Source organism: Pagrus major, chromosome 17 (genome assembly GCF_040436345.1).
Source record: "Pagrus major chromosome 17, Pma_NU_1.0".
NCBI lineage: Eukaryota > Metazoa > Chordata > Actinopteri > Spariformes > Sparidae > Pagrus > Pagrus major.
Genome location: NC_133231.1, coordinates 6,843,211 through 7,123,724, shown reverse-complemented (window position 1 = coordinate 7,123,724; position 280,514 = coordinate 6,843,211). Strand labels below are relative to the sequence as shown.

Here is a 280,514-nt window from a genome sequence, read left to right as displayed (position 1 = left end):
GCAGACACATATACTGTATTTCAATGCTAATTTTGCACTAACCTAATTGTCCCTAATTACAGACATACGCGAGGAGGGAGGGGACTGCTAACTGCTAAACGGACAGAAAGTTAGCTAAAACTACGACAGCGCTTACAGAGGCTTTAAGTGAGGAGGCTTTAGCCAGTTTTACTAAAAGATGTATGAACCACTGTGCATGCACTTTACATGTTGCACAGCTAGCATGCTACCAATGTTACAAGTATAATGCCGTCAAACTTTTTACTTTGAAAATGCATTAACACAGACATCAGTTAGCTGCTTTGTTTTTAAGCTTCCTGTGGCACACAGTACATATGGTCTGCGCAAAATCTGCCGCAAAAGGTAACATTTTAAAACATACTTGGAAAAAAAACAGAAGGAGTTTTGAAAACACAGTGGAAATCACGGAGGTTCCCATAGAAATGAAAGGTTTTCTGGTTGACTTGCATTCATACACACACAGAGAGCTAAGGGGAAAGTGCAGCTGAGGACAAACAGCCGAATCCAATTAAAGTAGATAATAACAATAAGATGGATCCAGCCTGACACTCTGACTTTAATTTTGTTTTGTTTACATTTTTGCGTCACCAGTGATATCAAAGTTAGCGATATTGTCTCTCAGTGTCGTCCCAATTCTTTCCACCAATGGCTTCAACATTTTACCTGTTTAACAGTAGCAACAATAACCTCAAAGCTAATGAGCAGCTAATGGTAGCAACATGCTACCATGCCAAACTTCGCGAGCTAAGCCTCAGCATTTATGGGATGCTAATCACTTTATCATCACCATCAGGCTAGATCTTTGGGTTTTTTTTGCATATACACTACAGGAGCAAGAATAGCAGATGTTCTAGTCCACTACTCTCCAAGTGAGGACAGAACTAGAACACAGACAAGCATGTCTGTATGATAATCTCCTCACCGTAGGGATCTGTTCATGGAACTTGGGTTTCAGGGTTTCCCCTAACAAAGACTCCAAGGACAGTTCAGTCCAGTGTCTCTGGAGATGCTCGCCAGTTGGACTGATGAGTAAGAGCGCCTCTTGAGTATAGCTTGTTTGGCTTTCCTACATGAAAGATGAGAAATTGGCTGAACCAGGGCAAAGCAAAGCTCGCCAGTTCAAAGCTCGAGGTGCTGAAAGAATGGAAAAAGAAACAGCAGATGAGAATTTGGACATGTGAGCTCTATGTAACGAGGCACATGGCTCCGCTAATTAGTTGCAGCTAGATGGTTTAATTATAATATATTGAATCTGTTGCATTTTTGTCTTATGTAATATATGTCTGTTGCGTCCCTGTCCCTGTAACATGAATACATTATTACAGTAAGTTATAAAAGCTTTCAAAGCGGACACAAACTTTCTTACGATACATTATCAGATTACAATGATAGATTCAAAATAAATTCAAGCCATTTGTCAGTTGTTACATGAAGAAATGAAAGCTTTCTGCATGCTCAGTTAACTGTAACGTGATAATTTAAATGTAATATGGTTGTAATGTTCCCGTGATGAAAGACAGTCCCGACCTGAGGGGGGAATGGGCACACACGCACAGCACCATCATATAAAGCTCATTTGCTATCATTAAATTACTTCACATGTCATGACATCACAGATTTAGAGTTCTCGAGTGTCCAGCTTTTGAAGCGAGCTGACGGTGTCGACACATGTTGGCAGGACCGGATGAGGAGTAACATTATTTTAACTCTGTGTTCTCGTGGAGTTTAGCTTCTCGCACGTGTGTTGATGTCATTTTCATATGGATGACATGGATATCCATTTTGCTGCTCTTCCTTTTTTTTACCTTTAAAAAAGATCATGCGCTTGAAATGTTTATTGAGTCCCGAGTGTGCATGGTGTTATTTATTATCATTCCTAATTTGTATTACCAATCAACATAACCCAGCCAGTTCATTTGATCTTGTAAACATTCCACACTGGTATCTTTCCAGGAAAAAAAATCAACCGGTGCACAACAGTTGTTGCTTTGTAATAGCCGGTTGATTAGTCCCTAAACTTTTTCAATAATTCTTTCTTTTAGAAGTCAAGAATAAAGCTTGATGATGAGCCCAATCTGCTCCTCTTCTGTGTCAACAGTCTGTCCATCTCATGATTAACAATACATGGCATCTAGCTCTCTGAACATTCATTATCGTTCCAAAAAGAAATTCAGTTTACTGACAGTCAAAGCAGGAAAAGCACAGGTGGAACGATTAACATTATCAACAGCTCCGTGGCAGCAGTAACCACAATACAATGCTGCTATTAGATATGTTATTTTAATCAGGGGAGACTAATTGAAAGAAGTAATTAGTAAGTAGTAGAGTAATTACATGGATTTATTTGGCATAGTGTGCACAACAGGAATAGAAATATCCCACTGAGCTCACTGGAAGGAACCATTTGGCCACTAGAGGTGGGTCGTATTTGTCATACACAGTTGACAGCAGCAGAGGAAGGAACAATTTTAAAAGTCTGGCAGAAGCGAGATGTTTGGCTCGCAGAGAGCGTGACAAAAGCTGACCGGTTAAACTGAAAGGTATGAACAACCTGGGCTGATTGCGTTGGAAGCAGCAAAGAGGAAAAACTGAATAAAAAGAGTACCCATGACCATAGACTTCCTGAGTGAGCTTCATTAATTATGCCTGTGTTTGATATGTTAAAATGTGCGTCAGGTGTTTTCACACACAGTGAGCTGGCTCACTAAGGGCGATGTTTAGGTTTCAGAGGTCAGATGAAGTTCTTCAACCAAAAGAAAATATAAAAAATAAAATAGTTCACAGATCACTGCTCTTCATAAGGCTGCGGTCAAATATGCACAAACTCAGGCAAATAAAAGTGGCCTGACGGTGCTGAATGCGGCCAGTCCAGGATGTGAGGCACACAGAACTAAGATTGCTGGTTTGTAGTCCGTTTGTTTGGTCAACCACACACGTCTTTGCTATTGGTTGTGGGCTGTGACTTTGCTGGTCAAAGTTCACCAAAGATGAACTCCATGCAGGCCACCGGATGTAAATGTCTTTTCCCCCTCTGCCCGCATAGAATGGAAGTGCACGAATGGTGATTTTGCATATGTGTGACAGTGGGCTAAACCTAAATCTCTGCAAGAGCATGGCAATAATCGAAAGCGACATAGATGAACACGTCAGCATGGTGATCGACTCCTCCCTTCTCTCATCAGGATTACAAGAGCTTTAAGTGAAGACATCAAACTGAAACTATTAAAGCCTTTTGAACAAAAAGTAAGATTTTTGAATGGTGATATCTTACCCATCCCCAGTGGAAATCAAACTCATGTGGCTCACCATCTGTAATGGCCTCCTAAACCTTGCAACAGTAACATGTCCCTCCGCCCTTCAGCATGGGAACCGTTTGCTTGGAAGAATGAGGTAATTAGAACTAGATAATTAAAATGGGGTAATTTGTATTACTACAGAAACTCTGAGGAAAACAATGTCACAATCCATGTAACTGATTGGTATTGTTACTTATTGAGCCTGACACTGTTTGTTGGCTCTACTGGCATCCACTTGCTGCATGATCTCGTACATGTCATCTGTTTGGCAGGCTGTAAAACCACTGCTGGTGCAGAAATCACTGGCACTGTTACCTCGATTTTAACATGACTGAAGTCGCTCTTTGTTCACATTTTAGTCACGCTCATTGACTTACTTCCTCACATTCTGGCGTATCATCTGACGTTTTCCTGGAAGTTTTAGCAACAGGCGACAAAATGAAACAGACCATTACTTTCAGTCACTTATGGATTTCTCTGGGTTTGAACAGTGTTCAGACACAGACATGGGATAATGTAAGCACACAGCTCAACAAAATATATAAGAAATGTTTCTATCATTTATAGAAATGTTGCATGTTGTATCTTTAAGGTCCACATTCACTCTGGTTCATGAATTAATCCCATTGATATCTGTTTTGCATCTCCTGTCTGTCCCCTCTGTCTGACTGCCACTTTGTTTGTGTTTGCCTTTGTGTTTGTGTGTTTATCCACCCATTCATCAGGGTTACTTTGCACTGGAGGCTGTTTCTCATCTTCACATTCCCTGTTTGACACATGGCTAAATACAGCTGAGCCACGCTGCCTTTTCAACCCAGTGCTTTGTCTATCCACCCTGTCCTCCTCTGTCTTCTGCTTGCCTTCAAACTTCCTCCAACTCGCTCACTGTTTACAGGGTCTACATGAAAATGCAAATTATTTTTAGATCAAAGGAGATTCTTTTCATTCTCTAAATTAAAAAAAAAAAGAAGTTTTGACATTTACTCTCTCACACATGTTCACATGCTGTAGCTACCCGAGAGGGGACCACACACACGTGTAGTGTGATTGATGGATTGATTTTGTGGTGACATACAGTCCCAACAATAATCTTCACAGAGCCACTGTACAGAGCCTGATATCCTAAAATGGTTTATGCAATAACGGAGGGGAAAGAAAAATACAGCTTTCAAATATTCTTAGAGCTCAGTCTTTACCGCCAGCTGAGAGGATAATGTGAAAATATTTTCAACAGACTGTATGATTTAGTTTTATAGCTTCTTTCCTTGAACTTCTCATTGATTTGTGTGCGCCTCCCTCTCCTAAAACTCTCCCAAGTTTCTCTTAATTGATTCTCACCACATTCCAGCATCTGCATGCCAAGCAGTCAGTCTGATTAAGAGTACAGGTAGGACCCAGGGAATAATCCAGTGCTGTAGGTCTGTGAGGATTTGTAGCTAAGATTTAGATCTGTTTCCTGATCCCTCCAGCTGCAGCAGCAGAGTAGGGTACAGTATCAGTTGAGAATAAAGCTCTTGGCAGGATGATTAACCTGTGAGGTCACAAATTAAAGACAGCAACAGAGGAAAATGTGAAACCACAGATGCTTGATCCCTGACTTACAAACTGTCTCGCTTCGGCCGATTGCAGCGGGAATCGTTATTATCACATTAGCTTCATTGCGCTCATAAATTGGCGTTCCCTTGTGTCCAATCCATCCTGTGCAACTGCTGTATATATTCTGACAGCCATTTTTTTAAAATTAAAGCATTTTTTTAACCCTGAGCGTATGTAGCACAGAGTAACAGGAGGCGTACACAGTTGTGGCAGGTATCGTGACTCAGTGTGTATCATTCATTCCTATTACTCACCAGACGGCCTGCGAGACACGCCATCGCCTTCCATTTTTACGTCCTACAGGAAGCGCTTCGGTCTGAGATCAATTGAAGAAAGATATGAAGACGGTATTTCACTTTGCTGTTGTTTAACTGGATGCTGCGCTGTAGCCCCAAGTTGTTAATTCACAGATGTTCGGAGATGAACACCAGCCATTACTACCAGGCTGTTTTTGCCTGTGGATTGCTCATTCCTGTTAAATGATTGTGTGACCCTGAATGGCACCGTGCTGTGCACTGGCACGGTATGATACAGAATGTGTCCTCATGTGATCTCCAGCCCAGACGCCATGACAAAATGTTGGCAGTGAAGGTTCCTGGAAAAACTAATATGTCACATTTGTACATGTCATAGGCTACGTACTATATTGACATTTCAACAAAACATATCACCTGTGGCCAAAAATGTAATTATGAAGATGAAACTATTTCATTCAAGTTTGATACTGTAATTATATTTATAAAATTAGCAACAACTCAGAGTAAAAGAAGTATTGATACTGATGTATCAATGTATGCCGATAACTTGTTACCATCACAATTTCCATAAAATGACCCAAATGCATTCAGTGGCAGGCAATTTGAAAACATAAGGTGAGCTTTGATGAGCTGAAGTCCAGTATCCAAAAATCCAAATGTGTGAACTATTAAATGGCAGGTGACAAAAACTGGCACCAAAAGGCAGGTAAAGGAAAACACAAAAGTAATATAAAGACTGAGGACAAACCAGAAAACCACAGTGAACAAATCAGGAACACTTGGAACACACGAGGACCGGGGAACAGGCACCATGCAGACACCAGACGTACCAACAAAGAGTGAATAAACTAACAAGGGGATGAGGTGCAGGTGGAGAGACACTGGGAACAGGACAGTGCTGAAGAGGCTGATGTAAGACAGGAGCACAGGAACACAGGAGGAAAACAGAACACTGAGAACACAGGTGAGCAGCAGGTAGAAGGTGATAAAAAGACACAAGAGGATATAACAACAAAGTAAAACAGGAAATAACTAACCAAAAACCAAAACCATGATGGGTAGATCAGTATTATGACATTTTTTAGACTGCAAATCTGATATTTTACAGGTTGTATATCATTTTATTACATTAAATATTGATTAACTAGGACTACTAGACTACAAGTTTGTTTTTTTTACTCAAAGTTATATGATAAAACCCAACTAATAACAGAACTCTTCATTCAACCATATTTAAAGGTATTTCAATTACGGAAATTTACTGTATTTCTCTGTAAATTCACATTATTTTTATGGCACCCCAGCTGCCATAGCATTACCATTTATTTTTATTTTTTTTACAGTTTTTTTACAGTCTAGAGGTGGAGGGGACGGTGGTGGAGTTACAGGCGGCAGGGTTGGCAAGCCAGTGACCACAGTTCGAGATTGCTTTTCAATATTTGTAAGCGTGAAACCACTGAATATTTTTAAGTCGACATCGGGAAGATTTCCAGTTGTGTCTGTGCCAACATAACCGTGTGTTTTTAACAAGATGTCAGACTAAAACAAGTGAAAGATACAAGAAAACATGACAAAACAACCTCTCCATAAACGAATGGCACAACACAGGTCAAGACTCTGCTGTCCACTTACATCTGAAGGAGAAAAATCCTTCCTTTGAGGACAACAATGTAAACATCTTGGCCAGAGAAGACAGATGGTTTAAAAGAGGAGTAAAGGAATCTATCTATGGGCGCGTTCACACCAGCCTTGTTTAGTCCGGTTAAACTGAACCGTGGAGCGTTTGCCGCATGGTGCGGTTCGTTTGGGTCGGTGTGAACGCTGGCCTCGAACTCTGGTGCGGACCAAACAACCGCACCCTGGTCCGCCTCGTAGAGGTGGTCTCGGTCCGCTATCAAGCGAACTCCAGAGTGGATTATTTCAGGTGTGAACCACATCCACACCAATAACAAGAAGCGCACCGTTTTACGCATCATTTCCGGTTACAGCAGTTCATTCATTCATTCATTCATTCATTCATTCATTCATTCATTCATTCATTCATTCATTTGTTCATTCATTCATTCATTCGTTCATTCATTCAAGGAGATGCATGGATTCTATAAACAAGAGCTGCATTTTTACACGTTTGTGATTGTCTGCTTACCTCACTGGTCTCGCTTGTGTAGAAAAAACATCATGGTAGGCCCTCATTATTGCCTGTCGTCTACTCCGGTACGATCGTCGGATCGCATAGCGTTTTCGGCGAAATGCATGGATCAAGACATTATTTAATGCCCGCTGCTCTATGAGGCGTTCATACACGCGGTCCATTAAAGTTTGCATGTAAGCGCTCCAGATCAGCACTAATGTAAAAATAAGCAGACGCTCCATGATGTACAGTAGGCTACTGATCTGATGTACAGATTTGCTGTCTACCCGCCTAAACAGTTTGACCAATAACAGAAGGGCGTTGCGGCCATGTGAGTTTTATTTACAGATTTTGGACCGTTTGAGTTTGGCCTTTGTGAACGCAAACCGGACCGACTCAAAATTGAAACAATGTATCATCCTTGCGTTGGTTCGGATCAAAAAACGGACCTTTCACGGACCTTTAGGTGTGAACCCAACCTATGTCACACTGGAACGACCGTCTTTGAACAGAGGAGGTGGCCTACGACATTACTTATCACCCCCCTACAATGTTGTACTGAGTTCTCTCCCCAGACAGCTTAACAACCATTCACACCTGGGCTCATCTAGCCCTAACAACCCACATGAAGGCCGGTTGGGTCAACAACCCACATGTGGCCCTAACAACTCTGAAACTCAGAGCTCACACGTGTCCTTAACGACTCTGTAAGGACACTCCCACACAGAGTTTAAAAGCCTGCAAACTCCCCTCCAGTTAGTTAGAACCGAAGAAGCCTCTTGGATGAGAGGTGAAACGTCTTCAAGAAACTGAAACACGTCCAGTTGCCTACGATACAGCACTTAGAATTATGATGACCTGGATGACTGAGAGCCTTCATCAACACGACATGATTGTATGTAATTGAACTGATGTAATTGCACATTCACTGGAGTTGTTTTTATCCTCCTTTTTTTTATTCACCCCATTTCCCATTTCTGCCATGTAAAATATTTACCCTGGTCAGTCATAATCACAGTATCACTGGTGTGGACACTGACCTACACACAGCTTGCCACACCCCCACAGTTCAGCATATGATTTTCCTCCACAGATGTAGTAAAGATACATCTGTGTGTCATCTTTGGCTCATCAGATTTTCAAGATGCTTGGATGAGTGGAAACTGCATGGCACTATATCATGAGAGGTTTTGGTGTCATCTTCCCTCCTCGATACAGAAATGCAACCTACCATTTAACTCCATTCCCAAGATCCCCAAGATTATATCATATGAAACTGTATATAGCTCTGTTTCCTGTTTTGCATTGAACTATATGCAACCATGTGCTACATCCTCTGTATATTATACTTGTGTTACGAGGCATGCAGGTAAAAACAAGAAGAAAAGCCTGGTTTTACCGTAATGACCTGCCACAAAGTGACCTGCCAACAGTGGCTGATCCCACACACTGTGCTCAAAATGAACTCGAACTTCTTCTCGGCCCTCCCAGTATGATCACGTACACAGGCAGCAGCCCAAGACGACGCTATGGCGAAACCTCACGAACGTACCTCCCTGTGTGTTCCTTGTTCCATCCATGCCGTCCTGGCTGAACAAGAGTGACAGCTGCGCCTTCACTTTCTCTGTGATGTCAACCTCAGAATTCGACCATAAATTGGGTTCCCATGTGAAGGAGAACGACATCCACCCCACGCTGATGTAACCCCTAATTACTATTGATGTTTTTCCATGGAATCTGACCAAAACGTTGCACTGCAGAAGTTGCAGATGGACAGTATGTGGAAGGCAATGACAATTTGCGCTGCCGCAAATGGGATTTCAAGACAGACGCAGTCCCAGGAGATGGTAGGATTCTGATTGCTTATAATTGGGTATGGTTTGTATCAGAACTGATTTTAATGTAAACCTGCAGCCATCTCATCAGCCTGTGTTAAAATTCTGTATTATCGTCTCAACACTGCGTCTGTCACAAAAAACTGTTTTCAAAAGTTTTCGATTTAAAAAACACTCTGAATGTATTTTCTGTCAAATGTATTGTCTCTATTTATAATACACTGTCCAGTAATTAAGCATTTATGTTTTTGTTACCTTTTGAATCTTTTTGTAATTTTTTAAAAGCTGCGACTCTGCAGTTCCTCTCAGCTTTAAAGAGCATTTTAGTGTCTTTCAGCTCATTGTTTTTGTTTTGATTTTGTTTCACTTCCTGTTACCTGGCTCTCATCAACCTTGTTTCCAGTCACAGTAGGCCTACCCAGCACCAACATGGTGGATCTTTAGCAGCTAAAGAGCCAGATATATTTCTGCTTTAATGGAGACTAGATAGCGAGGTCAGAAACACAACCCTAAATAAAAATGCAAATTCTGCTCAGTCTCTGCTGAAAACACGCAGCGCTAACGTTTGCTAATTTAGGTAAATACATCTAAATTGAGCAGTACAAGTACAGGTGAGCACCTCCAGGACGCATTGAGGATGCATTTGAGATCCGATCACTCAGACAACATTCCAAGGTGGTCTGGGCCACATGTGGTCACGTTCTTTCAGCAGTGTGAACGCACATGTGCCCTGGGCCACATTGAAGGACCGTCTACTCATCTGACATCGTCTGTGAAACAAGAAGAAGAAGAAACCACAACAACAGGCAGAATGGATTGATCGCTGTCTGATTTCCATGTAGTTCACTGTAACATAAATTACATGTTTAGGCTGTCTTACCCTGTCTATGTTAGTGTCTTTTCCACTAACCATTGAACTCAGAGGTCGAGTTATAATCTGAGCTTTGTGGAGGTCTCTAAGATAATGAACCTCGACATAATGTTAGGGTCGATTCACACCTGGCATTAAATGCATCTCGACATGCATCATGAGTGACCTCTTGTGATCAGATCTCACTTCCCCGCTCTATATGCAAATATACACCTACATCACCAGGACAAACACATACAATGTTTGTTACATAAATAAAGACATATATTCATGTATAACATTTGCCAAATTAACAAGTAGGCCTAAATAGTTAAAAATGTGTTGTAGACAGTTTGTAGACAAGTATACAGTTTCTCCTAACGCAACAAGTCTCAAAATTGAGTGTTTTTTTAAGGGAGTCTGGTGACTTTCTACAAGGACGACTAGAGTAAATGATGAAATCAGTTAAAACAGTGTTTAAGCATCTGCTGGGAGGTAAGACGCACTTCAGACACGGAGGCAGACGGGATGACACAAAAAACTGACGGCTTTTACAGCGACGAGGTGACAAACTTTTTTACAAGGAAAGAAACATCGTAATGCGATGTATTTAATGCTGACTTTTATTATTTACAATGTGCTGTAGCTGTTTCACAAAGTTTGTTAAGTTTATCCTCACTCAACAACTCTTAAAATCACATGATTTGTGCAGGAGTCTGGGATATTGCCGTTACTAGTGACTTCACTTTATAAGTTGGTCCAAGTCCACCACTTTCACACACACACAGTAGCCCACTTCTTGCAACACATTTAACAAGTGGATCACAACACCAGTTAATTCATTTAAATTGGAAAAGGTTGGACAGCTAGCACAAACCCCAGAGGGGGTAAAGCATTCGATTGGTTGAGGTGTTTTGAGTGATAGGGACTGAACTCAGGGCAAAATGTCTCAGTAGGGAGTGAACACACTGAGACACAGATAGATTCCCAAGTGTTACATCTTTTCCTACTCTCATCCCCCCACAGTTGCTCGTTGCAGCATTAATTACCCTAAAAAATCACCCGACAAGCTTTGGCTCTCACACGAACACATTCAAATGACTGATCTGTTCTCTGTTCAAGAATATTTCAGACTTTCCAGCTGGCTGTAGTGTATAATATGGCACTGTGCTGTGATTCATGCCCATAAACAGACGTTATAAGGGCTGGTCTTTGGCTGACAGTGTCAAGCCACGGGTTGCATCTCTGATACAAGCCTGCACTTATTAATTCCCCTCTCTTGACCTTTGACTCCCCGAGTGACGTCTTTTGTTGCCAGCAGTGCTCGGTTGTTGACTGACTCGTCGACGTCATGAATTTGTGACGAGGATGTGACTCATTCAGCGGGGACATTTAACCTCTTGTGACATGCACATTCGAGCACTTTGGATTTAGAGATAATCAAATGCTGCCGTGTTGAATGAAGCCTGGAGGATTATTTATTATTCATATAACGATTAAGATGAAATGATTTTGATGTTAAAATGTGTCCCCTGGTAAAATTGCTCCTCTAACCTTTTGTTCATTCATTATTTCAGTTTTATGCCGAAGAGGAAAACAGATTGCTATCGTATTTTTAATCATGATTGCCTCATTGTTTAGCTTTTTTGCCTGTTTCCTGTCATTTATTAATTGTAATTTCTTCACTATTGACCATGACATGGCACAGCATGATTCTGAAATTGCTCTCATGACATTACCACGATGTTTTGACTGAAGAATCATAACATTTTTTAATGCGTTGTCCTCACAGGATCCATATGCTTTCACTTGGTTTTGCCCACATGGATCTCATAGACCAAGCTGCTTGAAACAGCCCTCTGATCCTTACATCTCTCTGTTGTTGTAACCACTTCGCCCTGTTTCATTGTAAAAAATGTGCTTTTGACGCAAACCAATGATCCGTCCCTCTGCCTGTAAGGTAAAACTGTGTTGTTTATGTTCCCATCCGCTCTTTGATGTAATTGTTTTTTCATGCAGATTTTGTAATTGAATAGTGATGCTGCCGACATCAAATTCTTCAGTCTGATGTCAGGTCACACCAGCCTTTCAGACCGACTGTTTGACTCAGCATGACGCCTGTTCGTCAAAAGAAATGAGGCATCCGCTGTAAAAAATATCTCAAGCCTGAACACAATTAATACACATCTGATGGTGGCGATCACAGATACATTCATATACCAAATGACCCCCCCTTTGTGTAACAGGAGCATTTAATCACAAATAGCGAACTGTCTGGGCAGAGACTGCAGTGGTGGCTATAGTGGGGATGAAACATCCAGAGAGTGTGATACACATGTGACACAGCCTGCATCCAAACAAAAATAATGATGTGCTGGCCTGGGCAGAGGAGATGGAAAACAGCTTGTTCTGGTTAGTTGCTGACCGGTGTGTGTCCCTCCATTCAAGCCAGAGAGGCAAAGAGTCAACAGTGCTCACAATACTACAAGGATATGGCACAGTTATCCATTCTGTCTCCTGTCTCTGAAGTGATAATCAAGCTCAGAGGAGCAATGAAAAAGCAGCAGCAAGTAAAGAGTTTACAATGGAAAACATGGATATCACTGAGCTATGAGGCGGGCGATACTGAATCTTCCCGACATTGAAGAGGATTCAATTTTGTTACCTCCACAGCTCTTTGTCGGCACTGACAGCAGATATGTCACTTGAGGATCTCGAATGTATCTCTAATGTTTCACACGTATTATTTAAGTAAAAGCAGATGAGATTTTTCAACATAAGGATCACATACTGTATTGTTTGACTCTGTTTTGCTGTTGCTGTTTTGATTGGAGATGCCGATCATTCCCGCACCATGTGTTAATGGTTTCAAGACATACAAAATATACAAACCTATAAACCATATAGCATTTCCCAAAACATGAAAAGGACCGGGTTTTTGTCTTTCCAAGTTCCACTCATCATGATCCAAATCTCACAATACTAGAATTAGCAGTCAGAAAATAAAGACCCTGCGTTTGTAATCATCCTATGTGAATATCAGACTGAAGTTGAATCCCCCGAGCATTTTATTAAAGCTGGAGGCTGCCATCAGATCCAGAGTCCTGCAGGTGCTAAGGGATACCTGTTGGACAGGAGGACTGGAAAACTCCAGTCTGGTGAGTAAACTCAGGCAGTTGAAGAATGTATATCATATTTTATCATCTGGCAGCCATTTAAGATGATGAAACCGTTTGAGTATGGGCTAAAGATGGCCTTAAGGCCCATAATACTCTCAACTCATGCTCAGATGCGAAGGACTACTTTCATAAGATGGTAGGTGGATCAGTGCAGGAGTAGGAGAACCAATGCAGAAATATTAGCCAGCAAAGACATTGAAACCGGGGTGAGTGTCAGTGAAAGCATCTGCTGTAGTTTTGGTATGTGGTTGTATTACTCATCGGGAGGAAACATGACTCTTTTGGAAATTGCTAAGTTGTTTTTAATGTGTGTAAAAATAAAAATCCCCCCTTTTTTTTGCTTCTAGCTTCTCTCGACAGTTTGTAGCGAAGGTAGCTTACAAATACCTAAACTACAAAACAGTAGTTCTGTAGGAAGGTGGGCGAGTATGCTTATGTTGTGACATATGCATATGTCGATTTTACACCTAAACAGAATTTGAGTTGAAAACATTAAAAAATTAACTAAAATGATCAATACAATGTGAAAAAACACAATAACATCCATGTATTGTGTTGCAGAGATATCATGCTAACCAACCTAGCATGCTAACCAGTTAGCCCTAGCCCAAACCAGTCCAAAGCTCGAGCATAAAACACCAACACATCCCAGTCTGGGCTGCTAGACATACTGCTAACTGAGTTACCTAGCTAATGGGAGCAACACTGAGCAGCATATTGCACCTTTAAATAAAAGTTGCAGATTTTGTAAAATGAACAAATTGTCCACCAGTAATGTAAAGCATTGTATTCCACTGTTAATTTGTACACAGTTCTCATTTTGAAAACTGCCTTAAGAATAAAATATGTACGAGTAGTTTGTAAGCTGGATTTCTCTTTGTTTGTAAGGTATAAAATGTACAGATGCTATTGTGCAAGAATTAAAACCCAGCTAAATCTATTTTTGAGGCATGTGGAGAAATGTGGGTTAGCAGGTCCCTGTGCCTCTTTACCTTTAGATGCCTCTTTAACCTCAACAGTCTCTCCATGCTCCAGTGTCCAGTGCTTGACATTGAGAACACAGGACAACTTCCTATCTACCTGTCTAACAGTAAAGACAAAAACGCCTCATTCAGTCCAGCTCAAACCACTCCTCAACAAATACAGATGTAACAGCAAATCGCCATTATTGCACTTAAAACATGATCAATGTGATGTAGCTTCAAAGATGTGCTGCAACCAGGAAGACACAAAATGTAACCTTTTCAGCTAACAGAATTTAGTTTTTTTTTTTTAAAAAAAAAGATTGGTTGGGAAAAGGAAATCATTCCAAGGAGCTGGCTCTCTTTTTCAAGGGCATAAGGCAGATTGGTGTTGGATTGTCAAGCATGTTAATTATAAAAATGTGTCCAAACTGAGGACATAGATTTCATTCTGTTCTCTGAAGCACGTTGGTTACATTTGCCTCACTGACAGTCACTTTGGCTAATTACCCTTCTGAAATTGTCGGCATAATTTAGAAAACATGGCAGGAACAGCATGATTGTCCTACAGTATAAATGTTGCTGATTTTGTTTGACAAATTGCATATGCATTCATCATGTGCAGCAAATTTATTGTTATAGCCTACAGGCAGCTTTACACTGAAAAAAAACCAATAACTTCAATGTGTGATTGTTTAACGGAGATTTTTGTCTTCTTTATAGATGAGAAAATAACCCTTCTTTCCACAGAGGGCATACGCATACAATAAATTCATGACAGTCGGACAGTTAACACAAATAACACTTCCAGTTATTAAGTGCTGCAGTGGAGGAACTCCATTCACACTGCTCTGCACAGTTTTTCCTTCTTCCTTTTTGCACCTGCTGATGAGAATTTCAGTTGTTTAGATACCTCAACTCACCACAAACACCGTGCAGAATCATTACATACAACAACAGGTAGCATTTCACAATACAGCACGGTAATAACGTGGTAATAGTGTGGTAATAATGAGGTAATAGTTAGGTAGCACCATGTAATTACCAAAGTAATAATCAGATAATAGCTTGGTATTAACAATGGGTATATCTGGGTAATATTGGACTGAAATCTACCGCAAAAAATATTTGGATTAAAAATTATAATATGTCAGCATTAATATCAGTAATAACCTGATAATAATGAGGCAATATAGGCTGATGTTTTCACAATATTGTAGGCTACTATCAGCGTAACACTTTCAAAATCACATGGAAATTCTTGGAAGTCAGAATTGGTAATTACCATATTATAATGCTGAAATTCCTCCTTGTTTAGGTTCCAAACATTCCCTTTTTTTTTAAGGTAAAACTGCACAAATTATATGTTTAATACTGAGACTTGTTACCTGGAAACACCCGTGGTAATTTCTCTGTAATAACCATGAATCAGGGTTGCAAAATGCTAAACTACCTGTTTCTATTTAATTTCATGGTAATATCAGATTAAACCAAACACCAAGAGGCATAATGATTACCTGGAAACGCTGGTGGTATTTTCTATGTAATGACCATCAATCAGGGCTGCAAAATGCTAAACTATCTGTTTCTACTACAATCATTTTCTGAAATTGAAAACCAAGGGCCAGAGATACATATGTGGTAATTAGAAATTTAATCACTGTGACGCTAGTTGTGAGGGAGATTAAACACCTGGGGGACAGTAATACAACAACATCTAGAATCCAGGTTCTAATGGGAGGATGTTAAGCAAAACAAAACAATGACTTTATATGATAACGGGGTTATTTATTCACAAAAAACACTTCTCTGAGAGCTGTGCTGTTCTGTTATGCTTAGGCAAAATAATAAAGCACAGAAGAATACATCCAAGTGAAACTAAATGTACCTCTTCCTTGCGGAGTTCTGTAAATTCAACACAAAAAATTGAACCTTAAATTATTGTACTCGGGTACATAAAGTCCTGACTCAAGTGTATTCTGACACTTCTTAATAATTTCCTCTTTAGCTGTAGAGTAGAGTCATTCTTATACAAGGTTTAGGTGTTTTTGGTTAGTTAGGGGCCCCTTACGTTTCTTTTGTCAAGTCTTATCTGGAATCCGTGTGGAAAGCTGGCACATCCAAATCCATGGAGTGGCTCTCTGACTGCACCACATTCAGCAGAAGCAAAGCACACCGGCCCTGAGTCAAAGAACGGAGCCGCGGGGGCAGCACCATCCTCCTTTAGCAGCTAACATTAGCAAAAGCACTCACCTACAGCAGTAACTCTCTTTTGAACTGAGGTACTTTAGTGGCGGCTATTTTGCTTGTGTTTATATGATGATAGCATTTAGGCCTTTAACAGAGTTATTTATTTATGTATTTATTAGACTAAAAACCTAAGAGAGCTTGTAAATGTAGCTAACTAGCCACTAACACATGCTAACCAGCGAGGGCTAAGGGTCAGACTGTGTTGGTCAGGCAGTGCGCGTTCATGTGTCTTGGAGGAGTGGCACTGCTCAGCTGCTAGAGTTCAGCTGGCTAGAGATTCTGGATTAGCAGACCCTCAGGAGAATAAACATCTGGAGTCACATTGGACTCTGCTTTGATCCAGAACCGTTGAGGGGAGATCTCAGAGATTGCTTTTAAACTTTTGAGATTAACTTAACTTTATTCCATTTTTGGGTTTTTATGTACTGTAATGTTAATGTTGACAGCCAACTGGAGCTGGAGGGGAGATGTATTTGACTTCATGACCAACATTACAGAGAGGAGAGGGGAGAAGGAGAAAGAAAAGCAGAGTCCGGTGAGTGGGCTACTCATTTTACTGAGAGTTTTCCTGAATTTAAACACACAGACACACACACTCTTGGTGAAATTTAGTTTCATCTTAGGATAAAGCCACCAAGATGTTTTCCTATTGCCCTTTGGATCCAAAACTGAGGTCAAATAAGCCTGCTTAACATAAGTGTATATGTCACAGCAGTATACGTTTTACCATTTAAATATTTAAGGTTTTTCCTCATTACAATTATATAATTTCTGGTAGCTTCTGTATTGACCCTTACTTCACCCCTCACACATCATCTCAAATTTAAACATCCTCAGCCTGCCGTCTGTGTAGTTGTAGTCAGGACTTGTGCCTGTCTGTAAAATATCTATGAAACTAAATTTACAATGTCTCCCTGGCAGAGTAATTAGACGATAAAGTTCTCAGAATTTCCTCCTGTGGTGATGTGTCGGTTGCGGTGACAGGTAGAAAAGAGGGAGGGTGGAGTCCGGCTGAGACAGGCTTCCTTTTGGCTGATCAAACACCACATCAATCTTACTTATTTTATGGGTTGAGTGCAAATATTTCATTTTCTTTTGTTTGCTCTTGTTTTCTTGGCAAAAATGCCATACAGAAATTAATCTATTCTGGATGGGGTTTGAGCTCCCTTAAGGGCAATCAACAGTCAGGGTCGTAAAATGTCTGTCAGTAGCTTTTTAATTCAACAGTGATGTGTTCTGAGTGGAAGTCATCCTGAAAGACAAAGGTTCACTCTACAGCAGCAGCTATAGTACAGAGATTTGCCTCAGGGCTTTTCACACTTGCCACAGATGTATGTAAGTACCAGTCCTATTATTTCTTTTTTTTCAATATCAAAAATATTACGTATAATGTATATATATCAAGTTGCCAGATTGTTTGTTTTTTTGGTACACTCTACTGCAGTAAATCCTACCTGAACTGTATTCACTCACATGTTTACAGTCTTGATTTAGCAGCCCAACCCTTACCCCCTTTACATTTCTTTATGTTGCAACTTTATGTTTCTTTGGGGTCAATTTTCTATTTGATGTTGTGACAGCACTGTGCTTATGGTTAGGTTAAGGCACAAAAATCAGGGTTAGGAAAAGGTGTTTTGGCTTAAAAAAGCTGTTTTGGTTGCCACAAACACAGCTGAAGATGTCCCGAGGTCTCCTTAAAAATATCCTTCGGTGTCATGCTTGCAAATGTCAAAATACCATGGTCCCTCAACAAAAACTATCCAGCGGTTTCGAACATATAATTGTTGAAAGGCAGCCTCAAACTGCAGTGACTGGCTTAGCATCCTTGTTGCCCGTAACTCCAACAACATCCGCTCCACCTCCAATATAAATATATGGAGAAATGTCAATATGGTATCCTAGGTATGGCACGTACAAATGAGAACGTATCAGTGGTTTGCAGAACAGTTAATGGCTGGGATTTAGCTTTAAGACAAGCTAAACAAATGCTAACATTAACACAAAATTGTTAGCTGCCATTTTAGAAAAAGGCATGTCTATTAGAAGATCTGTTAAATAGCCAAGGGAAGTGACTTTGTGCCTTTTTTTAATTAGAAGTGGGAAACCCCTTGTAAAGCTACCACATAGTTGTCAGCCTTAAGTCTTTTTTTCTTATAAAACTGAATCTGACTGAATATGACGGTAGACTATATGTTAGAAACACTTCTTTGTTTGATGCAGTGCGGTCCAACCGCACTACAAACAGCCTAAAGATAAATCCACACCTCTAAAACAGTTGAAACAAAAACTGAACCATGATGAAGGTACATTTTAATGCAAGGTGCTGAATTGGTGCCATGTCATTGTTTTGACAGCCCACTTATCGAAAACCTGCATACTCTTAAAATGTCCAGCTAGTGTGTGTGTGTGTGTGTGTGTGTGCGTGTGTGCGTGCGTGTGTGTGTGTGTGGGAGTGTGTGTGTGTGTGTGTGAAGCTTGAGGAGCTGCATCAGGCAGTGTCTGTGCGAGTCAGCTGTATCTGGACAATTACAGTCTTCGCCTCTCCGTCCGCATGCCTAACATTCCTTCATTGATGACTGCGTCCTCCTTTCACCTGATTTAAAAGCTTCCACCCCCACTCTGCTGTAACCATCCAGCTTCCTGAAAATAGTCTTATTAATACAGCAGAAGTGACTGCTGAACTGATACTGCTCCAGCTCACTGAGCTGGAAACAGCTGATTGGTTGAGCGGGGGGTTGATTTCCAGCATTTTGTATGCACAATTAAATTCTGACTCATCTCAAGCAATAACAGGATACTGTCATCCTGTGTCGTATCCATTTTTCATTTACATGAAACCCAAATGCGCAACAAGTCCAATATATATTTTCTATTAGTTCTGTTTTGGTCTTAATCAACTCCTGAGGACACTATCAGCTCTTTAGCTGCTGCATCCTCCACTATGTTCAGCAGCTAGTCCTTAGGTAGCTAACTGTCTTTGTCTGCTATTTCTTGAGTGGTGGGGAACTGCATAGTTGGTGAGAATTATTTGTAAGTGACTAAAAATGAGGGGAGAGCGATGGGGATGTCCAGCAACAAAGGTCTCCAGCCAAACTTAAAGGTCCAATTTGTAAGACGGTAGATTTTTGAGTCTTATTCCCAACTCATCAAATACTGACGCTGTGGGATGGTGGCCGACCCGACCTACAATCCCAATGCATCAGTATTTGATGAGTTTGGGAATGAGACTCAAAAATCTACCATCTTACAAATTGGACCTTTAAGTCCCAAAGATGCCTCAATTCTTTGTTATTTTTAGAGCAAATGCATCTTGTGAGCTGTGATTTAAAAAGTCCACTCTAATGTTGTCAAGCCAGACTTTGCATTGTCGGCCTCTTCTGCCCTTGCCCTCTACTGTGCCTTGGAGGATGGTCTTAGTTAGAAAATTATGAATGATACAAGTATTTGTATACGAAGGTTATGTAACAGAACATCTGTTTGTAGGCAGATCCCTAATCACTTTACTATGTATGTATGTGAGCAGGGAGGATTCAGGAGGAGCCCAGGTGTTACTGTGATGAGCCAAAAATCTCTCCTATCTCAGTGTTATCATCAGTTAACTGAAGATTTGAGATCAATACTCGGCTCGGGAACACAAGGACAACACACAAGGACAGAAATGGCTAAAAGAAAAAAGAAAAATTGAAGACGTTGGGTATGTGGTGATCCTTCTCATATGACATGTTTATACACAGTTTGTTGCAACCAGTGCCAAGTCACTGAGCACGACACTGTGGTCAAGATAAAACATGGATGTTTACAATATCATCATACAACTATGAAACCCCAGTCGAGAACACACCAGCAGAGCATTAAACCACAAGTTTCTTAACATCATAACAATGTGGTGGAGATTTTGCCAAGAGAAAATAATTACTGAGTTGCCTTTCAGTTCGGTTCATATTTATGAAGAAGATAAGCAGAACGCTGCTGGTGCCAATGTACTGTGATGTTTTGCTGGCTGGATGTGGAACACAAGTCATCCCTCTTCCACAGACAGTGTCATGTCAGGTCTTCCAGGGAAACTTAATTGACAATCTTCAAATTTGCACAAAACTTGAAAAATATCGACAAACATGCCTGTATCATTTGATCATTTGAATGCGGTTTCAACATTTCTCCAAACCCTGATAGTTCTCATGCCCTGAGCTTCCCAGCTGAACAACAGGATCATCGTCTCTGGGTCTGCGCTCAGCAACACTTCATTAAACATCACCTCAGGGCAGAAACTCTTGGACTGTAGCCTGGGCTCACAGAGTAGCATTTTGGATTGAAATTGAATTGCTCTCCTATCCGCAAAGGCAGCCTCACATCAGATGTTAGCTCAGCCTGACACTAATATTTATAGTATAAAATAATAGCCCAAAGTGATGTGATTGGCTGATTTGACATTTTTGATGGCCAATAATAATGGAAAAATACCAGCTTCATTTATTAGAGAAATAATAATAATAAAATATAAACAAATTCATAATTTACACTTTTGCATACTGTTTGATATAATACTGTCACTACTTATAATATAACATATAATTTCAATTTCTTAAACTGATTAAATAACCCTGTAAAAGTATCAGCCAACACACCTGATTTACGCAGGAGTCTTCCTATTTTTTAACCCTTTCTCCCACTGTGCTCCCAATTGGTCATTTCTGCCGTTAATCTCCCAGTTTCAAAGTGATGCAAATCAAATGGGTGTTTGTAAGTTTCAAAGTGTGTCGGGGTACCTGGCAAAGCAACCCAGAGGCAGAGGTGAGCATGCCACGTGCTGATGTGCAACTCGTCACTGCACTCACTCAAGTCCTCTGCTCCGCACAGTTTGCTGCTGAAAGTGGATGAAAAAGGTCCCAAGAAGAGGAACTGCATCTCCAAATTTCACTCAGCTTGGTGCTCAGACCTTTCTCTTTATTGAAGTTTCTCTCTGCAGACTGTAGTGCAGGATCATTTTATCCTTCACCTTCTTCTTTCTACCTTGCAATAATGGCTGCTCAACACATGCGAGCACTCTCTCACAATGTTTTGCGCTTGAAGAGTTTTTGATGTTGCCTTGTGATCATTTTGTTATACTTTTTTTTTTTTTTATTTAAAAGTCCCTGTGGCATTAAATTCCATCAGTTAAATTAAATTAGATTAAACTTCTGCTGTTCTACCCTGAGCAGCACAGGCACCAGTCCCACACTGAATTCATCATGACCTACATGAGTTTGATAAGATGCATTCAGTAACATCAAATAAAGAATGTAGATGTAGTTAAGCGGCAATATTGGGAGTGGTGCAAGATGAACTGGGACTAGGGGTAGTACTATTATATGCAGCAAAGGCTGTAACAACTTCATATAATCTTATTGAATTAAACAGTTATGTGTCTTTACCAGAGGGACCAGACCTGACAAGTCTACGGTTGCCATATTCAAATATGTGATGCATATGTTGATTTGACGGAGCAGCAAATGATAAATGTTTGTTGTCAGACATCAAAATGGTGGCAAAGAGCTCCAGGACTCAACGTTTTTGTGATCTCTTATGTTTCTTTTCCAGACATGATGGAAGGGCAAAAAGAGCAAAAACACTTAGAGGCCGGTGACAGCTGAAATTTAGCAGAACATACATTTGATTCTGAACTTGCAGTGTTCGAGCTTTGCAAGCTGAATACAACAAATTCCATCAGCTCATCAATCATCGACCCTGCTGATGAACCGCCGCCTGCTTACTGTAGAAAACACTTGCAAACGTGCCAGCACACACACAGACACACACTCACAGATGTTTAGTCAACAACTTCCCATTTTTGGCAGTCTGGTTTCCACTCTTCACACTGACCTGCCAGTCCCTGTCTCATGGGGACCTCCTCTTTAGCTCTGACAGACTGTGTAATTATGTCAAAGATGCTTTCAGCCTGCTTCACAAGATGCCTCTAAAACTCAGCAAAGGTACATATTAGGGTCCCACACCTTGCAATATTCACACACACACACACACACACACACACATGCTAATAAACAGCATAATAAACTTTACAGTAAACCTCATCCTCGAGCCAGCCCCGCTAAGCCCGCATCCTGTCATCCTCTCCCCACTGCAGGCAGGCCGGCTCAAACACACGTGGATACGTGCCGTCGGTGCTCCGTGGAGCATTCCCCAGATTCTGCCTTTATGGGAATGTTTGATGTGCAGGTCCACAAGGAGCAATCTGTTAACGCCACACCTAAATACAGAGACCCGACTGTTTCCCTTAGACCCAATGTTAGTTTATCTGCAAGCGTGTGTGTACGTGAGTGTGTGTGAGTCTACACGCACCTGCTCTTCAGTGTGTAAGTGTATATTGTCCGGAGAACTTTTCATATGTCCACATAAAGAGGATGATATATTCACTTAGCATGTTTAAGTGGCCTTAAGCTAAACACACTGCAGGCCTTGGCAGTGGAGCTTTCCTGTACAGTAACTGTGGAGCCCCATGATAGACTTCTTGGCTCGGGGCGAGCCTCCCTCCTCCATATTTGAAAAACTCGGTTCACAGCTGCTCTTCAAAGAATGACATGCTGTGCTGGGTTTAAACTAAATAGAGTATGCTTTCAGTTATGGACACATTTTGGCCATTGAGCCCTGTTAATCAATTCAAAACACTGTACTGAAACATTTCCCTCTGTCTCTCTGGTGATTGCACACCTCAGTTGGTGCTTGTGTAGTTGTCAGGGGAGCAGTTTAACTTAAATACAAAAAAATATGTCTGCATTGATTAAAATATATACACAGATAAGAAAAAAGTATGCCATTTTAAACACAGGAGTCCACTTAGTGATCAACTGCAACGGATAAAATGTTTGTTTTCCACCAGCAGGAATGGTCTCCTGCGCCGCTCGGTGGAACATTTTGAGGATATACTGTAACTGGCTGAAGATATTTTACTTCTGAAGAAGTAAGTCATCTTTCTGAGAGGGCTTCTGAGATATGAAACAGTGTTAACAGGTATTCCCGAGAGTAGTTGACTCAACCACTCTACTGTCCAAGTACTACAGACAGAAGGGATGGACCTGTCCATCAGATGGTAACTGCCGCACAAGACAGCCTCAAAAGCATTGCAAGGGATCTCACAACTGTGAAGGCAGGTGCAGATGCGTTTATCAAATAGACAAATGAAAATATTGAGGAGAGAGAGGAAAGAGCCGAGGCTGAGGTGGGGGCTGCGCTGCCTCAGAGAAGAAAAGAGCAAAGGAGAAAAAAAGAACAAAGCCAGGCGACGCTGAGAGTGCATATGAGGTGAATGTGCATAACACAATATGGACATAGCGATGGAGGCCTGTCACAGAAGATTTATGACACATGGCACTTTTTGCAGATTTTACATGGCTGGACTTCCATCAGATCAGTACCATTTCTCTTCTAACTCATGCACTCTGACACTTGCGTAAATGCCAGATCAAATGTATCAAATTTAACTGCAGGGCTATGAAGGACAACCTACAGTCAGAACTGAGAAGTGGGTGTGGACAGTGGGACGGGCTTAAAGCACCACATGGTGATGAATACAAGACCAGAACTGTGGAAGATGGGTCAGCAGGAAGTAAAAGTAGACTGAGACTGTAAATAAAATATACATCTTGCAAAAATTGCTGACAGATGTCTATCATCTCTCTGGGCAAGCTCACAAGTTCCTGCTGAGCTGGATCATTAATGACAGGGCACTTGACACTTTTGAGTGTCGCTTGACAGAGATGATGAATTTTCAACAGAAACGTGTCATTCGACACTGACACAAGTCATTTTCCTTCATGTCAGGCATCTGGAGAATTTTGTGTTGTCCCAGACATCCTTATATGTTGTTACCCAATGTGATTGGGTAGTCACTTTAGAGGCTGGTTTCCATTGAGACGACTTTTTCTGTGTTCAAACATTGTTGGAAACATTTGAGACACAACTCAACAAAATATATGACAAGGGTGTAATCGTATTTAGAAAATTTGAATGCAGAATTCTTACAGTACATATTATACTTTTAAACTTTGTATGCATTACCTTTAGCTAACAAAAGCTGTCAATAGCAGCATGCAGTGTCCAACTGTTTCAGTGGACAGTAGCTCAAGTCCGTCAACATAAATTAAAGAGCTGCACAACGTTTTCAATTTGTGCTATGCTAATTTATGCAATGTTTCGCTCATCTCAATGGTAACAAGATGCTATCCTCCAGCCTCTGAAGTGACTAGCCAATCACATTGGGGAACAGAATATAACTGTCTGGGACATAACAAAATTCTCCGGATGCGTAACAAAAGAGGAAATGACTTGAAAATTCACCATCTCCGTCATGCAACACGCATCAAAAGTGTCGAGAATAAAGTGCAACGCTTCAGTTCCAAACATACCTAACTTAACAGCGTACATAACTTATCTACGTTAACAGGTTAAAATGACTTAAAACGTTGACTTCTGGTTTCATACTGGACACAAACAGTGGCGTCCTGAGTAAAAGTCCCATGCTTGTTTGAGCCAACCATCCCTACAAGACCACCCCCCTTAGTGGATATTTTTTTACTTTTTAAACTAGTTCACCTCACTTCCTCCTTCCTTTGCTGTCATAATAATGACTTGAGCCACTAGCGGTCGCCGCCTAAGAGAGTAAATATGGGTCATAATAAGCTGGCCCTATATGGTTGCTGCAACATAACATAAGAAAAAAAATAAAATCCACTTAAGGGAGTACTTGAGCTTATCTAATAGGTTTGTGGGGTACAAAATATTCTGTAGCTTTAACCGCAACATCAGCCAGACATGAATGTGGCTGTTTTTATTCACCATGACATTGGAAGAAAATTAGCTGATGGTCAGCTGCGATCATAATTCATAAAAGCTCTTAAAAGCCACATCTGACCACCCTCTCCTCCTCTTCTTGCAAATGGGACACCGCATCGTGTTGTTTTGTTTTCTTTGGCAGGCCCGACAGTCAAAGCGGCTTTTCAGCAGCTGTCCTCACAACCCTGAGCGCCGGAATATTAATTTGTCTCACAGGATTTGACTCCTTCCCGCGCAGCCAGCACACAGCAGTGAAGCCGGTTTGGTAAAAGCCCCTCAAGGTTTCGCAGATAGCTTGTGACGTCCCTGTTGAGCATGAGCAAATGGCCGTGAGGGAACGACAGTCTGAACATTCCCTACCTGGTACAGTGTTACATGATGTGCGGTGTGGGTACGTCCTGTCATTTTCTCCTCGTGACAGTAATGATGAAAGGTAAGCCTACTTGCAGCGATCAAGACTGAAAACCAGTGTGACTCCCACTGCTCCTGTTAGGTTCCTGGAAGCTGTTTTTTTATGGGACAGAATAACAACCTCCATCTGTTAGTGTATCATACAAGTTTTGTTTTTCCAGATCTGAAAACTCAGAGAAGGCTGCAAAATAATGCATGCACTATTGACCCCCAACTGTGCATAAACACAAATATTGGAATATGAATGTGTTGCTGAAGTGAAAATCGTATTCACATGGAAATTATTTGTAATGGCTAAGTCATTTAGCATGTGTCATGCGCCCAACAAATGCCATGATAAGTATGTAACTGTTTTGTTTCCTACATGAGACATTCAAAACACAGTCATCAGAAGCCAATGAGGATTACATTCAGATTTGTATGCTCCTTGTCCTCAGCATGAGCAGCAGCAGAGAGATCATACCATATAGCCAGTCTCTTGCTCTTCATGACAAACATCTGGGAAGTGTTCCTGCAGCTTCAGCATCTTGTTTTGCTTTGGGATGCTGGAATGGTAGGAGAGCTGGGGTCTTGTTTATAACTGTTTTATTTGGTAAAGCCAGATGGAACAAATGTTTGTGTCTTGGTGGGTTGGACGCTGCCAGATCCCATCAATACTCTCAGCGAAGACATAAAAGTAACACCAATGAGCCGTGGGGATCATGGTTTCTGCTCAACAAAGGCTTGCATTTCATAAGCACAGTTGATTGTGAAGGCAACACTGATTAGAGTAGAGGTGATGAGCATGTCTGATACTGTAACACAGATCAATCCTTGCTAAAGAAAGCTCTCCACAATCTCTATAACATGAGCTCAAAGCCTGTGATTTGTGGGCACATTCTCATCTGTGTTTAAATATAGTGAGTGAGCAGGGATGAATCACCGGGCATGGATGCCACACAGATGAATTCTGGGATTAAATGGCAGCAGCGCAGCCACTCATCTGGTTCCCATGTCTCTTGGAGAGCCTGTAAAGAAACAAGGGCAAGTTTGTCAGCAAGCACAATGACTTTGAACTGTCTCCAGCAATTACTGCTCTGGATTTCAAATGATGTTCTTCACCACTACAAATGCTATTTTTTGCCTATTACCACTTTGCATTTTTTCCACCTCATATCAGCTAATTGGTAAGAATCAACAAACAACAGGCCTCAGAAAAAGACATTCTGTCATTATTCAAGAGAAATCACTCAATGATTCTTCAGCAAGTCTGAAAATGATTAAGATGCTCAGCAGGCCTGCAGACTTTAATCCTGTGTTTATTTACCGAGTAAATATCACTAAGTAGTTTGGTCTCACTCCAACAGTCTCCGAAACACATTCATGTAAATGTAAATGTTCAGATTGTGAGGGTGTGTGTATGTAAAAAAAAACTGTTCGCTGTCCGACTTGGTGAGCAGATGATGGAGAGGTGGGGAAAGTCAGATGATAGGAAACAATTACAGCTTTCACCAGTGTTCATTATTACTGTAACTGTATAAAGACTGTTTCCAGTCAGCTCTGAGATTCTCTTCTTCAACAAGACTCTTACTGGACATGATGTGTTTGTGCACGATGAAACAAATGGCTTAGGGCAACAGCTCGCTGCATAATAGCTTCAGTGATGGCAGTATAATGGCTGCGATTCTCTGGATATAAATCTGTTAATGCCTAGAGTGTGCATATACAAACATTTATAATAGCCACTTCATATATTTTATACTACTACTACTACTACTATACTGTTATTAAACTATTTTTTGTGCGTACAGGTAAGGATTTGTGCTTTTTTTGCCAGATTCATCCTGTCAACACACAAAGCTCAGACCCAAATATTTTTGCCCAAATTACATACTGTTCCATGGGGAGATACGAAATATGAAATTGTTTGCAGGTGACACCAGCAGATTGTAGAGAAAATGGTGTATTTGCAATGCAGTGATGAAAGATATGAACATGGTGATTTGAACTTAGCCACTATTTTTTGTAAATATTTCAAAGACTTTCATTGTGTCACCACACAATGAGGTTCCTTCATTCTATCTGTAATCTTCATTCTTATTTTTGTTTCACTGTATAAGCTTTACTAAACACAAGGGTTGTAATGCATGAGGATTGAAGCTGAAGCTGTGAATGAGCATATGGATGGACGACAGAGAAGTGTATGAAGAGGTTTGAGAAGCTTCTATGGATGTTGTCGTGCTCTATTTTCACCTTGAAACTGGGTCAATCCATTGTAACTGCCGGGAATCCAAGCCGACACGGCCTCAGCTCTCCAGCATAAACAGTTTAAAGCCACCTTTAACTCGAGGTTTAGTTTTTCATACCTCAAAATTATAATCCTGAAGAAATCAGACCTGTTCAATTTGGAAACCCCCAGAGTTTTGTTTGAAATGGCACGTATCAACCACTAGAGGCAGCAGTGGCGACTGTGCAGCAGAAGAAAAAATGTTACAACGGAGTCTTCAGTCTTTTTGCCACAGCGACATTAAGCTAGGCACTCTTTATTATCTCAAATTACTGATTCTGAACAGAGTTGGTGGAAGTTTCACACATTAAAGAATCTGGAGGAAAATTCTGTGAGAAATAAAAGAGAAATAAGTCATAAAGAAATCGGAAAGCAACTCTGAAGGGATCCTTCATCTGGGTTTCAAATTTAGATTAACTGGAAGTTATGTAAGGATAGGGTATAATGTCATATTTTGGTGGTGTCACAAATCTAGTTTGTTTCTTACACATTTTTTTCACAAGCAGCAACCAGGGCTGAAAACTGAAGCAAACATAGAAGTACCAAAAACTGCAGTTCCTCAAATGGCCACTTGATGCTGGCTCCAAAAGTGAGTCAATCCTCATAAGACCCCACGATAAAATGGCCAGCTTTACAGCAGAAATAAACACGTTTACAGCCTGGTTTAGGTTTCTATAGCTAATCAAATTCATGCGAGTAATGTGAGGTGAAATTCAACTTCCCTTTATGTGTGAACACGGATAGCTTGTTAGCCTTAGCTAGCTTGGCTTGTTTGACTTACTGGGCTTGCTGCAGCTCCACCCATGCTCTACCTCTGTTCCTGTTTTTGAATAGCCAGGAGTTGCCACCCACACAATTTTAATAGTCAATGATTTTACGCCGACGCCTGTGTTCTTTTTCAATAAAATACATGTAGAAAAGCCAGAAAAGCTAGTGAAAAGTAACTGACTGCCTGTCTCCATTATGCCTGTCCAGACTCTCCATTTGCTTCTGTATTCTGTATCACATCTAGTACACGTATGCATAATTTCATCTGAGTCTTGAATCCCTGCAAGGGCAAGTAATATGAATCCCACATGGGGAACAGACACAATTGGAGAATGCACATTGAATAGAATAGATATACTTTATACTTTTTTGAATGTCTATAGCCAAATAAATGACAGTCATACATACATGGTGTCAAATATGATATAATGGAAATCTTAATAATATAACTTGGAGTGGAGGAAAAGCACAAAGGCCAGCCCAGTGGAAGCATCAACATCTGGACTCAAGGAATAATTAAATATGGAACCTGCAATAAATCGTAAACTTTATGTAGCATTCCCCTCATATCCTTCAATCCACTCCAGAGCAAAAGCCATTATCTATCACTGGAGTCAGTTCCTTTTATGACTAACTGCAGTTTGCTTTCAGGCCCGTTACTCTACTTAATCTATGAAAGCTGTCTATTGATTTCTATGGCAACCTGCTCTCACGTCAACCATTGACAACAAACAGGACAATGTCATTCATCATGAGGTCAAGGAGTTAATGTGTTTATGTGTGAGAAATAGAAAGCCACAGGGAGGAAGAGGGGATTAGAGAGCATCTTTCCCCTATGTATGTACACATACTATACGCTCAAGTGATTTCTATGCATGAGCGTGTGTGTACGTCTGTTTCCAAGCAGCGGAGGAGTGTAGCAGAGGCTGACGTCAAGCAGCTGACCTTGGGTCTAGATGTGTTTACTGCTGTGTGAAGTGTCTCTTCTGGCGACGCAGCCAATGAGTCTGGAAAACGCTGCTGCATGTGTGCCAGGCCGCGCCGACATGCCGGGCGAGTGAAGCACACACACCGCCACCAGCCTTGTATGGGTGTTACAGTGACGCCTGAATACGAGCGGACAGAAATAGAAACGCGCAAAGCTACCTACGCACACACACTTTCATATTTCACACTTTGAGCTGAAGTGCTAGACACACAGCCATAAACATCCAATTACCAACAGGGCTTTGTTTATATGCTGATTGTTAGGAGAGAGAATTCATACGCCGCTGCTGAAACTCTCTGTTGCGTTGCATTATTGATGACTGACTGGGTGGTGGAGGAAGCCGGTGGGGGTTTTTCTAACTTTATTTTGTTGATATTCACTACTGTCACACTGTAGATCACATCTCCCACTCTCTTGTTGCTGTTTAGTTCCTCCAGGTGACATCACCGGAGAGATTGCAAAATGCATCAGCTGTCAAGTTACTAAAGGAGACAGCTCTTTTTTTCTGCTGATCTTCAGGGGGTAAACAAAACAACAGAAACACTTTAAAATGCAATACAGTATCCCTGCAGCAGATACCAAGCTGTCGACTTGGGTAAACTTGTGACGTCTAAGACTTTCGCAGGTGCTAATTCAACTTGATGGCCATTTCTGAGTCCGCAGGTTGCACTGAGAGGTAGATAGAGGGTCCACCTGTGGCCACCGTTCCTCCCTGTCAGTAAGGGTTTAGTGGCGTTTGCCATATGTTGTCATGATTTCTAAGACTTCCTCCCTCCTCCTTGTTACATAACATTCCCATCTAGTGAAAATAGCCTTGTTTTAAACTTGTAGAAATTTGAGAGAATCAAATGGGTTTGGAAAAAAAAGTACATTTTTAACCAATAAATGATCATGAGATACGTTGACAAAAACATCAACATAAAATATGGGGATGATTTTCACCAGGTTGTGATGATGTTCTGTCATAATTTGAGACAAATGGATGGAACAATTATCATCAAGGGTTTTCAGGGGTGGGCGCTGCTTTTTACATAGTGATTCAGCTTCTTCTTTTTTCTGGTAGTGTAGCATTACTGCATTTGAGTTTGGCCAGATTAGTAGGGGAGACCAGGGGCAGTTGTAACAAGGGGCAACATTGCAAATTGCATGAAGCAGAAACGACACAAAGCCATGATGAGCCATCTGTTGTGTTGTACAAATCAAAAGAAAGGCTAGCAGGCCAGCTACTTCAGGGAATGGTCTTTACTTCACGGAGTCAGGAGGACAACTGCGTATATACAGAATGCATGAGTTACATGGAGTGACACTGCCACCTACTGGCATGATATATGTATGCAGGCAAACACGTATATACCACATATCCCTCTTTTTTACGAATAATTCCTCTCATGAAATTACAACAGATAGTGAACGTTTAGCTGCGTCAACATTTCAATAGTAACCAATCCTGCATAGTAAGTAATTACGAAATAAAAGAAACAAACCGGAATTAGCTTCTGAAGATCTCAGTATTCCCTAGAATCTGTAAAATACTTTTCAGCGAAACACTTATTCATCACCAACAGTGACACATTTGTACTTAAATAAATTTCCAACTTTCTGTAATCTTGTGCTGTTTGTAAAGTGCTTCACTTGGAAAAATATGTTAATTAGAATTGTCCATAACATCATAAATTGTGAACATGTAACAGTCCATACTTCAAATTGGACACAGGTAACAGTCCATACTTAACATCACATTCTGCCCCCTTTTAAAAAGATAGAGGTCAGGTAGCAAAACCTTCCAGCCAAGCAGGCGGCTGAATCTGCCTGCGACTCCGCTGGAGCCTAGGAGGTGGTTGAACAGGCGGGGGCGTCTGAGGAGGCACATAAACATCCTCAGGCTGTACACAGGTACTGGTTGTGTGCACCTCAGGGGAGGGGGAACTTGCAGGGGACAGGTGTATGGCGTTCCATACTTTACCATCAGAAAGTTCGTAGGTTGCCGGGCCTTTCTGAGCAACAACACAGAGGGGCTGTGTGAACTTGGTGTGTCCTTTCTTTATGATTCCTGGCTTCCTGATCCGAACATAGGAACCACACTGAAACTTTGGAGACTGTGCACCACGACGTTCATCCACATAGCACTTTACCTTGGCTTGTTTCAGAGTCACAGTGTCTCTCACAGCTTCAGGCTGAACGGATGCACGAGGTGAAGCAATGCCTTTGATGTTCAACTTGGTGCGGAATGGGCGTCCATGAAGATGTTCAGCAGGGGAGACTTGAGTCAGTGCATGGGGAGTTGCTCGATAAGTGAGGAGAAAGTCTGTGACAAAGGGCTTCCATGGCCGACCTTCAATGTCAGCTGTTTGTAAACAGTCCTTTAATACTCTGTTCCATCTCTCCACTTCTCCATTACTTTGCGGATAGTAAATGGAGCTGCGGCAGTGTGTTATGTCCTGAGCTGCTAAGAAGGCCTCAAACTCAGCAGACACAAATGACGGGCCGTTATCAGTTACAAGTTCAAGGGGGTTGCCTTCACGGCTGAAAACAGCAGACAAGAATGCAATGACAGTAGCGGACGTAACATCTGATGTAAACGCCACTTCAGGCCATTTACTATAATAGTCCACTAATGTGATGGCAAAACAGCAGTCAGGTGGAGCAGAGTGAAATGGGCCCACAATATCCATGGCAAGTTTTTCCCAGGCCGCATTGGGAAAGGGCACCGGTTGCAGTGGGGCAGCTCTGGTTATGGCAGTTTTGTCATGTTGGGAGCAGGTGGTGCATGACTTAATGGCAGCTTCCACATCAGAGTCCATACCAGGCCACCAATAGAGCTCCCTAAGTCTTTGTTTTGTCCTCACCATGCCTTGGTGAGTGTCGTGGGCAAGCTGTATGAGTTGCGGCTGAAGAGTCTGGGGAATCACAACTCGGTGAGTACCTCTAACCAAAATTTCATCAAGTTCAGCCAGCTCAGTCTGTACACGGTAGAAGGGCAGAAAGGCAGGATCAAGGCCTTTAGCTGTACGGGGCCAACCATTTCTTTGATAAGCCATAACCTGCTGCAGCACTGGGCAATCTTGGTAGGCAGTATGTAGCTGCTCTGTAGTAACAGCTGCAAGGTCCACAGACACCATGGCTATGATGTCCTCATCCTGCTCTTGTGGGTCAGAAGACGGCAGGGGCAAGCGAGACAAACAGTCTGCTATGACGTTGTCACGTCCTGGCTTGTATTCCACGGTGTAGTTAAAGCACATGAGGCGAGCAGACCATCTCGAAATCCTCATACCTGCCCTTCCGAAACCTTTGGTGGACAGCAGGGCAGTAAGTGGGCTATGGTCTGTACGCAGGGAGAAGTGTCTCCCCCAAAGGTAAGTGCGCCAACGCTCAGCTGACCACACACAAGCCAGAGCCTCTTTCTCTATGATAGAGTATTTTCTCTCACAGTCAGTAAGGGACCTGGATGCGAACGCAACAGTCTTTTCAGTGTCACCGTGTAGCTGGGTGAGCACTGCACCAATGCCGTAGTCACAGGCGTCTGTAGTGACAAGTGTAGGGAGAGCAGGATCGAACAGGGTAAGTGCTGGGCTTGTAGCAATCAGTTCTTTGAGGTGAGAAAAAGCCTTCTGAGCAGCATCAGTCCATTTAAATTCTGCATTTTTCCTCAGCAGAGCACGAAGAGGTTCCACAACAGAGGCGTAGCAGGGGATGAACTTTGAATACCACCCTGTGAGGCCCAGGAAGGACTGTAGGGCCGTGGCATCACGAGGGGGAGGAGCCTCTGTTATAGCAGTAACATGGTCTGGGTTGGGACGGATGCCTGAAGCAGAAACAACATGGCCCAAAAATGAAAGTTCATTTTTCCTGAACAGGCACTTCTCCACATTTAATTTCAGTCCACTGTTGTTCAGTCGGTGCAGTACCTCTTTGAGTCGTGTCTCATGCAGCTTAGGAGTCTCAGCATACACAATAATATCGTCTAAGTAACACTGTACACCATCCAAACCTGCCAGAATCTGCGACATCATCCTCTGGAATGCACTCGGGGCTGATGCGAGACCGAAGGGGACCCTAGTGAACCTAAAAATTCCATCATGAGTGATAAAACCAGTAAGGTCTCGGCTCTCTGGGTGCAAAGGTACCTGATGATATGCGTTTTGCAGGTCAATAGATGAGAATATTTGTGCTCCTCGTAGCTCATGAAACACCTCCTCGATATGTGGCAGTGGATGGCTGTCAACAACCACAGCCTTGTTGGGCTCACGTAGATCTGGACATATCCTGAGCCGACCCGACTTGCGGTGCACCACTACTATGGGTGAAACCCATGGTGAGGAGTCGATGCGTCCAATGACACCGTCGTTTTATAGTCTCTGCAGCTCCTGGGACACTGCATCACGAATGGCAAAAGGCAGACGACGTAACTTTTGCTGCACAGGCTGTATTCCAGGTCGTACTGTGACTGTTCCAGTCTTTGAAGCATCAGTTTCAGCAGCTGTATACTGTACAGGGACAGCAGGGGGTGTGTTAGTAGTGACATGACCGTCTCTGATCTCAAGTTGCAGGGCATTGAAGAGATCCATGCCTAATATGGGCGTACCTGCCGGGACAATATGAATGTACTGGGACGTGCATTTTGTCATGTATGTCACCGTCAGTTCCAGACAACCTAGCACAGGTATAGGTTTCTTTGTGTACGTGGTCAGTGTTTTTCTGGGCTTCAGGAGTGGGGTGTGGCTGAAGTGACTCTTGTACATGTGCTCTGGGAGAATAGAGACACCAGACCCAGTATCCACCATCAGATCTGCAGTAATTGTAGGGCCACCTGAAGCTTTCATGGAGACATTGCACATTAATTTACTGCTCAGTGTACTTGCATCATCTTCATCAACTAATAGCACTGTGACGGAATCACTGGAAACTTCTCCCACATTGCATGAAGCAGTCCTGCTCCTGCACACTCTGGCAAAATGTCCAGGCTTATTACAATGTCTGCATGTGACAGATTTGGCTGGGCACTTGGGGTAATTTGCAACATGTGTTGAAGAGCCACATCTGTAGCATGTCTTACCAGCAGCTGTTGAGCCGTTCAAGCCAGCAGTCTTTGGGGTTGGTCTGGGAAAGTTGAAGGTTTTTTGCTGCTTTTGCTTCCCGCCACGAAAAGTAGTCCCTCGAACCATGCCGACAACAGCCTCAGCTGCTCCTCTTGACGAAGCTATTGTTTTAGCTTCAGCAACTGCATTTTCAATCTGAGCAGCAATTGTCAAAGTCTTTTCAAGTGTAAGTTTATCCTCAAGCAGCAAGCGCTCTCTGATCCGAGCGTTGGACGTTTTCTCCACAATTTGGTCCCTTATCATGTCCTCAGATAATGTTCCAAACTCACATGTAACAATTAGCTCCCGCAGGGCCGCTCCCTACTGAGCTGTGGACTCACCAGCTCGTTGCGCTCTCTGGCGAAACTTATTCCTCTCCGCGACGACATTCAATTTGGGTACAAAAAATGTCTTTAAAGCCTTTAGTGCATCGTCGTAGGAATCACCAATCCCTGGCAGCGTGTAGAAGATCCGCTGAGCCTCCGCGCCGACCGTGTGTATTAGCAAAGCACGCTTCCTCTTATCCTCCACATCGTCGGCCAGAGCTAGCACGTAGTTATCAAACATGCGAATCCATGCTTCGAAAGGCACCGTAGGCTCACCTGGGCTTTGTAAAAATGCCGGAGGTGGCAAAATCCCAAGCAGAGCCATCCTCGTCGCCAATATGTTGTGTTGTACAAATCAAAAGAAAGGCTAGCAGGCCAGCTACTTCAGGGAATGGTCTTTACTTCACGGAGTCAGGAGGACAACTGCGTATATACAGAATGCATGAGTTACATGGAGTGACACTGCCACCTACTGGCATGATATATGTATGCAGGCAAACACGTATATACCACACCATCATCTACAGTATTTTTTCTTATACTGTGTAAAGCTTTACTGTCTATGAATTTGAATCTGTCTAGTTTTGATGACCATTCTGTTGTCTAACATTTGATATCTTTGTCAGTTGTAATGTTTTGAGTATGTATAATGCCTATGTATGTTTTTCTAACATGTATCTTGAGTCATAGTCCACTGATGAAGTCTTTTGCTTCTCAATGTACAGTAGGGGGTTCAATTTCCACCAAGAGCAAATTTTTCACACTTTCAAAATCTTCATTGTCTATTCAGAAGATCAAATAAAAATCTGAAGTTGTCTTATTTTTAAATGCTGCAGACCATGGGCTGAAAATCAACATATTATTCAAACTTTTATTTATTGGCTTGTAATAGTAGTAGTGAGTAGTTTCAGTAGTACTGAAACTCAGATTCAAAACCTGGTTTGAGCCATTTAATTTTTACACCTTTTAAACAAAGGGGCAAGTGTGACATCTCAGATCGCATTAATCAGAAACAATACAGAACCATGAAGCTGTTATGCACATGGTCTGTGATGGTCCGTCTCTGCCTGCCAAACAGCCTCATACTTGTCAAAGTTTTCTGCCAAGACTTTAAACTTTAAACTTAAACTGGAATTGATATATTAATGGATATTAGATTGTACTAAATGTATCTATATTGTTGGGAGTTTATTGTGGTCCTTGGCATTTATATGAAGGCATTATGTGTGTCGTTAGAATTGCTCCCATATGCTGTCACAATCGGTTTCAATCAATATTTTGACTCTAACATTGATTGCAAAAACATTGTGATGATTATAGAACATAGATGTTTCCTCCGGTTAAGATTTCAACTAGCTTGTTCAAGCGATTTCTGATTAATGACATCAAAATCAAAAATTGTTACACTTGCCCCCGGTCTCCCCTACATATTTTATTATGCATTTATTAGCAGTTCTCTATGCCTTTCTGCAGCTACCAGATCTAAAACAAGAAGAATACCTTATTAAGGTTAATCAATCCTTTAATATGGCACTTGTAAACTAATACTTACAAGTGCCTTATATCCTATATAGTCACCCTTAAGGACCTTAATATAAAGTGTTACTGTTTTTAATTATTAAACAGAAAAGTCAGTCTTTTTACCACAAAATTACAAAAAAGGTACATGAAGGTAATATAAGATACTTAGGTAATGTATGTACATTTGTATTGGAAGTTATAGAAGTGGCAGAGTGATTTTAACCTAAACCACAATGTTTAGCTGAACCTAACTAGGTAGATTTCTTGTTGAAATCTAACCAAACTGCAAACGTAGAATGAAGGTCCGGTACGTGTATTGTTGTTACTGTGTCATGATGCTTTGGAAGACACTGACAATGGACCTCTCGTCATTTAGGTATGAGGATGTGTTGCTTGAAAAGCTGAAGAAGATTCACGTCTTCACTGTCTCTCTTACAAAAAATGATCAGCCTTTTATTCACAATCATGGAAAAGCTAATCGGGTCAACAACACAGTTAAAGTGAGCAAGTTTGCTCGAATACTACAGCTCTCTGGAGTCACTCTGGAGTCTTTTAAAAGGAGGTTTGAGGTTTGCTGTGCCAGTTTTCTGGTCATATGAAAGTGGTTTTACTGAATCCATATAGAGCTGAAAGGATACTGAACTCTATGGCCTTTCTAATTTTATACATGTTTCAGCCGGCACGCAGTGAATGCATCACTTCCAAAAAGCTCCTCCATGTGAGAAACACTGTAATTCATGCACAGCTTAGGTCTTGGCTTTTTCTCTTACTACAGTCTTTTTATGGCTGTTTGTTCAGTTTTGGGAGCCTACAAGCCATATGTAATAGTTTGGCTTTTGACACTGAAAAATTCCACCCTTTGATAGATCTGTGATGTTCAGTTCAAAAGCCATTACATAGTCTCTGCACAGATCTAGAAATGAACTTTATAAGTTATTTTAATTGCAGTATATTATCAGATCCTTGAGTTTACTCATTTTCTGTATGTTTCCATCAACCTTCCATGTCATTTTCTAGATAACAGTAAAACTCTTAATGAATAGTAAACAAAGACAAAATAAGGAAAAAGTTTTAAGTCGGATTTCCTATCAAGGGAAGTTCAGCGGTTGACAACCAATAGTATTAAAGTGATAGTTCAGGTCTTTCGATGTGGGGTTGTATGAGGCACCTAGCCCGAGTCAGTGTGGTAGCTACAGTAGATGACTAGATGATGAGATCAGCCCTCCCCCTGTGTGGTGCCAGCGGGAAGCAGAGCATTAATCAAGTCCTACCTAAAAAAATATATATCCAATTGAGCGTCCGACAGCTTTGAACATTTTTGGTGCTTTAAATTGCCGTCAAGTAGCCTTTTTCTTTGGCGCTACATCCCTGTACCAACTTCCGTATTCCTACACACAACCGCAGCTTTACCTACCACGAACTGTATTAGCTACGCACACGTTGTGCGCATGAATGCAAAACTTATTTTAGGTGGCTAAAATACGTCTTGCCGCTGGTCCGGTTTACAGCAGTACAATACCCTGCTTCCTGCCGGCACTACGCACTGCCTCTCCACACAGGGGGAGGGCTGATGGTCCTCTACTGCAGGGGATGACTACCTCATACAACCCAATAACGATATCTGAATGTCCCTGTTAGTGTTTGTGGCCACTGTTCCACATTAAATTAGTTTTGTCAAATACATTCACTGCGTTGTGTCTGATGCAGTAGTAGCTGAGGGATTTACTGTCAGGAATGTTTAGACAGAAATATGTTTAGAAATTGCTTTATTTCTTTCCTTCGTCTTTCATTCCCCTTCTCAGTCTGTCCAGGGTACGGCATGTCTTTTTGTGCTCACCATCAGTCACCATTAAGAACCAACTTCTGCTGAGTCACATCCTTCAATGGGAGTGGGTAAATGGTAACAAAGCAAATGTAGCTAACTGCTAAACTTCACCAGTGAGTCATAAGTGATTCCTACTTCACGCTCCACACATCGCTCAGACTAAACACACAGACAGACAGTTTGGAGAGCATGAGGAATCCTGGGAAACTGTCTTCCTGTTGCCTGGCGTTGTGCCCAGAGGGGTTTCCATGTTTCTGTGATGGCTGAGGAACAAAACTCTGTAGACACATGAGGACAGCATGGTCTACACCTGGACATTTTTGTATGATTTCACCTTCACTCAGAACACTGAGCTCCCTAGATGCTGTTGTAGTTCTGGGTAATATATCTGTTACAGCTGTATGGTGTTTATTAGAACAGTTCCTGCTGAAGAGAGACCAGGTCACTGCTTTTACTTACTCGCAGTTCAACACAAGATTTTGATCCTTACTAGACCTCCTCTGAGTTTATTTAGTCCAAATCAGATAAGTAAAACAAATTTAGGCATCATTTAGCCAGGGACTTCAGGATTCTGCTCATAAAAAACAGTCCCTGGACACGCTCCGTCATTTTTGCAGCTTGAGAAATAAATTATAAATGAGGTCTATTGAGCAACTGGCTTTGAATTACAAAGATTTATCTGGTGGGGGATGACTCCCAGGTTTGTTGCTAAGGGTTTGGCTATTTGGTCCAAACTTTGGCCTGGCTACAGCACCGCCAAGTCGGATGAGTCTGTCAGTGGAACAGTCATCAGTCCTTTAGCTGGATTCTTAATGGTGAGGCCTTTAGAGCTCAGAGCTGCTAATGGGTCACACTCTTACCAGCACCTCATCACTCAGCTTCTGGGAAAGCATGGATTAAAAAAAAAAAAAAGTATGTGAATTCCCAGCTAAGACTTAATGCTCCACTTTACATGCAGTGAGAGAAGTCAACCCATGCTTCTGATGTACTGTATGCTACAGTGAGGTTGTCCCCATCTGCTCGCCCCCACGACTTCAAATCTTCTTCATCTTCTTTTTGATCTGGAGCATCAAAAACAGTTGTTGCTTTCTCCACCCGAGGCTCCACTGTATTCATACTGTAGTTGCTGATTACGCCATTGCTACAGTTGCTCCCCTCATCAGTTCTGGTAAACCAATCATTGCTGGTTGACATAAAACACATCACTACTACAGTAGTGTGCCAGAGTGGGAATGACGCCACCAACACCAGATTTAAAAGCTCTTGCTGCTGCTGACCACTGCAGTTTTTCAAGTGATGTAGTCAAGCTCCATTTGCTCTATTCCCATTAATACTCCTTCTGTTTTATTTCATCCTATCGATTTCCCAGCATTAATCATTCAGGTCTTATTCTATATAATCTAAATATGGGATATAACTGTAAGACTTAAAACTCCTCAGTCATTCTAGGGGCTCTATGAGGCTGCACTCAGGCACAGTCGAGCTTTGAGCTCAATGCTAAAATGCTCAAGATTACAATGCAAACAGCTTCAGCAGATATCATTTTTGTGCTAAGTAATTTGCACAAACACACTTTGTCATTAGCTTGCAGTTACAAGTTCTGGTGAGACGATTGTTGTAATAGGTTTTTCTGTGAGTAACATGAAAGTCTGTGCCAAATTTAATGACTGCTAAGACATTTCACACAAAATCAACATTTTCAGCAAAGGTCAGGTGATTCCATTGATATTCAATATGTTTCATCCTCTGGTGACCACAAATATCTGTCTATCTTAATCATTGTTGAGATATTTCAGTCCTGACCAAAGTGTGGATTGATTGACATTGAGCCACACGGTGCAAGTAGCTACAAATCTGACTACGTCATCTGTACTACTGGAACCACTGAATGACAATGAGTACCTGATCAAGCCAGCATAACTTTATCAGAACAATAAGAAGAAAAAAAATCCAGTGCTAACACACATCTGCACACCACTATGCTTTACATACATATACAAGCATGCAATACATAGCCTTGTGCCATAATGCTTTAATTTCAAATGTCTTGTTTCCACTTTTATTGCTTGTTCATGAAAATGTTATCCATAATGAATTTAAGTAATTTTGAACTAATATTATACCGCCGTATTTGGTGTCCAATATGTGCCAATTTCAATTTCTTCTTCTTTTTTTTTATTTTATAGAAGATGATAAAGAAAACACACTTGTGTGATGAAATGTAATTAAGTACAAGTACTCAAGTACTGTACTTAAGTTCACTTTTGAGGTACTTGTACTTCTATTTTCTGCTACTTTATACTATCACTCCACTATATTTTGCAGGCAAATATTGTGCTTTTTACTCCACTACATTTATTTGATAACTTTAGTAACTAGTTACTTTGCAGATTACATGTTGCATCAGAGCCAAAGCAGCACACTATTAGATTAGTTTATTTTAAAAAACAATTCCGATAAAGGAAAATGCTGTATATTGGATCTGATATCAGTCATAGTATAAAGTACATACAAACATGTAAATATATGTATAATATACTTTAACTTGTACTTTGATACTCAAGTACATTTGTTGCAAGAAAATTACTTTTGATACATATATACATTTAATATCAGATACTTTAAGACGTTTACTCGTCCTCAGAGAGATGTAGACGTGCGTCTCTGAGCTCCCCCATATTAACCTTTATTTATGTCAAGGAGCCCAACCCACACATATGTATGACAGTTGAGTGTCGTATAAGCAGAGTGTAGATCGAAAGACGGTGAAAACGAGTGTTTTTATTCAATTTTGTTACGACCTTTCGACGAAACAAGATGCCGGATCTGAGGAGCGGTGCTAAGGCCCCAGAGCATGCAGAGGGCACGGAGCCGGGTCAATCAGCTATACTCGACGCTATTACGTCTTTGAAGGCCGAACTGCTGGCAAAAATAGACGAGAAAGCGGAGACCCAGAACGCCGAGATATGCAAGCAGATAAGCATCGTTAAAGAAGAAATGAAAACGGCCATTGAGCGTGCTAACGCTAGGGCTAACGCTCTGGAGCAGCGCACCGCTAGCTTGGAAGCTGCGGCCAACAGTCACTCTGACACCATTACTGAACTGGAGCAACAGGTGTCCCAGCTGAGGAAAGAAGTGGTGAGCCTCACGGCAAAAACCGAGGACTTAGAGGCAAGATCACGGAGATGCAATTTACGCATTTTCGGCATCAAAGAAAGACGTGAAGAGGGCACCCGCCCAACTACGTTTGTCGCTGGAATACTACAGAAAGCACTGAAGCTGGATAAACCGCCCGTCTTAGACAGAGCACATCGCACCCTCCAACAAGCTCCGGTTGAAGGGCAGCAACCAAGAGCCTTCGTTGTCAAGTGTCACTATTACCAGGAAAAAGAAGCGATCCTGCGTAAAGCACTTGCGGCACAAAATCTCATCTCCGAACACGGCGACAGGATTCGGATTTGCCCTGATTACACACAGTCAGTGGCACGGCAGCGGGCTGCATTCAAGCAGGTGAGACAACTTCTGCAACGTTGTGAGGGCGTAAAATACGGGATGTGGTACCCAGCCAAGCTGAGGATTACAACGCGGGATGGAATACAGAGAAGCTTCACGGATCCAGTCAAAGCTGAAGAGTTTGTAAAAGAACTCTCATAAATCAGACACTTCCGTCACTCTATGCTGAGATTGCCATGGCGATCTGAGGTAAAACGCAGGTATGGCTGACAGGAAAGACATTGAAAGTATTTAGGAAACATTGTTGTAGTTTTCGATTCCTCTTCTGCCATCAAACTATTCAATAAGATAATTTCCTTACAGTTTTGTTCTAACTGGACAGTAAGTGAAGGTCTGGTTGTCAAGTAATGCCTACCTTATTTGTGAAGTTGTGGATGGTAATGCACAAATAGTGACATGTTTTATTTCTTCACATATAAGCCCCTGATGCTGATAGTAGAGACATTTAACTTTTTCAGTAAACAGGGTCGCTGTTAGTTTTTTTGTTGTTGTTGTTTGTTTGTTTAAATTCCACTTAATTGACCCCATCTGGTATATTGTCATACAGCAAAGTTAGCTTTACCCCTTGTGAATGCCAAGGCTGATAACAGTGACATTGAATTGGTTCATAAATACTGTTGCTGATATTGTTTTCTTGATTAATGATTGTTTGGGATCACCAGGGATGGATAATATTCTTTACAATATTGTTTTACGGAGTAATATGACATGGGGTCAACTTGCTAATAAGTGGCTGGTTTGTGAGCTTTGATACTGTAATACCTACGCACATTTTTATTTTATCTCAGTTGCACAGACTCAGGCACATTCATACATCATCGACTTCACTGACATATGGGCACGCACATACACACACACACACACACATATATTCATTGATACGAAGACAGACACTAATGCGCACACACTAATGCGCACACACTGAACAGGTCTCCTTGACTTGAAATGTTACAGCTGTTAAGCTAAATTGTTGGTACATAAGGTTCTTATGGGGCCTCAGCCCCGATAGGTAAGATGTTGAACAGGTTTCTTCATAATGGCTTAGGAGGGAGGGAGGGTGCAGCCTCTCAGTTGGGGAGAGGCCAGCATTTGGGGTTACGTGTTACATTAGGGGTTCTTTATGTGTTTTGTGTTATTGTGTTATTGTTTTTTTCTCTCGCTGTGCTCTTTGTCTTTCTCTCTTTCTCCCACCCCCCCCTTCTCCCCAGGGTTAGAGATGTGGACCTATTGTCGGGTGAATCTTTCCAGACATCAGTCAGTCCCCTTTTCCCATGGCCTCCCTAGATGGGTTGAGTAGGACATCAACAAAATTTGTAAGCTGGAATGTGAGGGGACTCAATCACCCCGTAAAGCGAAGCAAAGTATTTTCCCACCTGATGAAACTTAAGGCAGAGGTAATATTCCTACAGGAAACACATCTACGCACGTCAGATATTCCCAGATTACAAAGAGGTTGTATATCACAAGTCTTTCATTCCAAATTTAACTCCAAGTGTCGAGGAACAGCTATCTTGATAGGGAAAAATGTGCAGTTTGTATCTTCAAAAGTAGTGGCTGATATAAATGGGCGCTTTGTTATTGTTCAGGGCAGGTTGTATAATTTTCCAGTGGTTTTAGTCAATATCTATGCCCCTAATTGGGACAGCCCTGATTTCTATAAGCAACTATTTAGCTGCATCCCAGAGTCAGGCACACACCACTTGATATTAGGAGGAGATTTCAATACTGTCCTGCAACCCTCTCTTGACCGCTCTAAAATCCCAGCAGCCCCTCTCTCCAAATCTGCTCATAGTATTAAGACGTTTTGCCAGTCCAGTGGTGTGGTAGATCTTTGGAGATTTAAAAATCCAACACTGGAGGAGTTTTCCTTTTTTTCTACTGCACATCAGACGTATTCAAGGATTGATTTTTTCCTTATAGACAAAAAAATGCTTCCACTTGTTAAGTTGTGTAGATATGATAGTATAGTCATCTCTGACCACTCACCAGTCATCATGGAGCTTTGGCTCCAGAACAATGTAGCCACAAGGCGCAACTGGCGTCTCAATCCTACACTTTTAGCAGAAAAGGACTTTGTGGACTTCATTTCGGCTCAGATTGACTTTTTCCTTGAAACTAACCAGCTGCCAGATACCAATATATTTACTTTATGGGAAACACTAAAAGTATACTTGAGGGGTCACATAATAGAATACACATCTCGACTGAACAAAAGCAGGTCGAAACGCTTCACAGAATCATCATGACGTTGATCAGCAACTCTCTGACTCTCCATCGACAGACCTCCGCAAGAAAAGGATTGCATTGCAGACAGAGTTCGATCTTCTTGCCTCTAAACAGGCTGAAGAGAAATTTTTAAAATCAAGACAGAGCCACTACGAACATGGAGAACGTGCGAGTAGACTGCTTTCTCATCAGTTACGGCAATTCTCGGCTGTCAATTATATTACAGAAATACAAGCCACTGATGGCACCATCAAATCAGACCCGAAAGATATTAATGATCAGTTTAAAAATTTTTACTCCTCCCTATATAAATCGGATAGTTGTCATGCAAACAATTTTGTAGAAAATCTGAACTTGCCCACCCTAAGTGACGAAGATAAGTCCAGCCTAGAAGAGCCAATATCTGATGTTGAAATTGGCCAAGCAATTAAATTAATGAAAAATAGAAAAGCACCAGGCCCAGATGGTTACCCCATTGAATTTTATAAGACTTTTGCCAGTAAATTGACACCACTCCTACGCTCTGTTTACACAGAATCGCTTAAACAAAAAAAGCCTCCTACATCTATGACCAAGGCTTCAATTTCTGTTCTACCAAAAAAAGATAAAGACCCAACCAAGTGCGAATCATACCGACCAATCAGCCTACTTACATGTGATTACAAAATACTTACAAAAATCCTTGCCCTACGATTAGAATCCGTTTTACCAACTATTGTGCACCCTGACCAAACGGGTTTCATAAAGGGCAGGCAGTTATATCATAATCTGCGCCGCCTCTTTAATATATTATACTCTGAACACTCGACCCAACTTCCAGAGATAGTAATTTCATTGGACGCGCACAAAGCTTTTGACCGAATCGAATATGGACACCTTTTTAAATCATTAAACAAATTTGGATTTGGCCCGACTTTTACTTCTTGGATTCAAACACTGTACTCTATGCCACAGGCATCAGTTAGGACCAATAATATCGATTCTGAGTATTTCATCCTCCATAGGGGAACGAGGCAAGGCTGTCCGCTGTCCCCTCTTCTATTTAATCTTGCCATTGAGCCATTGGCTATAGCTTTGCGACAAAACAATGAAATATTGGGAATTAACAGGGGGGGGCAAGTCCATAAAGTCTCGTTATATGCGGACGACCTTTTGCTATTTATATCAGACCCTGAAAATTCTATTCCAAAGTGCCTGGACACAATCTCACAATTTAGTTTGGCCTCAGGTTACAAAATCAATTTAACAAAGAGTGTATTATTCCCCATTAATAATAAAGCATTGACGATGTCCTTTGATTCATGCGAATTTAGAGTCACAACTGGCCCCCTAACATATTTAGGAGTCAAGGTAACACGCCATTATAAAGACCTTCTTAAACTTAACTTTAGACCACTTATAGATCAAGCTAGGAAGGATACCAATCGCTGGTCAACGCTTCCATTATCTCTGGCTGGTCGCATTAACTCAGTTAAGATGGTTATTCTACCAAAATTTCTATACTTATTCCAGACAGTCCCCATTTTCTTGCCGAAATCATACTTTAAAGAATTAGATAAATATATTAGCACATTCATTTGGAATAAGACTTTACCACGTGTACGTAAATCTGTACTGGAGAAACGCAAAACAAATGGTGGTCTAGCGCTGCCAAACTTTTTATATTATTATTGGGTAGCCAATATTCATAAAGTGACTGTCTGGTACAATACTTTTGTGAAAGGGGAAGGTCCAAACTGGTCTCTCATGGAACAACAAGCATGTTTACCAGTCTCCCTAGCATCTATGTTGTGTGGTCCATTACCATTAGCAGTGGGGGCTCATACAAACAACCCAATTGTGAGAGGCACTCTACGTATATGGACCCAATTTCGTAAACACTTTGGCCTTACGCAAGCTTTGGTGTCAATGCCTTTTATCGCCAATCCCCTTTCTAGACCCTCTTTGTTAGATGCAGCTTTTCAGACATGGTTTGGGAAGGGACTTCATTGTGTAGGGGACCTATTCATTAATGGACTGTTTGGCTCTTTTGACCAGTTTGTTAAAGAGTACAACATACCTAAGTCCCATTTCTTCAGGTACCTTCAAATACGCAATTTCACTGGTACATATTTTTCATCATTCCCGCACAAACCTCCAGCCTGCCCACTTGATGAATGTCTGAAGCTTAAGCCCCACATACCAGGCTGTGTGTCTCAGTTGTACAGTATTTTACAAGACATGGAAGGTAACTCTCTTCACCATTTGAAAGAGCGGTGGGGTGAAGACTTGAGCATGGAGCTTTCTGAGGAAACCTGGCAAAGAGCTATCAAAAGAGTACATACATCCTCAATTTGTGTTAGGCACGGATTGGTTCAATTTAAGATACTCAACCGCCTACACCTCTGTAGAGTCAGACTGGCCCAGATATACCCCGGCTCAGATCCAAACTGCATTAGATGCCATCAGGCCCCTGCCACTCTGGGACACATGTTTTGGACATGCTCAAAACTACACACATTCTGGTCAGAGATTTTCAATACATTCTCTTATATTTGTAAAAAAAGAATCGAGCCAGATCCAGTTATCTCAGTATTCGGGGTTACCCCTAGCAACAGCGGGCTATCAAAACATCATTCAGACTTTATAGCATTCTCAACATTACTAGCCCGCCGACTTATCCTTTTTGGTTGGAAGTCAACCACACCTCCATCCCATTCACGTTGGGTCCGTGAGGTGATGGCGTTTCTTAAGCTAGAAAAAATCAGATGCACAATTCAGGGCTCTGTAAAAAGGTTCAAAAAAACTTGGTGCGATTTTTTAGAATACTTTACAAGTGAATTTGATGCAACCACCTTAGATCAGTAGCTCTCTATCCCCCCCCCCCCCCCCCCCCCTTTCTCTTCTCTTCCTGTCTTTTCTCTTGTTGATTTTCTTTTTTTTTTTGGGCATGTATCTGTACATGGGTTGACTATTGAAAATGTAACAAATTGAAGCAAAAGGAAAACTGTCTATGTAGTACGTATGTATGTATATTAATAATGACGCACACTGGAGATGGGATCCATGTATGGTATTCATGCAACTGTGTCTAATAGCACTCTGTCAGTTTAAACTGTTTTGTTCTGTTTTCTCACACTTTTGAAAACTCAATAAAAAATAATTTGAAATAAGACGTTTACTCGAGTACTATTCCCACAGGTGACTTTCATTTTTTCCAAAGTATGATTGGCAAATATATCAATATCAAACTTCCCAATATGGGTATAGGCCCCAAAACTCCAGAATCGGTCAGGCTCTAGATAGTGTAAACCCATTATATTTTTCCTGGACGGCCACTTGCTCCTCCATTGCCACATCTCTCCCGGAGCACGTCTGCTCTCTCTCAGTCTTGCGTGCCAGCTATTTGTCTAATAGCAAATAATTTCTCTTCTTAAGAAAACATTTGATGTTGCTGCCTGTTTCTCTTCTTTGAAAAGAGAACTTATCGAGTACGTGTTTCACATGTTGCCAACTATGACTCTTTGCCGTTATGGGATCAGTATAGTCACTAAAACACACAAACAAACTCTAAAGCTGAAAATGTTGAAAATTTCATATGTCTACCACAGTTTTCAGTTTTGGCAAATGTGGTTCTGTGTCTTCATTTATAATGTGAGAAATAAAACAGACACAGAATAAAAAAAGATGACTAATCAACTAATTTCCCTTTGGACTGAATTTGTTATCGCCTGCACGGTAAATTAACGGAGAGAACTTTCATGTCTCACCTTCTGACAGTAAACGCAGTGATCTTTCACAACAACAATGCATATGGCATATGGTAGCTAAATAAGTATAAAGACATCAAACCAGAACAATTAGAAAAGAAAATGTGAGTTTTTGTGCAGACAATATGACCTCTGCATGATCAATGTGGCTCCACACAGTTTGACTCTCTGCCTTGTCTCTACATGCCGCATAGCTAACCCTGTGTATTTACTGTGTGATGGAAAAGAGTCTCATTCTCCCAGTTTTCTTCCTTCTGCTTTTAAAATGCAGACAGACAGCTGCACTCCAGCACCTCGGGGTTTAAGTTCAAGTGTAAGTATGGCCTTTTTAACCCCCTGAGTGCTCCCTTCCTTTAACAATTGACACCACTATCCTTATCTCTCAGAGAAGTCTAATCCCTTACCATGAAAACAGGTTTGAGTTACAGGGCCACTGAGGGACTTCCACGCAAGCTGCAACTGACTCATTCTAAGTCAAACAGCATCAGGTGCTGCGTTCACGAAGATTTATATTTTCTGAGCTGGAAAATATGCAAGTTTTGTGCCTGAAGTTATGTTTTGGAAGACATTATGTTTCGTGAGGAACCAAAACCAAGTGTATTAAAGCTTTTCCTCCGGCGTCCCAGTCGAGCTGCGTCAGTCGAGGACCTCTGGCCAGAATAACCTACCTCATCCATCTTGCTTTCTGGCAGTGGCCACTTGGAAGTCTATGGATGCGGTTGTTCTCCCCAATCTTAGGGAGTGACTTTTGTGAGTTAGCATTCGAGTTGCTGTGTTTTCCTGGTGTATACAGGACCGCATGTATTCAATCATGTCAGCTAATCCATGATTACGCTGCGAAAGAAAGGACATTATTCATCCTGTCACGTGTTTAGTCTTACTGTTGCTACTGTAAGAAGTCATGTCATTAAAATATTAATAGTTCACACAAAGGTCTACGGAGAGTTGTAGCCACTACACGCGCCATTTGTTGAAGAGCATATAAATAATGTGATCTGAGGTAACTAGGAATGTAGGTCCAACTTCAAAATGGGTGAGGGAGTTTTTCACTAATCTGTTTACACAATCCCAAAAACTGTCTACATCTGTCTTTTTTCACTTCTACATGCCATCATGCCCATATTTTCCCTTAACCGTCAAAGACCTAGACAGCCACCGCAGGCTAAAAATAGCTATTGTTCTAAAATGTCTAATTACTTTTCAACTGCTGATCCTATCCATGTGCTTTAAAAGTTATGTAAAGCGGAGTTTCTGAGCTTTTCAGTGGTGTCACACACGTCTTGTTCGGGCATTCAGGGGCTCCAGAGTGACGTGATTATGGCATCACCTTCTGCAGCACTGATTCATCAACAAAACCCCACGTAGTCTCTACCTCTGAGCTGGCAGTGGTTGGAGCCAAGCTACTTTTGTTGTTTGTTTTCAATGGATAAAAGGGGAAAAAAGTCCCTTTTGCCTCAGTGTCCTCTGTTATGATTTATGAACATTTTTTGGATCTGCATGGTCAGTAAATGAAATATAGGATTACATCACTGAAATATAATAATAAATGTCCTTAACTTGGTCAGATGTAGACAAAAGTATAAAAATAACAAAACTTCCTGAGGTTCTGTCTGAGTAAAACAAGTAAATTCACCCGTTCTTGGACAAAGCACATGTAAAGTTGGGACTTTAAATGAGCCAGACTGAAACTTAAGGTTCTCCTGAATCAAATGATGTGCGGCATTTGATGCTGACTGCTGGAATTTTCTGGAATTTCTCCTGAAACTCCAGAAATCTCTGCACATCATCCACCCTGGAATACATTATACATGCTTTTTTTTATACATACTTATCAGATTAATAAGTGGACACAGTGGTGTGATGTACCGTATGTGAACTGTGTAGGAGTCTGGTTGCATGTGTGTCTGAGTGCATTCATGTGTATATGGGCACAGCATTGATACCATACAGTATACAGCTGCATGTGTGGAAACGACTTATCGCAGTGATTCTTGTATGATAAAAACCTGAAGAACACACACACACACACACACACACACACACACACACGGACATATCTAACCCTCCTAACCCCATGGCCCTACCCCAGCTAGGCACAGTATTTTAATGGTTAACAAATCATTTACTGAAGATATGTTTATCAGTTTTTAATAAATATAAAGAAAAAACTAGAGGCATTCGCTGATATTTATTCTTTTCAGCTAGTTCGTTCATTCAAGCAGAAATAACCCTCAAATGGCTGCAGAGAATCTGGACAACAATCCTTTTACTAAATCCTGCTTATATATATTACAACTAGAGACATGACCCCTTTCAACAACTTAAAGGTGCTATATGTAAGAACTGGCCACCTGTGGAATTGATACTGCGAACAAATAGGGGACAATATATCAGTCTGCATCTGAGGCCTGGGGCTAGCTGGTTAGCACGCTTCAGTGACTTCAGTTAACATCTCTGCAACACAATACACAGACATCTTTGACATGTGGACACGTATTGTTTCTGTTGATGATTGTAGTTATCTTTTTAAATGTTTTAAATTCACATTTGTACATGTTGCACCTTTAAGGTGTATAACTGCAGACATGATGGCTCATCATTAAGTGAAAACCCCTTGAGTGAATGGTTTACTAGCATTTATAAATAAAAGAAACACACTGCCATGTTATTACTTTATTATTTTATTACAAAAGATCTCACTGTTGCAGGTGAATCTTTTAAAGCAGTATTCTTTATTTAATTCAATCTGATTTATTTACTTTTGGCCACTTCGGGTGGAGGAACAAGTCATAAACACAACATTGATATGGACTGTGAAGCAATCTTGGCCCAGTGGCCGGAGAAGGTATGGCAACTTGATACATACTGGCCCAAAAGTCCTTTTCCCAGACACTCACTGGACTAAGGGCTATAAAATGGTGAATTCATTATTCTGAGCATCACAGCCCCCCATGAAATGACACTTTTGACTATCAAAATTTGATCCATTCTGACCAGTAACATTTGGAAAAGTCTGGCAGAGCAGAATAATTAATTTATTTTATCCTTTTCATGTGTGTTGGGAGCCAACAGGAAGTCAGCCGGAATTCTCAGGCACGCATGCTCTCACCCAGCTGGACCAGGACTCCATGTTCTGTGGGCCCAAACGTGCGGAAGCATAAGGAAAGGCTTCCATTTTTGGAGGCAGTAGACTGCTGAGCTCTCTAGAGATATGGTGGTTTCATATTTTCATGTTGTTGTGTCACCACCTCAAAAAACAAGACCTCTCCAGAGTCACCATCTTCCACTAATGTTCAGCCATGCAGCATGAATAGGACAGAACATCATTTTTCCTACAGACAGGCGCCTCAGCAGACTAGAGCACTATATAAGTGCTCACAGACTCAATAGTACCACTTCTCTAGGGCTGGTTTTAAAGTATTCTGGGAAATATCACTGACTGAGGAGATGATACAAATTGAGAAAAATGTGGATGCAACAAACAAAATAAATTGCAACCACTACCCCCAAAGAGAGGTTGAAGAAACAAAGAAGATGGATCACAGTGACTGAATTCTGAATGCTTTCAGGATGCCGTCGGTGCGAATTTGTCACATTTTAAGGGCAGAGAAGCGTTTGGCTTCCCCATAAAAGCCCAACTCCCTGCAGCGCTGGAGCCCTCCGATATTTTCAGTTCCATTTCAAAAGCTTCTGTTTTGGTGCCAGCAGTTTCATTACACAATCTTACAGACTGGAAGTACCTGACGAGGAACCAAGAAGCTGTCTTGATAGGCTGAATGTGAGCAATAATGTTCTCTGCTTTGGAAGTCCCGTTGGCTGGGTCTCAATGTCGGATCCGCCTGGCCCCTGGGGTACAAAGTGTTGTATGTGTATAAACCCAGACTCTACATAGCATCAGCCAATACCCATGTTTTTTGTTACGTCTCCATGGGCCCATCTGCACAGCCACTGCCATGTTTAACAAAATTCGATCTATGAGGCTGAAGGTTTGTGATCGGAGCCAGAGAATCTGTATTGGTTGGCTAATTGTAGGTGATGGTGTTTCCTGTTGTGGGAAGGGACATGCTGACTCCATCACAGCGCAGGGTTGCTGCGGTCATGCCTAATAAGAAGCAGAATTAGATTCCTCACATGTCTGGAAATCGAGCACACGGAGGAGTCATAGAACAGAGGGAAGAGGAGGACGGAGAGAGGGAAGGGTAAAGTAAAACAGGTCAGTGCAAATATTGGCATGAGGCGAGAGGAGAAGAAAAGCGAGGCATTGATCCCTTTATTGTTTCAGCTGAGGAGCGTCCGCAGCCAGGAAGCCTTAGACAAAAGCAATGCGGTGGGGCTAAGTGTCTACAATTATAGCGCTACATCATAAAAGAGGTAAGAATTGCATGCGCGGTTACACATGTCAGGAGAGATGAATACAGTGTAGCACCCATCCTCTGTCAGTTTTATGTCTCTGTGGTTATTGCAGGTATTATCACTGCACTTGGAGGCAGTCAGTCGACGCCTGTTCTCACCCCATAGTGGTTAGAGGAGAGGCACCGGTGTCCAGCAGCACCGTTTCAAAATATATGTGAGGTGAGGAGGTAAACTTCAGGCACTGTACAGCCAAAATGAAGAAAGTCTCTTCCAAAGAAAAGCCTGCAGCCTAATATCTCCAGAGACCAAATATTGTCTTTTGTCATCACTTTTTTGCTTTTTGACTCACATTTGGTTAACATCAGAGTTTACATTGAAACCATTCTCAGAGCCACGGCTTTTATTCTGTGTCTACTTAGATCACTGGGCCCGTTAGCCAATAGATGCTCCATGTGCCATAATCCTCTTCACAGGTGACTCATGCACTGATTTATGAGGCAGAAACTCACAACACCAGACTAAAACTGAACCCCAGAAACTGATAAAACGCTTATTTAGCTCTTGGCATGGCAACCACCACCGGACAAGATTTAGACACTGATGGCTCTCTCTCTCTCTCTGTTCCCTCCATGTAGAGTCCTCTGTAATCTCTCCCTCCCTCCCTCCCACTCCCCATGTTTTGCTTTCCAGATTTTTGTCTGGAGTTGTCAACATTTGAGCAGTCGAGGACCAGCACGGCTGGATCCCAGAACAACAGCAACAGTCACATGAGGGCCTCAGCGTGAACTGGACCGGCCCATGACCTGGAGTGGGACTGTAACTCAGATACAATGACCTCATGAAGCACAGGGGAGAAGGCCTGTTCTGAGGCAAAACTAACCACTTACAGCACTTGGCAGAGTGTATCATCTGAAAGTAGTTTTAAATTCGTTAAATCTGGAGGTTTAATTGACACATTGGTTTCTTGCTATGCTGTTGTTTAGTAAAATAAATAAAATTAACCTTCTGATTGTGTTGAAGATGTGGGATTTATGGGATTATAGAAAAATGTTTTGCCTGTTTACAAGGCTTGAAGGAATAGTTTGACCTTTCCATTTATGAGAAGACTGAAACCACTCTCAAATCCAAGTATGAAACTGGAGCCAGGAGGCTAGGTTAGCTTTTAGCATGAAGACTGGAATTTGCAGGTTTGTAATAAAGCAAACGAAACAAAAAGTTGCGATGATGTGATGTAGTTGTTGTTTGTTTTGTATGCTTACTAATTAATTGTGGTTAAACTTTAAATTACAATGTTAATAAGTTGTTAATAAGTTTCTTTGTGAATGCCAGTTGGTCTAGAAATGTGAAAGATAACCCTGGGAACGCTTAATTTTTTCAAAAAGATATAAGAAAGAAATGCTAAATGAGAGACTGCAGTGAGTAACAGAAGCTAGCGCTAATGGAGCAGAGGCTAGCTCGAATGCTCTCCATAGAGCTCTCTAATTAAAATGTTGTATCTCATCTGTTCAATACTCAGACAGACAGAAAAGTTAAAACAACAGGGCCCGGCTAGCTGGTTCCTCCTGTGTTCAGTTTTTAAGGTGAAAAATATAAGAATTTTAGTTTGAAACATTAAAAAATAAACTGAAATTGAAACAGAATGATAAGAAATAATATTTATGTTGATGTTATGTTAAAGAAGTCTGTGTTGTGTCGCAGAAGTATCTACTGAAGTTAGTGTGCTAACCAGCTAGGTCCAGACCACTAGCTGCATGACTAACTGAGCTAACTAGCTAACAGCAGCTATAGTCAGCAGCAGCTAGCGGTTACTCTGGTGATATGTTGACCTCTATTTGTTTGGAATATGAATTTGTGAGGTGGCCAGTTCTTACATAGTCCTACGGCACCTTTTAAGTTAAGCTAGGCTAAACGACTCCTAGCTCTGGCTCCATACTTTGCTACTATGTACAACCATGTGAGTCTTCTTCACTAACTCTTAATGAGAAAGTGAATATTTTCCAAAAATCCCAAATGCCTATTATTTATTACATCACTTAAAATTTTACTCAACCTAAATTCTACAACTCCTGGAAGTTCTCCCAGTACCAAGAATCTTGGTCTTGGAAGCATCTGTCATTTGAGTTGCACTGCAGGAGGGTTATACTTACCTGTGCCGGGGCAGGTGTGCACAGTGTATTAGGGATTCCGCTAGCACAGGTATGACGATGGAAAACCTGATAATTACTGTCATCTTTATCCCGGGTAAGTATAGCTGTGGCCCAACAGTTTTAGATCTGAGTGTTGCTCCATAGCCGGAGCATGGAGGCTTGTCCAGGGAAAAAGGAATGGCTTTCAGGAGCTGCGCTTTCACCATCAAGCTTCTGCGATATGGTGGTTTATAAGCCTTTAACTGGTGTAATTTTAGCTTTAATGAGCACTTGAGGAGAGAGGTATGTTGAAAATTGGTACTCTGCGCCAATAAAACATTAAAACGAAACTCCTGGCAGCCCTTATCTTTAAAAGTCTCCGTCATTGCTCCACTTGTAGGCTTCTCAAATGTAATTCCTTCTATGTGGTGGCTGCAAATGTACAGAATGACACATTTGCTTTTACGCCCCAAAACATGCCTGTCGTTGAGCACCTAAAGAGCATTGTGTTAAATGGGAAAACTGAAAGATGATTTCATTCTGACGTGGGGGGGTAATAAACATTTAAAAAGACAAATCGACCCCAAGTACATATCACACATACATACTATTGCGTCAAGAAGAATCAGAGGTTAAAATCTGGCAGTGAAAATGTGTCAGGTGTAGTTAGAGATTGTTCTTGTTTGTCTCTGACTTGTATTGACTGTTAGTCATTTTATAAGTTGTTTTTGTAATGTTTGCATCGTATACCCCTCACATAAAGCACTGCTGAATTGACAAATACATTAAAATTGAAGGAAGAACCATTTTTAATTGATCTGACAATGTAAAAGTAAAGGTTTAGCAGAGCAAAAACACTCGTACAAACAAAGTACTTGCACTGTTGGCTCAAAATCTTGCATCTCCAACAAATGAGCGTTTCTGTTGCTAAGATAAACAGCAGCTTTTAATGCGTCTTTGTGTCGCTCCAGTGCATCGGATCAGTGCTTCACAAGGCTGAGAGGCCAGAGAATTTGCTCGACCCATAGAGAACAAGTAATCCCTCAGCTGCATTGAGACCATGAAAATCACCTAAGTTGGCTTTATGAGCTTTTTATACACAATCGGTGATAAACACTGTGCTGTAATGGGAGGAGGTTTTCATCGCTTCAACACCGAGGCGAATGGGCTGATGTAGTTGCATCATCCGGGGAAAAACACCCCGGGGCTCCCCCCTGATGACCTCTCCAGGCGGTCCAGTTAAACATCCCCTCTGCGAGCAGGAGCTGTGTTACAGGCTACCCTCCGGAGAGGTTTGGGTCATCCAGACAGGAAATGAAAGGGAAAATGGTTGTAAAACGGGTTCTGCTCATGACTCATCAAGAGACCTAACACTCAGAGCGGAGCAGCCTGGAGCTCGTCCCTCAGCTTGTTTTGACCCGGACTGTTTTGTCCTGTGAACGCTTTAATCCAGCCACATGTTGAAAAGACATTTGTTGTGTGAAATGTCAAAAGGGGTGTTTTTAATAAGGTTCAAATTAATGGTCTTGTTCTTTTGAGTATTAACATGAGGATATTACATTTAATGCTTTAATAACAGTCATGTTGTGTTATTAGAGTGCACTGCTACATGTTCTTATTGACTTTCATGGTGTAAGGGGGGAATTATGGTTGTCTGAAGGTACACGTAAATGTCTTTGCAGGTAGAGAGGAGTTTTAAGGGTAACCCTAGGTTGCAGAGTAAAACAATCACCTCCCGAATCTCACCAAAGTGCTGCACAGCATCAGCTCTGACCGGCCACCATGCAAGTTCGCTTCCATGCAGCCGGGAGGAGCATGCTCCAGCCTCGATGCAGATTCCTGTCTTGTTCTTCTTTACTTGAGCTTATAGGAAATTGTTCATGACAGAGCCATAAGAGCATTTGGCAGCATAGTAACTCTTTATTGCCGTATATAAAGTCTGCCATGTTTATTACAGGCTGTGTTTCCTTAGTTTATGTCAGTGTGTTGCCAAAGGTTTCTAAACCAGTGTCAACTTTGCATTCAAAAGTAACATTTAAGACACTTTTACGATCTGCGTCTTAAACACCGCTAACCTAAATTCATGTTTATATCTCGGCCACACAGGCGATTTGGCAGTGAAGATGGCAAGCCGTGTCCACCACTTTCGCCTACACTGCGATATCTCAACAGATACTGGATACTACATTTTGTGCAGACGTTCATGATCCCCAGAGGTGATTCCTATGACCTTGGTGAGCCCCTGACTATTGTTCTAGCTGTTTTTTGTTGGTTTATTTTGATAGCAGTGTTAATTTTGGCAGATTCAGTCTTAGTCTTAAGACAAAAATGATTATTAATTTAGTCATTTTTATTCTTTATAGTTTTAGTCTGGTTTTAGTCGACGGAAACTCAAAACACATTTGATCAATGAAAAGTTTCACATTGCTAACATTAAAAAAAAAGTTTTCTCTCTTTTAAACTAATTGAATTAAGCTTATAAGCCTCTGCATAATCAACAGCAGCTTAATGTTTGCAGATTTTTTCTCAAACATGTCAGACAGTTTGATCAGGCTGTTGTGAAGGTTCGACTTACAAATACTTATAAATTCCTACCTGCCTTTCCAAGTCATGCACAGATATCTTCCAAATAAGTTGCTTCGTCATCTTAGAAACAACACTTTGACTATATAGCAACTGCAATGCCATGTTCAGAGCCACCATTAAGCTTTCTTTTTAAGCTGGTAAAGACAAGTAAGTGAAAACTCATCAAGTATAATTACAAGCGGCTTGTCCAGGCTATAAACTTTACGAAAACGAAACACATTTTCCCCAAATGTTTTCACTCGAACAACAGGATAGTATTTGATAAAACATTTCTCGTCTGACAAAAACGTTTGCTTGTCCAAGAAAAGTTATGATGAATTAATTGTCGAGCGCTGCTTTCACACACAAGGCTGAAGCTGGCAAACTGACATTAGCTAACACATTAACCCAGCCAACATTAGCTTGGAAGCCAGGCTCATTCATTCATTATTTTGTTGCCACAAACTGAAAACATTTTCATGAGAAAACCTGTCTTCAAGTCGGGCAGAGCCAACTTGGCTTGTTAGCAAATTTGCCACAAGTTGACAGCCTAACCTCCAGTTTCCACCGGCGGCGCCACGGCACGTTTCAGCAGCATCCCAGAAGCGGCTCTCCGCTCTTCTTTTGACTGAAGCGGACCGTAACACTGACTTAACGTCAGTAAATATATATGCTTAGTTAACATTGGGCCTTTAGGTTAATATTAGGACGGTTAAGTTAGCTAACTCACCAAGGCAACAACAGCAGGGTGTAACGCCTCCAGCTCTCTCTTCAGGTTATTTGTAATCGTCAGACTTGAAGCTAAAGGGCGTCTCTCTCTCTCTATCATTTGGGATTCTGCACACGTCCATCAATTGTTCTGGTTATATTTTGACAGATAGAATGTGGGAAAAATATCATTCAACACTAACATCTTAGTCAACAACAATTGTCGTAGTTTTTATCATCATTAAATCTATTTTTGGTCTGTCATCGTCATGTCTTACTTGACATTTCTCCTCATTGTTTCCGTTAACGAAATTAAAACAGTTTGATAGCTAATTATTCCTACAACTATGGAGTAAGGATTCATTTTAATAACTTCAGTATCATTTTGCATCTAGCTACATCATCTACAGAAAAAAACCTTTAATTTGTCCCATACTTGTTCATGACCACATACCTGCAAAACTAATAACATTTCCATCTACCTCAACTTTTCTGAGCTGTAATTAGCATATGTTAAACTAAACTAATATGGTGAAAATTGTAAATATAACACGCCTCACCTGTAGCATCATTGACACACACTGTATAAAGATGGACGACGTGTCCACAGCACAAAATTGAAGAACAAATATCCCAGATATGAGCGCTGCCATCTCGTGCTGGTGACGTCATTTGGGCCAAGGGACCTAAAATGATGGACATCATCTCTGGGAAGAAATGATTTGATGTTTACTTTGAGTTGCTCTTTTGGCCTGTTTCCTTTTTGCTAACATGGAGGGGCGAGAGTTCATGGTGTTCATGGAGCGTCCATCTTTATATACACTTAATGGCTGACATACATGTGCTTGCCGATGAGTGTGTCAGACTGAAATAACTTATGTATGGATTGACACTGCTGTTAGCTTATATTTCATGCTGATTCACAGTATCTTTCATCTTGAAAGAAAAAAGTCTTCACCTCTCAGCGTCAAGAGCGTAGATAGCATAAGCGACTGTACTGGATATAATACTGTATCCAGCTTGCTGCAGTGTTCCTCCATGAATTGTTCCATGTACTGAGAGAATAAAGCTGGTGTTTATGAAGATGTCCAAAAAAGCTGTGTAAACAAACAAAATCCATCGACGCATAATCACATTATAAGGTTAATTTAATTATAAGTCCATTGGAGTTTGGTTTTATGTATTTTGGACATGGAACAGGTGGATACAAACTAACTTGAGGAGACGTGTGATGCTGTAGTGGTGCTATTTGCTGGCGGATGTGTCAGCACTGGGCTCACAGCCTTTTTTTTTTTGTGTGCAGGAAAACCTCCAGCTGGCCCTGTGTGTGGAATTACACCCCAGGATCCAAGCAGTGCAGGCTCACAGAAAAGAAAACAGCTGTCAGACAATGAATTACTGTTCTGTGACCAGACAAGTGCCTTTCTGAGGAGTGGATGAGGAAGCTGGGAGCGTGTCAAGAATCACACACACACACACGCTTATACACACACTGTATGCACACATATTGTATGCATACTTGTGCATATTCAGAAGCTCATCAGGTCACACACACACATAAAGAGGCTACCTTAACGAGTAAGTTGAACCACGTTTCCTGTTTGAACTGAACCAGTAAAACCTGCAATAATTTACACCTCACAGGGTCAAATACTTTACACTAACTGCACTGAGCCAACATAACATAAACACAACAGAGTTCCCCACTGCATATAAACATCCATGTGTTCAGTGCCACCTTAAGATCCTGAGGGGGGAAAGGGAAAAAAAATCTCAGACTTTCCAAAAATGCTTTTCTTTTTCTGGTGAGGTCTCTAAAAAGGTCTGTACGGCTCACTTTGGCAGCAGCGTGGCTTCGCAATGCAAACAGCGCACATCCTCAGACTGACCCTTGTGAACCGAGCTTCACACAACTACCTCTGAGCCTGCAGATCTCAATGCTGCCTCAGTCTCACACATGACTGTGAGCCTGGACTGAGGTTCAACGGTCTCACGGCACAGAGGAGGCTCTTAGAGGAGCTCGCTTGAAGGGCTTAGTGTGTAATACATGTGTGCGAGTTAAACAGGTTGTCAGAATATGGGCCAGATCTGGGTATTATGCAGTTTGAGGGTGACATATGTACTGTAAAAGCTTCTTCAGAGGCAAGAGGACAAAAACACTGAACTCTTGGCATGTTTTTTCGTACTTTACTGTATTTGGATGTATCTTTGCTTTGATAGGAAGATGGAAATCAGCAGGTCATTTTCACAGCAGACATTTTGACTTGTCAGGGGAGAGCACAGGTGTTACTGAACCGAGTCAAGTCATGTTTAACAGGAGCAGGAGGAAACTAGCCATCTTGGCTCAATCCGTAGTGTCTCTCCACATCTTGATAGTGACATGTTCTTTAAAATTATCTTTGCTAACTGATCACTTTGGCAGTAGGCCGAACATGCTACATGCTGTAGTCTATGTAGTGAGTGGAGAGATAAACTGCTGTGCTGCCTGTAAAACCACAATTTTTACATTTCAGTTTAGATACAGGTTTATCAAACAAGATACCCTGTGTAAATATCAGAGTTTCACGTTGCCAGACCATGTGTCCTGGAAGATTTCAATGTCCTGGACAAATGGTAGAGAAATTGCGGTCAAATATTATCTGTGTTTATTGCGCTTAACAACATTTCACAGAGGCTGCTGATGCCGTGCATCACTGATCCAAAGTGTCAGCGTTCCCAGAATCGCTCAACCTTTAATAAGATAAGACTTTATTGATTCCTCACCGGGGGGAAAATTCACTTGTTACAGCTGCTCAAGAGTGGTAAGCAGACGGAAAAACAGTGATTCCTTGACAGATAAATTTACAACAAGACAGAAAACAACAGAATAATAGAAAAATAAAGTAGTAAAATAGTGATATTTAGTCATTGCAATACACACATTATACTGAAAAAGTTTAAAAATATAATAGAATTGCACAGAGAAACTGGATTGCACAGGATACAAACACAAGTTGCATAATGTAAAATACAGTATAGTATGTGTTATAAATATGAATATACACACCTGACTTAAGTAGTGCAGAGTAGCTCTAATGTTGGGTTATGGTGACAGCAGTGTTACATTTACGTTATGTATGTGTTGTACGCTCCTTCGTACAGTGTGGGTGTAGCAGTCTGCTGATGAAGGACCTGCTTAATACGGCTCAAATTGTACTTGTGTTCACAAGCAAAGCAAATTTTTGCCCCATGCAGGTTTGTTATTCGCCCCAAATAGCCAGAATGCTTTACTGTACCCTTACATTAGCCGTAAGCTAGCAAGCAACGGCATGCAACACCAGCGAGTGCATGTGTGTCTGTGTTTGTGCTCAGGTCAGCCTCTGACTAAACTCAGCACTCATCACCAGAGACTCCAGTTATTTCCCTCCAGTCTCTTCTTGTTACCCTGTTCTCTCTGTATGCTAATGAGCCCCAGAGTTAAATATTTTCAACTCTTTGCAGAGGCGAATACTACAAACCCTGGTAAATATGTCATCGTTAAGAGTTGTTGGTTGTCAAACTTACCAGAGCTAGCTGTTTTCAGGCTATATTCCAAGCCAGACTAAACACATCCAGACTCCAGTGCTGTACGTAGTATGTAGCACACACAAACATGAATATGAACACATGTGAACATATGGGAAGGTGTCAATCGTCTTGTCTCAGTTTTTAAAAAGAAATCAATTTCGTTCAGTATCTGGGCCTTACCAAAGCCATATTAACAAAAGGCAGAAGCTTCCCTTTTTTTTATAATAGGTTTAGTGGTATTTGTGTATTAATGACACTGCCAAACACCTGGATATACCATCATAAGATATAAAGCATCTGTCTTGTGCGTTCTAGTATTTCTGTGTGCCTGCGTGTAAGAATTGCATTTAACAGTAATAATCAAATCAGCGCTCGATCTCGGCCAACCTCATCTAGTTGCATTGTGCGGGTTTCAAAAGAAAATCAATCTCTCCAGCCAGGGGGCTTTCTGTATTTTTTCCTCGCCTGCAAGACTCCTCTACCAATCAGATTTAATTGGAAAGTAATGAAATTTCTTTTTAAGGAAATTATACAAGTTTACGAGGATCGTCTCGTTGGGGAGACATAGGATAGCCTTATCTCGGTTCGGTTTTACACGAGCGTAGCGTCTCCACCAATTCAAACGAGAAGTGTCTGGTCCTTTCACAATGCCATCGTATGAAATTACCTGGCTTTTATATCAGCTCCACCATCTGGGTCCTATTACCTCAGCAACTGATGAGCCAACTAAAATGGTTTCATTTGTCTCTGAGAGGAATACTGCAGTTTACCCAGAAAATGTTTGTTATATGGGACCGGCTAAAACACATCTTGGATCCCACACACACACACACACACACACACACATAAATATATATACAGTACATCATGGTGGTAATCCGAGTAAGTAATAGACGATGCTGCTTTGGTGCCTGAAATGTCATCCAAATCCCCAGTGTGGTTTGCTCCTGAGAATATGGTGTATTTATCAGAATTTGTGAATTAGCACTTGTGTATATAAATAAGCAGTTTTAAGGCTGCTATTAGTGGTCTGAAGAATGCATATTCATATAAAGCAGCTGGTATATTCAAAGCAGTGGCTTGCGTCAGGGCCAAGGATGTCATCTGTTTTTAGAGGAAAGACAGTTACAAAGGAGGGTCAAAGAGCCACAACAAGAAGACATCTAGGAAGTGTACGTCGCCCGGAATGGCGTCACCGGGGCCCCACCCTGGAGCCAGGCCCGGGGTTGGGGCTCGCAGGCGAGCGCCTGGTGGCCGGGTCTTTGCCCACGGGACCCGGCCGGGCACAGCCCGAAGGAGCGACGTGGGCCCGCCCTCCAGTAGGCCCACCACCCGCAGGAGGGTTCAGAAGGGGCCGGTGCGGTGTGATTTGGGTGGCTGTCCTGGGCGGGTGCCCCGGCGACCCAATCCCCGGACGGTGACTCTAGCCATGGGGACATGGAATGTCACCTCGCTGAGGGGGAAAGAGCCTGAACTGGTGCGGGAGGTTGAGCGCTACCGGCTAGAGATAGTCGGGCTCTCCTCCACGCACAGTCTGGGCTCTGGAACCCAACTCCTTGAGAGAGGCTGGACTCTCTTCTACTCTGGAGTTGCCCGCGGTGAGAGGCGGCGAGCTGGTGTGGGCTTGCTCATAGCTCCCCAGCTCAGCCGCCATGTGTTGGAGTTTTCCCCGGTGAACGAGAGGGTCGTTTCCCTGCGCCTCCGGGTCGGGGATAGGTCTCTCACTGTTGTTTCGGCCTATGGGCCAAACGGCAGTGCAGAGTACCCGGCCTTCTTGGGGTCCCTGGGAGGGGTACTGGAGAGTGCTCCAACTGGGGACTCCATCGTTCTGCTGGGGGACTTCAACGCTCACGTAGGCAGCGACAGTGTTGCCTGGAGGGGAGTGATTGGGAGGAACGGCCTCCCTGATCTGAACCCGAGTGGTGTTCTGTTGTTGGACTTCTGTGCCAGTCACAGTTTGTCCATAACGAACACCATGTTCAAGCATAAGGGTGTTCATCAGTGCACATGGCACCGGGACACCCTAGGCCGGAGGTCGATGATCGACTTTGTGGTCGTGTCATCTGACCTCCGGCCGTATGTCTTGGACACTCGGGTGAAGAGAGGGGCTGAGCTGTCAACTGATCACCACCTGGTGGTGAGTTGGTTTCGCTGGCAGGGGAGGAAGCTGGACAGACTTGGCAGACCCAAACGTACTGTGAGGGTCTGCTGGGAACGTCTGGTGGAACCCTCTGTCGGGGAGGTCTACAACTCCCACCTCCGGGAGAGCTTTGACCAGATCCCGAGGGAGGCTGGGGACATTTAGTCCGAATGGGCCTTGTTCTCCGCCTCCATTGTTGACGCGGCTGTTCGGAGCTGTGGCCGTAAGGTCTCCGGTGCCTGTCGTGGCGGCAATCCCCGAACTCGGTGGTGGACACCGACAGTAAGGGATGCTGTCAAGCTGAAGAAGGAGTCCTATCGAGCCTGGCTGGCTCGGGGGACTCCTGAGGCAGCTGACGGGTACCGGCAGGCCAAGCATGCTGCAGCACGGGCGGTCGCGGAAGCAAAGACTCGGGCCTGGGAAAAGTTCGGGGAGGCCATGGAGAAGGACTACCGGTCGGCCTCGAGGAAATTCTGGCAAACCATCCGGCGCCTTAGGAAGGGGAAGCAGCACCCCGCCAACACTGTTTACGGTGGAGGCGGGGAGCTGTTGACCTCGACTGGGGAAATTGTCGGGCGGTGGAAGGAGTACTTCGAGGATCTCCTCAATCCCACTGACACGTCTTCCATAGAGGAAGCAGAGGCTGGGGACTCGGAGGTTGATCCATTCATCACCCAAGCCGAAGTCACCGAGGTAGTCCGGAAGCTGCCCGGTGGCAAAGCACCGGGGGTGGATGAGATCCGCCCTCAGTACCTCAAGTCTTTGGATGTTGTGGGGCTGTCTTGGCTGACACGTCTCTGCAACATCGCGTGGCAGTCGGGGACAGTGCCTCTGGACTGGCAGACCGGGGTGGTGGTCCCTCTATTCAAAAAGGGGGACCGGAGGGTGTGTTCCAACTACCGGGGGATCACACTCCTCAGCCTCCCTGGTAAAGTCTATTCCAGGGTACTGGAGAGGAGAATTCGGCCGATAGTCGAACCTCGGATTCAGGAGGAACAATGCGGTTTTCGTCCTGGCCGTGGAACACTGGACCAGCTCTATACCCTCAGCAGGGTGCTGGAGGGTTCATGGGAGTTTGCCCAACCAGTCCACATGTGTTTTGTGGACTTGGCATTCGACCGTGTCCCTCGTGGCATTCTGTGGGGGGTGCTTCGGGAGTACGGGGTCGAGGGCCCTCTACTAAGGGCTGTACGGTCCCTGTACGACCGGAGCAGGAGCTTGGTTCGCATTGCTCGCATTGTTCGGTTTGCAGCCGAGTGTGAAGCAGTTGGGATGAGAATCAGCACCTCCAAGTCTGAGGCCATGGTTCTCGACCGGAAAAAGGTGGCTTGTTCCCTCCAGGTTGGGGGAGAGTTCCTGCCTCAAGTGGAGGAGTTTAAGTATCTCGGGGTCTTGTTCACGAGTGAGGGAAGGATGGAGCGTGAGATTGACAGGCGGATCGGTGCGGCGGCCGCAGTAATGCGGTCGTTGTATCGGTCTGTCGTGGTGAAGAGAGAGCTGAGCCGAAAGGCGAAGCTCTCGATTTACCGGTCAGTCTACGTTCCTACCCTCACCTATGGTCATGAACTTTGGGTCATGACCGAAAGAATAAGATCCCGGATACAAGCGGCCGAAATGAGTTTCCTCCGCAGGGTGGCAGGGCGCTCCCTTAGAGATAGGGTGAGGAGCTCTGTCACGCGGGAGGAGCTCGGAGTAGAACCGCTGCTCCTCCACATCGAGAGGAGTCAGCTGAGGTGGCTCGGGCATCTGTATCGGATGCCCCCTGGACGCCTCCCTCGGGAGGTGTTCCAGGCATGCCCCACCGGGAGGAAGAGACCCCGAGAGTGAAATATTTAAACACTTATTGGACAGATTATCATGACCTTTTGTAGAGATATTCAGATATCCCCAGAGGATAAAGCCTAATGACTTTGGTGATCCCCTTTTTATCTGTCTCTGACAAGACAATACCTGTCGAGAACATGCATCAGGCACACTGCAGTGCACCTCGTTTTCAATCTAGCCAAATTCTCCCACGTGACCTCCACTGGCTTCCTGTTGCAGCCCAGATCCGATTCAAGACGATGGTACTGGCCTTCAAGGCCATCAACGGAACTGCACCCATCTACCTCCAAACACTGATCAGACCACACACCCCAGCACGAGCACTTCGCCTCACTACATCAGCTGGCCGCCTGGTACTGCCATCGCTGAGAGCAAACAAAGATCGCTCAACGAAGTCGCGACTCTTCTCTGCTCTGGCGCCTCAGCGGTGGAACGAACTCCCGACCAATGTCAGGACAGCAGAGTCACTCGCCATCTTCCGCAAAAGACTCAAGACTCACTTGTTCAGACTTCACCTCGACCCGCATAGCATGACTCCCTTCTTACCTGTATACTAATAGCATTGGGTCTCATTCATGAAACGTGAGCAGAACGAATTTGTGTGTAAACAGTTCGCAGACGGAAATTTACGTGCATCTCGCATTCATCAATATTTTAGTAGCTCCGATCTTTTCGTAGCTACTAACAAAATCTACACATGCTGCTGACCACGCGTAGTGCTTGTGTAAATTTAAGAATGCACATAAATAATGCTTGTCACTATTGGAAATTACAATTTAAATTCATATTGCGCTCTGTTATGTACACAATACGCAGATGCCTTTGAAACACGTGATATAGCCTAAACATATGATAAAAATATAACACATTTAGTTAAAGTAGTTGGCAATTGGCAGGTTTAAGATCCAGATTAGGTTCATGATTGTGAATTATCCATGTAAATCGACTCAATAGATTACACGTTCTTTCTACATGTTGAATGATGATAATAAAAATATAGGCTCCAGTGGAGGCATGTCGCTGTCTCCGCCAGGTATAATTCCTGACAGAGAGGTCTCCCCAGTTATCCCCGCGATGCGCTCGTCTGCAGTTGATAGCTGCGACTGTGAGCCTCCTCCTCCTGTGGCTGATATATTTCTTTTGTGTGAGGTTATGCGTTTCTTTGCCTCCAGTTTCATGTCAAATCATTTACGCTTCACCTCGGACATGGTTCTTTGGACTACAGAGACAATATTGACGGCATCTGTCACCTCCCTCCAGGCCTTCGCTTTGCCTGTCCCTGTCACACCACTGCTAACAGATGAAAATACATTTTTTTTCTTAATTCCACTTCACCCAAAAGTATTTCTATCTCCGCTTCCGCAAAGTTCTTTTTTCTTTCTCTCCCTTTCTTCGTTTGCGCCATGACTGACAGGTCGACTGGATGCATCTACACCTCCTTATATGGTGGTCATTGGCAATTCATGGGCGGGGATTTATGCTAATAGCTGATTACCGGGAGCGCGCTGTCACTTTACGATGGATTGGCATTCACGATCATACACACGTGTTTACGATCAGATCTGAGTGTCCCGCGGTGTTCATGAATCCGGAGTAGGTTTTTAGTAGCGTAGGCTTTTATGTGCAAATCTACGCACACATTTACTAACGTTTCATGAATGAGACCCATTGTGTTTAGTAGCTACTAATTAGCAATTGTTAGCTTGCTAGCTAAAGGTGGACTTGCTAAATATTGCCTGCTTACATCAGCATGTTAGCATTTTCATAGTGGCCGTGTCAGCATACTGAGTTTAGCAATGAGCTCAAAGCACTGCTGAGACTAAACACAGCCTGACAGAGCTGCTAGCTGCACGGCTGTACAGTCTTATTCTCACTATTGTTTTCACTACTATTAACAGGAAGTTGTCCGTGCACACTGTGGGAGATTTCAGACTATTTTAAATGAATCCACCATTCAAGAATCTTCGCAACATCAGCAGGTCTTATTCCTGCAGACAAAGACAGTCAGTCAGCTCCCTGCCAGCAGCACATCCTCTCAAACCACAAATCACAATGCAGCATCCCACCACAACAGCTTTGTTTTAGCACAGCGATGACTTACTCTGTGACTGACATCAAAGTAGCGATATGAAACTCAGACAATCAGAGGGCGAAATTACAGTCATACTAGGTTGCACATTCATCAGATATCTGAGAAGGCTTCGTGTTTTTAATGTCACACTAACACCTGATTCTGGTTTCCAGCACTCCACCCACCCCCTTTCTCTCTCTCCCTTATTATCTTTCACACAAACACACAAACATCCCATGCACAGATGCACACCCATCCATGCATAACCACTATGTATTGTGCTGATATGGGTGTAATGTTGTTTACTCTGGCCATGTGACAGGGAGTCATTTATAGTCACAGTGGTTAACGCAGGCCGCCCCACGCATGCAGGCATCACATGACAGACCTGTGTAGTGGCAACTCCCTGCTCTCAACACGCACCACCACAGCACACAAAACATACTGGCAACATGTGGTCTGAACACACATTAACTACACACAACAAGCACTGCTACAATAGAAAACAGAGATCCCTGTTAAACCAGACATTTTTCTTCACAAGACTTTAATGTTTTTCATTAAAAACAGTTGAAGGAATGTCTTGTACGACTCGATTTGTTCCATAAGTGTTTATCTGATATTAAATATTTCCAGAACAGCACAGAAAACAGACGTTTAAACGACTTTGCAGATTTGATAGGATTGTGTATTTGCTTTGTAATAAGCACAGAAGTGTATACAGCAATGACACACCATGTAATATAATTTTCGCAGTTAATCAATAGTTGGTGGATCGCCAGTTCCTCTTCTGTGGAGAATACAGCAGGATTAAAAACAACACAGATTATTATACTTGGAGGTACGTCTTCAACTCTGATGCCTATTTCTCCTCAAGAAATTCTTACAATCACACTGTTGTGTTGATTTTGTATTTGTCAGGCTATAACAGTTGTCTCTACACAAAGCAACAGATAGCTAACTTGTATTCCTTCTATTCTGTGAGCATAAATTCACCCAAAAATGAAAATGTTGTCGTTATGCTGAAGTCCACAAAACATTTCTGGAGCTTCACAGCAAAACAGCGTTGTGGCATTCTCCCGAACAACTGAAGTAGATGGGGACTTGATTTAAAAAGGTAAAAAAAAATTTTTAAATGGTATAAAATGGCTCCATGTGTAATTGGTCATCCGTAAGTCAAATCTCTAAAGGGCCCGAGATCACAAAGTGATTCGAACTGACAATATTTACACTCTCGACACGTGGTCGAGCTCATGCATCCGACGCTTTTAGCTTAGCAGTTACTATGTACAGTTCAACTTGCTGAACTACTACCTGACCTAACTAGCTAACCTGTAGCCAGTGTTGGGAGACTTAAACTACATGTAGTTGAACTACATAGCTTAACTACAATTTGCTGTAACTTGCTGGTAGTTAAACTACATTCATATTTTGTGCTGCGTCAAGTATTTCAACTACTTTTTGGGTCATTTTTTGTAGTTTAACTACTCAATTTACAAACTACAATTTTGGCCAATAAAATGAAATATTTTTTTATAAAAAAAGACCTATATAATATAAATTTTATTTTATTTTTCTTTGAAAAAAGGCATGAAACATGTCATGACATGCTAAGCCAACGCTGCCTCTGATCGGCTTGCCCTGGCAGCACTCAAATGCTTCACAGAGTGGGTGGGTCTTTATGCCAAGGAAAGCAGTGCTCATATGGCACAAGCACGTCATGGACACCCCTCCCGCTACCCCCGATGTGCCCCCGAACGCGCCAGCCCAACCATGGCCATATTTGAGCAGGTACGTGTTGGATATAGATGGCTTTTTAGTGTTGGTAAAGATGTTCTTAGTGCCAAACGGAACCGGCTGTCAGATAAAAACTTTGAGAGACTGCTCATGTGTCGTGTCAACAAGCAATTCTGCCCTGGCATCTAGTTCTAGTGCCTAAGTGTTAGTGCCTCTGAAGTTCCTGTGATGTTGACAAAAAATGTCAGCTTTTGTTCTTTAAAAAATAAAACTTGAGTTGAGAGGCATATTTCTGCTGGCATGTGAATTTTTTGTAGGCTATTATATTTTGTTTCATATACACCATATGTTGATTTATTTAACGCTGAGTTAAATGAGTATAATGAGTATAAGTAGTTGCTAAAGCTACTTTTTTTAGCAGTAGTTTTACAAGCTACATTTCTCCAGGGGTAGAAATGTAGTTTGTTCAAACTACTGCCAGGGTGAACTACATGTAGTTTTACAAGCTACGCTTGCAAAGTAGCTTCCCCAACACTGCCTGCAGCCACAGTTAGCTGCAGTTAGCAGCTAATCTGTTGACATACTGCCACCTATTTGTTTGGAGTATGAGTTCAGATGGCCACTTCTACCATATTGCACCTTTAAGGTAACAATAAGTCTCTGTGTATTTACAATATTTACATGTTTAGTGTGTTCATGTTTGATACTGTTTGATGCAATATATGTATGTCATATTGAATGGTTTGGTTGCATGGAGCTGAAACAAGTGGCATTGGGGAGTTTAATTTAATAATTGAAATATTTATCAGGCGAAACCTATCATGAAATTATTTTCTCATATCTGATCCTCAGTTTCCCAGACATGTGACGCTGTCAGATCCAATTTGCATACAAACAGCATTTTCTAAGAAAACAATTGCAGCTGAGGTGTAAGAATCCACAGCCATGAGGTATGAATAAATGTATTTGTCTAATGTATACAAATCATTTTTAGCCCACATGGTTTATTAAGGTGGACTCTATCTCTCTGTGCCACAGTTGCTGAGGACGCTCATCCGTCCTGCAGGTTCTTATATAAGATAAACCTGCTCACTTCAATGACACTAATCTGTGAGAGAGGATCACCTTCCCTCCCTGCACTCGCTCACCTCTCTGTCTCTCTTTTCATACATACATACACCTCTTCTATGATCCACAACTCTTTGTGCTTTTACTAAACTCCAGTTCTTTTCCTTTTCTATCACCGGTCCTCCCACCCCACCTACAACCTCATCCAGGATCCATGAATCACTCAGCTCCAGTCAGCCGTTTCAGCTCACTATTTCCTCTCTGCTGATACTGTCCGCTGAGGTGTACTTTTATAGGAGTCGATAAATCTTCAAACATCAGCAGCAGTAGCCATCAGCTCCCTGTCAGTCCCACTGACACCTGCTGTTGACCTCTTTTTTTTCCCTCTGTGTCGATTCCAGTGTCTGGTTTCCTTGTTGTTTCCCATACGTAGCTGACTACAGGTCAAGACTAAACCAATGTCACGCTGAGACAACAAGAGTTGTCTCGTGTTACCGTTTGTTCGACACCACATCTTTTGTCAGAAAATCGTTCCCAGCTTATTTACCCTAAATCTTTTGGAAAACATGTTGTCACAACCTGTCACCACAACCGATATGAAAAATTACAGCAGAGCACGTTTGCAGATAGAAAGATGCTAAAAAGCTCTGTTTATGTCGGGGTTAGTCATTAATAATGGCACCTTTTACATTACACATGTTAACATAAAAACATTATATATTTGGGTTTATGAGGACATCATAGACATTGGTTGTAGCTGTTTGATTTCCTGGGCGAACCTCACAGTCTACTGATACCCACACATATTCACACAGCCTGGTATAGAGCACGACATATTATTGTTAATACAGGCCGAATATCTCCCAGCCAGTCATTCAGACAAATACATCAGCCTGAAGAGCCTGAGAGGAATGTGATGGATCTGCTGATGAAAGTGAGTTAAGTGTTTGAGCCAGGTTGTTGTTTTGAGGTGTGATGAGAGCGGGGGGCCCAGGCCGGTTCAGAACCATGTTGTTTGACTAAGAACAGTAGTGTGTTGTAGGTCCAGCTGTCTGTGACCTGCAGCTGACTCTTTATCTTCCTCATGGCTGTTAACATGCATGATGAATGTTTCCTTACTGTTTGTACAAACTCACCCCTCTGGAATTTGTTTACAAGCCCAGCTTGATGTTGGGGGGAGGTGGAGGGGGGGCTCTGCTCTCATGCAGCCTGCTCACTGTTATCCCACACTCTTAAAAATAAAATGTTGAAATGTTCTAGTTGCTGCGATTTGGAGACAAAGCCACATTGTAAATCAAAACATGAGTTAGCTTGGCCACGGTCGCCGCTCCTCACCAGCAGGACTGGACTCCAAACCGAGCCGATGCGGCAGTCAGTTCGCCGAAACAGCCCTCCAAATGGTTCCCGCTTATTCCATAAAAACTTTCATCTGGAAAAAATTCCTCACAGCAATAGAGAGGAAAAAAGGAGAGAGATCCCATGAAGCCGGCCATTCTCCAATCCTTGTGGTGGAAAAGCCATTAGAGCGCAGCTGAGGGACGGGGAACTGGAGGATGACTGACAAGTGTCTTAACCTTTATTCAAAAGGTAAACAGGTTAGTTTAGAGACATCCTCTAGTACATTATTGTATGAATTCACTCTGAAACTGACTTAAGTTATCACCCTCTGCCTGCGAGCGGCTGCGGTGAGAGTCTTTCACAACTCACTCTTTAAACTTTAAATCAAAGCTCCCTTAAATTAAAAGGGCTATTTCATTTGATGCTGCATCTCAAATTAAGGACCTGAGATTTAAGGCCCTTTGGCGCCGTTGTTACATCAATCTGACTTCTTTAGAGCAAACCACAACTGAGAAGGGTTCTTCACAAGGGATTAAGTCAAATCATTCTTGAAATTAAGACGGACTAGAAGCACCAGCAAGAATGAGACAATGATGGTACGCAGATAAGTATTCCCGCTCGCTGCTGTTGAAGATGATGGGCTGATGTTGCAACATCTTTTATGTTTTTGTATTTTTAGGCTATATATTGATGACATCTAGCGCCTTGCTCCCATACACAATTGCCAAGGCCTAGCACTGATGATCGTTCCACTAAATACTGTATGGAGGTTGCACATGGGTACCTGAGAAGCGCTCATTCTGACTTTTAAACTCACCACCACACCACACCACACCACACCAGTGTAACAAGTTATAATCACAGAAATGACTTGATAAAATTAAAATGAGGTATTTTGCAACTTGGGCATTGTATTTTTAGCCACCTGGTTAATGTCAGTCCAATATTCACTCTACTTTTAGCTCTGTTTTTGGTCTCAACCAGCTACTGAGGGGAAATAAGGGATGGCAGCTAAGGTTTTTTGGGTTGTTTTTTTTGCTGAGAACAGTCACCTTGAACCAAAACAGAAAAGTTGAGGGCCCCGAGAGCAACTGCCCAGACTGTTGGTATAAGGCTGCCACTGGCCCACTGTTTCAGTCGGCATTCTTCTCCCCTTCTGCTGTCTGCATGAAAGCGTTTTCAAGTCGTTTCTAAGTAAAACAACAGCTACCTCCGAGATACCAACCTAAACACTGAAAATGACAAGTTAGCCTAACGCTAGCTTGCTGTTGCCTCTTCAGCTGCCAGTTGATGAGACCAGTGAGACTGAGCTACAATAGTAAAGTTGGGTATCCTAAAACCAAAACAATGAGCTGAAAGAAGCTAAAAACACCTTGTACAGCTGAGGAAAACTGTAGAGCCACACAATGATTATTTGTGTCTTCATCATGCCGAGCGACATCCTTCACATTAAACGTGGTAATTTGAGCCACTGTGATATTAAAATATTGATTATTGCAGCTTTAAAGTGTAAAGTTGAAGAACTGAACAACAGCAACTTACAGTGATTCAGTCTTTCTTGATTGCTTTCTAGTTTGCTCAGTGATGCAGCCACTAATGGCTGGAAGTTACTGTATAATGCGATAATAATGATGATGCAGAAGGCTTTTTTATTTTTTATGAGAAAATGTACTCATCATGATGTGAGATAATAAAGAAACAAATGTGTCTTTAAATGCCAGAAATGGGTGTCATTCCTGCATCAGGGCGGTGCTGAAGGTAAAAGTTCAGTCATCATGTGATGAGTTGACAGGATAGGTTCACATTTGTCATGACGCAGTGCTCATGACAAAACCCACAGTTCTTATTCTGTGCAAAAACACACTTGAAAGTTCAGCTGAGGATAATATGGGGCTTCAGATCAAGTCAACCAAATGTCCTAACGTTCACTGCACATACATGCTCGCTCGTATTGTTTCAAAGTAACTGTGTCTGACTGCTCAGCCTCGACCTGTCAATCATTCCTTCACTGGCTCAGATTAATGAGCTGCAAATGCGCTTAAGTGAAGGAGATAATATCCTTATCATGTCTGCTATTTATAGTGTAGGTATCGTGAGTCATCTCTTATTCATTGTGTTTTCTTCTCCATATCCCTCTGTATCTAGGACAGTCTGTCATGTGACCGGTGTCACAGTCAGCTCTGTTGTGGGGAGTTTTATTTCAGCCTGACAACCATGAGACAGTTGGACTCTGGTCTCTGCGGGCCTTAGCGCTGATCGTCATTGCATTGCTGTCGGTGTATGGGGGGGCTGTTAACAGCGAGAATTTGATGAGCAGGCAAAGATATTCATTCTACAAAAGCGTCGAAGTCTCTTTTTTGGGTGGATGCAAATCCCCTCACATTCAACAACAGCTCTTTCTGGCAGCAGCGGGCCAGTTCTGGACGGTTTTCTGGCTGGGCCTGTTGGGCCCGGCAGGCCATGGCAGGGATTTGCCTCTGTGAGTGAGCGAGCGAGCAGGGAACCCATGTGAAAGCCACTGAATGGCTAACGTCAGTGAAAAGAGACGCTCTAACTCTCCACTGAAAAAAAAGAAATCTGAAGTTAATCGACGAATGAGCCATTTCTCATTTCTGGCAGTTGGACACCGTCTGGACTCACACAGGGCTCTAAACTTGATTTAGACTCACATTAAAAAAAAACGAAAGAAATCACAAATCTGGTTTTCAGATATTTTTATTGATGAAAACATCTTTAACCTTTTGACCCATTGGACACATAACATAATATAGCAAAAAAGCTATTGAGAACATATCCTCTGAAGCCCGATCACAGATTCAAAAGCACTGCAGCACCGGCAGTGTGTGATACATTTATAAAAATAACAATCATAAAAAATATACATACAAGACGAGGATCTTTTTCTTTCTTTTCCAAAGTGTGATTTTGTAAAAGACTGCATGGACAGAAACAGATATTTGAGACGACGCGTACGAGACAATGCAGTAACCCACAATCTCTAACTGATAGGCACGATCACTAACTGACAGGCAGACTGGAGCTAGCTAGCTAGTCAGCTGTTAGGACTTCACTGAGTATAAAAGGACAATACATTGCCTGCACAATCCAAAGGATACCATCGACATGGACAGTCACTGAGAAGAAGAAGAAGAAGCAAGAGCGAGACCGAGGTTAAGAAAAAAGCTGATGAAGTAAAAGTTGATGCTGGTCTTCTGGGCCTAACCTACCTTTTTTTTCTGCTTAAAATCATTTCCTTTGTCTATCTGCCATCAGGAAAGGCTGCGGTGTCGTTAGCGAGGAGTAAGTGAGTTGGCAAAGCTGAAGCATGTTATCATACATATTACACAGTTCTTTTAAAAAAAAAATGGTGTGGAATGAAGCGTAAAAACCTTTAATAAAGCATCAACGAGCAACCTCACGAATGAAACAATAAACTTAAAGTCTCCTGAGGCTAGTGTGAATGCATGCAGGGTTTCTTCAGCTTCCACTCGTTTGAGCAACAATCAGGTGATTAAAACAGAAAGCGATTGCTGATATCAGAATGTTTTAGTCCCCCTGAAAAAGTGGGGAGAGCCGCAGCACTGTCCTTTAAGTTTTAGTCTGACCTTAACAGAGACAGATTGTACAGTAAAGTATGGCAGCCCTGGAGAGATAAACCCCATCACCAGCTGCACCCATCTCTCCAGGACGACTCACTCTCCCTCATGCCTTTTTTTTTTTTTTTAAAAGCACTAGATTTTCCTTTCTCTCCCTTTTTTTCCCTCCTCCCCTATCAGCGCAGCACCTTTTTTTTTTTTTTTCTTTTCTTTTTTTTTTTTTACCTACGTCAACACATCGCCTCATTCAAACTTCAGGGCTATCAGAGGAGCCACCAAAATGTTTGGCACAACATCTTCTGAGCCCTGAACAGAGCGTCTGCAGCCCCAACCCCAGCTAAGTTCAAGCTCTTCAGCAGCAGCTGAGGAATTCCCTGCCAGGGTGCTACAGCAAATAGTGTCTCATCATCTGAGGTGTCTCGGTAAATACCCTTCCACTGTAGGAGGAAGCACACACCAGCTCTGTGTCGGGCCTCTCTCTCTCTCTCTCTCTCTCTCTCTCTGAATGCACCCTCTCCCCCTCTCTGTCTCTTATCTACTTCTTGTTTTATGTTTTTTTTCCTCTCAGATGAGAGAAATGAAGCACCACTGTACAAAATATACAGTAAATTTTGTGTGTGACCGTTTTTTTTTCTCTGTTGCTGATGATCTAAAGATGCTTGTCCTCCTTTCTCCTAACAAATAATCAATACCAGTATTCATTTGGAACAAAAGATCAAATGTGTTGGCTCCAAATACCAAAAATGTGAATCTTGCAGCAAATCATCAATCACACATTCGACCGCTACTTGGCTGCAAAATCCACACAAGGGCTCTTTTTCGTCCAAACAAACACAGACTGTGCATGGTTTTCGTGTATACATTCACAAGCCTCTGGGGTGCTGTTGTCGTGTGTATAAACAGAGTGGGGCTGATTCACAAAAAAACGTACATCCTGCTCGTTCTTGTCTCTGCCCGCTGAGAGGCAATAGGCACTTTAAAACACACATATGTTCACATATACAAATAGACATAGCTTCATATGTTGTTTATTTTTTTTTTTAACCCCATCAAAATTGGGTTTTAATGTTAGAAACAATCAAAAAAAACAAATCTTTGGTCTGTAAACAACCATAATTATATCCAAATGCACGGCGGAGATGCCAGTTTGTTATCCAAACTAGTTTCACCTCACCTCAGTTCAGCTGATGTAAGAACAGAGCGTAGGCACACACCTCTGATTTCACCTAGAGTGTGCATGCGTGTGTGTGTGTGTGTGTGTGTGTGTGTGTGTGTGTGTGTGTGTGTGTGTGTGTGTGTGTGTGTGTGGAGTAGCTGTCAACTTCAACCGATGCAGCTGTTTGGTCTGCAGCTGAAACGTGCTGGTTAATCAGTTCTCGACAGATTCAGTCGGTCTGGATGACAGTTCTGCTGCTTGCATTCAAGGCCGTGACACATTTGCATTTAGCCTTTATTTCCAAGCTACCCAAATTAGTCTTTTTTCCAAACCTGGCTGGCCTGGGCAGGATCAGAAGACGTTGGCATTTTAACAAATGTGAGATATTTCACATCGAAACACATACTTGAAGTGAAAGCCAACCGTTCATACTCGGCGTATGAACAAAAACACAAGCTTTTAAAAAGAAGCCTCCTTTTTCCGTCAGCTGTCAAACACTGGGCAGGCTTGAGGCGGCCACTGCGCCGCTCACTCCTGTTTAAACAAAGCAGACTCTCTCCCTCCTCCTCTCCTCGGGCCTGACTCAGTTACAGGGCAGCCAGGTGGAGTATGCAGGCTGCTGGCAGGCAAACACCGGCTGTACCTGGGCTATGTAGTAGTTACTGAAGTTACCATCTGCCACATAAGGAGCAGGTTGGTAGTAACATGTAACATTAGCCACGTTGGGGATGACGTTCTGCTCGGCCAGGACTCGCACCGCCAGCATGGCTATGAGCCCTAAGGTCTGCCGCCTCTCGTGTCCCATCAGGCACACCGTACTCTCGTTGACCACTCCGTGCAGGGTCATCAGGTAGTCGTACTTGCGGTCCTCCAGGCCCACAAAGTGGTTTTGAAGGTAGGACTCCAGCTTGCGCTGCTGCTCACCGATGTCAGGGAAGTCAATGAAGAAGCGTGAGCACATGTAGCGCTGCAGGGACTTCATCTCTGACTCGGAGGCGGCCCGGAAACCCCTCACCAGCAGGTGACAGTACTTCAGCAGGCCCCCGCCTCGGATCTCCTCTGGGTTCCGGGTGCAGATGATCTTGTGGCGTAGGTGGTCCAGGGCCTCGCCGAAGTCCCCGTACACGCTCTCGCCCATGATGGTGGGGTGGAAGGTCTCGGCCATCGGGTTCTCTGAGCACTCGTAGAAGAGCAGCAGGGAGTCCAGTTTGATCTGAAAGGAGTCCACACTGAACTCGAACTGCCTCCGGAGAGAGTCCACGAACTTCAGCTCCACGTTCTTCCCCCTGTTGTTGGAGAGGGAGATGAGGCTCCAGCGGTCTGAGTCATTACACACCTTCACCATCTTCTGCACATAGGCTTCCTGTGTGTGTGTGTGTGAGGAGGAGAAGAGGAGAAAATATTAAGTAGGCAGCCTTAAAAGTACAATCAAGAGATATTTACATGCACATTCAGGCCTGATTTTGCATTGTGCAACAAGGTTAACTGTTAATGAACATATATACAAAAACAACTACATCTATCTGTGTTATAAATCTTGTGTTATTAATTGCACTGACCCTCATATTAAAGACCATAGATGTACCTGGATGTGGGATCTAGGTGGCTGAGCTCAATATCCTCTCCAAATTGGTTTAACTCAATCCTCTTAACTACAAAAAACCAACATTTCACTCTCACTAAACTAATCTAATTGTATATTAAGCTTCACATAATGGCCCATAAGCCGAATTGGCACAAATACAATTAAATCTTATCTAGAATTAAATAACAGAAGCAGGAGAAAACAAGTAAAAACAAATTACCTTTAACGTTAACGGCGTTATTTTCTCTTTATTCACACAGTCGGGTAAAAAGTCCAGGAGACAGTCCAAAACTATGTCCTTCACAGTCTGGAAATCACTTTCACCTTTCATATCTGCGCAGAATATGAGGTCAAGGTCCTTAAAGCCCAGTCCGCTGTCCTCGTGCAGAATGTGACTGGCTGCGGAGCCGTTTAACCGCACGTCCCGGACGTGGATCTGTTTCTCCTCCATCCGACTCCGCACCACCTTGACGATCTGCCGCGGCTGCATCTCCAGGGTGGGGAAGTTCCCCCGGCCGTGGATCGGGATGGTCTCCGTCAGGATGGCGTCCAGCCGCTGCACTTGCTCCCAGCTGAGGACGCTAACGTTGCTGCCTTCTGTGTCTGACACGCAGCTGGCGGTGGAGCCACTGTCGTCCTCTGACATGGTGAAGCGTGGAAAAAGTCCTCAAAAATGGAAATAAAGCTACAAAATAAATAATAGGAACAGATCAGTTGTCGCGTCTTTACGCGTTCGGTATAGTTTGGAGACTAAAACTTCATCCAGAGCGGGATTCTGTGTAAAAAGTGGTCTGTAAACATATAATAAAATTAAAAAATATATAAAAGACCACAAGGCAGAAAGTGAATTACAGTCACAGTTTGCGCAATAAGCCTGTGGTTGGAGGTCCAGTGGCGCAGCAGTTGAGCTGGTGGTTGTGTGGAGGAAGAAGTGCAGCCCGTCAACAGAAGCGTGTAGAAAATGAGTCCTAACTTTCTCCTCTCTTTCTCTTTCTCTGCCCTTTTAAAACATTTGCCCCGGTGCGGCCGTCAGTGCGTCCGAGCGCTGCGCATCAGTCTTTGAAGGTCGCTGATGATCCAAGAGGGGGTTTGCTTTTCCGGCTGTGACTCCATCGCCCAAAGGCACGCCTATGATTTTATGAAATTTGCATGAATAAGCTGCTCCTCAAGTCGCACTTCTTTGGCACCATCGACGGTCAACCCCTCAGAGGAATCTTGTGGATTTTTACGCACAGCTCTTACATAAATTTGAATTTTCTCCTCTGCTCTGCCAACAAATAATCCCGTTAATACAGTTTGAATGTGCTCAGGAAATCCAGCTCGCTCTCCCTGACTTTGTTTAGTTCAACATATTTTCCCCACTTGTGCAGAAGTTAACCGTTACCTGCCCACTTGACATGCCGCGTCCTTGTGCACCAGTCAGGTCCGGAGTCTGAAGATGTCAGCTGTGCTTCACCCCGCCCCCCTCTGACAGTCTGCTGCTCAGTGAAAAAAGCCTGCTCAACATGCTCAACACTGTAAGACTCTGGTGAACCAGCTCCACAGACTGCATTCATGATATATTCATAATGCTTTTAATTTGAAGACCTTGATGTGCTCGTTCAAAAAAATATATTCTGTATGAAACTGTTCAAAATGATAATCAATGCGCATGAATTAATTTATGAATTACAACATACTGAAGGTCAGGTCCTCCTATAACCAAATGTTACATTTTAAAAAGAGAGGAAAAAGACATAAATCACATGGAATATAAAAGTTTTGTTCCAGTCTGTCTGATTCAACTGGTGCTGATCTGCATATAAAGCTCGCTTGATGTTGCCATGTCGCCCTCTGTGGGCCAGTTCAGGGACTGTTTTCTTTAAAAATGTCACAAGAAAACACTGTGATAAACATTAAACGTGCGCCAAAAAAGCCATCCAGGATGTTGTACTTTTGCTGTTTAAACCAGACAGGAAATATTGCCTCTGAAATCCGGTAAGCCTGTTACCCCCAGACCACTAACACCTTCAGGTCAATCTCTGCAGGCTCTCGCTCATAGGCTACCCTCAGCTTCTGACGCTGTATGTCGACTCTGAGCTTGGAAAAAACCCCACCTGTTATGGTGTTTTCATCTACCGTATGAGACAATTGTGTGCTCACAATTCAGTTTTTCTATCAAGAAATCAGAAGTCCTCCCCGAGCGTCAGACAGTCCGCGGTTCAGGCAGCATGTGTTGGGGTCAGTCAGGCGGTAGGATGGAGGCGGAGGGGTCAGGGCGTGGCAGCTGTCACAGATGCTCCATTAGGCAGCGTAAAGCCCTGCGTCACTGCAGCCACCCAGATCTGTACCTAAACCCTGATTATCCCATTTACTCCATTGCATTGCATTAACTCTGAGGCCCACACAGGAGCTCTGCCTCTGCACAGTGTCACCGGACACACACGGCCTCTAATGTTCAAGTTAAATCACACGCTGCAGCTCTTACAGACAGTAAAATAAATCACAAATTAAGAGCTCAGACAGAAAAGAGTAGTTTCGGTGCATAGTGTTGTAATTTTGAAAGAATCTACCTTCGGTGCATTTCTTAAAATTAACTTTTGTTTTCATACTTTGCTTTGGCGCGTGTCAGACAGGTTGATCGCAGGTCCCTGAAACTGAATCCCACATCTGGAAATATACATGGAACTATTAGTCAGTTACAATGGACCGAGAGCAGCCCCCGTCAATGTGTTTCCCAGGTGTGGAGAGACGGTTGCCGTGGACTGGACCCGGTCCCTCCACCGGTCCACGGTGCAGAGTTAAATCAAAGCAGCTGTCACAGGCCAACAGCAGGTAGATGCATATGGTATACATCCAAAATAAAGCTCTGCTGATGAGTTGTTTTGTGTAAATACCACTTGTCACCTCATCACTCACCGTGAAATGGGTGATTCATTGGTTGGTGGATTGTGAAAGACGTGAGATTAGGTTGTCAGAGAATTAAACGGTAGTGAGAATTTGAAAACAATACGCACCTTCTGCTCCTGGTGAAGGTGATGTCTTCCTCCTGCCATCTGACAGGTTTGTATTCATCCAGTCAAAACGGCAGCAACTTTAAATATGGAAAGGGAAAACAATAATAAACCAACACAGAGCAGTATTTCCTCACTTGAGACTCTAATGTATGGGGGAGAGACTTCTTCTGCTCCTCATAAAGCAAATCTTCACAGCACTCATCACGGCGCTGGTCTCTGGGGTCTACGAAACATTTTCAGGACAGTTCAGCCCAATAAAAAGAGAAAAAGGTGGACCTGTTTTGTGTTCCAGTGCCATTTATCTGTCTGCATAAGTGAGATTTATCTGCCATGAAGTGCAACATCTCCACCGCATTTGAGGCTTTTTCCTTTGGGTCAGGACCGTCTGTTGGGATGGAACAACAGACCTCGTCTTGTAGCTTTGATTACAAAACACGATCCAGTGTCTCATATCAACTGCAGTGATGTTTTACTTTGTGTTTTTCACCACACAATGGCTGGTTTCTCTCAATTCAACTCTGAACTTAGAGGATTTTTAGGGGTCAGTGTTGGTGGTTATTACAATGTTTGACACTGACCAGTCTCTCAAGATAATTTTTATATTTTTGCATACAACTTGTAGCTGTACAATCACTTTTCAGAGGTCTGATGTCGTCAGTGTGGAGTCCCGAAGTGCTCAGACACATGGAGATAACAATATGAATAAATAGAGTAATAAATACTTTGAAATTACTGTTCATTTTTATGGCAGTTTTGAAGTTGAAGTAATTCTTCATGAACCAGCTCAAGACAGTAAACACAGTTACACATAAATATACAATACAATAACTAACCTTCATTTTATTCAGCTTAATAAGGCTACACATGCTACCTACAGACCCAGCTAATTAGCTGAACAGCTAGGCTGGATTTAAACGACTGTATAGTATATCAGAATTTTGGAAGTACCCAGTTGGCAATCTAAACTGGAATACTCCTTGTAGTCGGATTTCCAACTCAGAAAGTCAGATGCTTCTCCCCAACAAGGACGTTTAATTATATCGGCTCCCAGACCCCGACCTCAAAATCTAAAATGGCCGCTCCGCACATATTCAACTGAAAGCTGCAGAATAACGTTATCAGCATTTCAGTCTTATTTGTATCTCATTAAATCAGTCTTACAAACAGTCCTGTCCAAACTTAAAAATACTGTGTGATGTGTTATGAACTGTGTGCTAGCAGTTGGCCTGCTTGGCTGACGGCTGAGCAGCAAGTGACAAATCCACTGTCATGAAGAGCGACAGCATGAAATAAAAAGAGGACTTTTGAAAAGTGGCGCATTGAAATAAAATTAAATAATTAATTGAATTTAACAATAATTAATTGAGTTTGAAATATTCATTCAATGATTGTAATGATTTATTTGTTCTTTTATATATTTTGATATTTGTGATTAATGATTTGATTCTTTACTTTCTATAGAACACTTCGGTCTCCACAATCCAAAATGTTCTTGTTCTTGTTGACAAAGTTCTTTAGTGATGGTCCGAGTGTTGCTTCACAACATCATTGTGGAGGGAACACTGAATTTAAGCAACATTGTAACAAATGTAGTACAGCTATCATTTACCTCAGCCTGATATATAGAGTGCTGCAGGAATGAGTCATAAAACTGTAAGTGAGTTAGCACTTTAACACTTCTGGTTCTGTCATCTCGAAGCCCAATTTATGCCCGGCAAAAAGTGCTGGTCACTGCTAGTTGCCCCCTGGTGTGTTGGTCATGACGTGGGGTGCGGTGAGGAGCATTTCTGAGGATTTTCTTGCTGAACAAAACATATAAGCACAATAAACTTGTGTTTTCTGTGTTTAGGCTAGAAATAAACATCATCCCTGCCACTCTCCATTGATGTCAGCCATCAAAATGGGCCTATTTCTGGAACCATAATTCATGCGGTCCATTCATATTTATATGTGTCTGTAATAGTTGGAAAAAATACCACTGGTGATTTACCTTTTTGTGAACCGTGACAATTTTTGAGGAATGAGTTGTGTGGACCAGTTTCAACCAGAATTTCTGTCTCGGCAGGAGCAGCAGCAAACGAGGAGGGAACACAGCGGCTTGTTATGTCGTGCCAGAATGAGAAAACAGGCCAATAAGCAGTGATGAGTGATAACACAATGCATGCAGGGTGCTAAAAGCCTTCGTTGTCGCGTGTGCAGAGTCTGTTGTGATGACAGTAAAGGGTTTCAATGCAGTGATACAGTACATTCACTTTTTAAATGGAGATTTCCAACAGAGGTGGAAATCCTTTTCCTGTTGCTAGTGTGACAGAGAGAAGCAAAAGCGATGGAACAACCCGAGAGTCAAATTCGATCTGAAACACTTGACCTCAGAAAGCCATGCGGCGTGACGATGGTCTCACATATGGGCGAGCGATGTCTGAGCGAATAACGCTCGAGAAAACGTGAGCGATGACACAACTCGAAAAAACAAAGATCCAGTCTTTGTCATCCCCTCTGTGTCTCCTCACTCCTCCTTTCACAGAGATAACTGGATTTCCAGGAGGGCCATATTAGTTTGTGCCGGCTGTCGGAGAGATATTCCCACTGCTGACGGCAGAGTTAGTTTTGGTTGAAGATCAGAGGCACGAGGACAGAAATGGGATTTCCATTCCTTTTCAGTCAAACTGCTTCTGACCCCCAGTGACAATAAACCTGGAGAAGCGCTCGGCCGTTTAGGAAAAGCAGCGTGGGGTTATGCAGGGTTGTGGAGAGAGGAGGCAGCAGCAATCCCTTCAGTAAACAGAATCCCTTTATTTCAGCTCCTTTTGATCCCAAAGGGATGGTGTATGTGGCGAGTCTGGTTTCAAATGATCCTGGCAGATAAATGCTGACGGTTACAGAGGGGGTCTTGTTTCACAGGGAGATTGAGAGGCCCATCTCACCTATTCTGCCTTATTATGGGTCTTTGTGATCACATAGCCTGCAGGTCTGGGGTTAGTAAAGAAGCCGAACGCTGCTGCTGAAGCACTTGAGACACTAATAGATGCTACAGACACGCTGTGATCTTGGTACTGTACAGTACGTGCTGTCTTTGGCCAACTTTCATTCAGTGCATTCACCATAATGATACCACAGCCTCTCCCCCACCTGGACGCTCAAACCATCATGAAGGCATGCTGGAAAGCATCCACATCAAACAGCCACACCTTTAACTGGAGGGCTTTTAAGCGTGGTTTTCTAATCTATGTCATTGTAACCGCGCGTTTAATTGCAGTCTGCATCCTTGATGGGTGTGTCCATTTACGCTAACAACGTGTCTTAGCAGTCACTCGAGACGGGGGGATAAAGCTAAAGACAGGAGGATTTCTTCCAAGAGTCTTTGAAAAACATATCACCTGTCCTTATTTGCTGGAGGAAAAAAAAGTCGACAGCAAATATGAAACTGCAGCCTGCAGGCGCTTAGCTTAACTTAGCAATAAAAGCAGAGAACAGGGAAGCAGCTGGCCTGAGTCCGTCCAAAGGTGACGAAAATGACAATTTGTGGTAATGGGGGCTGCTGCGCGGGACTATTTCTTGGCTGGCTGCTAAGTCGTCACTGTGAGGTTACGAGCGAACAAACACTTCCAAAAACACAAATCCATTTAAATCCAAAAACAAGATGTGTGATTGAGTGAGCTTTGAATGTTCGACACATAAGCCCACATAATTTGTTGATTTTTTGTTACCTTAGGACAGAGCCAGGCTAGTTTTTTCCCCCTGTTTACAGTCTTTATGCTAAGCTAAGCTAGCTGGCTGAATCGTCAGACATGAGAATGTTATTAAAGCTCTCATCTAGTGAGAAAGCAAATAATCATATTTCCCCAAATGTTTAACTATTACTTAAGAGGAAAGAGACGGACAAGGATGAAACAAAACGACCCTGCGTGCAAATGTGTTTGGCATAAAACAACAGTAAAAACAACACATGCAAGAAAAAAGTTATGAGTTATGATAATGATGATGAAAGCACCAGAAAACTTAGCAAAAATCAACTGGCAATCACTCACAGTCTCAAGCCACTGTCATCACATTCACTGGTTTGGCACATGCTTTGTGACAAAAGCCCTGAAGACGTCACAAGGCCGTCCTCTCTGCCAGGAGACACGTGGCCCTGAGGCTGTCAGACTGACAGCGAGAGGAGGCCAGCAGGACGTGAGCTGAATGACAGCAAAGACAGCAGGAAGGCCGGCACGTTCTGGCCACACTCTCGGAGTGAAACACTTCCTGAGATCCCGATGATCTTTGTAAAGCTGTCAGCAGAGTGACGGCCGTGGAGAGGTCAGATAATCCAGGGCTAACTGGCTCCATGTCCACTAAATAGGATTTAAAGAGCTAGTCAGACCTTTGCCCCGTCCGACTGGTCGACATTCCAGCAAAGAAGAGTATGAATAACTCTTAGGTAACTCTTAAGGGTATTATAGAGGACCGGCTATGCATCCGACAGGCTCCTAAATCACCTAATATACAGTCTCCACTGCCTTTAAATGTCAGCTAAAAATAAAATGCATCTGAAATAAAGTAATATTTTAGAAGCTAATGCAAATTCATCTTACAATATACTTGCCACATATTTCCTGCATTACATATGGTTTCTCAGCTCAGTTTGGTATCAACATATTCAATTGCAAAACAAAATCTATACAACTGTTCAGGCTGATATTACACTTAATTGACAATGACCCTGTAGGTAACACTAATCCACTAATGTCCAGTGATATTTGGACACTGTAAGTGTTATTTTTCTCCATATGAAAACTTTTAATTGATGCTAGAACAACTTTTCAAAAAGTAACAGGGAAGACCCAATGTGTTATAATGCTGAAAAAAAAAACATTTTTTACAGCCTGAAAACATGTTCGCCCTGGGTGCCAGTTGTTGCTCGCTATCTTGTCTATATGTGTGAACACAGATAGCTCGTTAGCCTTGGCTCACTCGGTCGCCTCCAGTTATGTGTGCCGGTTCACTAACTAGGCTCGCTCCAGCTCCACCCACACTGCACCTCAATGCCCAATTTTTATTAGCTGGGAGTTAGGTGGACTCAGGTCCTGCCAAGATGGCAGCAGCAGCCGGTACCACCCACTTTGAGCCTCTTCAGAAATCTATTGGTGACGTCACGGTAGCTCTGTCCACAGTCAGTTGGTGCACCGATATCTACGGGCTGATGACAGCTGGTCATTTATCTTGACACTCTGTAGATAGGACTGCATCCATTTAATAGCATTAGGGAAGATGACCATCGAAAGCTCCTAAACTAGAACACCCTGATCCACAGAGCAAAAGGCCTTTTAAGATCTAAGAATGTACAACTCTCCTCTTATCGACTTTAAACTTCATATTCTCTAGGAGGACGCAGTCAGCACTTTCTGTTGAATGGTTTGTTAAGGTGGCTGGCAAGTTGTTCTGCTACATATCTTTCAGTGACTTGTGACACAATAGGTGTTGTGCTAACTGGCCCGTAACGGCAGACCTCTGAGGGACCACCACTTCTGTAAACAGGTGTTATTATAGTTGCCTTCCATGCAGTTGGAAAGACCCCTTCATTAATGGATCCATCCATTAACCAATCCACTCTGAGCATTTTTAGGTCCAGTCCATTCACACGCCCAGTTTGGAAATGCTTTATGGAGTTCATGATCATTCTTGTTTTTATTTCAGGTAACTAAAGCTAAATTCTGTTTAATGCTACTGCTCACACAGACTTCCTTCACCCTCATAGTGTATATTTCCATTCTTCTGATCCCACTCATACTGGACTGGTATACTTAGCATGAAGGAAGTTGAGAACTACTTAAGAGCCATTTACAATCATTATACCTTAACCAATGACATTGACAAGCAGCCGGATGAGTAATGAAATCAGACTGGTTATATGGGGGTTTGACCTGCGCTCATATGCCTTGGCGCTCTCCAGTCAGAGGAGGATGGGAATGTCGGAGGTATTCCGTGGAGTGTCTAGAACGTCCCTTCCTCTCCATAAACAAATGAATCCTGAAGTTATCCTCACCGTCTGGAGGATGGCTCTATGACTTTTCCATCTGCCTGGCAGGAAGGCTCGATGGCCACGGCCTATCCTCCACCATCTCTCCACAGGAAGAGAGCACCTTCTTCAAAAAATGCTCCACTGCTCTGTCACGCCCTTCTCTGCAAAACTATGTGCTCTAGACAGGGGTGCTTGAACCCCGGAGGTAGTTCTGCAGGTGCCAGGGACTAAATGGAAAGAATGTGGAGTAGTTTAACCAATGGAAAAAATATGTATTGTGATTTGATAAAAGAAATCGCCCCGATGAGGCCTTTCTGTATGAAAAAGCGAGCAGATAACTTAAAACAGTTAAAATACTTAATAGAATACAGTAGTTTAAGTAAAAGGTAATGGGACTTGGCATCATTGTCACATCTTGAAGATCCACACTATGTCCAGCTACGAAAGCTCCATAAACTATTCCAACCTAAAGCTTATTTTTAAATGCCTGCATGCTGATGCTCCCTGTTTAATGAATGTGTTATAAGACACCTGTTCTCCAGCTGAGTCAGCACACAGGTGTTAGTAAACAGTAACTAATGCACTGTAATGCACAAAACCTCATTTGGAAAGTCAGTCACCAGTCTTCTCTGTTAAAGGAGCTTAACTTTGGAACTAATAGTTCAGTACCACTAGTTCAGTGCATCTGGTGCTTGAACATGGTTGTATGTTGCAGCACCAATGTTAATGTTAATGGTCATGTCAAATAAATAAAATAGAAAACCTTAAAAAAAACAACTTACAAAATCAATCATAATTAGTTGACAGAGATACCTGAGAGTAATGAATAAATGGTTGAAACAGTTAGCTTCAAGTAATGGATGGCATCAAATAATTCAGACCTCTAGCTCCAAGTGGTAATTCCAGTGTAAACCTGACCAAACAAACTGACACATTGCACTTTAATTCTACACATTCTGAATATTATAAAAATCCACTTTTGTGTCATTATTGATCAAATTATTTCCATTTTAAAAATGCTTGTAAACACACTTGGAATGCTGATGAAGGGGTATTTGAGTTCATCTGACAGAGTTGTGAGGACAGACTGCTCTATAGCTACCACATAGATTATACAGATTAGATTAGATACAGCGGTGTGTGTATGTATATGTGCACTAGTAGACTATTAATCCCGTTTCTGGAGCGTCTCTTGTGTATGTAAACATCACATGCTGGTTTCAGAAGCTGGAAAAGCCCTTATCCTTGTTTGGAGAAACAGGTATAGCATTCCAGGCATGCTCTAATAGAAACTGTTTACAGGCGTGTTGAACCAGGTTTCTCTCGATCCATGTAAATAAGATTAAAACCAGTATGAGGCTCAAAACACACTAAGCGCAAGAAGAGTGCACATGCTCAGCTATATTATGTAGGCTACTTTTTCATGCCTCAAGGTCTAATTTTAAAACATGTACTGCGGCACTCCACCTGCAAAAACACTACATTTTTATTCAGAGCACGAGCTCGGGCTGAGCAGTCCTTTTGAAAATTCCACATGGGTCTGCAGGCCCATGTTGTCAGCCCCGGTACATTGTGGAGTGATGTAAAAAGCGGCAGGCTTTGATTCACGTGTCAGCTCTGCACCCACTAATAGATCCTAATCTGTAATTAATATTTCCCCAAACGAGCTGTCTCTCCCTGACTTCTGATGTGATGCTCTACCTGTAATTACAGCCAATAAAATCCCTAAATCGCCACACTCGCTGTTCAGATCAGGGTCATCACAGTTAATCACAGGCTGAGACTTGATAATGGTCGTTTGCTCATGCAGGGCAGCTTAAGTGTCAGGAGACGGGGAGATTAAATGTTATCTTTATTAAGATGCAGTGAGAGCCACATTTCTCAGTAGAGCACCAAGTCTCTGCTATTAAAAAAAAAGGCGAGGGATTAATTGAGAAAATTTAATTTGTCTCTCCTTTCATTCGTTCCACTGCAATATAAACTGAAATAGAGACAGGAGGCAGGGTCATTGCACAGCTGAGATCATTTATTACATGCCACTTTCTCTTCATATCCTTACATCTCGCACACACAAATGGCATCTGAAGATGAGAGAACATGGTCCAGATCTGGCGTACCTACACAACTTACATTGGCTCCAGCAAAAAAGCTGGAAAATAAAAACAACTTAGCATTGAAGAATGAAAATGCTGAAGACAAAAAAAAAAAAAAAAAAAAAGATATTTTAGCTGCTGTATCAGTCTGTAAGTTGCAATTATTGATAAAGGCACACCAACTCCTCTGGAACACACTAGCGATAACTTCAAGTGCTGGAGAGCCAGTTGAACACAATCAGCCCTACTGAGTATCCGCCATTCGCTATAACTGCATCAAAGAACGCATTTTAAATAAGAAACACATTTTATTCATATTCAAAATACACATTTTCTGATTCCAGCAAGGTTACCAAGTCACTGCAAATCAGCAGAAGCAGTCAGCCAAAGCTGTAAGTATCTTAAAGAGCAATAAAAGAACAGCACAAAAAGTAACTAAACATACTGCCTTGGTAAAGCACTTACTTTACTTTGCTGATGCTCTTCCACAGTTGATAATTGGCACTCTTACTTTCTTAATCACATTGAGAGCTTCCACTGATTTAACACACGCACAAGCCCTCGAGGTGATGTACTTTGGACCCATTTTGTGGCTTGAACATTTTCATTTCTTTACATGTCTTTGGCAACTTTAACTTCACATAAGTAACAATTATTTGGGAACGTTGCTAACTTTTTTAATTATTGGTTTGCCGAGTAGAGACATAAATCCTACCAGGATGTAAAGAGAGATCAAAGTAATCCAGGACCACATTCAGTTATGAAAAGCACTCGCTCTCTTTCACACATACAACAGAAATGTCGAGCAGCAATAAAAAATAAAACTTAAAGTAACACTGCAGAGACAAGTTTAGATCTGCATCAGACCCATCCCACACACGGCAGGGTGAGTCAGAGGTGCATCTCATCACGGACTGATGGATCTGATGATGTTTCGGGGACGCTGCCAACAACGCGGAGTGACAACTGCGGAGGGATGTTCTCACTTTGATGGTATGTACTAGCTGTGCTGTTTAATATCAGTGTTTGTTCCATGTCGGGGCTGCCATAGGACCTCTGGAAGACCTCTCTACCACTATCAGCTCATCGGGGTTGTCACGTGCCTCATAATGGATGAGGAGGTCTTGGATTGCCCGCTCTTCAATCTACAAAGACAGTAAGAGACAAGTAAAGGAGATGAGGAAGGGTTATGTGGGCGACTAAACCACGCTTCATTTGAGGGTAAAAGAGAAAACGCTGACACTGAGAGCTTAAAGATGATATAAGTGTTTTACATAATGGTAACCAGAAAGCCGCAAGAGGAAAAAAAAGTGTTTTGTGAAGGCGCTGACAGAAGCCTGGCAACAGCAGGAGGAAGAGCACAGAGGGCTGTCAGAGGACAAAACTGAGGCATTTCGTTTCTAACCGGAATGTGATATTCATTAGAAAAACGTCTTCCAGGTAGTGAGAGAGTTACGCATGCTGTGGCCATACCACCCCTGATATTTTCCACTTGTATGCTGCAAACACAAGCTATACATTCAGTCCTGGCAGTAGCTTGTATGTGTGGGTGAGTGTGTGAGCACTAACGTGCACAGACAAGACGTGTTACCTGGATGAGCGCCAGCGGCTTCTCTCGGCTGCGGATCAGTGCAGCTTCCTGCTGCTTCTCCTCTTCAATGATGGAGGCAAAGGTCACCAAGGAGGAGGAGAGGGGAGGGCTGCCCACTGCACCCAGCACCCAGGGCCTGAGGGGGAGAGATGGGTGATGCAGAGATAGAGAGAGGAGAGGTATCAGTGCCTGTGCTGGGAAGGCAACAAGAGTCGAAGTGCGTGGACAAAGGTTGAGTCAACTACTACTGACAAGCTCCTGTGTGAGCTGCCGCCTGTCCACCTGGCTTTCACAAACCTCTTATACGATTACAAATCAGCACTGAAGTTAAAGTCTTTATTATACAATACTGAGAGGGCTCTTATTAAAGTTTTAAAATAACTTTACATTAACACAGATGCAGATAAGATTTTTATCGTTCTTCTCGACCCTAGTGATGCATTTGACACAGTCAGGACAGTCAATCAGAAGATTGTGTGATATGAAGAGGACCAGTCATAAAATGGCAACTCTTTGGTCCCTATTGAAGAGTTCAGGTCTAAAGAATATGAGACCTCGGACGGGGATCCACAGGGTCTGAACCTTGGTCCCATTTTATTCAATTTCTATATGCATTGTTTCCCCACAGAATGAATGCGCCAAAAAAACCCACACCTGACATTTTGGATTTTCACCCACAACTCTGTTTTCACAGCAGCTGATGAGCCACGTATGGAGGAAGCTTGTCGTTAATCATGTAGCATAGCCTACTGAAACCAGTGTGGTACCGAATGACATTGCAACAACTGGGTGCACATACAACTTACAAGCTTGTACAAAATGGCGTACAGACCTACATTAAGTAGGATTGGTTGCATCACAATCAGTGAGAGAAGGGGTTTAATACAAGAGAACCTCACTCTTGGTTTCTCGGCAGAGCAGGTGTATGTCAGTAGATGAGTCCACTAGTTAATCGATCACAGATGGCATCGTCCTCTCAGACGGATGAGAAAAATAAAAGTAAAAAAAAAAAATCAAAAATGGGCCACCCACGTAAAGTCTATGTGTGGGAAACACTGATATGCTTCAAGTCATTCATAAGTCATAACATTTACAAAAACAATATTTCCTGTTATAATTAAGCTTACACTTCCACCCTGGTTAAAAAACTGATTCAGAGCATTGACCAGATTAATCACTGAATGTCCCACAACAACGCCAACTCAATTGGGACAAAACTGAAGTAACTTTTATTACAGGTGCTGTTTTTATCCGTCAATTAAAACCTTAAAAACAATCAGGGCATCATCTATTTCAGTAGAAGAATGCTGCAATGCTGCAATGACTGATGTTATTCAGCCATTTGGACAAACAGGACAAGCTGTGAACACAACAGCGACCTATAACAACAAGTTGATATGGCAAAAATGTCAGCCAGCAGTTGCCTATTTACACATCAAGCTGCCTGCTGTTTGCAGAGAAATGAAACAGCACTATGAGTTGTTTGAGTGAACCAAAACAGTTCAAGACAGTTGCAGGCTGGAAAATGAGAGCTGCAGGAAGTTTAAAAGATTTGTAGAGCTGAGGGGAGCTGCAGCACTGGTGATAATTCTGTGTGGACTCAATAAGATGTTTGATATGTTTGAATAAGTCTGTTTTCACATTTTACATCATTACAGCCATTGTTATTCTAAATACATTGATTACAGCCATTTAAAATCACAACTAGAACACTATCATAACCCTTAATTATCAGCAAGTTGGGTTACTGTAATAGTCTGGGCCCTGGTTTATCCCCCAAAGACCTTGTACATAAAAAATGGTTTTACCCCAAAATATGATGTTGAGCTGCCTCTACACTATATGTAATATGAAACAGCCAGACCTGTTAGATCCTCTGCAAAATATCTCAGAGTTGATGAACAAAAGAAAGAAGCTTCTGCAACATTTGTTCTATGTGCAACACGTGTGAAACAAATCAAGAGGATCTGGCATTTTCTGGAGCCTTCCAACATTTTTTCTTTTAAATCTATATTTTCATTTTTATATCCAGATAAAATGTTTGTACAGCATTCTGAAGCTGCCTTGAATATGACTTGAGCTATATAAATAAATGTCCCTTTAAGCACAATAAAAGTACATCCCGACAAAAACAGACTACCGATTGACAGTCGAAGAATATAAATATTCAGAGAGGAAATATGTCAAAGTACACAACCTGTCTTGCTTTTCCCTTTTCCAATGGGATCCTGAACATCTATTCGACATGACATGTGAAATATGACATGTCACACAGATGACATGAACTCCCTGCAGTCTGATTTGTGTGCGCGTGAAGTTATTTCCTACTTCATAGTTGCTACATGAGCGCTGGAGACACACTAGTCATATTTTTGTTATAAATACTGTCAAAAGCATTACTAATAACTCACTATGATGAACTTGAGTCATATGGAAAATTGAATCTGTTTTAATCTGGCCAAGAGACACCTCTGACTGTTTTTTTTCCTCCTTATGTCTTCAATGAACATTTCCACATTTCCAGACATTTAATAAAAGCATGACTGCTTCTGTATTAATTCAGACTGGGGATATGGAAACAGTGTCCGAGAAAGCACACATGAGAATATGCGAGACTGCTGCCGCTTCCTGAGCCTTGAACTCGTCCGTCTTTCTGCTCATCCAAATACCGAGAGGAACCTGAAACCTGCTCCCTGTTCTGTATGATCCGTTGTGACATGAGGCCTGCCCTTATCAATACTGATTAACATCACCGGCTTCACTAGAGTGACTCACACAGCTGTTTAATATCTACAAGTCTGCTCTGAAGATTGCAGCATGAAGCGCAGGAAGACCTACAGCAGCGAAACTATGATATCAGATAAAAAAGATGCAGTCCACTTCTCAGAGGCCTCTATCAGATATAAATACAAAAATAATCTGCTTCATGGACAGTTGTTGAACGCAACTCAAATAGAAATGCGGATTTACGGGCTGGAGCTCATGCTGCCCTGTGTGTGTTCTGTGTTTGTCCAGCTGTCTGCGGATGTTGTAAAGGTCAGGCTGACTCAGTGTCTGCGGCAGGTCAACCCAGCTGTACTGGGTCATTTCGAGCTGTTCACCTCACTCAGACCAGAGCATCACGACAATCTCTATCAGTCTCACTTGAGGAGATCTGGTCAGTCAGCACTTACATTCGACAGGCTGACCGATTAGACACAAAACATATCTCATAATGTTTTGCTCCTTGTAACTTCCCTTTTCAGGTTTCCCTTTTTATTCAGAGCCAGTGTATGTTTGCGTCAGATCAAGTTGCCCCACACAATTAAAAAAAGTAAAATGTATTTTTGTATTTTCTCAATCTGATGAGAAAAGAGAAAGTATAAGGGCGGATATAATTTCGTTTTTTTTTAAATTAAGGCTTAGATAAGATAGTGAAATGAGGTTAGTTAGAACTGAGAAGTTAATATGGTATCTTTTCTTTCGTCTATAGCGCGTGTGTGGGCTGCTGATATCAACCTGACAGCAGTTGTAAGAAGACACCTCAACAGTGCCACCTAGTGGAAGACAGCAGTACAGAACAGAAGTAAGTCAAACAAGTGACTGGAAACTCACCCAGTGGGTCTCTCCGGCTCACTGCTTTCAGCACACTTGAACGTGACCCTCCTGATCGCAGGAGTAGCAGTGACGGGGGACCCCAGGGCGCCTTGGCCCCTCTGGACTCCTGTTTGTGCCACTCCGCTCAAGCGGTTCTCCTCCTCCTCCAGCAGTGCCCGAAAAGAGCACGAGGAGGGCGGGGACTGGACTGCTGTTGCCCTGCAGATGAAACAAATAACACAGTAATATGTATAACATATTAATTCACAAAAGTTAAAGATGATTGCACTTTTGTTGCTACTCCTCCTAGCTGTTTTTTTCGCTGTATGCCTAAAAAGCTTAAGTACACTAATGTAAATGCATCTTCATATAAATGTATTATAATCAGGACCTCCAACTTTTCAATTTACTTTAGAGTGAGATTTGACAGCAGTAAACTTGGTGCATTTTATCAGCAGGCGTTCTGTGGCACTACTCACTGTAGGGGTTACAGTCATTATAATCATATTAAATCAATAATCCTCGTCAATGATGAACACGTTTCGCTGATCAGCATACCTGCCGAGCTCCAGATTTCATAACCTAAATCAGGGGAATCGTGAGAGAGATTCAGGGCAGCAGAGAGCATCCCCGTAACCATAGTAACTGACTGTCACTCCTGCCTGCACTGTGGTCCAAAGGACAGGGAGAGACTGCTGCCAGAAAAGCCGCCGACTCTCGTCAGTGTCCTCTTTTTGAGTCGTTATCAGTTATGAATTTGTTTTTTGGCATGTGAAAAGTGTTAATTGGGTGAGTCTCGTGGTCAATGCTGAGAGCTGGCAGCCCTGTTTCAAATTGCAATCCTGATAATAATCCCCTTTTTTTTTTTTTACAAAATGTAGAAATAATTTGATTAAGTCTTTTTTTCCCAAAACTATTAAGGAATAGTTACCTTTTCTGTATCCTAATAATGCAATGCTGTTCCAATGCTGTATTGTTTCTTCTGCTCCAAATATAAAAACACTGATTTTAGCTACTTTAACCCTAACTGTCATACCCATTGAGAGTTACCAAAAAGTTTTTCTCAACAGCTGTGAGTAGTGGTCTTCATATTTAGGCTCACTCACCAGGCCTTCCCACTGCTTTTGGATGGGGTGCCTGTGGGGGTTGGTTTGGATGCACTGGACTCCACACTGGACTCCTTGTTGGCCATGGCCAACATCTTCCTCTGCTTCTGGGACAGTTTAGCAGGAACAGGGGAGTGCTTAATGCTGGTGTTGACACTGCAGGCAGCAGGAAAAATATATGCTGTTAGCTGAAGTGAACAACAGTGAAGACATAAGGTTGTCTTGTGTGGCTAAACGGCTTTCCTTCAGACTTGGACAAAATAAAGCATCACAGTTTATGAATAAGGCAATAGTAGAAATGTCATTTTACAACAGTCAGTCATTCATTGATCACCATCACAAAGTAGTCAGTATAAATAATCTGTTAGTAAAAGATCTTCTCAGATAGAAGAAATACAGGACATCACATACCTTCCAGGGCTTTTAGGAGTCGCTCTGGGGGTCTGCACAGAGTTGGCCTCCATGTCCATGATGGTTCTCAGATCCAAGACTGGGGGAGGACGGGCAGGACTGCAGATTGTAATAACACAGTCACACATACAGATCTATTTCCAATTCTAATTTATTAAATAGAGATGAAAGCATTTCCTCTTTTCTCTCAACCCCCACATCAAAATGATGTGGGAGGACATAAAGTCTGTTGTTAAAGTCAGGCTAACCTGTATTAAATGTCAAACCAGCTTTTCAAAAGATCTAAAAACTCTAATTTCCTCCTGCTGAGTGTTTCACCTACGATATTTTTAAAAGACGGAGAAACAACCAGCAAGAATGAAGATGTTTTAAAATAAAGAATCATTAGGTCTTTATTACCAGGGAAGAACCTTGGGGATGGTTTGTGGAGCAGAGTTGGGGGGAGTTGGGAGGCAGTCCCTCAGGGAGGTCGGGGTGCTGGGTGGGGTCTTTAGCCTCTGACTGAAAGCCTTTTCATCCTGCAAATAATAAACAACACTCTTTCTTGTGATGTGTAATATTATAGCCACCAAGCCATGTATATCCCAAAGAATCTTTTGAAGTTTTTTATGATGCACCGACAGCTGCCAGTATGTAAAATACCTGTTTTATCAAATTTGCAACAAAATAACTGCATGCGATGGTTGTAATGATCAGACATTCACCTCAGCTCTGTCATGAAAGATGGGTGACTGTATGTCTCTGGGACTGCCCACCCCCATGTAGCTGCCCTCTGAATCAGATGTGAGCAGCTCCTGCAGGGACTCTGTAGAGTTCGCCTTGCCTGACTTCACCAGGGGCAGTGAGACCACTGAGAGGAAAGACAGTGTGATTATTGCATATTACTCAACAACAACCTGACGCTGATGTATTTCAAAACCATATAACCTGTGTGTGTGTGTTTGAAGTCTACCTGCAGCAGGGGGGCTTTGAATGATATCAGAGAGAGTGTAGCCCCCTGAGCTGTCAGAGCGTCGCCTTGGTTTCTTTTTAGCCTTCATCTTGGCCTTCTTTAACAGGATTTCCCTGGAGGGATAATGCGGTTACATCATTAGCACACATCTATCTGGGGCACTAGATTTGAGAAGTTTAAAGTACTTGCAGATAGCAAGCTTTTCTACAGATAAAATGAAAATACAAATCTCTGCACTGCAGTAAAACCAAAACACAAACACAAGAGACAATGTAGAGATACAGGACATTTCTGTTTGTGTACCTGCAGGAGTGATCCAGTTCTGCTTCTGGTTTGGGGCTGAACGCCGAGTCCAAATCCTCATCCTCATACACACTAAGGTCTGGGGCGCTAGGATACGGAGTGATCACCCTCTTTTGCATGGCTGGGATCTGAAATTAAAAACAAAGTAATTGAAAAATCCAAACAGTCACTGCAAGAACCTCATTTGTTGACTGAAGCATCTCCAGCCTCCATCTGTCACCGGAACCTGAAAACATTTACATCAGCATATGAGAACCAAGACTTAAAAAGAAAATATGAAATCAGTTCCATCAACTGTGCAATAAGAAAAAGAAAATAATCCACTGAAATATTTGAGCATTTATAGAGCGACACGTCCAGGTTACTTTCTGTCCTCAAGCAGGAAGTTGCACCTGAACGTGGGGCGGGGCTTAAGTTAATAAGGTTAAAACAAAAAAGGAAAAAAAAGTAATAACTTTTTTTTGCTGTGTACATTTACTTATGCGAGTGAAATCTATGAGGTGAGGTAATGATGTTGGTCACCAATTAATTCCCTGTGGTGGAGTATGAACAACCACTGAATAATAAAATAATCCTGGTTATCTTAAAATTCATAAAAAGGAAATTCAGAGATTTGTTTGAAAACACATTATAAATGTTGGAAACTGATTGTTGGAAACATGTAAAAAGACTTTTTACTTTAAAGTACTGAATAACGTTGTTAGACAGTTCACTGTTTTATCACCATTTTTGTGTTTAAGATTTTTTTGGGCAGGCCTAACATCATGGCTCGATGATGCACTGAAGCCACACTCAGCGTAACCCTTAGACTGTAGCCTTATAAAACGAGAGGCATCATTAGCATAGTCGGTTCTCGAGTTACATAATTATTACTTTTATATTTCAGATATTTGCTTATGTAATTTGCCTTCAGGCATTCTGTGAGCTCATGCTGCAGTGACCGCACTGTGGACTTCTTGCCCCTGAATTTCACATCTCAGCCTGAGATGAGCCCGCTGTGATCTACAAAAACAGACTATGCACTCATTCTGAGCAGGATTCGAGTCTGTATGCTGTTCATATTGGAAAATAAACTGCTTTCAGTATATATTTTTGTGTTAGTGTGTATGTGTCTAAAATTGCTCAAATTTTGACTGTGGTGTTGATGCACAGCATTCTCAAAATCTAAAATTAAAAGAAGCCCTGTTGGATTTTCTTGACAGACATAAAAAAAAAGTTGTTTTCATTTAGCATTTCTCATCAAAATGTATCGTTTGTATCCTTGAGGTCTAAAAAAAAATGAAATGTTTGAGGAACAAGGTTCAACTTTTGATGGATGTGAGGCCAAGCCTGCACTTTTACACAGTACATCCATCATCAAAGTCATCTCTTAGTTCGACAGCTGTCTCTCACCGAGCCCAGCTACCCCTCCTTCAGGGAACACAATGTATTGTCTGAAGAGTAAGAGTCTGGAGAGCCTTCACTCTGTAAACTGGAGGGCTGAAATTAAAACATTTAAGTCATGGAAAGGAGGATGCATATTAGGATGTTTCTAAGGGCCGGGTGAGGTGGGGTGACTCACCATCCTCCTGTAGGCTGCAGAGAGCTCCACTAGCACTTCATCGCTAAGAATATCCAGCGCTCTGAGGGCAACACAGAAAAGAAAGGGGCAGGCAGACAAACGCATACAGATGAGAAACATATTTTAGTTCTCTCCTGCTGGAGAAAGGATTTCTCCTGCTGTATATAACAGTCTCCATGTCCACAACTTTACTGACTACATACTCAAGATACTCGGATAGGCTGATGTATTTAGTTATAAGGAACATTTTTAATTTATTACAGCACTGTTGTCTGTGGACCTTTGTAGCTATAAATAAAGAAAGACGAAAAATGAGGCTGAAATACTCTGAATCAGTTCGTTAAAGATCTATCAAAGTGCACATTGGATTCGTTATTCTGATTCTTACTTTGACTCCAGCAGGGCAGCCATGTTGAGCACAATAAACTGGAGACAGGAGAGTTTCAGCTGCTCTGCGTTGTACATGGCGGCAAACTCCAGCAGCTCTGCAGCATTCTTCAGAGTCACTGTGAAGAGCAAAGCAAGCAGATTTAATGACAGTTCTCTGAAAAAAAAAGAATAAATTGCGTCTAATAATAGTTTCCATAATTTGTATTTGTAAAACTGTAAAAAGTAAAATAAGATATTTATGAGAACAACGGATGACAAATCTCAAGAAACTGACATACATGAAAAACAGCAGCCTGTGAGCAACCTCTCCAAGGCAATCATTAGGTGTTTATTCAATACATCATACATCATTATTTTTTTCCCAATTTTGATTCATTTAAGTCAACTCACAGACATATTTAGAAGAAAATGACAGCCCTCAAGTGTCTGGAGCTTCACAGCACAACAGAGTTACCTGAACAACTGAAATAGCTGAGGGCTCCTTTTAAAATGTAAAAATCACCGCAGTTGAGCTTTGGCCAAAAAAGAGAGAGAATAACAAAAGACAAAATAACATCTTTTCAAATAAATGTGGGATCTCAGGGCCTCCTGAGACTTGGATTATAATGATTAAGCTGCATGGAGCTCTTTCATGTTTTCTTCCCAGTTGTTTTTACTAAAGCTCCAGAAATGTTTTGTGAACTACGAAACTTCTATCACCTATAGAGGCGAGTAGATAATGACAACATTTTCGGTTTTGAGTGAACTTTTACTTGAAATAATTCTGCATTCTCGTAATATGAAATTCGAATTGAATGAGTTTGAAAGGAAAAGAAACAGGAAAGGATAAAGGTAAAAACACAACATACAGTTCTCAGTGATGACGACCTCGCACATCTCCTTCAGGCGTGTGATCAGCAGTTGGTCAGCCACAACCAATACATTGCAGACAAACTCCACGTTCAGAGACTCTGTCAAACATAAACAGAAATTGATAAGTGCTAGTAATATGTGCCTTTTTACTGTTTACTGCAAATTCAGCAAAAAATAAATGTGTTGTGAGTCAACATAAATCTTGAGAAGTTACCTTTAATAGTGGGAGACTCATCTGTGTAAATATACTCGAGGATGACCTGCAGGATCTCAGAACTAGTGGGCATCTCCAGTGCAGTGCAGGATGTGGCCTGTGGGGGGCACAAGACAATATTTTTATCAGTACCAGCATGGTGATGTCCAAAAAGTGCATGTATAGCGAGCATCTAGACCAGTTACACATCAGATAATGAATAAGGTGGTGTAAGATAAAAAGCTGGTATACCTCAATCCAGGGGTTTCCAAGCATACTATTAAAGTATTCTGCAGAAAAGATGGACACAAAATTCAGAACATTTCATCAACATATTTTCTGTATTTTCAAAAACAGCCATTAAATTTAAAAGGGCATATCAATGCAAAATAACTTTGTTGAACTTACCGAGTCGTGCACAGAGGACACATTTGTGACATGGAAACTATTTCCCATCTTCAGATTTCAGAGTAACATCACAAAGATAGGAGCTGCACAGACACAAAATATCACAGATATCAGAAAACCTTACATTTAAAAATGTGTCATTTGCAATCTTATCACACTATACGCACCATTTTTTCTGGTTGAATTTGGGTTTGTTGCCAGTTTTCTTGTTTACCACATTGATCTTTCCAGTTTCATATTTGACTCCGTCCAGTCTGTGATGAAACACAGAAAGCATGATTAATAAGACGTGACAACAAAACTGATCTCGCCTCAGGGTTTGGAGCTCACTCTGTCTCACCGTGCAGACAGGCTTCCCAGGCCCAGCTTTTTCGCAATACCCTGTAAGGTTTTCACTGGGTTGGCCCCTCCATCATTGGCCCCAGCCTTGTCACCTTTGCCTCCTTTCCCCTTCTTGCCAGGCTTGGCGCACTTGCTCTTGGCCTTGTCACCATCTCCTTTGGCTGCAGGGGGAAGGGAGCGGTACACCTCCAGGGCTGAACGACCTCTCAGGCCCAAGTCCTGCAGGCTGCTGATAAGCCTCTCCTGCTCCGAGTCCTGGCCAGGACAGGACGAGACAATGGAACACAATCTTCAATAAATAACTGCAACACTTCAAGTCTAATGCAATTTTTTGTATAGACTTAAACAATAGTTTTACCCACCTGGTTTTGTCCCGTCAGTGCCCCCGACACTCTCGGCCGGGCACCGTGCTCCAGCAGCTCACAGGAGTCTGTGTAGATGAAGTGCAGGGCGTATTCCAACATGTCTGCTGGGATCTTCTCCAAAATGATTAAATCACAGCCCACGGCATCTTCACTCTTCCTCACTTCTGCATCAAGCTCCTCATCATCCCCGCAATGCTCAGACATGAACTGCTTCCGGAAGAACTCGGACCTCATGGACAGTATGTACTTGTGGGCAGGGAAGGTGCGATCACCGGCCTGCAGGGTCACATCATGGATGCTGTCCATTTCGTCTGCCTCGTCCAGGAGGCGTCGGAAGTGTTGGGTGAAGGAGGATGGAGAAATGATGGGAATCTCATACAAGCTGGGTTAAAGACAAAATGGACATCATTTTACAATAATCACAGATTTACCATTTAGAACACATACATCAAGAACACAAAGATCATCATCATCTGTGACACCTGAGGTATAATTTGCAATACATCTTTAAAAGGCCAAATAGAGAGCAGATGTTTTCAGCATCGATGTCTATAAGACAGCAAATGCAGAAAAGTTGCCATATGTCGTTAAAAGATGAGTAGTATAATAAAAAAAGAGGGGCTCATGCTGTGACAATGACTTCAATAAAGCAGTGTGTTTTATCAGAAGGGAAGAGATCTAAAAATAAACACAATTAGACACAGCCAGATAAGATAAATAGCCCACAATTTGCGTTATTCCATCCAGCTAAAAGTGCCAACATAACATTACTGAAGCCCTGGGCAGATAATGCTTTCTAAGTCAATCAGTTTTTTGCTTCTCATGTCTTGAGAGGCAGGTTTTGACCTCTAGATGGCAGCGTTACAAGCTTGAAACGTTAGATAGCACTATGTTTTATCTACTAAATAAACTGCTAGCATTCCTAGCCAACCTAATAAAAAGTCTGCTTTAATGGCATTATGACCTTGCACAAAATAACTACATGGGTAACGAAACATTATTATTAATAATGACTTTGAGAAGGAGGACGATTAAGACGAAACAAACATCACAGAGGATCCTCCATTTGTGATTAGTTAGCCTCCTCTATCCACTGATGGGATTTCATATCTGACACCTGTTCCTTAAGAATCACCCTATGATGATTTCATAAACATATATCTTCTAGTTTAATTATCACTTAAATATCACTTGTTGTAGCTTTACCATTGTTTACACAGGATGGTTTTTTTTATTTAAAGTTTTATGAATGCAGGTGTCAACACTGGCTTCAAAAAAGCATAAAAAGCAAAAAACTGGCTTCAAAAAAGCATATTTTTAGGCTTTTTAGACTTCCGAACACAAGTGCACTATTGTGTGCAGCATTTTCTACGGTTCAAGGGAGATTTCCCACCTTGTTTTGGGGTCGGACTGAAGCATTCCAAAGTTTCGTCCTTTAGAGTCCATGGTGACGCTGACAGCTCTGTGGACATACGGGAGTTTCTCCAGGCGGATTCGCTCGTACACCGTCCCCGCATCTGAAGGGCCACAAACCTCCACACTGACCTCTGTAAGATTACAAGAAGCAGATTTTTAGAAACTAGAAACTACTAACAATGGCATATCATTGGCCAACTTTATGATTCAATATGAAGTGTGTACCTAAATTGCTCACCTTTCTTTTCCCCATACTTCTTATATTCTCCAGCCCACACGCCACTGAAGCCCTCCCCCTCCTGAGTCACAAACATCATGTCGTTCTTGCTGAGAGCTATGTCCGACATGAAAACCTGACGCCCATACGCCCACCGGCACTGTCTCACCGAGCTGCCGCAGGAACGCCAGCAAAACACCTGACGGATCGAGGGAAACAGAGGAGTGAGAAAATTGACGGAAAGTTTTAACAACATAAGTCTTAGTCACCATTTTCATCTATAGGACCCCATACAGGCTGGCCGGATTTGGGATTGTATAACTGTCTACTTGCACCATAGGTTAGATAACAAGAGAGGAAGTACAGCTATGTTAAAAATAACAATGTTATACATTCTCTCACTGACGCAGGAGTGAGAGAAGTTTTATGGTCACATAACTGACTAACTATCAAGTAATGCTTTTCCTCAGCAGGAGCCTTATTAAAAGAATAAAAAGCACTTTAAATTGCACTTACCCTCCCAGCTTCATCTAATGCCAGGATAGCCACCTTTTCTCCTCCTCCCTCATTCAGGATCTGTGGAACCACACGGTGGTCCAGACTACCGCCGCTGACCAGAACCTTCTTGATGTTCAGTTGCCTGAATGAGGCCAATCAAAACCAAAGAATATGAAGTGTCACATTTAAAACACAAGTGTAACATACAAATGTATTCATTTTCCATCAGTGGATCAAGATCTACATTGCTTGGTGTAGGATGCTCATTCAAATATCACTGCTGATTTCTTCAGCATTCAGGTAAATCCATTGTTGTGTTATTGCCATTTAACAGACACTTAGCCCCACTACCCTTTCCAACAAAAACATATTCACAGCACTACATTATGCTAATAAAAGAACAAGATAACACAACTGTTTCTCTTTCACTATCTACTGCCATTCAAAGTAGGACTGATTAGAATACCAAAGGTGATGCAGAGCGGACAGCTGTGCTTTAAAAGGCTGCACATGTCAGTCGAATTTATAAGCATGGAAGAAAATAACAGTACAACCTTTAATTCCTAACAGAGATTATATCTACATTTATCTGACATCACCAGATGCAGTCTTTTGTTGGTTAGGAATCAGTATTGGACATTAACAAGAAATTTCCCTGCTGCTTGTGCCAAGGGACGCTTTACTATCACAGACAGTGGAATAGTTAACTGTTAAAAGTCTTTTACTGGCACTGAATCGTCATCCTCTTTATTCTCTGAAGAAAAGGAAGTTGAGTCTTTACAGTTTTTGCAGTGTAGTGAGTTTTACCATCACATTCACCTTGAAGCCATTTTCTTGCACTGGTAGTCAGCCAACAAGTAGACGTCCCCCTTCTCCGTCACAACTACTGTTGCTCCATCACTAGCTGCTACCATAGCTATGGTAACATCCTTGTGGTGCAGGGCGGATACCTGCCGAGGGGCTGTCACACACTTCTCTCCATTTGGATCCAGCAAGTAACCTGGAGAGAAACACACAGTATACTGTACATCAGCATATCAAGAAGTACCAGCCATTTGCTTAAAATAAAAAAATATAATATCAGTCTTCACTTTGATGAATAGAGGGAAAAAAAACTCATTCAGCTAAGCTTGGACTGTTTGAAAATATAAGTTTATTATAACACAAGTCTGACGTCAGAGAGGAAATGATACGTATACATGGACACTGTCAGAGCAAAAACTTAAAGTAGCATTAAATTTATTGTGTCCTACAACAGACAGAATCAAGTGTCAACAAGTCTATTCTATTATCAGGGGAGTCAGGAACATCAGCAAGGTCAACATCGTATCATTCCCTCCAGACCTTCAAAATCTGCTCATGTAAGTATGGCAAGTGTGAAGGACAGTGACGAGATCAGCTGCTCATACACAAACACAATTTCTTCATATCCATAAATTTCGACCAAAATAGTCTTTTGTGTCATCTCATGTGTCCCCCAACCACCATACCCCTCTTCTACAGAAGTAAATAAACATTTGAACCGCTCTACCATTGCTACAAAATCAGTATTCAAACCAGCTGACTATATTGGCAAAATGTTTTACCCCTTTACATACACATCTACCACAACTGTTCATTTACATTAAGGCTCTCTTGTGACACTGGCTTTGCAATGATAAGACTTACCCAGCTGGCCTCCATTGAGTCCCATTGTGTAGACAGCCTCCCTGGTCCAAAGCACTGTGTGGAACCTTCCAGCAGCAACTCCGATCACCGTCCTGCCTTTCAGCGTCTTGGAGAACACCTACATACACAGCATGTAAGACAGAGACTGAAACTAAAGTAAACAGGATTTAAGAGAGTTTAACCTTAACATTAAAGATAATTCTCAGTGTACAGGTTGTAGAAAATACTAATCAGTCTCAAATAAAGAATATTTATACGATTTGATATTTATAAAAACGGGAAGCTGATTGAAGAAGTCTGTACAGTGTCATTTCACTCTGAACAAGCAAATTTCCTTTAGCACACAAACAACACTCGTTACATGCACTGTAAAATGTCATCAGTCCCTTTCCATTAACCTCCCTGCTACCTCCTACCTGTTTAGGGACATGTGCTGCAGCGGGAGGAGGAGCCAGACCGAGCTGGTGAAAGGTGTTGAGGCCGAAAGTGTAAACGTAGCCTTCTTCTGTCAGCACCACCGTGTGGTCTTTAGCTGCCGCCACCTGGGAGCAGTGGTGGGACATTAGACCCTCCACCATCCGAGGCACCTGTAAAGAAAAGATGAACACATTAGAAAAAAACAAACTGAGGTCACGGTTCAGCCTTCAATGGATTCATAAAAAGGTTTTGAAGACTGACATCATGCCATGTTTGAATTTTTATGGGTAGGGTAATATCCTGTGTATTATACTGCCTTATTTATAACCATTTTCAGGCAGTCACTCAGTCTTGAGTGACTCAAATGGCACCGTCACAGCAGGAGTCCTGTTGTTTTCTGCTATGTGCACTTCTTTTGCTGCAGCTAATGTAAAAGGACAGGTCTGGTCACATTTTTTTTTTCTCCTTTCTTTCCAGAAATTGTAAACAAATCCCATGATATACTAAAACAGACAATGAAATGATCCTACTAACAAGTTCTCACTGTGTATCCATATTTTATCTTTACAAAGCTTAAAATTGTCAATATAATTATAATGGTGCTAAGTCAACTAAATGTTCATTACTCAAGCAATAGTTTGTGATGGTGTTACACTAGACTACTTTTTACTCAAGTGTGTTTCTAATATTTTTACCCATGATGTTTGTAAATGGGATGGTCAAAACAGTGAAAACACCTCTCAAGATGATGTAGTCTATTTCAACACCACTGTGAACAACAACCTCATTTTCTTTGTAATGGACTGCATGAGATGTTACAGGTATACCTAATAAAGTTTTAAGACACTTGAGAAATGGCATTTAATCACTGAATCTAAAGAAGTAAGTCTCCCGGGTCAGGGAGGAACCTCCATTTTTATCAGTGGTGTACAACATGACTGCCTGCAATTGATTAATATTACTATCAGGCCTTTAAACATGACGGGTGAGTAAACACAACTAATAATTAATCTCACTTAACAGTAACAGTTAATTTTAGGCAGCACAGTACCGGTATACTGTTTCAGCATCAACACAGCAATGTGCACATGCGTAATAGTCACATCGCATTTATCAACCAAAGCAGGGCCCGTTTTGGTTGTTTTATAAAATGCTGAAATTGCCCTCATTATTCTAGAGTGATAGTTTTCTTTACAGATAAAGCTATTCAAGTTATCTGGTGAAAGTTCCTGTATTTTTTCATATTGCAATGTCAGTTCTTTTCCAATATTGCGCAGGTCTAGTTCCTTTATTCAGACAGAATCATTATCTCCGGTGTATCCTCCTACACAGTGAACTTTAAAACTGAAGAAGAGACCTCAGTTCACAAAATACTATTTCTCTTTCATCGTCTTCTCATCTAAAAACATTCATGACAAATACAAAAACAAACTTAATATGTGGTTAATACGCTACTTTATGACAAGCTGGTCATTAAATCAGCTTACAAGTAGAGCAGCAAAGATTAATCAGTTAGTTGTCAAGTAACAAATTAAATGCCAACTATTTTGCTAATTGATTAATTGGTTTGAGCAATTTATTATGAAATAAAAAGTCAAAATTCTCTGATTATAGCTTCTTAAATGGATTTTTCTTCTGATTTCTTTACTGCTCTGTGGAAGTAAACTGAAAATCTACTCGCTGCGGACAAAACAAGAAATGTCACAACATCACCTTAGGGCTTTTGGAAACACTAAAAGACATTATTTTATGAGCCTACAACTAATTGATTGATCAGGATCGTAAGTTGAACCCCTCTTAAAACACTGATCGTGAATGGTTTTTTTGTTAAGATTTGTTGCTCACAACGATTCTAAGAAAATATTTTGCTCATCCTGATTCACCAAAATAATGGCCTATAACAAGTCTCACCAGATAAGTTTGTTCATCTCCATGGCCGAGTCGTCCTCCTTGTCCATGTCCACAGGTGAACACCTGGCCTTTCTGAGACAGGAACACAGAGTGGAACTTACACAGGACCACCTGCAGGGAGAAAAGGCCATTAAACATTAACATATTGGTGATTTTTCTGCTTTTGCTTTTAGTTAGTTTAGTTTTAGTTTTAGTTAGTTATAATGCTATTATATACTATTCTAAAGGGAAAAAAGTGTGTCTGAAGTTCGAGCTGATTAAAGCTCTTGTCATTATAATTTTGACCTCATAGCAGAGGCTGCGATGCATCTCTTTCCATGTCTGCCGGCCAAGCCCTCTTGTAGTGATAGTAAAACACTATGCCAATAAAAGGCCAAGGCACAAGTGGAAAAGCAAACATCATTACTAATACATCACTCCCCCTCAAGCTTTCAATAGAGCGCAGAGATGTTTCCCAAAGTATCACATTGATGTGGACATTCACACACATGCATACACACCAGTGTAGTTCATTTAATTAAAAACATGTCATTGTGGAATTAATATTTAACCTCTGGCACCTGCTGGATTGGGCCAGCAAGACAAAGACTATAGGCAGTGCCACTGGGTCATTGTGTGGTCATGAAATCAGATCCATCTGTCCCCCACGAGGCTTTATGAAATTACTCTGCATGACAAGTCCTGCTGGGCACAAAAACACCTCAAACAGAGGGTTTCTTCTGTAAACACCAATAATATGGTGACACAAAGCCCCGATTGAGAATTTCTTAAACACACAAACCACATACAAACAGTAGTCTGAAGAAGAGATGAAAATGACAGCATGATTAACACGGCCGTTCTGCATTACTTAATCTACTATAACTAGCACCTGGTGTGTACACACTTCACTGGGGGTGGTTGCACTGGTGCCAGGAGCTATATTAATCACACTAAGAGCACCCACTGGACAAATACATGAAACTGTAGCCAGGCGGGTAGCATGGTTTAACCATGCACAGACGAGTGCTACAAAGTCACAAATTAAGATTATACAGGAGAAGACAAAGCTAATCAGTCCTCGCCTCACACACAAACTATGCCCTCTGTTTGACTCCAAGTTACTGATGCTTTCTTTTTTTCCCCTGATACCCTCACCCCCCAAATCCAGTTAACCATGAATAATGCGAATGGTCCCAAAATATGCCTAAAAGAATCATCTAATATATAGAGGGTATACAAGCATCAAATTCATTAATTTATCAAAACTCTGAAGCATAACCAATATTTCTCCATCAGTGCTTTCACCTTGAGAAAGTATGAGTCAGTATGAACCATGCTTTAAGGAAAAAACTGTTTTTACAAATGCTGATTTACCCTGAAGAGAAGGTTGTGTAATACAAGACGTTAGGGAGGGAGTGTTTTGCTGGTTTACCCAGGTGGTGTGTCTTATCTTGGGTACCCATGTGCATTGGCTTTTTTTCTTTATGTAACACATGTTGGCACAGAGACCATTACTGGTGTGACACATGCAAGCAGGGTTTTCAGAGTAGGGATGCCCTGTATTGCATGTAGAAACAGACTTACTCCCTGAAGAGCTGAGATAACAGCAGAGTGTTGTTGGCCTACCTGCTTGATGTAAACTCCAGTCCTGGCAAACACATCCACCAGCTCGGGGTGTTGTCGGCTCTCCTGATTACCATGCCCAAGACTGAAATTAGTGTTGTTTCCCCAAGTGTACACTTCTGTTGGGTCTGTAATGAGGAAGAAAACACAATTATAAGCACAGCAACAACACTGCTTTCACCTGAAGCTTGATTTAACCACTGATCTTCCATCAAAAGAAGACCCTTTATAACAAATTTCATCCATGAGGCAATTCAAGGTGTTTCACCTAAAAAATTAAAGTCATAGAGAGAAGAAGTCCGAAACCTTCTGTTGTACCCCGTGGGACCTTATTTCAGAAAGAGTCAAAGGTGAGAGACAAAAAAATCAGCTCTGTGAACTACATGGTCTCGAACAATATACACCTATCACCAACTTTGGCACAGAAAATGTATTAAAAAGTAGGTAGAAATCTGGCCATATTGACAGCTGCAGTTATGCAAAAGGATAGTTAGTCAGCTGTGAGAGCTAAGTAATATGCAGGACCGGCTCGACAAGGGTTAGGTTATCGGTTTCGGTGAGTATTTAAAGAGACAACGTCAAATACACAGCTGTTGGGTGTGTAGTCTTGCTAATTCATGGAACAATTCAAATAAGATTAAAAAAGTATTTGTCTCTCGCCATTAACTGCTGTACATATTTTTTTTCTGCAATAATGTCCCATGGTGGTCCACTGGCAGGGGCGTGACTTTGCATCTCTATTAAGAAAAGAAACACAAGATAACATAAAAATACTGCATAAAAAGAGACTAGAGGCCAAGTTATGAGCTACAAATAGAATAAACCAGACAAAACAGAGGGCTGTGATGTTCAACCACAGTGGGTGCAACAGAAGTCTTCCAGAAAGTAATTTTTTACGTAATGTGAAAAGCACAAATCATGATGGCAAGAAAGACATGCGATATAGGACGTGGACATTTAAATCCCCTGCATGTACAAGTGTGAAAAGCACCATCAAACAGACAGTGTATGATGCTAATAATAAGCCTTGTGACAAAAGCATTATTGATGTGCAACAATTAACACAAAATAATGTTTGTATTGATGAAGGACACAAGCCCAAACATGCTGGTCTCAAAATAAAGTTGTTCTTTATATTACAAGCTCAATGCAGCTTGGTAGTTGAAGTTGAGCCAGAAATCCCTGCTCACGTAAAGCACAGAAGTCATCAGCCTTTCTTACCTGTGTGTTTGAACACAACATGTGATGGTCGGTCCTTCATTGTAATGTCCAGGACAGAGAGACCCTCCCTGTCCTGGGTGGAAAGGAGTCCGGCATGCTGAAACAATGTCAAGAAAACAATAAATATACAAGATGAGGGCAAATTCTTCAAAATTACCAAGGAATAATCTTCATTTTCTTCTTTTATGGCACTACTTTTTTACACCTTGAACAATTCGACGACATATTTTTGGTGATCTGCGTTAAATTCATACCTTGACCAGCGATATGAGACAGTGGATCTGTCCGTAGAAAGCACTACGATGCAGAGCGGTCCAGCCCGATTCCTTATCCTTCACCATCAGGTCAGCACTCTTACTCTCCAGCAGCCACTCCAGGATGGCCTTCTTTCCAAGGGAAGCTGCCATGTGCAGGGCGTTGCGACCAAACTCATCCCGCAAGGTGGCCGCATTGTAGCAGTGTGAATTCAAAAACGCCCGCAGCTGCCCCTCAGAGCCACATGTCAGCGCTGCTACCACCTGGTCTGCATGCTCATGTGAGCGGCATTTGGGGGTGCAGCCCGGCGATGCCAGACTCATCCTGACCTTCACCAAAATTTTAAAGTGAACCCTTCTCCCTTTAGTATTACAAAGTCCTTTAACAGGCCACCACCCACAATTGCAAACTAGATAAAAAACAAAAACTCAGTCCCTAAACTTGTACTGTAACAGAGCTGCTCTCTAAGAAGAAAAAAAGGGTTGGAATGGTTTGGAGTGCTAGAATTGTGCTTGTGTTGAGGTTCCACCGCACCCTAGCAACTCCAGAGGTTCTCTGACTTGTTTCAGTCCACCATTTCAACCCAGAATTGAACACAAACTAAGGTGCTGGTAGCATACAATGGCATCAAGAATTCAATAAATACAAAACCTCATGTGCGTTTCATACAAAATTGTACATAGTAATGTTAGCAAAAATAGTTTCTCCTCTATATACTCTTGAATAATTTACAAAAGGCAGCAGTTCCAACAACCCTCCGACCTTCTCGTCCAGCAGTCCAACCATCAAACTTGAGGGGAAAGGCCCCCTTTCCCCCCAAAATGCTCACTTTGCTTTTCAAAACTCCATAATTGTAGAGTGCACCTGAGGGAGAAAAGTGAGAGTTATCACTTAAAAACAATAGCCAACATTCACACTTTGCTTAGTTGCTAAACGCAAAATACAAGTACAGCTTTGTGTGCAGGATGCAGTATTAAGATAAGACCCCAAAACTGCAAGCGCAAAGGTCAGAGCAAGTTTGGCCCAATTACAGACCTAAGAGGCAGAGAGGTCAGCTGAGTTGGCAGGTTTGCTAGACAGCTATTTGACAGTGCTGTGCAAACAAAACTGGAGGCTTTAAACTTGGCATATAATGGTAGTTTGCATAAGGGTAATGTTTTTGTGAGGAAGTGCACTAACGTTAATAAGAAAGACTTTAAATGTTGACTAATGTTAAATAGCAGGGTTATGTAACAGGCTAAGTTAGCCGAATGACATGAACTTATTAGTTGTCTGTGTTTGGTGCACACCATTCAACCCATTGTGTTTTGAGTAAGTAAACCGGGCTGTTGAAAACATTATACACTTAATTCTTTAATAGAAGAAGATTTACATACCATATTTCCCCAAATATGTGACTTACTTGCTAGCAAGCTGTGCAGTAGCACGAGCTAACTGCTATATCAAGTAGGTATTAGCTCATAGTGGCTAAGCAGGATAACATTAATGTTACGCGTCAAGCAACATCATCATGTGCTATAATTTCCAAATCCTGCAGCCAACACTGAGCGTGCAGGAAAGCAACTATAATAGCTAGATTTGAATAGTACTTGTTAGCTGGCGTTAGCTAATTCTAACTTGGCAGCTAGCTCGACTGACACATCATCGACAGCTAACATTGGCGCTTTGCAGCAGACAAATTAACGTCGTATCGTTTCTTACCTTCCGCTAGATAAAGAGAAAAGAGGACATGGAGAAAGTTGCATCAACGACGTACATCCAATGTGTCATAACTACAAATAACAGAAGCTAGCGGTTTATTTTCACTGGTGCAATTTTTGACAGGACTGGACGCCTGAAACCCTGCAGGTTATAAGTAAAAAAGCGTTGCCAGTGTCGAGACTTCTGATTGGTCCAGGCGTCAGCATCACTATCTTCTATTGGTTCATTTTTGTGGGTGTTAGCTGTGCTCAGAGTATGCTGTTGCTGTATCTATGATGTCATTGGAAATTTGGTTTATTTATTTTATTTTACACACATATAAAATAAAATAATAAAATCAAACAACGTGATAAATTAACTTGTACGTTTAAAATGTATACATAGTTATAGTTAGTTAGTTAGTTAGTTAGTTAGTTATATATAAAAATGCCAAATACCCTGTGAATTAATCTGAAATGATACAACAAGGTTAATTTACAAGTGTTACATTTTGCACCTCATGTGAGACTCGACAGTATCACGTTATTCTTCAAAATAGCACAACAGTTTAAAAAAGTGTTCATGCTATTCACTCTTTAATAGACAAACATTTATTATATGACACAATTGGCCTATATTTGCGCGTATCCGATTAAGAGCAAGAGAAGCAGAGAAAATGTTCAAGAGTAAAATGTTTTTTTGCACATATAAGGTTTAGTCCTTTAATAGAGAATGCAAATAATTTGATGCACCACCTGAACTTTATCATTTGAGCATGCCACACCTACAGTAGTGTGGACATGACAGATGGATGTAAAAAGTTTGTAGACCCTCCAGTTACAATAGTCTCATAGTTTTACCTTTGGTGGAGTAGGATATCACTTTCAGCCTCAATCCAGGTTTCATAGAATTACTTAGATGATTGTCACTCTGACCCAAGCTAAGAATAGGAAGGGGTCAAAGGAGGGTAAAGCTAAGGTTACATGGGGATCTACACCGGGGCTTCCAAATATGACAAATTGATGAGCGTGCCCCTGCTAACCCATTCATGCATGAACACATCCATGGTTTTGCCTCTCTGCAGTTTAATCCTGCATAATCCAGCAGACAATGTTTTCACGACAAGGTTACCACCAAAATCATTCTCAAAAGGAGATCTGGTAAAGAGATCAAATGAATCTGACCAATTCATTGTTTTCTGAAATAATGCCATGTTATTGAACAAACTGTCAAATGTTACACGTCTTGTTTTATTATATTTGTTAGATGACGGATTAGTTTACAGCTGCCAAAAAAGTGTTAAGTGCAGAGACGACAGTGGAAGATTGTGTCCAGAGTATTTATTTGTATATCTTCATATTTGTGTTATTACTTGTAGATAAAGTTGGCTAAATTTTTCCTGTTTACTGTGGACCCCTTTAACCTGCTCCAAGAAACTTTTGAAGTCACTGGACCCATGTTTGTAGCTAACATGTGACATTTAAACACACCTTTTCAACCATAGATGGATTACTGAATGAGCACTCTGGGCAGAGGCAGAGAGGCCACAGGGGTCAGGCAGCAGAGGCAGAAAACGACCGCAACAAGACACAAAAATACACACAAAATCACTTCAAAGAGACACAAATTACTACAGAGAGACACTTAACAACAACAAAGAGAAACAAAACTACCACAAACCAAAACAAAACAATGACAAAGACACGCAAGAGACAACAAAGAACTGAAAGACGACAACAAAGAGAAACAAATGACTTCAAAGAGACACAAAATGACTACAAAAAGACACTAAATAACAACAAAGAGAAACAAAACAACCACAAAAACACACCAAAGACTATAATGATCTGCAAAACAACCACAAAGAAGCACAAAACAACCACAAAGAAGCACAACATGACTACAAAAAGTTGCATAACAACTACAAACAAAGTCTTAAAGTGGCCTTCATGTCTCTAAACTTCTGAGAATTCTGGTTCAGCTGCAAAATTAGGTTCAACTGTATCATGTTTGATTTTTTAAGCAAGTTGTTCAAACCTTTACCTCAAATCTGTACAAGGGACCTTCATTCAAATGGTTACAAGTCAGCTCTCTTTTGCTCTTGTTTTGAGTTTATAGTCTATATGGCTCTGTATTATGTCATCATACACAGTTTTTCTTTCCTGCCTTCATTGATTTGTTATCAAGACTCTTATAATGGATTCAATAACGTGACATTATCAGTGGATCAAATGATGAATGTGTTTCCTCTACCAGCTTTGTTTTGGCTTGTATCAATTCCTTTAGGAATGTAAGACTGTAGCTTGTCAAACAAACTTGGTAATGATTTATGGTATTGCTAAATTATCATCACTGTTGTGTAAATGTCTGCTCAGAAGGCATATAGAGGCTCTTTTTGACCACACTGTATTATATAGACTTCCACCTCTTTGAGCTTGAAGCTGGGTTGCTCCTCACATTGTTTGGGACGCCACTGGAGCTCCCTCGGGGACCCCTACAGGTCCCTGGACCCCAAGGCACCGGGCCAGGTGATTTTTTTAAGGAAACTAGTTGCGATTTTCATTATCAAATATTTGACATTCAAGTTAAAAGCCCGTTTAGCATCACCATACGTGGAAAAATGTCAATTAAAATCTAAAATTAACTTTTAAGAGTTTTCCGCTCACCCCCCTTTCGCTGAACAATGGTATGCTCCCTCCTTCCAGTGGTCTCCATCGTGCTGCTGCTGTGTTTAGTCTCTCCCTCCAGACTGGCAGCGTTTGGGCTGGAAGTACGCATGTAATTCATGGCACGCCTGGGAGACACGGAGCGTTGTCTGCCTCGGAACCAGTCGCTCCAGTAAGTCATTTGCCGATTTTAAAACATTCTGTAACGGACTTGTGTTGCCGGAGCTGTAAAAAAAAGAAATACCGTGTAGCTTTGTGAAAACAAACGGAGAAGAGAGCGTAGAAGTTTGCGGGCGTCGTTCACATCACCCATTATCCTCAAGGAAATGTAGACGCACTTCCTAAATGAGGATGAGGATTTTGGGGAAGTTATATGGAGCCTGAGTTGGATGTGGGAGCAGTTTTCGAAAGGATAAAGGCGGGAAACATAGTTGAAAAACTTTCCCTTGTTCTCGGTGGAAGAACGAGGCGGTGACAGACACACGGGTGGATTGTTGTAAAGTCATCTTTACGCACGGTCTGCGCCGACGGATTTGCACAACCCCAAGATGCGCCTGTTGAGCACGTCGTGCGGATGTAACCGCGGAGAGATCCGAGGGAGAAGAGACACGTCTCGGATGATGCATTTGCTTTTCCTCCTCGCGGTTATACTGGCCTGCCACGGCTGTCCGGACAAATGCTCGTGCGAATCACAAACTGTGAAATGCCAAAACCAGGGTTTGGGCGAGATTCCGCATTCCTTACCGGCCAATACCAAAGTCTTGTTTGTCACAGGAAACGACATTTCCCGTATTAGTGTGGATTCTTTCCCAACCCGCCTGGAACAGTTAACAGATCTCTATCTCAGCGGGAATGAGCTGGAGTCTGTGGATGCAAAGGTATTTGACAACTTGCCAAACCTTGTGCGGTTGGACTTGAGCAGCAACAACATCCAGACTTTCAGTAAAGAAGCTTTCCCCCATAATAACTCACTACAGTTCCTGAACCTCAGCTGGTCTTTTCACAATCCTTCCTCCATGGATAAGGTCTTGAGCATTCTACAGAAAGGAAACCTGCTCCAGCTCACAGACCTCGACCTGTCCAACAATGACCTTGTGATTCTTCCAGACGACATACTCACCGGCCTCCCCAGCCTGCTCAACCTCAGCCTGCAGAACAGCTCCATCATCTCCTTTGAGAACGGGACGCTGAAGGTGCCACCGCTGCGTGACCTTGACCTGAGGGACAACAGCCTGAAGGATCTGCCCCCCACCACCCTGGCAGAGTTCAGCCTCAAGCCTGCCCTCCGGATCCAGCTGGCGGGGAACCCCTGGCGCTGCGACTGCTTCATCGAGGACATGCTGCCGTGGCTGAGAAACAACACTCAAGTCGTTGACGTGCAGAACCTGACCTGCGCGGAGCCCGAGGGCCTGAGACACCAGCCGCTCATACAGGTCGAGCAGTCACAGCTGAAGTGTTCTGGCGGCATGGAGGGCGTGCTGGAGACTTCTTATGTGTTCCTGGGGCTGGTGCTGGCACTGATCGGCGTCATTTTCCTGCTGGTGCTCTATCTGAACAGAAAAGGCATCAAGCGGTGGATGTACAACATCCGGGATGCTTGTAGGGACCACATGGAGGGGTACCACTACAGGTACGAGATAAACTCTGACCCCCGTTTGGCCAACCTGAGCATCAATTCAGATGTGTGAGAGAGGACGGGACACTGTCTGAGACCCCGCAGTGAGATATTAAATGACTTATACTGTTAAGATTTGCATGAAAGTCTTCCTCTCCTTGCCACCTCCCCCCCCCCCCCCCCCCATGCTATTCAGATTGGACATCTGTCATGGCTCCTAATTAACCCCTCTCACAACCTCCATTCAACCACTGCTGCATGTCCTATACCTGGCAGCTGTGATGTCGATTTCTTCCGTGTAACATTGCATGGACAATGAATCATGGTGAGGGTTTTTCTGGAGAGTTGCAAAGAGTGATATGTTCTATTTTTTCTTTCTCTAAAGGATAAACGGATGGAGTACATTGACTTTTAGGTGAAAGAATACATACTGCTGGTCATTGCATCCTTCTCATTATGCCTCTGCTGCAGAGAAATGCTGTACTGCTTGTTTATGAGTTTGTTCTTTTTAACATGTGAATTTGTGATATACAGTATGCCTTTTTTTGAATGATTATAGTGCACATTGCATAGTTTTTGGATTTAGTAGGTGGATGTGATTGCTCTTTTCTTTCTCTGTGAAGATATTCAGCTAAATAAAATGCCTCTGGATTGCTGGTACGTGTCTCGACTGAGGACCTTTTTGATCTTAAGACAGGAATGTGATCCAAAGGCTTAGACAAGGCGGAGACGCTCTTTTACTGAGGCAGCGCCACAGCCGGCACAAAACATATGACACTACACTAACTTTTACTCCGGTTGTCAACAAGTTCAACAATGTGTGAAACTCTGCAGTAACAGTGGAAGTGCTATTTTTTCACTTACAAGTGAGCTGGTAGGAAATGGAGCCATATTGAGAAATTGAATAGATGAAACACATGAATTTAAATGAGCTTCTCCTATCTGCAGGTCTATAGGTGATGAGAATAGCCAACTGCTATCTCCCGTCCAATTTACTTCCTGCTGCGAATCTGATAAAAAATCCTTGGCTCCGCAGTGAATTCCCTAAAATAATGTGTGTGAGCTGCAGCCAGTGGGCAGGTTTCACATCCAACAGCCCCCCCCAAACACACACACACACACACACCCCAATAGACTCCAGCACACACTGAAAGCCTTTCAATATACCCCAGCTGCAAAAGACAAAAAAAAAAAAAAAAGTGGTTTTCTCTGTTTTGTGGCACATGCTAATGAAGGCAAAGTGAACCCGAGATTCTCGTGGGGCACAGAGGTATTATGGAAATGTGCTCAAGCGGCTTTGCCTCTCATGTAACCCTGTTTTAGGGGAAGTGGCATCTTTGGAAAAAGTGTTTTCCATTAGTGTTTCTACCCCATCGATTGCTATTTTTCACGCCATCCAGTATCATATGGATTAATAATTAATATGTGGTATTCCTTTGAAGAGTGTACTATGCATGTATGGTAGTCTAAATTAATGAAGATGTTTGTTATGTCGGCACACAGGAACGACTGTGAACCTCCTTGGCCTCTTGAAGAGCATCTAGATAGATAATGATTTCCCTCTCCCTCCCGCTCCTCACTCTTTCGCACAAACACACACAACAATATCTAACAACTTAGCCTTGCATAGCCTGCAGCTACATGTCATTTGTAGTAGAACAGCACGACTGGTGCACAGATTTCCCCTTGCTGTATCTCACAGGAACACAGCGTGTTGTCATGGCATGTCTTTTCAGAACCAGAAGCATTTCTTTGCCATGATTCTGATCGTCTCTGGATGTGTGTGATTAAATTTTTTTTTGGTTTGACATGAGGAAGAGAAGCGCCGTGTAACGCTATCTGTCTGGTCTGGTGCTCTGGCTGGTGTTAATGCTCTGTGTGTCTCCTGACAAACACAGCAGCCGCCCCACTGTCTCAGAGGGCTGGAGACGTGTCGTCACACCTTTGAGTTTCACACTTCCCGCCTGGAAATCTCTTTCTCAAGGAGACGTCTGTTCAAAAACAGCAATAGCAGTCTCGGAGAAAAGGAGTGTGTAGTTGTCTGTCGATATGATGTACGTTTTAAATACAGGTTTATTATTCTCGTGGGCTTCTAGGTCTGTTTTCCAGGCTTCTATTCTGATGATGACGCCTTTTATTTCTGGCGCTCCGAGATTCTTTGTGATTTTCAAGGTTGATTTCAACTGGTTAAACACTCCCAAGCCCAACGGCTGTTAGTTACAAGCACTCGTTTCCTCACTTTGGATTTGTAATTGTTGCAGGTTCATTTTGAAAATGGATGGTCTCACTTAACACACACCTCAATTCCCCAAAGTGAGGCTTCCTTACCCCTTCGTCCCAGGGGGGACATACAGGTGCAGGCTGCTTACAACCTAATGTTTCCACAGAGACTGTCGGTGAGTAGTCCTCCTCCTCCCGCTCTCTGCAGATTCATATTAACAAGTGATTTTGCCCAGCCACGCCTCGAGCTACGCTTGGCAGAGCAGGTGTAATTACAGCGAGGAGAAAAAAAAAACGATAGCAAGCGAGGGAGTGAATGGTTGAAAAGGAAGAAGAATAAAAGAAGTGAGTGTGGGCAGCACTCTTTGTTCTATTAGCACGGCGACACCTTTTCTGGCTCGCTCAGTGGCCCCTTTGTGCTTGTTAACACCAGTCTCCAAACAGCTTCGACGTCTAAATAGCCGGTCATTGACTCGCGGTGTCAACTGAGATCCAGAGGGGCAGCAGCGTGTCGCGGGCAGTTCCCTCGACTCTCTGTTGTCTGTGAAGGATGTCGTTTAAAGCTCATTTCCAGACAGGAGGCCCGACTATTGTGTGATTACAGACAGAGATAGTTTTTATTCTACTGCTCCGCTTTTGTCTGAAGAGTCAGAAAATCCAGTCTTCTTTCAATGCATAATTGCAATCTCAATTTCCACTGCAGGTAATATGAGGCTAGAGTTAGAAAAACAGGTGGGTATCCTGGTATATTCCAGTCTTTTTAGTAAAAAAAAAGTCCTTGTCTTACTGGTCCCTCACCTGCAGCTCAGCAAGGAAACACTAAAAAATACAAAATTTCCCTGTAACTCTGCAAGATCCCCACCTGATTTCAAAAACTTGCATTTCTGAAGCCTCATTTTAGCTCCAGCCCGAAACAAATCACTGTCCAGCTTGCAGAGCAAGACAGCTGCAGCCACTTATGTTGCAATCTTTCATGTAATCTGTGGCTTTAACTGCACATGGGAGACTTTTGTTCCCTTTCTTTAGCCTTCCAGACAATGGGTGTAGCCCACCTAGGGAGAAGCGTGTCTTCAAGATAAAGTCAAAGAACAAAAAGTCTCATCTATCCCTGCCATTCCATAACCCACGAGCCCTGTGAAGGGGTATGAAAGAGACAGCAAAGTCCCAGGATGAAATGTTGGCAATTAATGTTTCTGCAAAGCACCGATACGTGCATTTTTGTACGTGTCATAGGCAAGGGATCATATTGATGTGTCTACAAAACATGTCATAATCAGGTGCACTACATGTACATTTTTAAGGAGACCTCGGGACATCTCCAGCCGTGTTGTTGATGACCAAAATAAGGTATTTTAAGCCAAAACATGATCTGTTGTGCCTAAACCTAACCACAGTATAAGTGCATTGCTGTCATGACAGAAAATTTTAAATTCAACCTAAAGACACATAAAGTTTCATCATATCCATGGTTTGCAGAAGCGTACATTGCCAGCATTTATTCTTAATCTGTCATTGAGCTCTGGAAATTTGCAAATTACAGCTTGAAACAGATTTTTTTCAGCCGAAATGATAAGTGGCTCTACACAGGTGCAGCAGTTTGGCATTATGAGCGCTGTGTTTGTTGTTGTTCATCTCTGTGTTTATTGGCTGCTCACAAAACACCTGTTAAGTTGCACACCACCACCTGTGTGTACATGCTGCACTTGTTAAGCCAACAAAAGCAATTTGGCTTTGTGTTATTGGCTAGATCTATCGGCTATAATTTCTTTATCTGCCGATAACCGATAATGTAAATGTTCTATTACTAGGCCAATAATTTATCAGTCCGATATATATCATGCATTTATTTTCGACATATATATATATCGTGCATCCCTAGTTTCTGTTCTGTGTCTGGGCAAAATATTAATCTTAATTCTTTAGCTCAATACACACATATTTCCCAATTCAATTCAAACTCTCAACAAATTTCTGACATAATCAAGCTGCATTGAAACAATACAGCAAGTCTGGGATAATCCCATCTGAAACAGGTTTGATGGATTACTGCAAAATGGTTTTCAAAATAACCAGGTATTTAAAAAGTGCAATCATAATGTATTTCCCTCGTTAAGCAGTTTGATGTGATAGAGAGATCATGGAGCCCTGCTCACTTGGAAAATCCTAGAGGAAGAAGCCAATTGTCACAGGACCGCCTATGGAGGGGTTGATTTTGTCTGAGTTTGGCTGAGTTGATGATAATGATAGAAATTATTCAGAGAGTTTAAAATTGTGAAATATGCATGTATTGAGCAAAGGAACTAAAATTAAAGTTTTGTTCACAGACACACAGAACAGGATGACATCACCTACTATATGCAACAAACCAAACCATTTCAAGCGGTGCCTTGCAAATGTCCAGAACCCAATGAAAAACGTGTTTGACAGATAGAAAACCTTGAAGTCAACACAGTATAAATATCTGCCAATGAAATAAAACCACTGTGGATCTGTGGCACTGTTTTTTATGCAGGAACAAATACCATGTAGTTATGATAGAACTACATTAATACTACACAGAACCACAATTTGGTTGCAAGAAAGTGAAAACTAGTGGAGATATGAATTTTTGAAAATGACAGATTCCTCATTCTGGTAAAAAATGACTTCCTGTTATTAATTTGATTACTGTAACCATCAGCAACAACTATTTCAATGAATGAATGTCGCCAAGTTTCCTGAGGGTCTCCTGGATGTTCAAGATACATTTCAACCTAATCCAGTGAAAAATGAGCAGTTGTTGAGGTTTAGAATAAACATACAAGAATCAAAAAAGGCTGAAATTTAGCTCAGAGCGCCAAACTTAAAAAATGATGACATAAAAAGTATTGGGAATGCAGCTATAGGTGGATTTTGGGTGAGTCGGCATGGAATGGCCCATATATTTAATACACAAGCACAGCTACATGTATGACACAAAAGCACCTTATACCAACAGACATCACAAACAACTGGGCTGTAGTCTCTTAGTTTGGAGTCACATTGCAAAAGACACCACTCGAAGCAATTAATAATTCTTGAACTGTAGATATTGGCGAGTGAGTATCATATTTAGGTAGAGCTGAAAAATCTGAGCCTATCTTTTAATGGTGAGATTTAATCGTCTAACCCGTCAAAGCAGAATAGAATATTTGTAACACCTCAGATTAAATTTGTCACACCTCCAGTTGAAAAACCGTCAAACCTTGTCTCAACCGCTCACCCCACCCCATAATACTCCCCACTCAGACACTGTTTCCCGCTCACAACCTTGTTTGTTGAGTCACATTTAATATGCCAGTGCACTTTCCTAGTGTTGAGAGACAGACTGGCAGGTTATCAGATTGCCAGAGAGCCGTAATTACATTCACCGCGCCGCACTGGTCTGCTGCTTCACAAACACCTGGCAAGTTGCCCCAGCCACTGACCTTTCCTGTGGAAAAAAAAAAAGATCCAGCCATGTAAATGGCAGTCACATGTGACCCGCTTTGTAAAATGAAATTATGATGAAGATTTGTTTTCAACAAAGCAACGGATATCCCCTCAGTCTCTTTGATATGCCACCGTTGCTCCTGTTTAGCTTGTTGTATGCTGGGCATGGACTACTTGTCATCAACCCCCCTCAACCAAACATCCCCGCAACCTCCCTCCACATGAGATGCCTCAGCTTCTCTAATGTGGATTTATGATGCCGTACATGAGTGTGTTTGCCTCCTGTTGAGCCATGTTGGGCTTAATGAACAAGCGGCCTCCTAAACGAAGACGAATCTGAGCTGACAGCGCCGCGGCCTCTCCCAGAGAGACGTGGCCTCACCAGCATCTGCCAACATGTGCTTGAGGGACAGATGCAGAGATGGGTAGAGATCAGGAGGCGGATGTAGGCTTAGATATCTGGTGGCTTCACTCGCTCAATTTGTACAAAGACGGAACATGATGCACGTAAAATGTCAAAATACGTGCTGAGAATGACCTTTATGTGTAGAATAGCCTGCACTGAGGGCCAGGTATGGTTACTAGTCTGTTTTTACTGGATGTTAAGTCACTGCATGATGGTTAAGGATGTAAAATGTTAATAATATACTGACCTTTCCTGGGTGACCTTTACTCTTGGAAGACTAAAGAGAATAGATTTAATCATTTTAAATGTTTCTTTTTTTTTGTTACAAGATTTTACAAGAAGGTTTCCTTCTGATGGAAAACATATGTCCTGATGATCATTAACACACCTTCCTGTGTTGCTGTGTTAGATCACGTGCTCAGGTGCATGCTCTATGCTGTGAGTAGGCAGCTGGCATCTTTTAGAGTGAGAAAATGAGAACATATTGCAGCTAAATCACAAAGTCAGCCAATATCTGTGTATTACTCACCGCACACCAGAAATAAACCTGGCTATGAATCTAGAGGTCAGACTGTTTGATAAATAAACCTTTCATGTCTTAAAGCAACATTATGTTGTTTTTTTAAACCTTAAAGGAGACATATTCTGCTCATTTTTAGGGTTCATAATTTTATTTTATTTTACTACTTAAATAGGTTTATATGCTGTAATGCTCAGAAAACACACCAGTTGCCTGATACTGTCCAGTGCTCTGTTTTAGCTCCTGTCTCTTTAAGGCCCCCCCCCTGAATACCTAGTCTGCTCTGATTGGTCAGCTCACACACACCTGAGCCAGCACCACTCACAACAACAGAACATTTGTGCTAAATCAATTCTTTAGTACCAAACTAGCCGCTAGGCAAAAACTACACAAGTGTGTGACGTAGTGACTTAGTGTGATGTCACAATGTCACAGAAATAAAAGCAAGACTACTGATGGGCATTTCAGGAGCAGTGTTTTCTGTGGGAGAGAGGAGCTTCTGTTGGTGCAGACTTTGACCTTTAACCAAAAAAGCATCATAGGTCTACTTTAAAATAACAGCTTCAAAATAATTTTGATGGTACAGTGTTTCGTAATAGTGTGAATGTCTCAGCCACTCTGCCCCCTCTCGCTTGTTTCTGTACAGTGTAACTTCAGTGAGAGTTTAGGATCACAGCGTTACATACATGTGTACTTTTCAACACATAACATTGTTATGACGTAATGAGTTTTGATTGTAGTTAGCGCCTACATTACTGTTATTAGTCTTACTTATTGTAACAGACCTGGGATTTGTATTTTCGACTGGTGTCAGAAACAGAATTGCACGAAATGCTAATTTCTACATAACGTTGCTTTAAGTAAGTCTTGACTCAGCTTGGTAAGTGTTACATCTGAGCAGTGCAGCTAACAATCTATCAGGCTCACGTGGATGATTTCTGTGTTGATTTGTCAGCACTCAATAGCACAGCTGATTAATGGGCCAGTCTCAGAAGGAGTTGGTGTTTTCCCTTTAATACATTTTTCTTTGGACACAAACTTGAAACACAGCACGTGTCTTGTAATCTAGTCTGTGACATAGAGGGACAAGAGTAACCTTTCCGTTGCATTTTAAAACCACTAGAGACTGATTAATGTGTGGGCATGTACATCTGATGCCGGGCTCCACCGTCGAGTGCTCTCTTGTGTCTGCTCTTAAACAGAGAGCAAGACGTTCAAGTGTTTTTACACTAATTTGTTTCTTAAATGAGCTGATAGCCTGACAGGCGTGCTGAGGAGATTGCTGGCACTGAGCTTTTAAAGCCACTCTTCTTGGGTTACAAATAGCAACGTGAAAAAGCTCCCAGCATTGTCTTTAGCCTCAGTGGTTTGTGTCCACATATACAGTAACACTAAAATAAAAGAGCAGCACTCTCTCAGGATGGCTGTCTGGTGTTGATCATCCTTATATAGTGATGCCTAAGGAAGAGTGTTAATGAACTACTTCTTGGACCTTGAAATTGGACTAGTTAATGACAACAATGCACTTTATGTGTAGAGACAGCAATGAGATAAAAGAGAAAGGAAGTTACATTAAAATGATTAGATTAAGTGCTGCTATCTGGATGCGTTAGTCCGGAAACCTGATCTGTACCAGATAACCCCGAGCTCATGGCGACATGTTACTCTAACTGCCCAGTCACGCCATCTTTGTGTCTTTACTGGCTTATAATCAAATCCACTCAACTCTGAGTGGATAGCTATTTACTGTATCTGAACACAGATTACATTTCCCTTTAATCACTTTTATACTCGATGTGTGAAGCCAGGATGCCTACAGCCTTTAAATGAGCTGCATAAGCACTATGTAAGCAAGTAACAGGTGTATTAGAATCCATACATTAGCTATGTAAAGGAATATAAATATATGACTGTGGGAATAAGGGTAGTGTTTAGCCTATGTATGTTATCTCATTTGCTACTATTGCTGTTTTTTTTACCTTCTTTTTGAGTGTTTGACAAAATGTATTTACAAATGTAATTAAACATAGTGGAAGCTATTTTGATCAGTCTTTCTCTGATGTCTTAAATGAAAAATGTAACATCCAGTTTATTTCATGTGCACTTGTGTAAAGATTAAAATAGATTTGACATTGAATATAAGTTTGATATCTAATTATTCATCTTTTAAAGCCTTTTTAACAAACTGTCCCTTACTTTTTAAAGTCTTATTATCATTTGGCTTAAGGGTTCAAAGGTCAGTTTTGACATCGGAAATGGCAGTCAAGAAAACAGTCTCACCACAAGGTCAATTTAGTCATTGCTTGTGGCTTTAAATCTTTAGACTTGTTCTGCTATGAAGCTAACATGGCTGAGAAGGCCACCTACGTACATCTATAATCCCATGACAGCTTGGATAACTTAATTTGCTGCTGAGGATCACGTCCCATGATGCAAACCTTCAGAATGGTTCCTAAATGGATTTGGAGAGACTGTTTTCTCGATTATTTCACGTCATGTTTGTGACTCTTTTTTTTTTCACAGTACGATAACCATCTGACAGAATATCACAGTATATGGTATTATGCAGTTGCTATTACCCGTATCTGTTACAATGACCCTTAGAGAAATGAAAGAAACGGAACAGAAATAGCTTTTTTGGTTGAACAAATGCTTTATTATCATTTGACAAAATATAATGTCCTGACAGACATGAAACTTGAAAATATAAATATTTTAAGTAGAATGGCGCTGAGACGAATACATACCTCCTCCAAGGTCCAACAGTCCCCTTTAATTCAATCAGGCCTAATCCGATAACCTATTTGTTACTGTATAGCAGCCTAAAAAGGCTACCCTCTTGGCAAACATTTAAATTCACTAGATCTAGATTTTATGAACTGCATCAAATTGAACTCACTCATAGATCCCAGCCATCTAAATACACCAGATTTAAAAAAAAAAAAAAAAGTTTTATAAAGATCCATGCATTATTCCCCGAGAAACCAACGAAAATCTTGCAATGTTATACACATTGAGAAAAAATTCCTGGATCTGTCCCTTTTATTCAGATCTGCACCAGAGGGTAATGGGCTCCATTCTGGGCTGAGACCCATCCTCCATCTAAATTTAGTAGAAATCCGTTCAGTAGTTTTTGTGTAATTCTGCTCACAAACCAACCAACACCTGGACATGGGTGAAAACATAACCTCCTTGGCGGGGGTAATAATGCTAATAATAGCAGATTTCAATACCGTGGATAAGCAAATTTACACAGTACAATAACTGTCAGTTTTCACACTGCAGTATACCTTGAAACCTTGTCCTCTTTGTGAAACAAACACCATTGTGGATAAAAATCTGACAGACAAGATAATGTATTAAAGGTGCAATATGTAAGAACTGGCCATCTGTTGAATTCATACTCAAAACAAATAGGGAGCAGCATATTACCAGAGTAACTTCTAACTGCTTCCAACTGTAGCAGCTGTTAGCTAGATAGCTCACATAGTATTGCAGTTAGCAGTCAGCACAATGGGCTTGGAGCACGGGAGATTGGAGCCCGAGATGGGCTGGGGCTAGCTGGTTAGCATGCTAACTTCCATCGCTATCTCCTTAACATGATAAATATACGTTATAAGGTCAGAATTACTAAAATTATAACATATTGCCGCTTTAAGTTTTATATGTTTAGTTACGTTTAGTCAAGCCATCCTCCTTCCTCACTCTCTAACATATCATCCCATGTTTCCCTGTAAGTTATAGCGACAGGTGACCAGATGAAACCCAGGAGAGTGGTATTAATCATCTAATCTAACTGTCAAGATGGCAAATAAGCATGTCCCCCAAACTGCTCCTGTCATGGTTTGTATTCATGCTGCTCTCTTCTTCATGTCTCCCTTTAAGGTAGACTCCAGGGGCTAATGTGCTAAAAATAAAAGTTAAGTTAAGTACAAAAGAAAGGCATGTAATGACTGGGACACCGTCGTAGTTTTTCTTTGGTAAATCCTCTCAGCAACAGGCACTTCCACTCAACATGTTAAGCTTTCCATGTGGACACGCTCCAACCTAAACACAGCTTGAGGTGTGTGTGTGTGTGTGTGTGTGTGTGTGTGTGTGTGTGTGTGTGTGTGTGTGTGTGTGTGTGTGTGTGTGTGTGTGTGTGTGTTTCTGTACGTTTCTTCTCCACTTTCCAAGAAGCCACCACCGAGAGCAAGTGTTAAATCTTTCCCCCTCATGTCCAAATAAAGCGTGACAGCTTAGTGACAGATTTTTGCCATCTGGTAAAGCTAGAGTGGTTCTTATATAATCTGAAGTGTGTAGTACTGTACCTCAGAGAGAAAAATGAAACAGATTTAGAGAGGAGAAAATACCGTAGCTTCAGGTGTGTAAGGAAAATCATCTTGGTTTGCCGTCTCTTCTTTGTTTGAACTTTCAAACAGAGTGGATGTACTGTAACTCGGTACTGTTCGCTGCTTTACATCTCAGGAGGTAAAATATAAAAAGATTTTGCATAGTTTGCATTTTCTCAAAGTACTTCAGAGATGATCAATAACTAATCAGGCAGAATGTCAAACAAAGTTAGAAAGCCAAAATGTAAAAGTTGTAAAGCGCCGTGAGGGATCTGCTGAGGGAAGTACTTTAACAACCGTGATGATGCATTTAGTACAGTCTGGCTCTCCTCTCGGTGGTTGTTTTGCGAGGCCGTGCGGTCAGCAGGGAACAACATTAAACGCTTCGTAATATGATGTAAAACCGCGGAGGGTGTCACAGTGAGTAATGACCTCGGCAGCGCAGCAGCAAGGCAGCGCGAGCGGAGACGGCCGGGAGGAGCTCGATCACGGCATCCTGCAATGCTTTTACAAGGTCATGTGGTGCAAAACCCCGATTTATAAACATGTAGTTTTTATCCGCCACATTAGAATGCTCAGCAGGCCTTGAGGAAATGGTGTAACAAGGTCCACACAGAATATGGAAGCCGTGTTCCCGCCATTAATCTGTTAGTGCAAGAGGTGTTACAGTGGACGCTGGATCAACGCCTCCGGCTGCAGCACTCACAGAAGGAAAAAAAGAATTTGTTACGTTGCCGAAAATGATTTTTCACAACTCTTTACACGAGGTAGTCAGGTCGGAAAACCTGCAGCTCCCTGGTTTTTATGTTGAGTCGAGAAATATTTGTCTTCTTCTCTTCATAACTACGTTACAGCTGATTTTATATGATATTTATTTTGGATTACAGTATGCTAACCCCACCTTGTCATGGGAATGTAGTAGGAAGATGTATTAACTTTAAGTTAAATAGCCAAATCAGTATGCTTCACCCTTTAACCTCCAGTCAGTCTGTTAGAAGAACAAAAAGCTTGTTTTCACCTTCCATTTAGTCGTAAAATAGGCTCATTTAGCTAATTTTATTTTTCAGCTCCCTGGTTTTATCTATTCTTTGAATTTGGCGGACATTTAATCTTTTATGTATTTCCCTTTTTAACCCAAGCAGCATTCCCAGTGTTCTTACACAGTCCATATTACTGTGTATGCTAATGTGGACAGTTTCAACTGGCTAGGTTAGCTTAAGCATTTCAGTCAGCAATCTAACATTAACAAACTCAGCTAACTAATGACAGGACTTTCTAATTTAGTTTACTTAACACATTTTATCACACACATCTTCGAAGATTGATGATGACACGACAAAGTAAACCTCGAAGTAGTGTAAGCTAGCTAACATGTTAGCCTGCAGGGTAAAATATGTGTTAGCTACAGTAATAAGAGTTTATACAGCGATGCTTCAGCAGTATGCCATGCAGTGTATGGATGATAAACAACACTGGTATGCAGGGATGGAAGCAACTAATCACAGCTGCTCAAAATACTGTAATTAAGTAATTTTTTGGGTACTTGTACTTAGTATTTTTATTTCTTATTATTTAGGTTTGATGATCCATTAAACATCGAGAAGAATACTTTGTACTTTTATTATTATATTAATACCAGTTGACTTATAATTAAGTAATATCTCAGTAACTGTACTCGTACTTAAGTACAGATTTTCAGTCCTCTTTCAACCTCTGTTGGTATATATACTTTTATAAAGAGTTAGCCTTAGCAGGTTGCTAACTGAAAGGGTCAACTTTAAGGTTAACAAGTCATTGCCCTGGTCATGGGCACACCCATCTCATTATCATATAAGCTAAATGAGAAATGTGATCAGGGAAATGTTCGATATAAGAAATAGGACACAGAGAAATGAATAAATGTCTTGTATCTTTTATTGTTTTTAGTGTATTGTTATATTTCTGATTGGCTGATATTGTTTTTTCAGTGTTGTCTCTATACCTTCTTAACTTTCCATATGTGTGTATAATATTCAATATCTGAAGGAGTCTCCTGGGAGCCTCATTGAATGTGAAAATACTTACATTCACATTTCTCCAGTTACAATCTCGGCCCCCAGTTGTCAAGTACGTCGTTCCGCCCCTTTGCGCTCCATCTTGTCATTTTCTATTCTCTGTATGAAATGAGACGAGTCCATGCCAGCAAAGCAGTCTGGCAGCAGCGCTGGAGAATAATGAAATAGGCTGCAGATACAGTACGGGCTCAGACAGCCTCCCCGACAGATGAAATGCAATATTCTTGAAGTGCTGTGTAACATGAGCTTCATATGTAGATATCAGATAGTACTTGACGTTACCTCTATTACCGTCCACAAGCCAACGCTTTGGGCAATTAGGATCTCTCAGGTTACCCCTCTGTACACGAGCCAATCCAAGATGAGGAGGATAAAAACTCAATTAGCTTTTGTAAGGTGCCCACGCTACATACAGGCTCACATATTCCATATTTAACACCAGGTTAAGACCTCTTCTCTGTTGGTCCTTTGTCACTATTTGGCATTTTGGGTTGAAAATCCACTTACTCCTGATAAAACCAAATTCTTGCGATGCACCGGAGTATAAAGAAGTTGCAGCTCAAGAGGGATTAATCTATCACGCTCTTTCACAAATCCCTTTAACAATGTGGGGATAAACATGGACAGAAAATTTGATCCGACAACTGGCCCTGTGGTTTAGGAGTCCATGAGTGGACTGCCAAAATAGGTGTCGATTCAGTAACCACAAAGGTATGTGGTGAAGTCACTGTTTTTCTACTTTCCAGATTGGATGCATTAATTAAGATAAAATGTGCCATTTCTCCTGATACTTTCTCCCTGCCTTTGTCTTTTTTCCATGTCTATTTTTTGTCTCCCCTCAGAGACTCAGTTTGTCAAGGATTCATTTATTTCTAATGAATGCTTGTAAATGAAAAATACCTGGATTACAGCCAAGGTAGAGAGAGTTATGAAATGACTGTCTGTGGGGCATTGTTACTCAACAAATCGTCTCTGGTTTAATTGAGAATATGTAGATGAAAGAAATGAGGTGAGCTCTGAGTGAAAGTTAATTTCTACTCTACTCCAGACAGGTCTATTCCAGGTGTCTTTCAGTTTGTCCTCACAGTGTGACCTGCTAGACCTGCAGTCATCTGATAAAGATCTCTTGGCCACGTGTCTCAAGACCCATTTTTTTCTGGCCATTATATTTGCATGCAGTGATAGAAATGAATGTCTAACCCCAATTATTTTGATTTCACAGTGTATTTTACAAAAACTTTGTCCTCTCATAATCATCTTTCATTGCATTTTTCATTTTCACATAATCGATTTAGTCTTTTAGAGCTCAAGATGTAATGAGATATCTAATTATTGTTGATATTTCTGCCCATGTTGTATGTATGTTGTATTTAGTAAAAATAAAATAAAAATAAGTTTCACAGATAGTCTGTTTATACATTTTACACATTAGTTGCACTTTGGCTTTAACTAAGATTGCTGCTCAAAAAGGCTTTCTTTGAAAACAACATTTATTTGTTATTTTGATATAACAAGATAGTAAAGACAACACTTGAGAAGGATGTTTTTAGGAACTTGTAATTCATTTGAGAATTTCTATTTTGTGTAGATTTATAGTTTAACTTCAGAAAAGGTACGATACACCGTTACAGACGAGAACACCCAGTACTGTACAAAGCAGGTAAAATCAGCTCCTCCTTGACTAACTACAACATCAATGCTGCTTTAATGTTAATGCATCAGTATCAAGAATAATAATAGTATATGTAATTATTTAACACTCCTTTTGCTACATATTTAATACTTCTGTTGGCACTTTCCCTTTATTGAATTAATGGCTGTAGAGAAAAAGCAAACAGGAAACATGGGAATAGAGAGAGGTTATACATTATTGTGTCCTAAATGCTGGGAAATGGGGTTGCCCCACTTTTGGTACACAAGTACATTTTTGAATATATTATTTTTGAGGGCAGGACTTATATTTGTAATATAGTATTTATGGAATTGCTCCTTTTTTTAAGTTGCCAAATGTAAGAATTAGCTACCTGTCAAAAGTAACTCCAAAAAATATGTTTGTGGTTCCTTGAAGACCCTTTCTGAGAGGTTCCTCAAGGACCAAAAGGTTTGTCAAGGCTCTTCTACTTGTAAGAGTGTAGGGGGCAGCATGTCCCCACAGTAATCACTAACTGCTGCTAACTCTAGCTGCTTTTAGCTGAACTACAGCTAACTCTAGCTGCTGTTAGCTAGTTAGCTCAGGTAGCCATGTAGCTCCTTCAAAGGATGGGGCCCCTGAATTGAGACACAGTTGACATATAAGTGTCTTTGACATAAGATCAAAACTGTTATTTCTTCACATTGTGTTGGTGTTAATTTTTGAATGTTTTGAATAAAAATAGTTACATATTGTAACTTTAGGTAAAGCATATGAAAACTTCTATCACTGTTAATTAGTGACATCATCACAGCAATTTGTGACCTATTACATAAATCATTAAGTCATTTATTGTGATCTTGAGACAACTTTTTTTGCACTGTTCTTTTATGTTATAATTTTATAATCTGAAGTTCAGATCATGACAAAACATTTTCTTAATTATCTAAGTATTAAGATAATTAAAAGATACCATTCACTCAAAAATTAGTTATTATCTACGGAAGCCCTAAAGGGCCATGCATTCATTTTATTTCCTCCGTTTTCCCATGATAACGACTTAATTTCATTTGTTTTCTTGAGATCTCGAGTTATTATCTCAAAATAACAACTGCCATTTGCCTGAGATAACGGGATAATTTTGTAAAGATCGAGATAACGAAACTTTGTTTTCCCGAGATAACAATATAATTAATTTGAGATCTTGAGAAAACAAAACAATAGTGTAGTATATTAAATCATTGCAGGAAACATCATTCAGTGTAGCAATGTCAGAGGAGCAAAACAAAGTTTCGTTATCTCGAGATCTCGAGGTAACTAAACTTTGTTTTGCTACGAGATAACAAAACAAGATAACGAGATCTCGAGATAACGTTATCGAGATCTCGAGATAACGAAACGAGATAACGAGATCTCGAGATAACGAAATGAGATAACGAAACGAGATCTCGAGATAACGAAATGAGATAACGAAACGAGATCTCGAGATAACGAAACTTTGTTTTCCCGAGATAACAATATAATTAATTTGAGATCTTGAGAAAACAAAACGATAGTGTAGTATATCAAATCATTGCAGGAAACATCATTCAGTGTAGCAATGTCAGAGGAGCAGCAGCATATCGATCACCGCATCACATATCTTTTCAATCAAGGCTTGACACAGGCTGAAATAGCATTATGCCTCGCTTTTACAGATAATATACACATTAGTGTGCGTAATCTAAAAAGACGGTTAGCAAGGCTTCAGCTATATCGGCGGCGCAATCTAAGTGAGCCTGATGTCGTCGTTAACTACATAGCTGACCAGCTACGAGGTCCCGGATGTCTCCATAATCTCGGGCCTATCATATCACAGTCATTATGTCAAGATCTCGAATTAATTATATCGTTATCTCGGGAAAACAAAGTTTCGTTATCTCGAGATCTCGAGAAAATTATCCCGTTATCTCAGGAAAACTGCAGAGGGTTTTCCAGATAATAACTCGAGATCTCGAGAAAACAAATGAAATTAACTCGTTATCACGGGAAAACGGAGGAAATAAAATGTATGAATGCATGGTCCTTTAGGGCTTCTGTAATTATCCACTCATCACCATGCCAATGGAAAGTCGGGTGAAGCTTCGTAGTCCACAAAACATTTCTGGAGCTTCACAGCAAAACAGCGTTGCAGCATTCTTCTAAACAACTGACGTAGCTAGGGACTTGTTTTAAAATGTAAAAAATATAAAATGACCCTTGACAGCTTGTCCAGTGTAATCCAAGTCTCCAGAAGCCCCTAGATCCCAAATTGACTAGAATAGACATTATTTACAAACTTTTTAATGCTTAAATTTTGCTAGAAGCATTAGTGCACACCCAGTGTGAAATGGATACACAAGCTCGACCAAGTGTTGAGGATGCAAAAAACATCTTGTCAAATCGATTTTTGATCTCGAGGCTTCCAAAGTCCACAGCTACTTCAGTTGTTAAGAGGGATGCTGCAACACTGTTTTGCTGTGAAGCTCCAGAAATGTTTTGTGGACTACAAAACTTCACCTGACTTCGGCATGGGGGTGAGTAGATGATGACTAAATTTTTATTTTTGGGTGAACTTCTTTAAGTGACAACAGCAAAACCACTCTTAAGTCTCAATGTACTATAAAACCTGAGTGAATATATATTTATAGCTGTGTTGTGTGTGTGTGTGTGTGTGTGTGTCTGAATAATAATTAATGATGGTGTTTCCACACTGCAACTGTGTAGTTGGTTTGCTTTGAAAAATGCTCTGTAAACATTTTTTTTTTTAACCGAGTCCTGCAGATTGAGAGCTAATTTATTTTCATAGACATCAGGTAAACTCCAACTTTAATTAGCGTGGCAAAGACTCCGGTGTGTGGGTGTGTGTGTGTGTATGTGCGCAAAGTCAAGCAGACAGCTGCTGTGGAAAAATGAAACGCTTCCTCCTCGTTGTGCCCATTAACAGAGTTTTCAAACATCCCACCCCCCCATCAGCAGTGAGCCTGAATAAGGCTGGCAGGGTTGCAGGCAGGCCAAGGCCAAAGGCAATAACGCTGCGCTACACTGATGTTACAAAGAGGAGTGTAAAATGTTAATGACAACAGATCGGCTTGTGCATGCACACACACTGTAATCACATCACCATCCCTACTGGCCAGTTAGTCACCCTCCCTTAGAAGGAGCTGCATTTTCATCACCAGCGTTGATGAGGTGTACATACTGCGCCCTATAAGCACCGCAACCTCGTGACACGTTAAGCGAAGTCTGCGTGGCCCGTTGCTCTCTTCTGCACGACTCTGTACTGTGATGATGGAGCTGTTGGAGTGATAAAGGAGCTATTGGATAACAAGCAGAGACAGAGGAAGATCAGAGGAAAAGGGCTACTGTAATAACACCCCCTGCTTGAGATGCTGACAGCCTGAGAGGCATCATTTAGTGGTATGAAAACAACAGAGAGATGTATGGCTCACAGACAAAAGCTACACATTACGCCTGATTTCAGCCTGATTTCAGCCCTGCTCTTTTGAAGTGCTCCGTGGAATTAAACTCAAAAGTAGCTGAATGCTGAAGACACGAATCATGTAAAACTTACTTTTCTTCTTTGAAATGTGTGCAGATCAGTTATAAAGGGCCCCTGTGAGGTTTTGCTGAACAGCCGCTGCTGTGGCCCAAAGTAGCAATTATGGGATGGCTGTTCATTTTAAGCACAAGCGGAGAAAAAAACACATAAATTGGCTAACTAACTCAATTCTGTCTGTTACACGACAAAATCTAAGGTTTGCTAACATCAGCCACCACGAACTTCTGGTCATCGGACTAAGCAGGGCTCTAGCAGCACAACCCTTGAATGTATTGACTTGAACAAAATGCTTCAATAAACTTCATACTTTCTATGATTAGTTTTACCTGTCTTTGTTTAGCTTTGCTGTCCTTGTGTTGAGCTGTACGTTGCTGTAGCTGTGTGTGTGTGTAAGTACATTGTGAGCAACTTGAGTCAAATTGCTTGCTTGCTTCCTTGCATGTGCACACATACTTGGCCAATAAAGCTGATTCTGATATTGCGTGTTTGTAACTTGAGCGAAACATAACTTTTAATACACTCATTAAATATAAAAGTCTTTCTGGGTGGGCAAACACGTTTCTCCCACGTTCTGAGGACGATACTTTCTGTCACCGTGTGATAAAATGATCATTGTACAAAAATGTGCAGAAGCCACAGTATGGTACCGCTAAGAGTGACAGTTAAAATTAGCGTATGGTAATTACAAAGACATCACTGGTGAAAACGTCCCCGCTAACTCCTGCAGATAATAACATGCGCTGCAATTAGAGCAGGAAAAAATACTGGCCGTCTCTCCCTCCCTCTCTCCTCTGCAAAAATTACATTAAAAGCTGGATATCGTGACCATGATTCATTCTCCACATACAGTGCAGCACAGTACAACACATGTAGCCTTCAGCAAATTGAAGTGAATCATTTCTTAACTTTGTTATAGGAGCTATTAAAGTCGACACAATGTGTTGCCAGATCCGCAGCCAGGGGCATCGTGAGGATCGACACTGTCATAGATGAGAGGCTGTAGAGGAGCAGGTCCAACTTTTAGGTTTTAACACCTAAAAATCACAGCTTCGTCTCCATAAATCAATCGAAGACAACGCAAAAACGTTCACCTTGCACAAAATGATGCATTACTTGAAGGAAAATTGATCTAGAAGTGCTGATCTATAAATAGCGCAATAAAAAATTCTGTGATGGCTGAAAGTTTCTGTATTCAACCATTAATAAAGCCCTCCCAAAAGGGTTAGCTCATCCAGATCACGAAGCACCAAAAAAAAAAACAAGTTTCCCCACTTACTCAATAGTTTCTAGCTGCCTCATTAGTTTTGGCTTGATTTGCTAAACTTCTGAAATATCCATCACCAAGACGGCTCCCACCACCCCAGAACAATTAAGGTGAGTAATATTGAAAGAAGACAAGAAAATGCATGTAAAGATAAAAGATTACAGTCATTTTTTTTCTCTGTGAGCTGTAGGAGGATATTAAAAAAGGTAAGAGAAAGTTCACTTTGACAAGAAAGTAGATGAGATGACGCTCCCAACTTGTCAAAACGTCCTCCCCTCCACCTGTCGCCTCTGTGGGATACTGAGGGTCTTTGTTCAGACTCAGCGACAAACCCTCCTCTGAATAAAGGCTTCAGTCTAATAGAACAAGCTGCCAGCGAGACTTGCGGAGAGAACTGTAATTTGGAAGCGGCTCCAGGAAATGGGACTCTTGCACCTCAAAACATTAATGCCTCCAGAGACTCACAATGTGCACAGTCCTGGAACCATTCAGAAAAACTGGACTCATCACCATGAATCCCATCTAAAGATAGATTCATGAAAATATATTGGAACAGACAAAAGGCCTCTCTTTGGCAAGAGGCAATGGGGAACACACAAACTGCCGTGCATGCACACAGAAACCGTGGAAACCTTCCTGGTTGGCCAGTGGGAATATGTCTCTGCCTGTTATTCGCTTTTGTTCCCAGTTTCCACTTTTCTTGGGTTTTTCATGTGAAGGATGTGTTCCAGGGGTCAGGTCGGCTACACAAACAGAGGGCCTCTTTATCCTCGAGCTACAATCAGCTAAACTCCTGGAGAAGGAGAAGGAGGAGCAGGACAGGAGAGAAATGTGCTCAGCAATTTTGTGCCCTCGCAGCTTTTCTCTCCCTTGCTGCAGTTTTTCTTGTGTTCTAGAAATGCAGGAAAGATGGACGCTCCAATTTTGTCTACAGTTTCTTACATGTAGGGTTAGAAAATTGTGTATTGTGAGTGTTTTAAGCGACACTAGCAGCATGGCTCAAAGATTGCAGTACAGGTCTGTTGAATAGATTGCCATTAAACTTCGTGCAGACGTTCATGTTCCCCTAAAAACTTTGGTGTTCTTGATTTTACAGCTAGAACCATCATCAGAAGAAAATAGTCATTTGTACGATTGATGTATAACCGAATATCTGCTAATGCACAGCCTTTGATGCACATTGTGTTCAGCAAATGTTAGCTTACATGCTAAACTAGGATGAAGAACGTGAAAACATACTAAACATTAGTTTTAGCCTTAACCTACCCAAGTAGTTTTACTGCCTAAACCTAACCATGTAATTGTATTGCCTACACTTAACTAAGTACTGTAAATATACTGTAAAATGTACTGTCAATATCTTTTTTTAGTTTATTTAGTCTATTTTATTCTATCTGACTTGTTTGTGTCTGTGTACAACTACTCCACGTGCCTTTAATTGCCCCCCGGGGACAAATAAAGTTTTTTGAATTGAATTGAAAAAAATAGTAGTTTTAGCTTTACTGCCTAAACCTAACTAAACTGTGACTGAAAACTGAACATGATTGAATGATTAAATTACCTGTAATAAATTCTAAAAGTCTAAAAGTAAAAATCTATTAACACAAAACTCACAGGGGACACAAAGTCTGGCCACCCGCATTAAAGTAATGTGCAAGATCCATTGATTGAGCACAACTTGTTTTGAAAGAATTATTTAAACAGCTTTATATTAATTCATGTACCTTTAATCTAACTTTCCAAAAGGTTTTCTGGTAGAACATTTCTCATAAAAAACGGCCTTACAAAGCAGGACTGTCACTTTCCATGCACATGGATGTCAGGTTAAATCCGCAAATTATTGTAAAATAACATATTCTGTTTTTCTCGCCGGTCCAGAAAAGCAATACCCACACCACATCTATGGTGGATACACCCATGAGGCATGAAGAAGGAGACATGAGTCTGAGTAGATTGGACCATTTGTCTTCGCTGTGAGTGCTGACAGATTGCCCTGTCGTTAACATCCCCCTCTCCGTCTCTTCCTGTTCCCAATTCTATTCATCCCTCATTTAGATCCTCCCTGAAGCAGCAGTCCATATAGCTGTCATCTCATTCATGGGACACAGCTGAATGATCTATCTTGCCTAAATAGTTAGAAGATCTCGTTTTTGGAACAAAAGTCTGAACTCTACCAGCTGTGGTTTATTGCATTACCATATCAGCCACTGGCTACCTCTAAGAAAGTCATATCATTTCTTTTTTTTTTTTATCTTTCTTTGTTTTTATGCCAAGCTTCTACCTGTAAAAGGCATTATGTTCATTTTGAATCAACTTTTTCTATAATGCAAGCCCACACACTATGTATCTCCCCCAGGAGCGTATAAGCAGGAAACTTAACTGCTTATTTTTCCATAATACATGCAGAATATAACCGCTGATAAGCATTTTGCCCCCCGACAGTGAGGCAAAAGCTCCTCCGTCTCCAGACTCAGAAGCAGCAGCCGATTCATCTTCCCTCGGGCTGGAGGAGATATAAAGCTGCAGCAGCGGCAGAAACAGCATCCTATCACCCCACTTACAGCAGGGCTTCCATCTCCTCTGTCAGCTGTCAGCTCAAAACGTCTCCGGCTTGTCAGACTGGAGCTTTCAACGCTCTCCGTGTCTGTCTGCCCAGCTACCGCCACACTTCCCTTCAAAGCTGGAAATGAGATTTTACATCACATTTGGAAAATCAAAAGCTGATGTGCATTCTGCAACCTAAACAACAGAAATAATGCTGATGCATTTGACAACTTTCATTCTCACACACTGTATTCTCACATTGGACCCGCCACTCATGACAGTAAGCAGTTTTCTGTCTGTCATTGCGCTGTCACAAGCATTATAAGTTCCAAAAAGTGCTTTCTGGATGTCTGTGTTGCCTTTTTTTTGGTTTTGTTTTTTTTCGCCTCGTGCTCGCTGAGGCAGCTGTGTCATTCTTCCCCAGGAGCTGGTTGACTCTGTGGTCTGCGCCTGCTCCAAGGCTTGCCGTGGATTCGCTCTAAGGTTGCCACTGAGGCTTGTTTAAAACCAATGGATGAGCTAATGAGCCCCTGAAGGCCCCACTGATATGCCCCATGGCCTTGTTAGAAAGCCAAGATGGGGGAGTTGCAGAGGGAGAGAGAGGCTGAGGTATGGGTGCAGGGGGTGTGGTGGTTGTTCAAGTTGCGGGGTAATTAGGTGAAGCTGGAGGGGAAGACAGAGTCTACAGCCATGCTAGTAGCTCTTTGAGGCTGCACTTACCAGGACACAGTAGTGTTGGGGCTAAATGCTAACTTTAGCACTACTACTAACCGGCTCACAGTGAGAATGCTAACATTGTTGCAACTTGTGTGTACGCATGCAGAAAAATGCTAATTTGGACTTGACACAAAAGCTGATGGTAACGTCATTACAAGCCCAGATCCAAAAAAGTTGTGACACTGAGACAGAATGTGATAATATACCAAAACTCTCTGACATATAATTGATGGAAACAGTGTAAAGACAATATATTTAATGTTTCACTTCAAGTTACGAAGTAAGAATACGTCATTACTGTACTTAAGTATATTTTCAGGTATCTGCACTTCACTTGTGAATTTATTTTTCTGACAATTTCTTTCTTTTACTCCCTGTAATTTCTGTATTATCTGCTCCTTATATTTTCAAAACAGGCTTGTTACTTTAGTTTCAGTGTATTTGAGGGGAATTATCGATTATACTTATTTTGTCACTGCACGCCACCTTCCCAACGTCACAAGACAGATTTCAACTGTTACAGCCCGAGTGTTGTGGGCGTTTTTGTGTTGTGCTTTCACTTAGGTGTCTCCCTCATTCTCCCCCTCCTCCTCGCCAATGTGTGGAGGTCCACACCTGATCCTACTTGCCACTCAGGCCGGGTGATGTGCTGCTGGTGCCAGTGGGCTGGGCAGCTGTGGTGTGCAGGAGCCAGAGTGACTGGGCTACAGACTGCACATTTGCTTTTGAAGATGAATCTTCCTTCATTGACCAGTGTTACTTTTTGTAAATAAACTATTTTCTAGCTCAACAACTACATCCTGTTTCTTTTCCCTCCTTTACGCTCGGTTTTATTTTACTATGTTACTCCTCACGTTCCCTGGCCTTACGGAGACGTAAGTCAGTGAATATCATGCATGTCAGACATAACGAGATGGAGACAGACAGAGTGTGTAGTGACAAAGGCTCAGGTTCAGTTAGCTTTGCTAATGTCCTTCAGATGGATTCTTTTTACTTTCATACCTTGAGTACGTTTTAGAGCCTGTACTTTCTACTTAAGCCCAAGTATCTGTTCTTCTACTTTCGTTAAGAATGTATGGACTTCTGCCCTCTCTGTTCATTTTTAATTTGATGACAGCAACACGTTTCAAAAAAAGTTGAGGGCAACAAAGGATAATGATAGCATCATGACTGGGTATAAAAGGGGCATCCTCGAAAGGCTCAATCCTTCACGATCAAGGATGGGGCGAAGTTCACCACTTTATGAGGCACATTATTGTATAAAGGATATTACTACATGGGCTCAGAGTTTGGCAAGTGTTGCATCAGAAACCGAAGTACTGGACAAATTCAAACTTTGACCTGATGATAGTGCTAGAAAATAAGTTGAGGAATTGCCAAAGGTATTACAATTCATACTCATTTATAGGACAAGAATGTCTACCAAATTTCAATCCCTCCAATAGTTAAATAGAGTAAATTTAACTCAGAAATATAGATATCAACCTACCAAATTTTGTGCCAATCCATCTTGTTGATGTGTGATATGTCACAGGTCAATGAGAGTTTGACCTGCTGACAGTGCTACTTAAAAAGTCAAGGTCATCCATAGGATTCATCCTCTGGGCATCATGGATATCTGTACAAGATTTTGTCACAATCCATCCAGAAGTTTCAAGACATTTAAAGGAAAAGATTCACAAGAAAGACAAAGTTGATACAATTCTTTCTCTGGGGATCATGAATGCCAAAAAAATGTCATGACAATCTACCAATGGTGGTTATTACATTTAGGTTATGTTTTCACCCTAGTCCATTTGTTGGTTGGTTGGTTTGTCAGCAGAATTACACAAAAACTATTGAACAGATTTCCACAAAACTTGGTTGGAGGATGGGTCTGGGCCCACAACAGACCCCATTAACATTTGGTGTAAATCCGGATAATGGGACGGATCCAGGAATTCTTTTCTGTACATCGCCAGAAAGGGCATTTTTTACAGCATTTTCATCAGTTTCTCAGGGAATAATGCATGGATCTAGATTACAAAAAACAAAAACATCAAGCATATTCAGGTGGCTGGTATCTATGAGTGAATACAAAAGGCGATTGTCAGGCCTTGGTGGAGGTATGCGCTCTACTGAGTGCCAGTCTAGTTTCAATTTGGAACAAACGGTCCATCAAAAAGTCTTTCAATGGAAAAAAAAGAATTTCTTTGCATGGCACTTCAAATCAAATGACAACGGTTTTGTCTTAGAAGGCATATTTTCATACTCAAACTCAATTCAGCCCTTTATTGGAGGTGTTTGGCTTCTCAGTAATGAATTACACAGTAAATGGACAAACCGGATGATCCAGAAGACAAGGTAGGGTCATAGTTAGTTCTCAATTCAATGAACAGATCATAAAGTTTGTCCAATTCTATGAAAACTATGGATAGAACACAGTTGACTTCAATGTCATGTTTTTGTTTTCACTTTTCACCTCAGAAAAAGAGGAAACGATTCTGCGATCCCTCTTTCATAGAACGACTCAGATTCGCAGGATAGATGACCCATTAGACTTGGGTGACTAAAACGGGAACTCAATCTAATGCCTCATTTCCTCCCAGAGATGAGACAAGCTTTATGGCTTGACCTCTCCCAAAAGGACCTCTTTCTTTCTACAGTGGCCACGTTGTAATCTCACACATCGCTGTCTCGCTTAATCCGAAAATAATATCAAACACATTAGCAGAGGCAAAGGCCTGGAAAATCCAATTTGAAATTCATACTGTGGTGCCCCGAGACTTGATCACTCCATATGTGTGATGTCACATTTAGCTTAAACGGACCTTTATCTGCAAAGGGAGAGAAGTCAAAGAGGAAGCAGGGAGATCTTGTTACAGATGCAAAGAGTTGCATTGTTTAGATTTTACTCCTGCCATACCAAGTAAAATATAACACAATAAGTTACATTTGCTCCAAAATGACAACTTGTGAGTTACTTCTACACAGTTCTACATGTTTGATTCTTTATTGTGAACGTTGGTCGGTCCACACTTTGTTCACATTTCTCAGCAACTATTGGATTGAATGCCATGACGTGTACAGATGTTCATGGTTCCCAGATGATGTCCCAATTGTTTTGGTGACTTTTTCTCCAGTAACACCATGAATTTCCCTCAGGATGAACTTTCAAAACTTTGGTGATACCTTTTTACCAGCCGTGACGGCATCGTCTGGTAACGTTTTCACCTTGTATGTTGGTGTGCGTGTGTCATCATGGCAAAATGTGGTACTAGGGGCACCTGTTTGTGGAACTACCACAAAAGCAGTTATGAGGACCTGACAGATTTTGTAACCCTGATAGCGTTATAACTGTGCAAGATGCAGTCATGAAACTTTACAGTTTGTAGTTAAGATCAAATTGAAGGCCTAGTTCGAAGAAGGGTGTGGTCCGACCCATGAGAACTTAGTATGATGTAATAATTAGGGTTGTCACAATTCTCCAAATCCGGAATTTGGGCTATGCCATTGTTACACTATCGAGTCTTGATATGTGACCCAATAGCCAATATTGCTTTTGGTTTTGATGATCGAAATTAAAAGCACATTTCGATTGAAAATTGAAATTGTGACACCCCTCCCAGATAGCTAAATTGTTGCGGCACAGATCCAGCCCACTGGTAAATTTTGCTATCTGGGCTAGTAATGATATTATAATGATGGGTTGGCCAAGCAATGTTTATTTATGTGTGGATTATCATGTATGTGGATAATTATCAGGGTTGTAAGTTCAGTCATGATGACAGAGATATCTGTCCAAAGCACAGAGTGATGAGGCCCTCACAGGAAATCTGAAGCAGTGCACAAGTGTATGGAGGGCCGCAATTGGATATAATTTCCCTTTTTTCATCATATCCACTGTACACACGTAAAAGAAGAGCAGGCAAAAAGTGTCCTGCAACCATGGAGAAGTAATTACTAAGGCTGAATATGGAGCAGACCTTTATTCAGACTGATATTTTTCATGAGAGAACCGTCTGAAAAGGCTAATGAGCTGCACGGTGTCAACACATGGCAGCGTACTGGCCAAAAAAACTTTTAATTTGACACTTCCATTGTCTATCATCAAGGGGAGAAAGACAAAGAGTGCCCGCTACTCCTCAAGGCTTCTGGGTGACTGTGTCTATCGGTGTGTTCAAAACGGCAGCAGCAGCCAGTAATGTGGAGAAGCTTCTTCTGCTCAGCGGGCTTGAAACAAATGGGTTATTTAGAGCCTACTTCATTTGCACTTGTGGAGAAAGGGCAGAAAGGAAATGAGAACCCCTTGACGGTTCAGCATTGGATGTATTTAATTAGCCAATTCACTCTCTGCTTTGCCGCCTCAGTGGGCACAATACTTCTTTGTATTTTTAAAAGTAATTGTCACTTGCCACATCGGCATTCAGCGGATGCAGGCATGCAGTCAGGGGCAGAGAAAAATAGTCCCCCCGCTTCGAATAAGAGCTTGTAAAAATAGACACGCAGGCCCATATTATGCTGCATTGGTGGTCAGAGATAACCTTTGGAGACCAGATGCCGTGTTCACACACCATGAAGTAGAGGTGTGGGCATCACAGGCTCCAGCGGTAATCAGTAATTTTGCTTTATTCAACTGACTGAGCTCTGCAGGCAGGTTTGCTGGTTATCACAGTCACAGTGGTCTCATCTTGATTTACAGGAAAAGCCAAAGCTTTCAAATGTCACACCAATCCACACATCATCAATCATGTGTATAGAAATAGTTTAATCCTAAAAGGAAACAAGACATCTAGAGTCTATAGCCATGCCAGCTGCTCTGAGGCTGTACTGAACAGTGGAACTTTGAGCTAAATGCTAATGTCACCATTTAACATGAGATTTGGGAAGGTATGTTTGCTAAGATCGCCATCTTGGTTTAGCGTGTTGGCATGCTAACATTAGCTAATTAGCGCTAAACACAAAAGTACAACTGGGGCTGATGGGAATGTCGTTAGTTTAGCAGGTTTTGGGCCATAAAGGGCCTTACTCAAACCCTCTCCCTATAAGTTCCAGTGCAACGTCGTGTTGTGTTTGTCATCAAAGACTTTTCCATACAAACGCAAGTTCTGTGTATCTGCTCATACAAATGTAAACTGCTCAAACTATGATACATGTTTGATACTGTCACACAGAAGTTATTAACTGCAAGGGACTTTAAACTGGTTATGAAACAGTCTCGATTCAATACTGATGCCTTGATATGACCAACTAGTGATGTGCTGGTCATGGCTTTTTCATACCTGCACCCACTCAGCCCCTTATGAGAGCCGACCAGTAAAAATATGCGCTAATCAACGACCCGTACCCAGCCCAAACACAATGCACATGCATTATATTTGTAAAATTGTTAGGACTGAGGATAAGATGAAGGGAAAAACTGTGCACCGCTAAAAAGCACTCTCACTTTTCTCTTTGTCCTCATTCTCCCCTACTGGACTCTGCCTCTCTTTTTCTCTCTCTCACACACAAAAGAACAACGCATTCTTCCCATCGATGCGGTGAACTGTTATGTGTCGTCTACTCAGCCGTAACAAGTGTAATGGTGATCTCTCCAAAAGACGAAGACATCCATCCTTCTGGCACTCGTCCACAGTGACCCGGGAATATTTTCTAGTAAGCTTACCCAAACTGGCCCAACCCGGGGTTCAGTTGGAGGGTCCTGCGGGTTATGGCTCGGCAAGAAGATTGGCTATCTCCATCTAATTATTATGCTGTAGTTACTCTTAATGCGTGCCACCGGGTCGGAATCTGACTTATCCGGGTCAGGTGAGTGATAAAATTCAAACTTCTTCATAGCGGGGTGGGTGCTGAGGATGAACTGAGGAGTCTCACTGCCTGAGGAGAGAAGCTGCTTTGTAGTCTGGTGGGTCAGTGCAGCACTAAAACAAAGTTTACTCTGTCTTACCATTATCATATTAATTATTAGTTATTATTAGTATTACCTATGAGGGGTGGGTGTTATAACAATGAATCGAAAACTAATAGTGATCAAATAAATACATAATATAATAACTTTTTAATTAAAACATAATTTTATAGGAAGTAAATGCAATTTAACTTACAGATAGGAAGCACATAGGCTGACTTTTTTAGGGCATATCAGAGTAAATAATAAATAAAATAGATACATTTCACTGTGGCAATGGAAGATACACATAGCAAGAGCAACCAAAGTAGATGGAGGAGAAACAACACTAAGGTCCAGCAGAGGACACACCTGGAAGACATGGAAGACAACTCCAAAAAGGTGGACATTTATTTGCTTTCCAAGAAAACACAAGGTGTGAGCTGAAGGACAGCGAGGCGAGGCTCACCCAAGGTTGATCTAAGGGGAGCGTCCACTTGGTACTACATGAGGAGATGTTGGCTTTCATACTCAGTCAGCTCCAAGAAAATACAAAGTGTCATCAGTTGAGCCGTGAGAGAGAGCTGATGGAGATATGTTCCCAATGTCAACTCTTCAGTGGAGGAGATCGAGGACATGAAATCACAGCTCACAACCTTCTGTGAGACACTGCAAAAATGATACTGACCTCGACCTTCAAGTCAAACTGGACAAAATGAAGGCAGAGAATACGGGTCTGAAATCACAGCTCAGCTCCCAGGTGAAGCAACACAAAGCAGAGACCAGGGAAGATGGCATCTGCCCTGAAAAAGGCCTCTGCTGGAGACTGAGCGCCTCCGCTTGCGACAGGAGACTAACAACTTCAGAGAGTTGCAGAGTCATCAGATGGAGAGACAGGAGGACAAGTCGTCCCTCCTCCAGTCCACAGAAGGCCTGAAGAAGACTCTGCTAGAAAGGGAGCAGGAGTAGCAGGAGAGAGAGACATACAGAGAGCGCCATGAAGTCCCAGCTGGAAGTTCTTGAGAGCCAGATCCAAAAGAAAAAAAAAGAAGAAAACTCTTCTAGTGCCCAGATCCATATTCAGAGACTGACTCACTCAAAAACATGCATTTGTTCTATACTTGTGAGGATCAGTCAGATGAATCAGCCTCAACCCCTTTCCCAAGTTTTTTTTCCATGTTCCTTCCTGGTTGCTCTAAGGTTCATGGGGAGTTGTTGCTGGGTAACTGCTGGGTAAATAAAGCAAAATAAAAATATGATAAATAATGTCATGTTCGTCATTCAGTTGTTGTTGAGAATTTAAAGTTTGTCACTGCAGAACCAATGCTTTTACTTTTGCTAGTTAAAGTGCATTCAGCAGACGATACCTGTACTTTAATAAGGTTTTGAATGCGTGACTTTTCCTTGTAATGAAGTGCTACGTTGTTGAATTGATACAAAAACTGAGCAGCTTATAAACGGCAGAGTGAAAAATAAAAAGATGTTTATAAAGAAAGAGAAATGTTGCTTCTGAAAGATGCGGATACCAAACCATGGTTATGAAAAGGTACATCAGTTCCCTCTGAAGGAGGGAAGTTTGTCCCAAAGATTGCTACTGCCCTACATCTTAATGAAGGGTGCTTCATTCAGCTGCGAGTGTGACGGCAAACAGAGCACACTGTGATGAAGAAGGAGTAGGGAGGGTCTGATTTGAGAAAGGCCCATACGGTCAAAGGATCCCCAAATTTACTAGAATTCATCTTGAAGGGTACATGAATGTGTCTGCAAACTATCAGCTTTCCCACTGAAAAACGCCAACTTCAACCACATGGTGGCGCTAGAAGAAAAAGTCAGCGGATCACTTACGTCAATAGGGTTCATCATCTGGCGACCATGAATATCTGTGGAAAACTGAATGGCCGTACGTCTGACAGTTGCTGAGATATTTTAGTCCGAACTGAAGTGTTGGACCGACCAAATGACAGACCGACATCGCTCTCCCTGGATCCACACTGCTAATGTGGCTAAAAGTAATCTGACATACTGTGAGAGCTACTTGACCAGCCCATATAATGATGAACCTCAGAAGGTGAAGAGTGTATAAGGTTTCAAATTAAAAGGCCCATTTTCAGAGTTAAACCACACATTTTCACAATGATTCTCACTACCACGCATGTTACATAAATATCATCAATCACTGACACACATACACAAACACACTCGCACATAAACCCACGACTAGACAAAAAATCACCTAGCTCCACAAGCTGTAATTACAGTACACTCAAGTGGAGGATGCACTGCTGTACCCTGGGGCTGAAGTGCCTCTATAATAAGCTTTCATCAAGAGCCAACTCAAGAACAATGTCCCACATATCAACCAGCAGAGCTCTCCAGCAGAGAGGGAGAAAAACACAAAACGGAGAGGTGAAACTTTCAAAACAGTTTAATCTGTTTCTGTCGAGAATGGTAAAAATAATAATACAAAATAAAGTTTAGAAATGGACAAACAATGGACATATACAGGCTTTTCAAACATCGTGATAACAGTTTTAAAGTTGTCATTATCATACAGTTTTGCATTGAATGGATCACATTTAGAAGCCTGGCAGCGACCTGTTTCTACATGAATCTGTTGGCAGGGGATGACAGACTACCAAACATGTTGATAGAAGCAACCAGAAACCACAACCCGACTTGAAACAAGGCATTCCTGCAGTAATCTTCATTCTGATACTTACTGGAAACCTGTGCAGTGTTACCTTAACATATACAGACATACAGTACATGTACATTATTTCTCTCAGCTGACCAAGGTCTTCTTGAATTCTCTACCATGAGTGATGAGTGGTGTCTTGACCTCCTGGCATCTGCCTTCTGACCTCACAGCCTCAGGTACCCCACCTAAAAACAAACAGGCATAAGTTTAGCAAAGGTTAAACTCTATGTGGACGATTGACACGTGAGAATACAATAGAAATAGATTAAATGAAGGAAAATCTTTACAAAACTCTTAGTTTGTACTGTGAAGATGAGAATTTTGGTTTCCCAAAGCACAGATGTACTGGATCTCAACAGTCTGCTGATCAGCACAGCAACCCATTATCTGCAATTACTGCCATCAAACAACAAAAAAACCACAGGTGGTAGAGATTTAATCAACTTCAAAAACACACATGCAGATAAACAAAGCACAGAAAACAAATCAGCTGAGGCCCGTCTCTCTCTCTCTTCCTCCATCTGCTATTCCTGGGTGTTTGCCTGCTGCAGACAATGGTTGCGCTCCACTGAGAGCTCTATATTGGGATGATGGATGAGGGCATTTGCCTCACTCAAGGCCCTGTCTTCTCCATCCCCATGCCAATGTCTGCACACCACTCAAGCGCATCAATGGTAACTCATACAAATGATAACAAACGGCAACGAAAGGTGAGCTGCTCCTAACACAACTCTGAGTCCCAGGAAAAGAAGATAAACTTGATGGAGAACCAGAACAAGAGGAGTGTAGACAGAGGAAAGAACCTGGCTTTTGGAGATTGAAGATTGGAGGGTGTCCAGGTTGAAGCTGGGAGAAGGAAGCTAAGGAAAGGGAACACTGTGCACCTTTCACTTGACATGTTGCAGTTGAGTGAGACATAAAACTTAAACTCCTTTTGTGGAGCTCTGCAGTGGGAGCACAGGAGCTGTGGCCGCACTGCCCCAAACTTTTAATGTATGAAACTTAATTAAAGCCCCTGAAAACTTTATTTTAAATTGAAAGGATTTCTCCATAACAATCACATATTCCTGACAACATGTGGGAAGTTTGATTGCTGGGATAATGTTATGCTACAGTGTTCCAGGTTGCATGTCAGATAAATGGATGGGAATCTGACAAATTGTTACAATATGTCCACTTCTGTTTGATCAGCAACTAAAAGGATGACGAACAGTGAAAATCTTGAGGGACATCAGGCCATAATTTAAGATAAAACAACATTTTTGACAACCCATTAGCTGACATTAGCATTCAACCACTTCTTAGTTAACAATACTGTTTGATTACATCCAGTGTGTTTGACCTCCAGGCTTAAATAAATGTGTACAAGATGTGTGGTGATATTTTAGAATTAATTTATGACTTTACTATTGTATCGTGTAACACAATTAAAGTAACATTTGCTAGGGAGTAGCTGAACGCTTAGGCTAGCTGTTGTCAAATGAAAGCTAATGGCTTATCAAATATGTGATTTTACCATAAACTATGGCCCAATGTCCCTCTGGATTTTCACTATTCATTGTCGTTCTGGTTGCTGATCAATCAGGAAGCTGTGAAATGTTAATTTGTCAGATTCCCTACATTTATGGGACCATTAGCGGACATTGCAGACATCGACCAAATGCTGGCGCTCGCCAAATCTTCCCAATTAGCAAATGCTCCCTGTACTACATCTTGCCAATGTCTGAAAGATGTATGTGGGCTAACTGGGTGGAACACAGCAGTACGACATTCAAGCTTCCCACCCTGAGCGTCCTGTCAGAGGAAACTGGCCACGTGTGAATATGGTCTCTGGAGTGTTTTATCACCTTTTAGCTCATTTTTTTGGTTGCACTGTCTGTAACTTTACTGTTTTGATTCAGTATCACTGCTCACATCCTAAGGGTCCACTTTTCCAGAACCATACCACAGACTGGAAAAGTTAGCACCCAGCTGTTGAACACAGTGGAGCATTTAGCATTTAGCTACTTAAGAGCCAGATATCTCTCTTGGGGTCGGTGGAGACCAAAATCAGAGGCAAATGTTGGCAAATATTGGACTTAAATTCACCATGCTATTTTCCCTGAATAAATTGAGAGCTACCATCTATTGACCAGTTAAGTAATAAATGATATAAAGTCTCTCATATCTGCTTGAGTGTACCGAAGCCAAAGAACTGGTAGCTAAAAATAAACTCACAATGACCTACTAGGATAGTGCTTATTCGCCAAGAAAATAAATATTACTGTGATTCACTCTTCGATAATGAACTCATTACCATGTTAGGAGTGAAAAAAAGAGGGGAAAAAGCCCCATACGATTCCCTTAAAAAGATCGGCAGCATCATTAGGACCCCACCGGATGTTCAGTCCAAAGAAAAGAAGCAAATCCAGCAGATATTCAAATTCAGTCTGAGTGAGCCCTGTGGCTTTTCTCATTAAATGTGTGGATGCAAAGCCAGTTTTGGACCACAAGTGGTGGTTCCTCGACATCACTGTACCTGTCTACAACATGTAATGTCAAGTCAGAGAGGTTTACCAGCTGGCTGAGAGCCTCACAGAACTGACGAATCACAAAAACCAGCAAAGGAATCGGAAGACTGTTCAGAACATTCAACGTCTTTGGAATTAAATGTTTATATTACGAGACACCAGACAAAAAAGGTTCTCAGATAGTATTTAACAGTATTAAGATTACATGAAGAGAGTTTTTAAACAGGCAGTGATGTCGACAGCAGGTCTGCCCAGAACCCTTGATGATGATATGCTTAAGGGTGTTACAGTTCTTTGATCTCATTGAAATGCATTTGAGCTTCAGCATAGTGAAATTTCAAACATCACTGCAAAGCCTTAAGAGCAACACATCTACCTGTAGCAGGAGATAACATTTGGGTTTATTTTCCATTAGTATACAACTGCTCCTTGTCTGAAGAGGGGACTAAGTGGTTCTTGACAATGACATGAGTTAGACGATGACAAGAGGCTCGTATGAGGAAGTCTTTCGAACAAACACACTCTGTGATGCTCAGTTTTCTACACATCAGAGAGGTAGGTTGAAAAAAAAAAACAGATTTCTGCAGCTCTATCAAAGCTGTAGGGACATTTTATTTAAATGTGGGCCCAAATATATGTATTTTTGTCCAATCAAGATTCTTATTATTGGGAGTTTTCAGTTTTGCTGCTTAAATGCAACATCTCACTGTGCACATGGAATAATATCTATATACTTAACAAAACAACTAAACTAAATAAAATATTGCAACACTGTAACAATGAAAAAAATTTTATGTTATTGTGCTACAAAAGTTCCTTTAACAGTTGCTTTGTGGGACAGGGAGTGCTTTGTAAATCATAATTTAAACAGAAGACACAGCCTTGTAATTGTCTGCCACTGAAAACGTATGAGGATGTTGAATATTAATATTACGGAGATTAACTTTATTTTCCCCCCAGAGGCAGCTCAGTCTCTCCTATGGTCGAGTTGAAGAGTAAGTTGACCGAACCACTCCTGTTATGTAAAAAAAAAAAAAAACTGAATGGAAAAAGGTGACTGGTTGACAAAAGCTTACAGTGGAGGCAAAACAAGTATAAAATGCGGGAAATATACATGGGAAATGAAGTTTGCTATCAAAAAAGTTGACAATACAGTTTTTATTAAAATTTGTAATGTATTGACAGCTGAGGTGGAAAGTTATGTAGAGTGACAACAAGGAGATGAAGTAAACTCATAAAATACACAGTAGTGTTTTGTTCAATCAACAAACAAACACTAGAAGAAATTAGTTGTTGCTCTATGTAGAAGACTAGCTACAAGTAATGGGCAAAGAGTTGAAATAGCTAAAAGTGAAACAGTTGAAATAATTAGATAAGAGAGAAAAGAGTCAGCTTCTGCCACTCCAAGTGTTTAGAGTATCAATGCACTTGATTAAACAGACCTAAAAAATGGTAAATCCATTGAAATGCACACATCTGGAACATGTGCATCATGGTGTTCATCACCTATGCCAGACATAGATATCGACTGGTTAACCACTTTAATACATATGCCACAACAGCTTCAGGCTCAGGGCATAGGCCATATATAATCAATACAGCATTAATCTATCATACACTTCAGGCCTGGTTCAACAAGCTGCATCATTTCTATCACGCTGGAGCTAAAGAACACCAAATTACCATTACAACATTTTTTAACTGCAGCCTCATTACTGATGATGTAAACACTGATGTTCACAGTGTCACAGACCCTCTGCTCTGTTGATAAATTCCTCTTCTCATCCACTGGTCCACGTGCAATGAATCGAGACGTGTGCATCTTGGGGGAAGTAATTTATTTCGACAAAGTGCAGCTGCTCCTGGTGGGAGGTCGTGTGGACTACAGAAAGACTGAGTCGACGTGTGATCGATACATCTCCTCAGTTATATATGGTAAAACGTCGGATCGGTGTTTGGATCGGTTTTTGTTTAACCTACATGCTGTCTCTATGGGAGTGAGGAGGAGATTAATGAGGTGGGGGGGAGGTGGGAGGTGATGTCTGTTCCCCGGGTAGAGAGTGACACTCGAAGCTTGAGCCACTTTACACCCCATTACACTGGCAGGCCCGGGGATGAGGGGCGGGGAACACAGCAGCCCAGACAACAGCAGACATTCCACATGCAGCATAATAACAGGCTGAGTTATGGAGCGGGCTTTGATCTACTCACAGGGCTAACCACACATACACACACACACAATTCAAAGAGTTACCTGCAAACTCTTTGTTAGTGCTGTCACAGCCTGTAGGGGCAGTTCGTATTTATATTAAAATAATCATATTTAATATAACCACTGCATTCCAGTCAGGTGAGCCAGCTCCAGCACATTAGTAGAAGCCCTTTTCACGGCAGACATGGTAGAAAAGGCAGAGGTGTAATGAATAACAGTAACAAAGGCTCAGTTCTATTCAAGTGCCCCAGTAAGTCGTGACAGAGTGACAGTGAGCCCCGAGCCTGAAACTGAAGCAGCTAAATGGAATTCAGCCATCGTTAATCTCATTAGTTACACCTGCGTGTTCCTGACTGTGACATGTCAAAATGTTTTCTGTGGAAAAAGGCCCACTGTGCATACGGGCTCACTGAAATATGACCTACTGAGAGACTTAAATCCAACTGGGCCAACGCTGTGTTATTAGGAACACCTGTGCTTTTTCTGCCATGAGTGAAAATGTCTGCTGGGAAAAAAGGGCCTTACATTAGCAGTCAGATGTGCAGCCAACAGTTAAACCCAATTATATAAGCCTCCACAAAGGTAAATGTGCTTGAAAGAACCATCATAGTTTAAGCTTTTACACTTAGTCACAGTTGAACCTGTAGCTGTGAGAATTAAAATGAAGAGAAAGTTAAGTGATCATTTCTGAAGGTCCTTCACAGCCATGGTCCACTCACACAGGTGTTTTCACTTTGACTGGTTCGACCTCTTCTCATGAATATGTACAGGTGTGCTTGATTAACATGTCCCCGGCTTGCCTTTTCTAATACACTCTTTTCACGGCCGACACTTTGACTTGTCAAAGCCAGTAAAGCACTGGTGTGACCAGTGATGTTAACAACGGTTCCATTCTATCGAGTTTCCCAGTGAGCCATGTCAGTGAGTGAGCATGCACAATACCAGAGCCCTGGAACAAGCTCACTGAAATGGAATGCAGCCATCCTTAATGTTATAAATTCCCCCTGTGCTTTTCCTGCTTAGACAAGTCAAAATGTCTACCGTGGAAAGGGTCTATTGGCCTTTTTTCACATCAGACATTTTCACTTGTCATTGCATGAACAGATCAGGTTTTACACTGACTTTAATGATGGTTCAATACCCTTTAAGTGTCCCAGTGAGCCAGTGTGCACAATACCAGGGCTCTTGAACGGGCTCATCTAAATGGAATAGAGTTGTTTTTAATGTAGTGCACTCTTTTACTACAAAGCCACACTTTTGTAACATGTGCCGAATATGGCTGGGCATTGTCTTTCTGTAATTACATGTGACGTCCCTGCAAAAGACGTCATCTGGATGGCAGCATATGTCGCTCAAAAACCTGTATGTACCTTTCCGCATTAACGGTGCCTTCACAGATGTGCAAGTTACTAGTGCCATAGGCTCATACCCATAACATCACAGATGCTGGCTTTGAAATTTGCGTTGGTAACAATCTGGATGGTCCCTTTGCTCTTTGGCCTGAAGGACAAGGGGTCCAGGATTTCCAAAGACAATCTGAAATGTGGACTTGTCAGCACACTTTTCCACTTTGCTTCAGTCCATCTCTGATGAGCTCAGGTCCACAGAAGTCGTGGCTTTTCTGGATAATGTATTTATATGGCCTCCACCTTGAATGGTAGAGTCTCAACTTGCATTTATAGATGCAGCCTGTGCAGTAAGTACGAAAGTGCAGAGATTTATCCAGATTCTCTGAATCTTTTGATGATATTATGAGTTGTATATGGGGAAATCCCTACATTTCTTGCAATTGTACAGTGAAAAAGGTTGTTCTTAAACTTTTGGTCTTTCTGCCCACACAGTTTTTCATATAGTGGTGAACCTCCCCCTATCCTTGCTAGTGAACGACTGAGCCTTTGGAGGATATACCCAATCATGATACTATCACCTGTCACCAATGAACCTGTGGAATGTTCCAAACAGGTTGTTTTTGGAGCATTCCACAACCTTCAGTCTTTTGCTGGCCTGACCCGGCAAAACAAAAAAACAATAAAGTGTATCCGTTTGAACATAAAATCTTGTCTTTGCATCATATAAAACTGAACATAGGCAGAAATCATTTACAAATGACTGCATTCTATACTTTTACAAAGCATCCCGACAGTTTTGGAATATGGGTTGTAAACCTGTGCTTGTGCTGCTATATCATATCAAAATGTCTGCCATGAAAAGGGATTATTATATTTTTATATGGAGTTTGGTGACCTCACATAACTCTCAGCATAGCTCCACTTCAGCCTGAGCATAGATATTCAGGCAGAATACACAAGGACACCTCTGTGGGTGTGCTTTAACATCCCGCTTCCAAATAAGTGATTTTGAACTGTCGGGTTAAATTTGTCCAATTCTGTCCGACAGCATGATGAACACAATGTGAGATCTTCCTTTGAAGGAGGCAGAAGTGATTGCGCTCACATTTCTCAACAAGGCTTTTGCTCACTTGAGCCTTCAAAAGCCGACAGTAAGAAAACCATAGCTCAGAGCACCCAGCCTCTTCCTCTCTCACATCTTCATCTCATCATCTCCAGCAGATGGAACTGTTCAGATCATTATAAGCTTCGGGACTGCCATCCCACTGCAAGGTGGCAGAGTATTTTTCAAACAGTGTTTTAAACAGGGATTTTCAAACAGTCTCTGAACATCTCTGGTAACTCTAGATGTCCCTGTGATCACATTACCTCCCTGTCCTCTGCCGCCTATAGCACAAGCTTCTATCAGGAAGTGTTCAAGTGTGTCAGTTTATCCCACTCTCTGTACCGCTGTAGCTGCTTCCACCACCAGACAGATACTATGTCCTATGTCTGGGTCGCTCTATCTGTAGCCTCTCCAATACAGCAGAGCCTAATTTCTTCCTCCACCCATCACTGTCATGGTGTTGCCTCATAAACAACAATACTGCTCATCATTGTACCCCAGTGTGTAAGAGAAAGAAGAAAAATGGTTCTGAATTTTCATTAGTTTGTCATCCTCAGGGCTCGTGGTGCCAGAGCAAAACCACAGTAAGCATTTTAAGGTGTGAGGCACAGTACATTTTGGCAAGACAGGAGCCTCCTGTAGGTGAAATAATTAGAATCTGGTGTAAGTGAGCCCTCTATTCCGAGTTCCACTTACGAGGCGACATACTGCTGAATTAAAGCCTCGCTTATTGTCATCCCAACAAGACACACAGTGAAATATTAGTGCCATCTCTGTTTCTCAAAATCTTTTGTTCTTTAGTCACAAGCAGATTCTCCTCTGCTGTACGGTTAGAACAATTACAATCACACTGCACTGCTTCACAGGCCTGGTATAGCATGCTTTAGCTACATGATGACATGCTAACCCGTGATAATATGCATTTTCCACACAGTGTGTTAAGTTACAGTTGTACAGCCATTTAAAACATCAGTGCATAATTATCAAATCAACTGCTGAACTCTGGTATAACTGACTGTTGACTAATTCTTGAACCACCCTAGGTTTAGCTTTTCATTCTCACAGTACAGTTTACAACTATATGAGTAGCAGTAGGGTTGGAAGATGGTATTGTCTGTCGTCGATGGCTGACAGTCAACTCCAACTGACTTCTGAGCCCTGAACCGTTACAACATTGTGATTTAAAAAACCTCCTATTTCCAGAAAGTATGTGTCATTTTACACATTCCAAGAGAGAAAGCATGTTTGGTTAACGTAAACCAGTTTTTGCATGGGTGTAAACTTCCCCAAATTCAATAAAGAAAAGGCCAATAAAGAGAAGCTTAGCTCGCCAACATTCGGCACTAGCTTCAACACAGTAGGGAAATACTGTAAAACTTAGGTGGAAGTCATGAATGGGGCTTTTCTTTTAAACCTCGACTGTAACATTAACCCCACAAACTTAAGTAGTTAGTCATGGATATGCCAACTCTTGACATTGGAAGTAATCCCAGGTTCATACTGTTAGAATAACGAGCACATTTCCTCTAATTCATTTAGTTTCTCTTGCTCACTGGACTATTGTATCTTTGACTGTAGTGGCTATGGAAGTCTGTTTCATACTGAATACTGAAGGAGTTCTTAAAGTGAAGTCTTATCATCAAAACAAAACATATATTTTATTGTCTATTTTTTCATGGCAAAGGAAGTATTTTTTCTTCAGTGCAGTCCTCCAGTACCTTTAGATTAACAAAGACTCCAAGCTGTCAAGTGAACACACTCTGTCTAGACTGACAACAAAAGACTATACAGCAGTAGCTTTCCCTTTCAAAGACTTGCTCATCATATATTATTTCAGCTCTCGTATTGTTTAGCAGACGAAAAACTTGTTTAAGTGGAGGGAGTCACATCCTAAACTTTCTGAGCAGGAAGTGGAGGATAATGGCGCTAATTACCCCTGTAACTATGTTTAAAACGTCTCGGAGAAAAGGGTTGTCAGCAAAGTTAACACCTCCTATTTTCTAGTCAAAGAGTTTTTCCTTGGCAACTCAGGCTAAATATACACATTTTGCACAATTACAGGTGTATAAAAGCTTGAATAAGGCTGACAAAAGTAAAACCTTACATTTGACCCACATAATCCCTAAAGCCAAGCTGTTAACTGAAAGCTCTGAATCATGAAATTAATTAAGGCGGGATAAAAACACTGTCAAGCACTACTGAATAACGGATAAACAAGGTGCTGTAAGTAAGAAGTAAGTGAAATAAGTGATTGCTGTCAGCTAAAGACTCCCTGCTGTGCTGCTAATACAGCTTTTTTTCAAAAGATGAAGATAAATAAGAAGACTTCCAGCATCTCTCTGCGTATATAGCGCAGTATCAGCATAAGCATTTTTAAAATATCAAAAACATGTGGCTGTGCGGAGGATACGCCTTAGTCATCATCTGTTGCCCATTCCAGTACACAGTAACTGTCTCACCTCATAGGACCTCATGCGGCGCATAGATGCAGGAAGCGTGGAGTTGCTGTCATCCATCACTTGCAGCAGCTCCTCGCACACCTTCGGCGGCAGCACCACAGGGTGTCCTATGGCATTGACCTCCCAACTTGTTACAATGCTGAAACCACACACAGAGCAGAGTAGGAGTGATTTATAGTGACTGCCACGGCATTATACAACCAGGATGACGCCCAGAATAGCTGCTGTAAATCCCGCATATAAGCATTCTTCCTGACGTTTTAATTAAGAAGTTTTAAACTGTGAACTGAACTAGATAACTAGAGATACATAAAAGTGGATTGATGGCGAGTGTGCTTGTGTGTGTGGCATCAATTTGTGTATGTGTGTGATGAAAAGAAGAGGGGACTGAAAGTAAAGGAGGAGGATTGATTGAGAGAAGAGAGATTGATGCTCTGTCAGTTGGTGGTGCTGATCCAGTTTGTTTAGGTGACATTCAGCCATCTGTGCAGTTCCTGAGAGGGAGAAGTCTTCACAAAGTTTTGGTGGTTCTACTGAAGACATCACGCTGAAGAAACACTACTGCTATAGCTACTATGGCTGGGCAACATATTGATATTATATTGTTATGATGATATGAGACTATATATTGTGTAAGGGCCCAAACACACCAAACCGTCATCAAAGAACTAGCAGTGATCAAGGTTGACTGTTGCGTCGCCTCACGTCCCCTGTGTCTATGCCAGAAAGTTGCACTTGAACACACCACAAAGACTACTGCCAACTAGCTTATTCATAATGCACCTGTGTGAGAGGAAATAACTCTCCATACCACCAGGTAGTCGTAGTCTGCATTCATCATTTAAAAATGGAAAACGTGAGAATATGATTGTTCTATATGATAATTGGAAAATTACAAATAAAGTGTTTAAAAAAAAAAAAAAGAAAAACGTAAGACTGCAGATATACAAATCTTGGTTTTGATAAATCAGCATTTGCCGATAATTTTCACTTCTAAACAAGGATATGTCTGATAAAAAGTCTCAGATGGCACTGGTGAAGAAGCAGAAAGGAAAAATATGGGGGAAACCATGTTAAAGGTATTTGGTCATCAGTATCACAATATATGATTTTTGTCACCCAATCCTAGCTTGTGCTAGAAAGTGCTTTTGAGGAGATTTGAATATATCAACACTTATATTGTGTACCGTGATATAGCCTACAAATACTGCAACATTATTTTAAGACCATATCTCCTTGCCCTATTAGCTGTGTTACATATAGATCAGGACTGATATATCGGTCGGCCAATATTAACGACTGATATTGGCCAATCATAAATACATAAATGACGGTGGTTATGTTGTCTGATACGTGCCGATATGAAAACTTTTCTTTGGAGATTATAATGCAGAGAAATATCCTTGAAAGATCCTTGAAAAAGATGCTTATAATTTTTAAATTCCCAGTTAAGTTTAAGTTTATTGTTAAACTGTAAAATATTCTGCCTCTGTCATATATCTTTGTGACCAGTGTTTCACAACCACATTTGAGTGATGGGTGCAAAAGATTTGCGTATATTGGCCGATACATCAATATCAGAATTCTTTACTCCCGAATATCAATATCAGCCCCAAAAATCTGTCAGGCTCTAGTTACATGTATGGTATACATGCTATTAGCTACTCAAGTTATGATGTACACATTTGGACCCAAACCAGTCCACATCATAATTCTTTGCACATGGAAATGTAATTTATTCTATCTACAGTCAGGTCTGGTTACTCACATACATCAGAACACATTCTATGGCCATTACAATTTCCATCAGACTCAATTTCCATATCTACGAGTCCTCATTCCTATTGTAGATGGTGCCTGCGACTTTCACTCAACTCATAATCAAGTCACTGCCATTAGTGACAAGCGTAATCCACTTAGGCATTGGCTCACTGATTCTCCAGCCAATTATTGGCAGTTTTAACAACACATACTGCAACCTCTGGCTGCAGTCGCCTGTGACCGACTGTATCCTGAATAAGAGGGCCATCATCCAGGGAGTTCAGCTCCCCAGGCATAACATTTAATTTAAAAATGTCAGAGATGAGTGATGAAGGATGAATGGTAAATTATGTAGGGGGAAATGGAAATGTGAGTAACACCAGCATTTAGCTCTGCGAGAGTTTAGAGAAATGTCAGAAATAAACTTAGAAAGCAGTTGCTCGAATGTAAAGTGCCTTTAAGTCGAGACTTTCACTCTGATTTGTTACTGATGAGGAGCTGGGGATCAATTTAGGTTTAAACACTGAACAGAGAATAATAAATTTAAATATGTGTTTGAGATTTGAAAACATTTAAGAACATTTTGGGGCTCTTGATGAAAAATGAGTTTTGAAACACTGACATATCACTTTTGTATTATTCTGAAACAGGGCTGCCCAAAGTGGGGCCTGTGGTCCAAAGTTGGCCCGTCATAAGGTTCCATTTGGCCCCCAAGATGTTTCTAAAAAATAAAAAATAAAAATTAATGTAGAATCCCTAATTATTAATTACTTTTCATAACCTGAGAATGGCGGGCAGATTGATACTGCGCTTATTTTGTCAGATATTATGATTGCGATATGATTACAATTAGTAGGAACGATCATTCTATGGCATCATAGTATAAAAAAATATTACAATTACTATTATGTGACATTTGTTGGGGTCTGTACCAAACAAACAAAGATTTCTATACCAGGACATCTGTGCAGCACCACAGTACTTCACTATGATGGTGTTTTGTCACATTTTACCTTCATCAAAATATTACAGCTTCTGTGGTTTGGATATTGCACTTGGCCACATTGTGATTTTGATAATATTTCGATTAATTTTGCAGCCCTACAATTAAGAGAACTTGGGATCATAGTACCATTTTGCATTTACGAATGTAATATAGGAGGTTTTTGCATTTGACCTGTGCCCCATTAATTTTCAGTTTTGGACCACCAAAGGAAAAAGTTGTGGCCCCACTGGTCAAGAAAGTCAGCCTGTAACAGTAAACAGGTCTGAAATTTAGACTGTGGAAGAACAGATGTTTTATAACTTATCATGGCAGAGGTTCAAAATGATGTCTGCAGGATGAAACCATTCATACGTTGTAGTAATCAAATGAAAAGCTGAAAGGTTGCAGCAGTAGCCCAGTCAAAAGTTGCTGTCATGGCTTGTTCTACTAGGATGACATCTTTCCTGGTACCCAGCATGCACCTCTACTGAAACACTTCCCCATGCATCACTCAGCTCGTACAGTTCATCGTGTCGCTTAAATGCATTTTTGCTGCTTTGACTGAGAAGACAGGCAATTCTCCTTTCATGTGAGTTTTTCCTCTAATTACCCTTTCTCCGTCAGTCAGTCGGTGGGGGCTTGTCAAAACGCTAGAAACATCAAAACTTCTCTGTTCTGCCTTCACTCTGCACGGCTGCAGGGAAGAGGAGGAAGGAAAAAAAACGTTGAGTGCTGATTCAGTTGAAAATAATGAGGGTGGAAGGCTTCTCCAGTGGGGCGCTGCTGTACTGAACATGGAGAACCACATGCAGCACATCCACCTACACCTTTTCCAATGCATCACAGCATGGTGTACTGAGCCTCGATCCAGTCAAAACAACACCCCTTATATGTGCAACAAAACGTGAGCGTGGCTCATGTAACTGACAACATTGAGATGATAAATGCCTTTGATGACAATCTCATTCGCAAAATAATAGACAATTACGCCTGAGCGAGACCGTGTGTGCCAAAATGTTCTATTAAGACCTGAAATCCGTTCACTGACAAAGTAATCTTTCATCCCTTGGTGAGCCGAGACAGGTGGTGATTGAGAGGGCGCGTAGGAAAGATGAACACGGATAAGATAAAGAAGAGGAAAACAAAGATTGAGGTGGGGATTTAGAGGGTTGGAGGATGCATTAAGTGTCCTTGCTTACTCTCTCTGCTCGGCTCCTGTGTGAGAGCAGTTGGTGTAGAGGAGTTTCAGGGCTCTGGCAGCTCTGGGTGATGGACTGTGAAGAGCCGGGGAGCTGATAGACCTCTCACCCCCGACACACGTCTCTGGGACCGACGCTGTAATGGAGTCGCTGTTCAGCAGCCACAGCTGCAGGAGGAGCAGACAGGTCACTTAACACTTCAAATACACGTGGGTGAAGGAATCACTCTCCAGCGCATAAACTCCACGCGTCCACTCATGCACGCCGAGGTTAGAGTGATACTTTGGGACGATAATGTGCTTTTAATGACCCTCATATTTTGCTCAGGGTCGCTCAATAAACATACTTAACATTGTTTTATTACTTTTATACTTCATGGCTTTTCCTAATTCTACGGAAATTGAAGTCTCCTATGGAGGACTGAAACTGCCAAAATAAAAAATAAATTAAATAATAGATGGCTCAGAAAATAAGTAAAACATGTCATTAAATGCACCAAAAATGAATATAGGAATTCATTCATTTATTAAATGTGACATAAATTAATATTTTAATTTATATTTTAATTACTTTTGTATTAATCAATGTGTTTTATCATTTAACTTATCAATTTTTCATTAATCAATTTATTATAGTATTTATTTAAGTATTAATTTATGTATATCTTACAAAATACAAAGATAAAAGAATACAGAAAAAAATATATAAATAAATACACTTAAAAATGGATAAAGTAAGTAAATAGGGGGGTTAATACAGAGTTAAATACATACTGCAGAAAATCTTAAACAGAAATATTCATTTATGTCACAATGTATACAGTAATGTATGCCTACATTTACTTGTTTAATGTCATTTTTGATGCATTTAATATTGCATTTAATAATATTCATATTTCTTTCCTTGTTTGAAAGATCTTCTTATATTTGGAGTGCCTGAATTGCCTCTGTTTTTTTTTTTTTTTACTCTATTCTACTCTGTTCAGTTTTCCAACAGCACCAGACACATTTTTTTCTAAACTGTTTTACACAGAGCATCCAGTCTAGTCTTTTCCATATTTTCTCATTTGCTCTTTGTTCCCACTGTTCTTAACATACAGTACAACCACAAATGTCTGTTTTGATTTCTGTCATTGAAGCTTTATAGCAGTTTATTAAGCTATCAGGGAGTTTATTTTACAAATTTTACTATTATTCCTTTTTTATTCAACAAGAAGGAAGTAAGGCTGTCAACAAAACACAAAAGTTAGATAGTATGACATGCACCTCTGATATGATGCCAATTTTTGAATTGCTATTCATGAAATTATTTTGTCCATTATGGTTCAATATCACACAAGATATTGATATTGATATTATATTGTAATGTCTATCCCTGTTCAGTCAGTTCCAGTGAAGAGTTTTAATGTCCCACAGTTCTTAGCAAAGTTCAATTTGTGGTAAACTGGAAAACTTTGGACATTTTATGTCATTCAGAAGGTAAGAAGTATATCACCTGTCAGCCTCAGTTTAAAATAAATTATATCAATATTGGAATATAAATTCATATCAATGCACACACTTTAACACTCAAACTGAGTGCAAATTACATGCAAAAATGCTGCTAATACCTAAAATTACATTATGAAATTAGACATTCTGGTCCTCAGCATAATGCCCAAATTAATAAACGGACAATTGCAATGTCTTTTTATTGAAGTAATGTGTTCCTGTTTTTTTACAAGAGCCACTTGTAATAATGTAGCTGATTTTAAGCAGCTAAAAGCCTGGAAGTATGCTCAACGACTCTTAAATCACGGTCAGTCGGCTTATTACATCGCTCTTTCCCACTTATCAAGTGATTGAGTATTCTATTTTTACTAAAATGTCATGATTATGTTCTTCTTCTTACCAATAAGAAGGCTTTTCCATCAGGAGTCTGGACAGAGAAGTGGAAGGTACTCATTGAGTTGGACAGCCCCAACAGCCTGGCTGCTATAGTCCTCTCCACAAAGAGAGATCTGCCACAGAGAGACAATGTTCACACACATTTAGTCTTTATAGAGCATATTAACTTCCAGTCATTTAACCTCATGAGTGAAACTGAATGGTGGCATCAATGGCTTTTGGCAAGATGAGGTCAGTCAGATGTATAAACGACGTGTATGCACAAAATCCATGCATACGCCTTACCCACACATCAACTGGTATTCATACAGGTAGACTGTGCGATGAGAATGTGTACACCTCTGACCATTCATACACATGTTTTCACAGAGACAGGTGTGGGTAATAATGATGAAGTATAAGGCGAGAGATGTAACTTAAAACATTGTTTGTTTAGGTTGTTTGCCAATTTGATTGTGTTATTATTTAACAGTCCACAGAGCATTCATTAAAATATCACTGAGAGGCGCATCTGTAAACTTAATTTTAAATTATTTATGAGTGATGATTTTCTTTTTATTTACACTGTAAATCATCTCCCTGTTAATGATCTTTTTATGTGATCCTCAATTGTGAAGCGTGTTTCATTATGAGCTCTATAAATCAATCATAGGTCACGCGTCTGACGTTTCATTATGATATTACTACAATGATGGTTCACAGGTACAGTACGTGTGTGTGTGTGTGGGCACTATAAATAGCCACAAGTGTTTGTAGCGGTCATACATAATGACAGTAGTTCTCATGCTGATGAAACACAATCAGTTAAATTGCATTGCGCTTCTTATTTTCCGTTCCCCCAGGTCCAATGAAAAGCGGAGCAGGCACATGTATCCATATGCAAACGGCTGGTGAATGGCGTTTCTACTCTCATTTATGAGTAACTGTGGGAGTGGAAATAAAGCTTGTGCATGTGCGCCTTTTTCCACAATGATTGAGATTTATGAAACAGAAGTAGGCGTACATACGGCTTTATAAATCTGCCAAAAGAATGTGTAAGTATATTTCTGTCCGTTTGTGAGCGTACACAGTTTTATTCACCTGGCCTGTGGCTCGTGTTTTTCTTGCTCAACAAACGGCTTCTTAAAAAGTTTACGTTAACTTTTTTGCGGGTCAAGCAAATACCCAGGATTAATTTACATAATGCAGTCAATCATAAAGCTCCTGTACAGTGGATTTAAAAGGGAAACTATTTTCCAAAAGCTGGTGAAAAAAATGAATCAATCAAAGTGAAATGATGAGTGATGATTCTGCGTAATCTTGAAATGATTCAAACTTGCACTGTGGGAGACGTGGTTATGAAAATGTTTAATTCAGACCTACAATTGTAATTATTACTGAAAAAGCCTAAACACAGTGCCGATATGTGTCATTCCCCAGGGTTTTAGAATAATCCAATCAGTGGTGTGTCACATGTGAGATAAGACTGACATACAAATGAACTGATTCAGTCTCTGTACTTGTAAAAATTGACAAGTAGAGCTGGAACAATTAATCACTTAGTTGTCAGCTATTAAATTAATCACAAACTATTTTCATAAGCGATAAATCTGTAATGTTTTTTTAAAAAAGCATCAAAATTCTCAGATTCCAACTCCTTAAATGTGAATATTTTCTGGTTTCTTTACATCTCTATGACCGTAAACTGAATATCTTTAGGTTGTGGACAAAACAAGATATTTGAGGACATCTTGGACTTTGGGAAACATTGATCGACATTTTTTTTTAACCATTTCTGACATTTATAGAACTGAGAAAAAAAGAACTAATAGATTAATCGACAGTGAAAATAATCATTGTTACAGACCTAATGACAACCATCGCAATAGTTAACCCAGAAGGACTGTGTGTGTGACTTAATTTTTTCTCCTACATCCTCTGCATGTGACAGCTACTTTTCATTGATTTCATAGTTTCCTAATTGTCACCATTCTGCTTGGATAGAAACCTGCCTGTTCAGTGAAGCTTCTGGTTCTCTGTCTCCCACAGCCAGCTCCACCACCACCTGTGTGATGTACAGTTTCAGGGTCTCTGGAGGATTCGACAGAGAAAGGATCATAAACACAGTTGAAATTATGACTATTTATGAAATCTGCTAAAAATGATGTATACCCGGCGTGACAGCCTCTCCCAGCACTGATGAACAGCTCTTGCAGGAGACCAGAGCCACTCGGCGGCAGGTTTTCTGTGTGTAACCAAAGTCAAAAACAGGAAATCGTTCACCACAATACATGCCCAGCTTCAACTTGGCTGTTTAAAACCACAATCGATCGCCACTAAACCAGGATGGAAGACAGAGGAGGAGGAGGACAGACGGTGAGAGATATATGGCAGGCTGATTGTCATTTGTTCTCCTGCTCCTTCTATCTGCCTCTCCTTCTATTTCTCTCAGTTTCAGTCATGCAAAGAGTGCCACTCGTGCAGAGAATGACTAATAGAAGAGGAGGGAGATCAATCCTCGTCTACAGAGTGCTACAGTTTGACTTCAGTGATGCAGCCGTCTGAGGAGTGCGTGTCTGTGTGGATGAGTTTACGACTATGAATCCAATTTTTGCCTTTAAAGAAATGGTATTGACCATTTAATGCTTTGAACACTTCCTCACTACAGCTTAAAAAACTCAAAAAATCCTTGGTTTTCTAGGAATTCAAAAACCCTGACATGCTTGTTCAAAGGCTTTGTCTTCTTTCTAAGAATAAAAGGAGCAGACTGGTTCTTTTCCTTTGCATGTCGCTCACCTTTGAATCTTGACTGTCCTCTGAGCCAACTGGGCTCACTTCGTCTGTGAGAGTCTGTTCACAGCTGCCATCTCTGTTCAAGAGGAGGAAGGTGTCACCCAGTAAACAGTCCTCTGCTCGGGGCAGCAGCTTGTTGGCAAACGGATCTGGGTGGCAACACCAGTCATCCACGATGGCGTTCCAGTTGCCATTAGGAAGAGGAAGAACTCGTTTAAACACTCTGAGGGAAAAATACAAAAAAGGAATTAGAGGTTTTCTTTAGGGCAGTGACTAACAATTACTTTCACTGTAAATTAATCTGTTGATTATTTTCTCAATTAATCGATTAGTCGTTTGGTCTATAAAATTATGAAAATTATCGATCAGTGTTTCCCAAAACCCAAGAAGATGTCCTTAAATGTAGTTGCCGATTAATTTAACAGTTGACAACTGTTAAATCGATTAATTGTTGCAGCTCTGGTTTTCTTTCTATTGCTGTCCAGTAATATTTGGAAGTTGTATCAGCTGTTATCTGTTAAAAAAGGACACCACCATTTTATCATTTATGCTCACTTTGGCATGTACCAAATGTGTCCTCTTCCAAAATGGGAAAATATGCACATTCCAAAACTTCTGTGAAAGATCTAAACTTGCATTTCCTCTGTTTTTAATGTTGTGATGGTTTTTGATCTCCTATCAATAATTGTATTTATTTTATCTAAAGCAACAATAATTGATTATTTTGCTGAACAAGCCATAAACACAGCTAACATTTTAGCAAACAGTTTATTTACATACGTCCAGAATTATTAGCATTACTTGAATGTGTTGTTTCTGGACCAAGCATGAAGTCCAATATTCACTCTCATTTTAGTCTCTTTTAGTTTCCACCCACTTCTGAGAGAAATATTTGCCCCTTTAAATGCAGCACCATGTTCACTAGCTAGTTGCTAACTCTGTCTGTCTGCCTTTTGGGGAGACTGCTAACAGCAAAATGGACAGGAAGTTAGCTAAAACGACTACAATGCTTACAGCAGCTTTAAAAGCTTAGTAGAACAAAGCAAACTGCAGAGATGGGTGATCATTTTCAGTTGAATCATCACTACTAACAACCCCTGTCACATTACATGCATCCATTTGATACATTGTTAATATAAAATGACTGATCAGTGCAGCTTTAATACAACACTCGTTTTATTCATTCATTTATTCCAGTGAAGCAGCACTCAGTGTCGTACAAAGAAAACTTTAGAGGGTTCTTTGTGAAGGTTGCAGTCAATGACAGCATTAACACCTCTGAGCAGCTACAAATGGAACATATTGCTCCAGAGCATAATGAGCCATAATCTTGTTGAAATTATAACTTCCCCCGCTCCGAGCACTTCTCCTGACATTTTCACTTTCCCCTGCTCTTGTTGAAAGCGAAAAAATAAGTATTTGGCAACCTTTAGTGGGTTATTGCTGAGAAACATAGCCGAAGGCCAAGGGTCTGGGTAATGCAGCGATTGCAATTTTCAGCGTGTCACATTGCTGACCACAGAAAGCTAAAAGCTTAAGGCAATAAGAACAATACCGCTGTCCAGCTGAAGCACCTCAAGGTAAGAAACACAATTGTTTTTTAATAGGTAGCACAGACCTTTACGTCACACCGACTCTATAACTCTAACCCAGTCAGGTTGACAACTGTGGGCTCCGGCTCCATCCATCTATTTTTCTTTCGCAGACTATCACTTCCACCGCTGGGTCGCACCATCAATAAACACCCGCTCCTCTTCCTGCGGAGGAGGGTGTAAATAAAAACCCATTTCCACTGATGCTCCTCCTCGTCCATCTGCTCCTCACCTGTCCTCCAGCAGCCTGGTCATGCAGCCCTGGCAGTAGAAGCAATAAGTCTCCTTTGCCCGGAGTGTCTCCATCACGCTGTCGGATGCCTCTGTGGAGGGCCAGAGGCAAAGAAATAAATGAGCCAGATTTGGTGAAAGGGTGGTAACCTTGTACTACAGGGCAGAAAATCGATAAAATACTGGGTGGCGAAGGTGCCTTGGCTAGGGAGTGGGCAATCAATCTGATTTTTATTGGATTTGTCAATGACTGTCCTTTGCTGTAACTTCTTCAATGTGCTGGGAGTGACATGAAAAATCTGAGGAAACGCCAAAAGCTGGGGTTTGTGGATATTATGCAACGACTCTGGGGTGCACTTCTGATGATATGAGATCAAATCGAAAAGGGAGTATTCTCATGACTCTGATGATCAGCTGCCTGCAAGCTGTTGAGGATCCCAAGAGCAACATTTACACCTTCGCTGTCTCAGATGACCAAGTGACTCAGTCCAATTAATTCAAAATAGACAGCAAGCTCTAAATAGCAACCAAAAGACTTTGTACTGGCCTTGGCACAGAGGAGTCTAGCAAGGCACAGGGAGGTTTGCACGTGTCTCACTGTGTTTCCCTACCTTCATCCGGGCTTCTCGTGACACTGATACGCAGTCTGAAATGCAGCTCCTCTCCGCTGGATTCTCCCGCAGGTGTAGGAATGCAGGAACCGTGCTCCAAGGTGACTCCTGTTGGCAAAGTCAGGCTCAGCTCGCCTCTGGGAGTCTGGATGTGGAGAGAAGAGTCTCTACCCGTCACGGCTACATCTGAAGGACTTTTGGCGACATCTTTCCTGGAGAGCAGATGCAATAAGATACTTTACACACAGGTTTAAGGGAAAACATGTAGGGCCAATGATACAGATTATCAGTCATCAAGAAGACTGATAAGAAATTTTTGGAACATTTGCAGTAAAAATAAAAATCTTAGTGTCAAAATCTAGAGAGACTACTGATGGAATTTAACTAACTACAAAATACTCAAGTACTGTACTTAAGTACAGTTTTGAGGTACTATGGATATTTGAGTATTAACGTTTTTTCATACTTTATACTTTCATTCCACTACATTTATTTTAAAAATGTAGTTACTTTGCAGTCTCAATCAATAATCCCCATTATTGATCTATCCCCAGTATGTATTGTAAAAAGGAAACCAGAGACAAGAGGTATTTAGCTTAGCTGAGCATAAAGATTGAAAACAGGTGGAAACTTCTAGCCTGACTCCTGTAGTCTTGTTGCAATCTTTCAACAGTGCCAGACTAGCAATTTCTCTGTTTCCAGTCTTTATGCTAAGCTAAGCTAACCGGCTGCGAGCTGTAGCCTCATATTGAACGGACAGAAACGAGGGTATTGTTTTTCTCCTCGTCTAACTCTCATAATGAAAGAGCACAAAAACAAAACATCAAAGTGTTCTTTCAACACTTAAGAAAACATTATGTAAAGTGACACATTAGTGTTAATGACGCCTCCAAAGTATTATGACCTCTCAACTGAGGAGGCTGGATCATTTCATAGTCTCTGTTCTTGATACTTACGCCTGTTAAGTGAAGAACAAGCTTTGGGATACTGGTTTGTTGTAACTTGGCAACATCAAATCATACAAATATGGATTCATTAGGATCTATAATTAGCTAAGGTCTCAATACAGTGATTAATGAGTCAGCCTTTAGTGCAAAAAACAGACTGTATATGAAAAATGAGATACAGAATGAATAAACATAGACTATATTGTGTTTATTTATTTATTGTGTCTATATGTATTTATATACAGTCTATTGTGCTGAACAAAATCTGTTTTCTGGAGAGAACACTCTCTACAGAACTGGGCTAAGTAAAGAAATTAGGAATAATAATACGACAAAATAGCGACTCTACCTCCTGCTGGGCGCTGCTGTCTCAGCTAAAGGAAGTACTGAATAATGACTGAGTTCATGAAAACCACTGAGAGGAAATGCTGTTTTAACTGAAAACAAACAGGCTGAGCAGCTCCTCTGGGATGTACTTCAGGGGGATTTTAATCACATTTTTCTACTCTCTCTCTTACATTGCATTGGACATACTGACAGTGTACAGTCCCAGTCTGAGTGCTCGGTGCCTTTTATTTCATTTCCTTTTGTGAGAAATGCCTAACTTTAGCTCTCTTCCTCTGAACACAACGTTCAGCCCTATATTAGTCATGCAACATGTAGTTATAAGTATCAAGAATACTGAATATTTCTAAGTTTCTCCTCTTGTGCAGTCACCTCTCCATGGTACATTCAGTGCTCTGAGGGAGAGGACAGGACCAGGGCTCATTTTACTGCCTGTCAAATCTCATTAACCCCATCTAGTGGTGTTTAAGGTGTATTACATCCAAATTCAGCAGGCAGCAGCACCTGTATTCGAAGACAAATCAAGTTGGCTCTGCACTATGCTGCTATATATTATGAATCTATTGTTCATGAATTGGTAATAAGGATATGACCAATTCTTCATTCATTATGCACATTTAAAAAGTGCTTTACAAGCTGAAAAACAGAAAACATACATGCTTAAAATGCTAGTAGCTTCTCGTTTTATCACATATTCATATAATCTGAAATTCAATTAACATGCCTTTATTATATGATATCCATGCTACACTTGCACTCCATCACATGACATTGGTAGAGTTTGTTTTCTGTTTAGTTTTCTGTATTTAATGTACATTAGGCCCTTTCTAACAAGACTACCTGCCCATGACACAACACAACAGCAACATGCCACTGGTGTGAGTGATTTTTCTGTCAGATTGCCAATAAAATAAACAAATTTAAAAATGTCCTACTTTGGCTCCATGACCACAACAATATCTGATTGTGTCAAAATTGTGTTGTGTTACCAAAGAGTTTCCTTTTTTACTGCAAATGAATGTCAGTCCTGATTATCGGTTTTCAGTCTCCTTGATTTCTAATAATCAGTATCGGCCCTGACAAAAGCCGTATCGGTCGATCTGCACTATTGAATTACACAATTATAAGTACAACACCTGCATTCAAAAATTTCCCTAAGAAGTGTAGCTCATCCTAATGTGTCAAAGATAAAAGTACTCATCATGCAATATTGTCAGTATTAAATCATCATATTACATTTTATGACCTGATCTAATACTCAAATGTAAAACTCTAATCTGAAAAGCAACTAGTGACTCTGGCTGTCAAATAAATATAGTAGAGTGTAAAGTACATTTCATTTGCAATTAGGAGGAGTAGAGGTACAAGGTAACATTCATTGGAAATACTCAAGTAAAGGACACAAAAACTGTACCAAGTTTTCTGGAAACCAAAGTCAATCACAGCCAGGCCCAGTTTGTATTTGTCATGTAGCCTCTCTTCAACATGTGTGACACACTCCAGAGAGGTAGCATCACTCAGTCTGCCTTTTTCACTCAGACCCCTTCATTTAGTCCACAGACAGACAGCCCCAGATAGCTGGGATTCAATTACCACAGCAATTCCTTAAGTAACTCATTTTCTGACACATTCTTGTACAATCAACAATGGTTCACTGAAACAATAGAGACATACTAGTTAACGGTATAGCTGACGCTAGCTATCTATGCTAAGTTAGCTAATGCTCGAGGCTAGCTTTGCTAGCAAATACAATAGTGTTAAATGGCTGTAATAACTGTAACTGTTAAGTTAGCTCGCTAGCTTTCAGAATAATTACCCGACAATAAGAAGTCCCGTCTGAAGCCTCTTCCTCAGCTCTAAGAAGACTCCAAGTCCATGTGTTTTAGCTGGCATCTCCAAGTCTGACATTCAGGCAGCGCGATAATCACACAGAATAGAAAAGGAACTGAACAGCACACTGATCAAAACTGTGACTGAGTGACTGTGGATAGAAACACAGCATCCAGAGTAAAACAAGCATAAAGCACGTCTATCTCCTCTGGTGGACTCAAGAGGCTGTACTACTCCGCAGCGTGACGATGCCGGTGCTGTCAAGTACAACATACAAGGGCAAGAGCATCCGGTCAGACATTTCAAAATAAAACTGTTTAACAATCTTGATATTGTGAAATGCTGACAATGGCAACGCATACATATTTTGTGTTTGACCCCTTTATCAACATATTTTAATGTGTATGTTGGTCAGATAAATTGTGTGTTTTTTATTATTAGATTAACTCCACTCGGTGTCCAAATATTTATTTGACTTTCACTGTTGTAAAACGCTGAACCACAGTCAGATTGAACTGTTAGGGTTCACCTGCGCAAGTATTTGCTTTTGGGACCCTTTTAATTTGGGAATATGCCATTTAAGAATATATTATCTTAAGATTTTGGCGTGGGGGTCCCAGGGCAATTGCACGGCCCAGCTGGTCATCCAGCCTTGCTCAGACCAAGGAATTGACTGAAACAAAACGAATGAATGTTGCAGGGTTTAAATTATTCATTGTTGTTATTATTTTGACCAAAGGTAAGCAAATAAGACCACAGCCTATGTCTTCAGAGTTTGGAGAGATGAGTAGCTATGTGCTGCGACTAAACAGACGAAGCACTGGGTAATTTAACATATCAAACAGAACAATAATATACATTTCAATATGTGGAAAATACAGGCTAACTCTTAAAGGCAAATCAGTGGAAAATATCCAGCTTTTATTTCGAAGGCTCAGCACATCATTTCCGGGGTTGTTTGGTGTAAGTGCGGTTGACTTCACACAGCTCGGAGGCGGAAGACGTCCATGCGGAAGACCGGAGCCGTTGGACGCGATGGTTGGACGTCGAGCTGATCTGCAGTGCAGTCTGGGAGCTGTCAATCGTCTCGCTTTGTATCTCTGCCACTGGAAACTACCGATGCGCTCATCACTGTTTATTTACACACTGCGGGACACCACGAAGAGAAATATGAATATGTAGAATATAGATGCCTATTGTCTGCTTCCAAAGCCTTCTTGTCAAGGGACCTGCTTTATATATGAACGGGTGACATCGGAGCCGGGCCCTGCATCTCCATCATTTAAAACACCCTGCTACCAACGTTAGCTAGCTCGCTAGTCATATTATTGACGCTGTCAGCCGTTTTCACTCGGCGAACCGGCCACATGATTGAATGACAGTAGCTGGCCCGTGTCCTTTAAAGGTAAGCTTTATATGCTGCTCACATTTTTATCGTTATTCAGTGCCGTGTGCGTTAGCGGAAATCACCTCACCTAGCTAGTGACAAGGTAGCTGTTAGCTGCACCGTTACTGTAACAGTCCCTCTCCCGGCAGTAACACGCTTATAACCGAAGCTAGAATATTTAGCGAGTATTTCATAGCTAATGTTGAGGTTGTAGTATTTTATTTCTATGTGTAATTTTCAGCACTGAACGTTTACGTATGTATGAAACGGCTCACCTTGTTTGGACGACAGGTGTGCGTACCTGCCCCGCCGTTACTGTGTTGTTGACACTTGACAGCCAGACTTAAAGTTTGTTTAATTAAGTCTGTTTGAGAAGCAAACACAACTGCTTGCCGCCACAAGCTAGCCTGTCAGACAGCCTTACATTTCCCTGAGTGTTCAGCCGCACGACTGCCTCGGCCACCTCTTGTATTTCTGTGTAAGTGTGTTGGCTACTTCTTGAGAGTCCGTTCGCTCCTTTATCTGCTGCAAGACACGTTTCACGGCAGACATTTTGACGTGTCACAATAAGAAAGGCACAGGTGCAGTTAACAACATGGATCAGTGGAATTGCGCTTGATGGCTCACTGATATGGTTTCCTTGGGTAACCACATTAATTGAGTCACCTGTAATGTGATCAGTCCCACCTGTTATTGTTGTGACGAGTCAAAATGTCACTTGCCTTTTCTAAATCTGTTTGAACCCCCCTGAGATTGTATTTCAGTGTCCTCTTCCTCCCATGAAACTATCACACTCCTCTTAGGACTGAGTGACTAAAGGTCATAAGGTCACATCTTGTTCGGTGAGTTCATGTTAGCCGACATTTTAAAACTCCATATAAAAGAGAAGCATATGTAGCTACTCTATCAGCGTTTCTGCCTTTTTAATGATAGCTGCTTGTTTATGTAGCAACATCACAGCATGCTAACAACAGCCCATCTTACAGTGAGGGTGATGGGGCTGACTTGTGATGTGAAATGCCAGTCAGACTCGTCCCTCCCCTGTTCACCAGCTGCAGAAATCATTGCATTATATCAGTGAAAGCAGCATTGTGTGACTCCTCTTCTTCTCTAAACTTCTCAGTTTTTCGGGGGAGTTCATTCGATGATTCAGCGCATCAGTAGTCTTACTTACTTACTAAACAAAGATGGTAATGGACTTGCTCCTCCTGATAATTATATGACTCAGTCTATTGAAATGGCTCCAGCTACACGGGGATAAATATTCTAATACGTTCTGTTCTAAAGGCTTGGACTAATGTCTTCATTGTCAAGCAAGAAGATGACTTTACTAATCTGTTCTTTTATCTTTCTGTGTTTCATCGCAGGTGTGATGTACCTATGTGTGCCTGGTGTTTTACATTAGCGCGTAATAACCACCCAGGAGAATGAATGCAGAGGAAGTGGAGCTGCTCAGTGACTCCAAGTACAGGAACTATGTGGCAGCAGTGGACAAGGCCCTCAAGAACTTTGAGTACTCCAGTGAGTGGGCAGACCTCATCTCAGCACTGGGCAAACTCAACAAGGTAATGATCGTAGACAGACCCCAGCTCGACATACACAGCAATAGTTTACAAGTTATTGAGAAGGCAAAAAGATATACAGAAGGGTTGAATATACACAAAATATAAACAAGCACACCAACACTGTTGTCTGCCCTGCACATCCCATCTCAGGTTTTGCAGAACAACGCAAAATACCAGGTGGTTCCGAAGAAGTTGACGATAGGCAAACGGCTGGCCCAATGCCTCCACCCCGCCCTGCCCAGTGGGGTCCACCGCAAGGCCTTGGAGACCTACGAGATCATCTTCAAGATCATTGGACCAAAGAGGCTGGCCAAAGACCTCTTTCTTTATAGGTAATACTGTCGTACTACTTACAGTGACCACTGAATAAAGTTTGCAGCTAGTATCAGATCTTGACATCGCTTTTTCATCACTGCAGCTCTGGGCTCTTCCCTTTACTCTCCAACGCCGCTATGTCTGTGAAGCCTGTGCTGCTGGGGCTCTATGAGACCTACTATCTGCCCTTGGGGAAGACACTGAAGCCAGGACTACAGGGGCTACTGACTGGGGTCCTGCCAGGCCTGGAGGAGGGCTCTGAGTATTACGACAGGTAAGACGAGCAGGAATGGAAAGAAAAACACTTTTAATGTATACGTGAGGGCATCGGAACAAGCCATTAGGAGAAAGGGTTTTATCGCGTAATGGGGAAGGAAATTGATTTCAGATTGTATGAATGATACATGAGATATTTGAGTCATGTTTCAAACTCAAGACACAGCCCGAGACTTCTGTCTCTTAGATACACCCTTACTGTTCAAACAGGTTCATTGTAACCAGGAATTATCTGCAGATATTTGTCTCTTCTGTGTTTACATTAACTGTTTTCAAGACATCTCATATTTACAGTCATTTTTGTCGTTTCTAATGCTTTTTCTTTTTTTATTATCCTATTCCTCATATGTTGACAAAAGCTGGAAAATCATTCATCTCATCAGTGCTACCATAATTACTGTCACATGCACTAGAGGGCGCTGCAGTTATGGGTTCAGCCACATTCACAAAATAGAGGGGGGCTGCATCGAAGGACTTTTTCATGGTTGACCCTTTAACTCGTTTTAAAAGGAAAAGCACCTGTGTGACTGATGAAATTAACGATTGCCCCGTTAGATTTAAGTTTGCCAGTAAGCGATGCCTGATGTAATTTTTGTTACTAGTAACATCTGTGCATTTCCTAGTGTGATGTCAAAATGACAGTTGTGAAAAGGCCTATTTGTACCACCGATTTCATTTTACACCATGTATGTCATAGTTTTAGTACGTGTATGCCAGATACTTTACTTCTGACACATCATTTTTACATATACAGTACATGTTTGTACGATTAATACTTCCCTGTTACTGTTTGCTGTTTTAGTAATTTAATTTCCACACAGAGGGCATTTAAGTGGCTTTATATCTCAAAGCTAGGATTGTTAAAAAAACTAAAAAAACAAAAACAAAAAAACAGTCAGCAACAGCATGAATCACAATAGTGTCCCATCTGTTCTAATTAAGATTATATTTAGATTCTGGCAAGAAAACCTAGTCAGTTTATGGAAATAGCTAATTAATGCCTCACAGTGAGATCCAAACGGTCTCATGAACAGCGCTGCGTGAGAGCTCACTGATAATGCTTCTCTCTCAGGAACTTCTGATATCTTTTGCTTCCTTACCAATTAGAGGAGAGTGCTGTGTGTCGTGAAGTGATGTTACATTATGAGAGTCAGAAAGTCAGAAAACGCATTTCCTTGCAAGGAACAGAAAAAGCATGTGCAACTAAACTCATTGTAATTGAAATGCATGTTTGCTGTGTCCTGTCTGTGTTTTCTATAGAACCAACACGCTGTTGGAGAAGGTGGCTGCAGCGGTGGAGCAGTCGGCCTTCTACAGTGCCTTGTGGGGCAGCATCCTGACCAGCCCGGCTGTGCGTCTCCCTGGGGTGACCTTTGTTCTGCTGCACCTCAATCGCAAGCTCTCCATGGAGGACCAGCTCTATGTCATGGGCAGTGACATCGAGCTCATGGTACACTACACACAAACATGCAACAAGGAGTTCTTCTTGTGTATTGAGGAGCTGCAGAGTTTATTCATGGTCAAACTGTAACCTGTACTGTACATTTCCTGCCACTAGTCACTTCTCTGCTGAACTGCCTACTCTGCTCCGGTCGCTAACACCGGTCTGCTCTGAAAGCAACCACCATCTTTCTTTTGCTCGACCACTCACTCACTATGCACTGCCATGTTTCTTAAAGGAGCCACGCTGCTTTTATAACCCCTACTGGAGGATTACGTGTGACTCCCAGATTCTACCATAGTCACAAGTCATTTTTCCATATTAGCAACAGTTTAAATTTTGTGACTTTGAGCCCAAAATTAAGTAATTTGTCAAAAAACATTTGGCAAATGGTGTGGCTCATCAACATTGTCAGGAAAGGACAGGAAAATGAAATATCATAAAAGTACCAAAATACACTGGAGGGGGGCTTTAATGCTGTCACACTAAAGTGTAACTTGAATCACTGTATCCATTCAAATGATTTATAATGTTCTCACCAGGTGGAGGCGGTCAGTACATCAGTTCAGGACTCCAGTGTGTTGGTCCAGAGGAGCACCCTGGACCTGATCCTCTTCTGCTTTCCCTTCCACATGAGCCAGGTAGGATATCTGTGTGATGGAGGTCAGGCTGAAACTACAGGCTGTGTTTTACAGCAGGATGCTAATAATGTACTGTATGTATAAGTATGTGTTCATATATCTATTCTATTCTATCTATTATCTATTAGTATTTGTATTGTTGTGAAGTTTCAGATGTGTTTGTGGGTCTGTTTCTTTAAGTGCATGTGCACAAGTGTGATCATGATGAGGACACTCAGACAGACAGCCAGCCACGGTGGTGACTCATGCTGGCTGCTTATTAAATCCTTCACCTCAAACATTTCTGGACATGTCAGAGCCGGGACACAGCTCTTATCTGACATGTGCAGTGTATGTGTGTGTGTGCATGTATATGTGTGTTTGCTTATATGTAAGTACATGTATGTACATATATGTATGTGTGAAAGGAGAGAGAAACAAGCACAAACATTCTGTTGTGTTCTGTTGTATTCAGGCGACTCGCCCCGACATGATCCGGATCCTGTCGGCAGCCTTGCATGTGGTTTTGAGAAGAGACATGTCTCTCAACCGCAGACTCTACGCCTGGCTGCTGGGTACGGAATACGCACACAGACACAGTACTGACCTTTAGATGTACCAGGGTCCCACTCATCATGTCATTTCTGATATATCGTAGAATTTAGAGAGACACTTCCTCCACAGTAGAAAATAAGGGGAAGTCCAAGAATGCTGGGTCACTCTTAACAGGAATATACCCACACATTATATTCACGCATTTACTAACCTGAGTACATATACACTTAAATGTCATAGCCTTTGTATAATCCAACATTAATATGTGTATGCCATGAAACCACTTTTACCTATTAAGAGTTATAGACATTTTATATGAACCATGGTGTATCCCTGACATACAAAACTTTACATACACATTGTTTTGTTTTGTGATTTGCACAGGAGCTATGTTTATGCATACTATGTTTCTATTTTCCCATTTTGTTTTTTCTGTTCTGGCAAAAAAAAAAAATGCTGTGGTCATTGTCTTACTTTACTTTCTCTTGTTTGCAACTTTCTGTGGATGGACATGCTGGTAAGTGTCTGCATGGCTAAGGATGGACACTGACTGTATCAAGCTTTACACTCGTCTCTAAGAACAAATTGTTGAATGATTGAAACATTAGTTTATGCCAAATTTCTTGATTGCCAGAAACGATGAGGAACAAATAATAAGTGGAAATTGCTGAAAGGTTTTATCTTGTGATATGAGTGGGCTCAGGACTGTAAGCTCCAGCTATTTGATTGGCTTTTTTTTTAACTGTTCAATGATCATGAAGATTGACAGGCTTTACTACTCTGAATCTTATCCAAGTCCAAGTCTTACTTAACTTCTCTATGGCTGAAATCTGATGAAATCTGAGTGATGTTGGCAACAGCGAGAGGGACTTTACAAAGAGGAAGATTAACTGGAAGCGACAGAGAGTGAGAGTTTATCTCATTAAATACTAAGTCTCCATTTGCTCCACTCTGGAGAAGTGTTTTGTGTCTCATCTTGTGCTGGATGTACATGTAAGGCTTTATGTAAATAAAACTTCATGTCTTTGTTTTTTGAAGGCTTTGATAACAATGGGGTGATGATAGGGCCCCGCAGCACTCGGCAGAGCAACCCAGAGGAGCACGCCAGCCACTACTTCAACACCTTCTCTAAAGACATGCTAGTTCAGGTGAGCTTTCAAGCTAAGTGCAAATGGGTCACTAAAAAAAAAAAAACGGTCTTCATGTTTAAAATTAACTAGAACAATCCCCAAACAAAATGTCTCCTGAGATGGAACGTGTACATGTGTGGGGAAGGGAAGTGCGTGTGTCAGTTGGGGTTTGTCCTCAGTTTGGCAGATCTGGCCCTCTTTTTTGTCTGCCACACAGTTTCAAATCCCCTTTAATCCTTCTTCTACCACACCTCCCACATCCTCCCTGGGCTTTGCATATATGTCCTGCTCGCTTCTCCTATTCCCAGTAGCCTGTCCTTTGAAGGCATCTCCCAGTTCTCCCAAAGACTTTCACACGCACACTTGTTCAGTCCGTCCTGTCACGCTCAACAGCCTTTGCCCTCCTGGCATGTGCTGAGCTCTGGTACTCCAGGGGTTGGAACAGGGGGCACACAGAGCGACCTGGAGGGGAAGTTTTGTTTTTTAATGTTTTTTTGTTTTTTTTTATGTTTTTGTTTTGTTTTTTGTTTGCTTTTCTGCCATCTGCTCTGAGATAGTTATTGGAGCTCGCTCCATTGGGAGAAGGTTGGTACTACAGAGGCCGTCTGTTCCCTGCTTCAGCCCATTATGCAGCAGACGAAGCGTGAAACACACACAAAAAAATGACAGGGGACTCAATGCAAATATGATTTGGATGAAAAATGGTTGTGCCAAATGTTATACAAAGCCAGATTAAAAAAAAACAACATAAAAACAAATTAATGTGTGATCTGCTGTGCCAAAAGTGGCTCTGGAGTTTTTTGATATTTTCTGCATGTTTGTACGTGTTTTCAGGCAATGGTGGGGATCTTGCAGGGAAAGGCCCGAGGCGGGGAAGAGGAAAGCATCCTTATGCACGACCTAAAGCCATTCCGCATCCTCATCAGTCTGCTGGACAAACCGGAGCTCGGTAACCAGTCTAACAATATGTAGACACCGACAGTCCACTTAATGTTGTAAATATGTAAATAATGATTTGTTTCTCTCCAGGCCCAGCTATCCTAGAGGATGTTCTGATCGAGGTGTTTCGGACCCTATACACACAATGCCGAGCAGAGCTGGACCTCCAAAACCAGAGTCCGTTCAGTAAAGACCACACACACCTCAGCAGGTCAGTCCAATCCACCATCAGACATTACATATGATTAATTTTAAATAAACCCCATGATCATAGTTTGGTTTTTGCTTCATTCAGAAAAAATAAAGGTAAAATTGGACAAATGGGGTCATTTAAAGCGTAACGATTACAACATTAGAAAAAAAAATTTAAACTTGAACTGAGAATATATGCAGGGCATGCAAAATATCAGTATTACAATATACTGAAAAAACATTGATGGAATATCAGTGTAGTTGTGACATAGAGGTATGAAAAGATGTTTGAAATAAGTTACATAATAACAATTGGCCAACAGTCAATGCTTATAAAGATAAACATTTGATAAATGACTTAAACCATTTATTAATCACTAACAATGGATGTTTTAGTTAGTTTACTCATCTATACAAACTATGAATACTAATTTAACTTTCTTTCATAGTAAACTTCGAGAGAACAAGAAGACGGCAGAACTGATTAAAACAGCCAATCTCCTGTTCAACTCGTTTGAGCCGTACTACATGTGGGACTATATCGCTCGCTGGTTTGAAGAGTGCTGCAGGTTTGTATGATTAGTGTTTGTGTACATACAGTCTATACTCAAGTCACCGCTTTATGAGCTAGAATCAGAAACACTGAAGTCTAAATGTATAAATAGCAGAGGAACCTTCTGAAGGTTTTGCCTTTTAGAAAGAGTTAAAAAGATGCCGCCTGCCAGTCTGCTGCTTTTGTTTTGGTATGCTGTTGTGTAGAACAAGGCTCAGCTGGTACCAGGGGGGCCAAGTTTGTGCCAGGATACATTTCCCACTGCCAATACACCCACACCTGAACAGTGTTTATACACAGAGTAGATCATCAACACCAAAGTTAACTGCTAACCATCATTACCTTCCTCAAAATAATGTGAAATGTGTCTCTGCAGGAGGACAGTCATCAGCAGCACACGTGCACCACGGCATGCTGGGAGCGCAGATCCTCCAGAGCTGTCATTGGTGGAGTTCTGTCAGCTGGTGGATTTCCTGCTGGATATTGTTTCCTTGGTGAGACTCTTCTTTCTTTCTTTCTTTCTTTCTTTCTTTCTTTCTTTCTTTCTTTCTTTTTTCTGTCTGTCTGTCTGTCTTACTGTCATACTGTCTTTCTCTCTTTCTTTGCTTACTGTCTTTCTTTCTTTCTTTCTTTCTTTCTGTCTTTCTTTCTGTCTGTCTTACTGTCATACTGTCTTTCTCTCTTTCTTTGCTTACTGTCTTTCTTTTCTTTCTTTCTTTCTTTCTTACTGTCTTAATGTCTGTCTTTCTTTCTTTGTCTTTTTTTCTTTGTCTTTCTTTCTGTCTGTCTTACTATCTTACTGTCTTTCTTTCTTTCTGTCTGTCTTACTGTCATACTGTCTTTCTTTCTGTCTCTGTCTTTTTCATGTCTATCTCCCATGTCCCTTCTCTCACACTCTGTCATTGCTTTAACTTCCCTATTGAACTCTTTTGCCTGTTTCCTTCATTCATTCTTTTCCCTTCATACTTTCAGGCTGGTCTTTTCACTGCTGTTTGCTCAGCTTTTGATTTCTGTCCTTTTCTCTGTAATTATTCAGTCTTTCTCCCAGTCCTTTTACGTTCTCATATCCCTTCTTTTATAGGTTCCTCGTCTTTTTGTGTCACTCCATCACATTCTTTCTCTTCCCTCTTTAACAGCCCATTGTCTCCTGCCCCTGCTTGGGCTTTCACTGTTTCTCACTCCCTCTTGGCTCACACACCTCCTCTTCAAATCCATTATGTTCCATACAAGCACTCTCAATATCCATTTGCAATTTGGCCTGCATATGTTGTCCAAATCCATTTTTGAATCCAGTTCTGGGATGTTATGGCCACCACTAGGGGGGGTGTGTGTGTGTGTGTGAACCATGTCTTTCTCCTGTTTCTGTCTATGTGTGCAATCTCTACACAGGCTCAAAAATACCTGTGTTAAGTTTCCCTGCCAAAAATATTGTTTGCACCCTCCTAGAAATGTGCTTGTCTTTACAGTATTTCCAATCTGAATAGTTTGGAAATCCCTCACTCCTCTATTACCCTGTTTAAATGCTTGTGTGTTAGGTGTGTGTGTGTGTGTGTGTGTGTGTGTGTGTGTGTGTGTGTTTGAAAGAGCGACAGAAAGAGAACCCTGTGTTCTGTGAGTCTGTGAGCGAGGATGGAGAAGCGTATGGTTAGTGTGTGTGTGTTTCTGCAAACCAAGTGTTGTGTGGCCTGTGCTCTGCTTGCTCCTGTCTGTTCAAACTATCTGCTCTTTCTCCTTGAAGCCTACTAGAAGCATGAGGGTAATCTGCCAGGTAAAGTACTGCTCTTTCCTGCTTTTTCACCTCACCCTGCTTCACTGAGGCTACGATAACATTTCTGCAACGTCCTGCCAACATCCCTCAGGCCATCCTGCCCTGCTTTGAGTGATCATTTCAGAATGACTGACTGACTGTCACATTTTAATGCCAAAAATGATCCGAAGGAAGAAGTGGGATTGTAACAGTCATTACATGTGGTGCAAACTTACCCTGGCTGTTTGGTGTGGATCTTGTGAAAATGAAATCTCCGCCCAGTGTGTATGTGCTGTCTCTTAAGCATGCATGCAGTTATATGCTATTGCAGTGCTCACATATTTGTAAGAAATATGAATATTTTGATTTACTTCATGGTTTAATGCTCATTTTATGGTTCTGTTGTTCTTTTTTGCTCTTTTTTTGTTTTATAAAAATGTGTTTCGCTTGTTGAGTCAACATGTTCACAAGACTATCAACACACTAATGATATAACTCAAAAGTGCAAGAGGCAATAAAATCAAATCTGGAAAAGACATTAAAATCCATAGGTCCAATATCTTTAATGATAAAGTCATCATTATAACTATAAGCAGAGCTTTCTCTTTTTCAAGTAAAAACAAGATTAATTACTTAACTTAAATAAGAAACAGTCAGTTTATAAAAACAAAATAGAGGATGGGGATGCTTCTGGATGAATTATATGTATATACACAAATAAATATAATACTCGCGCACCAGGGATATAAGGGATTAATTAAGATTTCCCCTTTGATGGCCGGAGAGAAAAGATATGAGATAAACCCTCACTGATCCCCAGAGGGGGGATTTGGTTGTTGTAGCAGCACAGGAAAAGAAACAAGTTCAGAAATAAAAACAATGATAACTAGAATGGCAACAACAGTGCCTTTTTGTACTCGCTGAATGATACCAGCCCCTCACACCAGATATTTTTTCATCAAGATCTATCTATTATTCCCTGAGAAATTAAACAAACACACTATCTCATAATGTTCAAGAAAGTGAGAAAAAAATCATGGATCCACCCCTTTTTATGGATCTGCAGCAAATGTTCGTGGGGAGTTTTTTTGTATGGGAGTGAAAACCTTCTTGGTGGAGGTAATAAGAGGTGATGAAACTAAAATAAAAACTACACAAAAGCAAGTAAAGACTAAATTCGAGGTATTATAAAATTACAAAGTGACAGTGGTGTGAATAATAGCAGCAGAGTCAGCTGGTCTAGTATCGTGTTGTGTGTGTGTATAAGAAAATCATTTTTAGATGTTAATGTGTATTTAATGACATTGGATCAAGTGAAGTGGATTACATCAATCATTTTGAAGACTTCAATAACATTCCAGCATCAGCCTCAGTTAACTTAACAGCCTTAATTCAATTATCATATTAATTCCAGATAAGGTTCACCTCCCTCCAGATACCCTGTAATTGCACCTTAAGTCCTCACTTGACTTGTGTATTTCCAACATGTCCAGGAGACCTACATAGAGATCCAGACAGAGCATCTTCCTCAGCTGCTGCTGCGCATGGTGGCGGCTCTGACGTGTCACCTGCAGGCCCTGGGCCTCGGGGAGCTCACCCACTGCCTTCGTCTCTGCTCCAAGATCCTCAGCAAAGTGCAGCCACCGCTGGTGTCCCCTCTGGCTCTGCCCTCGGGCCCCCGGGCTCAGGGCCTCTCCAACTCCACCGGCAACCCCTCAAACTCAGCAAGGGAAAAGCGAGGAGACAAGGAGGACAAACGGGTGAGGAAAACTTTTAATAATGTTCCATAAAAATGAAAGGGTTATGCTCTTTTACATCAGAAACATTATGTTTTTCCCTCAACTAATCAGGATGAGATCAAAGTATCTGTTCGCTAAAGTGGTCAGTTTGAAATTGAAATTGTTCACAAGCATTAAAACAAAAGCAATACACAAGCAACCTCTGACTTTGAAAAACATTGCCAGCTAATAATTCTGTTCTTTCTCTGATCCTGTCAAAATGTTTTGATAAAAGCATAGGCCCTGTTGCTGCCCCCAAATCCCTGTTTGACCCACTTCCCCTACAAGTTACTGCCCAAAAAGCCATCAGTTCAGGCTCTGATGGTGTGCCCTGGTCCCTGAACAGGGTCCCTTCCGGCTCCTGTTGGCTCCTTCCAGCCTCCTGCCCTGTGCTGCAGTTGGCTGGGTGGCCCCATGACCGGCCCTGCCGTCCCACACTCCCTCGACACAAGGCATTTGAAGATTTGTTCAGAGCAAATGCTTCGTTTGGCTGTCCTGGTCCTCCTGGTCCCTGTCCATCAACCTGGTTTTTAAAGTGTTCGAGAGCTCAGTGAGGCATGATTAGAAGTTCAGAGATGGATAGAGGCTAGATAGATTGAGGTGGACTCATGAGGGGCAGAAGAGAGGACAAGTAGAAAGACAGAAGATGGTTAACCAACAGCTGAGCCCAGCTCGCCTCTCCTCTCTGAAAAAGAAGAAGAGTAGACTGGCCTGTGATGCCTCCTGGGTGATCCTTATCCATCGGAGTGGAAAATATTCCACATACATCCGCTGATTACTATAACTTCCCCACCCCCCGCCCTGAGGGGCATATAGAGAACGTGCTAGCTAACGTGCCATCTGAGTCCAGGCTCAGAATGTGCACACTGCCTCGATCAAAATGCATCCCAGGAAGCCCTCAGGCTCCCACGGGCTGACTGTGACAAAGAACTGTAAGAACTTCAGTCTGTCAGCCTGGTGTACAGCTCAGTATACACAAGTCCCTCAGGTCAAACCCAACAGCTGTGTGCACAGCCTCACTATACAGTGTAATGATCAGTGTGCAGGACACAGAACAGTGCAGTGATGAGGTCGATGTGTCTGTGGAGATCTCCACTAGTAAAACTAATTGTTACTGTAGGCACACTTGGACTGAACCATTTACTGAATAGATAACACATTTTTGACTGAAAGAATTACAGGTATAGTCTAGTTTTATGAGATATGGATAAAGTCTTCCATCACTGTGGATCTGTAATTTTGCAATGTCAGTTGTGATTTGTGAAAAAAAGTGCCTCAACATTAAATTTTAGGTGAAAATATCTGTTTTTGACACAATTAAATACCTGAAAAGTTAAGGTACCTCATCACATTATTGATGAAGCAGGATGGGAAAATGTAAATTCAAATATTTGACATAAAGCAGTCCTGTAACATTGCCTACATTGGTCCCATATGGTCAAAGATACAAAAAGGAAAACATTTGTTGAATGACAAAACAGCAAATCTTTTGCAGTAGACAAATTTATTTATCTTTATATATATATTTATTTCCCAACCCTACCTGGTCACAAAGAGTTCATATAAATGTAGAGTTTAACTTCTAGATTAAATAAATTTACAGCATATTCCCTGTTTAATCTCATCTGCATCAGGAAATAGGTTGGACTCCTCTGTGTTGATTTGTTGGTGTGGCCATTTGTTGGATCATTTGACATTTTCTCACAGCAGATATAAGGATAAGGGTTAGGGTTAACCCCTAACCCTAACCCTGATACGCCCTCTTTGACAGACATCTTCTTCACTCTCCTGCTAGTTTTGTTGCACTTCCATCATTGTTATTAGTACATATATATTAGGCCCAATTTCAAACCGGCCCATACACACTCCCCATACCCACTGTTTACACTTTCATGTGCAGGGACCACCACATTGCGTCTGCATCAATGAAGATTTACAAACCACACTCCTCTCAGGTGCAGCACCTCTTTGTGTCCGTGAAGGAGGAAACGCCACATGCCGGGTTCCGTGCTGTTATTTCCTCAGGATAATTCATACATTCTCTTACTTCAAACAGTTGTTTGATGGACTATTTTTGTGTGCAGATGATGGAATTAAAGTTACATTGTATGAACATGCTGTTAAGAAAACGTTACACGATTTGATTTGATTTACTGTGTTGTGTCATTTCAGTCAAGGACCTAATCAGATTAAAAATGGCAAACGAAAAAATGATTAACAAAAAAAACAAAATGTGAGAAAAGAAGGGTGGGAGTGAGGTTTTATTTATTCAATTAATAATTTTGGAGGGCGTCCGAAAGCTTGCTAGTGAATTTATGCTATCCCTCTTAATTAAGAGATACTCCTCAGCAGCAAGAGATCGGTTTGGAAATGGGCCACTGAGTGGTGACATCATGTAATGCCTAGTATAGATCTCCACAAATTTAACCTGACTAGAGGTAAGACGGGGTCATGGAGAACACCTGTAATGGTGTGGGACATTTATCCAGCACAACACAAAGAAACAAAAAAAAATAAGCTCCCATTCATAAAATTGTTTATAAAAGAAAGATCCAGGCAGTATTGTGGTATGAAATCTGCACTTTGAGTTCACCTGGCTTGTTATATTTTCAGTGTTCTGTACGTTTGTTTTCATCACCTATCCTCCTCTGTCCTCCTGCAGGCATTGCCCGCTACTCTGGAGTTACCTGGCAATGGGGAGGTGTTTGAGGACGGGGAGAACCCTCCCAGTAGTCGCTCCTCAGAAAGTGGCTTCACAGACTTTGTCCAGTACCAGGGAGATGGTTCTGAGGAGTCAGAGCGAACCCCTCATCCCCACCCAACAGTCAAAACAGGCCGTCGCTCCTCAGGCCCATCTCAGACCAAACCTCTAGACAAACCAGTCATGCAGTGCTGCCTGGAGCATTTTCAGCAGTTCCTCTCCCGTCTTATTAGCTTGTATATTACCCCTGGGCATGGGGACAAAGCTGATGGTGAAAGAGGAGAAGTCATGCAGTCTGGACCTCTGGTTTCAGAGAGCTCCCAGCACAGTGATCATACTGAGTCATGCTTAGGATCAGATATGGTCCAGAGGGAGTGTGTTGCTGCCTTCACTGCTGCCTGCCAGCTCTTCCTCGAATGCTCCAGCTTCCCTGTCTACATCGCAGAGGGCAACCTCAAGTCCTCACCCACACAGGAAGAGCAGTTTGGTAAGTGCCAAAATGCTCTGTGATTTAAAAAAATGAGAAGATGAAGATGATTCAACGGCAACCATGAATCAATGATGAGAGTAACAGAGTGCTAAGATTTAGAGCTGATCTACTGCTTTTTAAATGTTTGATTTATGAACACATGATATTCCCCCTGCTTCAATACAGACAGTGAGCAGGTCCGTCTGCCGGTGTGGCTTCGGACACTGATGGATGCCTGCTGCCTGGCCAATGACTTCAGCCTGCAGGGCGTGGCCATCTCCCTGCTCATGGACCTCGTGGGACTTACCCAGTCTGTTGCTATGGTGACTGCAGAGAGCGTAGCATCTGCCGTCAGCTCAGAGCCCCCCCAGCCCATGAGCCCCAGCCAGGGCCGCGTAGCTGTCGTCATCAGGCCACCACTCACTCAGGGAATCCTAAAGTACATCGCTGACAAGACCGACTTCTTCAGGGTAGAGATCTCATTGAAGGTTACAGTGGATCTATTGCTTGGCTGAATTGTTTGGATGGTTTTGACCCTGTTTAATCCCCACTCTTTTCCCCAGAGTGTGGCACTGATCCTGTGGGACCAGTTGAATGAAGGAACACCTCAGCACCATCAACGCAGCGTGGAGCTCTTCTACCAGCTCCATAACCTGGTGCCTTCCTCCAGCATCTGTGAGGACGTCATCAGCCAGCAGCTCATGCACAGAGACAAGGTTAGTAGACACAAACACTCAAAGTAATAGCACACACACAAACTGTCACTGAAGTCAATGCTGAAGCATCTTTTTACTTTCAGAGAATTCGTCTGGAGGCCCACGTGAAGTTCTCTGTGCTGTGGCATCTGACACGAGATTTGAACATGACCAAGTCTTCTCCTTTTAATCGCACATTTGACAGGTGGGTCAGCCTCATAGAAATGGTGCTTCAATTATTTAAGGACAATCCATTATTACAGTTCTTTTTTGAAAGTGCTTTTCCCGTGACTCATTGTCATCTCAATTTCTTCTTCTTCTCTCCATATCTTTTCTCTTTGTCCTTCAGATCTCTTTTCATCATGCTCGACAGTCTGAGTTATTGGGATCCGTGTACCAGTGCTGTCGGTCGGGCTTGGCTGAATCAGGTCCTTCAGAGACATGACATTGCTCGCGTTTTAGAGCCTCTCCTCCTACTTCTGCTCCACCCTAAGACCCATCGAGTATCCATTCAGAGGGTACAGGCTCAGCGGCACTGGGCCCAGGTCTTCCCTGAACCACCTGAACAGGAGCCATCAGAACACATTTACACCAGGGACTCTGGCTTCTCAGACAGTATGCAGTGGCCATTAATTCTGCTTCTTCAGTTTTACTTTTACTTATTTTTTACGTACTGTGTCCAATTTGTCTCCACTTTGACTCTTAACTATAAAAACACATTGAAGTATTTGCCTCTTTGTGTAAAAAAGTTTTGTCATCGTTCTTCCCTCTCTTTCTTTCATCAGACTTCCACGGGGAGCGGTTGGCACACGAGGAGCTCCGAAACCTGGCGATGGGTGACATGGAGCCGTTCTGTCTGACCGTCAACCCCCTGAGTGACAGCCTATCCTTACTGAGCCTGAGCAGTGAGAACTTGCAACTAGCTGGTGAATATCAGCCTGCTGACCAGCAGGGGGAGCCACAGACCTCTGAGTCAACTGGTTCTCATTCATCTACAGTGGAAAATGGCAGCTTTGAGGAACCAGAGGGTGTCATCAGCGCAGTCAATGGCTCAGACCAACAAGCTGGTTCTTTAGATGACATGACTGAGGACTCTATAGAAGAGGCTGTGTCCTCTGTTATAAAAGAGTTGATTGACAGGGTTTTGAGTGTAGTAGAAGAAGAGGGATCTCTGGAAGTCTCCCCTCCACCTGAAAACTGGCCTCAGACAGACACAGATAGCACTTCTTCCGATACCTCCACTGGTCTACGTCTTGACTCTGGCCCTCCTCTCATCTCTGGCCACCAGACTCTGCCAGAGATGCTGGCTGAAGGGACGCTGGAGTTCTTCTCTGTTACATCGGCTGATGTATGTGCAGAGGAGCAGCACAGAGAGGGCATCACTCGCCACAGTTCATCACCTTCCATTGTCACATTGCCAGACGGTTCCGAACCAGCCACCCCGGACCACAACCTGCAGGTGGACGACCCTCAGGCCCGTAAACGTAGCCATAGCAGCACCCAGCTCAGCCTTAAAGGGAAGATCATGGAGAGGCTGTCGGACAAATCTCCAGGGGCCAAGCCCAAGATCAAGAAGTCAAAGAGGAAAGAGGAGGAGAGGCAAAGGAAGATGGCAAATCAGGCTGACAAACTGCGGCCGCCCAGCATTTTCTTTGGGGACAGCCTGGATCTGGAGAACTGGTACAGCTGTGGGGAAGGTGAGGTGTCAGAGATTGAGAGTGACACTGGCTCACCCAGTGGGGGCTCTGGTGGGACTGTTGGGGGTGTCAGTGTCACAGGACGGAGATCATCCTCGGCACCACCTCGTTTTAACATCCATCCTCTCTACCAGCACGTCCTGCTCTACCTCCAGCTGTACGACTCCTCCCGATCCCTCCACGCCCTGTCAGCCATCGCAGCCATGCTGAGAGCTGCACCCTCAGGGTTTGTAAGTGCCATCTCCACCACCAGCATTAACAACACCTACACGCCGCAGCTCTCTTTGCTCCAAAACCTCCTAGCCCGGCACAGGGTCTCTGTCATGGGCAAAGACTTCTACTGCCCCATCCCCCAGGATTCCCACTCTCACTCATTTCGCAGCGCCATGTACCTGGAGATCATCATCTCGCTCTGTCTCTACTTCTTAAGAAGCTATTACTCTGCCCACGTGGCAGCAGGCCCTCAGGACTTGGCAGGGAACCGGGCTATGCAGCTGACCAGTGTGGAGGTCTTAACTCTCCTCTTCAGCGAACTATCTAAAGTGACAGGCGGCTCGGCTAAGGGCTTTGCTAGTTTCATCAGCGATGTCCTCTCTAAGTGCAAAGTTCAGAAGGTGGTTCTCCACTGCCTGCTCTCCTCCATATTCAGCGCCCAAAAGTGGCATGATCAGCGGGTGGCAGGGGTCAACATGGCCACAGTGGAGGAAGGTCTGTCAGAGGACAGTGTCATCAACCTGTCAGAGGACCAGATAGACAGCTGCAGCGCCGTCCAGTCTCAGCTGCTCAGACTGCTGCAGAGCCTGGTCGTACTGGAGCACAGAGTCCTGGTGCCAGCTGAAGAAGGAGGAGAAGGAGGACCTGTGGGAGGAGGGGCAGGAGGCACAGGGACAGGAGGTGGCACTGGGGCTGGGTTTGAAATCCTGGGTGGGGAAGTAGAGCATGTCAACCCCCAGCAGCCAATGACATCACTGCAATACCTCCACGGACAGCCCATCACAGCGCAAGGAATGTTCCTGTGTGCGACGATCAGGGCGCTTCATCAGCACCATGCATGTAAGATGCATCCTCAGTGGATAGGGCTCATCACAGCCACCCTGCCATACATGGGGAGGGTGCTTAGGAGGGTGGTGGCCTCAGTCACCCTGCAGCTGTGCAGGAACCTGGATAATCTTCTCCATCAGTACCGCTATGAGACTGGGATTACAGACACCAGGTATTTACATTTAGATGTTTCATACAGACAATACAATCCAGTAGAATGGCTTAGAAAGGGCTTGGTCACCAGATGGCACTCTTGTCCACAAAATGTAATTGCTCTCTTATATATCATCCATCTGTCTGGTTTACCATTTGTGATCAACTGAAGATATTTGTATAGAGATACATAAATTCAAAAATATGTATTTACTGCATATACTCCCTTTATCTTCTAGACCTCAGTGGATGGCTCTGTGCATCCCCCCTGACCTGATTCTGACAGTGCTAGAAGGGATTACAGCCATCATCCATTACTGCCTGCTGGATCCCACTTCCCAGTACCACCAGGTGAGGGCGCCGTGCCCCAACTAGTTGTTACAAATTCCTCTTTCATTTCTCAGTGAATGTTCACAACCTCTGCACAGAGGTGTTTACGTTTAGTGATTCTGAATACAGGCTTCCTCCTATTTGATACATTCATGAGTATGGTTTATATTAACCTGGGTTTCCTCGAGTCCTTGAAATCCTAGAAAGTTTCTAAATTTGAGGAGGGGGGAATTAAGGCGTTGATAGATTTTGGAAATAGATATAAATAAACAAGGTTCGTTGAAAGTGCTTTTGATATATTTTTTACTGTAAGTTAGTGATCATGTGCATCATTGGTTCACGTGCCACCTGCCTCGAATTGTAGTTGTGTTATTAAGATGGCGCTAATGAAATAACAGGTTGTTACTCAGCTAATTAACTCCTAAACAAGTCTCTATCTCTAATACTCAACCTACACAATATATTGTTAGGCTGTGTTGTGTTAGAGAAGGCAAGAGACCACAAAGTCCACCATCAATTGAGAATGTGATTGAGATGTTTCAAGCCTCTCTGTCTTTATTTTTTGTCTTTAAACTTCTATATAGCCTGCTAGTAATCATTACAAAGAAATGTTGTAAGTGATTAACTTAATCCATGTTTCAAAATATGCCATGTTGGGTCCTTGAATTTAAGGGAATTGGGCCTGGAAAGTAATTGAAAAGTCCTTGAATTTGATGTTTAAGAAGGTGTCGGAACGCTGATTAATATATACTTGATATTTTCTATTTCTTGGCATAATAGATAAAAAGTACTGACTGTCTTGTTGCGTATCCTGAATCTCAGCTACAAGTGAGTGTTGACCAGAAGCATCTGGCTGAGGCTCGCTCAGGCATCCTGTCCATCCTCCATACCATCATGTCTTCTGTCACCCTGCTGTGGAGCGTCCTCCACCAGGCTGATAACTCCGACAAGCCAGCTGCTGCCTCTGCTGCCTCGACTTCCAACATCAACCTGGGCTCCACTAAGGTACACCGGCAACATGTATTCAATCAAAGACTCTGTGACATATTTGCACACATATCTTGGCCAGTATAACTATCCTTTGTCTTGTCATAATTAAATGTATATCTTGACTGCAGGATAATGGAAACATTCGATTCAACAAACTAAGAAATGAGAAGAAGTTCCTGAGATAATTTGTCTAAACTGTCCATGCCTCTTCCCACCTCAAAAACATGAAATGGAAGATACGATGGATGTATTACCATGTTATTTCACTTTTTGTCTTAAGTCTTGTTCAAATAACCTGAAATGCAACACTTAACAGAGGCCAGGTATAAAACAGTGTGCAGGTTATACAGTCTATACGGTCCCAGAGCAAATCTAAACATGTGGGCAGCCTACCCTAAAATTTTCTAGAGAGAAAGTATTATTACTTCACACATAATACTTAGATTACTGGCCTCAGCAGTGAGAAGGTCTCAGCAGGTCTCTGAAGGACTTCTCTTTTCAGCATATACAGCTCTATATTGTCCTGCAAGTAGTTAATAGCCTTGTCCAGGTGATATTAGTTTTTTCTGGAGGTGGGCTGGTAATGTAATTTTCACTGAGATAATACAGTTTTTTTTTTTTCTGTTGAGAAGATGATTAGAAATCATTACAGGGCCTGAGTTGCTGCAGGAGGAATAATTAAGGGCCTAAAAAAACTGCTTAACTTGCTTCTTCAACTGACTCCCATGTTTTATCAGTTTAAATTGGGCTGAGTAAACAGAATTTAACAGCAGCTCAACTTTGATTTAGATAATGATGCTTACCAATTTATGTCGTGTTAGCTAACAGGATTAATGTGGGAGGTAGTGTGTGATATCTATCTGAAAATTAAATATCTGAAGAAAAAGGACTGTATTTGATAGATTTTTCCTTCCTGCACAATACACTGGAAGATATTTACAGGATGTTGTTAGTGACACTATGGAGTCTAACTTAAATTGTTTGCATAGTAAGTTATCAGCTGTTTAGGTGTAACCTAAAATTCTTGCTCACATCTGTTCTGCAGAATCTCCGGCAGCAAATCCTGGAGCTGCTGGGTCCAATCTCCATGAACCATGGAGCTCACTTCATGGCAGCCATAGCCTACGTTTGGAATGAGAGGAAACAGGTCAAAACTCCAGTCAGAAATAAGGTGGGTGTAATAACATACTCTGCACACCCACCATTTTGATGTCTCTATTGAAAACCATTTAAAAGTAAAATTTTGGAGTCTGCCTGTACTTCACTGCAGTCCGGTGAGAAGTTAAACCAATGGAGGTCAGATTTTAAGTTGAATTTGAGTTACTTGAAGTGAACCCTGAGCGCAGCACATTTCTCTTATTGACTCTCTCACTAGGATTGTTCTCAAAAGCCATGTCCAGACTCCAGTATGTCTCTGTTTGAGTGGACTTTTTATATCTTCATATATCTTCCACATGTTTCAGGTGATTCCTTTAGCCAGTGAGGAGCAGCTGCTGCTGGTTGAGCTGGTTCGTTCGGTGAGCGCCATGCGCACTGAAACAGTAATGCAGACAGTCAAAGAGGTCCTGAAGCAGCCGCCTGCCATCGCAAAAGACAAGGTTGGTGTTTAAGTGTTGTTGCTGAACTCTATTAGCTCAAATGGTTTCACCCCCATCTTCTTTTCCCTCAGCCACTGCAGAGCTGTGAGAGTTTCTATCTGTGTATAATGATGTCACAAATTATACAGTTTGCAAAATGTTTCATTTTTAGTAACAATGAGAAAATGTTGTCTCCATATCACGTAATTGTGGTTGTTTTTTTCTCATGTCTTTTAGTTTCACCTTGTCCATGGTAATTCATTACATTAACATTATGTCTTCACCTGTTCCCACAGAAGCACCTCTCTTTGGAGGTCTGCATGCTGCAATTCTTCTATGCCTATGTCCAGAGGTAAGTCCACTGCTTCATAACAGCAGTATATACTGTATTTATGATGTATATTTATTACTATCCATTTTAAAGGAGTTTAATATTGCTTTTTATACAGGCCTCATTTGTCCAGAGCCTTCTAAGCTTTCATCACTGTGGCCTGTTCTTGTCTTAGGATCCCTGTGTCCAGTTTAGTTGACAGCTGGCCCTCTCTGCTGGCCCTGCTGAAGGACTCTGTCCCATTAGGCCTGCCTGCCCCTGGACAGTTTCTTATACTAGGGTTGGTTTCTGTTCCTTCTCTCCTTTTAATTGTCGTACAGGTGTGCCTATCTCCTTACAGCATCTGGGGAATCACTTGTACAATTATACAGTTACTTAAAGTCATCAGTTTGTGGGTTGGTCACAGTCTGTAGAGACTACACATTCTTTCACTTATTCAACGTGGCTCTTCCTTTTCACTCTGTTGTCTCTAGAGTTCTGAATGAGTTCATTTTGAAGAATCCAAATCTGGAGAGCAAGAAGGATCAGCGGGAGCTGCAGGTAATTACTTTGACCACCTTGACTCCTACTCAACTCTCAATTGCTTCAATTATGTTTTATAATTACATTACATTTCTCATTTTATTCAATAACATGCCATGCTTTTGCATGATTCTTTTTGCAGCATCATAATTACACATTTTAATTTTGTTTCCTGCTTGGTAGTCACACTGGATTATACAGCAAGCCACAGTAAATGAAATAATTGAACATGACTTAATACTGAAGGAACTGACTGTTACTTGTGTATTCAGGATGTGACCCATAAGGTGGTGGAGGCCATCGGGACAATCGCAGGCTCCTCTCTGGAGCAGACCACCTGGCTAAGGAGAAACCTGGAGGTGAAGGCGTCTCCTCAGATAGTTGTGGATGGAGCCAACCTGGAAACTGATGTAGAAGGTGTGCTGCTAATTGTAACACTAACTGTCAATGAAGACTGTATCTGTATCGTTGCATATTGCTGCACTATATAACAGCCAGCCTTACTAAAACTGAACTAATGTTTAAGGCACTACGTCTAATGTGAATGTGACACTGTTGCTGAGTTGCCAGAGTGGTCTCTCTCCTGACATACTATTAGTCAATTTAAGACTTAATCCATATCAATTGACTAGACTGTGAAGTAGTAGTTAGGTAGGCAGGCAGTTTGAATCTTGACCTTTTTATTTTTATTTTGAGAGCTGTTTGTATTTTGGCAGTGGAAAGATCATTTTGTGTTCATACCAGAGATGTATTATAATGTCAGGGATTAACGTAATCCTGCTAAATCAAGTGTAAAAAATAATCTGAATGTGAGACACTGGAACTACATGTGACAGTGTGAAAACAGAGGATTTAGAGGCTCCTGTTCATAAGCAGCACTAAGAGCATGTGAAATGTGAACATATTGCAGATAGTGTGCATGCTTCAGCATGGCAGTATTAACATGGATCTAGTATGTAGCTGCTGCTAATGTTTGCCATGTGTGTCTTGTAGATTTAATGCTCACAGTGATGGAGGCTTCCAGCTTCACTCCATCAGTGTACAGCGTTCACGCCCTCACACTGTTGGCCGAGGTAAAACACTCATGTCAGTGATTCAGCTCCACTGTTGTTCATCAGTCAGTGGCTCTGCCACACATTTCCATTGTTCATCTTGATTACATCTCAAGCTGCTCTCACTCACATTTACCAGCAATGTTTAGGCCTGCAGTACATTAACACACTCCAACTGAGCTCCTCGGAGCAGATTTACGACCCCCTCCCCACCTCTACTTCAGGTATTATTAGACAACCAATAAATCAATCTGTTTGTCTTACTTTGGTGCTGTGAATCAGCTGAGCTGGACAATTGAAATGACTGACCACCTTCTTCCATCCTGGCTGTTTTAGCTCAATGTGGAGTTAAATATGCAGATTTTGTCTGTGCTTCACTGGTGTCTGCAGCTTATAGATTCATGGTTTTATTCACGGTAATAAATCAACTCAATGCAGCAGTGCAGTGTGTCATACTGTTTGGTGCTGCAGTTATGTACTGCCTATATATAATTTTCCAGCCAAGGGATCAAAGTAGTTCAACATTTAGAGATGAAATCGTACTTTCATTCAATGCTGCCATGCCTACTGAAAGCATGTGGTGTAAAACTGACATGAATTATTACTAAATGTATTTTTCAGGTGCTGGCTCATCTGTTGGACATGGTGTTCTACAGTGATGAGAAGGAGAGGGTGATCCCACTGCTGGTTAATATCATGCACTATGTAGTGCCCTACCTCCGCAACCACAGGTGGGGATGAGCTGCTTACTGATTTGTTGTCACTCAGATTTCAGAAAAAGTTTAGAAGTTGACTTATTAAGTTCACGTCTTACATCACATCTCACATCCTACATTACAAAAAAATGATGGATAAGTATGAAGGTTAAACACATGAAATGTCAAATGGATAAATAAAAGTGATCTATTCATGTTAGGAAAGGAAGACTGAAGTGCAATGAACCGCCAAGTGTGAAAATGAGTCATAGCTGATCATATGCATGTCTTTATATGTTTGCTGTTTCTCCTGACAGTGCTCACAACGCCCCCAGCTACCGGGCTTGCATCCAACTGTTGAGCAGCCTCAGTGGGTATCAATACACCCGTCGCGCCTGGAAGAAGGAGGCCTTCGACCTCTTCATGGACCACACCTTCTTCCAGATGGACTCCTCCTGCGTCAGCCAGTGAGTAGGAGAGGAAACTTAGCCGTGTGTGGGTGACCACTTTTACCGCTGGTGTAACATGTAGCCCAATTGAGGGAGGAAAAGACACATGAATACTGATGTACTGAAGATGCACTGGCTGCCCTTGGTTGAAAAAGGAAAAATAAGAACTCAGGGATGCCAGAGAAACATTTAAAGTCAGTACATTTCACCTAAATTTTCTAGCAACAAAACTTTTGAATGGTACATGTTATTGCCAGATGTAACCGGATGTTTGTATGTTAATTATTCTCAACGTTTCCGGAGTATTAGTCTAACATTAACATCATTTTCCTCATTTTTCAGCTGGAGAGCCATAATTGACCACTTGATGACTCATGACAAGACCACATTCAGAGACCTCATGAGTAAGCTTTATGACTCATTATATTTTAAATAGGGGTAGATATTACCACTCGGTGTGGTTACTGACTATTTAGCAGTTGATCTGTTTCTTTCTGACATTTGCAGGCCACTCAGTGTTTTGCCCTTTTTACATCTTATCTTAGATAGAATTAAACCTGCGTCCTACAAAGTGTCAGCACAATTATATGGAGCCATTACAGCTGCAAAAATAGTCAGTCAAGTCCATTTTATATATAGAGCCCAGTATCTTAAATCACAATCTTTACAGCATATGCCATAAACCCTAAATTCATATATACCAACACATAGTTAAAGACTGATATGCAGAGAGACTAATAATGACTGTGTGTGTCTCCCTCAGCCCGGGTGGCTGTAGCCCAGAGCAGCTCTCTGAGTCTGTTCACCAACAGAGACGCTGAGCTGGAGCAGAGAGCCATGCTCCTCAAACGCCTGGCTTTCACCATCTACAGCAGTGAAGTGGACCAGTACCAGAAATACCTACCAGACATACAAGGTAGACAATACACACATACTGTATACTGTATGACAATTTCCCACAATAATAGAAAGTGAACACAGATTTTAACACCCTGAAAAGGGACTATTAGGGATCTAAGACATAAGGACAGACGCCTAAGGTTTATTAATGTTTACCACATCTTCAGTGGACAGATACTTAATTTGTTTGCGTGTTCAGAGCGTCTGGTGGAGAGCCTGCGTCTGCCTCAGGTGCCCATCCTCCATGCTCAGGTGTTCCTGTTCTTCAGAGTGCTGCTGCTACGCATGTCACCTCAACACCTCACCTCACTGTGGCCCACCATGATCACCGAACTGGTGAGAACCAGAGCTTACGACTACAGTCTCAGTCTCACTCGCTGTACCTTAATGTGTTTCCTTCTTTCAGTCTTTTACACAAACTTAAACTTCCTCACACATTCTCACTCACATGCTCTACATCTGTTTCTCTGCAGGTACAGGTGTTCCTCCTGATGGAGCAGGAGCTAACAGCAGATGAAGACATATCAAGGTACATTATCTGTTGATATGACAAGCTGGGCTGCAGCAGTAAATGAAAATGTATTTGATTACTTTGATGATGTATTTTCTGTCCTGTACATCTCTAGGACGTCAGGGCCGTCTGTGGCTGGGTTGGAGACCACCTATTCTGGTGGGAACGGCTTCTCCACCTCCTACAACAGCCAGCGCTGGCTCAACCTCTATCTGTCTGCCTGCAAGCTCCTGGACCTGGCCTTGGCCCTGCCCCCTGAGAGCCTGCCTCAGTTCCAGATGTCAGTACAGACACACCAGGGTCATAATAGGCTGTGCATGTGATTGAGTTGTTTATAGACAGAATTCGTGAAAAGGGGAAATTGTGCGTGTGTGCCTGTCAGTGTTTGGAATGCATGGATACAACCGGGATCATTTTAAATTTTAAGAATTGCCCAATCTCAGTATGTGTAGTGCATATGAATGGACATGAATAAGATGTGTGGATATCACATCTTTTTAAAGCTCTGGGTGACTCGTTAAATAGATCAAAATTGTGGTATTTCTAAATGAGACCTGCCTCACTACAGGTACCGCTGGGCCTTCATCCCAGAGGCTTCAGACGATTCAGGATTGGAAGTGAGACGTCAGGGGACTCACCAGAGAGAGTTTAAACCTTACGTGGTTCGACTGGCCAAGCTGCTGAGGAAACGAGCCAAGGTATTTCATCTTCCTTCTGTCCATGCAAGGTTATTAAATGATGGAGACAAATGACTCCCTCTTACATCAGGGAGACGTTCATTAAAAGACCCTTTTTGCAAATTGTAGCTCGCTTCCTTCCTGCTGCACTTTCCCTCATCTGCAGGGGGGCACTTAATTTTTTCTGCTTGAGTAAGTTTTTATCAATTTCCCCCGTAGAAAAACCCAGAGGAGGACTGCTCCACGAGAACTCTGTCCTGGGAGCCCGGTCACCTGATGCTGACCCTCTACGTGATCCGCAGCATGGAGCAGCTGCTACCCTTCTTCAACCTGCTCAGCCAGGTCTTCAACAGTAAGGCCAGCAGCCGCTCAGGTCCCGCCTTCACCCACAACTCTGCAGACGCCTCCTTCCCCGGCCACAAGGAGGGCCACAAACTGGAGAGCCAGAAGGTTTTCTGGAGTCGAGCCCGACAAAACATTGAGGAGATGGTAGAAAAAGACTTTCTCGAGGGCCTTATCAAGACGTGAGGACACAGCGAGGGGAGGAGGGGGATTAACACATAACTGATCAACACTAGTGAACAACCTCAACTTGTACATTCAAAAACAAGGGAATACAAATGGGGAAAATAGTTTGTACATTTTTTGTATTTATAATGATTATTTTACTTTTCAAAAGCTATTGTATTTAATTTTAATTATTTGTACATATGGAGCAGCTTTGATGACTGACTTTTAACATTTCATGTGAGTCCTTTTGGACAAAGTGAAGATGCTGTGCCATTCCATATCGATGTGACTTAATAAAGATTTCTAATGGGAGGGTTACCTGCACTCTGTCACTGTCGTCATGATGTTTAAAATGCATTTATACTGTGTCCTCGGGTCGATATATCCTGAGCTAAACCAAGTTCCAAACCTCTAATTTTGCGTCTTGCAGCAATGATTTGTGCAGCAATTTAAAGGGAGTGAAACAAAAGAAAGTTCAGTTTGATTATCAGACGATCCTGAGCTGAGACCTCAAATTAATTCAGGCCGATGGGAACAAACAAATCAAACTCACCTTTCTATGTTGGGGATTCAAGGTAACGTGTGACTGCAGTTTGAGGTTCTGCTTTGTTGAACTTTATTTTGTATTACATAAATGAGGGGAGGTTAAATAACTCACCTCTCTGTGTAATGTAGTACAGTTGAAGAGCAACACAAGCTACAGCCTCCAAAATGATCATACAGTTGAATCGAATACCATAGGGTTAAGGTTAGGGTTGAACATTATAACCTTCATGAAGATAGGATTTATTGTAGAACTATCATATTAGACTGTATCTAGGTGTAAACTATCATCTGAGTGTATATAACAGAAGTACATTTTTCTGCAGAATTTTACATTTGATACTTCTGTGGATAATGTTATTGTACTTAAATTTAAGTAGGATTTTGACTGCAGGACTTTAACTTGTAATTGACTGCGATATGGAAAAACATCATATTGCTATTATTTTTACATTTATTGCGATTATAGTTTTATTCCTGATGAGTGAGACTGAATATTTTACTATTAAAATCACGAAGATGTGACATTTTCTGGGGTCTGTACAAAGCAAACATTTCTTCTGACATCTGGAAAATAAGAACATTGCATTCTTCTGTGATTTGAACATAGGTCATATTGTGATTTCAATTATATTTTGATTAATTGTGCAGCCCGTATTGGAGTATTTTTACACTGTGGTATCAATACTTTTACTCCAAAGCAAATGATCTGAGGATTTCCACTACCAGCACACCAGTGAGTCACCAGCTTCTGTCAAAGCAGAGCATATCAGCACCATGGACAGGGACAAATGCCCAGACTGGCTGCACATCTCCTCTCTGTACATCCAAGACCAAAGAACAGTGCTAAGTGAGGCAGCACGCTTCATATGACCTTCATAGTATGGCAGCAGCATGACAAGAATCAAGCTTGGCTGTAGAGTAGCTTTATTAACCCCTCATGTCCTTCCTTTACACACCACAACCTCCTCTCGTCTCCTCCCAGCTCTCGCGATGAAAGAGGCAGCACCGGGGTTGGTAATACTGCGTCACCTGACTCAAGAGGAGGGGGGCGGGGCGTGGTGAGATATATCAATAAATTAATAATTAAATAAAAGAGGAGGATGTAAATCCGCTGAGTGCGCCGCCATCCGACTAGCCGGGGTTGAAAGCGCGCATCGCCGGGGCTTGCAGGCTGACAGTGGGCCGCAGCAGAGAGGAGCAGGAGGTAAAAACCGCCGCACTGGATGGTGGGGGGATGATGGTGATGATGGTGATGATGCCAGCCTGGGCCTGATGTTCCCCTGCACGCCCCGCTGATACACAGGGACCGTCGGAGCAGTGCTGCTGGTGGTGGTGAGGATTATCCAGGAGGCTGGAGGAAGGAAGACAGGGAGGAGGGGGGGAGGCAGCAGCGAGCATCATCCGGGGAGGACCGTTTTGTCAGGGAGGCTGACCGACACATAACAGTAAGAAATTCATGGAAAATTAAAGGAAAAGCTCCAAATTCAAAGCTGGAATTGGATTTAGCAGGTTTATAGACTCTCATTGTCACCGGATACCAATCCTCAGGGGGAGAAAGTCAGTTCATGATTGTTCTCGAAACACAGCTGAGCTCCAGTATTGTCCTCCAACTCAACCGCGATTCAGAAGAAAGTGTCCTGCCGTTTCTTCTCTGGTGCTGTGGTGCCTTCGAGGGCAGCTGGGATTACTGAGGCCGCCCGTTCCTGCTGGTGTGTGTTGGGGGGGCGGGGGTAGGACCATATTGGACGCTTGATAGCCGAGGTTGAGCTCCACAGAGAGAGAAGATGTCGGGTCAGACGCTGACGGACCGCATCGCCGCGGCGCAGTACAGCCTGACGGGATCCGACGTGTCCCGAGCTGTGTGTAAAGCCACCACACATGAACAGACACCGCCAAAGAAAAAGCACATGGAATGTGAGTAACCTATCTATCTATCTATCTATCTATCTATCTATCTATCTATCTATCTATCTATCTATCTGTGTGTATAAGTGTGTCCTTTCCACCCTCCATCCATCCTCCTCATGCACAACTAGGCCATGCACTCACCAAAGCCATGATGGTTGCCTCCCCCCATCCATCCCTCCCTCCCTCCCTCCAGTGTGTGTTAATGTGCTTGGAGGAGTTGCTCAGCCACACCATGCGCTCACACATGTACTGTACATGCACACACACATTATGCTCGAGGCACCTGCTACTTTAATTTAGACTTTTATTGAACAAACCAAACCCATTACCCAGCTTCAGCAGGGCTTCCTCCCCCCATTGTGCCGGGCGGACGAGCGTCAGTGTATAACCAGAGGGCTCCCACAAAGCCCTAAACCACATACTTAAGCCCTCCTGACTGGAGGGAGGCTGTCTCCCCCATGTTGCCCCAGTGCTCCTCCAATGTATAATTGAAAAGGTTGATAGTGTTGTTTTACCTACTAAACACACAGGCCTGTGCCCGGGCTATTGTCCACTATGGTAGAGCAAAAAGGTGTGTGCCAGTGCCAGCATGTCACTGATTTCTTTCCTGGTGCAATTTGGAGGTAGGGTGTTAATTGAGTGTCAGATGCTGAAATGAAATGCCAAGAAGGCCCATAAAGCATTTGGAAAGAGTTCAATGCAAACAGAAACTAAAGATATGCAGCATTCTTGAGAGCATCCATACACAGAAAGATGCACTGTCATTAACAGTATGAACATCCATACATAAAGTTGATTCACATGTGTAAAGATTGACGCCCAAAAATGAAAATGTAGTCATTATCTACTCATGTCAATGGAAAGTCAGGTGACGTGTCATAGCCCACAAAACATGTCAAACACAAAATGACTCCAAACAACATGTCTGGAGTAATCCAAGTCTGTGAAAGCCCAGAGATTCCAAATTGATTTGAAAAAAAAACTGTATTTACACCCTTTTTCAGCCTAAATCTTCAGTGTAGCTGCTAAGCTAAAAGCGTTTGTGCACACCCTGTCTGAAGTGGGTGCATGAGCTCGATCGCACGTTAAGGTTGTAAATAACGTCTGTGAAGCTCCAGAAATGTTTTCTGGATAACGGAACTTCTCCCAACTTTCCATCAGCATGATGGTGAGTAGATAATGATGTGATCTTCATTTTTGGGTGAACTTATCCTTTGAGGAAGGTGAACAAGGAGCCTCCACAGTGGCTGGATACTGCAACCTCTCGAAGTGGTCCTGTATGTTGGGTTTAGATTTTCTGATACCTCTGTTGTGTTTGCACACATGTATCTGAACGTAGAGCTGGGTGATATGACCAATTTGTCAAATTTTTTGGGCTGTATGGCGATGAACAATATATTTTTCAATATTTTTAAATCGATATTGCAACAATATTGTAGGGATGACTGTTGGTACTGACAAATATTAACACATTGAGATTTTTGAGAAATAATCATCAGTAATGTGGTTAGCATGACAGCATGATGATAAGTGGGTAAAGGCCTGTATTTGTACACGTAGAGCAGTCTGGTAAGTTCAGAAACGTATCTCTTTACTATAATGCAGCCTTTAAAACCAGGAAGAGACTAGACTGATGTCAATCACGACATAACGGGATCCGAAAATCCAAGACAATATACAGTCTGATCTTACAATAATGATATAATATCAATATATTTCTCAGCCCTACCGAAACGTGTTAGTTATGTCTAGTTAACGTTAACCCCTCCATTAAAAAGAGACCCTACCAACCTTATCACTTCATTTGATATTGATTTATATCTTGAAAGATTTACATTCCGTCAATCACCTTTGGAGATCAATCTGTGACAATCAGGGTGAGGGAGGCTAATGAGAAGGCTAGCTGTCAACGTTAAAATACGTACGTAACAACCAAAAAGGCGCCTCGCAACTTGAACCATAAAGACACACAGTGTACACCTGCTACATTTGGAGGCCTTCGTAGTCAGGCAATAATAAAATAAACAGAGTAAATACAATTTTAGACGTATGTTATATTAACAACAGGTTTCTCGACAGATGACTCCGTAACACCAGATATGCACTGCTGCTCCACCTGACGAGACAGAGTCATCGTTTCTTTAACATAAAATCAGAAGAAATGGCAGCAGTATCAAGTCAGCAAACTCAGACCCAGTGGGATAAATCAGATCAGCCGGTCTGTACGTGTCCAGACTTTAAAAATCAAAGTGAATGATGAGCTGTGTTAAATCATAGCACAACAGAGTGGAGAGCTCGCCCACTTGCCAAAGTTTGTCAGCACTTTGTTGTTGTGGTGAATGCAGAGGAAGCGCTGCCCTCCACATATTGCTTTCCCACTCGTCTACAAATAAAAAGGACTAAAGAATTAAAATCTTCACAAGTAGCAACTTAAATAACTTATACAGTAATTATTCTAGAAGATACATGCATCCACTGCACAACTGAGCCACTGTCAACAATGTATCACCCTCTATTATCAAATTATTTTACTTGTTGCTTTACTAATCTTATGAATGGCTTTCACACCTATGTTGCACTTGAAGTGAGAATATTCCAACCTTCACAGGAAGTAATGACACCATTTCACTTCCACTAATGAGAGGTTGAATCCTCTGGCAGAAAGACACTATCTTGCTCATTTCCTGTAGACATTTTACACCTGAAGCCTCACTAGGGCTGTGGTCAGATAGTCTTTTTGAGAGACATAACCCAGAAGTATCTAAGTGGCCGTCATGATAAGACCTGGTCAAGTTCTCTAAATGCTGAGGAAAGGTGCTGCAGAGCTTCGTGTCTTATCTCCTTTCACACGGGGCCATCTTTTATGGAAGGAAAGGAGATAATACGGCCCCACATTTCCTTTGGGCCCTAGAATAAGTGCTGTTTGATTCTCTCAGCACTGCAGTTGTCTTTTCCTAAGAGCTTATGAATTGTCCTTCACATCTTTCCTTGACCTCATGACATTTTCCATCGAGGTTGAGAAAAAGTGTATAGGAGAAGACACAGGAAGTCATTTTCTGACTAACCCTAACCCCTAACCCTAACCATGACCGGTAACTTATGGTGGCTAATGCTAGCTGTTAAAGCCGTCTATGTACTGTGTTGCAGATATGTCTACTGTAGTTAGCATGCTAACCAGCTAGCCCGTGCTGTCTCATAATACCACTCTGTACCGGCCAGAGGCAATAGTCTGATAGCATGGCCCCTGTAGTTTCAGCTGGGAGTATGCAAGCAGCGAGTTTCCTATGTTTCACAAGCTCTCTTAGCTTTTAGTGTAATCCATTTATAAACTAACGTTAGCTACTGTTGCTCTCTGTTAGCGGAGCTGAGAGAGGCACTGAGACAAGGCACTCGAGGACGTGGATAAAGTCACTTCCTTTGGACTCTCGTCCAGTTGCGTATTTTGGACACATCCTAGGTCTAGCCAAGATAGTCATGAGCTCAGTGTATTAAAGCCAACAAATCAATGAAAATATTTGATTAATTTAAATGGAAAATCCTTCAGTTTAAACAGAGTACAGGTCTGTTTGGTTACTGGGATGAGCTGCCTCATAAGTAAAGGTCTTGGATAAATATGTGAAAGGTAAATTAATGTCATATTGGAGGAGCTGCCTCAGGGATATTGTCTGACATTATATCCAATTTCATCCACTGTTGACATTTACCCAATGTGCCGCTGGGTCAACTGGAAAACATCCAGTTCTTTTTTTATTCGACTGCTATTAGAAATATTCACGTACATCATCCGTGGAAGCAGCTCCCATAGAACATTGTCAGGAGGCTCCACTGCTGCACTGCTTCACATGGAGGAGCTTCACAAAAAATACCCTTACTATACTATAAGTCTTTACAGCCATCATAATAACCATAGATGTGTTTTATTCTGATTTATTTTTGTGTTATACAGTATCTGGACTGATACATCCTTCACCAATCAACTGACATAATCAGTCATCTTCATAATTAACCTCCTATTCCACTTCAGAGATCTTCCCATCATGCTGATATGGTCCGACATGAATATGGGTAATTTCTGCTGTTTGCACATACAGTATATCAGCCTCACGTGGATTTTGTGTGTTTGGCTCCTGGACATTCTGACTGTTATTAAAGTAATCTACATATTTTAATTATATTAAGATGCTTAAAAAGATACTGATTGCCCTCTTACATAGTAAATTCGCATTTGAGTCTCTAATTTCTGGGTTTCTGGCTGAAATGTGACAGTAACAGATCAATTAAGATGATGAAGACAACTCTCATCTTGCTTTCATCTCACGCTCAGAGTGAGCTCAACCAATCAATTCAGACCTCCATTAAAAATAGTCAATCTGCTCAGCCTTATCAAAACACTATCATGAATAAAGCAGGCATTCACCTCCGTCTGGCACTGTGCTGCATATCCAAACAATTACAGGACTCATTTGTTGTATTATCTCAATCCTAAATCCAGGTCTCAACAGATATGTGTCCATGGTCTAAAAATAATCTCATATGGATTGTTCCACTGACAGTTAAATGTGTATTGGTCTGTTGCTCAGCTGATCCAGTTCAAGGGACATCCAGAGAACAGCAGGGCAGTAAGCTTCCTCGTGCTGTGACCCCAAAACCCCAGAGAGAGAAAAACTGAGAGAATCAGAGAGCTTTTAGACTGAATTAGGTCCTGCAGCCTCTTCAAGGATCAAAGGCACCATAAATAGAAAACAACAGAAAAGTCTGGGATGCAGGTAGAAACAGACATGCTTTTTAAAGGCTTACATCTCTTTTGCAAATTGGTGGCAACTCTTAGTTTGTTTTAAACCCTAAAACTGACCCGTAACTATAAAGTGCTGAGAGACTATGACCAAACGGTTTGTGTCTTCAGACCACAAACTGCGGACTGTCAGTACAAGGAAAGGCTAAAAGAAAAAAGTAATCCCATTAATAGCACAATGGTAGATATGTGTCTCTAGACATTTAGCACAACACACTGCCATTTATTTGAAGAGCCTGACAGATGACTGTGATACAGATCAGAAGTCTCCTAACTCTTAAAAGATTAGAGCTCCGGCAGCGGCACAGATTGCCCGACACCCCACATGGCCTGAGTGTGTCTTACAGAAGGCTCTTGCTCTGGCTGCATGTGTGTGCCTGCAAGCACACACACACACACACGCAACTTCACATACACACAGAGAGCTGCACGTAAGCCACATGCTGTTGGCTACATACCAGAAAAAAGGGACTTTGAGTGAGGATCCAATAGAGTGTCTTTTCTTTGGAAAGGAGCAGGGTGGTGCAGACTTGGAGGAGGTGCAGCTGTGAGTCAACAGCATGAATGGGCTGAAGTTTAAATGGCGTTAGGATAATTGCTGTGAACAAAGAAGTCCATTGCGAAGAAGGCTGGCAGTCTGAAAGCTTAATGTGTAACAACCATGGACATATAATGAGAAATGGATACAGCATTTACATCATTCCTAAAGTTCAACGTCCTGGGATAAAATTACTGAGATTTTCCACATATATTCCACATTGTGGGGTTCACTAGAGACTTCTAGTTTAGCCCTCGCTAATTTGAATGGGGATAAAACTATTTTCTCTCCTAGACCAAATGTTATCAGACCAAATGAATCAAATTTTAATGAAATGAGTCGTTTGTGAGGCTAAAAAAATTGTAGCTACAGTTTTACAGACGCTTCTCTCACGATGTAAGCCTATGGGAAAACAAGTCTTTCTGGGCCCTCTGCATTTAATCAGGTTTGGCTACCGTGTCAAATTGGCTTAAAAGCTTGGCACTCCTGGGGGCTTGGTATCAACAGTACCCTCTTCCTTTTTTGTGCCATAAGGTAAATGTGAATTAAAAAAGTAAAATTAAAAAGTCAATTCATTTTTAAACTAAACTTTTCAGTAATTAGCCTACATTTAATCACCAGGTTATGCACGCAAACCCGCTTGGCTGAGGCACATGTACCGACGAGTCTGTGTGAAGCAATGGAGCGATGTTTTTTGGTGCTTGAACGTGCAGGAGGACGCACATGCAAACATGCGAGTATGCAGGCGAGAAGAAGACCTAACTAGCAAATATAGATTTAAACAATTCAGGGTTTAACATATTTTTGAAATCTGATTTGATCTTAATGTGTTATTGGTAAGGAAGTGCATCCAATATGTTTGTTGGACCTAAAAGGATGCACATAATGCATTTTGGTAAGAAATGCTGATTTTTGTTTGCCTGTTTACAAGGAAACTCTACAGGGTGCCTTTAATGCAGCAGATTCCACCTTGTGCAGACTGACAGTCTTCTCACTAATGGTCTGATGATATCTAAAGATACTGTTACTTGAAACCCAGACCCTCAACAGGTGGCCAAGACATTTATATGAAAATATATTTTAATTTCTGGTTGTCTGTCTTGGTTGTAGCAAATGATGCTACAGCAGGTACTTAATATTTGATGACACAGACCACCTTTAAATGTGGTTTAGTCCAACTCAAGACTTGGCTTCTGAATTGTCTTCTTGGTGGAGTAGTGTGACCATCTGGCTGGCTGGCAGGCACACGACTCAGGGGTTCAAGATGGAGGAATGGCACACACATGCCATGTTCACTGACGACGACGTAGCGACGCCACCATATTTTAGACTAGCCCACTTCGCCCTCTTACCCATCTCACGCTCCATTAGGACCGTGTTTAGGATACTGCGGTGATTCTGTCAATTTGGATTGATTGGACTGGGTTACACAACATCTGGCAAATGCATTAATTAAATTGTCAGTTAATTGCCCGGTGCACACTTTTTCCACTTCAGTCTGCTGCTGCAGCTCTCTGCTGCTGGATTTAAAACCTAAAACAGCAGCTGCCAAATAATTAGTTTTGTCAGAGGGCCCATTTTGTTACTACTTCCGCCATGAAGCAACCGGATGTGCGACAAGCAAAGACTTCTTAAAGGCAGCATTTATCTGATTGGTGGATATAACAACCAAGCTGCTCCTCAGTGTGAATCTAAAGGCCCAGGGCAGAGATCAGAGGACATGCAGGGTATGTGCAGCCCGAGGGAGACAGCTAAAGCACGAGTGTAACATGGTTTGAACGTCTGCCAAATGAAGATGGCTCTGTTTTCAAAGACAGGCCCCACCACTCCTGCTGCTGCTTAGCCTCCATCTTTCTCTACTGCTACTCATGTTGGCCTGACCTCTTAAAGCTCACACTGTTAAGAGAGTTAGAACAGGTTTATAGCTTGAAAGTTATGTTTTCAAAAATGTCCACCATCATATTCCTTCTCTCGCGGTCGCTTCTCTCTCTTCTTTACATCCACACGTTTTTAACACTGACAGTGTTTATCGTGGTGACCTTGATTCTGATTAGGCGTCACGGCTCACATTCTGTCTGTGTTTGCTGCAATAATTATCACCAGCTCTGCTGCCGCTCTAAATCTAGTCACTCCAATTAACAGGTTTTTTAACACAGTGATGCGATTATGCTCTGCTCAGAGCAAATGCAGGATACATGACCTGCTGTGTGTGTGTGTGTGTGTGTGTGTGTGTGTGTGTGTGTGTGTGTGTGTGTGTGTGTGTGTTTGGAGAGGGTGGGGAGAAAGCAGGAGGATGAGCAGTGAGAAACATAAACAGCGTGCTGAGTTCCCTTTGGCTGCTAAGGTGCTGTTACCACAACATGAGTCACCGTCAATGTGTTACCACATTTGACAGGCCGACTGTCTCCCTGAAATGGGGGAGGGGAGGAGAGAGTGAGGGGTGAGAGGGCTCTGTCAGTAAATCATGTGCTAGTATACATGCTTAGTACACATGTTTAGGTCGTTCGTACTCAGTCTCTATCTGATATTTTTATTTTCACAAACACTGTCATGGCACGCAGCTGCACAGGTTGCACTTCAAGTACATTGAAATTAATCAAGCTCATTGGGTTAAAGCAAGATGTACTTCACAATGTATAGTTCTGCATCAAATCCTCACTATTTCTATAGTTTATATAGAGTTCAAAGAAATAGTTAGAAACTTGGGCTAACTAGTTTTCTTACTGATAATCTGATGATAAGATTGACGTCTGTACGCAAAATAAGAAGTTGGAGCCAGCAGGGTATTAGTTTAGCATAGTATAACGACTGGAAATGGGGAGAAAAAGTACGCCTGGCTCTGTCTTATGGTAAAAAAAAGTATGTCCACCAGCCCCTCTAAAGCTCAGTAATTAACATGTTATATCATGTTTGCTACAAAACCCAAAGTGTCACACAACAAGCTGTGGTTTCACACAGGCAGGCTAGCTAATCATCACCTTACAGTTGCTGTATAATAACAAGTGACACCCACTTTAGCAATCTAGGAATATTAGAGAAGCTCTGTGGAACTGGTCGTTAGTTTATTTTAGCGGACCCCATTTCTAAATTGATGTTAGCTGCTGTTGCTCTCTGGTAGTGGAGCAGAGAGAGGCACTGAGAAGGTGCCTAAAGTCACATCCTTTCGACTGTCACAGAAGATCCGACCCAAGTCCCTCACAAAGAAATCAGCAGTCCAGCAGCATAAATCAACCCATACAAATCGTCCACAGGCTTGTATAGGGAACCGAGAGAGACGGGGAAGGTCTCATTTTTCATGTCACGACACAGTCCGTTCCCATAGGGCCAATAAAAAAGAGATTAACACGTGTAAATTGCCTCCAATTGTTACATGGATCACCTTTAGTGTTCTCAGCATCTCTTTTGTCAGTACTTTGCTTTGGGATTATGTTTTTGCTTCAGGTACGAACCAGCAAAATGCGCATGAAGGATATTATGTCTCCTGGCAACAGTAGCTGAAGTTGTCGTGTCCATGGACTGTCAATCTGAAAATACTGTGGCAGAAAGCCTCAACATGAAAAACGTCAGTAAAACTCAGGCAATAAAGAAACCATTTTTTGAAGCACCTCCACTTGCTGACCCCACGCTGTCAATGTGGATATCTTCATTGGAACTGCTGCTAGACATTTTTTCTTGCTGCTTCAGTTAAATTCCTGTGTGAGGACTAGATTCTCACAATTTTTTCAAATTTGTCATTAACTGCTGTCACAATACATGCGTCCAGTTTAAGTATGAGTCAATATAAAGGATGCTTGTATGTGAGGAGAAAAACTCTGAAGCATCCTCCAGCCTTTCTGTCCCTTCAATTGGTCCTCATCTTCTGCCTCTCCCACTCAGTCCTCCTCTCTTTCCTCCATTAATGATTCTGTGCACTGCTCGTCTAATGGGGAGTTGCAGTCAACAGAGGAATGTGAAAGGAGGCTGGTAAGAGATCCCAGCGTGTACTGCAGCGCTGATCTCACAGCGGGTATCGTTGCAAGCCCCAGAATGTCTCTCTAATGTCAAACAATGTGTGGGAGTTGGGCTGTCCTACCAACAGTGTGTGTCCAGATTAATGAGCTGGGACCAGGATCCCCCATACAGCTGCTATCATTATCCTCTTTAAATCTGAGCAGCCATTTCAAATTGATTTGCTTCTCCTTTCTTAGTACCACCCACCTCTTTCCTCGCCTCTCAGTCCTTTTTCTGATGCTCTTCAGAGGTCGCAGTGCCCTTGAGCCTGCTAGTCTGAGGATAAAAACATAAATATTACAGCACAGTCGTGTCTGTTGGGGGGATTTATTACACTTAAATGGGCAGAAGGTACACACAGAGGTCTGCTGTACCTGGGTATACAGTCCTTTGTGCAGGTAAGCAGCAGCAGCCTCTCCAGCAGCTCAAACAGTAAAGGGGCCATGTCAATACCCAGGCTGCATATCAATAATGCATAGAGGCTTGGGTGTCCTGCAGTTTTATTACTCTGTCCGACTGCTGAGTTCTGCCTCAGGACCCGACTTTGCGATAAATATTGTCACGATAAAAGTGTCCCCCCACTGACTTAATCACAGGATAAAGGAGAACCTGTGGGAACACTGAGATGGCTTTTACAAAGTTTGGTCTAGTTTAGAAAGCTGTGCGGCAGCCTGTCTGAGAAGGATTAATCAATCTCTTAGACCAAGGTGCAAAGATGAATCTGGCTTTCAACGTGCCACACAAGCAGTGAAATCAATCAATTATTTATGAACTATTCAACAACTTCTTTAAAGTTACATTGGAGGTCTGTATGTCATTTAGTCAAAGATACATTTAGAAACTGAACATTTGTTACAAGGCTCACCCTTGTCCGTTACTGTCACTGCGCCTGTCAGGCTTTCCATTCTTGCAATTTTTTCTTGATTTCAGACAGAGGTAGACAAAGGCAGACTGGCTGGGAAATCATTTATGTTTCCATCTGAAATGACAACATTTGCTGACAGATTTGAAGAGCTCTAGCTAGGAAGCTACTTAGGCTCCATTAGTTGGTTTAAAACATTATGTCCGGCTGAGTTTTTAATGTTTCCTGCTGACTCATTCTAAAAGGAGACTCTTGTACAAGAGGTTACATATGCACTTGGTGGCTACATACACGCTATCATGCTGAAAGACTGATGCTAAACCTGCATGTCCCAGGTAAAACAGCCATCATTAAACAACAGTTGATCGTCAACGTAGAAGACTGGATGTTCTTACGGTATCCACAAGTTTCCTGGGGAGGTCACTGAAGAGGTTACTGGGGAAACCATTCAGGGTTATACTTCTGGGGCTCCGTGGAGCTAGCGTAGGTGAGAAAGTATCATAATAACTGATGCACCGATGGCACTTTCAAGACTTTTGGAAGTGTTAGCTAAGTGGGCTAAGCAATAATAATAGTGTTGGTAGTATTCACTTGATAAAGTTGTTGACCTAGATCTTCATGAATGAATGACACACCGTACCAATCACTCCAAGAAAGGGGGGTTAGCATCTGGTGACCATGGAAAAGCCCAACTAGACATAGTTAGCCATAATATTAGAATAATTTTAAGGAAAACTATAAAATGTGTTACACTTTGTCACAAGAGAAGAGGACCCAAACGCAGACAACACACAGGAGGCAGCATAGGGGGAACGAAAAGCAAGCTTTAATGAAATAAAAGCTGAAAATACAAAACACCATAAATCTATACAAACCAGGAGAAACCAAAAATGAGTCACTAGGACCAAAAACAAAGTAGCAACTTAAAAGCTTAAACAAAGTGCAACAGAAAAGCAAAGTTCAAATCAAACGAGAAACAAGAAACCAAAATCAGAAACATACCAAATGGGAGGCATGAGGAAACACTGGAGAAAACACTGAAGGAAACACTGGAAAGAAATGCTGGGAGGCAACACAGGGGAAGACGGACCAAGACAGAGTAACATTTAACAACACGGAACTCACGGATTTACACAGGTCTCAGTTGTAAACATGACTGTTCTTTATATAACCTCTTTACCCCACAAACTAGTGTAGTTGTTATTGGCGTGCTGTGGCTTTGGAAGTGATACTTGGTTGCTGCTGTTGGTAGTGAGCTACTCACAAGAAGATTCATTTATAATCTAATTAATTCCTTATGTGCACATGAGAAATCCAAAGCCAGACTTGGTGTGCTGCTAAACTAAGATTGGAAAAAACGCTGTTCAAGGGAATTATTTAGTGAGTCAGTTGGGTTTTAGCAAAACCTTTTTTTTTTTCACTTGTCATGTATCTTTATTTTCCTGCATCTGAAATATTCCAAGAAGCCCTCAGGTGCTCTCTGACAATCTTGAGATACATAGCCTACTTATCCATGTGTTTCGGACACAGCACTACTATTCTGCAACATATGTCCCACTGTGTTAATGTGATAGTGGAACCATGTCTGTTGTCAAGGAAAGATTGCCGAGACCTCCAGATGTTGACCTGCAGCACAGTTAAGTGTTTTCTGACTTCTTAGATTATCATATGATTACGGTACTTACTCATGCAAACACTAGACATTACTAGAAATCTTAGCTCAAGCTTTCTTCATCTGTGCAACTTGCGTGGAGCTCTAGGAATTTCTTTTGGATTTCTTTTTAAGGCTTGGATGTTAACCAATGGGACAGCTCTACTCTGCCTTTAATGGGTTGAGCTAAATAAAGGAGAAAATGACCTTTTCTTTATATACCACTGCAATCTCAGAAGCATATGGCCAAATTCAGTGTCAGGAATACGCGGTACAAACATTCATCAGGAGGGCATGAGTAATTTTAATAGTTCTGCATCAACTGATTCTTTTCACCCTTTATTTCATTGTTACTTTCACACCTCCCGCCCTCCCTTTCTGTTCTTCCACAGCCCTGAACAAACCTACTGTTGCTCATAGATACAGATTTTTCTCTGCCAGAAAAAGAAGTAATAGGAAACAAATTGTCCTGCTGCATTATTTGGCTCAGCATACAAGGTGGCTATCTGTCTCTGTCTCCTTTCTTGGAGGAGCAAAAATACACAAGGCACAAGCTAGGGATATTCTATTCAAACAGGGAAGACACAAAGCCTCATGGGAGACGAGCAGCTATGGGACGAAGGGAGCTAGGGAGGACAAGGGAGGACAAAATGATTGCAGGCAGGAAGAGATGCTAGACTGATGATGCTTAGTATGAAGATATATTGCCTGTAATGTGGGTATGTTGTTTTTTTTTATGTCTGAGAGCATCAGTAGTCAGGCAGACATTAGAGCTGTGGGCAAGAAGGACAGCAATAATCATTAGAGAAAGACTGATCTGCAGACCAATGAGGAAACATCTATCTGCTACACAGTCACTTAATGATACATGTAGAACATGACTTAGTACGTAAGTCAGCCTGTCGAAGGTTCATGAGAGTATTTATAGATAGATAGACTTTATTGTCTGTCATGAGTGACAGAAATTTTTTTTCTTTGACAGGCTCGTATAAAAGAACATTAAAAACAAACATAAAAAACAACATTTAAGTGCAATCATGCGAGAAAAAAAGGAGGAGGGGGCTGTTAAAAGCAGCAGCAAAGTGTTCATTTTTGATAAATAATTATATCGGCCCAATATCTGTCAGCATCTAGTTCCTGTTAAAATGTGCATAATAAGCATTTTCAGTTTCTTTTTTTTGGATAATAAAACAAAGAGAAAGAGACAGTAGTAAGAGCAGTGATAGCCACCATGACTGGACATGGTGTGTTACAGGTTCATCAGCATAGAAAGATGTCACAGCATTGCACATGGTTTGTTTTGGTGTCCCACTATCGTCTTAAACTTACTAAGAAAGCTTCTTCCTCTCTCCTGACGGCACGCTAATGAGTGACAGGCTTAATTTACCCAACAAAGCAAGCTAACACCTTTTAGCTGCTAGCACTGAACATGTTTGTCAGTCACATAGCGTACTCTTCACAACAGAGCAGGCTTTGAGACGGTATGTTGTCTTTCATCGAACAGCTAACAAACAGCGGTTATCTGACCAAGCTACTAGTCTCACTCTCTTACAGCTGTACTTACTTAAGCTATACCTCACATAAGGTATAGTTTCCTAAGGTATAGCTTACTGCCTGAACCCAGCAACTACTGTCTCACTTAACCTAGCTATACCAACCGCCTTAATGTTAGAGATAGTGACCAATTTGCAATAAATCACATTTTCACAGATAATCAGTTTGCTAACAGGGCCACTGTGTTTGGGAAATTTGGCCAATGGCCATCACCTTGGCACAGAAAAAGTACTATAAATGGTCAAAACTACAACAAGTCTGGCCATACTGACAGCTGTGCGGTTATTCGTCAGTTTTGTGAGCTAGCTAATATAGCTAGCTGGCTCTACAGAGTCTCGGTTACTGGTTAAACAAGACGACATCACTTATTCGACTGATGGGTGTCCAGTCTTTCTTTTGACTTATTTTCACAACACTTGATTAGATTTATGACAAACTGCAACTTTCTCAAATTTAAATTTTTTAAAAAAAATTTTTTATAATTGCAGGCATCCTTTAATTTCTTTAATTTTTATACTGGTACAGTATGAAACACTGAAAGCAACTCATGCCAGTTTAATGAGTCTCCTATGGGATTTTCATATCAGAAATGAATAAAAAGCCAGTGGCTGCCTTAAGCTGAACAAACTAAAATGAATTTTGTTAAACTCTTCAGTTCCAATAAAATCCACTGTGGCATGTCCCCATTGGTACTTATTGGTACATGTGAAAATCTGCCTTTAGACAATAAAACAGAGTTTTTTCTTGTTTGTGTTTTGTTCTTGGTGAAGTGTTGTGTGATGATGATTGCAGTTCACCCTGAGTTGAACTCACACAGTGCCTTTGATATCAGCTCTGTTTATTGACGTATTAGTCCAGTAAAAAATCAAAGAAAGTAATGTCCCTGATATCCAGTTTATTTGCTATGAAATCTGTTGTTTTTATTTAACAATGAACACAACACACTTCAACGACATCTGGTACTGAATGAATGTGGAAAACAGAAAACACACTCCACCAAGCAATAGCTGAGTGAAATGTCACTGAAAATGTCTATATGAAGGCAGCGCTGCTATCTGCATCCACCAGCAGCAGCAGCATTGTGTGAGATGCCAGCTTTTGCCTCAGATGTCACTTCCAGCCTCCACCGTGTCTGGATCTCAATGGCTTCCTCTTTGTTTAGCTGCCACACCACATTGGTGCTATGCTACGCTGGGACAGAGTGCATTCTGGGTATTTTTTCTCTCCCCCTGTATGTTGCTTGAGGGTGAGAGAAGCTATAAATAAACACTGTGCCTTCATGGTCCGTTCATGTGTAGCTCAACAAGGAATCACTCATGCAGCATGGCTTGTAGTGCACTCTGCACTCTTACGTAGATAGAGCTCACTGAATACACCAGTCCTCATGTGCCTGAGTCACCTATTAATAATATCGATCTGTATGAAATATAGATATACATATTCACAGTATAGAAAATAACACAAATCAGCACAGAGGTTATGTGAATGGTATTACTATTTATAAGAATTCAGTGTTGAATCTTTCAGCTGTGTGAAGGCTGGTGTGACTCATACATCTGGCTTTGACCCCCATCACTTGGCACCTGTGAAGACAATTTAAAGGAATCTTACTGCATCCTTGATGCAACTGCAAAAATGAGAGCCTGTTGCCTAGGAAACCACCTTGTCACGTCCAATGTCGTGCTCAATGGTACATTTGTAAAAATCCATCTCTGAAAATTATGTGGAGGATGTTGCGTGTGTGCGTCACGCAGCTTTTGCGTAAATGCTTAAGTCTGTCCTGTGGTGCATGCGTGCCTGGCAGTCTGCCTGCAGTTGTACCCACACACAGCAGCTTTGATATCGCTTACAGTTATTGATATGTTAAAGGCTGCTGTGTGAAATCTGAGTGCTGCCAGTTGTGTGCTGGGTGTGGCAGATGCTGCAGGGCGTCCTGGTGTGGTATTAAGTGACAGTTATGTGACACTGTGTGGGTCAATAGAGCACAGGAGTCCAAAGAGTGAGAGTCGACAAATCAGTCAATACGAGCCCTCTGGCTTGGGACACCTTTACAGAATAACTCTTGTCAGTAGATCCTATAAAAAAACGGACAAAACTAACAATGCATTGGTCGATCAATATTTCCTTCCCTACCTTGTCTGTGGCACTCCAGCTCTTTGGTTCCTATATATGTATATGTATATGTATATGTCTGTATAGTATAGACCATAATTTTCTAAAACACTTGTGATTTTAAGCAAATATCAAATCAAACAGGAATAAATAATGCATTTGTTGTTGGCAGTTCTGCTGGTGTGGACAACATCTGCAGGATTGACTCAAAATAAACTACAGTGGCCACATTTATCCAAGAAAAAGTTGGATACGACTCATTTATGCGTTTTCAGCCATGAAATTATTTTTACGGACATTCATGCCCTGTACTTTGTGGTAGTGCTAATTAGCAAATGCAAGCATTATAACAAAGTAAGCTAAGACGGTCAGCATGGTACAAATCTGCATGCTGGCGCTGCACAGCCAGTGAGCATGTTGGCATGCCAGTGTTAGCATTTAGCTGAAGGCACCACTGTGCCTAATACAGCCGCACAGAGCTGCGAGCATGGCTGTAGACGCTTGTTAATAGTTTTTGGACAACAATAGACATCTATTGCCAAGAGGAATAAGGTATTTCAGGCTTTGGCTACATGGACAATACATGCCAAAAATGTGTCTCTACTGGACAGTGCATAATCTCCACATGCATGAACTGATGTCTGACAGCTGGATGTGGACACTCACACTTTCCCCAGTAGGCTACACGGACCACTGTGATCACAGAGATAGCTTGTAGCTTGATAACTTCAGTATTTGGCTAGATAGCAGTGTATTTACACACAATACATAGAGACCAAAACCAAGGATGAATCTATCCCACTAAGGAGTGCTGCTAATGCTGTACCTCCTGACTAGAACATATCTAAAAGTGATTAAAAACGCATTAAATAGCCATTATTGTTGTACTGTGCGACATATACCTCCATTACAATAAACATAACCAGTCTCTGTTATTCCTCACAGCCCAGCAAAAAGAAAAGCACTGTAAACAAGAAGCCAAACCCCTGAGCATGCTCAGTGACATCTGCCAGCATAGAACTGCTCTCTAGAGGTTGAAATCGCAGAAGGAAGAGTTGTTTCAGAGTCAACCCCACTGGCTATGCTTATTGTTATGAATAAGTCACTTGAATGCAAATCTTTGTGTTTTCTGCAGTGTTCTGGTGTGGAAGAGTGAGCTACAACAAGCCGCGGCTACACAGAAAATACTTTCAAGGATTAATTCATTTTTGAGACAGTGATTCTCCCCAGGGTCCGCTTGTATCATGGGACGGTTTCAGTTTGAGAAAATTGCACTGGAAATTTCATGCATTACAGATGAAGCTAGATATGCTGATTCATATCTGGTTGCATTCTGAAGCGTTGGACATGAATGTCTGTTAGTGTGGATGTGTTTTTTTCCTCTTGTCTCTCACCCCCCTTATTTCACAACCACAAACACACTGTAGAGGATGAGGACATGTCAGACCGCTGGTTCTCCTCTCTCTGTTCGCTGTGCTGCACAATGACGGCTCAGGTGCTGTGTTTGTAAATTTAGAACAGGGGAGGATGTGTGTGTGCAGGGTGTGTGTATGTGTGCACAATGTAACAAATGTGTAGAATAGTTTGGAGGCTCTTGTAATCCTTATGTCACGAATAACCTTGTGTAACAGCTAAAAATCCCCGGGCTTTAAATGAAGGACATGCTCTGTCAGTGAGGGACAGAAATTTGGTACAAGGACAACAGTACAAGAGACTGTTAGACTCATCTTCTGCTGTTTTAATCAGAATGTATTTATTAATATTACATGTCTTGTAAACAGATCCTGTTGTAAACATGTGTGGGCCTATATATGTATATCATTTAACAACAACAGGGTTGCAAAACGAAATTGAGTTTGAGTCCTTTTTAGCCACTAAAATGAAACAAAAAAACTAAATTTTTCATATGGTGGAGTGAAGCCGATGAACTGTGGAGTCTCACAGATTGAGGGATGAAGCTGCTCAGTAGTCTGGCGGTACGGCAGCGCATACATCTGTAACCTTTGCCAGATAGTAGCAAGGTGAACAGACTGTGGCTGAGGTGGGTGTTGTCTTTTAGTATCCTCTGGACTCTGTGGAGACATGTCGCTTCACCGATATCACTGATGCTCCACCTCAACTCCACTGATGTAGGCAGGGGTGTGTGTCTCTGCCTCCTGTGTGAAGACTGAGTGGAGGGCAGTACATATGACATCCTCCATAATGCAGCGTAGAGGCCAGTAAAAGCTGTTAATAATGACTCTGTTGATTTGTTTACAGTAATCGTCTCTATCTCAACTTTTCAGGATCCATAAAAAACAGTACGGATGTTTGTTCATGAGTAAAAATACTCTCATGTTACTTATTACAACAGCAATATTCAGCCCTTTAGCCAGCAGTTAGGCTGCATCTGTGTGTGTCTGTGCATGTGTGCTGCTTCAAGTAGCACTGTGGTCTAGGGGGCTCTACTCGAATGCAGTTGAAAACCTGTGATTCTGTAGATTTAAGTGTAGATGTGACTATCGCATTAATCACCAGCTGTTGGATAACTGCTCTTACAGATGGACAGACTCACCATGTAATTACTCTCAGTGGTACAGTACCACCACTTCTCCATGGTAGCTCTCAGCTGAGTCCACATTCTGCATCAAGCTTTTATCAGTGAGGCATCATGTGGCACTTCCTGCACTCGCCCAGATAGATGGACTTTTTTTGTCTCATCTCTCTTTCTCAGTACTTGAATTAATTTGCATTCAAATACTGCCCTACTGTGTCCGCCAGCTTCTCGATAGCTGTGCTGGGCAGTGAGTGCACAGTGGGTTTTTTTTAGCTTTATTTTAGTGCTGAAATTCAATGGATGCAGATGCCGGTAAGAACAGTGAGAGTGAACCAAAACTGTGAAGCTGCAGGTTGTAAAACCAATGCAATGAGCCGAGAGATATGGAAATTGTACCTACTACCAGTAAATCCTTTGACATTACATGTCTTCACTGAATCAACTGATAATATAAAAACATCGAGGAGTGCAGCTTTAAAAGGTAGTTACCAAAAGCAGGATAGCATAGAGGGTTTGGACTGGACTGGACTCTCACCTGACTTGTTCATCAAACTACAAAATTAAGGGCAGAATTTTGCCTTTAATTGGGAACTACACGGATTTTTCACACCAAGATCAGTGTACTATCCATAGAGAGTACTGCTCAGCCTGTGAAAACAATTATATAATATCCTCTGTGGCTCTGGAGAAACAAGTAAAAAAAAGACAGCAACCGTGGTCACGCCATCAGGATTGTCACGGTTTGTGCTCGGAGACTACGAGCAGAAAGCCTGTGCTGGAGTTTGAAAGATGTGGGCATCAATCAGACAGAGTTTGACAGTTTGTTTTGGATTGTTTCTGAAGCTCTGCCTGCTGTATATGAAAATTCAATACTAAATCACTGGAGTGCTCTGTAAATGATTTGTCTTAGAGAACGATTAGTTTGAAATTTCTGCGCATCACGTTATATTTTGCTGGAACGGGGGTGATACAAATATTTGTGACTTTCTGTATGTTGCAGCACACAGGATGTGGAGTTTCCAAGCATGCAAGTAATTCTTAGTCACCGTGACTCTCTGTGTGTGCTAGCACTCGACAAGGGCCCCATATCGAGCTGCCTTGCACTCTCTCCCTCTCTTTCTTACTCACACTCACACGTATGAATAATTGAGGAGGAAGGCGCGGGAGATGGTGAGTCAGGAGATCCTGCTGGATTGTTGTTCAGCATCTCAATCAGACCAGAGACTCTCTGTTTCTCTTTCTGCAGGATTATGTTTTATTCTCCTGCATGTTTAAATATTTATCAAAAATGTGTCCAGCCCCATTTTCAAATACACTAACGTCAGTTCACATTAGGGTTCATTGAAGATTGAGTTGATGAAAGGGTTTTTTGTAACATCCTCCTGCATGCTGTGTTTATCATAAGTAGCTACAGCCGCCATAGCCGAACAGACAAAGAAAAGATACGTCGTAGCGTGGAACCACTGTTTGATTCAATTGTCAGCTGCAGTGCAGAACCAGAGGCCGCCTGGCAACAAATAATACCTTGAATTAAAGCCATAATCTTTTGTACATTCATTTTCTTACTGTACTTCCATTAAGACATCATTTACAATAGGTTTGATGCAGCAATGTATGTATATTAAGTGGCTGTGGCTGTGCAGTTTGCACAGTTTACTGACCCTCACAGTGAGAAGTTCAGAGACAGACAGGCAGAGAGTGAGACAGACTGAGATAGAGACTGCAAAGCAATGCGGGCTGCTGACTCATCATCCCTGTAGGGCTTATCCCTTTCTCCCTGTGTGCGTGCATGCATATGTGTGTTTATGTGTGTGTGCGTGTCAGCTGCCTTACTACTGAAGAGGACATGCACAGCAATCATTACGGCGTGATGAAAGTATGATAGAGGAAGCGAAAACGCTAGCAGACTTGTAGCATGACAGTCGAGGCAAAGTGACCTTGAATGCAATTTTTGCACGATTATTCATGCAGTCATCTGTTCAGTCACACCTACTACAGGCTACTGGACTTTTTTCATGGAAATAGAGACATGCATTATAAACCAGAAAAAAGTCATTTTCATTTAATCATAGAAAATGGCACACTATCCTCCACACTTGTCGTTTATTGGAATTTCAATACAAAGCTGAGTGAGAGAAAAGAGTTGAAGGAGTTCTTTTCAAATTATATTTCAAACTAAAATAATAAGGCAGTCGTATGTGATGTCCCCACATATATTTTTTGATTTCAATACGCTGTCAGTGGTACTCCAACCCATGCCCATTTATTTTCTACTGAAAAGTGATTTTTTAAAACAGCAGACAATGAAGAATTTTTTTGCATCAGAATGCTGTACATTTTAGAAAATGCCACTCAAACTGGAGTAAATAATGTATTTCTTTGGAACTATATTCTGACTTGGGGTAATACACATTTGGTTCTCATGCTCAATTTAAGGGCAGTGCAGAGAGCAAGACTATAGGAATCCACTGCTGCCATGTAAGAAATAGTCTAACCATAACCTCCTGGAAAACTGCAAAAAGTTAATTTTTTTCCCCCTTCAGTTTGGTATGGATTGAAATGATAAGATCTATTTCAATTACAGAGCTTTTGTAGGTTTTGTATCCTTAAAAATGGAATATATCAATACTATAAAAAGCTGTCTAAAAAGGATTTTACAGGAGTTGTGAGATACATTCATTTGAATCTATATCTTACTTTGAAGGAAAACTTTTTTGTTCCGAAACACCCCATTTACTCCATGTGATTATGAGTGACAGTCTGCTCCATGTGTGAGGTGCACTAGGTGTGAGTCGGACTGGAATTTAGTCTATTTTGAGCCGGGGAGGAAAATTCAATAGACACCTCTCAGCTGCCTCCCAGTCTGCTGGCAATGAGCAGACATGGATATGACACTATTAATGAATCACAGGACTCAATAGTAGTTGCTCTGCGTCCGCCCTGCTCTGCTGAATCAAAGCTCTTAAAATGATGGCGGTCATGTTTTCTCTCCCTCGCTGTCCATCACGTCCACACTCTGCATACACACCTTCTCAGCTCATTCCTTACACGCTCTCTGAAGACAAGCCCCTCGGGGTTTGCCAGGCAAGACAGCTCTCCTTTCTGCTGGAGAATTGATGTTCTATACACACAGACTACTGTTATCTGATGCTGATAAACAGGAGGAAGGAAATACGACAAGAGGTTGGTCGGGTATTGTCAAGATATGCCAAGCTTGTGATACATTGTACCTGTTTAAGTGCTATATAAATGTACTGTATTTATCACATAAACAATACATTATATTAGGCTAGTGAGCTAGCATTACTCAAGTTTGAAGGTAGTTTTAGTCATGGAAAAAAATATTTTCATATTATAGCCTGGACGTTGGTGCATTCTAAAATTAAAGCAACATTAACACGTGTTTTGTCCAGTTTGGTACAGCGAGACTGTGTGAAACTGACATAGTGCTGAGCTGTTTTTCTGGCCTCCCAACAAGTTTAAGTCTAACAGTCATTCTCCTTTTAGCTCTTTTTTGGTCTCCACTAACTTGTGAGAGAAATATCTGTCTCTGTGTTATATCCATGGGCACTGCAGGCATAAAATTGAAGAATCTGATTAATCTTCCACGCATCCAAAATGTCATTCAAGCATTTCAAGTTCGTACAGTGAAATTGTTCTGAGTAAAGCAGTCGTTCTCATCCTGAGCTCCTTCAAAGCTGTTTAAAAATATTGATTTCAGAAGCTAAAAGCGTATTTCTGTAATCTCTGGAGAGTTTCCTCCATCCTGTCAAGTTTATAAGTGTAGTTTTTTTTATTTTTGCTGCTTAAATGTCCCCCGATATTTGCTGGAGTGACATTACTATGCGCATGGAAATGTAGGTGTAGGTAAATCGTTAAAAACACTAAAATGTCAATGCAGCACACAATAAAAAGTAATCCCTGGGAAAGCTTGCACTGTTTGACATAATTAAAAAGTCAATACAGCCTAGAGGGACCAGTAGAGGTGGAGTGATATGTCACCTGCAGGTGTGGGTTGCTAAATCGGAGAAAGTAATTCTGTTGCGTGGATGGCGAATGATTTATGCATGTGTATGGATTTGGATGACTTCACAGGCAGATACAGTGGGTTTATAAGCCTGCTTCAGTTAGTAACACGACTGATGAGAGCAGTTAACCGAAAATGTAAAGTTGAAGTTGTAAAAAACTTCATAAAGTTGAGTGGAATTGCAGAGCTATGTGCCAATGTTCTGTAGGGTCGGGGTGTGTCTGTGTGTGTGTGTGTGTGTGTGTGTGTATGTGTGTGTGTGTGTGTGTGTGTATGTGTGTGTATCAGCTACCTTACTACTGAAGAGGATAAGAGGATGTTGTGACATAAAAGGTTCATACTGTAATCCTTCCACTGACATGGAAACAGCTAGTCTTTTCCTCATGAAGTGAATTTCCATTTTAAGAATAGGAGTATACACTTATTACAATCTGTGACTGTAGTATTCATCATCATGATATTATCAACATGGCTTTATAGAGTCAATAATCTTCAGGTTACACGCTCTGTATTACATAAGATCTTATCTCTGCACTACAATATTTAACAAGAAAATCTTGGTGTGTTGCTTTAGCACAGTCTGTTTGTCTGTCTGCTTCTGATTTGGAGGCTGAAAGTCTGAATCAAATTGCAATCCCTGTTTTTTTTTTTCCTTTTTGGTTTCTCTCTCTGCTGTGGAATATTCCACTCTCCCTCTGCCTGAGCCGGTATTAATGACTGGCTGCAGAAACGAACAAAGCGTCAGCCAGCGTGACTCACACCAGGCGATGGTGGTGTAATGTGAAGCACTCAACTAAATACATTTCATTAGGATGGAAAATGGCTGCTTCCAGACGCAATTCTGTTGATGGAAACTCTTCTTTGCACAAATATATTGGCTACTTGCTTAATAGGCATCTGATTGACAAAATAAGAGGAATTAACACACACTTAAACAGATTAGGTAATCTTTCACAGACACATAGCCTACTATAAATGGCCTTACTTTTTACTCAGACCACCCCCGATAAAGTGCAGAGGGATACATATGGTGAATTAAAATGAGAATTAGGATGCAAGAGAGTGCAGCTGTGAAATGCAGCAAAGCCCAGACCAGAGCACCATGTTTACTCCAGCATTCATCTCTTTGTCATTTCACACCTATCCGTCTTCTTCTTACACCCTTCCTGCAGTGGTTTGTGCTGTCGTTACCTGAATAAAAGGCTTTCAGGACACACTGTACCTGTGCTGAGTCTCTCCCCTGCTAATACCCACCATCTGACCTCCTCTCCCTCCTCTCCTCAATGCTTCACAGTCCTGATCCAGGCGACCCAGGAAACCAATGTGAACGTCCCCCAGATGGCCGACACGCTGATGGAGAGGGCCGGCAATGCCAGCTGGGTGGTGGTTTTCAAAGCCCTGATCACCACGCACCACCTCATGGTGAATGGCAACGAGGTGAGTTAGGGCATAATGTCTACACACACGCTGATGACATACTGATGTTTGTAGCTGCTTTTAATGTCCGGTCTAATGCACTCAGAAGAAGTGAGTAAGGGTTAGGGTTATCCTACCTGATCCACTGACCACCATTGTGTGATTGTAGAGTTGGTAGAGGATAAGTTGTACTAGAAAGCTGTCAGATGTAAAGTAGGGCAGTGCCAGACAAGGGCGTCGCTGCTCAGTCGACTTTCCACACAAGACCCAAGGGAGACACACAAATACCTGTTTAAAAAACACACAGTAGCAGGAGCACAGGTTGCTTTTCATGCATGTACTGTACTGTAGGTACAACCTGTAGTTTTGATCTCTGCTCATTTAAACATGTTGAAATGTTAAAAGGGTGAAAAAGAACTTATGAGCAGACTAATATCACAGGTAAAATGTGCATAAGTTATGCTATGATCAATAAAAACAAGAGAAGACAACATGTTTAACTAAAACATTTTTAACAATAAAACTGCACTAATACATATTTTTGTATGAACACTGGTTCAAAAGTGCAATGTGAAAGATGTACAGAGCTCAGCAGTTCCCTTAGCTTTATGGAGCGTTTTAGCTCCTTTTAGCTCATTGTTTTGGTTTTATGGACCACAACTTTATTGCAGTCAGCCTTCGAATGCTCATCCGTATCATTCCCATGCAATTCAGGCAGCTGTTTTGAGCTAAAAAGTTTTGACACATCATTTTACCGTACGACCTGCTTAGCACCAGATGACAGATGACAGATGACAGATAGCGGCTAGCTGTGGAGCATGTAGCAGCTGAGCATGCAGATAACCACAACAGACTTTTATTCATCGTCTCAAAAGAAACACAACTCCAAACGAGTTCTCATGTTGCGTCATGTCTGCTGGATGTGTAAATGACACTATGCCAATAATAATAATACTGCTTTTTAATGTCAAGCTTGTCATGTTCCCCTCAAGCAACCAAAGAAATTAATTATGCAGGTATAAGCTACTTAAATAGAAATTAAAAGAGAAAATTGGACAGTGTGTGCTGACAGAAAGAATTCATAACAAGTATTCAGTGGCAAATTAGCTAATATAATTTCCTTGAAGCGGAGGCAGACACAAGTGGCTGACTTCTTGCTACTCGTCAATTTTCGGCTTCACCCCATTGTGAAAACTAAACACACAAGAAAATATAGAGACTATGTTAGCTGAACAGTAAATAATAGCCTCCGTAGCATGTGGTATAGTTTTCTTATAACTGTTCACGCGAATTAAGTCCGTTGTGAACAGCAGTGAGGCTCACTCAACAAGATTTGTTTGTAACTTTGAGCTGAGACTTCAAAAATAATGGTACCATTACTTGTAATATATAAAGTAGATTCTTCATTACGACATATAAAAAGTAACCAAATCATTCTTGTAGACAATATAATGGCAACAATGACAGCTTATGATTTCGCATGCATTTTCATAGTTTACCTCAGGATTTACCGTCACTACTTCACTTCTTCTCTGCACAACACCCTTTACATTTTTAGTTTTGACCCAAACTTGTACATTTTGGCCTCAACAGCATTTGTGGCATTTGCAGAGGGACTGGCCTTCTGCCTCCTGGTCATGACCCCCCGACCCAGTTTATGCCCTGACAGCTGAAGAAAGACAATAGCTCTGAATATGCACCAGGGGATCACTCAGGGAGATAAGCAGATGCTCCTTCACAGCCCATCAAAGTGGCCAAGCTGCCACTAAACTGCAAATGACAAAAAGGAGAGACATGTTGAAACAACAATGCCAGAGAGAGACGTGTTGTGAATGATTTGACAGGAGAGAGCAAGAGAGAAAATACTGTGGCTGATGGAGACTGTGAGACAGTCATTCGCTTTACTTCCATACCTACTTTTTCCTCTTCAGCAGCATGGAGTGATGGGTTGCCTGTTTTCCCAGCATGCATTAGATAGAAAGCAGAGGAGATTTAATGCTATGAAGATAATAGCATTAACGTTTTATAGTCGCTACAGCAGGTGTCAGGGGAGAAGGGGTAAGCTGTGTTGCGCTCTGACCCCTCTGCACACATATAAGCTCATTTTTTCCATATGTGTGCTATTATCTGTGTGATGTTTATACAAAAGCCTAAAGGGAAAGGGGACGTAAATGTGTGTTAGCTACAAAAAGACGTTTGACGAGGCAATATACGTATGTACCTCCTGTCTCCTGAGAGCTGTTTGTTTTTAGCTTTGCTTTTGTTTTTTCCTGATGGTGGTGGAGAGAGTACTGACAACAGAGAGAGAGAGAGAGAGAGCGAGAGAATGAAAGGAGGAGGGGAGGTAATGTGTAGCTCACCATTTCTCCAGGGGGAGTTTTTCATTCTTAACCTTCCACTCATGTTATTATGCCCCGTGTTTACGTAGATGGAGGCACTGAATGAACATCAGCAGTGTGTGTGAGTGTGTGTGTGTGTGTGTGTGTGTGTCACTGGAGTGAGTTTCTCTTCGAGCCTATTTGTCTCTATTACGCTATTTGTCCTGGTCCTCTCCATGTGTCTGATTGGTATTCACACACTCCCTATGAAGGCTGCAGCATTGCTCCTTTAATTCTGGATTTCTCTCCACTGTACTCACTCAAGCGAGAGACAAGTATAGCATCACACCTCTTTTATTAATGCCACTCTCTGCTACAGGCAGTTTCACAGGTTTGAGGTAGGGTGCTGGAAGTGCTCAACAGAGCCTTCGAGACGGAGCCATCTGTTTGAAAACGATCATAAAAATATAACGAGCCATGACTGGTGGTATATAATGTGTTTATTCTTAACTGTGAGGTGTAACCTGTGGTTATTTCTCCATTAGTAAAATTACTTTTTTTTTAATTTAAATCAGTTTTGTTCATATGTATCCATTCAGATTCAGGAAACCAAATATGTTTCACTGTGTTTTCATCCCGAATGCTGACTAATTTGCCAAAAACCGCGGGCAACTCACCATATTTGTCATTTGGTGCCTGGCAGAGAGATAAACCCTGTGTATTTGTCCTTTCTTGCAGAGATTTGTGCAGTTCCTGGCATCTAGAAACACCTTGTTCAACCTCAGCAACTTCCTGGACAAAACCGGCTCCCACGGTGGGTGGTGCCTCTTTCCTTCCTATCTTCGGCTAAACCAGCTCTCCCTCATTTTAAGCCCAGATCCATTCTCATGTGCTGCCAGTTCTTCTTCCATCCCTTTATCTGTGGTTCCACTCTGCCTCTATTACTTATATTTAATGGATGTTTTCAGCATTTACAGTAGAACAACAGTAAAGTGAGCTTGAATGTTACAACCAGCCTGACCAGTTCCAGCTCTCCCAGGCCCTGCTTCCCTCAATTAAACCCATCTCCATGGTAATTAATGCAGTCTCCCATGGTGATAAACACTGTGTTCACAGTCTGTTGTCATGGACATTTTGTCTGCTAGGGTGAGTCAAGTATCTGCAGAGGTTAGAAAGCCAGATTGTACATGTTAGAGAGATTTCAACAGCTTTGATAGTTGATAGTCTCCTGGTCCACAAACAAAAACAACAGTCAAGCTAGTTGTTTCAACCTGCTTCAAGTAGGCTAGCCCTATTTAAGCTAAGCTAATCGTCTCCTGTCTCTAGCTTCATATGTAGCATACAGAAAAGAGAGTTAGATGAAGATTGTTACCACTGGCATATCCGTATGCTAAATATAAAGCTATAGCCAGGCGATTAGCTTAGCATGAAGACTGGGAGCAGGGGAAACAGCTAGCCTGACTCCACAACTTATTTTTTCATGCTGGTTTTATACACCTTAAACATACGACGTAACCAGTTAATTCGTGAGCTTCAGAGATGCTAGTAGGTGCATTTTTTAGCTGTTGACAGAAGATTGATACTACACTCATATCAGTCTGTTGAATACAGTATAAAGCCACAGCCCGGTGATTAGCTTAGCTTAGCATGACAGGATAGCTATTTTTCCCAGCATCTAATCTTAGTCTTTGTGCTAAGATAAGTGGCTCTTGGCTTTAGCATCATGCTTAGCGTACAAACAAGGGAGTGATCTCAATCTTTGCATCTCAGCAAGAAAATAAGTAGGTGGATCCTCCAAAATGTTGAACTCTTTTTTTAAAGGTTGTCAATGACTCACTAATTTCCTCACCCTTATTTATCAAAGGTTACCCCTTACAGTTGTATTTAAGACATTTTTAACGTTGTTTTCTTGTCAGCCGTTTAGGATCCTATTAATACTCTGCACTGAGTTGACACTGGAAACTGTGCATGTGTTTACGTATGAGTGTGTCTCCCTCAGGCTACGACATGTCCACGTTCATCAGACGCTACAGCCGCTATCTGAACGAGAAGGCCTTCGCCTACAGACAGATGGCTTTCGACTTTGGCCGAGTCAAGAAAGGGTACGGTTTCTTATTTGTCACGACGCCGCTCTGCTGCGTGACTATTTCAGCATTATTATCGATTTTTATTCTTTTTTAAAATGCTCTGTTAGTTTATTCGGGACCACAGCGTGCCCCCTTCTTACTTGCCCTCTGTATCCATCGGAATAAAGCACATCCCACGGGGGGTTAGTCAGTGCGTGGGATGGACTCAGCTACCTCCGGCCTGGCGTTGGGTCAAATGCATGGCTCCACTGCGTGTACTGAGTGCAGAGATGAATACAGAGAGGGTTATTACTCAGGCTCAGAGTGGACAGCTCTGTTTTGCTGGCAGACACAAGGTCCCTCTGGCTGCTTAAGTTGGCACTGAAAAATAAATGCAGACTAGAGAATGGAAATCAGACAGGTAGGTTGATACTGTATTAGGACAGGTGAAGACAGGTGCTCTCTGTGTTGGCAGACGGACGGTGTGTGGGTCTGAGTCTTTCTCCTAAATGCTCACGTTCTCCATTTCTTCCTCCGTGTCAGAGCTGAGGGAGTGATGAGGACCATGACAGTAGAGAAGCTGTTGAAAGGAATGCCCACCCTGCAGAGCCAGATTGACGCACTGCTGGATTTTGATGTGAGTGACACTCGCTAATAGGGAACAAAGTCACTTTGTAAAGGTTACTGAATTCGCTTAGGGATAAACAGAGTCGAGAAAAAAAGCTGCCAGCTGGGTCTAATAAAGCTTAGCGCTGTGGCAGCATGTATGAAGACATGTCAGTTACAGCCCCTGTAACATGTGCATCAGTGGTGTAGATATCAGTCTTATCCCTCGGTGAGCAATATAACTACAGACGCTAACTATTCTGATATCTATATCAGTACTATCCTGGAACATAATCTGCCTTTGGTGGAAGTTCATTGTCTTTTTCATTTAATTCTGATGTAAGTTTGCCATTTAAATTAAATGATTTAATTATAACATTTGCAGTGTCAGTCAAAAAAGTAATTGATTACACATTACCTGTTACTTTTTTAAAAGGAAGGCATTACTTTACATATTTACTCCCTGTAGAAAGTAATTTGCTACACTACTCATTGCATGACCTTTGTGTTACTCTGCAACACGATGCAACGTTACAGTGCATAATTGCCAGTTAACAGTATAATGTTAAACATCACATATGCCCACGTATCAGCACATATCCCTCTTCTAATGAGGAGGACGAACACAACATCAAGCGAATGTACTTGAGTCGCTCACCAGACCTCGGCTTTATAGACTCGTCCAGCTAATTTGACGTGTTTATCACTAAAGCAGTAGTTAAACCTCATAAGGACTCTCCAAAATCATCTGTTGTGGTTTTGGCAAATGTAATGTGATTACAGTAATTTGTTACTTTTAAATGCATTGCTGTAATCACATTACATTTGTAAATGCTTAATCAAATTGTTTCTGTTCTGTCTTTTCTTTTCTTATCTTGTCTTATTTTGTGACCAGTCTGCTTGTCTCTAAAATCCTCACCCCACTGTGCCTCTTGGCTTTTATTTCTGTCTGTAGGTGCATCCCAAGGATCTGAACAATCCAGTGATAAATGCCTGCTTTCTCCTACTCTTCAAAGATCTGATCAAGTTATACGCCTGCTACAATGACGGCATCATTAACCTGCTAGGTAAAGCGCAGCTACTTTCTCTTATTCACTGGATCCATAGAAAAATCGATGAAGAAAGTTAGGTGCCCTGAAAGGATAAGGCTGAGTGTTCTACACGTTTATTTCTTTAACAAATGCCGTGGAAAAAAAACACAAAATATCAGTGTGTTACTCTGCCCCCTACCATGTCTTATGCACTCAGCCCTGAGCCATTTGTTCCTACAGTACTGATTTAAAAAACCCATCTAAAATGCGTCACAGATACATTGTTTAGAAAGGTGAAGTTATTTTATAAAGCAGCTGAGCACTCTACTTTCTAGCAAAGATTACTCCAACAGGAGTAAATGACGCATTTAGTGGAGGTTTGGTGCTCTTGTGAGTACCTCCATCAGCAGAACAGTGTATGCGGGATCAACTCAAAATAAACTACAGCGTACTGAGTTCATTGTACTGAAGAAACATGTCTCCCAATGGAAAGGTTTGTCTCACGTTTGTGTTTTGGAGCTCTGTGGCACAGAGGTAGTATAAGATATATAAGGCTTTGGCTCTACAGACAAACAAATAATATCAAGTGGGTAAAGAGTCATATTTCACACATCTCTGTGTTCCAGAAAAATTTTTCCAGATGAAGAGAAGCCAGTGTAAAGACGGGCTGGAGATCTACAAGAGGTTCCTGACACGAATGACTCGGGTTTCGGAGTTCTTCAAAATCGCTGAGGTAGCCTGCAGAGACGCATTAAATCACTGGCTGGCAGCTTAGTGTTGTGCTGCTCGGTAACCGTTGCATTTAATTCTCACTTTCTTCTTTTACAGCAAGTGGGAATAGACAAAAACGACATACCTGAGCTCACTCAGGTAAGACTGACTCAGGCTTTTCTTTACTTTCATTGATTTTCAATAAATTGTTAATGTTGGATCTGTGAGGGTTTTTAGGGCTAAATACTAACAGGGCATGTCAGGATTGTGTTTTTTCTAACTTTACTGCATGTTGTGTGAATGTCTAAAGCCCCTACCTGTTCCTTTCTCCTGCTGTGTTCACCATTATTTCTCCTCTTTGATAATAATCAGCCACTCACAGACAGCCACACTGTGTTGTAGAAAGGAGGCACTGTACCCCTCTTCTCTTCTTCTTGACGGGCCCTGTGCCCCCTCCTTCTCTTTTCACTTCCAGAGATGCAGATTGATCATTCAGGCTGAGCGTGTGAGTAGTGAGCACAGAGCTAGCTTTGAGAGCTTAGGAAAGGTCGACACTTGAACTTTGAGTGCACTGAATTGAAGCACATTGCACAGCGAGTGCACACCCAGCAGACAGACATCAGGCGCTGTGATGAAGTGGGATGATGTGACTGGAAGAGCCGTTGGATAAGCTGTGACATGCTGAGCGATGCTGCTGACCGGGCGGCTGTTTCCTGCTGCTAAACATCTGAGCTAAACATAGTTTTAGTTCAACAACTGTACAAAGGCAGAGAAGATTGTTATCAGTGCTGCAGAGTTTCCACAACATCTATAGAGTCACTTTAAAGATTATTTTTGGTTTTATCACCAATACAAATGATTCACAAGATGAGAAACCCTGTTAGTCCTGTTGTGTTGTGGAAACTCTCTCTCTATTCAGACATGGCAGTGTGGATGACTTGCATGAAAAGCATGCTGTAATGCTGTCTGATTAAACTCAGGCTTCATAAGCCACAAAGAGCTAATGGTAGGCCTATAAAACAGACCCACATCATACTGAATCACACATACTTTGAAGTATAAGAGTATTGGGGGGTGTTAGATCTTGTCAAGGCTTTGCTGATATGCTAGCAAGATTAGCTTGACTCAATGCTAGCCACCTGTCTTATGTTAGCAGACTGGATTTGTGGCCAAAATAGGTATTGTTTGATATTCTAGGAAATGTCTTTAATCACTTTCTTGGTGAGAGTTAGATAAGATGATTGATACTGCTCTAATGGCCTTACGCTATATATGAAGCTCACTCTAAAACTCACTAATTAACACATTATATCTCAGATAAAGTTTACTCTGAAATCAAAATTCATATTTTTCCTCTTACCTGTAGGTCTATTTATCCATCTAGATTGCTTTGGTACGAGTCTCCGAGTTTTGAGATATTAGCCGCAGAGATGTCGCCTTATCTTGAATATAATGGAACTAGAAGGCACTCAGCTTGTGGTGCTCAAAGCACCCAAATAAATAAATAAATAAATAAAAGAAACTGAACAGCAATGTCTCTTTCCAGAAATCTTAACCCGGTTACTCAAAATAATCCACTGACCTTCTTGTGAGCATTTGCACATAGGAACTATTTTCTCTCCACCAAACTCGACTGTATCACAGAACAGAAGGAAGCATCTGCTCCTGGACTGGAGGCTTGTGCTCTTGACAGCGTGGGATGTTAATGGTGTCGTCCTGGGCTTAGCTGTTACGTCAGCTAGTTAGCTTGGTTAGCTAGCCTTTCGTCCACGAGTAGAAAGAAAATAGTTCCCACATGAAACTGCCAATATCTCCAAAACTCTGCAACTCACACCGAAACAATGTAGATAGATGAATAGCACTACATGTAAGAGGAAAAATATGTATCTTTGATTTTTGGGGTGAACTGTCCCTTTAGTGGTAAGCTAATCACCTGCTAACAGTAGCTTTCTGTTTACAGTACAGATCATAGAGTTGTGTTGATCTTCTTATCTAGTTCTTAGCTGAAGGTGAAAAGGCCTTTTTCCCAAAATGTCGAACCATAAACCTCTGTTACTTTATAGAGTTACTTTAGTGGTAAATCCACGACATCATTCCCTTCTTCATCGATGTTCTTGAAAGCATCAGTTGTGGGTTTTGATGAATGGAAGTAGAGATAGGAGAAGACAATAGATTAATGTTCCAGCTAGGCTACAGTACATTCTGACGCACTGCATGCAGAGTAACGTTGTCATCTCTGCGTTCTTAATGATTTATTTCAGTTCAGACTTTAGTCCCACAAATATCTGTTCAAACTACTCTTCATGTCTTCTTCCTCTTCAACACTTTCTTCTCTCACAGTCTTGCGGCGGTTTCTGACTCTGTTAATAGGCAAAAGGTTCCATTAGAGCCTCTTAAACTAGGAAAGCATGTGAATGATGTTGACATGCTGGTTGCACTTTAGCATGAAGGTGAGCTCTGAGCTTCACAGCAGCGTCCTTTACCTCACACATTAACTGACTCAACTATTCAGGGTTGTTTTTACGGAGAATTTATAGAAAAATAGCACAACAAGTATGTGTAATGTATCACACTGGGCCATAAATTAGCAGGATAACATAATTAATCACAGCCCAATCTAGAGGCGTCAGTCCTCAAAATGAGATTCTGTATGGTTGATGAAATTTGATTAATGTGTCCAGGAGAGGACCTAGATCAATCTCCCAGATCCCTGAAACTATAACGGATTATTCTCACTCCCAGCCACCAATTTCTGCCCTCATCCCTTCCAGGAGGAATTACATCAGCACCGACAAGACAGAATAATATTACCATCTGACTGTCTTTACTGACATGTTGTTATGTCATCACTCATGTAAGCTTGTGTGCTATTTTTTTGAGTGAATGATGGCAGTCAGATCAGATCATATTCATGCCTGGAGGCCTGTTGCTGTCACATCCAAAGGGAGATGGTACAGCAGTTTTTATATTCGCCTCCTCAGGTGAGACCTTCTACTGTGCATGTTCAAGCATCTCAGTAATAGAGCCGTTATATCCGTCCATGGTCTGCAGAACAGCCGCCGTTGTCCTCGGTGGTGAGGACAGACACTCTGGATGATTAATGGTCTTTTCATCCCTGACAGTGCCAAGACAAAGTAATGATCAGCCTCTCTGCCTTGTTGGTCTCTCAAAGTTTTAGGGATAATAGAGTAGACAGCTTTAAATGGTTAGATCGAGGATATATAGCAGAGAGTTAAGGAAAGTGAATTATTGACTTATTCCACTGGCTGAATTAGCTTTGACCTCACATAATAATCCCCACCGGATATTGTACTTCCCTTTTTACTGCATGTCAGGAGGTGATGAGATCCCATTTAGCCTGGTTGAGCGTGCAGCTTTGCATCGTGGCTGGCTGGAGCATTGTTCTCTCTGTTAGCATGCTGATGAAACCTTTTTATTGTTTTGTCTTCTGTTCCTGTTTCATTGTTAATTGATTTTTGTTTGTTTTGTTTTTTTGTATCCTGCTTTATCCCCCTCTTGGTCCTTCGTTTCCTGTGTACCAAATGGATTTATACAAATCATCAAAGTATAACCAAACATCCAATGGAATATTATTAACCGATGAAACAGTTGACAAATGTTTTATAATAACTGTATTTGGTGTTTTATTTCTAACTACAATGGTTTGACATTGGCTAAGTTGTTGGCAAATGAAGCTTGAGAAAGCTTCAGTACTGACTTTCAGGCCAAATTTGATGCCACACACACATTTTTTGGATGATACTCAAAAAATATTGATGCTCAGCAGCCCTCGTCTCGACTTTTGAAGGTTTATTTACGTTGCTATTCATCGCAGAAGCATTCAAGAAATTGCTTGACAAGGCAGATGCAGCGAAGTGATGCAAAGCAGCTCAAGAGAGAAATGCACCAGTTCCCAGCTAGTAAAGAATATTCAACATGTGGATTTGAGGCCCAGATCAAACTTGAATCTTTGAAAGCATTGCAACTGTAGACAGTTGTGCATCATGTTTGCAAGCAGTTGATGCAGATACAGTTACATGTAAATTTGAATGCCATCTGGATAGCAGTTCAAGTTAAAATCATAATTAAAGATAGATTTACCAAGAGGTAGCATGTACACTGAAAAACAGCAGTACGTCTGGTCCTGAACCCAGTGACAGACTGAAGCTCAGAGATTGATACATCTGAGAATAGAGTGAAATGGACTCGATGTTGATTAGATTCTTCTGAAAAACTGCACATGGAAGATGACTATGAGTGCATCAGGAGAGGGACACACCCTGTACCATTAAAAGAGACAGATTATGTTCATTTTCTGGCTCATAATCTAATTTTGGGTTACTACTAGAACAGGTTTACATGCTTCAGTGTTCAAAAAACACATCAGTTTTCTCATACTGTCAGCACTGTATTCCCCATCTGTCTGAAACGCTCTGTTTTAGCTCCTGTTCCCTCCCAGTCTGCTCTGATTGGTCAGCTCACACACGTCTGACCCACCACCGCTAACAACAACAGAGCAGATGTGCTAAATCAAGTGCAAAAGTAGCTGCTAGGCATAACTTATGCAAATGTGTAACTCGGTGACATAGTGTGATGTCACAAAGCAGGAGGCGTTTCAGGAGCAGTGTTTTCTGTGGGAGAGAGCAGCTTCTTTGTCCTTTTTTAACTTTTAAGATCTATTACATGCACGAGAACATGTATAAAACACTGAGGGAAAGGTACAAAAGAAAAATAAGTGTCCTTTCAAGCATGCTAACCTGGCTAACGTTTACGCTGTCACGCTGCCTACAGTGTGAGGGTAGTCAAAATAAAGGCACCTGCCTCAGTTTGGTGACATCCATCATCTTTAAGGATGTCAGGTAATTCTTACAATATTTTTCCAAGGAGATGTACCACCACCATCAACCAGAACACACAAAGAAACAACCACGTAACTCGAATAATAGAAATAACCCACTTCTTCAGTGTTTTGGTTTGACAGTGTGGTCCACTGTGTTCTACCGTTGAGTATAATCAGCACTGTCAGCCTCTCTGACCAAACCCAACCCTTGATAATGTGTTTGTCTCTGTTGGTTCACTCTCTCTTCATTACTCCACAGGCCCCGGAAAGTCTTCTGGAGTCCCTGGAGACCCACCTCAACACGCTGGAGGGGAAGAAGCCGTAAGTAGTTCAATATATCTGCAACCTGTTTCCGTTTTTATCATTAGCAGCAGCAACAGTGAGCTCACGCTTTAATAATCCTGTGATTATACAGTTTCATGGTTTTTTGAAATGCCAAAAGCCATTGAAGTTTGTAGTGATTTTGGATCGGGATAGCTTGGCAGTCCAACATGCACCTGGGTTTGTCTGGTGCTCTCAGCTCTCTCTGGTTCTGTTAGATCAGTGCTACATCAGTGACGACTCTGTCAGCACTATCTCCCAACTGTTCTCTGTTACTTCTCTAACATGTCATTTCCTCTGTCTTTACTCAACTCAGAGAGGATAAGTAAGTATTCTCTGTCGATGACAATAGTGTTTTACGTGTTGTGTTGATGAATTAACCTTCAGTGATTCTATAGAAAAGACATCTGAACAAGTAGTGGACATTTGTATTGTTGTCCTAACCCTAACCCATCATTTTGTTCAGGATGCAGTTCTATAGAAGACACACACTGAACATTGTGTTCATGTTTGTGACGAACATCATTTGCCTCATTGCTGTCATTGACATTAGGGGTCGACCGATATGTGTTTTTTCAGGGCCGATTCCGATTATTAGTAATCCAGGAGACATATCACCGATGACTGGAACCCTTTACAGGAAAAATAAAAATCTTAGTCTCAGAGTCGAGAATAACCAGTGATGGAATGTAACCAACTACAATTTACTCAAGTACTGTACTTATCTGGAAGTACTTTGCGTAGTATTTCCATTTTCTGCTACTTCAAACTTTCACTGCACTTCATTTATTTGATAACTTTAGTAAGCAAATTCAGATTATTCATTTCTGATTTGACATCAGGTAGTGTTGTGGACACTGAGACCACAGAGTGGTGACCACTAACAGAGAAAGGATGCTGGGTCAGAGCCAAAGTACTGCATTTTTATTTTTTTAATTTTATTGTCAATCAGACACAGAAAACACTGATAACGAACTGAACGATAATCATAAAAATGGTAAATATCGGCCCAGACAGATAATCGGTCAACCCCTAATCAACATACTGTACAATGACAGGTATCGCCTTTTAACTGATGTCATCACTAACATATTCATCTTACTGTACAATCAGCCTGACTCTTACAAATCATTAGACGCATGCCAGTCAGAAACCTTCAGCTCTTACTTTCTGTCTGTGATGTTGAAGAGCTTTGTTGAGGAGTCGCTGAGGCCAACGTGCTGTTACTCAGCAGTTCAGCGTGGATCCATTAATTGCAGATGTTTACTAAATGGAATTGCCTTGAAATGCTGCCTGCCTGAAAAACACCAAAGTGATACTTAAGCTGTCACTTTGCCTCCCGTCCCAGTAACAGCCGTTATGTTTCAGCATGTACATCAGTAAACTCTGTAACTCATGTGCTATTGTTGTTTCTGCAGGTCGCCTACTAAGGTAAGCTATGCTTCATGATTATCATAATGTGGTGGTAATAATAGCAGTCTTTGTTTATTTATAGCACCTTTCAAAGTAAAAGCACAGTTACTCAGATCTTTACTGAGCAGCGTATGAACTAAAAAACGCAAATTCTTCATTCCACTTCTAACGTAACTGTTAACAGGTAGTGATTCATTGTGAATTCATGTGTCAAAAAGCTGTTGAATCACATCAGCTTACATAACTGTGTTGGTCACCATGTTAACTTGCTCTGCAGCAGGATGCTACAGCCAACAACAGCTCACCGGCCGCTGCTGCTCCACCAGCCAAGCCCGCAGCTCCCGGGCCCCCTGCTCGCCCAGGGCCGCCTGCCAAACCTCCCCCGCCCTCAGTCACCCCAACTGCCCCGGCCCCCGCCGCCGCTAAACCTGCCAGCAAGTAAGAGTCACTCAACAATATTAAAAAGTGTTTGAACTGAGCTACATCCACTCCGAGCGAAGGAAATGACAGTAGAAATGGATTCCCTCTGTCAACACGCCCTCTCTTTCTGTTCAGTGCGCTCGATGATGGCTTCTTGTTGGATCTAGACCCCATGTCCTCATCAGCAGGGGGCGCTGCAGCAGCTTCCTCCACGACTGGATGGGGAGGTGAGAACTTTCTGCTCAGCACTGCTTCTAAGTTTGCCCAGTGGCCACATGCAAGTATTCCAGTATAAATTTCCCCTGCAGCCCAAAAAGGACTTTCCCCATAGACTACCATTATACAAGAGACATCTGTAAAACTGTGGACAGGACACCTCGAGCTGCAAACAACTGGTTTTTGTTTTTGTAAAACTTAAAAATGTGTCATGTCATCACATTGTAAAGTCTGTGGGGCTGAGCGGGAACTCATGGGCGAGGCCAGCAAGAGAAACCCTACTATCCAGCAGGTCACTTACCCAGGAAGTAGGCTAAAAACAGAAGCTAGGAACTTTTTTTGTCGTAAGGCGAGCGTTTCTCATTGGACTGGATAGGAGCCATCTTTGGGTCTGGTATCTAGATCTATTGTTGCAAAACCTCAGTCTTTCTATTCTTCTGCTGTTTTACACTTTGGAAGTCCATAATTTCAGACAGAGGCAGACAAAATCAGCACATCATTTCAGCCGCTCTGTTGCTTTTGCCAGCTGCAGTGACAACTGTTGTTAGCATGATTTGATCATTTATAGCTAGCTAGCTAATTAGGCTAACATTAGCCCCATGAGTTGATTAAAAACACTGTCTTCAGCTGCCTTTGATATGTTTCTGATATGTTTCAAACAATATATTTTAATTATTTCTTCTAATGTAACCAGTCAACCTAAAGATAATGTAGCTAGCTCATGATATGCTGCTTGCCTTCAGAAGTAACACCTGGTAACTACTGTAGGTACTAAGCTAGCCGGACATGCTAACAATCGCAGCCTGTGTTAGAGGAGATAAACACAGGTTAATTATTCCTCACACTTTTTCTCTTGTGTTTTTGGTTTTGGAAAGGCAAAAAAAAAGACACCACATCCCAAACTCCTTACATGTTCAATATCTCTCTTATGAGGCTGTAGCTCATACACACCGCTTTAGCATGTGTAGAAAGCCCGTACATGAATAATAAATATCAATTTATTAAACTTGAATGGGCAAAAAATATCAGTAGATGACAGAGCATATTTAATAGACTTAAATGACATCAAATTCAAATGGACCGTGCTGATGTTTTGCATGTTTCATCCCATTAACTACAAACCCTTTAACTTTTCCAAAGCATACAGGGAGATAAGGGTCCTTGCAGACTGATTTTAATACCACAGTAAAATAAGTGGGAAGCGATTGCTGCTTGAAAGAGATAGGAAAAAGGAAATCAATTGAAAAAGCTATGATATGCTTTTGGAAAATGGTTGGCAGTAATATCAAGTATAGCCTCCGATTTGAAGTCAATGAGCTGAAACAAACTGTGGTCTTTTTTTTGGAGGACTCCCTAAAGAAGGTTAAAGCAGCGATGCCCTGGTTGATGTTTTTTTTTATTGGACAATGTGGTTTGAATTACAGAGCGTTTCCATTTTAAATGGGCTGTTGCTCTTTGGCATGCCCTCTGTTTATCCCCACATCTCCACTGATACCCTGAAGATGGCTCCAGTCCAAAAATGGGCTTTCAAAGCCTAAATTACATTAAGGAGCTTTGAGCAGTATTGTGCTTTACCACTGCTCCAAGTCTGCTTTTTTTTCTGGCTTGTCCTCCATAATGCAGCTTGAAAATGAAAGATTTCTAAATTTTAACACTGACTCTCTCCTGTTCATGATCTCATTCATTCCCTCTCTGTCTGTTGTGCAGATCTCCTGGCTGAGGGTGAGTACTCTGCTGACAGCACTGAATATGAGAAAGGCCTGCAGGCACTTCACTTTTCACGACCCAACTTGGCTTTCTACCTAAATTTCTCATTGTCTTTCTATCTTTAGCACCTCTGCTAAGCCTGTCTTTTTTATTTTTCTGTCTCTTTGACGCTGCTGTCTTCCTCCTCTTTCCTTTTTTCTCCTATTTCTCTCTTTTGGGGGGTTGTGACTGGGTCGTGGCATTTGGATTACGGGGTTTGTCCGCGTAGCAACTCCGGCTGCCACTGAGGAAGCCTCTGAAGCTCTCCTGTCGGATGGAGAGTCTGCTGAAGCTGATGCTGATGCTGATGCTGCAGCCGCAGCTGCCCCTGCAGCTTCTGCGCCCACAGCCGTTGCCGCTCCTGCCGCCACTGCGGCCGCTGCAGCACCCACCTCACTGCCTGTCTCAGCTCCCATCGCCACCTCAGCTGCAGACATCGACCTGTTCGGAGGTCAGTCTGGTCCCAGGATAGGATGTAGACCAGGAAACACAACATGGCAGCCTACCTACTTGTCTGCACCGAATCCCCTTCATCGTTTACTGATAGGTTTCCTTTAGTTTAAAGTTACTGTATAGAGGATTTGATTATCACTCCTTAAACTTTTAATTGCAACCAGTAATATATTCACGAGGAGTGTCAGATCATAAAACCATTAAAAGTCTTCAGGCTTTTGTCCCATCAGATGACACGTTTATGTGATGTAAGCAACATTTATGAGATATAAAGGTTGACGAGAATCTAACTTTGAAGTGCATTTTTTGATGCAACAAAAACATTTCAAGGAAACTTTATAAACTTGCTAGAAACTATGTCACTTGATTAAGCAGATGGCACCTTCACCCCAGTTTGTGCCTCTCATGTGTTAACATTCACAGAGCCACACATTCAGTCTTCAAAAGATGAATCACCCGGCAATCTTTGATAAAACTCAGAGGGTCGTTCAGCAACACTTACTGCTGCTCGGAAAGTATTTCCAGAAACCTGAAAGACTCTTTTTATCATCTGGATGAAAAAATATTTGGTCTGCTGAGTAGTTTTAAATCTATTTCTCAAGTTGTGAGTGACTTTTTTTGCATTTTTGTGTAACACAAGCAAAATATAGCATTATTTGGTATGAAAATATGCTCACAAATTGAGCAAGGTGAAAAGCCAAAAGAGGGAAAAGATTCTTGAAATACCTTCAGAACTGAGAAGTGTTAGAAACCTTCTGGATTTTTCAAAGATTTGTGGATATTTAGTTTATATATTGTATCTGATCCCCAGTGGTGTGACTCACCTGTGATGATTTTATATCGTCACCTCTTTCTAACGTGTTAACATCCAGCTCGTACACTAACGTGCTGACACAATGTCAAGCACACTGTTTGGCATTTGTCATTTGTGGCACATCCCAAAAATACGAGCCAGTATAATGAATTACTAGCTTTTCACTGGGTTTATTCAACACTCCACAACTGGAACAAAACACTAATGAGTTTTGACATTAATGTGTTTTAAACATTCATCGGAGAGTTTTTTCATGATCTTGTTCGCCTCAATAAACCCACTGGCAGTGTAATTAATCTGTTATTATGTCTCGTATTTTGGGGATTTGCTTCTTTTTTGCTTTTTCTTTTCATCATCCTTAATGATTCTCTCCCTAATGGCTTACTAACAGTTTCATTAATATGTCAAGATGATGGGTAGCTGGATTTTATTTAAATATATTTTGGCTTTTTAACATTAACCTCAGTCCTCAAGCACAGTTGAGCACCAATTGTCTGCTGAAAAGAGCCAACTGAGTTCCTTTGTTCAAAGACAGACTTTGCCTCGTCCATCCCTGACATTTCCCCTCTTGTCACAGAGTACAAGTAACTTGTGACAACTTGCCTCATTCCACGAGCCTGCACAGGTGGTGCAGTCACTGAATGCAGCATTATGCAGCCCTTCAAAACTCTCCACGTGACTGATGGTACAATCAGCAGTAACTGGGCTGCATACTTCTTGTATTCTCTGCTTTTTCCTGATGCTGACCTCTCATTTTTCTTTCCTGTCCATTCCATTTGTTAACTCATCTTTTTGTTTGTTTACATCCATGTGTCTGTCGGTGTGTTGGCCCGGGTGTTACGTTTTGTGTTTGCGTTCCGGCTGTTTGCGTCTGCAATACCATAGATGCGTTTGCACCTTCCCCAGGAGACGGTCCTGCTGCCGTGGCTGCGGGCCCTGCTGCTGATGCATTTGGTGGATCTGGTGGGTGACAATACAGCTTTTTTTTGCGCGTGTGTGTGTGTGTGTGTGTGTGTGTGTGTGTGTGTGTGTGTGTGTGTGGATGTGAAAGCTGATATTGCTTTTATTATATTAAAGCTGCTTCTGCTTCCATAGGAGACAGTAGAACAAGCGTGCCCCCAGGGCCTACTGTCTCACCCCAAATCCTGCTTTAATGCCCCAGTCATGGACCCTCACCTACTTCATCTTGACTACTCTTCTCCTCCTAATATTCACCCAGTTACTACAGTAAAAAGCACAGCACAGCTATTAACTACACTTTCAGTTCAGAAAGGATACCATTTATTTTGATACCCTAACCCTGATACTACCTGGTGATGATGATGATGATGATGATTATACTCATCATTGTTGAGCATTTTTTTCTTTTCTTTTTTTTAAATAACTAATTCAGTCTTTTTCTTTGGCAAAAACATTTTTTTTAAATAAATAAAAAGTACTACTTGATGGTAAATATAGTTTGTGCATAGAATGCTAACCATAGCAGTAAAGCAAATGGTTGCAGTGTGTTTAACTTGTTTTGGCATTAACTTTATTCTGCGCCCACATTTGACCTCCTGTATACATGTATGCTGTAATAAGCACAAACCAGGTTCTGTAAATGTTTTTCGTATAGGGTATGTTACCTCGTCAGTTATAACAGTAGGCATAATCTCTTAAATTATTGTTGTCTAATCTCTGACAAACACATTTGTACAGACATTCACGGTCACCAGAGGATAAATCCTACAGGCTTCGGTGGGTCCCTGATGTTGTCAAAATTTGAATTTTTGTTAAAATACCTGCAAAACCAAAGACATTCATCAGCCTTGGCTGTGCCTTGTGCTTTGTGATGATTTACCAATGTTAGCATGCTAACAGGCTAAACTAAGACGATGAATTCTGAAAACTTCAGCATGTTAGGATACCGGCAGTAATTGTGATCATGTTAGCATGCTGACTTTAGCTTTAGCTCAAGTAGTGGTGAATTATACAGTGATAATAATGGTTGCTTTATGTGTCTGGTTTTTTTTTGACAAATTGTAAACGTTGTTTGAAAAGAGTGTCCAGAGTGCGCTCTGCTCGGTGCTTTGAATAACTGAAATATATTTTCAACAGCCCCCAAATCTTATTAAAGGTTCAGTGTGTGCTAAAGTGCGCACATACAAAGACAAACAGCCTTAGTAGCATGACTGAAGGGGCTGTACAGTATCTTCTGTCTCATCTAAGACCTTCTGTTGGTCTGTGGGTGGGCTAGTTGAGCCAAGTAGCTAGTTAACGGTTTCTTTTATCACCTTTATTAGGTATTTATTACTCTCAGTAGCATGTTATGGTTTTCTCATTTTTATATCGCTCTAGCGGCGTAATCATCTAGCCTCTTGTATGCTAACATGTTGGTATTATCACACAGCTAATTAGGAGGAAAGACTAATTAGCCAATGGGCCAGTCAATCAAAAACTATTCTACACGACTGTACCAACAGTAGTCAATTGTTAACTACTGGTCCTTCCTGTCAGTGTAGCTTGTGGATGCAGTTCTGAAGTTAATGAGTGACGTGTGCTTGGTTTACTTTCTTTATATCTAACCCTGATTTGGAGCTTCAGAGGTGTCTCGCCTCACAAATATGCTTTTTACAGTGTTTGTTGCTTTAACAAACCCTCAATCCCCCCCTTCCCCTTCCCCTCCCCCATCCACCTACCAACCCCTTCCCTTCTTCTCTAATCATTAATCCCCCTAACTTCTCAACACCACCCCCGTGCTGCCTCTCCTGAAGACCCCTTTGCTACGACGGAGGGGAGTGGGGACATTGCTCCAGAGCTGGACCTGTTCGCTATGAGGCCCACCGACACGGCGTCCGCCGTCATCACCCCTCCCACCTCTAGTGAGGCGCCGACCATCGTCGCCCCCATCGCTGCCCCCGCTGCCCCCACCCCTTCTTCCACCACCACCACTACCACCACAACCACCACCGACACCACCACCACAGAGTCTGCAGCCGCTCCGACTCTAGATATCTTTGGTGGTAATGTCCTCTCGCTCTCATTTTGCCTAACACTGCATTGCCCTGCATTATGACGATGATGATGATGATGATGATGATGTAGGTTGTGATAATGATGACTATGTTGCTCTTGCTAGTGATGATGATGATGATGACAGTAGTGACAATGATGATAACCTGCCCAGTCCCTACATCTCAGATTTGTTTTTCTATTTTCCATAATGCCTTCCCCTCAGATACAGATCATTTAATCAAGTTAATCAAGCATCTTGACCTCCTCTGCAGGACTGAAATAGTCACTTGTGCATGCTATTTTAATCATAAATGAATTAATTAACCATTGTTTGGCGACCAGAATCTCAGTGTAAATTTAATCTCTTCGGACATAAATGAAAATCTATCTGTTCTTATTAACAGAGGGGGCTCAACTTGTTTTGATTATTAACCTTATACTAACAGACTGCCCAAACGTAGAGGGAAGAAAACTGTTTTCTTCTTCTGCTTGTGACCAATGTCTTAGATACTGATAGCTGAGAATGCTGTATTGTAGCTTATGCACTTGAGTTAAAAGGGAATATTGCTCAACGTCAGAATTTGTGTTGCTATGGGTTTCTGCAGAGTGCTCGGTTTGCTCCCGCAGTCAGGACGACATGAAGGTTGAATTGTTGGGTCCAAACTGCCCATTTAAAGCCAAATGTGGGCTGGGATGGGATCCAGACCCTTTGACTCTGCATAACTTGTGAAGTATTTTGGCTCAAGAGACAGAAATGTCTGACCACCACTTTGTCCCAGACTAAAATACTCCAAAACTATTGGACTGATTGCCTTGAACTTTTTAGTGGCCCCAAAGGAGAAATCATATCGACTGTAGTGGTCCACTAAATTTTGCTCTGGCGCCACCAACAGGTCAAAGTTTTCGCTTATACAGTGAAATAACTTGACCTCTACTAGATTGATTGGCACAATATTTTGTAACTAGAATGGCATTCAGCAGAGCGCATATCTCCGCCCAGGCCCAACTACCCAATTCAATCAAGCCTAATCCAATTTATTTTTAAAAAAGAAGTTAGATCCAGATTTTTATTTGGGTCCCCATCAAACTGTACTCACTCATGGATACCAGTTACCTTAATACGGCTGATTTTTTTCCCATCAACAAAAAAATACCATATCTCACAACAGTTAGAAATTCTGGATCCGTCCCTTTATCTTAATCTGCACCAGAACTTAATGGGGTTTATTCTGGGATGAGAAGTTTTGTGTAATCCTGCTGACAAACCAACAAACAATCAAACAAATGGACACCAGTGAAAACATAACCTCCGATAGTCATTGTTTCATGACAATATCCTACTGACTGTGATGATCCTCACTTTTAATCTAGCACCACCGTTAACTGTAAACTATAAAGTATTGGATGTGTTGCCATGAAAACACATCCACGTCAGCCTCAGCTGTGCTATTTGTTAACACTTACACTTAGCTCAAACCACCACTGTGGCTACGTACGGCCTCAGAGAGCTGATGGCGTTGCTGTGGACCCTTCTGTGATGTCACCTCACTGATTCGGGACAAACCAGATACACTCTATAGAATTTATTGTCTTATAATCAAAATTAATTGACGCAAATATGAAAGTCTTCCTGCTGAAGTTTGGTAATATACCCTTTTAACTTTTGCACTGTTTGCATTGCACTGAACAGATACACAGCAGCTTACCCGTATGATAATCAAAATGTCTGCTCTCTCTGCTTTCCCTCATCTCTCTTCTGAACTCATCATTCTGTATGCACTGGACTTGAAATCTGAATGTCATATGATTGTGTGTCCTTGTTCTTAGATATGTTTGATTCTATGCCTGAGCAAAGCCCTACCACAGAATCCAAAGCTGCTACCACTCCTAGCGTAGACCTTTTTGGTGCAGGTACAGGAGTTGATATCCATTTCTCTGTGTGTGGAACCTCTTCATCTCTTCTGGTTTCCATACCTCCACTCCTCTGTCAACTGTTTTTTTTCCCCACACGTCTTGGTTTGTCCCCCATAGTGGTATGAGAACTGTGCATGTGACCCACTCGTCAAATCTTGGATTGTCCTTGTGGCTGCTTTTCTATCTACCGCCGTGTCTTTCTACCTGCCACGCTAATGCTTTTCTTTGCTCCCCGACCTCCACGGTTTTCCTCTTTCTCGTACTCTGCCTCTCGCTTGCATTGGTATATTAGACCTTCCTGCTGTTTCACGCGGGCCCTCTCCTTTGCCCGAGCCGGCTCCGGTTGGAGACATCGTGACCGGTGAGTTAAGCTGCTTTATCTTTCCTGCATCACTGTTTTTCCCTTCCTTTTTTCATGAAGAGTGCAGCCAGTCTCAACTTATTATGAATTTTTTTTGCATGGTGCTGGTGTCTGCATGCACATGCACACCAGTGCTGTACTTTCAAAGGGTGCACGCTTCAAGGATGTGGATACACAGTTAAGATGCAGGGATGCGTGCTTTCTTCTCCTGCTCCTTCTCTGCATGTCTGCGAGCCTTTTAGATCAAGCAGAATAGCTGCATGTGAAATGCATTCTCCCCTTGGACGTGAGGTTTTAACTGATAAATGTAGTCATTTAGATGTGAGAATAATTTAATGTGTTCTATCTCTGCCTTTCTCTCTGTTTAGACTCATTTGCATCTCCAGCTCCTGCTGCTGATGCTGCTCCTGTCACTGCTGCTGCTGCAGCTCCCGTCCCAGAGGCCTCCTCTCCACCCAAAGCAGCAGAGCCGGCACCTGTCATCGACCTGCTGGGTACTGTACCTCACAACACACAAACACACTTTCATTACAACAGCATGTGCTGCATGTGAATTCTTGACTTTCAACAGCTGTTTGTGCATTATATCATTTTACTTTTCTGCCTTCTTGGTATATTTTTTTACCATCCTCAGTTGTCACAGTGAGTTCATGGGTAAATGTTCGCACCAGTGAGGTTGATATTTTCTAGATGTGGTGATAGACTGTAGTATACCGACATCAGGAAGTGAAACATCCTGATATTGATATATTGACTAAAATAAACGTGTTTGGCAACGATCTCTGTGTTGGGTTATCAAACACTTGAGGATGCAGAGGATATTTTACAGTTTAACAAAAAAACTTCTCTGCATTCTAATCTCTCAAAAGAAAGTTTGTATATTGGCACGTACTGGATAACACATATGCCGATACTGATATACCTGTGGTAGGCCATTATTGGCTGATAATATCAGCCAATAATGGGCGGGGCTCTAGACTGCTGGTGTCGCAGAACTAGTGTCAGTACTTTGTGGATTAAACTGCAGGCAGATCAAAGATATAGTTGGCAGTAGCCACTAGTTATATTCCTAAAATGATTATTATACTTTGTGTTTGTGTGTGTGTGTGTCTTTTCTTCTACAAAATGTAGTGTGGTTTTTTCCAAGTTAAATTTATGTTGTTCCTATGGCATGGTTAAAGTCACAGCAATGTCGATCTGTCTGTCAACCCTGCCAGTGGACCACTTCTGAATATCTCAACATCTGCTGGATGGATTGGCACAAAACTTTGAACAGATTGTCATAGTTACCAGAGAAAGAATCGTTGAGTCCTTCATGAGGTTGACATATTTGTTTCACAATCATTCCGATAAACAGATGGGCATCAGACGTCCCTGGACAGGCCCTTTATCCCTTTATTTTCATTTTATTTCAACAATGCTGTTGGATGTTCAGGGATAGATTGGGATGAATTTTGCCATTAATATTTTATGAGGGGCTGCTGCACCTGTTGCATTTTGAACCCTGTGGTAGATTCGCAAGACTTTTTCAATGAGATTTTCTTGCTAAACTTAGCCAATAAAACCATAGCATTACAGTGAGACTTGAATAAATGTTTGTACTATAGACAATAATTGCAACACAGTAAATCATATCCTGACTGTCCAGTAAATGTTTTATGATGAAACACCTGGATGAATAATGTTATCCCCGACAGCCGCAGCTGTACTTTGTGTTTAGTGTTAATGAGAAAATGTTAGCATGATAAAATGCTAAACTAAGATTGTTAATGCGGCAAACGCAAAAATATCAGCATGCTAGCGTTATCATTGTGAATACGTTAGCAAGCCGACATTAGCATTTAGCTTTAAGCACAGCTCTTTGAGGCAGCACAGCCAGACTGTAGAGTCTCTGTCTTGTTGCTGTGTACTTCTGCACATTTTTAACAACTCCCACTCCGGGATAAATAAAGCAGCAAGTAGAAAAGAAAAGGTCTCAGGTTATTTTGTTATATTTTGAAAATAGAACTGAGCATGCAGTATATATACTGAGGTAAATATTCTTCCTATAAAGGCTTCGCCATGACTGGAAACCTCTTCTGTCCACCCTGAAGTTTCTTTTTTTCCTCAATTTCCTTTGACATTTTTATGTCACTCATAGTTTTGCTTTATAAAGATGATCTTGTCTCCTACCCCCCACTGTGTCCCAGTGTGGTCCAGGGCTGACCTCTCACCCCTTTCTGCCCTCCATGCTGCGTTGTGGATAACCGGACGGTCCTGCAGACTCCTTCGGCGGTGCTGTGGAGGAGACGCAGCAGAGCTCTGCTCCTGGAGGGCCTGGAGACGATCTGCTGGGAGGTGAGACTTGTCTGACTCTCACTTTTTGTGATCACGCTAAGGCAGTTCCCAGGGCCCCCCCGGTCCTGCATGTCATCGATGTTTCCCTGTCCCAGCACACCTGATTCAAATGAATGGCTCGTTATCAGGCTTCAGCAGAGCTTGATGACGAGCTCATCGTGTGATTCAGGTGTGCTGGGCAGGGAAACGTCTCAGGAAGAGGATTGAAAAACACTGTGCTAAAGTATTTTTATGTAAACTATGGTTAAATTATAAAGACTGAAAGGACCAGCAAACTCTGATGTATCTTCTCTGCAGTCTGGCTGAAAGGTTTTTTGCTGGCAAATTGCTGACAGAAATGTTTCATGCTGATTAAGAAATTATGCAGTAATGATGGAGACGCATTTATAAAATTAATAATGACACACTCTTGGCAGGACTGGTTAGATTTAATTCACAATAGTTCTAAAGTAGCTCTGGACTCATTTGGAAATGTCTGTAAAATGTCTGTCCGCTGCAACTTCCTCATGATGTCATAGCCAATTTCTCAACCATCTCATTTCTGTCACCGTTGCATGGACAATAGTTAATGAAGAAGAAGAATATAATCTTCCTGTTATGCCCCACAACACTCCACCACTAACACCAAGTCATCTGAGGAGTCATGAGATAGTTAATAAGTTGGGAGAGAAGAAAAAATGAAAATTATGCTACAAAAAGAAAAATTCTTGTTTTCTCTAACCTTGTCTCCTTCGTTAAATATTGGATAATTTGTCATCTGTGAGCCTCAGATCGATCTTTCAATGAATGAGAATGAGGAGAAATTACTCTGGTGAAACAGCTAACAACTCAGAGACATCTAAAACATGACAAAGAGCCCCACACAGCTGCTTCATAAAAGCCTTTATATTCAGATATTTTTCCTTTGTTATAATGTATACGACAGTTATCATTCATTTTTTCAATATTGAACATTTGGCATATCCTTCAGATTATTCATCTATTGTGCTGTAACTAGTTGAGTAATGTGCTGTATTATATTCTATGTCTCTGTGTCGTACACTGCTGCTGCAGTGATCTTCTTTCCCACTCAAATTTCATGCTGCTCTTAAGACGTCTACTGTGCCATCTGTTGTCTCACTGATCATATTTAATGTGTGTTTATCATGCATTTACTGTGAGACTGATAGCAGTGCTACAAGATGTCACAGTTACAGTGCTTTCTGTTGTCCCCTCAGGCCTGATGTCCCCCACCCTGGCTCCCACCGCTGCCCCAGCTCTCGCTCCAGCCTTGGCTCCAGCTCCGATGCAGAGCGACCTCCTGGAGTCGGGTTTTGATGCTCTGGGCTCCCTCTCCACTCCGGCACCGCCTGTACCTGCCGCAGTGGCAGCAGCACCAATAGTACCAGCTGCATTAGAACCTGTAACCACCACACCGGCGCCCTCTGGTGGCTTTGATGCTTCAAGTAAGTGGATGGTGATATGTTGAAAAAGATTTCTTTTCCATTTTTGTCTCATTGTAGTAATCTGTCTATTCGCCATGTCTTGTGAGTTGTTACAGAATTTCGAAAAGACTTTTGATCGTATTTGCACAGTTCTTCTGCTTGATGCACATTATTCTGCTCTGGTTCATTAAAACTGACTTGTAGAAAACCTGGTTATCTCTTCCTGCTGAGAGCTTGACTTCTGCATGAATGACACACTGACATCTGCTGCTTTCACTGTTCTCTGTTTTTCTGCTGACTGCTTAACTCCTCACCACCGCTGCCTCTCTCGCAATGATTCTCTTTTTCCTCAATCTGTTCTCTTGTACTTATCACACTTTCACAAATGCTGTGCTTTCTCCACCTCCTGCTCACCCCACCCCTCTCTGCAATCTGTCTTTTTTTCTTCCTGTCTTAATTTTTCTTTGATTCTTTCTTTCTGCGACACAATTTCTCTCTTTATTTCCCTCTTTCCCGACACACACTCCTTCCACTCTACTGGCTCATTGCTTGCTTCTTCTAATCTTTAATTGGTGAGTTTAATCTCGCAGTGCATTGCAGCATGTGCAGTTTGGACAAGTCTCCCATTCTGCGTATTTGCATGTTGCAACAAAACCCCTGATTGTCTCCTGCATGAGACAAGACTTACTGTACTGTTGTTTATGTTTGTACGATAAATCTCTATTTTTCCCTTAGTCTCTTGGAGCAGTGGCTCTTATTAACAACATGTCATCAAGGCCCAAGTCTGTAGTAGAGTCTCCAGGTTTATTTCCAAACTGTAACACCTTTACAATAGAGTACTACTGTAACACCTTTCATTGTTGCTCATTAACAGCATCACATTGTAGTGAAAACCCATACTCATGAACCCTTTACTGTACAGGGCAGAAAGTTCTGCTAAACTGCCTATAGTTACAGTTTATTTAAAATGTTTTAATGGTTGAAGCTGTTAATTAGGCCTACAACATTATCTTTTAGCGCAATGGCTCCCAACCAGTGGTATTTGTACCCCCCAAGGGGCGAATTTTGCACTTGCCAGATGATACATTGAAAGATTGTAGAGTAGTTATTTTAAAAAATACGTTAATTAGGTTTTAATAGAAAAAATATTCACATATCGAGTCAGCTGTAAAACCTGAAAACTATGTTTTGTGCAACGCATCCTCTTGTAGCAAGACAACTGAATAGGTCGATTGCCAGCGACCCCAAAAACCAACAACAACATGGCCGCGCTGCAGCGAACGAGTGACAGGCGTACTGGACCTTTGTCGTCAAGTCAGTTTGGTTAAATTTAAGCAAGAAAACTACATAGGTGTTGGAAAACACTGTAGTTTACTTTACATCATGTTAAACTTTGTTACATAAGTACATAACATAACATCACTTAACTATGATAGTAAGTGAAACAAACTTAGCGTGTATATCTGGTTTCACACAGGACACAAACAGTGGTGTCCTGATTAAAATATGGGTCGCAGTAAGCTGCTTTTATAGTTGATCTATATGGTCTTTATTACTGATGAGTACAGGCTGGTTTTGTGAATGCCAATGTGTGATAACTAGTTACAGAACAGAGTCTGATAGTTAGCTATAAGTAATGAATACATGGTTGAAATAGTTAGCTAACAGTATTGGAAAAATGAAGTGGTTGAAATAATGTTAGTTATGTTAAAGTGGAGAACCCCAGTGGGATTATACTTTAGCATAATTAAAAGTATCCTGAGACATATTTAAATTTTTTTGTATAAATATTCATTGCAATGTGCACATCGGATGAGAAATGCGAGTAGGCACACATTCTGATGTCCATTATATTTTAAGAGGGAGGGTGAAGCTGTGAGCAGTATGGGAAACCCCCCTTGGAGCCTAGACACTGGTGGTGGTGGTGATGGGATGGAGAGGATGGCTGAAGATCTGGATGTGATGAGGTAGACTCTGGTGAGCTGGATCTGGGCACTGGATATGATGAACTGGAGGTGAATAACATTAAGATAGTCTCCCTGACTGAGCTTTAAACTTTCAAATGCCTCTGTGATGATTACTTGGAATGAAAACCTGGAAACTCTTTGGCCTTGATGACTCCTTGCTCCAAACCAGTGCTTTATTCCAAAATCAACCAGTTTGTAGGCTCCTGAGATGTCATGTGAACTGGCTGATGTCATATTTACAGCACTGTCCCACATTGTGCATGCGATGCACAGCTGACTACTGATGCTGTAACCACTGGATTGTCTCCTTCACTGTACCGTCTGTTCTCACTCTGCCTTCTGCCCATGTTAAAGCTAGATTAAGGATTTGCAGGTTTGTAATCCGTGTTGTTTCTCTGGTGTCCCGCCATTCCCACCCTCTCCTCAAGTGTTTGATGGATTAGGCGACTTGCTGATGCCCGCCGTAACGCCCCAGAGCACTGGGGGCAGCACTGCTGGAAGCACAGGAGGAAGCATGATGACTCCTGTCGCAGCAGGAGGCATCGCAGCCGCTCCCCCCGCCACCCCACCTCCGACTAAAACCATCGGAGGAGACCTGGACTCCTCGCTGGCCAACCTGATTGGAGGTAGACTGCAGAATTTCTTGTCTGGAGATCAGTAATTTCTGTTTATAATAAATGCTTCAATAGAAATTTAACTTGTTCGTCTTTCTTTCCTTTTGTTCAGACCTTGGGGTAAAGAAAAAGTAAGTGTGTGTTTACAGATGTGAACTTCATAAATGTGTATGATATAACACTGCCAATAGCACAACACTGTCAAGGCTGATTAAGGTCTATTGGTTTAAACATCATCAAACACATCATTTTTGGACTTTTGCAACATAATTATCATATAAAATAATGGGAAAAACAACTACAGAGCAGAACCTGAGGTGTATCCTGTGTTTGATCTCCTTTAGGGACCCACAGAGTGAGAAGAAGCTGACGGGAGGCGCTAACTGGATGCCGAAGGTGGCGCCCACAAGCTGGGGTACACCAGGAGCCCCCATGGTAGGAACAGCATGGACATTGCATCGCCCCCCCCACCATCAGATCACACTTCATCCATAATGTAGTTTTACTGCAACCTGAGTTTAGAGCTGTTCCTTTTGCCACAGACTGAAAATATGCAGTTATTGACAAACGTTTTAATCTCTCCAGACATCACGAACAACAAAGATAAACTTGGCAAAACCTAAGTGTGTGATTAAAATCATGATCCAAACATTAAAAATGTATAGTTCACACAAGCTGTGGTTTTAAGAACATACAGTTTTCATCGATGAACCCTCGTCCTCCTGTCTCTCTAGGCTGGTGCAGCTCCTGGAGCGCCTGGAGCACCAGGAGCAGCTCCGCCTGCCATGGTACCACCGATGGGTGCACAGCCTGGCTTTGGCGTGGTGAGTTTGATTTAATTCATTGTGAATTCTCTCTGTTTCTGCTGTGAGCCTTCATCAGATTTTGAATCTACAACTCGTACTGTAACTGCATCTATGCAGATGATCAGGTCATCTCGGAGGTATATGATGATTAATCTGCACATCTTTTAGAAATCCCAATCTGCTGTGTTGTCCTTGTTGTCTTACCAGCCTCCTACAGGAGGGGCTGGAGCTCCCATGATGCAACCTATGATGGGGCAGCCTATGATGGGACAGCCCTTGATGAGACCTCCCTTCACTGGGGTGGCTGGAGCTGCACCCGGAGCCGCTGCACCCGGAGCACCGGTAACCAACCACACACACATAGTAGTGCCTGCAGTCAACAATAAGGCCAATTTGTGTACACATACAGTAAATCTGTATGTGATTCATATCAAGAAGATTAATGGTATTCTAAAATACAGCATGTGTAGATATATTTGCCCACCACTCCATGTCTGGTCAACATATGATCTCCTGTGTTTCTTGTTATCTTCAGCTTTCTCCAGGACCTGCAAACCAGAGCCCCAAGAAGCCTAAGGACCCTTTGGCAGATCTCGACCTCAAGGACTTCTTATAATGCCCCAGGTGGGAGCTCAGAACAGTACACATAGTATATACAATTCAGTATGTATCTTCCTGAATACCGTGACACATTCATTTTGTGGTTGTTTATGATATATCTTGTGGGATGAAATGACTTAATTCTGGTGATGATTGAATGTGAGATCAATCAGAATCAGATTATTTCAACTTTTAGCTTCTACAAAATTTATATTACAGAGAGAGTGACTTGATTTGAGTAAAGAATTGAGAGATGACTTCAACATAAAATAACAAATTAGTCAATATTTCTCAGTACATGAATGCCCCTCTGAGTGGGATTGGAGAGTTTTTCAACTGTTAGATGACCCCGGTAACCTCTGCTGATACCTGTCACTCCGTTGTGCAGATGTACACCTGCAGTAGAGTACAGCACCTGCAGATGGAGCTGGCGATCCACATCTCCATAGCCCCCCCAAAAAAATAATTTAGAATACTGGATAGTATATTTTTTGACAGAAGAGCAAAGAACCACCGTGAGGCTTTTCTTGATGGGAAACATGTTTTCGCTCTTCTGGCCTTCGACTGACTTTTGAGCAAGAGTTTGATTTACCAACATTTTTTGTTGGTAGCGCTCACCTACTGTTGATCTGATTGGTTTAAGTTAGCCTGTAATGGACTGTGATAGACAGATGGCTCATCCGCATGTGTCTTATGTTGACATGTTCTCTACTTCCTGTTTCTTCCAGCTGCTTTTTTCCTCTGGAGCAGAGCCCTCTCACCTTTTGCCTGGTGTCCGTCAACATCTCAGGATGCCAGCGATGCTCAGCTACTCAACCTTATAAGAGCCTCTTTTCTCCACCCCACCCATCAACGCCCCACCCTTCTCCTGTGTGATGTCGTAGCACAAACTGTGAAAGTGAACCATAGCGAATTATATATATATATGAGGAAAAAAAAAAATACAAGCGTGTGCTTATGTAGATGTACTAATCTTTTGTCTAAACAAAATCACTCAAAACCCTGACAAAAAAAGTCCACAAAAGTAGGTGAGAGAAAGTGAAGGCGTATGTGTTTAGATTTCTTTCTAGTGTTGAGTTGAATGATGGATGTGCTTTGGTGTCCTAAGCCCCACCCACCGCCCCATGTGTGTCCCCGCCTCCTCATAAAGGGGGAGGAGCTCTTCTTTGTCCCTCCCTGATTGGACGGGAGTGGTAAACGAAGCCCCCGGTAGATTTTCGGAGAAACATTTTGTGTGTTGTTTACAGAAAGGTCCTCTTTGATGTACATAGATTTCTCTGGCGAGGATTCCGTCTCTATTCTGTATGTCTGTTGAAGAGAAATATAAATGTGAATCTGACATGAAATTGTAAGAAGTCGTGTGAGTATCCTTCTATTTCCCGTCATCTTTTGAAAAAGTATTTGGAAACCAATATGAATACTGCTATATGATTAATATACTGTATATTATAGAACAACTTCTATGGGTTTCTGAATCATACCAGACCAGGAAGTGACCCTTTCTGTTTTTTTCTTTTTTATACTCGTGGCTCATTTTTCTGTTTCTTTTGTTGTCTTTTTGTCCGATGTTATTTATATGTTCTGTTTCTTTTCGTATAATCCTCCAGACCGGTGTCTATATTTGCTGGCATTGCTATTAAAGTACATATCTTACAACTTATTTCCAGAGAAAAAATTGCTTACAGTGAGTTATCAGTGTCTATCTGCAGTCTTGACACTACCCATGTGGATATGTTTGTTGCCTGTGCTTTCATTATAACTATGACGGTCAGTATGGTTATTTTTGTATTCAGAGTAATTTATTCCTTTGCCATACCAAACTCTATGTTCAGACAAATCAAAACAAAAAATCAAGTCATGATGGTATGTGATTGACATGGAGATCAAAATTCCAAGGAATAGCAGAACGTGGTGATCCGGCAGAAAGGACTTTTTTTTTTAATAAAAGGTACCCTGTCGAGTTTTCTGAACAAAGTTCTGTTTACATTCACTGTTTCTCACCAAATAAGGTTTGTGTGTATCCTTGAGGTCAACAGATGTGTTGAATGCATTTACTGAATCGCTTGAAAAGCAGATTTATATTGGAAACTTTGAAACCTATATTGTTTACAAAAAACAAAGTGGGGGCCTGCTCATTGAAACAATGCTTCATAGTCAATAACTCCACAGGGCACCTTTACGTTCCATGTTACTGACCCGTTGCACCCAGTGATGTCGGGTCAAGTGACAGTGTGTGTTTCTGCACTGCTGCTTTTACAATATTATAATTACTGCAAGTGAATGAAAGTTAACCTGAACGTGCAGAGACAAACACTGACCAAAAGATCACATTTGATTGTTGTCTGAACATAATTTTTGTGGAAGTTGTTCATTTGATTATTGCTGACCTCGGCACATTGTCAACTGAACAATGCATAATGTAAGTGGCCACATAGGAGTGATGTGTACAGTGTGGAAATCCACAAGAGGCCACTGACCAGTCCAGCCATGATCTCATTCCCCTGAAGCATCTTAACATAAAGCTCCTCTGATCCCGCAGACTTACAATGGAATCAATATGTTGATATACACTTGGACGGCTGTATGTACGAGAGGTCCTTGTCCTGTGCTGTAAACCAGACTAATGTAAAGCTTACTCTGTGTGTTGTCATGTCAGTGGACTGAATAAGCAATTGGTTGTGAGAATCTGATGTGATTCAGAGAAAACAATGGGAGATTATTGACATTTTTCATGAAAATTGTATTTTTCTTTAGTTGTAAATTTATTTTTATTTTTCGATGACCCTCCCCAGTGCATGTAAGCCCTCTGAGGTGCAATAAATTCAATGACGGATTGAACTGCCCATGAAGGACTTTCTTTTCTTCCATAGCACAAACATTATAGAAATGTCAGTTTTAATGCAGTATTTTAGGTTTTTGTCCCACCACATCAGAAGGGTTAGCATCTCCTTGGCGTATGCTGCTTGGAGGAACACATGGAGCTGTTAGCTACTTCTACCGACCCATTTGAGTGTCTTGTTTCACAATTATAAAAATGTCAACAATTAATTCCCAATACTGTGTTCCTGCAACATAAACAAGTAAATAAGGTTTTATCTTAACCTGCTTTTTTGTTTCAAGTGTATTTTCGGGTCCTCATCTTTTCATTCAGTGTGTACGAATCAAGTCTCTGATCTGATGGGGGCATCATGGGAAAGGTTACAGAGACACTTTCGAAACTTTGGAGATGATAATTCAAAGGAAATATTTACAAAATACAGAAAATACAGTCATTAGTTAATAATACTCTGTCATAAATACAAGTTTTAGGGTGCCAATGGGCATGACGGTAGAACATGACAAGGCAGAGAATCAGAGCTCTCGCCCCAGTTATACAAAATTATTATCTGGAGACCAAGAAAATCTATACCAAATTTAATGGTAAACGCCACCATGTTAATGTAATCTGAGCTGAAGTGTTAGAGAGAAAGATGCACCAATCAATACCTCAGGTCCTGATGTTACAGAGCACAGCCAGCAGATGGTACAGCACCTCAGTCTCTAAGGAGATCTCCTTTACTGCGAGTAGGTTAAGAGTTAATTAAATAGTACAGTGACTGTTGTTGGAAGAGGTCTAATTATTATCTGCAAACCAGTGCTTGATGGTAGAAATCATTTTCTGCTATCAGGATCATCAACACAAACACACACACAAGTAGTGATCTTGGTTTAATGGTTGGTAGTCTTCAATCTGCATCATTAATTTCAGGTATTTGGTATTCAAACTGATTCTCGTATAAATTTTTTGGAACAACATGAACAACATGAAAATATCACATCCCAGATTTCAATTTGTTATTATATAACAATATTGCTTTTGTAATCTCATTTAACCCAAAGAATTAGAGAAATGTCAACAGCTCAAGTAAATTGTTAAATGGTTCAGTTCCATCTTAACGCAACCCAAATATGTGGCCTCACATTAAATACATAGTTACAGTACTAGGCTATCAAAATATATTCTGAGAAGAATATAACAAAAAAAAAAGTTTACAATTCCATAAATTAGCACCACGTCTTCTGGAAAAGCACCGATATAATTATGTGCACAACAATGAAACCACATTCACTGCGTTGCAAGAACAGAGAAAAAATGGTGACAGTCAAATCAGAAAAATCTTCTATCCAGGATCCTTAAGGACCCTTTCTCTATTTAGACAGAAAAATACTCTTTTTTTTTTTTTTAGAAAGGTAGCTGTAAAAAAAACAAAAAAAAGTTCTAGATATACACAATGCAAAACACCAGTTCGCTCAATTAAAAAGTTTATAAAAACAGTTATCTCAATATCTCTATATGTAAAACAAAAGTTACATTAATCTCTCCTGGGTCTTTTGTCAAAGCCAATGCACGCTCTCTTCTTTACAGTGGAGAACTCTTGAAAATGCAGGTTTCTCCATACAAAGCCTAACTGGGATATAAGATGAATGTGACAGGGCTTTGCTCCCAAATCTTTGAATATACAAGCTTTCCAACATGGCATCCGAAAAGGTCAATTCTTTGAAAAAAAGAGTCAAAATAGAAAGCAAAACTGCAGATCTGAATGATCTGTAAATACATACAATACATATTTTTTTCTCAATTGTTTTTTTTTTAGCAAATAAATTAGAAAAGCGTACGAGCCACAGTTCTCTTGATGTGCTGACGAGTTCTTTTTGTTGTCAACACCGAGTCTGTATTGCTGTTTGTGGATTGTGTGTGTGTGTGTCTGTGTGTGTGTGTGTTGATCAGTGTAGCAAGAGTCACTGGGAGGCACAGGAGGTAACAGGGAGGTGGCATGATGAGAGGCAGTCGTCGGGCCCCTGGTTGGTCATGGTCACTTGTCGGTAAGAGTAGGTAGGGTGTCCCTTGGATGGAGGTGGGTCGGAGGGATGGGACAAGGGTGGTGGTTAAGGGGGGGATCCTGTACTGCCTTAGGCTACCTGGCACTCACTTGAGTCCCCGTGGACCCAGTAGCAGATCTGTGCATATTTGAGAGGTGTTATCCTCACCGCCACGTTGTAATCCTGCTGCGTCCCGTCCCCATTTACATCCACCCACTGGTGACCGGAGAAAACCCCGATGATCTTCCTCTTCCACTTCTTCTTGCCAGGCTCTTTGAGGCGGATGTAGACCCCTGAGCCGCTGGAGCCAGGCTTGGCATCGCAGTATTGGTACAACAAATCATTGGACTCCTCAGAGACGGAGCAGAACCGGTACACCAGGTTGCCAGGCCGGTCATCGTCGAAGCCAGAGAAGTGGATCCTCCCGGCAGGGACCTTCTTGAGTGAAGGGACGACACCCAGATCCATGTGCTTGACTTTTGGGGCTTTCTTCAGTTCCAGAACAGCGTAGTCATAATCCGCAGCCAGTCTGTCAGCCACACCTTTGAACCAGCCCTTAGGCACCTGGGTCTGCTTGACCCTTGTCCACCTGAATGAAGGTTTGTCAGGTTCCGCACTTCTCCGACTCCGGCTCTTCCTCCCTTTTCCTTTTCCTTTACGGTCCCCTTTCCCATCATTCTCTTCCTTTTCCTGCTCTTCCTCTTTATCTTTGTCTCCCTTTCTCCTTTTGCCCTTTCCTCGCCCTCCTCTCCCTTTGCCTCCTTTCCCTCGTCTGGACTTCTCCTTCAGAATACCAACACGCAGCTTCTGCGCCCCATCCAGATAATCCTTGCCATCATGGATGCAGTGGGCAGCAGTCAGCACATGTTTAGGTGACACAAGAACCCCAGAGCATCCTGTGGAGATCTTCACAGACGTGGAGAAGGGATATTTGGTGGAATACTGCTTATCAGAGATGGTGAAGCGGGTATCTGTGCCGTACACCTCTCGTTTGTGGCGAGAGCTAGACGAGACATTTCTGGACCAGGCAGACACCTCATTGAGGCCCTGCACAGAAACTGAGGTATACGTGCGTGTACCGTTCTCATAAACCGTCTCGTAGGACAGGAACTGCTCCAGGTCCTCCAGAGATGTGGCAGGCAGGCGACGCTGACACTCAATCCCACAGGTCCCGCTCAGCTCCGACTGAGGACGGGCTGAGAAGTTTGGGCTGCTGAGAGGCACAGTGCGTCTTTTTCTTACCAGAGGCACCTTCCACTGTGGCCAGGTATACTCATCTTCGACTGCATTCTCCTCAGCAGCAACAGCCAACACCACAGCCAGCACCGTCACCGGGAGCAGGACACACAGGGGTATTGGGCCCATTGTGAAGTCGGGCCTGGCTCTGAAATGTAAAAAGGAAATAGGAATACTTGGTGAAACTCTTTAATAGAGGTGTTACGATACAAAAATTAATAGTTACTGACTGTGTAACTTAGTAGCTACAAACGGCTCAAGGAATGACAATGTCAGTTAGTCCAGAATGAAATGATGACTGCCATGAAATATTGTACATTCATGTTCTCCAGATGATGACTCTTTGTAACTCTGATGATCCCTTTTCCCTTTTACATTTGCTTTTTTAAGTGAAATGAAAGGACAACTAATGGATGGACTGCAATACAATTTGATACAGATAATCATGGTCCACAGAGGATGAATCTCAATTACGTAAGTAAAACCCTGACTTTTCTTCTAGACCAGCTGGTCAAAGTTTGCATTTATCAAGTGCAATATCTCCATGTCTACTGAATGAAATGCCATGAAATTCAATAAAGACATTCATGGTTCCCAGAAGATGAATCCTAATAACTTTGGTAAATCCCAGACTTTTCCCTTTATCTTCTACATGAGGTTTACATTTTAATTTCTTCATGAGATGTCTGGACAACCACAACACATAACATTAGATACAGATAATCATGGTGCCCAGAGGATTAATCTTAATTACTTGAGTGAATCCCTGACTTTTCTTCTAGCACCACCAGCAGGTCAAAGTTTGCATTTGTCCAGTGAAATATCTCCATGTCTAATAAATGAATTGCCGTGACATTTTGTAAACACATTCATGTCCTCCACAGGATGAACTGTAATAACTTCGCTGATCTTCTGACTTTATAGCTAGCACCATCTTCAGGACAAATTTCAATTGGTCCAATACTTTGGATAATGACCAAATACTGGCGAAATTAACGACTCTCCCAGATGTACTTTGTGTTTAGTGCTAATTATCAATTGTCAACATGCTAACATGCTAAATTAAGATAAGGAACATGGAAAACATTATACCTGCTAAACATCAGCATGTCAGCATTGCCATTGTGTTAGCATGCTGACATTAGCATTTAGCTCAAAGCACTGCTTTGCCAAAGTGGAGTGTCACAGAGCTGCAAGCATGGCTGTAGATCCTTAGCCCTGTTTCTTTAAGCTAAGCACTCTTTAAATAGATCAGCATGCGATTGCCCCAACTTTCATGATACCTTAATATTATAATCCTGCTTCTGTCTTCACTTTAGTTTTTAAAGCTGCACTATGTAGTTTTGAGGAAGGAATTTTAACAGAAGAGAAAAGTATTCACTTATCAATTTTCATGATTGAATAAACTGAATGAACAAACTGTCCTCATCGGACGACACACTTTCATACTGTTTATGTTAGCAGGATCCTTCTAAGTAGCTACCTTTCCAGCATCAAACATTGTCCTGGGGACCTTATTCCTCTTGAGGACTGCTTGCTTATATAGAAATATTATTAGAATAAGTATTATTATATTATCGATATTGTAAATATTAACTTTCTGAGTTTGATTTTGGTCACAAAACTACACAGTGCACCTTAAATTCAGTTCAGCCTGCTGCTAGTTTAAACAGTTTCCTTGGGTTTCTGTAAAATAGCCGGATATCAACTCAGCGACAACTTATCTGCAGCAGAGTATTCTCATCATAGTGTAAAAATCTATTGATTTGGTTTGGATTAATCTGTGATATTTGCTTTAGTAATCTCCTCTGCTATGTAAGAGAGGGGACATACGGCGCTGTACAGTAGAAAAACTATCTTGTTTGGACTCTTTAATCAGATTTGGGCACATCTTAACTCAGATCTCCCTGAACTGAGAAGGTCTTATATCCAATGTTGACTCCTCTCAGTCTATAGAAAATAAACACAGATCAGTTTATAGCCACAGGGAGGCAGTATAGCCCACAATATCAGGGACATCTAACAGGCCCAAAGCTGAGACTGGGGCAGCTGAGCTGTCTGTGGCAGGCAGCGCAACACAGTCAAGACAGTCCAGTTTGTTTAAAGAGCACAATTCCTCAAAATGCTCAAGTTTGCACAAAGAAACAGCACTCTGCATAAAATCGTCTTAAGATCTTAAAGCATGTCTCTGCAGTTGATACATTAGCTGTGTGGTTAAGAGGAGATTTATGTCCTCTGAGTCTTGCTGCAGGCTGTGGGCAGCGAGGAGGGAGAGGATGAACCCTGATCCTCTGAATGGGCTGAGACAGTGGCTTGGAGGTTTGCCACAATGGTTAACCTTCTCCTTCAGTAATGACCATATCTGGTTTCCTCAGCTCCACTCCAGTCCTTGTCCATGCACACAAATGTCATCAAACACAGAGACTATGCAGGCTGCAGACAGCCTGCTGGTTCATACCTCTACTGTATGAGTGTGGCGTTGCCAACAATCCTGATAACCCTATAAAGAAATAGCAATTTGGTTTTAATAGATTCAGCAGACCATCACTTAACTACAGAGTGGGGAGCTTTATTACGTCAGCACGGCTGTGGTGATGAAGTCACACAGGGAGAGAAAATCATTTGGATGCTTGCTGCAGGAGTGTGAATCCAATGCTTAATCTCAAACAGAAGTCCAGAGTGAAAAGCCACAGTTATTTCATCTCTTCTGGCTGTGAGAGGGGTCTTAATGATGTGTGACAGACAGGCTGACATCAGGACAAGCCCTTAAAGATTGGCCAGGGGGTCCACAGACACACATTGCATTTCAATTAGATGTTAGTGTGGCGTGACTCTCAGGAGACTCGGCTGAGAGGGAGAATGTACAGCATCACATGTGGACCATGTCAAAGCTTCATCGCCCAAATCTCCTGTTTTAGTTGAAACTACAAATTCCAGTGAGTGAATTGTCATCTCAGTGAGTCAAATCGCAGAGGAGACTGTTTGGCTTGAGTTTACCGCACACTGTCCAATAAAACAAACCCAGTGGCCAACATCTAACCAGCCCCGAAACAGACGGTAATAAAATACAAGCCCGCAAGAGCTGTAAAACAGTCTCAATAAATGAGAATACAAAAATGACCCTTAGTTTCTGTTCAACTTCACACTCCCACCACCAGACTCAGACATAACACAAATCCAGAAGAAAGCCTGCAATTATTCAGCATAGAGTGGAAACTGATATGCTGCCATGATGGCTCTCGGTCGCAGAAGGGGCTCATTTGAACTATTTTCCACTGCAGTCAGCTGAAGGAGAGGCTGTGCCCTCTGCATCCCTCAGCGGAGGGAGTCACAAGAACTGCAAGAGACACCCAGGAGACAGGATGACCAAAGGGTGGCGCTATGGAGCAAGTGTCCATCAGCAACCCAGTCAGCATGGGTCACCATCCATTGTCTAGTTCAACACCAAGTTTATTAAAAAGAGTGATTTCATACATTTTGACATCTTTTTCACAACTTCTGCATCTCAGGCACAGTTTCCTGTGTTACATGGAGCAACAAGGGAAACAGACACAGTCACTGGTTTACAAAAAGAAAAATGTTTAATTATGTTCAATTTTTTTTCTCAAAAAAAGTCTAAGCTGTTTTTTGTCTTTCCAAAATAAAAGCATCGCTATTAGCATTGCAAACGCAAATAAATTCCCTATTAAAATAGATATCAAAAGAAATGGGAGATATAACATCTGTGATTGCACATCTGTAAAAGCAAAGCCACTGTGTGTGCAAAGAAAAGGCACAAAGCCTCTGTTAATTCCAAGGAAACCAATGCAAACTGTCTCTTTAAAAAAAAAAACATGAAGCACTGATTGAATAATTGGATTAATAGTTATCAAAATACTTCGACATTTTGATATGAATGAGGAATACTGGATACAAAATCCAATTTAAAACAACAAAAAAGCGCATCCTCAAAGAAAAGAAGCAACAATGCAAACTGAAAGAAGTCGATTTAAAAATGAAAATATAGAAAAATTATATAAATAATGATAAAACAAATGCAGAAACGCTGTATTCCCCCCGTGGCTCCATCAGAGATCCTTCTAACTGTGCAGAAAGACAAAGGGCTTCCTACCTGCTTGCATCCGATTGATGGATCCGCCAAATCCGCAATGTATTGTTTGTTTTCCCGAGAAATATACAAATATGATCCCAGTGGAAAACAAACGGCTGTTACTGCATCCCAGACGTCCTGGTATCAGCAGGGCGACGGCTGCCTTCTCCTCATTGCTTCTTCAAAGAGGCTGAGAGAGAAAAGTCGCAGCCGGGACGCTGCGCTCAGGCTGCACTTGATGCTGAGGAGGGAGGGAGGAGAGGAGAGGAGGGGGAGGAGAGGGGTGAGGGAGGGAGGAAGGAAAAAAAACTCAAAGAGACTTTTTTTTTTTTTTTCACTTGTGACAAAAGCTGTTCACATATGGGTGGGGCCAGACCAAGCGACCTAACTAAAGGCTGAATTGGGTGAAGTCAGTGGTCTACTGGGTGAGGAGGTGTGCTGCCTGGTGGACAGCAGGCTGCAGGAGGAGGAGGAGAGCCTCGTCAATGGGACTCTGGGCTGACTGTGAAGGAATTAGTTCCACTGCTCTCTACAATAGTTTTCTTAGGCGTTGCCATTCTGAGCCACAGCATCTGCAGCCCTTTGATTTTCCAGCCCAGTGGAGTGTAAACACCGGGGATGGAGCTGCACCTCAGTGTGCAGTGAATGCACCCAAATTCAGCCTGCACTTCCTGACATAAATCTGATGTTATCTAACAATGGCCACACATACAAGTTCATTGTTGAAGAGTTTTATTGTTTTTTGTTTAAATGGGAATTATTCTGCTTTAAAAGGTGTAATATGTAAGATTTTAGTTTAAAGCTCCAGTGTGGAGGATTTGAGTGGATTTAGGGGCAGAAATGGAAAATAACATTCAAACTTATGTTTTCATTTGTGTATAATCGCCTGAAACTAAGAACTGTTGTGTTTTCGTTACCTGTATCTTACCTGATGTATCAAATCCTTACGCAAAGTATCCGCGCCTCACATTTGTATTGCATTTAGCTTCAGTGTGTTTATTAATGTACACTCCACCACAACTCATAGACATACTTAGCCTGTGATACAGCATCATGAATACATAACTTCATTATTAAGGGCTAGCAGGCAAAAACTCAGCAACTTCTGGCTAACTATCACATGAATATTTATCATTATGAAATGTAATATAGTTCAGTCAGTCCACTCAATCTGTTGTCCTAATAGGTATCGTGTGGTCACATAGCTGCCCAGAGGACAAACATGTGTCATCAGTCAGTTGCCTCACAGAAACTGTGGTGCACGTCATCTTCTTTTCTTTACAGTAACAAGAAGTGATGGACTGTGAGACCCAGTCAAATATTTTCTGTGTTTAGTCTTTTTGTATTATGCAAGGTCAGGACCAACAGGAAGAAACGAGGGCCTCCGGCCCACAGAGGAAGAATGCCATGGTAACTAGTTGAAGTCTCAATGAGCCAAGAAAAGACACGGAAAATATGTGTGTAATGAGGTAGAGAAAGAGAGAGAGAGAGGAGAGGGAGGGTGATTATACACATCTGGCTGAAGAGGGGATGAAGAGTACAGGACGTCAGTTAGATTAGAAACTGATCTTTGTGTAATCTGTCAGTCACTTTGACTTACAGCCGCCTTCACCAGTACTGTTTTCAATAAACGGATCGTAAATGACACCTGTTTCTCAAACTGAATGTGTGTGTGTGTGTGTGTCTGTGTGTGAGAGAGAGAGAGAAAGAGAGAGAGAGAGAGAGAGAGAGAGAGAGAGAGAGAGAGAGAGAGGGAGAGAGAGAGGGAAGACTTGGGTGGCCTGCACACCTGACCACCGTGTTAAGGATCGTGATGGATGCTCATCCATGTGGGTGGTGATCACACATGTGTGTGTGTACATTGCACATACACCTACAAAGCTTCATGTTTTCTGAGCAGTGTGAGTAAGAAGAGGAGGCACACTTTCTCTCCCCCCTGCTCTCTCTGGGTGTGGTCCTGGTTCTTCCTTCAGGCCCATCATGTTAATGAAACATACCTACATTTTGGGAGATTGACCCACTGGACAGTGAAAACACACTGCGGGGTCTGTAAACACACATGGGTCCCTGGTAGAATATTAGCTCGGGTGCACAGTACTGAGACTTTAGCACAGTCACACTCATATGAAGTTAAGCACAACAGGCCACACAGACTGTGGAAAAACATCGTGTATGTGACATCAGCCGTGGCTCTCTGAAGAGACTTTTTGAAGCTTAAGTTGGGTTCACCACTCACCGCCATCTTTGTCAAATTACCGAAGCCACAGTATCTAAATTATTTAGGCAATGAGCCGGGAGGAGCAGAGGTCGGGTGAAAACACACCACCACAGTTCATATGATCGCCTGAAATTATTCTGAGTTGAGTAAACAAGCCCCCTCTGAGACTCTGAGCTGTCGTGGAACAAAATAACTTAATCTGGAGCAGTTTCATATGAGTGGGTAACACATGTGCACACAGGTGGCAGGATCAACATTCCTGTCAATGCTTTGACACTATTCCAGTGATCTACAAGTAAGGCACAATGCCCAATGAGGTGTCCATTATTAAGGATTAATGGAGAATGTGGAGGCCAGAACCGTCCAGTGGTTGCCTCCCGTTATACCATGGTCCAAGTTTTTTAAAAGCAATAACTCCGTTTCCCTGACAACATCTGAGGGTTTGACTTATCAAAATGTCGTTAGCTACTACAGTAAATAAGAAACTCAACTTAGTAATGGAAGATTAACTAGTCCTCCCAGCTCATTGAATCTTTGAGCTTTGGGTCCAGTGAAGCAGTGAAGAAGAATCCTGCTGGTTAGTAATGACTGTAGGTGTTTTATGAGGAAGGACACTGAACATAGAATATAAACAGAACTTCCAACACAGGGCATCTTTAAGATGGGCACAAACTGTGTGTCTCTATTAATCTTGAATATTGTGTTTACCCACACGACACTTCGTAGTTAGCCTTTGAACCTTAATACTTACAATGCATGGATAAAATGACCGGCGATGATGTAGCTGTTCATACTAAAAGTATGCATGGAACTCCTCAACAATGTTTAAAGGATTCTCTGCAGGATTTATTGGTTGATGTTTGTAAAAAAAATCCAGGTGCAGATTATAATACTGATATTAAGAAGATTATAACTCTGATGCTAATACAATGGCTGATATACACATATTTTTGTGCACTTGTGACAATGATATGTAACAGAGGCAGGACGTTTTCTTTAACTTCTAAAACGACACCAGTTCACTGAAACAGTAAACGTGACTGGGAATTAGAAGAATATTTTACTGCATTCTCATCTCTAAAAAGAAAGCTTTCATATCAGCGCATGTTGGGAAACATCTACACTGACAGGCAAATATTGGCCAACCATATCAGCGGGGCTCTAATAGTAACAATCAGCTATCTTTCTCCAGAGAAACATTCAGACATGGCAAAAAAATAAAATCTAGGCAGAGGGGAGGTAGTAGTAACAGTTTTTTTATTTACAGCAAATCCTGCATAGTCTAGCTTTAACAAAAAGAGAGAAAGGCAGCATTTGTACAATTTACAAAAGTAAATGGAAAGAAAGAATTAAATGACTTTCATCTTTTTATCAGTCACAATAATATGAAATACTACTACAATAATACTACAACAGGCTAACAATGGTTTATAACATTTCGTTTGATCCCAGCCATGAGGGAAATGGACCATGAAATTGTTAAAGTGCAGTTGTCCAAAATTTCAGACCTGCCTGAAGTTCAACCAATGGCCTGAGAGCCAGACTGTTGATCCTTCAGGGGAAAACAACAAATCTGGCAGAAATTCAAGCCAATTCTAAAATTAGACAGTGGCGACCAGTTCTGAGAAGAATCAGGGTTAATCTGTACAGTGTCTGTCTGGGTTTATGCATTTGCTTAATCAGTTGGCCGTGGCAGTTGACTATTATGCAACCGCACTCAGTTTTGTGTAGGGGATGGGCGCATTTTACATTAATTATCATTAAATGTTTTCTATCAAGTCGATTAATCTTCCCTTCTTTCTTTTTGAATGAAAACCCTGAATCCAAAACACATCTTGGAGTCAGTCGTGGGGACATGTGCAAATGATCTACTGTGGACACAGGAATGATTCACATTTTTCTGACCAAATGAGTGAGCCGACTAATGAGCAAAAGAACGTGCTGTATTATTACTGCGTCCTTGGCAACTTGCTCCACTCCGCTCCGAGGCCACTCAACATCCCAACACCATAACAAACTGTGACCACAGTTATCACAACCCTCACCGATGCAGACAGAGAAACGCAGTAAAATGTTCCTGTTTTCAGTTAAGTTCAAGGTCAAAGGTCACAGAAGAGGAGTGAAACAGCAGAGAGAGAGAGAGTTGCCTATGCTCCCAGCCCCACGGCCTCCAAATAGAAAAGCAGTGAGTGATATTTCTGGTCGGGGTCGAGGGCCGTGAAGAGTGGATAGAGGGGCTTTTGTGCCGGGCGTCACACCCTCACAGGAAGTGCTCCCTTTGCACTCTGCTGTGGTGAGTGGATGCTTATTGGTGGGAGCTAAGGTTCAGGAATTTCATTAGTTGTGTTTGGGTGCACTGGATGAGACCTTGACCACCTTCACAGCGGTAAAGCAGCAAATGGGTGCGGCTTTCAATGGAACACACCAAGTTTTGAAGAGACTAACCTCTGCCCTGACTCACAGTCTCAAAATGCTACTGGTTGGTTCTTAGTCTGGATTCTTTCATGTGATTTATTATTTAAAAGAAACCCTGAGCTCCCTGATTTGTGTTCTGGCAAATTTCAGACAGCAAAAAACTTTCTTCTTATTAAAACTATCTCTGAGGACCTCAGTGGGCTTTTTGCTGTATATAGCAGTTTATACATTAAAGGCTGCCTACTCCTCTGCACTGACCACACTAATAAACCAGCTCAGAGGGCTGTAGTGACCCACAGTTCACTTCCACAGGCTTTATTTTGACAACTGAATGGCCTCTTAGCTCTGCTCCACGCCAAACAGACCACCATTGATATGATAGGACTCTCTGCCTCACTACCTCTCTCACACACAGCAACATTAATACAGTATATATAGTAAATATATATATAAACAGTAATGGGACAGTTAGTTAAAGATCTCGCTTAGATCCACATACAGTTTATAACCTTTTTAACAGTAAATATTTGGGTAAATGGTTCGCATGCCAGCTTTCTTCAGAGACCAGACTGTATGTGATGAAAGGCTGACTGAAGTCACACGTGCGCCTTTGAATCTCATGTGCAAACGAACAGGCAACCGCAGTGCCGCTGCAGAGTCGGACCTGTGAAGGCATGTCACAGCACTGCCATCAGTTTAGAAAAGAAACGTAACTTTTCAAGGAAAGAAAACAGCTTCCCTTTTCAAATTGTTGACGCACAAGAAATTGAAATTACGCTGCAGTGCTCCCTTCGGGGGTTGGATGTGAGTCACTGTGCCAGGTGAGGGAGTTCAAGTATCTCAAGGTTCATGAGCGAGGGTAAGATAGAGCATGAGAGTGACAGGCAGCTTGGTGCGGAATCAGCAGTGACGTGGACGTTGGACCCGACTGTCATTGTGAAGATGCAGCTGAGTTTGAGGGTCTACCAGCCAATCTATGTTCCAACCCTCACCTATGGTCCTGAACTTTGGCTAGTGTGCTGAAAAGATTCAGATCAATGATATGAGTGGCATTGACCTCGGACATCTGGCATGAACCATTTTTGTATTGAAAGGAATAAGTTGGTTCTGGCATCTGATTCGGATGCCTCTTTGACGGCCCCTGTGAGGGTATTCCAGACAGACTCCATGGTGCAGACACAGAACACCCTGAAAGGACTGTATATGCATGGCCCGGTATCTTTCATGCGAACCTCCAAGAAAAGCTAGAGTTAAAACAATGTAGGTGCTACCTTACTAGTTACTACTGCAACCCAGACCTGGATAAGCAACGTGTTTAGGAGTCTGACAGTTTGGGGGAAGAAGCTGTTGTTGATTCTGGATCATCTCACCCAGATGCTCCGCTATCTTTGTCCAGACGACAGCAGGGTGAAGAGTCTTTGGGAAGGCTGAGATGAGTCTCATGATCCTGGAGGCCCTATTTATGCAGCATTTACTGTAGTTAAAATGTCATGTATGGAGGGGAGAGGAGTCAGAATAATGGACTCACTATCCTTTAAAGGGACTTGCTGAGTTATTGCAATTCCCATACCAGACAGTGAAGCAGCTGGCCGGGCCGCTCTTGATGGAGGGTGGAAAGGATGGATGGGGGAGAAGGCATCGGAGACCCTGTTGTGTCTTCTTGGTCAGGTTGGTGTAGTTGCTTGACCAGCTGAGGTCATCAGCAGTGTACACACCCAGCTTGATCCATGCAGGCTCTGGTGATAGGAAGAGGGTGGCGTGCAGTGTGGGCCTTCCTGAAGCCCTGTCATCTCTCTCATCTTAGTAACACCAGAGAAAGGTTGTTTTTTCTGACAGTAGAGTGCGAGCCGCTCGACCTCGCCTCTGTATCCTGTTTCATTGTTGTTGCTGGTAAGGCCCAGCAGTGTTGGGTCGTCCCGATGTGTCTGAGCTCTTTCTGTCAGATAATCCAAAGTCAAGTAAATCCAGGCCGCTGCACCATTGCACGCTGACATCTTGCCAACTCTTTCAAGTTGACCCAATCCCTTAAATGCAAACTTCCTTCACTTCCTTCTCTTTCATGTTAAAATATTTTTTTCACCCTGAAAAGAGCCACACTAGTGCCTCTGTGAAGCTAATGCTCATTCGGCAACTTGAAAGTTTGACCGAATCGTGGCACAAGTCAGGGGATCATCAAGGTTGCACCCAACTGGATGGTAATCTACGTAATGGTTGATGTGGTGGACTGACTATCCCTGCTGTTGTGTCTAAAGAGAAGTTGTCTAAAGCTGGAACTCAAACATCCATCCACAGTAAAATCTACAGTACTAAATGTATCTTTGCACTAAACTGCATGGAAATCTCGTCATTCATTCTCCAAATTCCCCCCCTCCAGAAAACCTAACTGACAGGCTAACAAGCAAGAAAATAAACCTCCTCGGTTTAGGTAACATGCTGCACTTTGATATGCAGATTAGCATGCTACACTGAGCCCGTCCTTTCAAACAGATCAGAATGTATTCCTTTATCATCATCTATGACTCCCTCTGTGTGTGTGGCCTCATGTTTACACGGACTGCCCGTAATCCCTTCCTGCAATAAAAACGTAAAAATATCATTCCACATCACATGCCTGCATGCACCTGAAACATCCACCATGGATGTTGTTAATCCCCTCTCTGCTGACCTACAGGTGAGAAACAGACTGGAGTGCCTGTTGCTTCTTTCATGGCTCAGACAGTATTTGGACACTTGTGGTCTCCAGCCATGATTGATGATCTTTTAATTTGTGCTCCGGTCCAGTAATGGTTAGTTTAGCAGTCCATAAGCGTATGAAGGAAACGGCACTTGGGAGTTGAGCCTCTTTTGAGAAGCAGAATCTAAAATAGCAAGCTCCCTCAGTGCTCTTTCACTGACCTCTGTGTCTCATTTCAAGATCTTAGAGAGCTTTGAATTTATTTCTGGTTAGTGAACATGTTTGAGTGTCTTCCTTCCTCATTCATTCCACTAGTGTCAAAACATTTAGCACAGCTGAGAACTCTGGGCTTGATCAAGAGGAAGCAAAACAAACATCCCAAAGCCTATCTCTTAGTAGAGTGATGTGTGCACACCAGGCAGGGCAATGTTTAAACAAAAGTTTGCTCAAGATGTTGGTCGACATGGATTTAGTTCCTCCACTTTGCAATAACTTTAACAGTGTACACCAAACATATATTTTGCAGATTATACAGTAGATGCACCATCGGTGAGGCTCGTTTGGCAACACACAGGAAAGTGGAACCAACAATTCAGGCCTGTTATTGAGCCGAAGGGTAACAGATCTGCAGTGTGTCCGCGCCGAGATGAAACTGTTTATACACGCTGAGACAAACACGGCGAGATGTGACATTTATCCCTGACAGAGCTTTTGTTTATAGCGAGGATTTGGACAGAGGAGGTGTTTTGATTTCACAACGTGCTGCCAGGACTTGAGACATGTGAGAGGAGGGAGGATACGGGGAGAAAAGGTATTTGTTCAGCTTGGATGTTGCGGATATTAGTCACGGCAAATGTTCAAATACATATATAGTATCAGCTTCTTAAGCCCTCCTTAATACAATCAAAGCAAATTTAAAATATTTCACATGAAAACACAAGAAATAATTCCATTTGTCATTGATCGCATGTGGTTTTTGGACCTTTGACATATGATACATTTTGTGTGAGGTGTTTGACATTTTGCATGATAAATTTGGGACATTTGAGATGTGCAAACATATCCGGGAACACACACACACGCCCACACACACACACGCACAAACATAAATATGCAAACAGATCCTCACAGGTTTGGAATGATTTCATACAATAAGAATGAAACGAGGAAAGCAGAAAAGCCTCCGTGTGTTTGCATGTTGAAAGACAGAGAGACTCACATATTCTGCAGGGTCAGAAAGGTTACATAAACACACTGTGCGAATAGGTTAACACACTAATCTCTGTCCTCTCTCCTGGAGAAGAAAGGGGTTTTTGTTGAAGTGCAATGATGACGCCTCTTTGGCTCATTCTGCCAAATGCCATTTGGTAGTTTGACTGGAGAAGCTCTGCTGTCTCTCTGGCTGACTCTTTGCTCTGTGATTTTCGAGGCAACTTTGGCCTGCCTCCTGCACAGCTCTTTTCATTCTGCAGTCAGATTGACTTCCATGGCACACCTTGTTTTGTGGGCACAGTCATCATAAAAAGGGCCAAAACACACCCACACGTTCATGCAAGCAAGTCAAAACACGCACAGAAAAGACAGAGTTATTGTTAAACACTATTGTGGAAAGGTTCATTTTAAAATAACTGTTTACTTTATGACTGACCTTAAAATTGAGCTGAAATTTTAATTCATACTGTATTTGTGTAAACAGCGAATCAGCATCCAGTCTGTGGGTGAGTGTTTCCCCATGCTCTCAGAGTGTTGCCTGGAGACATGCTGTCAATGTCCATGGAGCGCTACTGACTGTAATACCTAACAGCTCTCATAGCCTTAAAACATTCATACAAGAAAGTTTTTTGCAGCTTTATCCAATAGGCACACATAGCGTTTTATACCGTTAGCGATTTAAGCTACCTGTTTTTTTTTAAGACTCAACATTCAGGAGGACCAGTTGTCTGGCTATGTTACTATTTCACTACCAAAGTGAAAATAAGGGGATCATCCCTATGTTCCCTGGGTCCTATGTTCCCCGCTCTGTATGTGACCAGGGAACATAGGACCCTTTTTCTAAAAAAAGGGTCCCATGTTCCCCGCTGTTCACCCAAAGGGTCCTATGTTCCCCGCTGTGTATGGGACCGGGGAACATAAGACCCTTTTTTAGAAAAAGGGTCCTATGTTCCCCGCTTTCCCCCAAAAGGGTTAGGGTTAGGGTTAGGGTTATGGGTTACGGGTTACGGGTTAGGGTTAGGGTTATGGGTTACGGGTTAGGGTTAGGGTTAGGGTTATGGGTTATGGGTTACGGGTTAGGGTTAGGGGTTAGGGGTTAGGGTTAGGGTTATGGGTTAGGGTTAGGGTTAGGGGTTAGGGGTTAGGGTTAGGGTTAGTTACTTAGGACCCTTTCTTAGAAAAAAGGTCCTATGTTCCCCGGCTACAGTGGGGAACATAGGACCTTTTTTTAAGAACAGTGTTGTTAGGACCCGGGGAACATAGGTACGCTCCCAAAATAAGCAAGCTAGGCTAAGTAGCTTGCTCACTAGTTTTCACTTTGGTAAGGTAATCAGTGGTAACGTTAGCTAGGCTAACTAGCCTGCTAATGATATCAATGATTCCAATGAGATTACACATGTTAGTCATGTTAGCGCGGCACAGTCATTTTCACAGCCATTAGCATTAGCGTTCTCTCTTTCATGGGTTCAGGTGGCGAATAACAAGACTGTCAAAACTCACAATGGCTAGTCCTGTAAAATCCGCAGCACCTTTAGTACATTAACCAGTGATTCGAATAACGACACATAGTAAATATACCGAGTCACAGATGACGTACAAAGGGCCAAAATCACAGATGGGCTAACATTTTCAGCACACTAGTGAGCTAACTGGCCGCTGGAAAAGTCTCCACACTGGAGAAAAGTCTGGCTGAACTCATTATCCTTCTAGTCCAGGGGAAAAATGGTCTGTCTTGTTTGTATTTCTTTAACCAGTCATAATGCAGCTAAGGTGCCCTTGCAAAACAGTGTGGGGGGTGAAAACTTGTTTTGGTGGAACATTTGAATGTGGAGAAGTAAGTACTGGCATTACAGGCCTGACAATCAATATCTTTGTCAAATCTTACCATCTTCAGTGTGTAGATTGCTAACTCCAAAGTTGTTGCTGTTTTACGTAGTGATAAGGACTGTGACAATTACACGCAGATAACAAAAGCGAAGTAGAATACTGACTAAAATAGTCGGCCTACTTTCTGTGAGTTAAACTAGTTACAAACCATGTTTTGTATATAATAAAATCACCAGTACCAGCATTCTCCATCAGAAAACATACATTTCTTCTTTTTCGTAAGTACAATTTTCACTAAATAAGAACACAGGTTGAAACAACCATCAAGAATATACTTTTTTTTTCAGCTATTTTCCTTTATTGTTCTCAAGGTCCACTTTTAAAACATGCTGTGCTGTCTGGTCTAATGCCAGTGATGGTTTCAATCAGTCTATTAAAAAAAAAAAACACTTTTCTAATCTCATATCAGGTGTACTGTAGCTTGTATTCAATGACAATATGCAGAAAAAGATTTTCACCTTTCTCTCACTTTATCATTGTCGTAAAGAAAAACTGAAAGCATGGAAATCTGAAAGCAATTCCACCAGAGCACTTGGCACATTCATATGGCGTGCTAAAACAAGGCTCAGCAGTACCTTCCTCAGGATATGTTCAGGGCTTCCTCGACTCAACCTGGCATATTATGATCAAACTCCCTCTCGCAGTACACTCATGTCAACTCAGCTTTCTCTAATAATGCAAGACAGAAGCTGCAGCTTAAAGCTCTCTCTTTTTCCACCTCCCCAAATATCCATGGGCTCAAACAGTGGGTCATTATGAAGAGTGATCAGTGAAAGGGCCCATTGATTTGTGGGGCTGGGGGAAGGTCATGTATGGACTCATAGGAGAGAGGAGAAAGCAAAGGAGCGAGGGCATGTATGACATGTGTGTATGTATGGCGGCTGACTTGGAAGTGCGGCGTCCCTCGGGAACCCCTCCAAAACATCCACCCATTTCCTCTGCTGGTGCTGAAGGTGCTCAGTGGGCCTGACGCCTCGCAGCTCTTCTGGTGCGTGTTCTGTTCTGGGTCCAAACATCAGTTATGGCTTCATTAAAGTTCCTAAAGAGCGGAAATGTGGTTCTTGTTCAGATTTTCCTCTGCCAGATCAAACTGTGTACTGCCAGTTCTTAAATGTGGAATGGTTAACTATGGGAATTCTGTAAGTCAGTGAACCCGCAGCGGAAACAAACCTCCCAGAGTTCATTGTACACTGAAAAAAGTGATTTTTTGGCCCTGTAATTATTACTTAAATTATGTATATAATTCTACAAAAAAATATCATTTCAGCGCTTTTACTTAAAAATGTCAGTTTTAATGTGGTGTGTTACTTAGTGATTGTTTGTAACAATGTATCCTCAATTTTGCATATAAATTTTACCCTTTATTCCAAGTAATATTCACTAAACTACTGCATTAACTTTATTAGTTGATATGTGCAAGTAAATTGTACTTGGGTAATATCAGTGAACCTGGCAACCTTCTTTGCACACGGAGCGTGACGTCAGAGGCCCGTTTCAGTCTGCCCTCGGACATGACTTGTGCGGTCGCCATTGGGATCTTTCAGCGACATGGAAACACGGGGGTAAGTCTTTGTCATGGATGTATTATATTAACTTAATTAGGTCTTTGTACGTTCCGTTATCTACGTTCGTTATTTGTGCAAGTCCGTGCTCCGAAAACGGTGGTGCTAGCTAATTTCCTTTTCCCCTCTTTCCTGCTAATGTTAGCTAGCTCACGTGTCGTCCTTGTTGCCTGAAGGAGGCCGTGGTTTTACCACTTTGACCCCCCCAAAACGAGTAGTGTACGAGTACTTTGATTTGAGTACTCACTGATACCGATACCAAGTACTCGCGCCATTACACGTTACTTTGATTTTTTTTAAAATCCTACGTCATCTGTTATTTGAACAGCTGTCTGAAATTTAACCAGTGATGGTAAGTAACGAAGTACAGATACTTCGTTACTGTACTTAAGTAGAATTGTTAGACTTTGTACTTTCAGGAGTATTTATTTTTCTGACAACTTTTTACTTTTACTCAGTAAATTTTTACCGCAAATATCGGTACTTTCCACTCTTCACATTTCCCCAAAAGGCTCGTTACTTTTTTTTTATTTATTTTTTTATTTTTACATTTTTAACATAAAATAAAGTCTTCATAGTTCCGCCTCAGCGGGGTTGAGGTCGTCATATCACTCCTCCGGCTCGTCTCGCTCTTCCTTTTCTCTCCTCTCATCAGCTCCAAACTCACTCACACAGCAGTCAGTAAACTCAGGTGACAGAACAACAGTCCCAGTACAGATCAGTGAGCGCTGCTACCGCTGGGTTTTTAAAATTAGCCGGTTCGATTCTCGCGTTGGACGTCGCGCTTGAGTACCAGTGGAAAAACAAACAAACCAACCAGGTTGGTTTTAAGCCTTGCGACAACAGGTGGGAGACAGAGAGCCTCTCACAAGTCATGTTAGTTAACCAGTTACTCCTGAGCTTTTTAATCAAGGTAGGCCTAAACCTGTCAAGCAGAGCCACTGTAATAAAACTGTTTAACTTTATTCCCTGGACTGTAATAAGTATGCTAAATAACTAAGTGGGAGTAACATTTAAGATTGGATATTTGCGTACAGAAAACTTATTTCAAAATATTTTTAAAATGTTGGATAGTTGCTCTTAAGGATGAGCACTGTGCAATGTGCACTGAAGTAATCTCAGTGCAATTTCAGGAGCTCTGAGCCACTGGAGTTGGGGGATATGAAATATTGTAGCAGATTTAAGTTTCAGTGTGCATCCTAAAGCATAAGTGAATACAAATTAATTTAAAAAGCACATAGATAACACTTTTTTCTCTCCACAGAACCTAGAAGGACATTTGGCCATCATTCTGCAACGTTGAGTTCACAGCTGATACTGTACAAGGTAAGATCAAATTGGTAATAATTAGGAACACAGGTTTAGTTTTAATATATTGAATTTGTATGTTTCAGGTGCCTCAATATGAAAACAGAATCCAAAGTATTCACAAACTACCACTTATACATTGTAGAGTCAGAACTAAGGTTGCACATCTGTTGACTTGTTGACTTGTTTTCCCCTGTTTTCTAAATAAAATGTTTTCAATAACTTTGCTCTAAGTAACTGTAGTGTAACAATATCGAACAATTCTGCTCCTCACTTAATCACTGTGGCTACAATATCATGCATGATTTCTCACAGAAATATAGACAAAATTGTCCTCTGTCATAATATGTGCTTAAAAAAGCAAAGACATTTATTTTTCACAGTGAGTCGCTGAGTGTGGCGAGATTCATTCCTGCTGCTCCTAGACTCCAATACAAAATTTTCAGACAGAGACAATCAGAAGGGGCTGCAGTTTGATACAGCAGCCCTGGATGGAGCACATTTTCTCAACAGACACCATTACCATTAAGATATACATTTAAGTTACACACTTCTAATACTCTTGCCCACGTGGAACACAGTTGCAAGCTTACATTCCCTGTGGGTAACTTTCTCTTTACATTTGTATGTGTTGATATGTGGTGTTCTCTGTAAGAATTTTCTCGTATTTTTTAACAGCAACATATCGAAGGCAGAAGAGACATCATCATCCGTTGCTTACTTGAGTTCCTTGGAGAGTCTGTAGAGGAGCTGATCAAAGACTACCGGGTAAATTTTATGATTTTTGGATGACCATCAAGGTTTTCCGGCCTTATAATCTGATATTCACTTATTTTCTGGGGTTAAACTTGTTTCTGATAATAAATAGGGGCAAAAACGTGAACCGGCAATTATTAATCTTTATTTAACCAGGTAAATCAATTGAGAACTAGTTCTCATTTACAGTGACTTGAGCCAAAGGCTCAAACAACATAGTAAATTACAATACAATATTAATGGCAGTGTGTACCATTTTTGACTGATACTGCATCTGACAGTGAATACAAACATATGAACAGAAACCGTATGAGCTGAAAAATGTGTTAGGTGTGCAGCCTTGGTCCACACTCTCACCTCTGGTCATCTGGCTGTAGTCTTGTTTCTCGTGAAAAACAAGGTGTCCAGAACTGCAAGTCTGAATCTGCAGTATCAGGGTTTGCAGACACACCCTCCTCAACAATCCAGGCATTTTTTAACTGTTTCATGTCATTCAACCTCTCTTTCACAAAGTGTACTTTTATATCTAGTCTCTCAGGTTTTGATTTCTAATTGTGGCTGTATGTGTTTTCACAGGATGTAAGTCAAGAAGCAGTCAAAGAGGACTGCTGTCAACATATCATGAAGATCGTTGTCATCCATCCGAACGTGGCACATGAAAACCAAGATCCCAGCTACGTATCTGTAATCGTAGAGGGGAAAGAGGTTCTTGAGGACTGCAGAAGTGTGGCAAATGCTTGCCTTCTGCTCATGGGTATCATCTATGCAGTGAATTTAAGTTACCCTCTGAAACTGAAATACACATTTGAAGTATTTCAGAAACTGTTCCTTGAGCTTGACATCCTCAAAATGTCTTCAAAGGTCCAGGCTCTCCACAAGAAACTCGCATGAGTTTTTGCAGTGCTGGAGTGTTTTGAATCCTTGTTCTTATATACCACAAAGTTCTGTTTCTGTAAAGTTTCTGTTGTTGTCTTCGCCTTTCCTGTCAGTGATCACAGAGATCCAGTGTTGATAGACACTCTTCTGAGACTTAAAAGTAAGATGTTACATGGGCTCTTAGATTGTCAAATTGTTTATGTTTCCGTTTATGGTGATATGTAGATATTTTACATATCTATGCCAAATCAAATGGTAAATAAAGTTTGGATTTGAAAAATTGAAAATGTTTGTGTAATCAGTTTCACAGAAATGGCAACAAATTTTTATTGTGGTAATGTCAAGTAGTAAATTATATTTAAATCAAGTAAATATTACTTAATCATTTCTTATAATAAAACACAGAAAATTTAAGTTAAATAAGACTAGGAAACACCACTAATATTTAGCTGGATTTTGCGATTAGATGCAATGGTAATTGAGTAAAGTTTACTATCAATAGGTGAGTATCTTTGGACATTGCTTGTAAGGTTTACTTGAGTATTTTTTGTAATAAAAATGGGTTACTAGGAAGTAAATGCTACTTGAGATTATCCTGAGTAAAAATTACAAGCACTTTCTGTGTGGAAAACGTTGCCTAGCTTTTTTTAA

The 280,514-nt window shown here is 41.7% G+C and overlaps 7 protein-coding genes across 9 annotated transcripts; 3 read left to right on the top strand and 4 right to left on the bottom strand.

Annotated features, from left to right (window-relative positions):
• Positions 1 to 76,578: 76,578 nt before the first annotated feature.
• tent5aa (terminal nucleotidyltransferase 5Aa) lies at positions 76,579 to 78,487 on the bottom strand. The gene is made up of 2 exons (XM_073485807.1): positions 77,905 to 78,487; positions 76,579 to 77,462 (listed from the first exon to the last, which is right to left on the bottom strand). Exons 1-2 carry the CDS (start codon positions 78,328 to 78,330, stop codon positions 76,683 to 76,685), a joined length of 1,206 nt encoding a protein of 401 aa, XP_073341908.1. The 5' UTR covers positions 78,331 to 78,487; the 3' UTR covers positions 76,579 to 76,682.
• Positions 78,488 to 88,686: 10,199 nt separating this feature from the next.
• ibtk (inhibitor of Bruton agammaglobulinemia tyrosine kinase) lies at positions 88,687 to 111,863 on the bottom strand. Its single transcript, XM_073485120.1, is given in 29 exon segments — positions 88,687 to 89,919; positions 90,366 to 90,501; positions 93,960 to 94,160; positions 95,048 to 95,203; positions 95,459 to 95,557; positions 95,858 to 95,976; positions 96,163 to 96,308; positions 96,411 to 96,523; positions 96,714 to 96,841; positions 98,275 to 98,335; positions 98,663 to 98,780; positions 99,513 to 99,614; positions 99,731 to 99,827; positions 99,962 to 99,999; positions 100,118 to 100,200; positions 100,285 to 100,371; positions 100,458 to 100,714; positions 100,822 to 101,206; positions 102,218 to 102,371; positions 102,479 to 102,656; positions 102,974 to 103,097; positions 103,775 to 103,955; positions 104,624 to 104,741; positions 105,040 to 105,210; positions 106,952 to 107,062; positions 108,560 to 108,684; positions 109,778 to 109,874; positions 110,032 to 110,896; positions 111,734 to 111,863. Coding segments are annotated over 28 exon segments (4,035 nt in total). The 5' UTR covers positions 110,356 to 110,896; positions 111,734 to 111,863; the 3' UTR covers positions 88,687 to 89,793.
• A 2,588-nt stretch (positions 111,864 to 114,451) lies between these two features.
• On the top strand, positions 114,452 to 116,653 carry tpbg (trophoblast glycoprotein). The gene has a single exon (XM_073485562.1). The coding sequence runs from the start codon at positions 114,927 to 114,929 to the stop codon at positions 116,064 to 116,066; it is 1,140 nt and encodes a 379-aa protein (XP_073341663.1). The 5' UTR covers positions 114,452 to 114,926; the 3' UTR covers positions 116,067 to 116,653.
• Positions 116,654 to 146,985: 30,332 nt separating this feature from the next.
• ube3d (ubiquitin protein ligase E3D) lies at positions 146,986 to 171,306 on the bottom strand. Its single transcript, XM_073485681.1, has 10 exons — positions 171,054 to 171,306; positions 167,946 to 168,157; positions 167,336 to 167,426; positions 165,515 to 165,734; positions 164,891 to 164,963; positions 164,731 to 164,809; positions 162,744 to 162,852; positions 160,854 to 161,020; positions 156,909 to 157,047; positions 146,986 to 147,458 (listed from the first exon to the last, which is right to left on the bottom strand). Exons 1-10 carry the CDS (start codon positions 171,143 to 171,145, stop codon positions 147,438 to 147,440), a joined length of 1,203 nt encoding a protein of 400 aa, XP_073341782.1. The 5' UTR covers positions 171,146 to 171,306; the 3' UTR covers positions 146,986 to 147,437.
• Positions 171,307 to 172,208: 902 nt separating this feature from the next.
• On the top strand, positions 172,209 to 199,189 carry dop1a (DOP1 leucine zipper like protein A). Of its 3 annotated transcripts, none has more exons than XM_073485353.1 (37): positions 172,209 to 172,472; positions 173,822 to 174,019; positions 174,170 to 174,351; positions 174,438 to 174,608; positions 175,871 to 176,060; positions 176,594 to 176,692; positions 177,147 to 177,246; positions 178,265 to 178,374; positions 179,191 to 179,305; positions 179,386 to 179,506; positions 179,937 to 180,056; positions 180,417 to 180,534; positions 183,281 to 183,547; positions 186,228 to 186,753; positions 186,922 to 187,205; positions 187,299 to 187,451; positions 187,535 to 187,635; positions 187,780 to 188,045; positions 188,216 to 190,340; positions 190,561 to 190,672; positions 191,474 to 191,656; positions 192,687 to 192,812; positions 193,105 to 193,239; positions 193,515 to 193,570; positions 193,725 to 193,829; positions 194,023 to 194,089; positions 194,344 to 194,488; positions 195,065 to 195,144; positions 195,745 to 195,854; positions 196,136 to 196,285; positions 196,610 to 196,671; positions 197,031 to 197,183; positions 197,367 to 197,503; positions 197,641 to 197,696; positions 197,794 to 197,958; positions 198,247 to 198,376; positions 198,575 to 199,189. In XM_073485353.1, the coding sequence occupies exons 2-37, from the start codon at positions 173,882 to 173,884 to the stop codon at positions 198,881 to 198,883; spliced, it is 7,467 nt and encodes a 2,488-aa protein (XP_073341454.1). In that variant the 5' UTR covers positions 172,209 to 172,472; positions 173,822 to 173,881; the 3' UTR covers positions 198,884 to 199,189. The 3 variants fall into 3 exon arrangements, with proteins under 3 accessions (XP_073341454.1, XP_073341451.1, XP_073341453.1); XM_073485350.1 differs by having other exon boundaries at positions 191,432 to 191,656; XM_073485352.1 differs by lacking the exon at positions 172,209 to 172,472 and adding an exon at positions 173,237 to 173,296 and having other exon boundaries at positions 191,432 to 191,656.
• Positions 199,190 to 201,195: 2,006 nt separating this feature from the next.
• LOC141012132 (clathrin coat assembly protein AP180-like) lies at positions 201,196 to 255,567 on the top strand. The gene is made up of 28 exons (XM_073485533.1): positions 201,196 to 201,325; positions 224,676 to 224,818; positions 227,854 to 227,929; positions 229,115 to 229,217; positions 229,725 to 229,818; positions 230,743 to 230,854; positions 231,445 to 231,551; positions 231,647 to 231,688; positions 236,629 to 236,690; positions 238,109 to 238,121; positions 238,384 to 238,541; positions 238,659 to 238,750; positions 240,447 to 240,461; positions 240,715 to 240,936; positions 242,638 to 242,715; positions 244,506 to 244,754; positions 246,574 to 246,657; positions 246,953 to 247,021; positions 247,390 to 247,515; positions 249,284 to 249,358; positions 250,576 to 250,803; positions 253,178 to 253,375; positions 253,476 to 253,494; positions 253,708 to 253,798; positions 254,098 to 254,187; positions 254,377 to 254,511; positions 254,705 to 254,793; positions 255,498 to 255,567. Exons 1-27 carry the CDS (start codon positions 201,196 to 201,198, stop codon positions 254,783 to 254,785), a joined length of 2,892 nt encoding a protein of 963 aa, XP_073341634.1. The 3' UTR covers positions 254,786 to 254,793; positions 255,498 to 255,567.
• Positions 255,568 to 258,464: 2,897 nt separating this feature from the next.
• On the bottom strand, positions 258,465 to 265,121 carry prss35 (serine protease 35). The gene is made up of 2 exons (XM_073485324.1): positions 264,977 to 265,121; positions 258,465 to 261,013 (listed from the first exon to the last, which is right to left on the bottom strand). The coding sequence occupies exon 2, from the start codon at positions 260,992 to 260,994 to the stop codon at positions 259,720 to 259,722; it is 1,275 nt and encodes a 424-aa protein (XP_073341425.1). The 5' UTR covers positions 260,995 to 261,013; positions 264,977 to 265,121; the 3' UTR covers positions 258,465 to 259,719.
• Positions 265,122 to 280,514: the final 15,393 nt, after the last annotated feature.

What these genes read in the sequence shown, in the direction of transcription:
- LOC141012132 (XM_073485533.1), top strand. Translation starts at nt 201,196, where the DNA reads ATGTCGGGTCAGACGCTGACGGACCGCATCGCCGCGGCGCAGTACAGC. An exon ending in ACATACCTGAGCTCACTCAG is followed by an intron (nt 231,689 to 236,628) that starts GTAAGACTGACT and finishes ATTACTCCACAG; the next exon opens with GCCCCGGAAAGTCTTCTGGA. An exon ending in CCGCTGCACCCGGAGCACCG is followed by an intron (nt 254,512 to 254,704) that starts GTAACCAACCAC and finishes TGTTATCTTCAG; the next exon opens with CTTTCTCCAGGACCTGCAAA.
- tent5aa (XM_073485807.1), bottom strand. Translation starts at nt 78,330, where the DNA reads ATGTCAGAGGACGACAGTGGCTCCACCGCCAGCTGCGTGTCAGACACA. An exon ending in TAACGCCGTTAACGTTAAAG is followed by an intron (nt 77,463 to 77,904) that starts GTAATTTGTTTT and finishes ACACACACACAG; the next exon opens with GAAGCCTATGTGCAGAAGAT.
- dop1a (XM_073485350.1), top strand. Translation starts at nt 173,882, where the DNA reads ATGAATGCAGAGGAAGTGGAGCTGCTCAGTGACTCCAAGTACAGGAAC. An exon ending in CTAAAGACATGCTAGTTCAG is followed by an intron (nt 178,375 to 179,190) that starts GTGAGCTTTCAA and finishes ACGTGTTTTCAG; the next exon opens with GCAATGGTGGGGATCTTGCA. An exon ending in AAACTCCAGTCAGAAATAAG is followed by an intron (nt 192,813 to 193,104) that starts GTGGGTGTAATA and finishes CACATGTTTCAG; the next exon opens with GTGATTCCTTTAGCCAGTGA.
- prss35 (XM_073485324.1), bottom strand. Translation starts at nt 260,994, where the DNA reads ATGGGCCCAATACCCCTGTGTGTCCTGCTCCCGGTGACGGTGCTGGCT.
- ube3d (XM_073485681.1), bottom strand. Translation starts at nt 171,145, where the DNA reads ATGTCAGACTTGGAGATGCCAGCTAAAACACATGGACTTGGAGTCTTC. An exon ending in ACGGGACTTCTTATTGTCGG is followed by an intron (nt 168,158 to 171,053) that starts GTAATTATTCTG and finishes TCTGCTCTCCAG; the next exon opens with GAAAGATGTCGCCAAAAGTC. An exon ending in ACCAGGCTGCTGGAGGACAG is followed by an intron (nt 165,735 to 167,335) that starts GTGAGGAGCAGA and finishes TTTTTCCCTCAG; the next exon opens with AGTGTTTAAACGAGTTCTTC.
- tpbg (XM_073485562.1), top strand. Translation starts at nt 114,927, where the DNA reads ATGCGCCTGTTGAGCACGTCGTGCGGATGTAACCGCGGAGAGATCCGA.